The following is a 243059-nucleotide window of genomic DNA, read 5'->3' as shown; positions in this document are numbered from 1 at the left end:
GTTCAGATATAATGAATCACTAGTTAGAAAGAATATGAGGCTAAAATCATCACTCATGAACTAAACAGCTCAAAATTCAGGGAAAGGCAGAGATAAAGAAATGCTTTTAGAGAAGCAGAGAATGCAAAAAATAGAATTCAAATCAAGTTTCTTGATAGAAAAGCAACCAACCACCCATGGAAAAAAAAACACACACACACACACACAAAATTTAGAGCTAACAGGACAACCCTCTTGTCTGCATGTTATATCTCTTCTAAATCCTATCAAAGTTTGTCTATTTACTTTTCCAAGAAAGAAAGTATATACGTATACAATAGTTGAATGAGTAAGCACTGTGGGTTCTGACAGATCTGCTTTCAAATCTTAGCCCTTCTGCTTACCTACTTGTTAACCTTGAAAAAGTTACTCATGTCTTCTCAACCTTCATCTCTTTAATATTAAGATACAAACAATGCCTTCATGGAATAGTTTTGAAGATTCATGAGATTGTGAATGAACAGTGCCAAAGACTGCCTATCACGCATAAGACACCACATATGTAACCATTGTTATTTGAGAAAGCAGTCTAAAGTTGCATTGTTATTCTAATTGTTGTATTTACAGAAAAAAATTGGGTTGAAGCATCTTTTTAAATATAAATTATCATTATAAGATATCTAAATTGCAGAATACGTGCTACCCATAACAAAGTCCTGAAGAGCGTCTATTTGTATGGTAACCAATCCTTTCACCATCAAGATGTCTTTTATAGTACCTTCATGGATGCAAAGAATTGCACCACTTCATTTAAAACAATGCAAAAATATCCTGTTAAATTAACATCATCTAGACAAAAGCAAAGAACCCTAATGGTTTAGTTAGCCTAAGTGGTAGCCTTTCCTTCGGGAAACAAAACATCCATTAGATTTCTTTTCTTTTTTTTTTGAGACAGAATTTCACTCTTGTCACCCAGGCTGGAGTGAAATGGTGCAATCTTGGCTCACTGCAACCTTCACCTCCCAGGTTCAAGCGATCCTCCTGCCTCAGCCTCCCGAGTAGCTGGGATTACAGGCACCTGCCACCACATCCAGCTAATCTTTGGCATTTTTAGTAGAGACCAGGTTCTACTATGTTGGCCAGGCTGGTCTCAAATTCCTGACCTCAGGTGATCCACCCGCCTCGGCCTCCCAAAGTGCTGGGATTACAGGCATGAGCCACCACGCCCGGCCAGACTTCTTTTAAAATACAAATTTTTCTGATAGACCATGAAATGATATTTAAGAAGACTCTAATGCTCCCAGCATCCCTGATCAGGAACCACTATTCTAATATACTCTGAGAAGCATGCCTGGCAAAATCAAATCATTTTAATGCTAACCAAGTGATAAGATAATCCTAGAAAACCAAATTACCTACATCACTTTTTCTTCTCAGATATTACTTTTGAGGTATTCTATTAAAAATCACATGAAAATTCCAAATATAAAAATGCAAGAAAAGTGTAAGAACAACATAAAGCAACATCACCATAAATGACAAATATTTTCTTAGACACATAGGAACTAAAGCGACACTTAGCAGTGGATCCTGGTCAAAGGGCGTCAGTCAGAGATTACTTGAGAGAGGAGGCAATTTTTGAGTTTGTCTCAAAAGGGGGGAAAGAAACATGAGTTGGTCAAAAGATACACGTTTTTTCAGGGAGAACGGCTTTCCAGATAGGACATATTATACTTGAGAGCTAAAAGGCATTATAGGAATGGGAAACAAGATTAGCTTGGAAGAAAAGGAGGACTTATATTTCGGGATAAAGTCAAGTGTTGATGTGACTGGGAAAGGTAATCTGTACTATCTACTGTCTCCAACAAAGTTTATATCTAAATTAGCATGATCTTGTTTTGCTTGTAGTTAATTTGTTTTTAGGATTTCCAAGTCAGAAATTTTACCAAGTTCTGATAGTCTGCTCCAGGGTGCATAAAACAAGGGAGTACAAGTCTATAAGATACAGAGGAATTGCAACTGGCTATTTTCCCCTCCGTATGTAGTTTTGTTCTATTTTGTTTTTGCCAATTACAGATTTCAACATAGAAACAGTCTGCTAAGGAAAATAGCTTCTGGATATATGTTGTTCTTCTGACTGGTTGCTAAGTATTTTCAGTTCTTAATTTGGGGTCAGGTCCTTATTGTAATTATAGATTTCACTTTGAAGCTTCAAAATAAAAGGGTTGCTGTGTGCTCATATATCTGTCCTGCATACATGTTATTTTTTTTGAATATGTTATTTTTAAAGCATTCAAATAGCTTTGAAAACTTATTTGCTAAGTGTCTCTGTTTCAACAGGAAGAGCTCAAATTTTGTCTGAGACATAATAAGACATAATACTAGGAAGTCCAGGAGTCAGTCCATTGAATGACTCAAAGCAAAATGCCCCTCATTCATTCATTCATTCATTAAAGAAATATTTTTTAAACACTGACTTTTATATATATTCCAAACATTTTGCAATAATCAATGACTATTAATATGGTTTGGCTGTGTTCCCACCCAAATGTCATCTTGAATTTCCATATGTTGTGGGAGGGACCCGGTGGGAGGTAATTGAATCATGGGAGCAGGTCTTTCCCATGCTGTTCTCATGGTAGTGAATAAGTCCCATGGGATCTGAAGGTTTTGAAAAGAGAAGTTCCCCTGCACAAGCTCTCTCTCTTTGCCTGCCACCATCTATGTAAGATATGACTTGCTCCTTCTTGCCTTCTGCCATGATTGTGAGGCTTCCCCAGCCATGTGGAACTGTAAGTCCAATTAAACCTCTTTCCTTTCTAAACTGCCCAGTCTTAGGTATGTCTTTATCAGCAGCATGAAAACAGACTAATACAGAAAATTGGTAACAATAGAGTGGGGCATTGCAGAAAACATACCTGAAAATGTGGAAGCGACTTTGGAACTGGATAACAGGCAAAGGTTGGAACAGTTTAGAAGGCTCAGAAGAAGATAGGAAAATGTGGGAAAGTTTGGAACTTCCTAGAGACTTGTTGAATGGCTTTGACAAAAATGCTGATAGTGTTATGAATAATAAGGTTCAGGCTGAGGTGGTCTCAGATGGAGATGAGAAACTTGTTGGGAACCAGAGCAAAAGTGACTCTTGTTATGTTTTAGCAAAGAGACTGGCAGCATTTTGCCCCTGCTCTAGAGATTTGTGGAACTTTGAACTTGAGAGAGATGATTTAGGGTATCTGGTGGAAGAAATCTCTAAGCAGTGAAGCATTCAAGAGGTGACTTGGGTGCTGTTAAAGGCATTCAGTTTTAAAAGGGAAGCAGAGCATAAAAATTTGGAAAATTTGTAGCCTGAAAGTGCAATAGAAAAGAAAATCCCATTTTCTGAGGAGAAATTCAAGCCAGCTGCAGAAATTTGCATAAGTAACAAGGAGCTGAATGTTAATCCCCAAGACTGTGGGGAAAATATCTCCAGGGTATGTCAGAGGTCTTCACAACAGCCCCTCCCATCACAGACCCAAAGGCCTAGGAGGAAAAAATGGTTTCGTGGGCCAGGACCAGGGTTCCTGTGCTGTGTGTCCATTTAAATAATGTGCTGCCCTTTAATATGTTTTCTATTTTAGATATTGAGTTTGTAACTAATAATAAATTAATTCATATGTACCTACAATATATGCTTATATAAAAGCATACACTCCAACACAGATATGACAACCATGTACTTGACATAAAAACAACACAATAAACAGACCTATATGACTGGGTTATTGGAGAATTCATTGAGTTACAAAGATGAAATTTTTTTTAATAAAGCTATACCAAATCTCTTTTGTTGAACTTCCTTTTCCTTCTGAGGGACTAACCTCTCACTATCCTATCTAGATTATATATCTTTTTAGCTGCTTTGAGTTATTAAAACAGTCTGATTTCGATTTTTTAAACTTGGTTGTGTTCATTTTAAAATTTAATTCTGCATTTGATTCAAAGACCTTCTTACAACCTTATCCTAACCCAAGCTAGGGCTGTGGCTCTATTGGCAGAAATATTTATTTTTCACACACATTTTTCTTCTCTTTGCCTCTTCCCTGTGCTGATTCTGTCATTATTGAGCATACCTGAACCATATGAGGAATGGAAGAAAATATAATATGATCACCACTTAGGGCTTGAGTCTAAGTTGCATACCCCAATTCTACTTTACCAAAGGGTTATTGGAAGTATGCACGGTAACTGTTTATGCGGTTCTTGGATCCCCATTCTGCTATTGTTTCTTAAATATGTGATTTGTGTAGAAACCCTTAAGGAGGGGAGAAGGACAGAAGAGATAATCTGGATACTCCTAAGTCCCAATCTGAAACACTTCCAAATAGCACCCAAATGTATCACCATTAACCTCTAACAACTGTGCCCCACAAAACTATTCAGAACTGGTGGGCACACAAGTCAATGAAATAATCCCAAATAATAAGCATATATTCCAAGAGAGAAGAGAAAAATTAGATAATGTGACTAGTAGTTTCTATGAGCTCACTTGATCACTTGTGTCTATGCTACCAAAGGATTCAAGAAATCTAAGAGGTAGATGTGAGTGGATACCATTCAGGAAATGAAATGCCAATCTTCTTCTTGCTGTGGCCTTGAGGAGAGAGAGAGGAGAGAATACACTTTGTTCACAATCACAGCATTTCTCCAAATCCCGCTCCCTCTCCCTTGTAATGACTATGAATGAGTGGGCAGGGGCGTGGTGTCAGAGCCTCATCTTGGAACTGGCACATCTCAGTGAGCCCTAAAGAACGACGGCTGGCCCCAACTGCTGGTGGGTCTTGGAATGTAATAGAAGGAGTACATTTTAGTTTTATTTTAAACTTTTGGTCATAGCCATTAGCTGGGGGCAACAGGGAAGAATGTTACTTTATATCTTGTCAAGTATTAGCTAAAAGAATCTCAGCTGTTTTCAGGTAGCTAAGATTCCTTGATGTGAGGGAAGGTAGAACTTTTTGCTAGCCCTAGAAAATGACCCATGAATAATATAAACCAGTCACAGAAATCCCATGTTCCTATTCTCCTTCATTACAAACTCTCCTTCCCATATTCCTTGGAGCTAGAGATAGCCATGTGACAACAGCTACATTCAATGAGACCTAAAGGAAAGTCTGTTTGGAAACTTTTGGGAAAAATTTTGTTTCAAGATACAAAGATCTTGCAAGAAGAAAGTTTTGTGCCCCTGCCCCTTTCTTTCTACTTGAGATACTAGTGTGTAGTTTTTGCTGCCTAGAGCTGCTGTAGCTGTCCTAAGGCCATGAAGGGAAAGTCAACGAAAATGTGCAGATGCAAACAAAGTGAAATGTACGAACCAGCTGCTACAGCAAACCTGCAGCCACTTTCTTCCAGACTTCTTGCCTTTATTATTTAAGCCAAAATTCATCAGGAATTCTGTTATTTGCATGTAAAATCCTTCCTAACCAAGATAACTCATGCTTTAAAAAATTCAGTTAAATTATTAATAGCCATGCATTTTTTATTTAAAAATTATATTTACCTCTGAATAACTTCCTTCGAGATATCAGGACATGCAAATACACTCTGTCTTGATGAAAATCTCTCTACCATTGTGAGAGGCTAAATATTGTTTTCTGTAATAATTATTGATTGGTCTTATTGTCTTTAATAGTTGTGACTTCAAGGGATTGGGAATAAACAACTTTAAAAAAAAAAACAACTAAACATTTTATTTTCAAGTTATTTAACATTTAGTTCCTAGAGTTGGGAATACAGATTCAATGAAAAAATAAAATAAAGTTCTAAAGGGTGTGTTACAACTGGAAAAGTTAGAGTTAGACTAACCTTTGGAGTTAAGGTTATCATATAAAAAGAATTCAATAATTTGAACGTCTGACTTTTCAGAGGTATAGAGTATTAAACTTGGGAGAAATCACTACATGGTTCTAATTCTTACTTTAAAAAATTTTCTTTGCAGGTAAAGGCAACAAAATATTTTAGAATAACTTACAAGAACAGTTTTATGTCGTGTACATTTTTTCAAGGAAAAGCTTTTTAAAAATTAAATTTAGTCTATCATATATATGAAAAGAACAACGGTTAATTCAATATGTTTATGATATATTTTTAGATGTTACTTTCTATATTCTAACTGAATATCTAAGTTTAAATAATATCTTTCTACAAACTACACACACATTCAGATTTACTTTGGAGAAAAAGTGGCATATAATCATATATTGAATTATCTTTTACTTTTAATTTATTCATAGCACATGTTCTAGTTATAAAATCAGTTTTTTTCACTTTATTAAACTGATTAAGTGTGATAGATAACCACAGGTAGAATTTATAAAATACAGCATTAGGTCTTTCTAACCAAGGGAGCTATCCCAGTTGTCTAGTTGCTTCATAGCCTAGTCTAGTTATTGCAGCTAAAAGTAAATGGTTATTCTCTGGTTGGAGATTTTATCTTTGTAGGCAGAAATAAAATATTTGTTTCTTGAAGGAGGTTGAAGCCATTTTTGTTTCCCACAGGTATATAAGACAGATATTTCCAATGCTGCTATTCTCAAGTTAAATTTGCTAATATTTCAAAAACAAAATTGGTTTGGGATGTTTTTTCTGTTGCCACTAAAGAATCATTAGGCTATATATCAGAAACAAAATGTACTCATTCAAAAAGAAAGGCCCCAGTCTTCCAGTGTATCTATTCCCCTATGTTGTTATTCTCAAATTGCTTACAAAATAGTATTTTCCCTCTTGTATGCTCAATGCATAAGGCATATATAAGAATCTGGGCATGACTTAAAAGTAAACCAATTTTCCTGTTTCTTTAGTGTTGTCTTTACCAATCAACACCAATATTCTCTGATTATAATGTCCAAAAATGGTGCAGATGTAGATGAAATTGTGATTTAGGCAATGGTAATTTTTCATGCCTTCTTAACCTCACCTCTGGAATGATCTTCCTGTTTTCTATAGCCCTAACCAACAAATCATTAATTCAACTGGCTACTTTTCACACAAGCATCTGGGTATATTGGACTTTGCAGGGTCATTGCTTGTCAAATGTATATACCCTTTCTCCCAGTCCCTTGGGGCTCTGCTTTCCCTGGTGAATCTCATTCTACCTGGTTTTATTGGGTTACCCTCTCCCAAGATATTTTTATATTTACTAAAACATTCTAAAAATAAAGTAAATGTGTTTTAAAAACTCTGAATTGTTATGTAAATGTAAGTGACCATTGTTATTTTTATTATTATGAATTTACCAATGATCAATATCTATTGAGTACCTATTATATGCCAGGTATTTTTCTAAGTGATTGGGATACATCAATGAACAAACCACACAAAAACCTCTGACTTCTTTCTACCAAGGAGAAACAGAAGATAAACACTAAACATAATAAATAAATTACATAATATGCTACAAGTACCCTTGAGAAAGTAAGAACTGTAGGTTAGGGAACAGAAATGTAAGGTAGACACCGTAGAGTGGGATGTAACTTTAAAGGGTATTCAGGTTTCATTGAGAGGGTGACATCTGGACAAAGATTTTAAGGGGTTGAGGGAGTTCCCTTGAGAATACTATAGAGTGGGATGTAACTTTAAACGGTATTCAGGTTTCATTGAGAGGGTGACATCTGAACAAAGATTTTAAGGGGTTGAGGGAGTTACCCTTGAGAATACATCGGTGAAAGTATTCCAAGCAGAAGAAACATCCAGTGACAGGCCTTAGGGTTTGAGGGTACCCGATGTGACTGAAGACATGTCAGGAAGTCATTTTGTCTGGAACAGAGAGTGGGGGAAGAGCAGTAGGGAATGAGGTCAGAAAGCAAATGGGAAACCAGTTCACGTAGAGCCTTGTAGGCCATTAGGATTTGTTTGGTTCTTTGGTTGTTTTGTTTTTGTTTTTTTTTTTTCCAAATGGGGAGCCATTGAAAGATTGTGAACAGAGGAAAGATCCGACTTATGATTTAATCAGATAATTCTGGCTGCTTTGATAAGAATACACTTATCAAAAGCATGAGTGGAAGCAGTGAGACTAGTTAGGAGACTACTACAATAATCCAGACAAAAGATAATGGTGCCTTAATTAGACCAGGCTGGTAGCAGTAGAGATAGTGAGAAATGAGCAGTCTCTGGATGTATGTTATGGGTTGAGCCAAAAGCATTTTCTGAACATGGGATGAAATTTAAGAAATTAAGAATCAGGGATGACTCCAACACTTTTGGCTTGACAAGGAATTTTTGGAAAGATGTAGTTATCATTAGCTGTTACTACCAGTAGGCTTGAAAAGTTACCTTATTCCCAAGGTCTGGGACAAACTGTAATGACTGTTCTTTAGCTTGCTTCTCATCTTAAACACAAGCAAGCAGGGCCAATTCTACATACATGAGAAAAAGTGTCTACATGGTATGATTTCCAGGGTACCAGGAAGTTATAATGCCCTCCAAAATCTCCCACTTCTTATGTATCAGGAATCCACATTGTTAGAACTTTTCTGAAAGCTTTTGAATACTATTACAATACAAATGACCCTGAAGACAGATGGCTTTTAAGCTGTTTTCAGTTAACAGATATGTTTACATTTTAGTATGCAAGAACAGTCAAAGAAACAGAAAGAGAGACCTGGAAAAAGCCTACTCAACTGGTACAGTTTCAAAAAATAAGAAACCTGAGAGCCATGGAAGTTAAGTGGCTTACCCAGGATTATAAAACTCACTGGGACAAGATGTGAGACTAGAATCCAGGTCTCCTCATTCCTAGTTCAGTGCTTATTTTAGGTAGATTTGCCTGGGAATGGAATGAATAGCACAGGATGGATCCCTATTTGGGAAGACCGTGGTGCTGAAGGCAGAAATGGACTTCAAACTCCGGCAAGAATAATACAGAAATCCTATTTTAGGCTGTTCCCTTTTGTGCTTTTGCATCGTACCAGCTCTAGGACGTCTCTCTTTATTTTCAAATTTTCTCTTTGATGCATCTTTCCCTTGAGCCTCTTCCTATAATCATTCTCCAGATTCTCCCCAATTAAAACAAACAATTTAAGACATAAACAAAAATTCTTCCATTGATCCTAGATTCTTCTTCATCTCTTGCTGTATCTCTCAAAACCACCTCCAAGAAAGAAGACTCTACACTGGACAACCCCTTGTCTTCACCTCTTATACAATCTTCAGCCCTACTGCAAGCAAGTTCCCCTTTTACCACTACTTAAATTCTCCAAGAAAAAAGTCATCGATGGCTTCCTAAAAGATCCATAGGATCTTTTTAGTTCCTGTATACTTGACCTTTCCCCAGCATTTAACTGCTGACTGTTCCTTCATCATTAAAACTCTCTCCCCACTTGGTTTCTGTGACTTTATGCTTTCTGGGTTTCCCATTCTATCACTCAGCTCATATTTTCTCAATCTCCATTTAAGCTCTTACTCCTATATTTGCTCTTTATTTAGTGGTGTTCCCCAGGGTTCTATTCTTAGTCCTCATCACTTCCTGATTTACAAGTTGTCACTGATTTACTTTGCCTTTCCCTTGACTTCGACTACCAACTATGTGCTCATGACATCTCTATCTCCAGCCCAGGTTTTCTGCTAGCCCCATGCTCATGTAGTCATTCATTTAGTCATTCAACTCATCTAAATCAAGTGCCCCTATGTGAATGCGTGTTCACCAATACCTGAGCCTCAACACAGCCAAAGATGAAATCATCTTTCTCTCCAAATCGGACCTGCTGATGTACTCCTTATTTCTGTGAAAAGCACTGCCCAACTCTCGATAGCTCCTCTCCTCTCCATTGCTGCCTTAGTTCAACTCCTCATACATGAGATCCCCAGCTGCAATGGTGCCCTGAGGGTCTCTCTGTCTCCAGTCTTCCCATCTGTTCCACCTTCCATAACATGACTAGAATTATGTAAGACACAAAACTGATCATATCATTTCCCTGATTAAAATAATTCCATGTCTCCATATGGATAATGGGATAAATTCCAAATGCCTTGTCATGGTATAAAATGTTTCCACACTCAAACACTTAGCTACTCTCCTATCTTACTTCATCTTTTGTCCATGCCTCACCACCTCTTCACTTTCACTCTTCATTCCCCGCGTGTCCAGCAGCTTGCAATCTCTTTAAATAATGCAGTCTGCTTTCCATTTCCAGGCCTTCCAGATTTAAGAGGCTCTTCTTGTCTAGGATACCCTAGATCCCTGTTTACCTGGAACATACCTATTAATCCTTCAACACACAATTATCATTTCCTCTATGAAGGAATTTCTAAACATCCCAACAAATAGAGTTTATCATACCCTCATTTGTGCCCTCTCAATATTCTGCACTTCTATCATATCACATACAAAAGTTCATTACACAGTTTTTAACAGGTTTGCCTTTCCTTACTAGACAGTGAGAACATTGACAAAAATGCTACCTCATTCAACTTTATGTTCCCAAGAATTTGTAGTGTTTGACAGACAATTCTGTAAAACATTTACTGAACAGTATTTATCATGTGTCAAAGATTTCTGCATATATGATATCTTAATTCAAAGAAATAAATATTTGTATACTAATATAGTTTCAAACACCAAGAAGATGGCTAAAAGGGAATAATTTAGAGATAGAGGAAGGGGTGTGGATTTCCTGTATTCTCTAAATTATTCTCATATTGCTGGTATTCTTACAGTGCCTGTTTACGGTGCTTCTGCCAAATAGACTTCATATATTTTCCTTGGCATTGCATTAGCAATAAAGTAGCAGAGAACTCAACTCTGTAGAGAATTTGGCCATGTATATTTTGACTTCTTCTGTGAATTATTTTAAATTAACAAAGCCTCCTATAACTTTCAGGCAGGGTCTCTACCAAGCCACAGCATTTTTCTTCAAAACGTGGATGATCAACACTTTCCTGTGAGACTTGATCCCATAAATGCAAAGCATCCAAATTTCTCAAGAAATTGAGGGATATCAAATTATAAGGACAAGCTCAGACTAAGTTAGGAAACCGGTCTAGATTGGTATTTTGATACTTGCTACAAATGACTTTAATATACCAGGTTACAAAAGAAAACTGAAATAGCAAAATAACTCATAAAATAGAGATAATAGCAATGAAACTTTTTTGTTGATTTTATGTAGTTACACTTATCTCTAATTAGAAAATAAAGCATATGGTTCAAGAACCTAAAAGCAAGGTTTATTTACATCTGCAAATATAGGGTTTTTCCCATTATTCATTTTAATATCTTAAATTTTCTAATAACTTTTTATAGCCAGCAGTCACTTTAGAAATATTCTATTAGATCTCCTTGAAATGTGCACCATCAAAGGGATGAGGATAATGAGAAATTTAATAACTAAAACTGGTCCTTTAGGGTAGAGAAACCTTAATCAATCTGAAATGTTTTATAAATGCATATCTGTATTCAAAATAACTGAAAGCACGCTTTCATAAATATTCTGTCCTACATAACATAATGTTTCATTTGTAATCAGTGTAATAATCACTGATGATTTGGATTTATTTTAAGTAGTTGATTAAATGTTTCATTTCTGCCAACATATCCATTATGAATTATCCCCCTTAATGAGACAAATCTATGCTTTTCAGGTTGATTTTAATACATCACATCCAACTGGAAAGAAATTGAACAAATATTCTGCACAGGAGAAAATAGGCATTAAAGCAACATGAACTTCTTCACTGGTCTCTGGGAAAACATTATCTCCCACACCCTTGTAAATCAAAATTCAAAACCTCTCCGTTCAAAATATTTGGAGCAAGCAAAAAATTCTGGCCATTTTCATATCGTTTGGCTAAAAAGTTTTCCTACATAAATAATTTCTTTTGAAAGGATTGAAATGCAATGAAATACATATCAATTTTATTACAAATGAATCATTTTTTGATGAGGGTCATTCAAACTGTTAAAATTCCTCAATTATTACTTTAAAGTTAAGAACTTCCTGTTTTTTTCTAGCTGTTAGGGACCCAGAGAAATAAGTTTGCTTGAGGTTTGGAAGAGGATAATGTCAAAAATTGGATAATTCTCTGTCCCGGCATCTAAATTCTGAAGGTCCCAGGCCTGATCCCATGTCCTTTTTGTTTCCTTACCCACATTCTCTTTTTAGGTAATCTTATCCACTGTCATATTAATGTAGTGGTTCTCCAATGTGGCTCCAGGACCAGCACCATCAGTATTACCTGGGAACTTATTAGAAAAGCATGTTTTCCAGAGCTCTCATCTCAGAGCTTCTGAACTGGAAACTCTAAGGGTGGCCCCCAGCAACTGATGTTTTAACAAACCCTCCAGGTGATTAGACCCACTGGGATAATGACTCCTTCTACTTATGTACAATTATCTGTTCCCTGAGATACCTTTGTGGATATTTTAACAGTCATTTAACACTTAATATGTCCAACAAGAAGACAAAGCTTCATTTTCCAAATCTTCTCCATTTCAGCAAATGGCACTACCATTGACTCAACTTGCTCAAGTTCAAAACTATGTCATCTTTGACTCCTCCTTTTCTCATTTCCCCCCATCCATTCTATTACAAAATTCTGCCAATTTTGCCTCCCAAATATATTTTAAAGTCACCTACTTCTCTCTACCTGCTCCTTTTACATTTTTCCAATCTGGTTTCTAACTGGTCCCTCTCTTCCCCTTTTATGCCTCTCTGATCCATTATCCATATGACAGTCAAAATGACTTTTAAATTCAAATAGTATCATTTCCCTGCTTAAAAATTGTACCATCTTTAGATTGCCTATAGAATAAAATTCAAATGCCTTACCATGATCTGCAAAGACTCACATGATCTGGCTTCTCCCTACTCATTCCTTATCACATGATACTACCTCAAGTATCTACTGCACAACAAACACATCCTCTCTGTTCTTTGAATATGCCAATAACTTCTTCCACCTGGAACCCTTACTCTTGCAATTCCCTTTGCCTAAAAGTGCCTAGAGTAACTGGCTTATTCTCATTCTTTAGTACTCAGCTAAAATGATAATTCCTCAGAAAAACCTTTTCTAACCATCCTATTTAAAACACAATAAAACCATCCTATTAAAACTTCAGCCTGGGGAGCCAAGATGGCCGAATAGGAACAGCTCCAGTCTACAGCTCCCAGCATGAGCAACGCAGAAGACAGGTGATTTCCACATTTCCAAATGAGGTACTGGGTTCATCTCACTGGGGAGTGTCAGAAAGTGGGTGCAGGACAGTGGGTGCAGTGCACTGAGCATGAGCCGAAGCAGGGCGAGGCATCGCCTCACCCGGGAAGCACAAGGGGCAGGGAATTCCCTTTCCTAGTCAAAGAAAGGGGTGACAGATGGCACTTGGAAAATCGGGTCACTCCCACCCTAATACTGCGCTTTTCCAACGGTCTTAACAAACAGCACACCAGGAGATTATATCCCGCGCATGGCTCAGAGGGTCCTATGCCCATGGAGCCTCACTCATTGCTAGCACAGCAGTCTGAGATCAAACTGCAAGGTGGCAGCGAGGCTGGGGGAGGGGCGCCCGCCATTGCCAAGGCTTGAGTAGGTAAACAAAGCGGCCAGGAAGCTCGAACTGGGTGGAGCCCACCACAGCTCAAGGAGGCCTGCCTGCCTCTGTAGACTCCACCTCTGGGGGCAGGGCATAGCCAAAGAAAAGGCAGCAGAATCCTCTGCAGACTTAAATGTCCCTGTCTGATAGCTTTGAAGAGAGTAGTGGTTCTCCCAGCATGCAGCTGGAGATCTGAGAACAGACAGACTGCCTCCTCAAGTGGGTCACTGACCCCCGAGTAGCCTAACTGGGAGGCACACCTCAGTAAGGGCAGACTGACACCTCACATGGCTGGGTACTCCTCTGAGACAAAACTTCCAGAGGAATGATCAGGCAGCAACATTTGCTGTTCACCAATATCCGCTCTTCTGCAGCCTCTCCTGCTGATACCCAGGCAAACAGGGTCTGGAGTGGACCTCCAGCAAACTCCAACAGACCTGCAGCTAAGGGTCCTGACGGTTAGAAGGAAAACTAATAAACAGAAAGGACATCCACACCAAAACCCCATCCGTACATCATCATCATCAAAGACCAAAGGTAGATAAAAACACAAAGATGGGGAAAAAACAGAGCAGAAAAACTGGAAACTCTAAAAATCAGAGTGCCTCTCTTCCTCCAAAGGAATGCAGCTCCTCACCAGCAGTGGAACAAAGCTGGACAGAGAATGACTTTGATGAGTTGAGAGAAGAAGGCTTCAGATGATCAAATTACTCCGAGCTAAAGAAGGAAGTTCGAACCCATGGCAAAGAAGTTAAAAACCTTGAAAAAAAATTAGATGAATGGCTAACTAGAATAACCAATGCAGAGAAGTCCTTAAAGGACCTGATGGAGCTAAAAACCAAGGCACGAGAACTACGTGACGAATGCACAAGCCTCAGTAGCTGATTCGATCAACTGGAAGAAACAGTATCAGTGATGGAAGATCAAATGAATGAAATGAAGCAAGAAGAGAAGTTTAGAGAAAAAATAACAAAAAGAAATGAACAAAGCCTCCAAGAAATATGGGACTATGTGAAAAGACCAAATCTACGTCTGATTGGTGTTCCTGAAAGTGACAGGGAGATTGGAACCAAGTTGGAAAGCACTCTGTAGGATATTATCCAGGAGAACTTCCCCAATCTAGCAAGGCAGGCCAACATTCAAATTCAGGAAATACAGAGAATGCCACAAAGATACTCCTCGAGAAGAGCAACTCCAAGACACATAATTGTCAGATTCACCAAAGTTGAAATGAAGGAAAAAATGTTAAGGGCAGCCAGAGAGAAAGGTCGGGTTACCCACAAAGGGAAGCTCATCAGACTAACAGCTGATCTCTTGGCAGAAACTCTACAAGCCAGAAGAGAGTGGGGGCCAATATTCAACATTCTTAAAGAAAAGAATTTTCAACCCAGAATTTCATATCCAGCCAAACTAAGCTTCGTAAGTAAAGGAGAAATAAAATACTTTACAGACAAGCAAATGCTGAGAGATTTTGTCACCACCGGGCCTGCCCTAAAAGAGCTCCTGAAGGAAGCACTAAACATGGAAAGGAACAACCAGTACCAGCCACTGCAAAAACATGCCAAATTGTGAAGACCATCAAGGCTAGGAAGAAACTGCATCAACTAACGAAAAAAATAACCAGCTAACATCAAAATGACAGGATCAAATTCACACATAACAATATTCACCTTAAATGTAAATGGGCTAAATGTTCCAATTAAAAGACACAGACTGGCAAATTGGATAGAGTCAAGACCCATCAGTGTGCTATATTCAGGAAACCCATCCCACATGCAGAGACACACATAGGCTCAAAACAAAGGGATGGAGGAAGATCTACCAAGCAAATAAAAAACAAAAAAAAGGCAAGGGTTGCAATCCTAGTCTCTGATAAAACAGACTTTAAACCAACAAAGATCAAAAGAGACAAAGAAGGCCATTACATAATGGTAAAGGGATCAATTCGAAAAGAAGAGCCAACTATCCTAAATACATGTGCACCCAATACAGGAGCACCCAGATTCATAAGGCACGTCCGTAGAGACCTACAAAGAGACTTAGACTCCCACACAATAATAATGGGAGACTTTAACACCCCACTGTCAACATTAGACAGATCAAGGAGACAGAAAGTTAACAAGGATATCCAGGAACTGAACTCAGCTCTGCACCAAGCGGACCTAATAGACATCTACAGAACTCTCCACCCCAAATCAACAGAATATACATTCTTTTCAGCACCACACCACACCACACCTATTCCAAAACTGACCACATAGTTGGAAGTAAAGCATTCCTCAGCAAATGTAAAAGAACACAGATTATAACAAACTGTCTCTCAGACCACAGTGCAATCAAACTAGAACTCAGGATTAAGAAACTCACTCAAAACCGCTCAACTACATGGAAACTGAACAATCTGCTCCTGAATGACTACTGGGCACATAACAAAATGAAGGCAGAAATAAAGATGTTCTTTGAAACCAATGAGAACAAAGACACAACACACCAGAATCTCTGGGACACATTCAAAGCAGTGTGTAGAGGGAAATTTATAGCACTAAATGCCCACAAGAGAAAGCAGGAAAGATATAAAATTGACACCCTAACATCACAATTAAAAGAACTAGAGAAGCAAGAGCAAACACATTCAAAAACTAGCAGAAGGCAAGAAATAACTAAGATCAGAGCAGAACTGAAGGAAATAGAGACACAAAAAACCCTTCAAAAAATCAATGAATCCAGGAGCTGTTTTTTTTTTTTTTTTTTGAGATGGAGTCTGCCTGTGTAGCCCAGGCTGGAGTGCAGTGGCACGATCTCAGCTCACTGCAAGCTCCACCTCCCGGGTTCACACCATTTTCCTGTCTCAACCTCCCCAGTAGATGGGATTACAGGCACCCGCCATCACGTCACCAGGAGCTGGTTTTTTGAAAAGATCAACAAAACTGATAGAACGCTAGCAAGACTAACAAAGAAGAAAAGAGAGAAAAATCAAACAGACACAATAAAGAATGATAAGAGGATATCACCACAGATTCCACAGAAATACAAACTACCATCAGAGAATACTATAAACACCTCTACACAAATAAACTAGAAAATCTAGAAGAAATGGATAAATTCCTCAACGCACACAACCTGCCAAGACTAAACCAGGAAGAAGTTGAATATCTGAATAGACCAATAACAGGCTCTGAAATTGAGGCAACAATTAATAGCTTACCAACCAAAAAAAGTCCAGGACCAGATGGATTCACAGCCGAATTCTACCAGAGGTACAAGGAGGAGCTGGTACCATGCCTTCTGAAACTATTCCAATCAATAGAAAAAGAGGGAATTCTCCCTAACTCATTTTATGAGGCCAGCATCATCCTGATACCAAAGCCTGGCAGAGACACAACAAAAACAGAGAATTTTAGATCAACATCCCTGATGAACATTGATGCAAATATCCTCAATAAAATACTGGCAAACCGAATCCAGCAGCAGCACATCAAAAAGCTTATCCACCATGATCAAGTGGGCTTCATTCCTGGGATGCAAGGCTGGTTCAACATATGCAAATCAATAAACATAATCTAGCATATAAACAGAACCGATGACAAAAACCACATGATTATCTCAATAGATGCAGAAAAGGCCTTTGACAAAATTCAACAACTCTTCATGCTAAAAGCTCAATAAATTAGGTATTGATGGGATGTATCTAAAAATAATAAGAGCTATCTATGACCAGCCCACAGCCAATATCATACTGAATGGGCAAAAACTGGAAGCATTCCCTTTGAAAACTGGCACAAGACAGGGATGCCCTCTCTCACCACTCCTATTCAACATAGTGTTGGAAGTTCTGGCCAGGGCAATCAGGCAGGAGAAGGAAATAAAGGGTATTCAATTAGGAAAAGAGGAAGTCAAATTGTCCCTGTTTGCAGATGACATGACTGTATGTCTAGAAAACCCCATCGTCTCAGTCCAAGATCTCCTTAAGCTGATAGGCAACTTCAGCAAAGTCTCAGGATACAAAATCAATGTGCAAAAATCACAAGCATTCTTATACACCAATAACAGACAAACAGAGAGCCAAATCATGAGTGAACTCCCATTCTCAATTGCTTCAAAGAGAATAAAATACCTAGGAATCCAGCATTCAAGGGATATGAAGAACCTCTTCAAGGAGAACTATAAACCACTGCTCAAAGAAATAAAAGAGGATACAAACAAATGGAAGAACATTCCATGCTCGTGGGTAGGAAGAATCAGTATCGTGAAAATGGCCATACTGCCCAACGTAATTTATAGATTCAATGCCATCCCCATCAAGCTACCACTGACTTTCTTCACAGAATTGGAAAAAACTACTTTAAAGTTCATATGGAACCAAAAAAGAGCCTGCATCACCAGGTCAATCCTAAGCCAAAAGAACAAAGCTGGAGGCATCATGCTACCTGACTTCAAACTACACGACAAGGCTACAGTAAACAAAACAGCATGGTACTGGTACCAAAACAGAGATATAGACCAATGGAACAGAACAGAGGCCTCAGAAATAATGCTGCATATCTATAACCATCTGATCTTTGACAAATCTGACAAAAACAAGCAATGGGGAAAGGATTCCCTATTTAATAAATGGTGCTGGGAAAACTGGCTAGCCATATGTAGAAAGCCGAAACTGGATCCCTTCCTTACACCTTATACAAAAATTAATTCAAGATGGATTAAAGACTTAAATGTTAGACCTAAAATCATAAAAACCCTAGAAGAAAACCTAGGCAATACCATTCAGGACATAGGCATGGGCAAGGACTTCATGTCTAAAACACCAAAAGCCATGGCAACAAAAGCCAAAATTGACAAATGGGATCTAATTAAACTAAAGAGCTTCAGCACAGCAAAAGAAACCACCATCAGAGTGAACAGGCAACCTATAGAATGGGAGAAAATTTTTGCAACCTACTCATCTGACAAAGGGCTAATATCCAGGATCTACAATGAACTCAAACAAATTTACAAGAAAAAAACAAACAACCCCATCAAAAAGTGGGCAAAGGATATGAACAGACACTTCTTGAAAGTAGACATTTATGCAGCCAAAAGACACATGAAAAAATGCTCATCATCACTGGCCATCAGAGAAACGCAAATCAAAACCACAATGAGATACCATCTCTCACCAGTTAGAATGGCGATCATTAAAAAGTCAGGAAACAACAGGTGCTGGAGAGGATGTGGAGAAATAGCAACACTTTTACACTGTTGGTGGGACTGTAAACTAGTTCAACCATTGTGGAAGTCAGTGTGGCGATTCCTCAGGGATCTAGAACTAGAAATACCATTTGACCCAGCCATCCCATTACTGGATATATACCCAAAGGATTATAAATCACGCTGCTATAAAGACACATGCACATGTATGTTTATAGCGGCACTATTCACAATAGCAAAGACTTGGAACCAACCCAAATGTCCAACAATGACAGACTGGATTAAGAAAATGTGGCACATATACGCAATGGAATACTATGCAGCCATAAAAAATGATGAGTTCACGTCCTTTGTAGGGACATGTATGAAGCTGGAAACCATCATTCTCAGCAAACTATCGCAAGGACAAAAAACCAAACACCGCATGTTCTCACTCATAGGTGGGAAGTGAACAATGAGAACACATGGACACAGAAAGGGGAACATCACACACTGGGGCCTGTTGTGGGGTGGGGGGATGGGGGAGGGATAGCATTAGGAGATATACCTAATGTAAATGACGAGTTAATGGGTGCAGGACACCAACATGGCACATGTATACATACGTAACTAACCTGCACGTTGTGCACATGTACCCTAAAACTTCAAGTATAATAATAATTAAAAAAACTTCAGCATGGGTTCTTCATAAAATTCTCCAGAGTAAATATCACTTCCATAATCAACTTCCTTCTGTGTTGATTTGCTTGTTGTTATCTGCCTATACCAATTCAACTCTAAGTTCCTCAAGGAGAAAAATTTTGTCTATTTTGCCATTTTATTCCCAGTTCCTAGCATGGTGACTCACATTCAATATATGCTCAGAAGTAATTTTTTTTTTTCTTTTGAGATGGTGTCTCCCTCTGTCACCTAGGCTGGAGAGCAGTGGTGCGATCTCGGCTCACTGAAACTTCCGCCTCCACTCAGAAGTAATTTTTAAATAAATAAGGCAGTACTGCTTCTAGCTGAGTTCCTCAATGTAGCATAACTAGCAACTTACTTTGAAACTATGATATAAAGAAGGCATATCTTCTTGTTCACAAATTTTGCCCAAAGGCTTCATGTAAAATGGTAATTTTTTTACATGAAGTCTTGGGCAAAATTAAAATATAATTAATATTTGGACAATTAAAATATATTTTATAGTTTAGAAAATAAATTATTGATTTGAACATAATACTTACATGCTTTTCACTTATCTTTTTTTTAATAGAGATGGGGTTTCGCCATGTTGCCAGGCTGGTCTCAAACTGTGGGGATCAAGCAATCTGCCAGCTTTGGCCTCCCAAAGTGCTAGGATTACAGGCATGAGCCACTGTGCCCGGCCTACTTATGTGATTTTTAAAAGATAAAACCCATTTCACAGGTGTGCTAGATGGCTTCAAAGGCCACATCTTGAGGTTCCTATGACATAGCAGACCTTTCTCTGACCACAGGGAAATTTTGTAGAAAAGTTTAAAAATTGAAAAAGAAATTTATCCTTAAAAACCTGGTAAAATACATTCTGTTCCCACAATCCCTATTTTTAGCTACCACTTTCTCTTTCTACTATGGGTCAGATACTGTCCTAAGTACATTTAGTCTTGTCAAGAACCCTGCAAAGTAGATATTATTAATTCCAAGAAACTGAAGTTCAGAGCAGCTAAGGAACTTGACCAAAGTCACATAGCTGTTAAGTGGATGGTTCCAAAGACTATTCTATCTAGTAGATGGATGTTTCCCAATATATATTTTGTCAACAAGATGTTACTAGCATTTTAGGAACAAAAAAAAAGAGTTCCAAGGTCAAATAGCTAAGAAAAGCTCTGGAATCTTTGATCTCAAGTATTCACAGCTCTATGGGGACACAGGTATTCTCACATACTGGTGGCTGGAGAATAATCGGCATAGCAACTTTGAAAGGCAATAATGACAGTTGTCTAGGCTGTGCGCCATGACTCATGCCTGTAATCCCAGAATTTCAGAGGCCGAGGAGGGTGGATCGCTTGAGGTCAGGAGTTCAAGACCAGCCTAGTCAACATGGTGAAACCCCATCTCTACTAAAATACAAAAATTAGCCAGGCATGGTGGCTTGCACCTGTAATCCCAGCTACTCGGGAGGCTGAGGCAGAAGAATCGCTTGAACCCAGGAGGCAGAGGTTGCAGTGAGCAAACATCACACCACTGTACTCCAGCCTTGGTGACAGAACAACACTCCTTCTAAAAAAAAAAAAAAAAAAGGCAATAGTGACAGTTGGTTGGTCTCCGTTTCTTCTCGATCCCAAGAGACATTTTCTGCCTTTCTCTGCTCTAAACTGTTCCCTGAGAGATTGATTTCTATAAACTCATCACCTGAGCTGCATCACAGCTGGCTTTCCATGATATTCAGCCAACAGGAGATACCAGTAGAAGATAGGAAGACAGGTCAGACAATTTCTCACCTGTTCTCTCCCTGCTTGGTACTTCATTTCTGATCACAGCTGCAACGCTCTAAGACTCCAGCTCCCTTTGGACAGCCAGCTCTCTCTGTAAGTAATATTATTTCTTCTTCCCTCTTCAGGTCAGGGCTAATAACTGCTTCCCTTGTTGCTAGTCTCTGGGTGGCACACTCTCTCATGTTAGCTCCCTCGATCCTGCCAATTCTTCTATGGTAGACTCCTCACTAAAGTCTCTTGAACCATTTCAATCGCATTCTATTTTATGCTGAAACCCTGACTTGCTATGTGTGTGTGTGTGTGTGTGTGTGTGTGTGTGTCTAATATGGAAATCCAAGATATATTGTTAAATGAAAAAAATAAAGAGGAGCACTATTATGGTATGATCCAACAAAAAACACTCTAAGTATTTCTAAGTGCATATGTGTGTTCGTAAATATATAGAAAAAGATCTAGAAAGATCTTTTCCAATACAGCAATAAAATTTGGGATGATACACACTTTGGGTAGGAAGTAGGATTAAGCATCTAGGAGGGACTTCATAGTATTTTAAGTGAATACATTCATGGACTACTTGTATAATTTTAACTATACATATATTTTTTAAACTATTGCAAATCATTCAGGGAAAAAACCTGCTACACCTCCACCTACTTAACCTATTATTAGTCAGACACATTTGGCCACTTAACCCTTTTCCCTGGAACCTTTGTTGGCATCTCACACAGTCTAGAAAGTGCTACATCAGGCCATCTGGCCCTTAGTCAAACATGATTAAGAGGACTTTCTCTTAATTGGATTTTGCTTCTTGAGACCTACCAGATCCGTGATGCCATTCATGTATATTTCCTCACTCTTCTTACTATTCAATCCTGTGACCTGTTGTTCTTTAGTTTTCTCCTTCATTAAGGGGCTGACATCTCAGTTCAGCATCAAGGATTCTGAAGGAAAACCCTGGAAATGTTTGCAGTCCTATTCTATGTTAACATGTTCTACTTAAGCTTTTAAAGCTACACTGTCCAATATGGTAGCTACTGGCCATATGTGGCTCTTAAGTGCTTGAAAGTGGCTAGTCTAAACTGAGATGTGCTATAGGAATAAAATAGAAACCATATTACACAGATCAAGTACAAAAACCAAGAATATAAAATATCTCATTAAGAACTTTTATATTGATTATATGTTACAATAAAAAATACAATTATATTATGACAATATTTTGAGTATAACGGGCTAAATAAAATTTCTTAATTAAATTAATTATTAATAAAACTATTTTCACCTATTCCTTTTTACTTTTTAAATCTGGCTACTAGAAAATTTAAAATACATATGTAGCTCACATTATATTTCTATTGGACAGTACTATCTAAGAGATGCCTACTTTTTTCATATTAAGATAAATACTTTTCCACAGGGCAGTCAGCTAGGCTGACAGTATAATTTTGACAGATGCAAACAGGTTAGCCCCTCCAACAAGCAGTTCTCTCACCCTCAGGATAAGGTCACTCAATGCAATCAGAATCATTTTTACCATTCTTCACATCAACCTCCAGAATCCAGAAAATGAAGCTGAACATACCATGTTCAGAATAAATATGTCCTCTGATCCTAACGTGGAACAGAAGGAAGAGAAGAACTTAAATTTATTGACTGAGTTGGCTCCCTGTTAATGAGGATTCAGCGATGAATAGGACATATCCCTTGCCCTCAAGGAGCCTACAGTCTACTAAAAACGAGACGAACAAGTAAATAGCCAATTACAGTACAGTGCCAAAAATGTCATGAGAGGCACCTCCACAATATACTGAGAAAACAAAAAAAGGAGCACAGTAACTCACACTAGGAAAGTCAAGGCAAGGTAGTCTGAAACAAGGCCCAGTGAGTTTGAAAGGAGTGAAAAGTTGTGAGCTGGCCTGAATTGGATGGGATTATTTTATTTTGAGACAGAGTCTCACTCTGTCTCCCAGGCGGGAGTGCAGTGGCATGATCTCCACTCACTACAACCTCCATCTGTCGGGTTCAAGCAATTCTCCTGCCTCAGTCTCCCGAGTAGCTGGGACTACAGGCATGCACCACTACGCCTAGCTAATTTTTTGTATTTTTAGTAGAGACGGGGTTTCACTGTGTTAGCCAGGATGGTCCCCATCTCCTGACCTCATGATCTGTCCACCTCGGCCTCCCAAAGTGCTGACATTACAGGTGTGAGCCACCACACCCAGCCGTGGATGGGATTATTATAGACAGAAGTAGAAGCATGTATACATACCTGGAGAGGAGATAACAGTGCTAGAGGAGCTTCAAGTAACCCAGTATGGTTTCAGTACAGAATTCAAGAACATAATGAAGGATAAAGAAAGGCAGATAGGTAGAAGCCAGGTCAGAAAACTCATTACTGATCAAGTGAATTTAGACTTTATCTTGAAGGAAATGTGGAGTTATTGAATAGTAAGCAGAAGAAATAATTTAATCAGATATGTTTAAAAAAATACTGACATGTGGAAAGGAATTGAGTAGAGGGGCACATGACTTGAGGCAGGGTGACCTTTAATCTGTTGCAGTACTCCAGTGGGAATATGGACTAAGGCAATATGAACTAGGATAATGAAAGTTCATGGTCAGAACTTGGTCATCAAGCAGACATTGGGGCTGAGAAGAGTAAAGAATAGAGAGTAGAACAATGAAATTTACTCCATGCCTCCTATGTGCTAAGAACTCTACTCCTCCCTTAGATAAACCCCCCAAAATAAACTATTAGTAACCTTCCAAGATAGAATCAAGCAAAAATAAAAATCTTAAAAGAGTTACTTCTAAAGAGAATAGCTTTAGGCAGTTTTCCATATTCCACAAAATTTACTGCCACAGAAGAAGTTAGGTTAATATTATCTATTGATAATACTAATTAATGTTAATTATCTATTGTTAATAGATAATATTAATTGTTATCAATATTAAATGTCTATTGACATTTTCACATCCTAGCTTTAGTAATTTAAAACACAATTTTTCAATGTGTCCCTTCAGAATCCAGGATAACACAGTATATTTAAGGTTCCCAATACAGTAAATGCAAATCCTCTATATTGTTCCAAGGATTTTTCAATCCTGAGTAAATCATCATACCTTTTTCTCTGTCCACATGAAGATTCATTTAATCAAAATCACCCATCAATTTAATAATCTAAGATTTTTTTAAAAGATGCCAGCTTTATAAAAACTTTAAATTGATATAATAATTATAGTAATTTATGAAAAGAAAATCTTTAAATGAAGTCATGTCATACATGTGAAATTACATCAAAGTTGGTTGCACTGTATGGATTATTATTGGCATTGGCTGAGGTATAGAAAATAAATCATCACAGTATCTATCATATAACTTAGTGAGTAAATATGAAACATTAAGAAATATACAAGAAAAGCATATGAAAAGAGTAAATGAGCTCATTTTACTTATCAAGATCTGTTTAGAAAAGATAACTATAATTTAGACAAATTTTATTTAAAGAGTGGACATGATGCTAAAGCATCTGAATATTCCATCCAAAGATGAAAGTTTCAAAGTCTATATCAGTGGTATTTACCTATCAATAAAACCCAGTTGTGAACACTTACATTAACACAAACATTTATTAAACACCTACTATCTGCAAGGTAATCTGGTAGGTACTGAGGATTCAAAGATACAAGTATCTAGCTCAGTGATTCTCAACCAGAGGCGATTTTATCCCCCAGAGGATGTTTGGCAGTGTTTGGGGACATTTTTGATGGTCATGACTGTGGTCGGGGGTTGCTACTGGCATTTAGTGGGTGGAGACTAGGGATGATCCTAAACATCCTGCAATGCACAGGGGAGCCCGTCATAACAAATTATCTCATGCGAAATGTCAGTAACACTGAGGTTGAAAAACTCTGACCATGAGATGTTTTCTTTTTTGCTTTCCTGAGCTTCAGCTCTGAAAATTGCAAAAAAATTTCCACCTTGTATATGAGCAAATGTGCATACAGTACACAATAAGCTTAAAGAAGGTGTTTCTATTCCAATTATACTTTTTAAATTGTGACTCAAAAAGAGAAATGAGTTGTCCAAAGACATGCAGCTAGTAAGTGTTGGGTCAAAGATTTTTAACCTGTCTGCAGAGTCTGATTCATTCTACTAGAAATTTGAGAACTATGCCCTTGGCTAGGAAATACTCAATACTCACCCCACGTATTGCAGAATATATAACCACTGTGATAAAATTTATCTTTATGATTTTCCCCATTAAATTTCAGTGTCTTGGACAAGGGTCTGATTCTGTATCCTTTTTCTTTTTCTTTCTTTCTTTCTTTCTTTTTTTTTTTTCTTTTGAGACGGAGTCTCCCTCTATTGCCCAGGCTGGAGTGCAGTGGCCCAATCTCGGCTTACTGCAACCTCCACCTCCTGGGTTCAAGCGATTCTCCTGCCTCAGCCTCCCGAGTAGCTGGGACTACAGGTGCGCACCACCATGCCCAGCTAGGTTTTTTTGTATTTTTAGTAGAGACAGGGTTTCACCATATTGGCTAGGCTGGTCTCAAACTCCTGAGCTCATGATCTGCCTTCCTCAGCCTCCCAAAGTGCTGGGATTACAGGCGTGAGCCACTGCACCCGGCCTCTGTATGCTTTTTCTATTTGTAAGGGAAAAAAAGAGCCCTAAATGATGTGAATCCTAAGGAAACTCCTTTGGTCTTTACTTCTGCAACTCACCTTTACTTAATGAACTCACAACTATTATATTTACAGTACCCCACAGGAAAGGAGGGAAATAATTGAGGCACCCAAATCTCTTTATTATCATTTGGGAAAATTAGAAAGCTTTACGTTGTCTGACCCATCCAGAAAAGTGATTCCCATCAGCACAACACAACTGGTGAATTGTCTTCCTTGTCAATTCATTCTATTTGAACCCATTGGACAATTATGTTTTAATCTGTCTTCTTGGCTACATTCTTCTCCTTCTGGACAAGAGAAATATCATTTCAAAAAATCAGTACTGTCAAAAAATAGAGAACCATGTTATATAGCTAGAGAAGACTTCATTAAAATAACAGTTACTCAAAAGGCTGAGTAATTCAGAGGTCTCCAAATTTTAAGGTAATTCAATAGTATTTGGGAACATGAAGAATGTCTAAAAATACTCATTTCTGAAATATTTATTTTTCAAAAAAGGCATATTCAGTCCCAACTTCTTTGAAATCATGTTTTAAGACACTTCAGGCATTTTAATCAACGCTGAAAATTTTCTCAAAACATTATTTAGGATATATTTTCCAATTAGGAGTTTTGTTTCATGTACTTAAGATACGGTTGTTAACACCTGTATTTGTGGAGGGTTTTTTTCTATTTATTTTCATGACACTTTTGGTATGTTAAGGGTATGAAACAGATTTCCAGGAATGAAGTCCCAGTTTATAACATTGTGGCTACAAGAAATAAGGGTTTGATTTACATAAGCTCGCTTTTTTAGCCAACCAGGAATCAATTAGTTCATAAGCTGGAGATCATCTGCTCAAGTGGTTCCCAAACATCTGTCTCTGTATTGGTTTCACTGGAGTTACCTGAGATGGTTGGATGGTTTGGTTAATTTTTTAAAAATGAACTCCCAGGAGCTCATAGTCAACATGGGGGTGTTATGGCATAAGAACATAATTAGGCCGGTGCAGTGGCTCACGCCTATAATCCCAGCACTTTGGGAGGCCCAGGCAGGCAGATCACTTGAGGTTGGGAGTTCAAGACCAGCCTGGCCAACATAGCAAAACCCTGTCTCTGCTAAAAGATATAAAAATTAGCCAGGTGTGGTGGTGCACACCTGCAAGCCCAGCTATTCAGGAGGCTGAGGCAAGACAATCGCTTGAACCCAGGGGGCAGAGGTTGCTGTGACCTGAGATTGCACCACTGCACTCCAGCCTGGGAGACAGAGTGAGACCCCATCCTAAAAAACAAATGAACAAACAGACAAAAGAACATAATTAGTAATTATATACTATTACTGTGTGGTATTTAAAAATATTTAAGTATTTAAATTTATTTAAAGGCCTAATGAGGAGTTCAGAAATTTAACAGGGCTTAAAGGAAATAGAATTCAGTTCTAATTTTGTCATTGTCCCAAGGTGACCTAAACAACACACAAATGTGGAAGTCAGAGCATGGCGCTGCCCTGCTAGTGAACGGAAGCTTTGGAAAGGTTCTTCATTTCCTGGCAAGCATCATTTTATGTTAAGATTATTATGAGTAAGATTTCTGGCAGAGACACAACAAAAAAAGAGAATTTTAGACCAATATCCCTGTTGAACATCGATGCAAATATCCTTAATAAAATACTGGCAAACTGAATCGGGCAGCACATCAAAAAGCTTATCCACCATGATCACATGGGCTTCATCCCTGGGATGCAAGGCTGGTTCAACATATGCAAATCAATAAATGTAATCGAGCATATAAACAGAACCAATGACAAAAATCACATGATTATCTCAATAGAAGCAGAAAAGGCCTTTAACAAAATTCAACAACTCTTCATGCTAAAAACTCTCAATAAATTAGGTATTGATGGGACATATCTCAAAATAATAAGAGCTATCTATGACCAGCCCACAGCCAGTATCATACTGAATGGGCAAAAACTGGAAGCATTCCCTTTGAAAACTGGCACAAGACAGGGATGCCCTCTCTCACCACTCCTATTCAACATAGAGTTGGAAGTTCTGGCCAGGGCAATCAGGCAGGAGAAGGAAATAAAGGGTATTCAATTAGGAAAAGAGGAAGTCAAATTGTCCCTGTTTGCAGACGACATGATTCTATATGTAGAAAACCCCATCGTCTCAGCCCAAAATCTCCTTAAGCTGATAGGCAACTTCAGCAAAGTCTCAGGATACAAATTCAATGTGCAAAAATCACAAGCATTCTTATACACCAATAACAGACAAACAGAGAGCCAAATCATGAGTGAACTCCAATTCACGATTGCTTCAAAGAGAATAAAATACCTAGGAATCCAACTTACAAGGGACGTGAAGGACCTCTTCAAGGAGAACTACAAACCACTGCTCAGTGAAATAAAAGAGGATACAAACAAATGGAAGAACATTCCATGTTCATAGGTAGGAAGAATCAGTATCGTGAAAATGGCCATACTGCCCAACGTAATTTATAGAATCAATGCCATCCCCATCAAGCTACCAATGACTTTCTTCACAGAATTGGAAAAAACTACTTTAAAGTTCATATGGAACCAAAAAAGAGTCCGCATCGCCAACTCAATCCTAAGCCAAAAGAACAAAGCTGGAGGCATCACGCTACCTGACTTCAAACTACACTACAAGGCTACAGCAACCAAAACAGCATGGTACTGGTACCAAAACAGAGATATAGACCAATGGAACAGAACAGAGGCCTCAGAAATAATGCCGCATATCTATAACTATCTGATCTTTGACAAACCTGACAAAAACAAGCAATGGGGAAAGGATTCCCTATTTAATAAATGGTGCTGGGAAAACTGGCTAGCCATATGTAGAAAGCCGAAACTGGATCCCTTCCTTACACCTTATACAAAAATTAATTCAAGATGGATTAAAGACTTAAATGTTAGACCTAAAACCATAAAAACCCTGGAAGAAAACCTACGCAATACTATTCAGGACATAGGCATGGGCAAGGACTTCATGTCTAAAACACCAAAAGCGACGGCAACAAAAGCCAAAATTGACAAATGGGATCTAATTAAACTAAAGAGCTTCAGCACAGCAAAAGAAACTACCATCAGAGTGAACAGGCAACCTACAAAATGGGAGAAAATTTTTGTAACCTACTCATCTGACAAAGGGCAAATATTCAGAATCTACAATGAACTCAAACAAATTTACAAGAAAAAAACAACCCCATCAAAAAGTGGGCAAAAGATATGAACAGACACTTCTCAAAAGTAGACATTTATGCCGCCAAAAGACACATGGAAAAATGCTCATCATCACTGGCCATCAGAGAAATGCAGATGAAAACCACAATGAGATGCCATCTCACACCAGTTAGAACAGCAATCATTAAAAAGTCAGGAAACAACAGGTGCTGGAGAGCATGTGGAGAAATAGGAACACTTTTACACTGTTGGTGGGACTGTAAACTAGTTCAACCCTTGTGGAAGTCAGTGTGGCAATTCCTCGGGGATCTAGAACTAGAAATACCATTTGACCCAGCCATCCCATTACTGGATATATACCCAAAGGATTATAAAACATGCTGCTATAAAGACACATGCACATGTATGTTTATTGCAGCACTATTCACAATACCAAAGACTTGGACCCAACCTAAATGCCCAACAATGGTAGACTGGATTAAGAAAATGTGGCACATATATACCATGGAATACTATGCAGCCATAAAAAATGATGAGCTCATGTCCTTTGTAGGGACATGGATGAAGCTGGAAACCATCATTCTCAGCAAACTATCGCAAGGATAAAAAACCAAACACTGCATGTTCTCACTCATAGGTGGGAAGTGAACAATGAGAACACATGGACACAGGAAGGGGAACATCACACACTGGGGCCTGTTGTGGGGTGGGGGGATGGGGGAGGGATAGCATTAGGAGATATACCTAATGTTAAATGAAGAGCTAATGGGTGCAGGAGGCCAACATGGCACATGTATACATATGTAACAAACCTGCACGTTGTGCACATGTACCCTAAAACTTAAAGTATAATAAATTTATATATACACATCAAAAAAAAAGATTTCTTGAGGTCTTAGATGCATTCTGAAAGTGCTATCCACTATTTTTGTACCTCAAAATGACACGATTGTGACCCTTGAAATACTCAGAGAATATTTTACTTGTAGATCTCAAAACTGCATAATAAATATTACTCAGAGTCATAAGTATCGACAGAGTCGTCGACAATATTCCTATTCTTTAATGCCTAACACCATACTGACAAGATTAATTGAAAAAATATGCCTTAGGGGAAAAAGTAACAGTTGAGTATGGAGGGTGGGTAGGGTCTGGGATGGCGGGAAGGAGAGCCTATGATACAGATTATACTATCTTCATTGTTAAACACTGAATATAATCTCCTATCTTTCCTTACCAGCAGATTCACCTTCAACCTTCTTGCTTTTACCTAATTTAAATTGTTGCTTTATTCACACCTAAAACAAACACTGTCATAGGTTCATGTCCATTGCAGCATTTTGTGTACAGACTACAAGTTTTGCTTTAGAAGTTATGAGAGGCAGAAGGAACACAGCTTGAGTTTTTAGTTTTCAGGCTGAGCTTGCAGCAGGGGAGACCGAACAAACTTTGGACTTGAAACCAATCCAACTTGTAAATCATCAAGGAAAAATGAAACAAAATTAACAATTAAATCTATCCAGGTCTAGTCTAGGGAAAAGCTGTAAAGTTCTAAAAATGAGGATTTGGGTTCAATTCGCACACCTCCTGTCCCTGATATATCCTGCTCATGCTCCTGCAAAGCATGTCCAACCCTTGGTACCATTTTATGTTTGGTTGATCTGATACCACTCCTTTCAGCATAGCTGATGACCCCTGCTAGCACCAATTTTCCAAGACCATGTTTCTTCTTCCCACTCTTTTTTTGGTACTACATGCATTCTACCAGTGGTTTTGGACATTGTAATTCATTCCAGAATAGCGGAAACTTTGATCCTAATATTTTCAATTTGTCAGAAGGGAAAGCAGTCCCAAGACAGGTTGGTAGTACGAATTGGCAACAAGGAGTCATTTTTGGGAATCCCCAATCATACTGGGTGGGCCACCTACTTTGTTTCCAGAGAGCTGGCAAAGGTAGGTAGAATACAGAATAAACTTCTCTAGTCATTTTGTTAATGATCTATTCAGAACACAGTGTTTGTACTGAATGATCCTTATTGTTGATATACAAGCCCTATGTCATTAAGTAATGACACACCTCTTGCCTTGTTTGCCCATGATTACTTAGTAAGTTTGAGGACTAAGTTGTATATTTTTATTTGATAGACAACATGATTTAGTAATAAGAGACAATAGCCTAGACAGAGGAATAAAGAGTTTTAGGTCCTCTTGTTCTCTTACAGCTAAATTGTGGCAAATTACCAAATTTCTGAGTCTCAGATTGCTCTCCTGTAAAATGGAAATTTTAAAAGCCTATTACTAGTCTAGGAATCAAATAAAAAAATAAACATAAAAGGGCTTTGCAAAATATAAAGTTCTTCACTGATAAATCATCATTTATCTTGTTTCTGTCCCTAAAGGGAGTTAAATTTGCCTTAACTCCTCTATTCCCTCTCAACTAGTCCTCCTCCTTGAGAACAACTTAGAATATTCATTTGTAAAATAGATGCCCCAGTTAGGGGTATGGCTAGAATAAAGCCACTGTCCCTAAAAGAAAATGAACCTACAGCTAAAGCTAGTGAGACCATACAAGGAAGAAAGTGGTCTAACTGATCTCATATTATAGTTTCAAGAAGGAGCAGATGAACTCCGTGAACACTGAGTTATTCACTGTCAAGATGCACGATGTCCAATCAGTTCATTCTGATTTGCGGAATGTCATTAGATCACTAGCATCTAATAGGTGGATGAACTCAGTGTACTCAGGGGTGAACAGGTGTCTCACAGCTGGGAGCTGCCAGAGAGCCAAGGTGCAATCATGAACCATGTTTTCTGAAATTAGCTCTGATGAAAAATATTATTCCAGAGAGAAATTTTTCAAAGAATATGCAGAGCATTTGGTAAATATAGGATTGAACACTGGAAAATTTAAAAGAATTTTGTTTCATTATAATCACTGAACGGTAGTATACAGAATTCCATCTCTACAGTTGAAACTGCATCTCCATACAACAGACAACTGGATCTGAAGTTTAATATCTTGCATGGACATTACCATGATTACATATATAAATTACCCCAATCAAGGTGAACAAAGGTGAAATGATGCTGTGCTTATTTTTAAATATTTCTGCCTAGCACTAGTTGGATAGACTCAGCCAAACTTTGGGCCTAATTATCTGCTCCAATGATGAGAAGTGACATAAAACTATCAAAGACAACCTTACTCAGCACATCATATGTTTAAATAGCAAGTTGCAAATTACACTTCCAGAAGCAAGGTTACATCACCTTGTATTTGATAAAATGATTGGTTTGCCAAGGAAGGAGGATCCTACTTGCCCACTGTTCCAGCATTAGCACTACTTTTTCCAGCTTGCCTCATAAATCCTGGAATAAGGTAACTGATTTCCATCTATAGGCATACCTTGGAGATATCACAAGTTTTGTTCCAGGCTACCACAATAAGGCAAATATTGCAATAAAGTAAGTCACAGGATATTTTTTTTTGTTTCCCAGTGCATATAAAAGTGACACTGACACTACAATGTAGTGTGTTAAGTGTGCAATAGCATTATGTCTAAAAAAAGTATCTAACTTAACTTAAAAAATATTTTATTGCTAAAAAAAACTTGCTTAAAAAATATTGCTTAAAAAAGTTGGCTGCAGCAATTGACTCATTTCACAAAATATTCCTCCATGATATGAACTGCTCTTTGATAGCATTTTACCCACAGTAGAACTTCTTTCAAAACTCAAGTCAATCCCCTCAAACTCTGGACTGCTTTGTCCACTAAATTTATGAAATATTTTAAAAACTTTGCTGTCATTTCAACAACGTTCACAGTATCTTCCCAGGAGTATATTCCATCTCAGGAAACCAGTTTCTTGGCTTATCTATAAGAAGTAACTCTTCATCCATTAAAGTTTTACTATGAGATTGCAGCAGTTCCATCATATCTTCAGACCCCACTTCTAATTCTAGCTCTCTTGCTGTTTCCACCACATCTGCAGTTACTTCCTCCATTGAAGTCTCAATCCCCTCAAAGCTGACACTTTGAGTCTCTGAGAGATGGAATCAACTTCTTCTAAACTACTATTAATGATATTTTGGCCTCTCCCATCAATCTCAAATGTTGTTAATGACATACAGAATGGTGGATGTTTTCCAGAAGTTTTTAATTTACTTTGTCTAGATCCATCAGAGGAATTCCTATCTATGTCATCCATAGCCTTATTACTTCTTAAATAATAAGATGTCAAAGTTAAAATTACTCTTGATCCATGGGCTGTAGAATGGGTTTTGTGTTAACAGGCATGAAAACAACATTAATCTCCTTGTACATCTCCATCAGAGCTCTTGGGTGACCAGGTGCATTATGAATGAGCAGTAATATTCTGAAAGGAATGTTTTTTTTTTTTCTGAGCAGTAGGTCTGAACAGTGGGCTTAAAATATTCTGTACATCTATGCTGTTAAGTAGATGTGCTGTCATCCACACTTCGTTGTTCCATTTATAGAGTACAGACAGAATAGATTTAGCATAACTCTTTAGGGCCCTAGGAGTTTCAGCATGATAAATGAGTATTGGCCTCAAATTCAAGTCATTGGCTGCATTAGCCCCTAACAAGAGAGTCAATCTGTCCTGTGAAGCTTTGAAGCTGTGAAAGTCCTAGATGGCCTTTTCTTTCTATAGAAAGCTGTCTTATCTACATGGAAAATCTGTTGTTTTGTGTGGCCACCTGCTTCAATTATTTTAGCTAGATCTTCTGAAAAACTTGCCACAGCTTCTACATCAGCACTTGCTCCTTCACCTTGTACTTTGATGTTATGGAGATGGCTTCTTTTCTTAAATCTCATGAACCAACCTCTGCTTGCTTCACATTTTTCTGCTACAGCTTCATCACCTCTCTCAGCCTTCACAGAACTGAAAAGAGTTAGGGCCTTGCTCTGGATTAGGCTTTGGCTTAAGGGAATGCTGAGGCTGGTTTTATCTTTTATTCAGGCCACTAAAACTTTTTCCATATCAGCATGAGGCTGTTTCATTTTCTTATCATTCGTGTTTTCATTGGAGTAGCACTTTTAATTCCCTTCTAGAACTTTTCCTTTGCATTCACAACTTTGCTAACTTTGGCACAAGAGGCCTAGCTTTTGGCTTATCTCAGCTTTCGACATGGCTTCCTCACTAAATTCCTTTGGTTTTCGATTTAAAGTGAGAGATGTGCCACCCTTCCTTTTACTTGAACACTTAATAGTCCATTGTAGGGTTATTAATTGGCCTAATTTCAATATTGTTGTGTCTCAAAGAATAGGGAGGCCTGAAGAGAGGAAGAGAGACAGGCGCCAATCGTGAAGCTTTCAGAACACACACAACATTTATTAAGTTTAGCACCTTCTATGAGCAGAGTTTGTAGTGCTCCCAAAAAACTACAATAGTAACATCAAAGATAACTAATCATAGATCACCATAACAGATGAACAGCAAGTGAACACATGCTGCTTGAAAAATGATGCTGACAGACTTGCTTGAGTCAAGGTTGCCAGAAAACTTCAATTTATAGAAAAACATATTATCTGCAAAGTACAATAAAGGGAAGCAAAATAAAAGGAGGCGGGGATTTGCTTATGGAAACAGCTTCGTATCTGTGATAAAGGAATATACTAAGTAAAATATGGACTACCCTGGACTGTCTAACACAATTACAACCGATATTCACTTGGGCAAGAACTTAGTTCAAGTGCTTCTGTGGTCACACAACCCAAAAGGCCTCCACAGCAGAAAAGCTGCTATTAGGTACTCACTAACTAAGTACTGAGTCCCCAGTGTTTCCTGAGGGTTATTTCACAGGCTCCTGACCCTGAAGCCTCTCAGGGTTATTCCAACATTAAGCTCACTTCTGTGAGGAAGAGGTGAGAGGAAAAAAGACCAATAGTGGAAGGCCAGCTTCAGCGCAACACATGTATTTAACAGTTTCTCTCATCTTTGAATATTTATTCACATTTCCCTTTAAAGTCTGTTTTTGAGGGGGGAGAAGCTTTATTCGTACCTACTTAGTGGCTGCTTTATAGCAGTAAAATAGATGCTTTTGCAGAATTATTTTCTGCTTTTCTTTTGTGAGACGGAGTCTCATTCTATCACCCAGTGGGGAGATGTCGGCTTACTCAATCTCTGCCTCGCAGGTTCAAGCATTCTCCTGCTTCAGCCTCCCGAGCAGCTGGGACTACAGGCGGGTACTACAGGCGCGCACCACAACGCCCGGCTAATTTTTGTATTTTTAGTAGAGACGGGGTTTCGCTATCTTGGCCAGGCTGTTCTCCAACTCCTGACCTCAGGAAATCCGCCCGCCTCGGCCTCCCAAAGTGGTGGGATTACAGGCGTGAGCCACCGCTCCTGGCCCCTGCCTTTTTATTAGAGCTACAAATCACACACGCCCTTCGCTTCAAGGGGAGCCCCGCCCCCTACTTCGGGCATTCAGCCATCCTGTGTTCTCTAATGGCGTGGGGCAGAGCTATCGCGAGACTCCACTGTATCCTCAGCAAGTTTTTAACAGTGTGAACTTGCGCAGAAGAGACTCATGAAGCCAGCGCAGGAGAAAGGGGGCGGGGTGCTCTGACGAGCGCGTTCGCCTTGACCCCACGCTACAGCGCGCGCCCGGCAGCTAAGCGCTGTGGTTTCTGGGTCTCCCGGGGAACCCCTACACGTTCCGGCAAAAAGCGCTCGTGCCCACCTCAAGCCCATGTTCGGTGGGTGGCGAATGCGTGCCCGTGATCTGCTGGGTCTGTAGAGGAGCGCAGGCCTGGTGCAAAGAGACTCAAGAGGCTCGGAGAACCAGCTTGGGTAGGCGCTTGGGTGATGGAAGGTCAGGGGTCAGAGGTCGGGAGGGAGGGAGGGAGGTGGTCTTTGGCCTCCGGGACCAGGGAGGGAGGACGCTGGTTGTCCTGGAGCCCGGGAAGCTCAAGGGCTGAGAGGGAGCCGCTGCGCGAGTCTTCCCCACCCCTTCCCGATCGCGGACTAGCGAACCCCGGACCACCACGTCCCTCCGGGGATAGAGTGGGGTCGTGGGAAAGGAGGCTGTGCTTCTCCTCATGCACTGGGGCCTGCGGTGTTTGTCTCGAGCGTCCAACACACTAGGATCCGGGAGTCCGTCGTCACGCTCCTCGGCCTCGCGGTCGCTTGTTTGCTCGGCCTGCTGGGAGCGATCCGGCGCTGACAGCCCCGCTCAGACTCCGGGAGCCGCTTGTGGGTCTTTCGGAAGATAACTGAGTGGGTATCCCCGTGCGCCGCAGATCTACCCCCGGAGGCTGGAACTGGGTCGCCGCCTCCCTTCTTTGTGCGCGGCATTGTGTTAGTAAAAGGGGAGGCAGAGGCTTCTCAGTCCGACTCAAAGTTCTCCGTTACCTTTGGAGGCAGATTAATTACATTCGAATTCAGAACCACTCTTTCACATTGTACAGTTTGACTGGTAGTTGCTATGTTTATGAACGAAGATAGGGGGTTGTTTGATGATTAATGGTCACTGTATAATGATCAGTTAAATAATGACCAGGAAGCTTGTACCCTTTTTCCAAGTAGTTTGACATTAGCACGAGGTAGAAATCCGAGATGTTTGATGCCTTCCAACTTGTACTTAAGGAACTTAAGGAACTTGGGGCTTTTTCTGAACAAAATAAGATAAAGTTATTACTGTTACTTTAAATTATTCCAGTGGGCATTAGTAGGAATGATGAAACTCTTGAATAGAAACGATCCATGATATCTCTACTGTCACAAAAAAAGACTATTTAGTTTATGATTAGTAAACATGCTGGAGACAGAGCAGTCCTGAGCAGTATTGTAATGATTATGTCTGTGCTCGATAACCTGCACTTTCTAGAGCTTTGAAGGACCAGTTAACCAGTAAGCTGGCAATTGAGAATAAAATAGTTTACTTTTGAGAGATGCTCTTGTATATCCTCTTTGTCCACCCGAAAGGAGCTGGACTTACAGAATTATTAAAACAAAGCTTTTATTATTAAGAGTTTAGGCCAGTAAGATTTAGGGGAAACAATTTGCTGGTGAAAAAGCTTCTTATGAGGGCATTTTAAAAGTTTATGTAACTAACATATTTTAGCATTCAGTAGAAGAAAATACTCTCACCTTGCTGGAATTATTTCTACAGAAAAGGAAAATATTATGTTAACTCTGGGTCATTAAGAGCTTCCTAGTACTTAGTAACGAGTGGGCTTCATTTCCATAAGACAACATTTTGGACCGGAATATGGCAAGTATGTAATCCTTTTTGCCCTTAATAGCCTAAACCCAGATCTACCATGGATTTGTTGTAATTCAGGATTTGTGTGTATCTTTTAAAGAGGAAATAATATTTTGGAGGGAAAAAATGTGAATTTAAGTTGTGTTATTCATTTGTTGGATTGTCTTAGTAATGTAACATTTTACGTTTATTTTTCTAGCATTCCATCCTTGTTTTCTGTTAAAGATACAGTTCAGGCAGTTTTCCCTGCCTCGTTCTAGTCATTTTTCTCAGAAATACTAGTTTCATAATACCTATAGTCTTCTAGAATGTGGATAAGAGAGACTTCTTCAAAAAGAAATAAGAGTAAAGTACCATTAGGTCCTCAAAAGGAGGGAATACATCCACGGAATTAGAGATCTTTGTTTCACCCTTTTTGTATGCCTTTACTTCCTAGCACTGACCTGGCATTGGGAGTACAACACTGAATGGGATACTACTCCTGCCCATCTTTCAAAGTGAACACTCTAGCAGTTGGGATCGAGGAGAGAGAGTCCCTTAACTCAGCTTCGCTAGTCATGGAAGCCTTTCCAGGGAAGATTGGGATGGAGACAGGCATAAAAGCAATTCAAGCAAAAGGCTTTTATATTTAAATACAAGACAGTAAAAGTGCGGTCCATATAGAAAACTTCACATAATTACGTTTTACCCAAACACTGCTAATTAAGGAGGAGGAAGAAGTAGTTGTGACTGATAAGGTATGAATAAAACCAGAAGAATATGGGACGTGGTTAGATACAGAATTTCACCAGTACTTGACTTATTAGTTGCCAAATTGCATTTTACTCATAAGTATATTTGACCAAATACTATTTTCTTTGGTTCAAGAAGTTAACCCTGAATAGAGATTTCCTTAAGTAAAGACTCAGTCAAAACCAGGAGCTTTTTGTTTGGTTGGTTGATTTTTGATCATGAATGTTTACTCAGTTAAGAACTGGACAAAGGGAGAGCATTGCTAGAAATTCTGGTGTTGACTTTTCTGCAGTTTATCATTATCACTGACAAGTACCTTGAGGCACTAATATTGGAAGAATCAGGTTGAAAGAATACATCTGAAGGAATGTGCAAATTATAATGGTGTACATGATTTAAAAGATACTGGATAGGTTTTACCAGAGAACAGAATAAATAGTTGAAGTAATGTTTTCTGGTTTAGTAATATATCTGTTAGAAAATTATTGTGGGAAACATGGCACATATTACTTCTCACATTCCATTGGCTAGGACTGGTCACAGGACCAAACCAAGCTGGGCAGTCATTTCTCAACTACTCTATACTTTGAGTGGAAATAAGTGGATTTTAGTTGGCAGCTGGTTATCCATAACAAGGTTTTTTGAACTTGGCTGCACCCTGGAATTTTTTAGGGATTCTAAAAAATAAAGGGAGTAGTGCCTGGGCCCTTCTCCAAGACATTCTGACTTAGTTGGCTAGACATCAGGATTTTTTTAAGTTCCCCTGGTGATTCTAATGTGCAGCCAAGTTTGAGAAGCACTAATCTGTGGTCCCCCATCCTGCGACATTACAGTTTGGTTATTGTGAAATGTAGTTTAGAGCAGGGGTCTCCACCCCTCAGGCCATGGACCGGTGCCAGTCCGTGGCCAGTCCGTGGCCTGTTAGAACCGGGCTGCACTGCAGGAGGTGAGTTGCGGGCAAGCGAGCATTACCACCTGAGCTGTGCCTCCTGTCAGATCAACAGTCAGTAGATTATCATAAGAGCATGAACGCTATCGTGAACTGCATATGCGCAGGATCTAGGTTGTGCACTTCTTATTAAAATCTAATGCCTGATGATCTGAGGTGGAATAGTTTCATCCCTAAACAACCCCCTCTCCACCCCACCCCTCTCCTCTGGTCCATGGAAAACTTGTCTTCCATGAAACCCATTTATGGTACCAAAAAGGTTGGGAACTGCTGGTTTAGAGTGTTCTCAGGATGATGATAAGTAGCAACTACCATTTATGGAATACAGGCCAAATTTCTAGTACTGCTGTTGTACTTAAATTATTTCTAACCACAATCCTGCTATCATCCCCATTTTAGAGATGAGAAAATTGGCACAGAAGACTGGATAACTATTCCAATGCCACACAGTCAGTAAATGCCAAAGCTGGAATTAGAATGAATATCAGACTTCAAAGCATTGCATTCTCACCTTTAAGCCACATCGCTTTGCTAATGTGAGACTCTGCTAGACAGTTGCTTTTTGGGTTTTCAGAGTTAATGATTCCACAATAACCATGTTGTTAATATTATTATGGTTAGTGTGATACATTGTATAACTGGCCCAATTCCCTTCCAACACTCCCTCTACCCTTCCACCCCCCATATCCATGCTCTTTGCCATGTGCAGTTTCACCTAGTAAAGAGGTGTAGTATATTTCTTCACCACTTGACATTGGGTCCATGGATATGTCTTGCTTTGGTCTGTGGCACCTTAGTGGTTTTTAAGCACTTTGAAAACTACTTGTGTGATTGGATTTGCGGTAATACACCTCAACCATTGCCATAAAGAACATTCCTGAGTTACTTTGCTGATCCAAGGAGAGGGGATAGGAACTACATTAAGCAGAGCCAAACTGCTTTTCCAGAAACCTAGCCTAGATTAGCCTCCTTCAGCTAATGTGCAGATCTATGAGAATAAATGATTGCTATATCAAGGTATTGAGCTTTGAGGTAGTGTGTTACACAGCATGTTTGTGGCAGTAGTTAACTGATAAGCTACTATAGCATAACTTTTTAAAGTTCCTGCAGAGTGGCCCACTTTCAGTATTCCAGCTTATGCTTTGAGGAAAACTGGACAAACATAAACACTTAGGAAATTAAGAGCTTTCTATATTATTCCACTAAGATAAGAGAGGATAAGATGCTTTAAAAGTAGTTAACCATAGCCAAGGATTGATTTTAATCCATCACCTGCACATTCATAAGTGAAGCACTGGCTAAGGGAATAGAATTCTCATGATTGACTTAAACAAGCACTGTCTGATACATAGACTTTTTGCAATTATGTGAATGCTCTATATTTGTGCTGTCCAGTACAGTAGCCACTAGTCACATAGGGCTACTGAGCACTTGAAGTGGGGCTAGTGAGACTGAAGAGCTGAGTTTATAACATTTAATTTTATTTATAGTCATGCATCACTTAATGATGGGGCTGTGTTTTGAGGAATGCATCATAGGCAAGTTTGTTGTGTGAACATCTTAGAGTATACTTACACAAACCTAGGTGGTACCGCCAGCCTACTACACACCTAGGCTCTATGGTACAGCCTGCTGCTCCTAGGCTACAAACCTGTACAGTGTATTCGGTACTGGATACTGTAGGCAGTTGTCACACCGTAGTATTTGTATATTTAAACATATTTAAATATAGAAAATGTACAATAAAGATATGGTATAAAAGATAAAAAATAGTACACCTTTGTGGGATACTTAGCATGAATGCAGCTTATAACACTGAAGGTTGCTCTGGGTTAGGGAGTGAATGTGAAGGCCTGGGACATTACTGTACACTTCTGTAGACTTTGTAAACACTGTACACTTATGCTACACAAAGTTTATTAAAAAATAAAGTAATGCGGCTAGGCGCGGTGGCTCATGCCTGTAGTCCCAGCACTTTGGGAGGCTGAGGCGTGCAGATCTTGAGTTCAGGAGTTCAAAACCATCCTGGCTAACACAGTGAAACCCCGTCTCTACTAAAAATACAAAAAAAAAGTTAGCTGGGCATAGTGGCAGGCACCTGTAGTCCCAGCTACTCAGGAGGCTGAGGCAGGAGAATGGCATGAACCCAGGAGGTGGAGCTTGCAGTGAGCAGAGATCACGCCACTGCACTCCAGCTGGGCAACAGAGTGAGTCTCTATCTCAATAAATAAATAAATAAATGCATTATGATGTTACAATGGCTATGATGTCACTAGTCCATAGGAATTTTTCAGCTCCCTTATGGAACCACTGTAATATTTGGTCCCTCATTGACCAAAATGTCATTATACAATGCATAACTGTATTGAAAGTTAAGTAGTCACATGCAGCCAATAACTACCTTATTGGATTTGCTTTGGCCAATAGTAGCTAGAAACTACTTCCTTGGAGGTGCCAAGGAAACCACTTCCTTTGAATCATAGGGCCACCTTATTCCTAAATAAAGGTTCAGTCATCAGGGAAGGAGGATAGACCTTAGGCAGGTAAATAATGTCACTTTAGTTTCTTTTATGGTTATTGGTCTATTCATATTTTCCTTCTTGGGCCAGTTTTGTTCATTTGTATTTTGTTAGCAAAATTTTATCACTTTATAATTTATCATTTTATCTAGATTTTTCAGATTTATTGAATAAAGTTATACTTAATATTAAAATTTCTAAATCTTGTGCATCTTTTTGTTTTTGCTCTTTAAATCAACTTTATGATATAATTTATATATAAGAAAATTCAATTTAAAGTATATAATTTGATGAGTTTTGACAGATGTATACTCTGCAATCATGTGTTGAACATTTATGTCACCCCAAAGCCTGCCTTCCTGCTCCTTTGCTGTCAGTCACCTCTTTATACTTCCTTGTCCCTGGTAACCACTCATCTGCTTTCTGCAATCAGGTTTTTGCCATTTCTAGAATTTCATGTAAATGGAATCATATAGTATATAGTCTTTCACATCTAGCTTTCTTCAGTTTAGCATAATGCTCTAACAGTTCATTCAGGTTATTTTACAGAAGTCTCTTTTTATCACAGAATAGTATTCCATTGTGTGAATATGCCACAATTTGTCCGTTCACCAGTTGATGGACATTTGGGTTTTCTTCCAGTTTGAGGCTTTTAATAGTAAAGCTGTTAACATTCAAGTTTAAATTTTTGTGGATTTATGTTTTGATTTCTCTTGGATAAATACCTAAGAGAGGGATTACTGGGCTGCATAGTAAGTTATATTCAATTTTATTAGAAACTGATACTTTTCCAAAGTGACTGTGCTGTGTTCAAATGTTGGAGAGTTCAGTTCTGTTTGAGCCATACTCTCAGTGTTTTAAATTTTTGACTATTTTAGTATATGAATAGTGGCATCTCATTGTGATTTGTGGGTTGAATTTGTATTGCTTTAATGACTGATGCTGGTGAAAATATTTTCATGTGCTTATTTTACACTTATAGGTCATCTTTGGTGAAATGTCTATTCAAAATTTTTGACTTTTTTAAATGTTTGTCTTACTATTAATTTGTGAGAGTTCTTTATATATTCTGCAAACATATCCTTCATCAGATACTTGATTTGCTAATATTTTCTCCCATCTGTGACTTGCTGTCATATTTTGATGACAGTATCTTTTGAAGAACCAAAATATTTAATTTTGATGAAACTTAGTTTATCATATTCTTACATAGTCTATGGTTTTTGTTTCCTGCTTAAAAATTTTTGTGCCTTTTTTTTTTTTGGGCTAATCCAATGTCATTTAGGTTTTCTCCTCTGTTTTCTTTGAGAAGTTTTAGTTTTAGCTTTTATAGTTTATTATCTATTTTTAGTTAATTCTTACATTTTATGAGGTAAAGCTTCATTTCATTGCATATTGGTATCCATTTACTAAAAGGATACCTTTCCCATTGACTGCCTCTGAACTTCTTTCAAAAATCAATTGACCATCCATGTGTGGGTCCACTACAGGACATTTTATTGTGTTCCCTTGATCTATATGTTGGTCTTTACACCACTACTGCACCATTTTTATTTCTTTTGACATATGTCTTGGAATCAGTGTAAGTCATTCAACTTTATTTTTCTTTTCTAAAATTATATTGACTTTCCTGTACTGTAGGCATTTTAGTATAAATTTTAACATCAGGTTGTCAGTTTCTACAGAACAAACCTGTTGGAATTTTGAACGGGATTGCTTTTCTATAGGTCAGTACTAAGAAATTGACATCTGAACATTTTGAGTCTTCTAGTCCATGAACATAGTACACTGTATAGATCTGTGATTATACTGTTATACTATTTTCTAAATTTTTATGTATGCTTGAAAATTTTCAGAATGAAAGTATAGTAAGTTATCTTTTACAGAAATTTAAAAATCAAGAAAAAAGTTTACTATATTTATACACATATTTTTTGTTTTTGCTTTTTATTTCCTTGTGTGTGGATCCAGATTTCCATCTGATGTCGTATTTCTTCTACCCAAGCGCTTCTTACATTACTTAGATTGTAGGTATACAGGTGATAAGTCCTTTTGGCTTTTGTTGATCTTTTTTTCACCTTCATTTTTGAAAGATATTTTGCTGGGTTTAGAGCTGTGGGGTGGGAGCAGTGTCTAAACCAGAGAAATAGGGCCAATCTGGAGAGAAGTCCTCACTTTTCAGTAATTTAATTATGGCATACCTTATTGTGATTGTTCTTTATGTTTGCCCTGATTGGGTTTCATTGAGCTTCTTGGTTTTCTGAGTTGATGGTTTTTATAGAATTTGGAAAATTTTCATGCATGATTTTTTCAAAAAGTTTTTTGTATCCTTTCCATTCTTTGCTGCTGAGATTCCAGTTTTATGCATGTTTGACTCCTTAACATTGTCCAGTAGGTTTCTGATGTTCTATTTATTGTTTTTTCAGTCTTTGTTTATCTCTACTTCATTTTTGAGTTTCTGTTGTTACTGTTGTTTCCATTGTTTAAGCTTATTCTGCTTCTTTTTTTCTTTGCCATTTCTAATCTGCTGGTAATCTCATACAATGTGTTTTTCGTTTTAGATGTTGCATTTCCATCTGCATAAATTCTATAGGAGTCACTTGTATATCTGTCATTTTTCTTTGTCATATTCATGTTTTCCTCTACCTTTAACATATTGAGAATATTTACAGTAGCTGTTTGAATGTTTGTTTCTGCTAATTATATCATCTGTGTCTTTTCTGGGGCTTTTTGATTTTTTTCTTGTAATGGGTCTTATTTTTCTGTTTTATTTTCATTTTTTTTTTGCATGCCTGATAATTTTAGATTTGATGCCAGACATTTGTGTTAGATTTTGTTCCTCTCTTTTAAGTATTGTTGGGCTTTGTTCTGAGGGGGGCAGTTAAATTACTTGGGATTGAGAGATTTACCTTCCTATTATATTGCTTATTAAATGTATTTCTACAATTTATTTTATTTTATACAACAAATTGCCTTTACTAAATTATCTATTAAAGACTAGCAAAACTATTAGAATTTATTTGATAAATGAGATTATGGTTAATATGTTCATTCCTTAGTCATAATGACCTGGTAAAAAATTACTCATTGCCTTATATCTCACAGAAGATTTCATATTATGTTTATGGGCTATGAATTTATGCTGAATTTCTCATCTGGTTACCCTTAAAGACTAAATCATCTCTTGTCATACCTCCTGTTGTTTCATTTGTCCTCTAGAGTTCACAGTTACCAGCCAAGAAAACTTGAAAATGAGCAGCCGACGGAAACGTGCTCCTCCAGTGAGGGTAGATGAGGAAAAGAGGCAGCAGCTTCATTGGAATATGCATGAGGACAGAAGGAATGAACCTATCATCATAAGTGATGATGACGAGCAGCCCTGCCCAGGTTCAGATACCTCTTCTGCTCATTATATCATTCTAAGTGATAGTCTAAAGGAAGAAGTGGCTCACAGAGATAAGAAGAGGTGTTCAAAAGTGGTGAGCTTCTCAAAACCAATTGAAAAAGAAGAGACTGTTGGTATTTTTTCCCCTTTGTCTGTAAAGTTAAATATTGTGATTTCTCCCTATCATTTTGATAATTCCTGGAAAGCATTTCTAGGAGAATTAACTCTTCAGCTTCTTCCTGCGCAGAGTTTAATTGAAAATTTTTCCGAAAGGAGTATTACATTGATGAGTTCAGAGTCAAGCAATCAGTTCCTGATTTATGTTCATTCAAAAGGTGAAGATGTAGAGAAACAAAAAAAAGAACCAATGAGTATTTGCGACAAGGGTATTCTGGTGGAGTCATCCTTCAGTGGTGAAATGTTAGAAGATTTGGAGTGGCTACAAAAGAAGAGAAGAATAAAACTCTATCAGAAACCAGAAGGAAATCACATTATCAAGGTACTCAGTTTTTTGTGGTGTCTTTTTTGAGGCTCTTCTACATTGGCAGTCCACTTTTAAATTAACTTGTGAGAGAAGTCTGAAAAGCCAGCAATAAGCCTTTCATTGTTAAGTTTCAAAGTACACTTTAAGCTTTTAATAACTATTCAAAGTATGTTACAACTAATCATTTTCAGGCTACACTTTTTCAAGATCTTCCATCTCTACTTTCAGTGACTTGTTTTGGTCCTCATCATCAGTTCCTCTTACTGCAGCAGTCATTTAACCATTTATCTGTTTGCTATTTTGCCTTTTCAAATGCTTCGATTTTGTCTCTGGAATTGTATGATTGAATGCAAATGAAATTCTACCCATTACTGCCTACAGAATTAAGTATAATCTTTCTAATCTGGCACACAAGTTCCTCTCTTGACAAGCCCTTGAGCCTTACCCTTTATTACTCTGCTTTTTATTTTGTCCCAGAAACTCCAAATTGATTTATTTTCTCCATATACCACACTGACTTTCTGCGTCTTTGCTTTTGCTCTTATAGTTAATTCTGCTTGAGTTGTTCCCTTCTCCTTCCCTGGTAATTCCTGGTTATTCTTTAATATTTAGTATAGCATTTAATTCACCTAGGGAGATCGTTTCTTAAATCTGTTGGTAGTATTATGTGCCCTCTCCTCAGAATCTCTGGTAGATTTTTTTTTTTTGGCCTTGGTGGCTTGTCACATACTTAACATTTTAGATCATTCCCCTCTGCTAAACTATGAAGCCTTTCATCTTTACAGCCTAGTAAAGTACCTGGTACCTAAATTTTCAGTAGATGAATGAATAAATTTGTAATTTATTTCAGTCTCTGTCATTCACTGGCCAAATAACTTTATGTGAATAATTTAAATGCTCTAATTTCAGTTTCTTTATGAAATGTAAATAATACCCATTCTTCTTACAGCATAGAATTGTGTTGAAAATCAGGCCAGATAATGTAGGAAAGTATACTTTGTAAACTGTGAAGCAAGTTAATATGCTTTTATGCTAAACCTGAAAATTTAAAACGTTAATTTCATGTTGTTTAACTGAAAACTGTCTCATATATTTCTTGCGTCGATAACCTTATAGTTTTAGAATTGTCAGAAGGAAAGGAGAACATTTAGAATTATTAGATTCCAATTAATTTTTCCCTGTACAGTGAAACTATGTAATCAAACATTCCCTCTCTTTACTGATTTTGCCAAAATTGTGGCTCAGTGATAATAAGTATGTAACAATTTATGACTCACATATCTGTGTTCTATCTACGTTCCCTACAGACCAAGTGTTAATCTATTCTGTTTTTCCTGATCCTGAATTTTACAAATATTTAAACATTTATTGCTGCTGTAGTAAGACATCACCAAGCGAGCCAAGACAGAATACTAGCAGTAATGAAATACACTCTTTGTCATTCATTTCTGTGTAAGGCTGGTGGATTCCTGTTCTGTAGTGAAAGAATATGAGATTCTCAGTGATTAGGGACTCAGGTACAACATAGTCAACATGAAGTAAAGGGAATTAACATTTATCGAGTGTCTACCATTAGAAACTTTTATAGTTATATTATTTAAGATGGACTTCTCTCCATTTTGTAAATGAGAACACTTGGGTCAAAATCAATAGGTTATTTTTCTCAAATTCATTTAGCTTCTAAATATCAGTGCCAGTATTCAAAATCAAGTCTTTCAACTGTAAAACTTCATACCACATTGCTTCACTAGGGTCAAAATATTCACATTAATCAAGGTCTGTTTTTTTACACGTTTTAGTGTTTGATTCAGTAATGAGGATGCCCAAACCTAACTGTGCAGAATATTCCTAACATGTATGTCATAATCTTCTGGGGAAATCGGCATTTTTAACAAACTTGACTGATTAATTCATCAGTTTTGGGAATCATTGCATTGGTAGATAGAACTAGGTGTTCTTATCACATTCTCCCAGGTTCGATTTCAGTTAGGGGAATATTTTTTTCCAGCAACTCGAATTGTACATTGTAGGCACTTACATTTGTAATTTGTTAGTGAAAATGAAACACGTGGGGGAAATTTGGTAGGTATGTATTTATTGTTTGTGTCACACATGCTATGAATACCTTTAAAAGTAGTGATGCTAATTTTTTCTTGCTTATGTCCTCATAAAGAATGGTATATTTCAAATGAAACTACTTTTATTTTGATTAATTATTTGTAGGTTGGAATTTATCTTTTGGAAGCTGGCCTAGCAAAACTAGACTTCTTGAGTGATGCAAATTCAAGAATGAAAAAGTTCAATCAGCTCATGAAGAAAGTAATGGAAAAGTTACACAATTCTATTATTCCAGGTAATATTTACAGTAAACTTAAAAATTGCTATTACTTAGGAGTTGTGAGTTTTTTCCTCTAACCCCTGGACATAACAATCAGAAAAACAGCTAATAAAGCCATAATAAAAATTAAATGATTATATGGCAAATTATACTTATTTGAAATGCACCCACTAATATAATTTGTTTCTTTGGTTAACTCTGTGCTTACCTTATATTAAATATTAAAGAAATATTTGTGAAGTCAATATGCAAGTCAAAAGGCAGAGTCTAAAGGGATCTGAGCTGGTTGGGATTTTTGCATTATTCCTGTGCTTTTATTTTGTCATGGGCCAGAAATTCTTGGCTGGCGTTTATTCCACCTCTCCTTTGCAGTCTGACAAATAATTTCAAAAGCCTGATTCCCATAAAGACCAGATAACTTTGCTCTGTTTCTTGGCAAGACGTTGCATCTTTGGTCAGGACTGCAGATTCAGAATTGTCTGCCATTGGTCACCTTGGGAGAGTGTGGATGGCTTGGTGCAGCTCATCAACACTACTGGAAAAACAGCCCAAATTCTCCAAGTTCTGCTCATGGTGGGTCAGCATTATTTCAGGTGCAAATTATAGAACATTGTCATACTGGAGTATTTGAAAATCAGTTTCTAACTTCGATTGTTATTTCTCTAGTACATTCTTTGCAATGCTTTATAATATCAGTAATAGTAAATCATTTTGCAAGTTAGATACTTTAAATGAGGAAATCTCTGGTTTCGGGATTAGAAGGAATGAATTTAAGTACATCTAGAGTTTTTAAACTTATGGCCTTTTAAAAATATTACAATTTGTTCATTTTAAAGCCTGGTATCTAAGGAAAACTTCAAATTTAGCTATTAATCTTAGATTATATAATTATAGTAAAAGTCTAAAACAACCGAGCATAAAGCTGTACATTAATTGTGAAGTTTTGGAAATTTTACATGGCATATTTATTGGAAAAAAATAAGTTGTGAATTTTTTGGTGTGATCTTTTAGTTTTAGAAGTTATGAGGTATGTCCTATAAAAGTATATAGGCCTCTTTCAAAGCAATTCAGAAATAAATGATATACTTTTTCACCTTCAAAGAATTATGTTTTTAATAAAGAACCGTTAGCTGAAAGGAGTTTGTAAATATGTTCAAGGTTTTTATTACTTTTTTCATGTTATAGTAAGTATAAATCTTCTTCCACAGAACAATTGTGCCCACCAAGTGAACTTAGTGTTTTTACAAATTTGCATTAATAACATAATCACTTGTCTTCCAGTTGGCTGCTACTGCTACCAAATGCCTATCCTTTTCTAGCATAAGAAATAAAATGAGAACCCATTTCTTATTGGGCATAGAACAGTTATGTCTCCATATGGATTTTGTATGTTAAAATTACAAAAGTAAAGTAAGTTGTTCCTATATAAACTTCAAACAGTATTCACATTGAGTTCCTCAAATGTTTATAAAACATCCACAATAGACAATACACGTGTTAGCTACGTGTCAGCTTCTCTGAGGGGCTACAAAAATGAAAAACTTTGCCTTTGTTACCCTGGGGAAAGGACCAATGGACATAAATGATTGCAGTACCAGATAGATTACAATGTAATAATACTGTATCCACAGAGGAGAACATAATTCCAGCCAGGGAAAACAAAAGAAAATGCCATGGAAAAAGTATCAGTTAAACTTTCTTGAAGAATGGATGAGTAGATTTTTGATTAATGAAGAATTAAAGATAGGGCCTTTCAGTGACAAAACACACTGAGCAAGGCCCCAGAGTTGGGCAAGTTCATTGTATGCTCTTAGAATAAGAATTGCTTATAGTTAGAAAAAACCTATCAGTTTTTGAGTACATTTGCTGTGTGATGTACAGATGTGTTGGAAGAGGATGAAGATGATCTGGAGAGTGAGCCAGAGGGACAAGACATTGACGAGCTGTATCACTTTGTGAAACAAACACATCAGCAAGAAACGCGGTCCATCCAAGTGGATGTCCAGCATCCTGCATTGATCCCTGTGTTGAGACCCTACCAAAGAGAGGCTGTCAATTGGATGCTACAACAAGAGTGTTTCAGAAGCAGTCCTGCTACTGGTAAGAATAAGATGTTTAAAGAAAGTCCAATTGATTAGAGAGATTACATCAGAGACAATTAGGGCAGGGTGAAATTGATCATTAAAATAAACATCCTGAAAATATAAGATAGAATGGGTGCCATAAACAAAATTATTTTCTAAGAAATTCTTTAAAATTGAAATCTAGAAAAATGAATTTGTGAGTTTCTTCATTCATAAAAGTTTGTACTGGTTTTTCTTGCCAAAAGGAAATCAATCCTGCCTCAATTGGAATTTTTAAAAACCAAGAAATTTTTTTTACATTCCTTTCAAACAAAGAATTGCTCTTTAGAATCTGGTCCAGTGGGAATCTTACTGACCATCTGCAAGAAACTCACAAGGTAATGGTGAATGTTGGTGACAGAAAGCAAATTTACAAAAGTAGGAGACTTATGTGTGATGAATTTTCCTAGATTTTGCATTTTTTTCTTTACAATAATAAAATGTCATCTGTTGAGTATTTTTATGAAAGTAGTAGTTTTACGGGAGGCATTTATGCCACTTCTTTATTGCTGTCTTTTTTCAATAACTTTGTGGGGGTAAAAGTGGTTTTTGGTTACATGGATGAATTGCATAGTGGTGAAGTCTGGGCTTTTAGTATACCCATCACCTGAATAGTGTATATTGTACCCACTATGTAATTTTTTATCCCTCACTTCCCTTCTGAGTCTCCAGTATCCGTTATACTATTCTGTATGCCCCCATGTACTTATAGCTTAGCTCACACTTGTAAGTAAGAACATGTGGTATTTGTTTTTCTGTTCCAGAGTTACTTCACTTGGGATAATGGCATCCATTTTCATCCAAGTTGCTGCAAAAGACATTATTTCATTCTTTTTTGTGGCTGTATAGTATTCCATGGTTTCCATGGTGTGTATACACACCTGCCCCCCTCCACACACATTTTCTTTATCCACTCATTGGTTGATGGGCACTTAAGTTGATTCCATATCTTTGCAATTGTGAATTTGTACTGCAATAAACATGTAAGCATGGGTGACTTTTTGATATAATGACTTGTTTCACTTTGGGTAGATACCCAGTAGTGTTCTGGAGTGAATGATAGATCTACTTTTAGTTCTTTGAGAAATCTCCATACTGTTTTCCATAGAGATTGTACTAATTTGCATTCCCATCAGCCGTGTAAAAGCATTCCCTTTTTACTGGCTTCGTGCCAACATCTATAGTTTTTTGAATTTTTAATGGCCATTTTATTCTAGAATATAAAAATATAAAATATCTATTAATCTCTAAAAAAGCCAATTAAAAATTACTTGCTGTTTCATTGATGGGTAGAGACATGCTACTTATTTGGCAGTTGGTTTAAATAAGTTAAAATATTAAGGAGAAGGCTAGTGGAAGATTCTGGTAGAAACAAACTCAGCACTTCTGAGTTATGGTTTTAGATATTTTTTTCCCAGTTAAGTAAGCCTTTCTTCCCACTCTCAGACCCGTAGAAGAGGTCAGGTCTGATTCGGGTAAATGTATTTAGCCACCTAGCATATGTCTATTGAGTTATTCAAAGACTTCATATAATTTATTGCAAGATTTATTAAAAATAGACTCATTCATCAGGTAGGAGCTGGTTATATGTATTAGTTTTCCTGTTAATTCTCTGTAATCTGCCACACTTTGCTTATCTGTCCTATTATTTGCTGATGTGGATTTGTGCCCAAAACAAAGGGAGCTAAAGAGTAATATCAGAAGAAAGGAAATAGAGGGACTTTTAGCTTTTTACTCATGTGTTAAGTATGTGGCTTTTCCAGAATGAGATTTCACAAGAATATGGGTATCACTATGCCAGAGTATCCTCACTGTTAACCTATTCTTTTTTTAATGTGATTATCTGACTGAAGGGAAAACAAAAATTTGTTATTATGATTATATTTTTCTTTAGAAAGTGCCCTGCACTTCTTATGGCGAGAGATTGTTACATCTGAGGGTCTGAAACTCTACTATAATCCATATACAGGCTGGTAAGGCAAAATTTTACTTATATCTTGATTTAAAAGATAAATATAATGAAAAACTGTCTGAGATTGTTAGCATATCTGTAACTTTGACTCTACCTCATGAAGGAATCAAAGGTGAAGTCTTATTAGACATATCTATGGATAGGATAGATTTAGAATTAATAGCACTTGTCATTTTTCAGTAAATGAATTTGGAATAATAGACATAAGGTGCTTAGTTATCAAGATTTAAAGAGATTATTATTCAAAGTAAAAATATTATCTTGTTTATTATGGGGCCAGTTTTATTTTTTCTTAGTAATCATTAAACATCATGAATGAATCAGTAGTTATTGCCCTTTGTATTTTTTTTTATTCATAGATTCATAAAGGTCATAGAAAGAAGGCAGACGTGTTCTCTTTTAACTACCACTCATTTCTGCACAGTTACTTGTCAGCTCAGGCAGTTTTTTTGGTTATCACCGTTCTAATGTTTGTAATCTAAGGTTTGAATTGTTTTGCCCTAAAATATAGTTTCAATAAACTTAGAGTTTATGCATTGCTTCCAGTTCTCTTTAGGAAAAGTAATTAGGAACATTGTAATTTGTATTCACATTCCTATGATGTGATTTATCTTGTTTTTTTCCTTAGCATCATTCGTGAGTACCCAAATTCTGGGCCGCAGTTGCTTGGTGGAATTTTAGCAGATGAGATGGGTCTTGGAAAGACAGTGGAGGTTTTGGCTCTGATTCTGACACATACTCGACAAGATGTCAAGCAAGATGCTCTCACTCTTCCCGAGGTAGGAGGGGTATAGTAGGGCTTGCAAAAGCAGGGGACATATGTTCTCGAAAAGCATCGTATGTTGAACATTTGCTTGGCACTTAAGTCAACACTTTCTGTTCACTCTGTGGGTAGTGATTTATATTAGTGGTTAGTTAACTTCAAGTGGGCAGAGAGAATGGGGTGTTTGTGACCCAGAAGGTTTATTTTTTAAGTAATGTTGGCCAACTAGGAAGAGAATTTGTGATCACTTACTGAACTTCCTTCTAGTTGGCAGAGAAACTCCTTTACAAAAGTACTGTTGACTCCTCAAATGTTTTGTCACTAATAAAGTCTCCATATTACTACTAAATATTTTTAAGAGCTATTTTAAAATGTTATACAAATCTCATATATATAAATCTTAGAACCAAATAATTAGAACTTTGTTAAAGAACAAGTAGCTTAGTAAATAGATTGCTAAATGAAACAAACTTCAAGTCCTTGTCCCAAAATACATAATTGTGTTTAAAAATATAAATTTTAGAGTTTACAGAAACAAAGTCCACTAAGGCAAATATAGTATATAGCTCATATTTTCTAGTAATGAAATCTGAAATCAGCCCTTACATTAAATCTTGCTGAAATGAAGTCAGTAGTTAAAGGTATAATTATAATTAATTACCTCTAGGACCCACCAGTCTCACAGCTTTAGCATTATGTTATCTTTCAGTAGGGTCAAGTCTGCAGAATTAGCCTTTCAGATTTGAGTAGAAAATTTAAAAAAAAAATGTTTTCTTCGTAGACAAATGACTTGGAATATATTGACTTAACTATCAGTAACTTCTTTCTGAGATTTCCTACTCATTACTATTTTAATTCCAAGTTATTTTCATATTATTATAAATTCAATGGGTTAATTTTATATTTAAATATACCTTTAAAAGTTAATTTCAGAGGTTCCACACATAACATTTAGGTAATTTAAGATAATATGCACAATTTTTTAAGTGATAGCTAGCTGTAAACTCAGAAATAAAACTGTGTATGTATCTACAGCTATTTGGCCCTTTCTCTTGCAATTTTTTTAGAACTGTTTTGCATTTCCATAAAGAAGGAAAGTTAATTTCAATAAGCAATTCAGAATACTGAAAGCAAAACACTGTGTAACTACTGACTGTTGTTTGTATCAGGGAAAAGTGGTGAATTATTTTATTCCGTCACATTATTTTGGAGGAAAACTGAAAGAGACAGAAATCCAGAATATCGAATTTGAACCAAAAGAAAAAGTTCAATGCCCTCGTAAGTATGACATCTCTTAAAGGAAATACCTTCTTATAGTGATCTTTGCTAGAGTTCTTGCAATCCTTAGAGATATCTTGTAATTGTTATAAATAATTGTTTTTACAGTTATATATGCTTTTCATAAATGAATTCAATTACAAGTCATAATATCTTAACAAAAGTAAAGATGTATTATTTTGTTTGACTTGGCCCAGGTAGTTCTTGCTCAGTCTGTTATATTTAAATCTCTTTAGCTTACAGTTTAAACCAGGCTTTATTTATCTTTTAGGAAATGAATGTTTCGCATACTAATGGTAGCGTATACTTAAATAATTGTGAGAGTTTTCTTTTATAATTTTGAATGATTGTTGTTTTATAGTATTAACAATTCAATATGAGTAATTCTTCCTTCGATTATTTTTGTTACAGTAATTTGTTTCTTAATATGCTGAGATACATTTTTATTACATATTTTTTCAAAATGGCACTCTGCTGTAATAAATCTTTGATTTATTTTTTTCTTAACTCAGTCCTCATGCAGATTAAGATTAACCAAGTTTTACTTTCTTTTCATTTTAATTATTTTGACTGATTTAGCATATCCTTTTACATTTAGCTACACGTGTGATGATACTGACAGCTGTGAAAGAAATGAATGGAAAAAAAGGAGTGTCCATCCTTTCCATCTATAAGTATGTCAGTTCTATATATAGATACGATGTTCAACGGAACAGGAGTCTTTTGAAACGGATGCTGAAATGTTTAATTTTTGAAGGTCTCGTGAAACAGATCAAAGGCCATGGTTTTTCTGGGACTTTTACATTGGGAAAGAATTACAAGGAAGAGGATATATGTGATAAAACAAAAAAGCAGGTAACAGAGCTTAAGTTCAGCTCTATATTAAGTACACGTATGTGATACCTTACTGAGTACATTGACAGATCCCACCTTGAAACTGAAACTCTTACGATCTGAAGATAAAAAAATAGGAAAAGTACTTATATCTGTAACTTCTACTTTCTACTTTGTGGATATAAACTCCATGAGAGTAACTTTACTTTGGCTATCATTAAACCCAGAGAATAATGCTTGGCGCATAACAAATACTCAGATATTTATTGAGTGAATTAAAAAACTAGTTGGCTAAGTGTATTATAGAGTATAAAGCATCTTCTGTATTATTTATTTTTATTATTTTTTTAAGACACAAGGCATCTATTGCCCTGGCTAGAATGCAGTGGTCATAGCTAGCTGCAGCCTTGAACTCCTGTGCCAAGCTGTCATCTTGCCTTAGCTTCCCAAGTAGTTGTGAGTACAGGCTCATGTCACCATGCCTGGTTAATTTTTCTTGTTTTTTTGTAGAGACGGGGTTCTCACTATGTTGCCCAGGCAGGTCTGGAACTTCTAAATTCTCATTTTCTTTATATTATTATCTTATACAATTTCTGCATTTTGTTAGAAAACTGCTTCTGTTGGGCCAGTAATTTCAATTTGCTTTTAGGAAAATAGTTATAATATTTGCAATCATAAATAAAGATTAATGACAACAAGTCAAAATGTGGAGCTACCAGCTTGGCCACCAAGAAAAAGACAAAAAATTTATTTTCTGGAGTAGGGAGTCTATATTATCCTTGGGTAGCACTGAAGACAGCAGTGAACTGTGCTTTTGGTAATCCTGCTACCACAAAAACTAGAAGATTTCCCTCAGTTAATGCCATTGATTACATGTTGTGTCTTAACTCCCCTGTTTGACCTCAGCCCTGATATGCCTTGGAGGAAGCTGTCCCTATTAACTACCTGCCTATCATACTCCCACTATGTTGTACAACCCTCTTAGGTGTTCCCATAGCATCATTTTACTTTTTACTGTTCTCACTTTTCCAGTAGACCCCTTTGAGACCGGGGGCCAAATATTGTTCATATTTGTGTCCCTAGCATCTAACACAACTACTGGCACAGAATTGGCATTTAATAAGTAATTGTAAGAGAGGACATATGTAGAAAAGGGAAGGAAAGAAGGAATCAATTTGCTAATTGCAGTAACCAGTGGATTATCTTTTACTTTCTTTGGATGCTATATTTTAGTACTTGGTGTTTTTGTAGTTGCCCTAATTTGTATATTTATGTACTCGAAAAGTACTAGTCTTGTATTGATTTAGGCAGACTAAATCATAGTAGGTAAATAACAAAATATCAGTAGCTTCCTTTATCTTTCTAATTTTTCATCTCTCCAAATCTGACACTTGTAGAGCCTTCCTTTTGTTTTGAGATAAAGTGAGGGTCCTTACAGAGGGCAGATTGGAAGCCACTTATCAGGAGTGATTCTCCTCAGGGAAAAGGGTAGCAAAGACTGGCTGCTACATAATTATATGAAGTACTTACATAAAGTCAGGAGTTTAATTTCAGAAATGCAACTAGTTGCAATCAATTAATTAAATATTTTTTTCATAGGCAGTAGGGAGTCCAAGGAAAATTCAGAAAGAAACTAGAAAATCAGGGAACAAGGACACAGATTCTGAATACTTGCCATCAAACACCTCGGATGATGATGATGATCCTTACTATTATTATTATAAGTCCAGGAGAAATCGCAGTAAATTGAGGAAAAAGCTTGTTCCATCCACAAAAAAAGGAAAAAGACAACCATTTATCAATCCCGATTCACAAGGTCACTGTCCAGCTACTAGCGACTCTGGAATAACTGATGTTGCTATGTCTAAAAGTACATGTATCTCTGAATTCAACCAAGAACATGAAACAGAGGACTGTGCTGAATCTCTAAATCCTGCTGATAGTGATGTACCACCTTCTAATACCATGAGTCCCTTTAACACCTCTGATTACCGCTTTGAGTGCATATGTGGTGAACTTGATCAGATAGATCGTAAGCCTCGTGTTCAATGCCTGAAGTGTCACCTGTGGCAACATGCAAAGTGTGTGAATTATGATGAGAAAAATCTGAAGATCAAGCCTTTTTACTGCCCCCACTGCCTTGTTGCAATGGAACCAGTGTCAACAAGAGCAACTCTGATCATCTCTCCAAGTTCCATCTGTCACCAGTGGGTGGATGAGATCAACAGGCACGTGAGGTCGTCATCTCTTCGAGTCTTGGTAAGGCCACTTGGACTAAAGAGGGAGAGGAAAATGTAAAGTTTTGCTTCTTCGTGATAGTTTCCTAATCTTTGTTTCTTTGTTGTTTATCCTCAAAAGTAACTGAATGATTTAATAGTAATGTTAAATCAAAGCTTAAAGAAAAAAATTGAGACTAAGAACTAGAACAGTACAATGTTATTCTTTTCTAACATCAGAATTTCACCAGTTAAAGCATTTCGAGTATAAAGATGTGGAAGCTTTTTAAAAATTCTTGAGTATGTAAATGAGAAATTCTTGGTATAAGCATTTATAGTCTTCAGAGAGAAATGCAATCCAAAGGCAGCACTGTGTAATAGGAGCTGCTTATCTGATCTGCCATCTCTTAGCTCCAAAATCATCCTCTAAAGCTTCAGTTACCTCAGCTGTAAAATAAGAATTTACTTATACATACAGCAAATCTTTATTGACCACTTATTATGTGCCAGGAACTGCTGAGTTTTAAAAATAGTATCCAGTCATTTGCGAAGATATGATTTTGTCAAGTACTGGGCACATAGTAATGTTATTGTTTCCTAATATTAATACCCTTCACTAATTTCATTCTTCCTTCTTTCCATGCAAGTGTTACTGAAGGTTTTTGTATTTCATCCACTTTACATAGGCATGGAGAATACTGTAATAAGCAAAACAATTTTTGCTGTTAAGAAGCTCTATTCTGTGTGGGTAGGCAAAGCTTTGAGTCTTAGTTCCATCAGTTTTGAGCAAGTCACTTTATTTTTCTTATGTGTGGGATAGGAATATTAACAACCACCAACAGAATTATTGTTGAAGTTTGGAGATAATGCTTAGCACAGTATCTGAAACATAAAAGGCATTTCATAAATAATAGCTCTTATTGTTCTACTTTTTCATACCATTGTGCTTTCACATATGCTATTGATTCCATCCTCCTACATACATACAGCCCTTTTCTCTTTTTGCCACTTATGAGAACCTTTAAGATATACCTCAGGTTTTAACTCCTCTGTGATTTTACCTTCTCCGCTACAGAATTGGTCTTTCCACTGTGATGCTGTCATGTTCACATTTATTACAGTTTGTTGCACATCAGTTATGTAATTCATCTTCCACACTAAAACATGTCTTTCTCCAAACAGGTATGGGATCTGTCTCATAGCATGAATGCTCCTAAGAAAATAGAGAGGACTTAGTAAGGGTATAAATGAGTGAATATTTCATTGCCTTTAGTGGGCCTTTTTGCAATAACTGCCTGTATTGATTATTTCCTAGGTATATCAAGGAGTGAAGAAAGATGGCTTTTTACAACCTCATTTTTTGGCAGAACAGGATATAGTTATCATTACCTATGATGTACTGCGTTCAGAATTAAATTATGTCGATATCCCACATAGCAATAGTGAGGATGGGCGTCGCCTACGGAACCAGAAGCGCTATATGGCTATCCCGAGCCCCCTGGTAGCTGTGGAGTGGTGGAGGATCTGCCTTGATGAAGCTCAGATGGTTGAGTGTCCCACAGTAAAAGTGAGAGTTTCTGCAAAATCTTTTGAGGGCTGGGGAAGAAGGGGGAAAAGGAATTAGGGGAACTTGAGTAGTTTAATAGTTTAAGCATAGTTAACCTGTAGTACTGATTTTGGTCAAAAGTTTGTTATTAAACACTACTTATGCTTTTCTCTTGTGCTTTGAACTACATAACCCTTTGAAATTAGTTCTGTACTCTGTGACTCATTGCTCTATATGAAATATATATTTTTCAGTAAGATGTCTGTTTATATATGATGCAGATCAAAGTAAACTGTGTTTAGGAACTTCTGTAAGCATTTCTGCTAACTGGGAGCTCATCGTGTAGCCTCTGATAGCTTTGAACCAAAGTTGACTTTGACAGTCTTTTAAATTAGAGGCCAAATGGTAACAGAAAATACTACTTTAGAGGACAGAATTTTGATTCAGCCTTTGAATGTCATATGTCTTTATTCTGTTGTCTTTGGCCAGTCTGTAACCTGAACTGAATGTATGAATCATGTCTGTTAGTATATCTGGAGGATAGAGTGATGCAGGGCATGGATCAGTTATTCAGGGGGCTTTTTCATTTTGTACGTATTTGAACTACCCCTCTGTTTTAGGGGACTGCGTGGCAGCCTCCCACTAATGAGAACCACTGTACTGGAAGATGGTCCATTGAATATGACATTCAACATTGAGTGTGATAACTGTTAAATAAAAGTAGGTACATCTCACCAGAAGTGTAGCTTTTAATGGGCTGTTTTTCATGAGTATGCCTGACTTCTGTGTTCTTTCTGTGGTTTTCTGGATTCCATTTTTATTTCATTTTTCCCTCTCATCAGGCTGCAGAAATGGCCCAGCGTTTGAGTGGGATTAATCGATGGTGTATCAGTGGCACTCCAGTACAGAGAGGATTAGAGGGTAATGTATGGTTTCCTCACGTATTGCATGCATTTGAAAAGCTTCATTTTTTAGAGAGAAAAGTATTGTTATGCTTAACCTTTGCTGCAGTCCTTATTGAAGTGATGATTCATATCTTTATAGTTGACTCCTAATAGTTTCAAGCATTTATCTTTTTAAATGGGACTCAGGTGATTTTTCTGTTTATGTATATGAGGACCGATATGTATTAAGAGGTCTCATTGCCTTAAGTTGAACAATTATTGTACCTGCCTAAACAGCATAGATATAGGTCTGAATTAAAATTAGAGTTCCAAAGTCATAGGTAGAAAACAAAGAATCTAACCCAAAAAGAAACAAAGGGTGGGGGCGGGGGGTGGGGAGTGGCAGAAAAAGAGAGAAAGGGAATTAATTTCAATTAACTGTGTCTGTGAAAATGGAGACTATAATTTTTATTGTGTGAACCCAGGAATACTAGGGCCATAATTTTAGTAATTATGTAAGTTATTAGTAGCCTTATAATGTCACACTATATGTATATACCATTATTGTTTCTACCATTCCTTTACTTGAGCATTTAGATTGTGTCTAGTTTTTTCCTCCTCTCCACACATGTATTGAAATGATCCTTCTACCTTAATCTTATTCAATATCACAGTAGAACGGACACTGCATTTCTAAAACCTTTATTCAAGTTGTGAATATCTAAAATGAAAAGTTTAAATCTTGTTTTATGTATTTCCCTAAAAGTTGTTATTAAAGTGTAGTTAAATTACAAAATTTAAACATACTTGGAGTTCTGTAGTAAATATTCATCTTCAAAACTTATCTTTCTGAAAATCCAAGTTTTCGTATGTTTTCAGCAGCATAACTCACTCTGCTAAAACAAAAATCTCAGTATCCATTACTTTGACCTTTAAAAGCAGTGTTTTCCAATGATTATTTTTAGGAGGAAAAGGTTTTCTAGTAATATTTTCTAGTATATATTTAAATATTTGCATCACTTAAATGTTACATTTAGATACATATTTATAGAATAATATTACGTTCAGTAAAGGACCACATTTAGTGGTCTCCTTTCATGTTTGGAAACTGTCGAAATTGTAAATGTTTAGGCGTTAATAAGGTCTAAGATCTTACCCAGCTCAAAAGTTAGCTGAGAGGGTACAGAAAAGAGTACATGACTATCAGAGTTACTTTTTCTCATTTTAATGTTGAGAGAGTATGAGCAATAATTTCTTAGTTCCTGGGTCAGTTTTTTTGGAGATATAAGATGTTGGCAAGTGTTTTGAGCACCTGTCACCATTCAACAAATTCCTAATTTTTTAAAAACCAACTTTAATGAGCTATTTGGACTTCATTGAGATATAAATGACATATAACTAAATGTTTAAAATACCACATTTGAAAAGTTTTGACATGTATTTGTAGCCATGAATATATTTGCACAATAAGGCAAGTTTCGTCGTGTTCCAAGTCAGCTCCAAAAGAGCTTTTCCAGACTTTCTAGAATTTTGTCTTTCTTCCTCACTTCCATATCTCTCTGGTATCTTTCTGATTCTTGCAATTAAATGGTTTTTTTCTAGTTGTCACACTAGGAATGTTAGCCTGCTCATGACTTACTCTGTTGTATTTGGACATGGAAGTCTCATTTGTTTTCTTTTTGTGCTAAACTAGGGTTTCTCAACATTGGCCATATTGACATTTGGGGCCAGATAATTCTTCTTTGGGAATTGTCCTGTATGTTTTAGGATGTTTAGCTTCTACCCACTAGATGCTGGTAGCACTCCTACAATTCTGACACCCAGAAATGTCTTCAGAAATTGCCAGACTGAAATATGTCATCTACTTGGGATGTCAAATATGGAAGAACGCTTCCTAACTCCTTCCACCCGCCACACCCTGTGTCTACATAATGTATTCATTTGTATAATATAGAAAGCATTGGCTTTGGGGAATATAAGAACTGGGGTTTACATCCGGACTGATTAGTTGTATGTCCATAAACAAATTCCTTAAACATTTAAGTCCTTATTTTTCTTATCTATAAAATAAGGTGTTTTAAAGATGAATTATGATGAAGTATACAAAGGATTTAGCACAGTACCTAACAAATATTAAATATTCAATGAATGATAGCTGCCTCTACTTCTGCTTTTGTTGTTTTTATTTTCCATTTATGTAGTCATTTATTTATTTTAATGTCTTCGAAAGTATTGACTTTAACAAGTACTTTGATGCATTTATTATTTCATTTGTTATTATTTATGTATTTGATTTATTTCTTTGTGAGGTAGGATAGAATCTCAGTCAGATTTTTGCTGTTAGGATACCACAGACTGGATAACTACAAAGAAGGGAAGTCTGTTTAACTCACAGTTCTAGAGGCTGGCACATCTAAGAGCATGACACTGGCAACTGGCAAGGATCATCTCATGGTGGAAGGTGGAAGGGAGTACATGAGATAGAGAGAAGCACCAGGGGCTGGACTCGCTTTGTAACAACCAACCCTTGAGATAACTAACCCGCTCCTGCAATAATGACATTAATCCACTCATGAGGGTTCCACCCTCATGACTGAGTCACATATAATTAGGCCCCACCTCCTAATATTATTCACTGGAGTTTAAGCTTCTAACACATGAACTTTTGGGGGATACATTCAAACCATAGCAGATGATGAGCAAAAGTACATATGATCCCTTATCTATTGAGCTTACAGCTTAGAGGAGAACATATATTTCTTAAAATATTTCTTAAATACTTAGATAAATATTAAATTGCAATTGAGATAACTTTCACAAATGAAAAAAAGGAAAATTCTAACTATAACAGGTTTCATTAAAAAAATAGTTTGTTCTATAACATCATACAATTGGGATGCTGACAACTGAGCTGTGATCTGAAACATTAACATGAGCTAGGTAAAGAGGAAAAGGAAAAATCCTCTATGGTAGAGGAAACAGAAAATATTAATGTAAATAGATCATGTGGCAGAAATAGCGTGGCTAGAATGTAAAGAGCTAGGGAGATGATGGTGGATAGAGAGACTAGGTAGGTAGAGATGGGACCATGGAGGATGTTATTTGCCTTGTTAAAGAATTTTATTTTTTTTCTTAAGAGTAGTAGGAGCTATTGAAACGATTTAAACACAGTGGTTGGGGGTCATTTTGTGGTTAGATTTGTATTTCAAAAGATCACTCTAGTTGCAGTGTGGAGAGTGGCTTAGAAGAGGGTAAGAGTGGATGTTAGGATATTAATTGATTGTCTATAAGAAGTAATCTAGGCAAGTGGTGCTGGCACTTTTGATTTGAACTAGGTTTGTCCTAAAGGTAACAGAAAAAAGTGGATAAGGCAAAATTAACAAGCCTCAGTGACAGATCAGGAGATACCAAGATTTCTGACTTGCATAAATCCATGAATGGTGACTGGTTTCCCCAGTGAATACTACCAGAAAAGAAGCATGGGCCAGTGGCTCACACTTCTGATCCCAGCACTTTGGAAGGCTGAGGCGGGTGGATCATCTGAGGTCAGGAGTTTGAGACCAGCCTGGCCAACATGATGAAGCCTCGTCTCTACTAAAAATACAAAAATTAGCTGGACATGGTGGCAGACGCCTGTAATCCCAGCTAGTCGGGAGGCTGAGGCAGGAGAATCGCTTGAACCTGGGAGGCAGAAGTTGCAGTGAGCTGAGATTGCACCATTGCCCTCCAGCCTGGGCGACAGAGCAAGACTCTGTCTCAAAAAAAAAAAAAAAAAAGAAGATGAAGCGTGTGTGCAAAAAGATTATGAATTTGAGATTTCGGCAAGTTGAGTTTGAGACGGCTTTGGGACCTCAAAAAAGAGGTAACATATAGCAATTGCATTGATTTGAGCTAAAAATATGAATCTGTGGACCTTTGCATAGCAGTGATGCATTGGTTCCTTCAGATGTTGCTAACTCCCAGCAACCATCAAGGTAACTTAATTCAATCTAAATATTTGTTGATCATCTTCAGAATAAGTGTTGTAGGTGTGGGAAGGATATTTTTATTATTATTTTATGGCTTCTGAAGAGAATATATGCCCATTGTGAAAAAATTTGAACTGTACATAAAAGTATAAAGAAAATTACGAGCCGGACATGGTGGCTCACACCTGTAATCCCAGCACTTTGGGAGGCTGAGGTGGGAGGATCACTTGAGCCCAGGAGTTCGAGATCAGCCTGGGCAACATAGGGAAGCCCTGTCTCTACAGAAAATAAAAAAATTAGCCAGGCATGGTGGCACACACCTATGATCTCAGCTACTTGGGAGGCTGAGGTAGGATCACTTGAGCCCAGGAGGTTGAGGCTGCAGTGAGCTAAGATGGTGCCACTGCACTCGAGCCTGGGCAACAGCAAGACCTTGTCTCAAAAAAACAAAAAGAAAATTATAAAATTACACTTATAGTCTTCATTTGAAGATGTTTTCTATATAGATGTTTATATATTTGAGCTTATTCTGCATGCACAATTTTATATTCCTTTTTTTTTTCCACTTCATATCCAAAGCAGTTTTTCATTAAGTCCTCACAAATAAATATATGGAAAACTGTTTAGGGTATGTTAAGTGGGCAGGTGGGGGGGAATAGAATATAAAATTGACTGTGCCCACTAAAGAGATAAACAAGAAGTCCCATGCTCTAAAGCTAACAAATACAAGGCATGCTGAATCAGAAAAGAAAAATAGTTCTATTTTGTGGGATTACCATAATTTATTTATTTGAGTCATTTTTCTACATATTGTTGCTATGAATATCACTGTGTAAGTAAATCTTATCTATATTTTTATTACTCTCTTAGGCTTCTTTTCTAGGAGAATTATTAGATAAAGGGTATGAGAAATATTGCATCAGAGAATATTCTTCATGTCATCTGTGTGATTAGAAATTCTTTTTTCCAATCCAGCAAATCTTGCATCTATTGGTTTCAGAGCATGGTATTTCTTATATATGTCTTACCAAGTACATTCAGTTGAGTGGTTTTTTGGTTTAACTTCTGATAACAATTTCAGATTTTTGAATTAAGTATAAGCTTTACGTAATGAATGGTTGCATAAATCTAACATTATTTTAGCACCTAGCCCAAAACCTAGGGCAGAATAGATGCTCAATAAGTATAAATGGAATTGGAATTGAATTTCAGATTTAAGAGCCTATACAGCCTGTATTTTAATTCATGGAAAGTTCTATGTGCTGTGTAATGTCTGTAGAAAAGCTTCTGCAAACTAGTAATGAAGTAATAGAGTTATCCTCAATGTATTTTATTTTTTCTTTTCAGATCTTTTTGGGTTAGTGGTCTTTCTTGGTATTGAACCTTACTGTGTCAAACACTGGTGGGTTCGACTTCTCTATCGGCCTTACTGCAAGAAGAATCCTCAGCATCTCTACAGCTTTATTGCCAAGATACTGTGGAGGTCTGCAAAGAAAGATGTGATTGACCAAGTCAGTACAATAAGTTTTTATTGATAAAGGTACTATAAGAGAAAAGAAACAATTGGGATGGAAAGTTAAATTTTTAGATGATATCTTTTTTTTTTTTTCCTGCTCCTTTTCACAGATCCAAATACCACCACAAACCGAAGAAATACACTGGCTCCACTTTTCTCCAGTGGAAAGGCATTTCTATCACCGTCAGCATGAGGTGTGCTGCCAGGATGCGGTGGTAAAACTCAGGAAGATTTCTGACTGGGCTCTGAAGCTCAGCAGCCTAGACAGAAGGACTGTCACCTCTATCCTGTATCCATTGCTGAGGCTCAGACAGGCCTGCTGTCACCCACAGGCTGTTCGTGGAGAGTTCTTGCCACTCCAAAAAAGGTTTTATTATCAACTTTTTTTTAATTGCAGTTAGTATATCATAATAGACAATATTTCAGGCCCACAGTTTCATTCAGAGACATGTAACTGAGTTGTCAGTTATCTTTAATGGTGTAGAGGGTTTTCTTTGGTATGGAAGCTCATTTGCAATGGAGAATTACCAGAATTATTTTCATGGTTTTAAGCATTTCCTTTTTGCAGTGGGTTTGGTGTTTTTTTTGTTGTTGTTTGTTTTTTTTTTTTGTTTTGAGACAGGGTCTCTTTCCCAGGCTGGAGTGCAGTGGTGTGATCATAGCTCACAGTGGCAGCCTCAAATTCCTGGGCTCAAGTGATCCTCCTGCCTCAGCCTCTCAAGTAGCTAAGACTACAAGTGCACACTACTACAGCCAGCTGCTTTTTTATTTTATTTTATTTTATTTTATTTTATTTGTTTTTTGAGATGGAGTTTCGCTCTTGTTGCCCAGGCTGGAGTGCAGTGGCACAATCTCAGCTCACTGCAATCTCCGCCTCCTGGGTTCCAGCAATTCTCCTGCCCCACCCCTCCAAGTACCTGGGATTACAGACATGTGCCACCACGCCTGGCTAATTTTGTATTTTTAGTAGAGACGGGGTTTCATCATGTTGGTCAGGCTGGTCTTGAACTCCAGACCTCAGGTAATCCACCCCCCTCAGCCTCGTGCTGGGATTACAGGCGTGAGCCACCACGCCTGGCCTGTTTTATGTTTTTGTAGAGACAGGGCCTCGCTATGTTGCCTGAGCTGATCCTGAACACCTGGCCCCAAGCAGTCCTCCTGTCTCACCCTCTCAAACTGTTGGGATGACAGGCATGAACCACCACACCTGGCCTTGAACACTTCTTTTAAAATTAGGATTATTGTTGAGGTTTTTTTTTAAAATTATTTTGTTATTTAGGGTTTTGGTTGTACTCCAGATATGAAAGGCTTTTGCTCTTACTTTATTTCATAGTTCCCACATCAGGGAGTTAGATTACCGTTAAATATTTTCTATCTCTCTGATTATTCATTCTGAGAACATTAAGAAATTTGTGTTCATAATACTCTATTGTCCCAGAAAGTTTTTGTGAATCAGACTGCAACTCAGAAACTGGCCTTTGGCTATAAGAGATAGAAAGAGGATTCAGTTTTGTCTTTGCTTTTAAGCAGGTTATAGACAAATAAGGGAAATGATGAAAAGTATAGATTTCTAAAATATGAAGTGAACATAGTAAATTTCAAAAGATATATGAACAAATTGCTGTGTACAGTTAGAGTCCGAAAACAATTTATATATGAATGGTTAAGGTTAGACAGCCTTTTGAAGGAATGGCATTTAACCTTAGAGGATCTTCATTTTTTACTGATTAAAAAAATATTCAGGCTCAAAGAGGTTTTCTAATTAAGTTGCAGTGCTGGGATTCAGAGTCAGTCTTACATTTTAATACCTGTAATGTTTCAAATATGTCATGCTGTACTTTGTACTTGAGGAAGATTTTTCTAGTTTCATTCTCCCTTTACTGAAATGGGAAAAACTTAAAGAAAGATGTGATCAAATAAAGGTACTTATGTGGGAAAAAATAATGGTAAAAATTGAGGCGAAAAAAATGCTAGAGATACCACAAAAACTGCGAGTCTCATACACTCTTGATCATGTGAGATATAACACTCCCACTGAAGTAACACTTGGGATTTTCTTTCTAGTTTTGAACAGTCTACCTTTTCTTTTAGCACCATGACAATGGAAGAGCTGCTGACATCTTTGCAGAAGAAATGTGGAACTGAATGTGAAGAAGCACATCGACAGCTAGTTTGTGCTCTCAATGGCTTAGCAGGCATTCATATTATTAAAGGTAGAAGGTGATTGCGTTATCTCTGATTCTTTCAAACACTTCCTGAGGAAGGTTAATTATAGAAAAAATAGATTTTGATTTTGGGGGGGGGGGATTTTTCCCCCAAAAAGATACTCCCACACACTACTGAATATAGTTTAAATAGGTTCAACTTAATAGAGAGCAGTTTCATAGAACGTTTTGAAAACCTTCAAAGTTTACATATGATTTAACCAAACATTTCCATTTTTAGTTCTTTTTTAAGGAAATGAGGATACACAGATTTCTCTTTAAGTTGTTAATCTTAGACTTTAATAGTTTAATAGTAAACAACTGTAAACAGTCAAAATGATTAGAAATAGAAAAATGGTTAAATTTTGACACATTAAAGGAATTATTGTTCATTGGTTTAAAAATAATAGTTTGTGGGATCATTTTTTCAGCAAATATTTGTGTGCCACACCTGATCTAGGTAACGATGATATGGTAAATAAAGTAACTCTCTGATCTTGCAGACCTTAAATTCTTACAGAGGGTGACAAGTACACACACACCCTCCCACACACACACAGAACGTATATGTATAAAGTTATAGTGTTATATATTATGCACAAAATTAAAGCAGGTTAGAAAGAGCATCTTATATTTACATGGAAGAGTATTAGTGGCTTCTCCATCTCTCACGGATCACTTTTTTTGCATTAGGTCTAATATCTTACAAACTGTCATTTTGTATATTTTGCCTGTTATTGTAGTTTTCACAGGGAAGAGTAAATCCATTGTCTGTTACTCTATCTTGGCTGGAAGCAAAGTTATATAACTGGCACTTTTAATAAGCACCATATAGACACACCTTTCCATATAAATATGAGAAACATTAAAACTGTATTCCATAGGTTCAAGAGTGAAGATGAAACATGTTAAGTAGAAACCTTGAAAACATGCAATCAAACTTCTGGAAATCAAAATTACAATGTCTAATATAGAAAATTCACTTAATAAATAGAAGATTAGACACCACCTAAGAAAAAAATCAAGAAAGTCAAAGTATAGAATAGCAATAGAAACTCTCCAACATGAAAAACGAAGAAGACTGAAAATTTTGAGAAGAGCCTCAGTGAGGTTGTGGACAACTTCACATGGCCTAATATAAATGTGTTGGAGTCCCCAAAGGAAAAAAAAAAAAGAAATATATTGTGGGTTTTATATCATGTAAATGTACAATGTGCAAAAGCAATAATACAAAGTCTGTGTGGGGAGACGTGGTTGTATAATATTGTAAGATTATTATCCTGTATATGAAGAGGTATAATATTATATGAAGGTAGACTGTGACAAGGCAAAGAATGTGCACCCTACAGCCACCACTTCAACATACAACAAGGAGTTAGAGGTAATAATCCAAAAGAATAGATAAAAAGAAAAAATAAAAAATCAGGCCAGGCACGGTGGCTTGTGCCTATAATCCCAGTACTTTGGGAAGCTGAGGCAGGCAGATCACAAGGTTAGGAGATGGAGACCATCCTGGCCAACATGGTGAAACCCCGTCTCTACTAAAAGTACAAAAATTAGCTGGGTGTGGTGGCATGCACCTGTAGTCCCAGCTACTTGGGAGGCTGAGACAGGAGAATCACTTGAACCCCGGAGGCGGAGGTTGCAGTGAGCTGAGATTGCACCACTGCACCCCAGCCTGGGCTACAGAGCAGGACTCCATCTCAAAAATAATAATAATAATAAGTAAATAAATAAATAAATTAAAAATCTTCCAAAAAAAAAGGGTGCAAAAAACAAATGAGATGATTAGAAAACAAACAGCAAGATGGTAGATTTAAAAACAAGCTTATCAGTGATCACGTAAACTGTAATGGTCTAAATATCCCAATTAAGAGGCCTGGATTGTCAGACTGGATTAAAAACAAACAATAACCATCAATATGTTCTCTATAAGAAACCTACTTTATATTTAAAGATGCAAATGTAAGAGGATGAAAAAAGATATGTTAACACTAATCAAAAGAACGATAAAGCCACTATATTTCTATCAAGTAAAATAGATTTCTTATTAATACTGCCTGCTAACTGATTGTACCACTGGAACTTCTAAAGTAGATTTCAGAGCAAAGAATATTACCAAGGATAAAGGGTGTTACTTTTATCACTAGAGAAAAAAATTCTAAATATTAATGTACCTAAAACAAGAGTTTCAAAATAAATACTAAAAACTGATAGAATTATAACGAGAAATAAACAAGTGCGTAATTATTGTCAGAGATTTCTACATCCCTCTCTCAGTTATGTATAGAATAAGTAAAAAATAAGTGAGGGCATACATAGTTCAAACACCGCTGTCAACCAATTGACCTAATCAGTGTTTATTGACTACCCAACCAAAGAGGAATATACATTGTTTTCAAGTACACATTAAATGTATATGAAGATAGGGCATATTCTGGGCTGTAAAACAAGGCAGTAAATTTCAAAGGATTCATGCTTACAGAGTGTGTTCTATGCCCACAGTGGTACATACCAATAACAGAAGGAAAACTGGAAAGTCCGCAAATGCTGTGAATTAAATAACACACTTCTAAACCTTTGGGTTAAAAAATAAAAGGGAAAGTAGGAGATACTTTGAAGTGAATAAAAATGAAACATCAAAATTTGTGGGATGCAGCAAATCAGTTATTAAAAAGAAATTCATAGCATTAAACATGTACTAGAAAAGAAAAAAGTTTCATATCGGAGACTTCAGCTGCTACCTTAAGAAATTTAAAAAAAAAGAGCAAATGAAGTACAAAGAAATCAGTTGCCCAAAGAAATGTGTGCTTTTTGTAGTATATAAATCTTCTTACATTAAGCCTCTTTGAGTAGCCCGTCTGTAGTTGTTAGCTCTTTAGCATAATAGAACCAGAAATGGAAAGTGTCTCTTATTGTGCTAGATACTTGGGTAGAGTTATAAGGATTCTCAGAAGCTGAGTAGAAATAGCTCTAGACAAGAACTGAATAGGGTGGGCCTTCTTACATGCTGCAGTTGGAACCCTGTGAAATGGTATATATTGTTCAAGATTTCCGAACTTCAGTGTCTTTGTCAATAAAATACTACAGGTGCTTTACTTACCTCAACTATTGTTCTTAATACAAAATGTAGAAGCACATTGAAAACGTTATAAAAACAGAGATGAAGAATGATGTTATTGGTTATGGTAATATGAAGGTTACCTCAGATTCTTACCACTTTCAACCTGCTCACAATGTAAATTCTGTTATCAATATCTAATAGAAAAGGGCCTATTATTATGTATTCATGTTAAATTGTTCACATATAGTACACGTAACTTTGTGTGCAAATCTTCCCTCTAGGGCATTCCCTAGAAAGTCCTCAATTTAGCTAGCAGTGTATTGTTGATTATTAAGAGAAATCCGCCACCAGAAAGTCCATTAATAGAGGATATGTTCCTTCTGAATTGTAATTTTCAACTTAATTGTAATAGATTTGCTGCTTTTAGTTTTTATTAACTTCATAGTAATGTGTTAAACAATATTCATTTTTTAAAGTAACATTACATATATAACTTAACATAAATTAGATTCTTCTAATGTGAAGATCAGACAGTGAAGGTCTGACTTTTAAAAGAAATCTAAAATTAATTTCAAACTCTAAAAAGATTTGCTTATATTATATGTAAATAAATACGTATGATACATTAATACATATTCTGAGATTCTCCTTGACTGGTATTAAACACATTTTATTATTCCAATTTTGAACATTGTGTTTTCTGCAGATGATTTTTGGAGAAAATTAGCTTGACAATATCAAATCCACCAGTTTTCCTAGAAATGTTAGCGCCATCAAGTGGCTGAGAATGGGTATTTCCAAATTTGACTTAAACCTTTATAACATTGAATATGGGTTTTTTTTTAATCTTCCTCAGAAAGCATGTCTTTTTAAAAGTAAACATGCAAAACCAGGTATTATAACGAATAGATCAAATTCAGCTGCTTTACATTATAGTTTAATCACTATACCTTCTTTAAAAGGTATGGTAATTATGAAGAGAAAATTGTTAAATGAATTATTCTCTACAAATGGTAGTATAAATACTGATAGAATTCATAATGTCCTTTGAAAAGCTTTAATCAAGACTCTTAACTAAAAAAAGAGAACTCACTGTGAAGATAATGAATGTTAATGCCTACGTTATAAAGTAACTTTATTATTGTGAAAATAATCTTCTCCCTTATTTAAAGGGAATAGAAATTGGCTGACTACAGTTCTTTGATAATGTGTGTTTTAGAAAGCTTTGTATTAGCTAACTAATAGAACTAGATATAAAGTAATGGTATAAGAGCTATTGTTCCAAAAATTTATTTTAAATTAGGTGTTTTGCACAACGCTGAATATACATAATGCCACTGAACTACACACTTAAAAAGGGCTGAGATGGTAAATTTTATGTATATTTTACCAAAATTAAGATATGTATGTAAACTTATATATGAGCTAAAAAAAGAGCCAACTTCAAAATTTACAAAGGTTTGCTTATATATATAGCTCATTGTAACTATGAACATGGTCCTAATTACATGATATTCATAAAACCAGCTTGAAGTTTTTTTTTAAAAGAAAGTATGTGTGATACTTAGGAAAAAAACTTTCTCAGCAAATAAAAGCTAGAACATCTTGTACCTTTTTTTGGTATGGATTGCATGGTTTTGCCAGTGTTAGGTTTTTACTTTAATAGTATTTATAATTTACCTGTCTTGAATTTTACAAGCAGCAATTAAGATAGATTCTATTATTCAAGCCATTAAAAATGTTCATCTCTTACTTTATTGAGGTATCATCAAACTTTCTGTGTAAAGAAGCAGATAATACATAGGCATTGCAAGCCATAAGATCTCTGCACAACTATCAGCTTGGCTGTTGTAGTACAACAGCAGCCACAGGCAGTATAAAAACAAATGAGCAGAGCTAGGTTCTAATAAAACTATGGACCCTGAAATTTAATTTTCACATGTCACAAAATATTTTTTTTGAATTTTTTTCAACTATTTAAGAATGTAAAATTCATTCTAAGCTGATGTGCCCAACAGATAGGCAGAGGGTAGAAATGACCCATGGGCCATACTTTGCCAGACTGTGCTTTAATCGATACTTTTTGAATTGCTTTATTTGAATGAGGTGCTAATTATGAACAGTAGAAAACAGCATACATCTCAGACCATGATTTGTGTGACCAGAAGAAGAGGGAGATCCCTGAGTTTCTGACATGAAGTTTTTAATTGCAAATTATTTGGCCTAATACCAAGAACAATAATAGCTACCAAGAATAGTATATTTTTCTGATCGCTATGTGTAGGTTGGTTGGAGTGTCTTAAATTTTTTTTTTAATAAATAATCTATAATTACCTTAAGTTTATCCTTAATTTCAAACATCATAATGACTACTGATTGCCACCTTTTAACTTCAGCAAGAGGAAATTTTTTTGTCTAAATTAAAAGATTATCCAATAGCATAATCTCAAAACATTACAAACAGGTTTGATTATAAACATATTTCAGTATAATTTTAAAATATTATAAATGTAATATAAGAACATTATATTCCATGGAATTAAAGAAGGAACTGTACTCAGCCTTTTTTAAAACTTGGGCAATCATATTAATACCAAGTCAAATTTCTTTACTTAAAAAAAGTTATAATCATTACATTTTATTTTTACAGTATTCTTAAATAATGGACAACTAGATGACATTGGGAGCTAAATATGTGACTCTCGTATGCTTTAAATACATTTTAATTCTTTAGGTGAGTATGCCTTGGCAGCAGAATTGTACAGAGAAGTGTTGCGCTCCTCGGAGGAACACAAAGGAAAACTCAAAACTGATTCACTTCAAGTAAGTAAAGACTAAACAGTTTCATAGGTATTCTGTTTTTTTTTTAACAAAATAATTTTTCTGAATGTTTAAGAGGATAAATGGTAACAAACAGTCATAATAATCACTGGGTGAAACTTGGGATTCAGTCTTCTCAATAAGCATTTTAGGTGATTTGTATGTACACTAACATTTGAGAATCACTACTGTTCCATTCAGGGAAGTTTTGGGCACAAGCCTGACAAGGTAAGTCTATATAAGCTACAGTTAAAAATAGCTCAAAGTACTTGTACTTCCAAGAGTAGGTCAGTTTTATCACTTTGACATATGAATATCAACATATTTATTCACATGGTTTTCATTAAAAAGAAAAGGAACTAAGCAATAAAACCTATCTAATGATAATTTTTAGAGGTCTTTAGGGAGATTTGGATATTTTAATTATAACACTTATTTCTCTTTCCCTTCTTGGATCTGTCATTGACTCATATAGACAAGGCTCTCTAGCTAAATAAGAAGTAGAGATGGGTTTATTAATTTTGGCAAGTTTAGGTTTGAGTCCCAGGTAAGATGTCATTACCATTCAGAATATTGACCTTGGGACTGACTAACATGTTCACAAGTACCAGAGTGGATATTTAGAGGAACATGTGGAAAAGTGGAGGGAGAGGAAAAATTAAATATAAATCTGATATTCTGCATGGATAAGGGTTACAAAAGGCAGGTCCTAGACATTAACACCCTGCCCTTGAGTAAAGAAAACAAAGTGGTAGTACTCAGATTGTTTTATAGGAAAAGTATTTGGTGATATGATCTTAATGTGGTGTTAGTGTTCTGTGTGCCATATTAATATTAGGTTCTCTTCAGAGTCTTCTGCATTGACTGTCATAATTACTGCCTTTGATATGTTTGTAGAGACTTCATGCTACCCATAACTTGATGGAATTGTTGATAGCCAGGCACCCAGGGATACCACCTACCTTGCGTGATGGCCGACTTGAGGAAGAGGTAATTATTTTTTTCATTCTGTCTATAAAAGTATATTTTCTTCAAACTTTATGCTCCATATAGTTGATATATCCTAGGACATACAACATACAAATAAATGTAATCATGTTTTCCTGTTACTTTGATGTTTCAAATTTTGTTGTGATTTTGGGTAGCAGAGAATGGCAGCAGTACGTATTATTTGGCTTCTCTGCTGATCTACCTGCAGTTATGTGATAAATGCTTGTTGTAGATATGGCTGTTGGTAGCCAACAGAATGGGATGTAAATAAATGAGTTTTAAAAAAGAAACTTTGATCTCATGGCAGATCTACAAAAGAGGTAGCTTAGTAAATATACAAACTTTTGCACTTTCTCCACATTTCTGTGTATTTTTAAGGGGGTAAATAAAGTCAAATTTTTGGTGGTAGTTCTCCCAAAGAAGTTTCCTCTACAAAAAGTGTCGCCTCTTTTTGAAAAGAATGACATCGAAAAGAGTGATATTATAAATTATTTTACTATGAATTGTTAATAGCTTATTATGCAGATTCTTCCAGGGATTTTTGCTGTTGTTAAACATTAAAGAGCTAAAATCAAAAGAGTAGGTATGTTTGAAATGTATCGAACCTATAAGTGGAGGCTTTATTTGAGTCAACAGGATAAAAAATGAGATGATATAAATAAGCACAGCCTTTTTGCACTGGTTGTTTTGGGGGCGGAGGTGCCCTGGTAAACTATTTTAATTAACAAAAATTTTATCTATTCATGAGTAGAGACTGATGTTTTGATGTATGTAGACACTAGAATAGCTAAATCAAACTAAATCAATTACCTCTTTATTTTTATTGCATGCGTGTGTGTGTGTGTGTGTGTGTGTGTGTGTAGTGAGAACATTTAAAATCTACTTTCTTAGGGCTTCAGCATATGAATTTTGGGGAAACAAAATTCAGTTCCTAACACCTGTGTTACTGTGTATTCTCAAGGATTATTTTTAAACTGCAGTAACCAAGAAATTTTAATAACTAAATTAGCCAAATTTTAGAAAGGTGTCTTTGCTTTGCCTATCATTTGAAATATTACTGTTCTTTTTTTCCCCTCTTTGCTTATTCTAACTAAAAAAAAAATTTAAATAAAAATTTGGCAAACAAATCTTCGGTGTTTCTTAAATTTTGTTACTTGGACAGGTAAATTTTGTTAACTTCCATATATAAGGAATTTTTAGCGTGAATTTTATGTTCTCTACAGTACACTTGTACTTTTATGTTTAAATGCAGTTAAGTAGCTTTAAATGTATAAAATGACCCATTCTTCTTGAAACATCATACTGAATTATATTCTAGATTGGGAGTGAAAGTTTATATTCTCTGTTTCAACACAGGCCAAACAGCTGCGAGAGCACTATATGAGCAAGTGTAATACAGAAGTTGCTGAAGCCCAGCAAGCTTTATATCCTGTGCAGCAGACCATCCATGAGCTTCAAAGAAAGGTATGCCAAAATGCAGTGTTTCTTACTTGTATTTGCCTCCAGATATCATTTTGAGTTTTGGTTTTTTGGTGGGGAGAAACTTGAATTTCTTATACATTTTGAAATCCTTAGCACCTAGCACATTGTCTGACCCACAATACAAGTTTATTTTACTGTTAGCAATGATTTATTGGTTGAATGAACAGATGCATAAATAAGTCAACTATTTTGAGTTCTCTTTCTTTTGAACTCATGGGTTTTCTCTTACCATGAGTATATAACAGTTGTCTTTTGAAGAAAGTAAAGACTTCTATAACCTCCTTTTTATCTTGTTTCTGAGATGTTTTAAAATGTTAATACATTAGAACCACAGGTATTTTTCCTGCAGAATATATACCACTTGTCATTTCTAAAATTTCAGTTTTATGAAATCAGCAGCAAAATCTAAAGAGGTTACACAAATACACTTTTATTTTCAGTTTTTAAATCAGGTGTTGCAAATTTTTGTCTTTCTAATTCATTCATTATTTAGTATTCTGGGATATAATTTTGTGAGTTATTGTGGATTATTCATTAAGTGGAATCTGGTTCAGTTAAAGATTAGAATGAAGGCTTTCTTTCTTATGCTGATAAAGAGACCTGTGACCTTTTCACATATATAGATTGAGTATTGAATTTTCATTTGGCGTAAACAGTTTTTTTAGTTACAGCTTTGTTATATAAATGCATTCAATAAATTCTCATTTATCCAGAGTAGTTAGGAAATAGGGGTTTCTCTTTAATTATATTTTCAAAAGAGGAAGCGAGCATTGTACATGGAATATGTATACTCGTCTCCCCTCTGTGATAGTCCCTTTGAGAATAGCATTTATTACTTTCTTTGAATTTTGGCATCACCCTGCCCAGTGATGGAAGCTTAGTGAGTACTAAAAAAAAATGTATTAATTGATTAACTGCTACCTTTTTTACAGATTCATTCTAATTCTCCTTGGTGGCTAAATGTGATCCACAGAGCAATAGAATTTACTATTGATGAGGAGCTAGTTCAGCGAGTGCGAAATGAAATAACCAGCAACTACAAGCAACAAACTGGCAAGCTTTCTATGTCAGAGAAGTAAGAAAACAGGAAGAAAAAGTATCTACTCATAACTTTAAAAGCAAAGAAATCCTTGTATTTTCTAGTTTCTAATTTCTCATTATTACCGGCTTTTTTTCTCCATTCATAAACCTATACAGACACATTCATACTTCTTTTTTGCAGCCTTTTTTATTCACAGTTTATCAAAATGGTTATAGGTACTATAATTGGGTTTAACTCCTAACTGCGACATACCTTTGTTACTTTAGTTACTTTAATATTTTACACTTCATAGTGTGAGCACATTAGTAACTATTGAAATTATACAGGAAAAGTGCTTGGCAAAGTGCCTCGTATATAGTGCATAATTACAGATTTAATTAAGTATATATACATATATATATATTCAACCAAGGAATATAACTCTTAGCCATTTTTCTTCTTTCTTCCCAATATTCTGCTTTTATGTTTCATCCTGCAGGCACCTCCTCATATAGAGCAAGGATGTCAGGAAGGCTATCTGTAGTCAGGCTTAAAACGGAAGAATGTGGCAGTCGTACACTTTCAAAGATACCTGAGACAGACATACATTTTTCATGCTCTTTTTCAGTTCCTGAGCACAGGACTATCAAATTTTTTTGGTATCTTTTACAGTAGACAGCCCAATATTATACTTTGAATACACTCTGAAGGAAAACTCACTCAAATGTTGCTGTTAAAAAAAAAAAAAAAAAAAAAAGTTTCTTTAACACTTTGTTTGGCAACCATTTTCTGAATTTGAGGAAATTGACCTATTATTCTTTTCTTTGTATTGTGTGTGGTGCTGGTGTGGGAATCAGGTTCCGTGATTGCAGAGGTCTTCAGTTCTTACTTACAACACAAATGGAAGAGCTAAATAAATGCCAGAAGCTAGTAAGAGAGGCTGTAAAAAACCTGGAGGGACCTCCATCTCGTAACGTTATTGAGTCTGCAACAGTCTGCCACCTCCGACCAGCCAGACTTCCTCTCAACTGGTAGGTAATAGAAGAAATCATACAATGAAATGGTACCATTTCTTTAAGCTAGATTTCTTAGAGAAGAAACAATTGACTCATATAGTAAAGGTTTTTTCATTTTAATTGAGACAGAAGTAGAAAGAGATGTATTAATCTAATTTAAAGAAAAATAAAGTCTCAAGGACAAGGTATGAAAAACCATGTGATTGGTTTTTTCTAAAATGGCATATCTAGTAGAAAGAAAAATGAAGTCAAAATATTAAGTTTCTCCTTAAAATTACCAGATTGCTGGTTATGTTTGTGAATATTTCTGTTAATCTCTTTTTTTCAGCTGTGTCTTTTGTAAAGCTGATGAATTGTTCACAGAGTATGAATCAAAGCTATTTTCCAACACGTAAGTTCTCTATTTGATTATTACCCATCAAGAAAATGAAACATTTTGCAAGACTCAGTTATGTGATATAAGACTATGTTTTCCCCCACAGTAACCTTTATTATATTGTTTCTTTAATTAAATTGATTAGTACACCTTTGGTATTTGATTGTTTAATATGCCCAGTTTTACCTATCCAGAAGTTACCCCCTAAATGTTCATAGTGTAGTAATATATAATTAATTGAGATGCAGTTTTGTGGAGTGGTAAAATCCCAGACTCTAGAGTCCAGTGGATTTGAATTATACAGATTTTGCTAGCATTTTACTGCTATTCAAGGTAGAACTCATAATGTCCGGCATAACTTCTTCAAGAATAAAGAATGACACAATCAAATATGTTATTACTTTAATGAAACCATAAGTAAACATTGTCACAAACACCTGGATTCTCAGAGGGAAGCTTGTTAGAATAATAAATGTGTCCACTTTCATCCAGGTGTATTACTATTCTATTTTAGGTCAAATCTTTTTCTGTTATTACTGAAGTAAATAATACATTTCTTCATGTTTCTATCCAAATTCTGTTTATTCATCTCCAACAGATATAACTTCTCTAAAATAGAAATTTTCCTCACATATTTCCTTGCCAAACGTTCACTTCTGCATGTCAAGGAAGAAAACAAGATTTTTGTGTTGTTATGGCAAATGAATCAGTAGCTTTCTGTTTATTACAGTGGATATAATAGAATTAAAAAAAAAAACTGGCCAAATTTATGATGTTTTCAGCTTTTTCAAGGTTGCTTTGGTTTTTCCAAAGACTTGCAAACATGTTCTTTTAGAACTCACATTGAAGGTTGCTTTTCACTCACTGATACCAGTTACTGTTGTTTTGTTCTGGTATGTTTTCAGAGTCAAAGGCCAGACTGCAATATTTGAGGAGATGATAGAAGATGAAGAAGGACTGGTGGATGATCGAGCACCTACCACCACCCGGGGTCTCTGGGCAATAAGTGAGACAGAGCGATCTATGAAAGCAATACTATCATTTGCAAAATCACATAGGTTTGATGTTGAATTTGTTGATGAAGGAAGCACTTCAATGGATCTCTTTGAAGCATGGAAGAAGGAATATAAGGTATAGTATTTTAAAACTTCCTTCCAAAATTAAAAATTCTTCTTTTTTACATCAATTTTAACTGCTACTTTTTTTCTCTCTCCAGTTTTTTAAAATCTTCTTTTGAGATTGAGGTGGCATAATTTCTCTTTGCCTGAAATGTAACTGTTTTAATAAAAGGATAGCAAATACCATAATACTCAAAGACATTCTATTTATTAAATTACTAAAAGAAAATCATTATTAAACTGGAACTTATATGAAACTTTTTGTTTAGCCGTGAAAGTGTGTTCATTCTATTATTAGCTTGATCTTCCACTGCTATTATATGAAATTAGAGTTTTGTTTTTGTTCTGTGAATAACAAGCAAGCATCAGCTACCTTAAAGATTGGGGAACCTAGTAAATACTTCTTATCCTATAAGTTTGGAAACCATTCCAATGAATAAAGCCCGATATGCCCTTTCATATTTGTACTTTAATGATTCCATCATATTATAACTCTGTACTTGAGATTTCACAATTCATTAATTTTCAATTATTGTTTTATTTGGATTAGTTATCCATTGTACTGCTTTACAGGTGACATAGGTAGAGGAAGGAAAGAAGTGTTTTATTTATAATGACATTTTTATTCAATTTCTTTTTTTAAAAGTCTTGCTTTTTAAAGTAGGATAAAAATTTTTATGCAGAGAGATAGTTATTTGTACTATCAGTTCATATGTCATAAATTGGGGAATACATTTATAACATCAAAATCATGGGTTTATAATAATGTTTTTCTCACACATTACTCATGTGAATACAAAGCACATTAACACAGTTAATTACAGTAAGCCTTGGAAGAAGTGTTATGTATGATGTTCAGTTGCCCCTGTATTCTTCCTTTTGACTCAGTTTGGCCACATACCCTTTGTCCAGAAGAGAGCTTATTGTGCAGTTCTCCCAGGTCTTGGTACATATTTTCTGCATAACTTTGCAGACCTTTTCACAGAAGAGCAATTGAATGAGCTCCTGCTGTACATATCTACCAGATCTACCTCAAAATGTAAAGTCAGTGAAGAGAGCCTGTCAAAAAATGTATACTGATTGATACCATTTCTGTGAATTTCAGAAACATATATAACTGAATTATTAAGAATATGTTTCACATAGTAAAAGTTCAATGAAAAGTGTAGCAGGATAAGTACAATTCAGAATAGTGGTTGCCCCATGGTTGGGTACTGAAGGAGGAATATGTGAGGAAAGAGTGATACAGTTGAGAAAGAACACACAGAGCCTTTCCAAGGAATTCATATTATTCTTTCTTCAATTAGATGATGAGTACTTGATTGTATATTTTAGTATTCTTGTTGCCATTTATACATAGTTGAATATGTGAAATATGTTATAATAAAACTATTTTTAAAAAATAAAACAGAAGAGATTCTGTCAGCCTAAAATTGGACTTTATAAAGATTTTTGGTCTTAGCAAGAAATCTTTATATTCTGTTACTGAGAATCTAAAGAGGCAGTGTCCTATAGAGATTTTTTTCATTCACATTTCATCCTAAAAATGACCCCAGGAACTACTTGTACGTTAGACACATAGCGAAAAAGTGTAAGATCTCATTGAAGACTTTTGCTTAAGGCACATCTTGGTGGTTTTAACCAGTTTTAATTACATGCTTTACCACTGTGTTTGTCTTTTCTGTTCCTTCAGTTGCTTCATGAATATTGGATGGCTCTGAGGAATCGTGTGTCTGCTGTTGATGAACTTGCAATGGCTACAGAACGACTAAGAGTGCGTGATCCTAGGGAGCCAAAGCCTAATCCGCCTGTTCTTCATATCATTGAACCACATGAGGTAATTGGCAAGTAAATCACAGAAAAGGGAACAGCAAGCAGATGTCACAGATATCTAAGACCCATAGAAAAGGCAGAATCAGGGCACTGAGCTCTACTATAAGTGTGTATTTAATCTCCATTTTTAATGTGACCCATAGAAAATTGTCTTTGTAGACCAAAAATGGTCAAAGATGAGCAATTTCATATCTATTACATGCTTAGTGTTCACTATTTTGGGGCATCTTTGGTTGCACATTCATCTGTTTTTGAGTTTAAAACCTTGTATGTGCTTAAGACCAGTAGATATTCTCAGTCACATTTTAGAGATTTTTGTCACCTCAGTTTTATCAGAACTAGAAAAATCTTCCTTAAAAACAACTGAAACCTTTTCTTTTGCAGTGTTTCTTTTGCTAATGATGAACTAATATTAACAGCTTACCGTCTAATAACTTTGTAACTCAGGTTTAAAAACATTACTCCACCAATCTCTTTTATTCTCCATTAAAAGATTATTTCCTTTATAATTCATTTTTATTCCTTATTTGTTTAGTGCCTTAAGTCTGTTTCTGTACAGCTTGGAGACTGTAACTTGGAAAAATTTAGATATATTCATTATATACTATCTCACTTAAATGTGAATTCTGAAGAAGTTTTTCTGAGAAAATAAATTCGTTTTGTTTGAGTGTTCCTTCTCTGTCTGCTGTATTCTACCAGGGGGACAGAGGAAAGAAGGGCAGAGAAATTCTTTCCTGGATTTCATGAAATCACTGAGGCCAGAGCAACAAATCAGTTAACTTTTCTTTATCCCGTGTATGTATTACTGAAAAAAATGGTACATAATAGAATTTGAGTTTATTTTTATCTGACTTCAGGTACATAGGGACACTTCCTATTTAAAAGAACTCTGCGTTGAATTGTGCCTTTCATAAAGCAAAAAAAAAAAAAAAAAAATCATTTGAAATATATTATCTAGTATCCATTTTGAAAACTTGTGTTTTACAATGTAAATAGGTTTTTTTAAAAAACAGAATACATTTGTATTACTGGAGAATTGTCCATATTTAATATAATTTAACTGTCTTTCTGAAAGAATAAAGAAGTTTTTATTTTTATTTTCTTTAGGTAGAACAAAACCGAATAAAACTACTAAATGATAAAGCCGTTGCTACATCACAGCTTCAGAAAAAACTTGGGCAGCTTCTTTACCTAACTAATTTGGAGAAGGTATTGTTTCTAAGACATGCTACTTTTTCCTATGCTGCATTATCATAAACCACTTTAGTGACTCCTTTCATAATTAATGGTGCAAATTGTTGTAATTAGTATTTTGTGTTATATGAGTCAGAACACTACCTATGTCTCTACAATAGCTTCAGAGATCACAAAAGAATATTGTATCTATAGAAATTTATTATGCAGATGATATAGAAGGCATGCACTCGATAGTAGAGAACAATGTAAATGGACTGTAGTTCAAAGCCTTGAACTACAAAAAAAAAGTATTAAAACATATCTCGGTGAAACTGGCATAATGCAATTTATACACATGCATTCATTCATCAGTACAAAAATATGTCGTAATTTGTTATTTGAAACTGAAGTGTGTTTGGAAAGCTACTAAATCAGAGTACATGGTAATAAAGGTAGACTTCAAATATTAAGTAATTCAAAACACATGTTCTGAGTTATGATCTGAGTATTATACTGGACACTGATGAATTGGGTCATTGATTAAATATAATTTCATTTTATTGCAGGAATTCATATTTTGCTAGTTGGCAGAGAACCTTCTAGGGGCAAGATATAGTAGTAAATATTTGGATAGGGCAAGTGAGGACAAGATATAGATTTGAATTCTTCTGGAAACTGGTATAACATATACTTAAGTGAATCAGTAAATCTCAGACAAAACGAAAAGTTAGACATTCATTATAGATATAGCATGGCGACTAAGAAGGTAGACTTTGGAACTGGACAGCCCAATTTTGAATCGTGACTCAACTGTTTTCTAGATATGTGACTTTATTTAAGTTATTCACCTTTCCTCGCATCATCAGTAGAATGAGTATGATGTCAACACTACTTTATAGTATAGGGCTGTCTTGAGGATTGTGTGAATTAATACATGTAAAATGCTAGAGTGGTTTCTGATCTATTAAGCACTTTCTAGGTTTTTGCTGCTATTAATATTATTAAGATCATTATTACTGTTATGATTACCAACACTTATTCTGAAAGATAAAAAGAAGAAAAAAATTAAAAAGTTTCATGCAAATTGCTAACATTAAGAAGATAACACAGGCTGGGCATGGTGGCTCACGCCTGTAATCCCAGCACTTTGAGAGGCCGAGGAGTTTGAGACCAGCCTGGCCAACATGGTGAAACCCCGTCTCTACTAAAGATACAAAAAATTAGCTGGAATGGTAGCACACGCCTGTAATCCAGTTCCCAGGAGGCTGAGGCAAGAGAATCGCTTGAACCTGGGAGACAGAGGTTGCAGTGAGCTGACATTGCGCCATTGCACTCCAGCCTAGGCGACAGAGTGAGATTCCATCTCAAAAAAAAAAGATAACAGGAAAAATGTCTCAACATTCCTGAGCATAAGTTTTTTAAATGTAAGATTTCTATGCTTTAAATATGATAGTCAAAATAAAAAGACAGTTATCTTGTACGTCATTGTTTATATGTTAAAATATTTTTTAAAACCTAAAATTTTAAGGATATAAATATTCTACCTAAGAAAATCCAATTTGGCTATTAATAAAAGAAAAAGCATTTAATCTATAATGATGGAAAATCAAATTACACAGGTGCTATTTTCTGCCAACAGTTAGGCACAGATTTTTTAAATGATTACACACCCCAGTGGTGAAAAAGGGCAGGGAATGGATACATTTTATGCATTACCAATGGAAATATAAATTTATATAAGCTTTTCTTAAAAGCACTTTAACAATATCTGTCAACAATTTTATGTAGGTTGAACATCTCAAATCCAAAACTGGAAATGCTCCAGTGAGCATTTCCTGTGAGCATTGCATCAGCACTCAAAAAGTTTATGATTTTAGAGCGTTTTAGATTACAGATTTTTGGATTTGGAATGCTCAACCTGTATGTGAAAGAAAGGAAAAGGAAAACTGGACAACATAAGATGAACTGGAATCTATACAGTAGGATTAAATGAACATTATAGAACTGCAGAAATACAGTATCTGAAATCAAAAACTCATTGGAGACCAGACACAGAAAAAGATGGGATTCATGAACTCAAGTACAGTACAATAGAAAATACCCAATTTGAAGTGGCATAGATAGAAAAAGAACAAAATAGGGCAAAAGAGATTTGAGACACAGTTGTTTGATCTAGCATACTTGTAATTTCATAGATCTAGCATACTTGTAATTGAAGTTCAAGAAGAAAAGAGAATAGGACAGAAGCTTGAAGAGATAATAGCTGAGAATTTTCTAAAACTGATAAAATTATGACAAATATCTTAAAGATTCAAGAAGTTCAGAAACACTAAGCAGAATAAATAAAGAAAAAAACAAAATACTACCTAGATACATCATAGTCAAACTGCTGGAAACCAAAAATAATGAAAAATAGAAATAAAAAAACAAAATACTACCTAGATACATCATAGTCAAACTGCTGGAAACCAAAAATAATGAAAAATAGAAATAAAAAAAGTTGAGAGATAAAACATTTAATACTTACAAAGGAGCACTAATAAAACTGGTGGCTACATAGAGATGTTTTTCTTTTCACCTTTAAAGATGTTTCGGTATTTTCCATAGTTTCTCTATGTAACCAGTTGACATTGGAACATCTTCAAAATGCTAAAAGAAAAAAACAGCCAACCTAGAGTTCTATACTTAAAGAAAATTTCCTTTTTTTAAAAAAAAGTGAAATAAGGATATTTTCAGACAAACACAAACTGGAAGAATTCATCTCCAGTTAACACACATCACAATAAATATTAAAGGAACTTCTTTGGATGGAAGGAGAATTATTTCAGATTGAAGGATGCAACTACAGTAAGGAATGAAGAGCAAAAGCTTAAATATGTAGATAAATATGCAAGGATATTGACTATTTAAAAGCAACAATGCTGTCTTATGGGTTATACAACTTATATAGAACTAAAATATATGTCAGTAGCACAAAGGAAAGAGGTAAGCAGAGGATTATTTTAAGATTTAATTTAATTTATTTAAATTTATTAAAATTTATTATAATTTTATTATATTTTATTTATATTTATAATTATGTATTTGTAATTCTGCCAAAAATATATTTATAATTATATTTATTATAAATTATAAGTTTATTAAAATTTATAAAATTTATTAAAATAATGTAATTATTTAAGATAATTTAATCTATTTTAAGATTCCTTCAGAGGAATGGACAAGAAAGTCCGTAAGGATATTGAACATTTGAACACTAATGAACAAATATGACCCAACTGACACAGACCATTACACCCAACAGCTTCAGAATACATATTTTTTAGGTGTACGTGGAACATTTATCAAAATAGACCTTATGCTAATTCAAAAAGCAGCTCTTAAAAGTATGTGAGAGTATGTTTTCTGACTGAAGAGAAATTTAAACCAGAAATCAGTAATGGAAAGATAACTGGATAAATCCCTAAAAGTTTAATAGAAATTGACAGGATACTTCTGAATAACCCATGGGTCAAAGAAGAAGTCAAAATGGAAATTAGAAAATACTCTGAACTGAGTGAAAGTAAAAATATGTGACAGTGCTTAGAGAAAAATTTATAACTTCTTTAACTTAAGGATCTGCAAATTACCATGCATGGGAAAAATTCAGCCCACTGCCTTTTTTCGTAAGTAAAGTTTTATTGGAATATGGTCACACTCATTCATTTACGTATTGTCTATGGCTGCATTCATGCCACATTAGCGGAATTGAGTCATTACAACACAGATCATATGGCCCACAAGGCCTAAAATATTTATAATCTCACCATTTATATAAATGTCAACTCTTTATTGACATATTGGAAAAGAAGAGCTGTTGTGAATTATGGTAGATTGTTTACAAAGTGCTACAGCAATGACCCTCCCATTCTTGTTGCTCTTTGGAACTCCATGAGACTATCTCAAAAAGCCTAGTTTACTTTCTTGAGCAGCAGAGCCCTCAGCTCAGCCCAGCCCTCCCTGCAGACCAGATAGCCTACCAACTGCCAAACATGAGCATGAGGCCATCATAGACCATCCAACCCCAGCCAACTCAGCCCATCCCCAAATCACCTGTAGAATCTTGGGAATCATATGTTTGTTTTAAGCCACTAAATTTGTAGGTGATTTATTATATGTAAAAAGGAAGAGTGGACAACATAGTAAAATGAATTGGAATCTATATGGTAAGATCAAATGGACATTATAGAACTGCAAATATATACATACATTATTGATTTACTTATAAAAATCAATAATTAACAGAGGAAAAGAATAATTCATTGGTTCAATTTGTTTAAATGCCTAATCTGAAAATCTGTTACCTGAAATGCTCCAGTGAACATTTACCTTGATTGTCATGTCAGCACTCAAAAAGTTTGGATTTTGGAGCATTTCAGATTTCAGATTTTGGATTAGGGATATTCAACCTGTGTGATTAAAATTGTTTTCATTTTTTTGTTCACTCCTTGAATAAATGATATTTGTAAGGAAGTCTCAGGAATAAGCTTGTTAGGTAATATAGAGATGGATGGGTCATCTAAATTGTTAGATTATGTAAATTGTAATTGCCAGTATTCACTTCCATAAATGAGTTGCAAAACATGTATCAGGTTTTATATGTAAAAACGTAACTAATATATTTTTTAATTCTTTTTTGGATAGTCTCAAGATAAAACATCAGGAGGTGTTAATCCAGAACCTTGTCCAATCTGTGCTCGACAGCTAGGAAAACAGGTAAAATTATGATAAACATCACATGCATTTATAAAATACCTTACAGTTTTCAAAGGTTTCTACATAAAATCTTTCTCTCGTTTTTCTCACCACTAGTTTCTATGAAAGGCAAGTATTACCATTATCTTAAAGATAGCACTAGAGGTTAGGTGACTTGCTTAGGATTAGATGTTTGAGCAATGCTTTTCTTAAATGGGAAGTGAAAAAATATTTCTAGAATGACGCCATCTTTTTCATTAAAGATGCACAGTTTTGAACATTGTTTCCAGTCACAAGGTTGTGTCCAGTAATTTGACTTTGTCAGGTTAACATAGTTATTCAATAATTATACAGAAATGTAATATAACACACATAGATTTACTTAAGGTATTACATTAGTATAGAATCATAGTTCTTACTTGCCAGTATTAATGTCTCATAATACTTGTTCTTCAGAGTACAAATTAATCTCTCCTAGGGAAATTTAGATGTGATTTTGGTAGACCACTATATTAAATATATTCCTTTGTGAATATTAGTATACATAATGTCTATAAACATGGTAGAACCATATTCTCCTCTAGGAGAACTGCAATTTATGAAAATACAAGTTTCTGCTTTCTATGATAAATCTATATATATATATATCAGACTATTCATTGCTCTTGAAAATTTGAAAGATAAGCCTATTACTGTTGAAGAAGTAGAGATAGTCTTGGCTGTTTTTTTCTATGGAACTGAGAGTTGAAAGGTAAATATATGCATTCCATATTCTGACCAGTAATAATCAAGAAGAAAGTACCTTTTGGTTTCCAAGATTGGTGGAGAAGGTGAGATCACAAGAATACTTTATTTGCTAATACATCTTAAAGGGAGAGATACTACATTGGAAACTGAGCAAAATAGTAGTGTACAAATGCTGGTTACTTCTGACAAAAGTCAGTGATGAAACTGATAAAAGTTGTGATAAAAATGGAAGAAATCATGACATAAAGTAGTATTTTTTGCTTTTAGTTTTAATAAGATTTATACAACTGGACTGTCTCAGATATTTCATTTTGTCTTAAACATTTTCAGTTTTTAAAATTCTTTCATATACATTAGTTCATTTAATTCTAGCATAACCTAGGTTTCCTGCACTTGGAAGACCATATTGGATTTCAATAATAGTAATAAAAATACTTTTCAAGCTCTGTTCATACTTACAATATATAGTAGCCGTATTTTTTTTTTCCTTTTTGGATCCCCAGTTCTCCCCCTCTTCTAATTTAGGGCTATTAAATTAGACTATCAGAGATAACCCATATGTACCAGCTGATGCGCCTGGAGGCATTGCCATTTGTCTCTTCTGTTTGGGTCAGTCAGCTTCCTGTCACTCCTAATGCTCAGGTGCCAGGTATCTCGTTGCTTCTTCTCCATTGCACATGTAGGTGGACCTGTCTTGATGTTTAATTGGTCCATTTGAGCTCTAGTGGGTCACAAAACTCCTTTCCAGTAGAGTACCCCAGTGGCACTAGAGGTACATAAAGTACAATATAGTGCTGCTCTGTGTCATACAAAAATGCTAGTAAAACAGCTCTTCAATTTCATTAGTCTCAACTCCTGTGGACTCTGGCAGAGGCGCAGCTAGAGAACAGTAGGAATAGTATTAGCTGATAATAGGCAAAATAGTGGTTTGAAAACCAAGCTTATATACCTCAATTTTCTCTTCTTTCAATGTGAGTTCTTTTCCAAAGAGCATCTTAGATGATCCAGCAAAGAATCTCAAGTGGGCCAGGTACGCACTTTCTTTCCATACATGTCCAAATCTTAAAAAAAACATAGCTTAAGTATTTAGAAGCTTTGTCACTCAAAAGACACTCAGTTTTTCTTATTGTTTTTACCAGATGAAAACGGTTAAATCTACATTTATAAGATGCCATAGCTTTTAGAACTTACACCTAGACTAAATCTATTGCTCTTACGTCTCTCGTTGCCAAAGAGGGCAAAAGTCTCCATGGTATGTTGCAGAGATTCAGAGAGGATTATTTTATTTTTCCCGAATAGGACAAGGGGTTTCTTAAACATTTCTTTTTGGCTGGGCGTGGTGGCTCACACCTGTAATCCCAGGCCGAAGTGGATGGATCATGAGGTCAGGAGTTCGAGACCAGTTTGGTCAATGTGGTGAAACCCCTCTCTACTAAAAATACAAAAATTAGCTGGTCGTGGCAGCAGGTGCTCATAATCCCAGCTACTCAAGAGGCTGAGGCAGGAAAATTGCTTGAATCCTGGAGGTGGAGGTTGCAAGGTTGCAGTGAGCCAAGACCGCATCATTTGCACTCCAGTCTGGGCGACAGAGCAAGAATGTCTACAAAATAATAGTAATAATAATAATTTCTTTTTGTTTGTAATTTTTTAAATAACCAGAACCATTTTCAAAATAAATTTGAGATACTAACTATCCCATATTATTTTCTATATAAGTGCTTTAATGTGTGAAAATATAAATCTGTTTTTTAAATTAAATGGAACATATCGAGTATGATATTATCTCCAAATTAATATTCTGAGTCCCTCTGTTATATCTGTTGTTAGAGTGCTGAAGGACTAATTTACATTCTTCCCAAATACAGAAATGAGAACACCACCTTTCTACAAAGTAGTGGTGACTGACTATCATACTCACTTTTAGGATAAACAGAACTAAAGATTATGAAAACTTACTTTGGAATAAAAAATTAATTTGAAGGCACAACTTGGCTTTATGACAAAGAATATTAATGTCATGAAATCTTTAGGAGGAAAAATTGCGAATCTCTTTTTAATATACTTATAAATTGTAAGGCATCTTTGATAGCACTAAGGCTTGTTCTGTTTTCTTTTTAGTGGGCGGTACTGACCTGTGGTCACTGTTTCTGTAATGAATGCATTTCTATAATTATTGAACAATACAGCGTGGGATCTCACAGAAGCTCCATTAAGTGTGCAATCTGCCGCCAGACCACATCTCACAAAGAAATCTCGTATGTCTTTACCTCAGAGAAAGCAAACCAGGAGGAGGACATCCCTGTGAAGGTAAAGTAGGTCAGGAACACATAGAAGCATAGGTAAGGCAATATAATATAGGAAGCAGTATCGGATTAAGAAAGCATGAACATCAGAACAAGCTTGACAGTGAATAGGTAGACGCCACTGTTGTCTGTAGATACACTGCCTGAAAGCCTCAGCTTAACCATGTAATTTTTAATTGTGGGAGGAACACAGAACACTTATTCAAATATGGTTAGCGATAGTCATGTACACTGTGACTAAAATGTAACATCTTAAAATTACAGTTTCCTATCCTCTATAATATTTCTATCCACCACAAGTAGACAGAGGTCTGGTTACATTAGAGATTTATTTAAAGAAAGAGTTTTCCTCATTCTTTTACACATCCCTGAATGTAAGGAAAAAAGGATGTGTCTAACTAAACAGAAGGATAAAATAAATTGGCTAATGAAGACAGCTACAAGAAAGAGGTAATGTGCTTTTTAAACAGCATAGATTGATATTCCAGGATAAAGCCAAATTTTGGCTTTATTTTCCTAATTTTTTTCCATGCTTCATTCAGAATTTTAAGAAAATTACTATAATGTGATATCCAGACTGGATCTGTAATTGGATTTACTGCTTTTAAGGGGTATTTAATAAAAAGCCAAGATTATTTTGCTCTTTCTTTTCCTTAAATATGCTTTTTTAATATTTTTTTCTAACCAAACTTGAACAAAGGACACATCGGTATCTAAATTTAGTAGCAAATGTGGGCTTTAAGGAATAGAGAATGAGAATTGGAGAATGATGGGGTTGACTCTTAAGCAAGATGAAGTATTCTTTATTAATTCCTTCTGAGTTTTTGATACTCCTCCCTTTTAAGTAATGTGTTTTTTAAGTAGAATCAGCTACAAGTTGAAATTCACTACCAGTAGTTAAGCAGTTATTAGGGTACCCTTCTCCCAAGAAAACTGTAGCTGCATTAAAGAACTTTTAATTGCTCTTTTTTCACTGTTATTTGAGTAAAACCTGAAAATATCAGTTATATTGCTCTTTAGTCTGTTGGGATAAACAGAATTCCACAGTTAGAATAAGCATTCATCCATTCATTCCACACATATATATTGGACACGTACTAGCACACAGGCAGTGTGCTAGGCCTCATAGACGCAGCATACACATAAATAAAACAGATATGGTTACTACTTTTGTGGAGATTGGTGAAGGAGTTTGAGTTGGGGCAGGAAGCACAGATGTTAACAAATAATTAATGTGTTATAATTGTGATAAGCACTACAAAAGAACAAAGCTGGAGGCATCATGCTACCTGATTTCAAACTATACTACAAGGCTACAGTAACCAAAACAGAATGGTACCAAAACAGACATTAGGCCAATGGAGCAGAACAGAGACCTCAGAAATAATACCACACATCTACAGCTGATCTTTGACAGACCCGACAAAAACAAACAATGGGGAAAGGATCCTATTGGGTAAATGGGGCTGGAAAAACTGGCTAGCCATATGCAGAAAACTGAAACCGGACCCCTTCCTTACACCTTACACAAAAATTAACTCAAGATAGATTAAAGACTTAAATGTAAAACCCAAAACCCTAAAAATCCGAGAAGAAAACCTAGGCAGTACCATTCAGGACGTAGGCATGGACAAAGACTTCATGACAAAAATGCTAAAAGCAATTGCAACAAAAGCCAAAATTGACAAAGGGAATCTAATTAAAGAGCTTCTGCAGAGCAAAAGAAATTATCGTCAGTAAACAGGCATCCTACAGAACGGGAGAAAATTTTTGCAATCAACCCATCTGACAGAGGTCTAATATCCAGAATTTACAAGGAATGTGAACATATTTATAAGAAAAAAACAACCCCATCAAAAATTGGGCAAAGGACATGAACAGACACTTCTCAAAAGAAGATATTTACGTGGCCAACAAACATGAAAAAAGTTCATCACTGATCATCGGAGAAATGCAAATCACAACCACAATGATATACCATCTCACACCAGTCAGAATGGCGATTATTAAAAAGTCAACAAACAATGGATGCTGGCAAGGCTGTGAAGAAATAGGAACGTTTTTACACTGTTGGTAGGAATATAAATTAGTTCAACCATTGTGGAAGACAGTATGGCGATTCCTCAAGGATCTAGAAACAGAAATCCCATAGGACCCAGCAATCCCATTACTGCATATATACCCAAAGGAATATAAATCATTCTGCTATAAAGACATATACACACAAATGTTTACTGCAGCACTATTTACAATAACAAATATATGGAACCAATCCAAATGCCCATCAATGATAGACTAGATAAAGAAAATGTAGTACATATGCACCATGTAATACTATGCATCCATAAAAAGGAATGAGATCATGTCCTTTGCAGGGACATGGATGAAGCTGGAAGCCATCATCCTCAGCAAACTAACACAGGAACAAAAAACCAAACACCACATGTTCTCACTCGTAAGTGGGAGTTGAACACTGAGAACACATGGACACAAAGAAGGGAACAACACACACACCAGGGCTTGTTGAGGCAGGGGAGTAAGGAGAGGGAACTAAGAGGGCAGCTAAATAGGTGCAGCAAACTACCATGGCACATGGATACCTGTGTAACAAGCCTGCATATTCTGTACATGTATCCTGTTTTTTTGTTTTGTTTTTTAAGGAGAAAAAGGAAAAACCTGAAGTCTCTGAGGGAACGACAGTTAAGCAGGTATCTAAAGGATGAATGATGAATTAGTCAGCCTGAGGAGAGAATAGGTCGGCTCCCAGACAGAGAAAAAGAAAACCAGAAGAGAGCAGTGCATGGAAAAGCCTAAGACAAGGACTCAAATGGATCTGAGTGGCTGAAGTGTAGAAAGCAAGGAGAATGCAGTTGAATGAGCCTGGAGACCTAACTAGGGGACCAGATGTTGAAGGGCCACCTGAACATTTGAGAATTTTGTTTTTATTTAAGGAGAAAGCCATTAAATATTATAAGCAGGGATGTATCATGATCACATTTGGATTTCAAAAAGATCTCTCTTGTGTGGAAAACAGATGATGAACAGAATAGAGCAGAAGAAATTTGGAGAGAGCAGTTTAGGAGGCTACAGCAGGAGTAATGGCGGCTTTGATTTGGCTGATGGCAGTAGAAATGGAGAGAAGTGGGTATATTCTAGACATATTTAGAATAAAGTTAGAGAATGTTGGCAGCATTAGTGAAGGAAATTTCATAGATCACCCCTGGTTTCTGATGTGAATAAGCAGGTGGGTAATGGTATAGCTAATGATACAAGATATTTGGAAGAGGAATACATTTAGACATATCATATTTAAGGTGCCTAAGACATCCAAGTAGAACTATCCAGAAAAGTGTTGATATGTGGAGCTGGAGATACAAAATTTGGAGTCACTAATAGAAAAGTTTGCTTCAGATTGAGTCCTATGAAGTCCATAACTTTAAAAGATTGAATCAAGTTGGGAGGGCTGGAAAATGAGAAGGAGCAACTAGGGACAGGCAATCCAGGGGGGTACGCTGGCAACAAAGACCACAGGGAAGCTCTGCTTCGGTGAGGAGACAGTAGTGCTGAAGGTGGATCAACTACAATGTGGACTAATTTGTCTAATGAGGTCACTGATGACTTTAGAAGGAGCTCTTTTAATACAAATGTAGAGGCAGAAAGCAGATTGGGAGGGATTGCGGGATGAGCAGGAAGTCAACAAGTAGAAAAAATGCCCAACTGTTTCATAAACTTAACTGTGAGATAGAATCAGAATTGTAACCAGAACATATGAAAGCAGAAAGACATCACTTTTTTGTTGTTGTTCTGTTTAAGAGAAAAGATTCTTGAGCATGTTTAGTCTCCAGTGAAAAAAGGATAGACTGTTAAGATATAGGAGAAAGGATAATTTGTAATACAAGTTTCTTGAAAAGAAGGAGAATGTTGATGTATAGAAAGTAGAGTTTCATTGAAGTCAAATAACAGGTATAAATTGGGCTATTGAGCACAAAAGATATAAGCATAGGTGTTCTTATCTGAGAATGGGAGATCATAGTCATTCCAGAGAGGACAGGTCTGCCAGATGTGACTGTAGAAGTAGGTGACTCAAGTGAGGTGGAGAAGAAAAGATGCTAGAAGATGAAACAGTGAGACCTGAATTTTGGATGAGCTGTCCAAGCAGACAGTATGTAATATCTAGAGTTGAGGTATAGAGTAAATTAGGCACCAAAGTTCTTTAGTGAATTTAGGGTAGGGTTCAATAAATTATAGCAAAGGGTAGAGTTGGGATAACTGGGCTTCAGGGGGCTCAAAAAATGGAAGTTGTTACACAAATGAGAACTAATGCTCTGAAACCTGCATTTGTGGACCAGCACTCAAATGCAACACTCAAAGCCTTCACTCAAAAGGGCTGCTGAGAGATCAGTATGCTTAGAGGATAGCCAGGTTCTAATTAAAGCAGGGAAGTGAAGAGCAGTATTTCTACAAGAGGTAGAAAATATGAAACAATTTGTTTCATAAAATACGGGTTCCAGGGGGCGCCAGTGAAAGGTCCAGGAGTGAAAGGAGAAAAATTAGAGGGTAAACAAGCAGGAAGGAAGTGCAGGACAGTATGGGAATAACAGAACAGGCAAGGATACGTGATGAGAGCATCATGACCTAAGGATCATCTAGTCCTGTTCCCTCTCTGTGAATCCCCTGAATACATTTTACAGTCAGCCCTGTGTATCTGTGGATATAGCCAACCATAGATCAAAAATACTTGGAAAAAGAAAAATTCCATGAAGTTCTAAAGAGCAGAACTTGAATTTGCAGCATGCTGAGTTTACATTGAATCCACGCAAATGAAATGATGTGTAGGGATTATATGAGGTAATCTAGAGATGATTTAAAGTATACAGGAGGATGTGTGTATGTTATATGCAAATATGACATCATTTTATATAAGGGCCTTGAGCATCCTGGGATTTTGGTATCCACAGGGATTTTGGAAGCAGTCAGTCCCTCACAGATACTGAGGGAGGACTGTATTTTTAAAGCAAATACCAAAGAGTTATTGAATGAAGAAGTAGGTGACTTATGGTGCAGCCCTGAGGCATTTGACAGTTATTCTTTATCCTGCCTGCACTTAGGAGCTATGCTGCTTCCCAGTCCTCTCTCCCTTTCTTCCCACCCCTATAGTTTCTCCTTTCCTTTCCATAAAGATAGTCTTTCTTAGCCCTTCCTTTTTTCTCTTCTTTCTCTTCCTCTGGCCACAGCATCTCAAGGGCCACAGATGGCCTTTGTGGCTAAGAAGAGGTGGCTCACCCTTAGGTGACAGCATGCATCACAGTACAAGGAACTGGCATAAGAAAGAACTGCTGTGTCAGGTTTTGCGCAGAGAGGTTAAGGAAGTGATTGCTCTAGCTACCGGTAAACAGCACAGCCTCTACGAAACTGAGTCATTGAGCCCATCAAATCCAAACACCTGTTCATTTTATGGCAGCTTTCCTAGACACCCAGGATAGAGATTGGCACAGTTACATGTGCTGTGCTGTTGGAGCAGGGATATCGGTGTATAAATACTGTTTATTGTGCTCTCACTTCTCGCTGTCTTTCATGAGTATTGATGAACACGTGAATTAACTGAAGCATCTTTTTAAAAAAATTAAGATTATAGAATTTACTAAAGATAATTTCCCTTTTTATCATAGATGCACATGTAATTACATTTCCTTTTCTTAAACATAAGACTATTGTACCATTGTGCGGGCAAATTTTATCCCTCCTCGACGTCGTCACATTGCTTCACGCCATGTTTAGGTTGGCTCTTCACTGCTTTTTCTGTTACCATTTGTGTCTGCCACATTTGCCTTGTGCTTCCTGTCTCTTCTTCTGACTTCTGTCACATTTGTGGCCTGCTGTCTGTCACTTCCTCCTTGAAACATCAGCTTATTGTATTCTGAGACTTCACCCCTCTCTTGTGACTCTCTGAAACTTCCACATAAATGATCATATTGCCTATTTTGGATTAGTATGTAAATAAAGATGGCTTTGTGTAAATAATTAAGGCATTATTTTCAAATTTTAGAAACTACTAGTTCCAATTATTTCTAAACCTAGTTTTTTTCTTTATATTACTGTTGATTATCAAATCGTTGATCTTTAACAAGCAATACTGACAAGTAATTTTTTATTTAATTGAAATGTTTATATTATCTGAAATATAAAATTTATTTCTGAAATGGTTATTTCACTGTATTTATGTCAAGATTCTCAGACATAGCAAACTGTATATCGTACATAATGCTTAATCATATAGCTTTTTTGTGGATAAAAGATATTTGGAAAGCATAAAACTATTATTTATTAGTAGTAGACATTTTTAAGTAGTATTTCTTGGAAATAAGAGATTTTACAATGTAAGGAATGCTGTTGATTGACCATAGATATAAAATGAATACTGGGATCACAAATGTCCTGTTCGGTGGATGCACTTAAGTTGAAGACCATTTCTTCCCTAGCAACAGTGTGATGGTATTCCTAAATGACCTTTGGAACCTACTGAGCATCTCACAAAGTAAACAAAATTCCCCTTGCAAGTTCTGACAACTGCCAGGCATTTTGGATGGTGAAGTAGGCCTCCTGGCAGAACATATGGCCCACATGTCTTGTTCCCTGTGTCTTACATTTGGCTAGGTTTTATACAAAGCGTTTTGCCAGTGGAAACCCTGACCCTATATACTGGTCAAGAGTCTTAGATAATAAGAAATTTCCATCCGGGAGAAAATAGATACAGCCACTACATAGATATAGTGACAGCAATACAGTACCCTTCCCACCCACCACATGCTACACAATTGCTTTTTTTGTCAAACTTTTAAGTATCTGACCATCAACTGGCCTGCTTTTTAAAATAAATATTTTTGTTCAGGCTCTATCTCCATAAACTTTGACTCATTAGACCTGGGATGTGGTCCAGAAATCTGCATTTTTAGCAAGCATATCTCTTGATAATAGAGATATCTTATACAGCCTTTTTGTAGAGAAAAAAACTCTGTATCTCTACATTCCAACTCACAGAGAAGCCTAGCCATACTATGTGTAGAATTCTACATGTGGAATTCTATTCTGTTTTTTTTTATTTGAATTTTTGCTCAATTATAAAGATAATTTGTGACATCTGACTCACACTTTTAAAATATAATTAAAATAAACATCTGAGTGAAAAAAACTGATTATGAAATTCTGAGTTTAAAATAGGAATAAAATAATTTGGTAAATATAATCCAGAAGTGATTATATTTAAATATATTTATCTAAATATTCTTATATACGTTTTATATAACATGAACATTAACTGGTAAATTTGGAATGCAGTTGTATATTTTTTGTTAAAATATGTCATGACTAAATATAATTGCAAAAAAAATACCATTTCTATTTCTGTTCACTGGCCAAGTTAATACTTGTAATTCTGAACTGTTAGCCTCATGTTAAAGTTAGCCATAGCTTGCAATAAATTGAACACACAGTAGAGACTTCTAAGATATAAACTAAAACTTATCTTTATGAAAAAATCATTTGTTGAGTGTAAACTCCATTAAAAGGTAGAGGACTTGTTCATGAGGTAAGGATGTTGTTTTATTCACTATTTTGTATGAGGCATTTGGAACAATACCTGGCATATAATAGGCACTCAGTAAGTATTTGAATGCATGGATGGATAACAATTGAATAGTCTGTGTAAACAATTGAATAGTCTAGAGTAAAGCCAAGCTACAGTGTATCTTTCTACACCAATACTCAGATTTTTACCATTAATATTGTGCCCTCTTTTTTCCCCAATAATAAGTCTTCAGTGCATGAAAAGCACTTCCTTCCTCTGAAATTACATCGGTAAAATAGGTCATCTCATTCTGGAGGGGAGAGGATTAAAATCTAGATCAGATGCTACTTGGTTGGTTTATTAGAAGAATTTTTTTCAGTCTACTGAATTTATGGCAAAGAAACAAAACTGAATTTTCTGTCATTTTAACACATTTAACAACTTGTAATTCAAAGTTTAGGTTCTCCACATTTTACAACAGGAGGCTGCAACTATAGAACACCTTATTCCAATCAGATTTAACTCTGTGATAAAAATAAGTTAGTGGCACCTGTTAGAGCAGATAAGAAGCCACATGACATTTCTGATCTTGAGTTGTGTTACTAAGTGACTTCCAGGCCAAACTTCATTAGAAATATTCTTTATTGGCCTTTGGCGCTAGTGGGTCTCTACTGTTTTTTCAGTGTGTTGACTTCCTGCCCCAAATTCTGGAGCTTTTAACTTTGTACTTTATTTTCCAGAAAGTGAAAGACTTCACTTTACTTCACTTCTTTATTTTTAAATATTTTAATTCTCCTGGCTGCTGACTTGAGCAGAAAACCAGGAGAGATAACAGCCTTGCGCTGACTGGTAACACTTTGTATGTCTCCCATCCGAGTTCTCTAGTTGACCTTAGAGAGAATAAGTGCCTTAGAGAGAAGAACGGCAAAGATACAGTCAGTGAGGGTAAAGGGCAGAAGCTGTGTCGTTATTCCAAAGCTGGACCTTGGTCATTAATGTTTCAGAAACATGAAGGAAAACCAAGCAATAAGCACAAAGTTAGGATTAGGGGGTGTGTGTGTGCTGAAGAGACTAAGGAGAAAGGATGGGAGTAAGGAAAGGGACAGTAATGTCAGAAGAGGACACAGGTGCTTATAGTTAAGTACAACTTTATCAACCTAATATATTAAGAGATTATCTAGCAGTTGTATGGGATTTCTGTTCCCATGTACACTCTTCCCTAATGCATAACATTCCAGCTTAACTTTGCATCTGTTTACTGCTGTAGCTAAATAATGAGTTTGCCAGAGGCTACCAGTTTACCTGTCTTGAGAATGTTCATACTGTGTTAACAGCTTGCACAGGAATAGATTGGTATCCACATTAACTTTTGTTACTTTTTTGCTTTTTTGCAAGCAGCCTTGCCTATATGTAACCCATTCCCTTTTTCCTGTTTTAATCTTATCTTTTTTTAACAATGTGAATATTTGCTTTCTATAGCAGTAACCACATTGAATAGTCTTCTCAGAAGCTGGCAGATTTGAACCCAAGTTTATTTACATATTTAAGATAGAAGAAACATGAAAAAGAGCAGTAGAATGTGTGTAGTGCGCATTAAGGCGGTATAAAACATTCATTTCAATTGCCAAACCAGCAGATAAACCATCCTTTTATGTTTTTCTCCATATTCTGTAACACGCGTTAGAGTGTTATGTATTTGGAGACAAGGGAGTGTATTTTTTCATCTTTGTATATCCAGTTCCTCATATGGTTCTTTGTTAACTGTCAAATGAAATATTGTATATATTTATGGTAGTATACAACATGATGTTTTAATATATGTAGATATTATGGAAGGATTGAATCAAGCTAATTAACATACCCATCACTTCACATACTTAACCAATTTTTGTGATAAGAACATTTAAAATCTGCCTTCTTAGCAGTTTTCAAGTATAGTTGGCCCCCCACATTTGCAGATTCTGCATCAGCGGATTCAGTTAACCACGGATAAAAAATACTCAAGAAAAACCCAGCAACAATAAAAAATCACAATACAGCATATTTAAAAAACACAAATTTTTAAAAGACACTATAATAATTTACGTAAGATTTACATTGTATTCAGTATTGTAAGTAATACAGAGATGATTTTAAAGTATACAGAAGGATGTGTGTAGGCTATATGTAAATACTATCATTTTATGTAAGGCACTTAGCATCTGCAGATCTTGATATCCAATGGGGATCCTAGAACTCCCCATGAATACCAAGGGACAACGGTATACAATACATTATTATGTACTGTAGTCACCATGCTGTATAATAGATCTTTAGATCTGTTCCTTCTGTCTAACTAAAACTTTGCACCATTTAACCCACTCCCTTCCCCCACAAACTCCAGCCTCTGGTAACCACCATTCTGCTCTCTGCTTCTGTGAGTTAAATGTTTTTAGATATCCCATATAAGTGAGATCATGCAGTATCTGTCTTTTCTGTGCCTGGTTTATTTCAGTTAGCATGGTGTCTTTCAGGTACATAGATGTTATCTCACCTGACAGGATCGATTTACTGTCAGGTAAAAACATATTCCATGGTGTATATATAACCTGTTTTAAAATTTATTCATCAGTGGATGGACACTTATATTGATTCCATGTCTTGGCTACCATGAATAATGCTGAAATTAACTTGAGATTGCAGATATCTCTTCCACATGCTGATTTAATTTCCCCTGGATATATACCCAGAAATAGAACTGCTGGATTGTGTGGTAGTTCTATTTTTAATATATTGAGAAACCTCTTTACTATTTTCCAAAATGGCTCTACTAATTTGTATTCCCAATAGTGTACAAGGGTTTCCTTTTTCTCCACCTTCTCACCAATACTTATCTCTTGTCTTTTTTATAATAGTCATTCTAACAGGAATGAGGTGGTGTATCTCAGTGTAGTTTTAATTTGTATTTCCCTGATGATTAGGGTCGTTGAGCACCTTTTCCTAGACCTGTTACCTATTTGTATGTCTTCTTTTGAGTAATATCTTTTCAGGTCCTTTGCCCGTTTTTTACTCAGGTTGTTTTCTTGCTGTTGAGTTGTTTGAGTTTCCGGTATATTTTGGATAATAACTCCTTATCACATGTGTGGTTTGCAGATATTTTCTTCTTTGCTGTAGATTGTCTTTGTTGATTATTTCCTTTGCTGTGCAGAAGCTTGTTAACTTTAATGCGATCCTATTTATCTTTTTGCTTTTCTTGCCTGAGTTTTTTGGGTCATATCCAAAAAGTCTTTACCAAGATCATTGTCAAGTAGTTTGTAGTTTTGGGTCTTATATTTAAGTCTTTAATCCATTTTGAGATGATTTTTGTATATGCGGTGAGATAAGGGTCCAGTTTTATTCTTTTGCATGTGGATAACTAGTTTTTTCAGCACAGTTTATTGAAGAGACTGTTTTTTCCCCATTGTGTGATCTTCTTATCTTTGTTAAAGATTGGTTGACTGTGTAAGTGTGGGTTTATTTCTGGGCTCTCTCCTGTTCCATTGGTCTGTATGTCTGTTTTTATTTCAGTAGCATACTATTTTTATTACTGTAGTTTTAAAATGTGTTTTAGAATCAGGGAGTGTGGTATCTCTAGCTTTTTGCTCAAGATTGCTTTGGTTATCCAGGGTCTTTTGTGGTTCCATATGAGTTTTAGAATTGTTTTTCCTATTTTTCTTTGTCTGTTTTATGTTGCCATAACAGAATATTTGAGACTGGATAATTTAGAAATAAAAGGAGTTATGGCCAGATGCAGTGACTCATGCCTATAATCTCAGTGCCTTGGGAGGCCAAGGCAGGAGGATCACTCGAGGCCAGGAGTTCAAGACCAGCCTGGGCAACATAATAAGACTCTGTCTTTACCAAAAAAAATTTAAAAGTAGCCAGGTGTGGTGGTGCACACCTGTAGTCCCAGCTACTCGGGAGACTGAGGTGGGAGGATCACTTGCGCCCAGGAGTTCAGGGTTGCAGTGAGCTGTAATTACACCACTGCACTCCAACTAGGGTGACAGCACAAGACCCTGTCTCAAAAAGAAAAAAGAGGATTATTTAACTCCTTTTTCTGTAGGCAGGGAAGTTCAAGGAGATGGCCCTTCTGGTGAGGGCTTCCTTGTTGCATGATAACATGGCGGAGGTCATAGGGGTAGCAGACAGGTACAAAGAGAGAGCAACAAAAAGGAGGAAACTTATAACAGCCTGCCCTCATAGGAGCCAATTCGTCTTGCACAAGAGAGAATTTACTCACTACCAAGAGAATGGCACCAAGTCATTCATGAAGGATCCACCCCCATGACTCAGAACACCTGCCACTAGGCCCCACTTCCCAAAACCTCTATGCTGGGTATCAAATTTCAGCATGAGTATTGCTGAGGACAAACTCAAATCATAGCACTATTTCTGTGAAAAATGTCATCAGAATTTTAATAGGGATTGCATTGAGTCTATAGATTGTGTTATTTAATATTTATGTAACAATATTAGTTCAGTTCATGAACATATGTCTTTCCATTTGTGTTCTCTTTAATTTTTTTATTAATGTTTCATAGTTTTCAGTGTACAGGTCTCTCACCTTGATTAAATTTACTCCTAAGCATTTTTTATGACATTATAAAATATTTTTTCTTGATGTCCTTTTTGGATAATTGATTGTTGGGTATAGAAATGCTACTGATTTTTTTGTTTCTATTGTATCCTGAAACTTCACTAAATTCATTTCTTTTAACAGATTTTTGGTGGAATCTTTAGGATTTTGTATATATAAGATCATGTCATCTGCAAACAGTTTAACTTCCTCCTTTGCAGTTTGAATGCCTTTTATTTCTTTTCCTTGCCTAATTGCTCTAGCTAAGACTTCCAATACTATGTTGAATAACAGCGGCAAGAGTGGGCATTTGTGTTTTGCTGATCTTAAAGGAAAAGCTTTCAGCTTTTCACCATTGAGTATGATGCTATCTGGTAGGCTTGTCATTTATGGCCTTTACTGTGTTGAGGTACATTCCTTCTATACCTAAGTTGTTGAGAGTTTATTAAAGTATGTTGAATTTTATCAGATATTTTTTTCTGCATATGTTGAGATGATCATTTTTTTTTCCTTTATTCTGTGGTGTATCACATTTATTGGTTTGCATACGTTAAACCATCCTTGCATGCCAGAGGTAAATCCCTGTTGATCATGGTGAGTGATCCCTTTTAATGTGTTGTGGAATTTGGCTTCCTAGTATTTTGTTGAGGATTTTTGCATGTTTTCATCAGAGACACTGGCCTGTAATTTTGTTTTCTTATAGTGTTCTTGTCTGACTTTGATATCAGAGTACTTCTGGTCTTGTAAAATGAATTAAGAATATTTTCTCTTCAGTTTTTTATAAAAGTTCAAGAAAGATTGGTATTAGTTCTTCTTTAAATGATTGTTTAACTTTACCAGTGAAACCACTAGTTCCTATGCTTTTCTTTGAGGGGAGACTTTTTATTACTGACTCAATCTTGTTACTACATACTGGTCTTTTCAGATTTTCTGTTTCTTTGTGATTCAGTCTTGGTAGATTGTATGTTTCTGGGAATTTATCCATTTCTTCTAGATTTTCTGATTTCTTGGCGTATAGTTGTTCATAAGTCTCATGATTCTCTGTATTTCTGTGGTATCAGTTTTAATGTCTCTTCTTTCATTTATAATTTTTTAAATTTTACTCTTATTTTTTCTTAGTCTACCTAAAGGGTTGTCCATTGTGTTTATGTTTTCAGATAACCAACTAAGAATTTCATTAGTCTTTTCTGTATTTTTTTTTCTGATCTCTATTTCATTTATTTCTGCTCTGATTTTTATTATATCCTTCCTTCTGCTGACTTTCGGCTTACTTTGCTCTTCTTTTTCCAGTTCCTTGTGGTGCAACATTAGTTGTTTATTTAGAACATTTCTTTTTTTTATGTAGTTGTTTATTTATATAAGCTTCATTATTAGAACTGCTTTTGCTGAATTCCCATACCTTTTATTATGTTGTATTTCCATTTTCATTTGTCTCAAGATATTTTTAATTTTTCCTTTTAATTGTTTCATTGACCCAATGAATGTTCAAGAGCATGTTATTTAATTTCTATATTTTTGTTAATTTTCCAAAATTCCTCCTATTATGGGTTTCTAGTTTCATTCCATTGTCAGAGAAGATACTTGATGTAATTTCAGTCTTGATTTTGTTTTCGGACTTGTTTTGTATCCTAACATATTCTGCTAGGAAAGTAGGAAGTAACTAGATTGGGACAAAATGGTTCAGAACTGTAGTGGTTGGAAGGGATCATTGAGCACTACCACTGAACTGGCCAGTCTTTGATAAAAGCAAATGCTCTGTTCTTTTCTTACGTAGAGTTAGCACTACGGTACTAGAAATGTTGATTATAAAAAATTTATTCTACATTTTTTTTGAACTTTTAGTAAGAAACAAATTAATCAGTGGAAGGATTCATAGTTTTCCTGGTATTTCACTTGAAATAGCTTTAAAAGTAAGACCTTGCAAGGAACATGGATGTTTTTGTCTAAATTCTGAAATGATCACCTTTACACTAATTTCCTATTTTCTCTTCGCTCTTGTTTGAGATAATTATTAGACTGAAATAGGTTCTTTGTAGTACATTTCTAATCTTGCAAGTACACTTGAAAGTCTACATACCCAGAGAAAATAAGTGTAGAATCATGATTTTAGCATGAGGATTTTAAAACTTTTTCCATTATTCTATCTTGCTGGCTTAAAATTAGTACAGCTTTCTTTCTTGTTTTGTTTATATTTTTACCTTTGAATGTTTCTTCATGTAAAAGTGTGTTGAGAGGATTGAGGGAGAGGGTTTATGCTGCTGTGGAAATATTTTTCCTTCTTTTTGGTTAAATCTGCTCCCCCTTGTGGTATAATCTAGGTCATTATAGTGCTCATATTTAATATCTCAGAAAGATAATAAGTTCTTGAGTGTTTACTCCTTACCAGATGTTAGGCTAAATGCTTCGTATACATTTTCTCATTCAATCATCACAGCCACCTTTGGAAAGAGATATAATTATCATTCAGCCCTATTTGATAGATGAGGAAACACACAGGATTAGAAACTATAACTAGTGAGTTGCAGAACTATGAGTTGAACTTAAATTTGTCTCATTCAAAATCCCATAACCTTAATTTCTCTGTCATACCATCTCCAAGAGCACTCCAGAAGGAAAACTTTCTCATTGAGGGCTATAGAAATACTTGTACTATTTTCCTCATTTTCTTATTTCTCCATTTTAAAAATCATTTTTTCACTTTCATCCTCATCTGATAGAAATGGTTATGGAAGATGCAAAAAAAAACACACACAGTTTTAAGTGTCTAGCTTTGTATGAATCTGCCTCATTCTAAGTGAGCATCATTTGTACCTCTGTCATTGTTTTTGGTAATACCCTTGCAAGAAAACATTCTCCATTGGTCGGATCCTTCACTGTTTGCTTACATTGGGAGTTTTGATTCATTGTATTCTTAACATTTCTAATGACATAATATCTGAAGAAAGGGAGAATAAATGAAGCGTGTTTTAAAATATCATTTCTGCTAATCTAATGTAACAAAATTTTGTAACTATAAAACCTGACTACTTAACTAAAAGATCTTATGTTCAGGGTCATAGCACTTAATGACTTTCTGGCATGCTTTTACATTCAAATGTCTGGGTGTAAATTTAATGACTTCTACATTTCGAGGCTAAAGAAAATTTCCAGCAAACACAAAATGAAAAAGAGTAAACACATATGCACCTGATAATTTGTTTTGATGCATTTATAGTTTTGATAATAAAAAGTACTTTATATTGCTTTTCTTTTCTGTTCTTAACTAGATTTTTTAGTAGTAATGTGTATTTTTTGTGTGTGTTCAAAGGGCAGCCATTCTACAAAAGTGGAAGCTGTGGTCAGAACTCTGATGAAAATACAGCTTAGAGATCCAGGGGCCAAAGCACTCGTTTTCTCAACGGTATAATCAACATTTTCATCCTCAATATTAATTCGAACTGATTTTCCCTCTCTAATCAGTTTACAGCTGAGAACTAATTTTTGATGTTTACTCTTAGATTTTTTTCCCAAATCCATAAGATAGAATTATTTTTAGAGAAGATAGAATTATTTTTAGAGAAATGTGATGATGCTTCACAAGGCAATTTGTATAGCTATATTTCATGATTTTTTATTAGTTTCATTTAAGGATTTTCTTAGTTTAATGTTTTTAAAATTGGAATTTCTGACTTTGAAAGTCTCATTTCACAAAAATTTGGCTTAAAAAAAGAAAATCTACTGAATAAAATGTTGAGTAAAACCCCTAGTTTTCATTTTCGAAAACTAAGTAACTATATTCCAGTATGCACTCCATTATGTATTTTCTACTGTTTGTTTATCTTAATTACATTTTCAAAACCAGCATTTGATGCAAAAAAAAAAAAAACAAAAAAACAAAATTAGTGTTTCAGATAGAGCTAAATAATATGGATGGTACTACATTTGAGGGTTTTGGTTTTGGTTTTATTTGCTTAACTCCAGTATAAAAGTCATTTTGATTTATTTCCTTTTCAGATACCCTTAGATAAAGGCTACGTGTAAATATTGGTTTTCTTATTGTTTTATGTGTTCTAGTGGCAAGATGTATTAGATATTATTTCAAAAGCTCTTACTGACAACAACATGGAATTTGCACAAATCAGTCGTGTTAAGACATTTCAGGTATGTTAAGATTTTACTCCGGTTTTTGTAGTAGATACAGTTGCAAATTTAAACTGCTGTTAACTAGCTTACTTACATTTATTGTCTCATGCCATATAAGCCACATAAACAGGGTCTGAGTTCTTGATTAATTATAAAGTGAACATTTAAAAGCAGAGACTGCAGGTATTTTCAGCATATAACAAGACCATTGTTTTTTTAAAGATCTCCCAACTTGAGGTTCTTTTTTTTTTTAGTACAGGAAAAGATTGCCTATGATATACCTTTTGAATGGACAGGGGCCTCGCACCCCAAGGATTAGTTTCTAAAGTCACTGTCAGGCAGAACTGCATGTGGTCACAGTTATCCTTACATCATGCTCAGCACAGTGACAGGCGTATGACCTCAGGCACACACAGAGACCAAATGAAAATTTAGCAGATTCATGTCTCTTATCTCACATTCACTCTAGCACATTCTTTCTTTTTCTCTTTTTCCTCTAACCTCATGTAGTTTAATTTGCATGCATTACATGCATCTGTCTTGTGATTCCTCTAGATATTACGAAGAACGAGAGCTTATATGATACTTTTCTTCATAATTAAAATCAAGCGACAAGTTTACATTTTCTAAAGTTGGTAATTTTGCATTTAAGTTTCTTAGCTGTTACCTTTCACAGTAGTAATAGATAGCATTAGACATCTTTAAAGTGAGCTATTACATACTGCTCTTATTTTAACTGATCCAGCTAAAATTAAAATGTACCTTTCTTTTTTAGGAGAACCTTTCAGCATTTAAACGTGATCCCCAAATCAATATTTTGCTGCTGCCCCTGCACACAGGTTCTAATGGATTAACTATCATTGAAGCAACTCATGTTCTCTTGGTGGAGCCCATATTGAACCCTGCCCATGAGCTTCAGGCCATAGGGAGGGTGCACCGAATTGGACAGACAAAGTAAGGACTAAAATTAGAATCAGTCACATTTGCTTCAGTTTTCTGAGAAACCAAATCAGTATTTAAACTCTTCATTTATGTTCATCATAGCCTACTTGTTTTTAATTACTTCCTTAGATACTACATTTTTTAATTATTTATTTTATAACTTATTTATTTATAACTTTTTAATTATTTAATTAAAAGGCATGAGATTTCCAACCCTCCCTTCTCTCCAAGAAGCAAACCCCCAAATTGTCCCAATTTTTTTCTTCCCTCCCACAAAAACCTTATCACTTTATCCAAAAAAAAGCTTGTTAGAAATACTTAAGACAGCTACAAAGTTGAAGGCATCCATCATGCCTTTGAGGAGAATGGAGTTTTGATTGTCTAAAGTAGTCCCGTGTTTAAAAGAAGACATACCTTGTACATGACTGAAAATAAATGGCTCCTTTTAAAATTCTTAACGTTAGGAAAAGACACCCCCTAGGTCAGCTCCAAGAGATCATTAGATTCAGTTTAAGGCCCAAAGCAAACCTAATAATGAATATTATTATATGGCATGTATTACCTTTATTCATATATCAGAATAGACAGTTATCTTTGATAAGGCCTGCTAAATGTATTACCTTCTGGATGTTAGAAGTCTTTGATGTTTAAAAAAGAAAAAAAACACATCCATAATAAGCACTTACTAAATCAGTATTTATTGAGCACCTACTGTATGTCAGGCATTATTCTAAATACTGAAGATTCAAATTGAATGATACATAATTTATTTCCCCAAGGAGGTCACTGTGTAGTACAGGAAGCATGACTTAAAGTGTTGGGGTAGAATGTGCAAAAGTATAATAATAAAAGGACTGTGTTAACAAAAGAAGGTAATGATCACTCGGGCCCTACAGAGTCAGGAAAGACTTTATGGTGTTAAGTCTTGAAGGAATAATTATTTCAAAGTTGGCTGGAAAAGGGTATTCACACAGCCAAAGAGAGTTATATATGCAAAAATACAATGGTGGGAAATGACATGACATTTCTAGGGACTGTAAGGAGTCTGGAATTGTTGCAGTATAAAGTATGAGAAAGAGATCATCGGCAGGAGATGAAGTCTTCTGTGTCATACTCAGAAATGTAGACTGCCCTGTAAGAAGTAGCGGGGAGAGAAAATACAGGGCTTACTTGAAAACAGGAAAGAGACATGTTTATTAAACCTCTTAACAAATAGGGCAAAGTAACTGTAATAAATGTGGGCTTGTTCTAACATACCACCAAGTGGCATTTAAAATGCAGTCATGTCTTACTTGTTTTTTGTTGGTTTTCTTCTGTGTTTTTAAATATTGATTTTTTGTCCTACCAATGTTCTTTTAAAGCATAGGCTGGACTAGTCTCATATTTAAAACCACGAGTCCAAAAGGCCATTCAGCATTACCCAACAATCTTACTATGCCTCCCAAGTCAATATGTTTTTTTCTACTTTCTGAGGAGTCTGTCTTAAGTCTGTCTTCTTCCTCCCCATGGCGATCTTGCCTCATACAGGGGAAACATATACAATCAGATTAGAAGTACCTCATCTTTCCATCATCAACTTGAACAGTCTGCCTGCATCAGTACTCACATACTTTTTGGTAGATCTTTATTGAGTATCTTCTGTGTGCCAGGCACTGTTTTAGGAACATGAGATGTCCTCATGGAGTGCGATTCTAGCTGTAGCGGGGTTGGTAGACAGAAAGGTGGTAAACAATAAACCTAAGTACAATCTGGACTATGTTAGGAGCTGGAAAAGTAGAGCAGGGTGAGGAAGTAAAAGTGCAGTGTTTGGGCAGGAAGGCATGCAAGGCCTTATTGAGAAAGTCTGAGCAAGGACTTGAAAGAAATGGGAAAATGGGAAAGTTAGTCATGCAGCTATCTTGTGAAAGAATGTTCAAGTAAACAGTGCTTTTGGTGCAAAGGCCCTAAATCAGGAGTGTGGTATGTTAGAAGAATAGCAAGGAGCTACAGTTGCTAAAAGGGAGAGAAGCAGGAATTGAAGTGAGTGGGCTCAGTGGGGAGAGGGATTACATTGGGCCCAGGAAGCCACTGTGAGGACGGTGCTTTTGCCCTGTGTGAAATCGGGAGCCATTGGAAGGCTTTGAACAGAGGCTTGGCATATCTCACTTAAGTTTTAAAAGAATCATTCTGAGTGCTGTGATAGGGTGGGAGTGAAGGGGAGCAAGGGAGAGTAGAAGCAGGGAGAGTCTTGGAGGCTATTGCAGTCATCCTGGTGAGAGCTGAAGGTGACCTGACCATGGCAGTAGCAGTGCACATGGTGAGGAGTGGTCAGGTTCTGGATATATTTTGAAGATAGAACTGATAGTACTTTTGGACAGACTAGACATGGGGTGTGAGAGGGTCAAGGATAACACCATGGGTTTTGGCTTGGACAACTAGAAGGAGGAAGTAACCTTCAACTGAGCTGGAGAAGTCTACAGGGTAGAGCAGATTTGGTAAGGGAAGAACAGACATCCAAATGGAGATTTCTATTCTGTAACTAGATGTACAAGTCCATTAAGTCACGAGACTGAATGAGATTACCTAGGGGTGAGTTTAGATAGAGACAGAGTTTAGATAGAGGACCATGGACTAAACTCCAGGGCACCAAAGTTCAACTGTTCTAGGAGAGGAGAAGGAAGCAGCAAAGGTAACAAATAAAGATCAAGCAGTGAGTTAGGAAGAAAACCAGAAGACAGGAGTGTCCTAGGAACCAAGTAAAAAATGTACCTCAAAGAAGAGGTTATGGTCACCTGTTTCAAGTGCTATGAAAAATGTCAAGGAAGATAAGGATTGAGAATTGATCATTAAATTTAGCAACATGGAGATCAAAACCAGGTTAAGTGGTAGAGGTGACAGCCTGACTTTAGTTTTGGAGAAAATGGGATTTTGTGTATTTCTTATTTAACAAATATTTGTATAACAAAGAGAGGTTAGGTAACTTGCCCATGGTCAGGCAACTAGTAGAAGCGGTGGCAGATTTCAGGCACAGCCATTCTGCCTTCACAGTACAAGCTTTAACCACAGTGCACTGCTGCTTCTGTGTGGCTGGTAAGGCTAGTATTTTGAGGAGTTTTGCTGCAGAGAAAAGGAAGAGAATGAGATTGAGAGAGGTTTTTGTTTTCCTTTCAAATGGGAGAATTAGTAAGAGAATGATTCATTAGAGACAACAAAAACTAGTGAGGGAGGAGAACAGGGAGAATGCTTGACAATGTCCTTGAGTAGGCAAGAGGATATGGGATCAAACACTGAAGTGGAGGAAGGGGTTGGTAGTAGGCAGAAGCATGGATATGTCATCCAGTAATAAGCAGGAAAGTACCTCATATGCCTTCCCTTTTATTACAGCAGAAGTGTCCCTTTTCTTTCAAAAGCCATCCATTCATTTGTCCTGGACTCCATTCCTTCTCATTTTTCAAGGACAGGTGTACATTTCCCTTGTACAGGTTGAGCATCCCTTAACTGAAATGCTTCAAGTGTTTTGCCTGTAGGATTTTTTCAGATTTTAGAATATTTGCATATACATAGTGAGATATCTTAGGAATGAAACCCCAGTCTAAACATGAAATTTATTTATGTTTCATATACAAATTCTACTCATAGCCTGAAGGTGATTTTATATAATATTTTAAATAATTTTGTGCACAAAACAACGTTTTTAATGTGTTTTGACTGTGACTCATCACGTGAAGTCAGGTGTTGAATCCTCCACTTGTCACGTTGGCACTCAAAAAGTTTTGGATTTTGGGTTTTTGGTTAGGGATACTCAACCTGTCATATATTACCCCATAAATATGTCTTAATATTATCCATCTTTAGAAAGAAAAAAACACTCTGATACATCCTACCTCCATCTCTACTTTTTTAACTTTTTTATCCCCCATTCTCTGTCAACCTGTCTGGTTGATTTTCTCCCCACCATATCACTGAAGTGAGACTTATAACATTTTTAGTGACCTACTTCTTGCCAGTGGTCTGAGGGTTCTTTGTCTACACCCCTTGGATGAATTTTTCCAGTCTTAGGGCTTTAGGTAGCTTTTACAGGTTGATGACTCTCAGGTGTATATCCCCCAGTCCAGACATGCCCATATAGCTCCTGTCCCAGGTGCATATATCCAGTTCTAGCTCTGCACACATCTCTGGACTCACCTTGGATACCTGTCTAATAGGTATCTGATAGGTTTCACATGGACAAAACAAAACTGTGTTGCTTCTGCACTCTCACTCCCACCCTGAGCTTTCCCCATCTTATAATGTGGCACTGTCATCTGTTCCTGCCCAGATCAGAAATCTCGGACTCTTCTATATTTTTCTTTTCACATCTCACATGCCAGTCATCTTTTAAGTTTTGTCAGCTCTACCTCCAAAAGATATTCCAAATCTACTTGACTGCTATCTCCACTGACACAATCATAGTGCATCCACCCTTACTTACCCAGATGACTACAGGACTTCTTAACTGGCTTCTCTGGTGCTCTTCTTGCTGAGCAAGAAGTACATCCTCCACACGGTTGCCAAAGGGATTTCTAAAGTACAGTCAGGTATACATCAAATCATGCATACAAACCCACCAAGGGCTTCCCATTATAACCACGATAAAATTCAAATGCTTGGTCACATCCTGGAAGGCCCTGTGTGACCTGGCCCCTGCACATCTCTCCACCCTTATTTTCACCTCTCTCCCTCGCTTACAGGATGCTTCTGCCATGCCAGCCTTCTTTTGGCCTCTTGAACATGTTATGCTTGTTCCAGGCATATTCCCTTCCCGGGGACTGTGTATGTATGTGCTGTTTCTTCTGTTTGGATATTCTTCCTACTCCTCCTTTGCCTACTGGCCTCATTCCCATCACTCTTTTTTCAGTTTGCATGTCAGCCTCTTCTCCCGGCATTATATTTACTTGAAACCGTCTTACTCTTTTATGTGTTTATTGTCTGTCTCATTAGAATGTCAGCTCATGGAGATTAAATAGTTCATTTTATTCGCTGCTGAACCCCTCCCAGCACCTGCCACAAGTGGGCACCAACTGACTGATGAATATAGCATATAAAATGTGAAGTCGGTTTGTACTGATTTGTTTTACTATGTTTTTAAGCTTAAAATTCTTCTGTACCTTTTAGACCTACTATTGTACACAGATTCTTAATTAAAGCAACAATAGAAGAAAGAATGCAGGCAATGCTGAAAACTGCTGAGAGGAGGTAGGTAATAATTTACCACAAGTAGAAGGGGGAAGGTTTTCCTGTTAAAAGTTAGTATCTTTAGAACTTCTTCACTTAGATGACAACGAAAAATATAGCACAAATACGTTTTTAAAAGCAAAGTCTGACGTTTTGCCTTTTCACTGTTTCCCAGTCAGTGCTCCAGACTTTGTATATTTGAATTAATTTATTAATTGTAACATGTAAATATAAACTATCCTACATTCCTTTGCCACATTGGATCACTTTCTGAGGCTGGGAGTTCTAAACCAGCCTGGCCAACACGGTGAAACCCCGTCTCTACTAAAAACACAAAAATTAGCCAGGCATGGTGACACGCACCATAGTCTTAGCTAGTCGGGAGGCTGAAGCAGGAGAATCGCTTGAACCCTGGAGGTGGAGGTTGCAGTGAGCCAAGATCGTGCCACTGCACTCCAGCCTGGGCAACAGAACGAGTCTGTGTCTCAAAAAAAAAAAAAAAAAGAAAAAAAAAAAACTTGTTAAGGTTAATTGTGGTGTCAATCCAAAGACAGAACAAAAGCAGAGAGACTAAACCAGTCTTAATTTTAAAAGCTTGACTCTGGAATCATAGAACTTTCTAATATTTATGGTATAATTTATTTAAATCTTTTTGAAAACATAAATCTTTCTACATCTTTAGGAGGTAGGTAGGATTGGATGGTACCCAAGGAAGAGATTATTGCCTTAGAAGGGATTGTCACATAGCAAAGAAGCAATTTGAAACTAGAAATTTTCTTCCATTGATGGTTTCTGGGAAGGAAAGAGGCTTCCACAAGGGCCTTTTTACCTAAAACATGAAGGCTTTTTAAAGTTCTTGTTTTCCTTGTGTATCAGACTTCAGTGATTTTTATTTAGGTTGTTTTAATAAAATAGCAGTTACGAGTTGTTTGAAATTCTCTTGAAACAAATTAACTTCAGGTGGTAAGAAGGTAATTTGTAAGGTGAGAGCCTTAGTAGCAGTAGTCAAGGGTTTTATTCTTTGTTCTATTAATTGCACAGAGAAAAAACACTTTGACAAACCCTAAAAGTAATATATAGAAATCTTCACTTTGACAAGGTATAACAAAGATTTTATCACTTGCTTTCCTCTGGGAGTTTCTTATATCCCAATTACAAAAACTTAAGAAAAAATATGTGTCTAGTTCATATTACTACAAATATAATTGCTGATGGCTTGGGGTTTCTTTCTGACTGTGCTCATTTGGAAAACCTTGCAGTCACACGAACTCATCAGCGAAGCATTCAGAGGCCTCTGTCTTGACTGTGGCTGACCTGGCAGACCTATTTACCAAAGAAACTGAAGAGCTTGAATGAACTACACTTGATTCATTCCATGGACTTTAGTGTATTAATAAACTTTCATAGCTGTAGAGCAAAGTTACAAGTTTTAAAAACCCAGTAGATAACAGTAACACTGTTCCTAGTTGAATGAATTTGTTTATTGTTCTGGTTATACAGTGGCCTAGTACTTATTGAGTCCTTTTCAATATACTGTTTCCAAAAGATCTATAAAGATTCTTAATTTTACACTCCTAATAAAACATTTATTTTTTGTCCCAAATAGTATCTATATCTGACGATGCAAGGGAATTAAGAGAGGTAATGTGTACTTTTCTTATGATAAGATCACTCATAAAAACAGTTGGAATAAGAAAGTAAACTAGTCTAGTTTTATATGACCTGGTATATTCAACAAACATAGATCTCAGTTTTGGAAGGGCCTTCAGTATCTTTAGCACATGATTCACCAATATCTTGTTAGTAATATTTTAAGTAGATGGTGAATTATATTAACCCATTTTTTGAGTAGGCTTATACCATAACTTTACACCTAGTAATTTTGCGGTAATACAACTCCTTACAATAAGTTAATGTTAGACAGTTATTTCTTTCTTCTGCATCTTGCTACTGAAAACAAAAACAATGAAAATATTCATATTTCTATTATGTGTAAAGTGGTGTTAGTGTAAACAGTTAACTCCAAATAGATTTTTTTAATGTATTAATGATTACCTTAAAATTATCTGCTTTCCCTACTCTTAATTTTTCTTATTGTTAAAGTTTTTATATGTTGTAAGATTGATGTATCTGTAAATATTGCAGTTTTTATGATTTTGTTTTATTATAACATGGAAATATGGCAGGGTTTTTTTTTAATCATTATTATACTGATGTCTTGGATTCTTTTTCTTTCCCATGTTCTTGTGTAACTAGACTTTTTAGCCAGTGATATCTGAATTCATGGTAGAGTTGTTATTTCACTCCAGTTGTTCCTCCCTTAAGCACGAGTCTTTGACCTTTTGAACAAGAGAATGCCATGTTCACATAAGCGAATCGTTGCAAGTGATAATAACCAAGTGTTTCTTCTTCTGTGAGGAATTAATGGACTTTGAAATTGCTGAATAAGGAGTAGCTTGTTACATCCTAGCCATTTGATGTAATACAAATGTTCTTATTTGGCTTCCTTTTCTTTGAGCCTTCAGAGTTTTAAAGGACCCTCTTTGACCCTCAGGACTTATTAGCTCCCAGTTAGCTGCCTGGAAAACTCATAGAACCATTCCCTGGATCCCATTTGTCCGAGAGGCTTTGGTGCTCAGTTAAGGTGCATTTTCTTACTCTAGGTTTATAGAGTGATGTAATTCAACTGAAGAAAACACACACATGCTTTTGGTGCTTATTCTTCAGTTAAAAGGAGGTATCCATTGATTCTTTTATATGAAATTAAATCAAACTGTTATTTTTATAGCTCTTCACATATTAAAAAGAGCTTTCCTGTACATTTACGTGTTTAATTTACCCAACAATCTTGTGAAGTTGATATAATTAATGTCTTTCCTGTTTTAAAGGTAGAGAACTGAAGTTCAGATATATTGAAACTTTCTTAGGACATGTAGCAAGTAAACAGTGGAGCCCAGGTCCCCTGACTCCATATCTTACATTCTTTTACTAATAACATGTCATGCTGAGATTCAGAAGGCCCATGCTTATAATTTAAAAATGAGACTATTTCAGTATTTCTTTGTGTTTGTTTTCTACTATTCCTTTCTGAGCTATGTTTTAGAGAAAACAATTTGATATGCTTCAATTTTGTAAAATCAAATTACATATATATAAAAAACCTATCTGTATTAGACAAAAACTGTTTTTATTTATTTCTGTAAGATATCAATTAAATAAATATTTTAGTGGAAATGAAAATTGTGGAATTCTTTGATTTCTGAGCCTTAGAACATATGGGGTTTTTTGGTTTTTTCTTTCAACAAAAGATATCAAAATGGCTAATACTATAGAATCCCATATTTTATATACATTTATTACATCTTAAAAACAATTGTGACAGTTTCCAATTGTTCAAAACAAATACAAATCTGATCCTCCATTTTCTTGGCTGCAAACAAAGGATTTTTTAAGTTTTCTTTCTCTATTATTTTATAGCCTCTGAAATATTACTGTGTTTAGAAGTAGTTGTTCGTAAATGGGTGCTATGCTAATGAACCAATGAGACAAAATGAGATAGCCGCAATTGTTAGAGTAGCCCCAGTCATTAAACTTAAATGTGTTTGGACCTGGAGAATCATTTTCTGTAACATGATTCCAGATGAGTTTACTAGAACTAAAAAGATACATACAATGTAAAGTGCATATACCTAACTTCATAGCTTTTTTGCTTCAAACCCAGATAGCTCTGCTATGTTTATTGCAGCATCACATTTCTGTTTGTATGTGACCTGAGCTGAATAAGCCATGCATGCATTCAGTTTTAGGAATTGTTATCTTTCATATCACATGAACAACAAACTAAAAATCTTAACATGATAATTCAACATGCAACTACTAATACTTTACAAATAATGATCAAACCAACTACTTACCTAAATATTTAGGAACTGAATTTAACAATGCAAGATTAATCACCAACGCAAGCTATCCTGTCAGGTGGATAAAGTAAGAAATCATGTCTTTTTAATCTGCTCTCATTTAATAGCTCTTCCAATGTGCTTAAGTTATTTACGTTTATTAAACGACGAGACAACCTTTCAAAAATGCAGAGATCACCATGCTGAATAACCTCAGGCTTAAGTCGAATAAAAGGTATCTTTCAATTTTTCCAGAATTTAGCTAAACAAAATCCCACAATGTGCCATTTCATAATTTTTAACTGGCATACAAATGCAAAAATGGAATGTAAAAAAAAAATGAGTGTAAACCAATTAAATGAATTAAAAACCAATGCAAAAACAAAAAAATGCATTACAACAGTATAGTACAAGCAATGCATTTTAAGCCTGTCTACTCTGATAAATGACATCTAGTCAGTAAGACTTCTTCAAAGTGAGATCAGTTAACAGTTTTATAAAATTTTCTGTTTACAAGAATCTCTGTGTACCTCTGTTACATTGTGAAGCCCACATGAATGCTTATCACATGGAAGGGTCGAATATGAACCACTTGCAAGCCTTCCCTTAGAGGAAGGCTATGTAAGTAATTGATAACCCCAAAGGGAGTTCAAGCCTTATGCTAGGTATGTGGTGTTGCCTCTGAGTTACAAAACAGATAGTATCACATACAGAAAATAGCACGAGTACTTGGCAGAGGCCAAAGTTGCCATCTCCAGCCTTCCCCTGTCTTCAGACAGCCTTTTCAGGGGAATGTATAGCTCATCTTTGAAGAGTAAAGGTCCCCACACCATCCTTGTATCTTCATCATTTAATGTCAGTGACTCTCAATACTGATTTTTGGGGACTGACTTTGTTATCTTGAAACCAAATTTTTATTGCAGCTTATGCTGCTTTTCCTGCAAAATAGAAATTAAAAAACAGCCTCCATTATCTGTATAATGATCTTTGTATAGGTCACTACTATTACTAAAATCAATAACTTTTTCCCTGCTTATCAAAAAATCAGCCTTTTTAAAATGGTCTACCTTTCCAAACCCTATTGTTACCTTTGTCTCTCCAGTAAACCTGCTCTTAATGCTCCACACCCCCGTAGATAGCCTATTAGAGGAGCCATTTGTCCAAGGACACATTTTCGACCTATGGGATCTTCCCAGACCTGTGATTTGTATATGCACACAGTTCTGATTACTGACCCTTCCAGTGTTCTAATGAGCAAACATTTGTGCTCAAATTTCCTTAGAAATCGTTTCTGCATATTTTATTATTTATTTAGGATATACTTACTGAAATTACCTGTGGTCATTTTCTGCCAAGACTATTTAATTAACATTTACTGCATCATGTCCCTAATTCTTTACCCAGAACCGTAAGGCACCTCATGCCTCTTCTGATCTCTTGGCTTCCCATAATCAAACAACTGCTATCTCCAGTTATTTTTCCAGAGCCTTTGTAAAAATTTCCATTAACTGAGAGCATCATTGCCTGTTGATAATGTTGAGTGTATTTTCCTTTGTCACAGAATTATGTCTTCTTTGGTAAATGCAAATCTGTGTTTTAAACAGGAATGCATTTTAGTTTCTGATCTTTATCAGAATGTTTATAAGTGAATCCGCTATTAAACTGTGAAAGCATCAGTGTGGAATGTTGTATTTACCTAAAACTTCCACAGTGCTTTTCACTTCTCAAGTCCGTAATTATAATCATGTTAATGTTTATATTCTGCAACTGACCATTTTCTACCCTGCACTCAGATTTGCCTTCCCAGGTTTTCTGCCAGCATGATAGGGTGCAAATAAATACTTTACACCTCTGTAAGAGGCACTTCTGTCTTTTTAATAAGTTGTTAATGATGACTCAAGCAGTCATCTCGTTTATGCAGTGATTTATTTTTAAGGGATTACTATTTACGCATGCAGGAGAAGATTTAGCAAGTTTCCTTCTTAAAATGGCTTTTGCCTTTCAAGCAAGATAAAGATCTCTACTGAGTAAACCACCTTTTTTTTTTTTTTTTGAGACACAGTCTCTGTTACCCAGGGTGAAGTGTAGTGGTGCCATGACCGCTCACTGCAGCCTCAACTTCTCAGGCTGAGGTGATCTCCCCACCTCAACCTCCCAGGTAGCTGGTACTACAGACATGCATCACCACACCTGGTTAATTTTTTGTAGAGACAGCATTTCGCTATGTTGCCCAGGCTGGTCTCGAACTCCTGGGTTCAAGCGATCCACCTGCCTCGGCCTCCCAACTCCTGGGTTCAAGCGATCCACCTGCCTCGGCCTCCCAACGTGCTGGGATTACAGTAAACCACCTTTTAATTCTCTCTTTTTTTCCCTTCCTTTCTTCCATTATTCCTTACTTCCTTTTTTTCAATCTTATTTCCTCCTTGGTTTTGAAACTGTATGTGTAGGTATTGGAAAAAGCAGTTTATCCACCATTACATAAAAAGGACGCTTATCAGACCAAGCATTCCTAACCGGAGTCAGTGGACTTACGAAAGGAAAAAAGGTCCACAGGTGAGCTTCAAAGGGCAAACTCCCAAGATGTGTACCTTCCAGCAGCTTCCTAGAGACAGAGTTTCATATTGTCAGATTCTTAAAGGGATTCAAGGCCTAAAAGGACCCATTGCCATAGACCATCAGTTTCCAAGTGTGGTCCTTAGGGATCTCCAAGACCAAGGAGTCTGAAGGGCCCTAGGATTTTCTTCATATGTGTCAACAAAAACAACATGCTCAACACAGTCTCTTGCCTGCCACCATGTAAGACATGCCTTTGCTCCTCCTTCACCTTCAACCCTAATTGTGAGGCCTCCCGAGCCATGTGGAACTGTAAGTTAATTCAACCTCTTTTTCGTTATAAATTACCCAGTCTTGGGGATTTCTTCATAAGAGTATGAAAATGGACTAATACAAACAACAACAAAGAATTTAAATAATGAAATATATTCCATAGCCTGTTTTTATTTAAAAACTAAAAATCTATGTTTTAATAACAGCAAAAAGATTCTGTCCCGTTAATAAGTAAAAACACAATATTTTACATTGTTTTACTCCAACTATAATTTATGCGTGCTTTAAAATAGAAATAGCTAATAACCTATTTACATTTTAAATAAATATGCACTGGATATATAGTTGCACAAACCTTTTACTGGTGAGATATGTAATTAAATAAGTTTGGAGATCACTGGAGGAGAAGTAATTGTTGCTCTTACGAATGTGAGAAGCTTTTATTCTAGTTAAGTTTTTATCACTCAGCACTCTTTTAGGATGCTTGAAATTGCTTTCAAAGCCAGTTAAGAAATTATACAATTTCTTCATAACCTCACATCATTTTGTTTTATTAACCAAAAAAGTGTATTTTCTATTTTATATACATTAACTTATATTTTCTAATGTATATATTTTATGTAGTTTCTAATTTATACTCATTACGTGCCAGGCTTGCTTTGCATGTGTACCCTTCCTGAAAAGTTTTTTTGTTTCCTTTTCAACTTTTTTTTTTTTTCTTTGAGACAAGATCTCACTGTGTTGCCCACGTTGGAGTGCAGTGGCATGATCATGACTCACCGCAGCCTCAACCTCCCAGGGTCTGGTGATCTTCCCACCTCAGTCTCCCAGGTATCTGGAACTGCAGGCACATGCCACCACACTAGGATGATTTTTGTAGTTTTTGTAGAGACAGGGTTTCTCCATGTTGCCCAAGCTGGTCTCAAACTCCTGGGCTCAAGTGATCCTCCTGCATCAGCCTCCCAAAGTGCTAAGATTACAGGCATGAGCCACTGCACTCAGCCTGTATTTTTAATCTTAAAATTGGCAGTTATGGGTCAAGAATTTTGCAGAGGAAATGTAGACCTATGTTAATATTAAATAATGAATTTATTCCATGTTTCAATTTTTTCAGTCAAAAAGTAGATAAAGCACCTAATTTAGGCTTAATAATAATTTATTATCTCATGAAGTTTCTAGAATGTTTGGAGATACACCTGGTAACATGAGGGAAAAAGTCAACAGTAAATGTTCTATTTTCAGAAACGTAAACATTGAGAAAATTAATATTGTCAACAAATGTTAGTACTCAGTCTTGTGTCTTGCAATATTTTCATGTTTGTTTTCTCCCTCATTGGGTAGAGAAGGCGTGAAGAATTTCATCATTATATCAAGATGGTGGGGGGAAGCTAGTCACCATTTCTTTTTTTCTTTTTTCCTTTTTTTTTTTTTTTTTTTTGAGATGGAGTTTCACTCATTACCCAGGCTGGAGTGCAATGGTGCGATCTTGGCTCACCACAACCTCCTACTCCCGGGTTCCAGCAATTCTCCTGCCTCAGCCTCCCGAGTAGCTGGCATTACAGGCACCCACCACCATGCCCAGATAATGTTTGTATTTTTAGTAAACACGGGGTTTCACCATGTTGGCCAGGCTGGTCTCGAACTCCTGACCTCAGGAGATCCACCTGCCTTGGCCTCCCAAAGTGCTGGGATTACAGGCATGAGCCACCGCACCCGGCCACTAGTCACCTTTTCTACTGAATACGGAAGAGGCGCCTATAGGATCGGTTTTGATTATCCATGAGAAAAGAGAGTTTTAGAATGCAGAATAAACTATCAAAGGAGATAGTGAAATCCTTTCTGAAAAATTTTAAGAAAAGGAAAGAATTTTTTTAAGTGCAGATAAACTTCAAGAGTTTAAGTCCTATATTTAAATAACTATGGTATTTTCTGTTTTAGGTTTGTTTTTCTTTCTCCCAAAATATATGGTGTTAAGTTCCAGAATATCTTCAGCCAACTAAGAAATACAAGGAGGGATGGGGGGTGTTATTTTCTTTTTTTTTAAAGTTAGTAAACAGAGAAAAAGCAACTATTTCTTTTTTAAAATGTATCAAAGAATTTAATGACTTCAGTACAAGAGGCAGTGGGTGTTCAGTAAATAGTAATTTAACTGGTTAGAATAAATAAAAATATAACTATGGCTCACAACAGAGCAGAGTCATGTAGTTACTAAAACATTTGCACAAATACTGTCCACCAAAGGGACCCAGCTCATAAGCACTGAGAAATGACTAATATTTCTCATGTAACTGTATTATTCCCATCTGTTTCATATTTAAATTTAGAGGAAGTTTTAATAGTACCAAATTCATATAAATCTTTTGAAGTCCATGAACAGTAAGAAGTGCTATTTGATTCTTATTCCTTGATTTTGATATCAGTAATTGTTATACACACTGATTAGCTTTTATCTCCAAATTTTATTTAATACTGCCTAATGCTGGTTGTTTCTTTTGGAGTCCTATAAATCTGGCTGCCAAGAAAAATGATGGCTCTGCTCCGAAACCACAAAGTGGCTTCATTAACATTTAGTGAATCTCAAGTAGAAAGGAACAGTGAATTTCCTGAGGAAGCCATTCTCCAGAATAATAAAGTATTAGCGTTTTTCTCATAGTAGACAAAAGTCATGGGTTTTCCTCCTTGGCAGGGAGCAAACTCAACCTTAAAAAGCAGTGATATTCAACAACAGAAAGACAAATAACCCAATTTAAAACTGGGCAAAGGATTTGAATAGACATTTCTCCAAAGAAGATAATATGTAAGTGACCAATAAGCACATGAAAAGATGATCAACAGCTTTAGCAGCTGGTAAAGTAGATATCAAAACCGAAATATGAAGGTTTGGAGAGGAGGAAGGAATGAATAAACAAAACGGGATTTTTAGGACAGTGAGCCTTCTGTATGCTACTACACGGGTGGATATATGTCATTACACATTTGCTGGACCCATAGAATGTACAACACCAAAAATGGACCCTAATATAAACTATGGACTTTGGATAATGATGTGTCATAATTTGAAACAAATGTACAACTGTGATGTGGGATATTGATAGTAGGAAAGGTTGTGCATGGGGTGCATGGGGTTGGGGGGAGGCAGGGGTATATGAGAACTCTGTGTACTTTCTGCTCAATTTTGCTGTGAACCTAAAACTGCTCTAGAAAATAGTCTATTAGAAAACGATGAGCTATCACTTTACACCACATGACTTGTAGATGAAAAGAGTCAAACTCTGTAAAATATTTGAAGAGATTTATTCTGAGTCAAATATGAACAACCATGGCCCGTGACACAGCCCTCAGGTGGTCCTGAGAACATGTGCCCAAGGTGGTCGGGGTGCAGCTTGGTTTTATATATTTTAGAGAGGCATAAAACATCAATCAAATACATTTAAGAAATACATTGGTTTGGTTCAGAAAGGTGAGACAACTCAAAGTGGGGCCTTCCAGGCTATAGGTAAATTTAAACATTTTCGGGTGGACAATTGGTTGAATTTGTCTAAAGACTTGGGATCAATAGAAAGGAATGTTCAGGTTAAGATAAAGGATTGTGGAGAACCAGTTTTATTGTTCAGAAGAATCTCTCAGATGGCAGACTTCAGAGAGAGGGTAGGTTGTAAAATGTTTCTTATCAAATCTAAAAGGATGCCTAGCTCTTAGTTGATTATCCACTGGATCTGCAAAGAAAGGAAGGAAAATAAAAGGGGAAGGAGATTTTCTATGGAATGTGGATTTTTCCCACAAGAGACTTTGCAGGGCAATTTCGAGGCATGGCAAGGAAATATATTATGGGGCTAAATATTATTTCCTTGTCTCATAATGTCACGCCAGAGTCAGATTGAAAAGCAAGTCACAATATACATGGTCAAATAAAAGCCATCTGATGAGGATCCATGGTTTGTAGGACATGACTCCCCAGACCTCTTAGGTAGGAATTTGGGCAAGATAAAAATCAGAGCTTAGTCCTCGAACTATAGTCAAAAGATAGACAACAACAAGTTTTGTTAAGGATACGGAAACTTGGAACCCTCAAACATTGCTGGTAGGAATGTAAAATGGTACAGCTGCTTTGGAAAACCATTTATCCGTGTCTTAAATAGTTAAATATACACCTAGCAGCTATGCCACTCCTATGTACTTAAGAGAAAATAAAACATATATTCATACAAAAACTCATATGAACAGTCTGGCAGGTACCTGGAGTGTTAAATGGAGTTACCACATGACCCAACATTTCTACTCCTAGGTATTTACCTGTAATAGTCTGCTAGAGCTGCCATAACAAAATACCACAGACTGAGTAAATTAAACAACAGAAATTTATTTATTACAGTTTTGGAGGCTGGCAGTTGAAGATTACAGTGCTGGCAGGTCTGTTTTCTTCTAAGATCTCTCTCCTTTCTTGCAGATGGCTGTTTTCTGTATCCTCACATGGTCTTTCCCTGTGCAGACAGGCCCCTGATGGCTTTTTATAAGGACACTATTCATACGGGATTAGAGCCCCCATCCTAGCAGCTTTACTTTAGCATAACCACCTCTGTACACACCTTATCTTTAAATACAGTTACATCCTGAGATACTAGGGGTTGGGACTTCAAATTATGAATTTGGTGGAGCCACAGTTCAGCCTATAATAATAATGGAGATAAATGAAAACGTGTTCACAGAAAAACTTGTATGTGAATATTTATAGCAGCATTATTTATAGTAGGCAAATGTGGAAACAACCCAAATGCCTATCAAATGATAAATGGATAAATCAAATATGGTTATACTTCTAATGGAATATGATTTGGACAAAAAAGAAATGAAATACTTATACATGCTACAACATGGATGAACCTTAAAAACTTATGCTAAGTGAAAAAAAGGCAGTCCCAAAATGCTGTATATTTCTGTTTATAAGAAATGTCTAGAATAGGGAAATCTTTATTTTTTTTAGAGGATGGGTTCTCACTCTGTCACCCAGATGGGAGTGCAGTAGCCGTATCATAATTCACTGCAGCCTGAAACTCCTGGGCTTAAATGATCCTCCTGCCTTGGCCTCCTCAAGTAGCTGGGACTAGAGGTGTACACCGCCACTCCTCATAAGAACAGGCAAATCTTTAGAGACAGAAATTACATTAGTGGTTGCCCAGGACTAGGAGAGGAACTGGAGTGACTGCTAATGGGCATGGGGTTTCTTTATGGAGTAATGAAAGTGTTCTAAATTTAGACTGTAGTGATAGTTGCACAACTTTGTGAATCTACTAAAAACCACTGACTTGTACACTTTAAATGGCTGAATTTCAGGGTGTGTGAATTGTATCTCGAAGATATTTTTGAAACATTTTTAAAGTAGCACAAAAGCTTATTTTAAAAAATATGATTTGGCATGCAAAACTTCGGCAGAGCCAATTGTAGATGAAAATGAGACAGATGGCCTTCAAAATATGAAGCACACATTGTAAAGAATGTTGTACTCCAGGCCTGTGAATCTCACTGATATCTGGCAGCCACAGTTAAAATGTTGTAGCATCTGGAATTGCGGGCTGTAATTGAAACTCAACTGAAGAGCTTTCTGTGGAGCTGGAATGACCAGCCAATGCATAAAGTTGTTAAACATGAAACAAAGATAACTATTATCTTTTAAAAACCTCTCATTAACCCTCATGACGTTCTTGGGTGAAGGTCTAATCTGGCACACTTGCTAACTTCTAATAAAGAATCAAATGGTCTTCCAACTCACATAATGACTAATTCTAAAGCATGCAACCTCAAAGTACTACATTCTCCCTGTTCTAGAAATACAACCCTAGAGGGCCAGTCTTCCTTCAGCGTTCAAATATTGAGTAGAACAACTGAACTGTAAGGTTCAGCTAAAGGAATGCAACTGTGACTTGAGCTGTGGAATGGCTATGGCCTAAGTCAAGAATTCTCAACCTCAGCACTACTGATTGACATTTTGGGCCAGGCCAATTCTTTCTTCTGGGCCCTGTCCTATGCATTATAAGATTGAGCAGCATCCCTGGCCTCTACCCATTAGATGCCAGAAACATACTCCACCCCCAAGCTTTGACAACCAAAAATGTTTCCAGAAATTTCCAATATCTCCTGGGGCTTAAATCAAGAACCACTGGCATAAGCCAAGGAAGAACTAACCATTTACCATGGTACAGGATGAGTATCCCATATCTTGGGACCAGAAGTGTTTTGGATTTCAGATTTTTTAATATTTGCATTATGTGCTTACTGGTTGAGCATCTGAAATCCAAAATGCATTTCCCTTGAGCCTTATATCAGTGCTCAAAAGGTTTCAGTTTTGAAGCATTTCAAATTTGGGATTTTGGGATTTGGGATGCTAATCTGCAATAACATAGACCTTGTACCAAAAGAAAAAAATCGATATGTTTAATTTGTACTTCATTTATTCAAGCTCTGTGGAGTTTAAATATTCAGAATATTATGCAAAAACCAGTTTCCTTGATCATACTAAGTTTTGATGACCATAATCATTGACAAGTTTATTCAGGAGATTTTCATATGTTGCTCTAAAGTTTAAACCCAATGCTGAAATGCCAGCTTGGAGCCACATAAGGAATGAGCTGTTTGTATTCTATTAAAAGACTGCCCTTGAAAATTTACAGATGAAAAAATTTCAAGGGGATAAAAATGTGATTTTAAAATCAATTTTGCCACCTAGTAAAGGATTTGCTAAATGGATAACTATGAGGTGATGGATGTGTTAATTATCTTGATTTTGGTAATCATTTCAGAATGTATATGTATATCAAAACATTACATTATACACCTTAAATATGTACAATTTTTGTATGTCAATTATACCTTAATAAAGTTTAGAATAAAAAAAAAATGCTGTCATTAACAGAGAGTTTGCAAATACACTCAAAGTCTTTATCATTAAGGACACAGACACCAGGCAGCATGATGGAACTCACTTTCATTGTTCTTCCAGCCTATCAACTGAATCACATAAGAATGAAAGATGAAGTAAAGTTTTGATACGGTGTACTTCAAGGTTTTTAAATGTGAATTTATTGCATTCTGAAACTATGGTGTAGATGACATCTGCCCACTTATTATTATTATTATTATTATTATTATTATTATTATTATTTTATTATTTTTGAGATGGAGTTTCACTCTTGTTGCCCAGACTGGAGTGCAATGGCACAATCTCGGCTCACTGCAACCTCCTCCTCCTGGATTCAAATGATTCTCCTGCCTCAGCCTCCCAAGTAGCTGGGATTACAGGCTTGCTCCACCATGCGCTGCTAATTTTGTATTTTTAGTAGAGACGGGGTTTCCCCATGTTGGCCAGGCTGGTCTTGAACTCCTGACCTCAGGTGATCCACCTGCCTCAGACTCCCCAAAGTGCTGGGATTACAGGCGTGAGCCACTGTGCCCAGCCTGCCCACGCATTTTGATGTCATAATACTAACATAATATCACTTTGTGGTATTAATTTTGTGACACTGAAAAGTCTTCACCTGTCTCAAGAGGACCCTAAGTAGACCTCATGCCTCTGGCTTCTAGAGGCTGGGACTACATAGTTTCTAACTTTTCATTTTTTTTTTTCATCCTCTCCCTTCCTCCCTCCCTTCCTTCCTTCCTTCCTTCCTTCCTTCCTTCCTTCCTTCCTCTAACAACTGTTACTGAGACACTAAAACTGACATCATCATTGACACTTAGCAATTACAGTATGCTGCTGGGAAGCATGGGCATGCTGGTTTCTTCTCATAGCAGGAATGGGAGGCTTACCAGGAACCCTCGTCAGAATTTATGTCCATGATTTTGGCTACAGATGACCATTAAAGCAATATAAGGTCATAACCAGTAAAGTCTTCTCCTGTAACTTTCAGAAAATAAAATGAACTTATTAACTGGAAGTTGTGTCAATTGATAGTATAAGAATAAACAGACTGGCTATTTTCTATAATCTTGGTAAATGGCATTCATCCTTTTTTCTTGTTCAAGGCAAAAACTCTAGAGTCATCCTAGTACCTTTTTCTTCTCTCATCCTTCACATCTAATCCACCAGCCAATCAAGCCCACCCTCAAAATGCATCTAGACTCTGACCACTTTTCATAATCTCCACAGCTACCACCTAGTCCCTGACATAATCACTCTTTTTTTTTTTATTTCCAACTTTTATTTTAAGTTCAAGGATACATGTGCAGGATATGCAGGTTTGTTACATAGGTAAATGTGTGCCATGGTGGTTTGCTACACAGATCATCCTATCACCCAGGTATTAAGCCCATTATCCAATAGTTATTCTCCCTGATCCTCTCCCTACTCTCCAACACGCCCCAGTGTGTGTTGTTCCCCGCCATGTGTCCATGTATTCTCATCATTTTGTTCCCTCCCACTTGTAAGTGAGAACATGCAGTATTTGGTTTTCTGTTCCTGTGTAAGTTTGCTAAGGATGATGGCCTCCAGCTCCATCCATGTCCCTGCGAAGCACGTGACCTGATTCCTTTTTATGCCTGCATAGTATTCCATGTTGTATATGTACATTTTCTTTATCCAATCTATCACTGATAGGCATTTAGGTTGATTCTATGTCTGCTATTGTGAATAGTGCTGCAATAAACATATATGTGCATGTGTCTTTATAAGAAAATGATTTATATTCCTTTGAGTATATAACCAGTAATGAGATTGCTGGGTAGAATGGTATTTCTGCCTCTTTGTCTTTGAGGAATCACCAGACTGTTTTCCACAATGGTTGAACTAATTTACACTCCCACCAACAGTATTAAAGTGTTCCTTTTTCTTCACATCCTCATCAGCATCTGTCATTTTTTGACTTTTTAATAATCACCATCCTGAATGATGTAAGATGGTATCTCATTTGGTTTTGATTTGCATTTATCTAATAATTAGTGACGTGAAGGCTTTTTTCATGTTTGTTAGCCACATGTATGTCTTCTTTTGAGAAGTGTCTGTTCATGTCCTTTGCCCACTTTTTAATGGGGTTGCTTTTTTTTGTAAATTTGTTTAAGTTCCTTATAGATTCTGGGTATTAGGCCTTTGTCAGATACATAGATTGCAACAATTTTCGCCCATTCTGTAGGTTGTCTGTTTACTCTGTTAATAGTTCCTTTTGCTGTGCAGAAGCTCTTTAGTTTAATTAGACCCATTTGCTAATTTTTGCTTTTGTTGCAATTGCTTTTAGTGTTTTCATCATGAAATCTTTGCCAATGCCTATATCCTAAATGGTATTGCCCAGGTTTTCTTCTAGTGTTTTTATAGTTTGGGGTTTTACATTTAAGTCTTTAATCCATCTTGAGTTGATTTTTGTGTAAGGCGTAAGGAAGGTTCCAGTTTCAATATCCTGCATATGGCTAGCTAGTTCTCCCAGCACCATTTATTAAATAGGGAATCCTTTCCTCATTGCTTGTTTTTGTCAGGTTTGTCAAAGATGAGACAGTTGTAGGTGTGCAGTCTTATTTCTGGATTCTCTATTCTTTTCCATTGGTCTATGTGTCTGTTTTTGTACCAGTACCATGCTATTTTGGTTACTGTAGCCCTGTCGTATAGTTTGAAGTCAGCTAGCCTGATGCCTCCACCTTTGTTCTTTTTGCTAAGGATTGCTTTCAGTATTCAGGCTCTTTTTTGGTTCCATATAAATTTCAAAATAGTTTTTTCTAATTATGTGAAGAATGTCAGTGGTAATTTAATGAGAATAACATTGAAGTTATAAGTTGCTTTGGGCAGTGTGACCATTTACATAATATTGATTCTTCCTATCCATGAGCATGGAATGTTTTTCCATTTGTTTGCATCATCTCTGATTTCTTTGAGCAGTGCTTTGTGGTTCTCCTTGAAGAGGTCCTTCACTTCCCTTGTTAGCTGTATTCCTAGGTATTTTGTTCTTTTTGTAGCGATTGTGAATCAAAGCTCATTCATGATTTGGCTCTTGGCTTGCCTGTTGTTGGTGTATAGCAATTTTTGCACTTTGATTTTTTATCCTGAGACTTTGCTGAAGTTGCTTATCAGCTTAAGAAGCTTTTGGGTTGAGACAATGGGTTTTCTAAATATAGGATTATGTCTTCTGCAAAAAAAGATAGTTTGACTTCCTCTTTTCCCATTTAAATACTCTTCATTTTTTTCTCTTGCCCGATTGCCGTGGCCATAACTTCCAATACTATATTGAATAGGGGTTGGGATAGAGGGCAAACTTGTCTTGTGCTGGTTTTCAAGGGGAATGCTTTCAGCTTTTGCCCATTCAGTAAGGACACTGGCTGTGAGTTTGTCATAAATGGCTCTTATTATTTTGAGGTATGTTCCTTCAATACCTAGTTTATTGAGAGTTTTTAACATGAAGGAATGAGGATTTTTATCGAAGGCCTTTTCTGCATCTGTTTAGATAATCTTGTGGTTTTTGTCCATCGAATGAAGAGCCTAAGAAGAAAAATCACATGAACATATCAGTAGGTGCAAAAAGAAAGCATTTTACAAAATCCAACACCCATTCTTCATAAACACTCTTAGTAAATTACAAATAAAGAGGAACTTCCTCAACCTGATAAAGGATATCTACAAAAACCCTACAGCTAACATCATATTTAATGGTGAGAAACTTGAAAGTTTCCCTCTCAGATCAGGAACAAAGCAAGGATACTCCCTCTTACCAGTCCTTTTCAACATTGTTCTTGAAGTCCTAGCTAATGCTACACAACAAAAGGAAATAAAAGGTATACAGACTGGGAAAAAAGAAATGAAACTGTCTTTGTTCACAGATGACATGATCATGTATGTAGAAAATCTGAGGCCGGGCGCAGTGGCTCAAGCTTGTAATCCCAGCACTTTGGGAGGCTGAGGCGGGCGGATCACAAGGTCAGGAGATCAAGACTATCCTGGCTAACATGGTGAAACCTCGTCTCTACTAAAAATACAAAAAAATTAGCTGGGTGTGGTGGTGGGTGCCTGTAGTCCCAGCTACTCAGGAGGCTGAGGCAGGAGAATGGTGTGAACCCAGGAGGCAGAGCTTGCAGTGAGCCAAGATTGCACCACTGCACTCCAGCCTGGGCGACAGAGTGAGACTCCATCTCAAAAAAAAAAAAAAAAAATCTGAAACGATTGACAAAAAAACCCTTCTGGAACTAATAAGAGATTATAGAAAGGTTGTAAGAGAAGACTAATATATAAAATTCTATTGCTTTTCTATATACCAGCAATGAACAAGTAGAATTTAAAATTAAAAATGTAATACCATTTACCTTAGCACCCCCCAAAAATGAAATACTTAGGTATAAATCTAGCAAAATATGTACAATATCTACATGAGAAAAACTACAAAACACTGAAGAAAAAAATCAAAGAATAACTAAATAAATGGAGAGATAGTCCATGTTTGTGGATAGCAAGGCTCAATATTCTCAAGACCTTAGTTCTTCCCAAACTGATCTATAGGCTCAGCGTAATCCCTTGTAAAATCCCAACACATTATTTTGTGACTATGAACAAACTAATTTTAAAGTTTATATGGAGAGGCAAAAAAAAAAAAAAGAAAAGAAAAACCAAGGTAGCCAAAACAATATTGAAGGAGAAGAACAAAGTCAGAAGACTGATAGTATCTAACTTCAAGACTTACTATAAAGCTATAGTAATCAAGACAGTGTGGTATTTGTAAAGGAAAGGACAACTAGATCAATGGAAGGAATAGAAAACCCATAAATAGACCCACATAAATATAGCCAAATAATCTTTGATAAAAGAGCAAAGGCAATAAAATGAAGCAAAGATTGTCTTCTCAAAGAATGGTTCTGGAACAACTGGACATCCACACACAAATCACTGGATCTATACCCTTCACAAAAATTAACTTAAAATGAATCATAGGCTTAAATTTAAAATGCAGAATTATAACACTCCTTGAAAATAACATAGAAGAACATCTAGATCGCCTTGGGTTTGGCAATGACTTTTTGACTACACTACCCGAGGCACAATCCAAAACAGAATTGATAAGCTATACTTCATTCAAACTAATTTCTGCTCTGCAAATGCCACTGTCAAGTGAATGAAAAGACAAGCTACAGAATGGGAGAAAATATTTTCAAAACGCATATCTGATAAGGAACTGTTATCCAAATACATAAAAATACTTAAAGCTCAACAATAAGAAAATAAACAACTTGATTTAAAATGAGCCAAAGACCTTAACGGGTATCTCAAAAAAGGAAATAGATGGTGAATGCATCAGGGAAATGCAAATTGAAACAAGATATTGATACACACCTGCTGGAATGGCCAAAATCTAAAACACTGACAACAATAAACGCTGGTGAGGATGTAAAGCATTCATTGTTAGTGGGAATGCAAAATGGTACAGCCACTTTGGAAGACAGTCTAGCAGTTTCTTATGAAACTAAACATACTCATATCTCATGAAATAAATATGAGAGGCATTATTATTTAAGAATAATAAAGCAAACAATTATAATTCAATATTTTTAACTTTTTCCTAAAAATAACAAATAGGTCATTGTAGATGTTTACATTTGTCCCAAAAATGACATTTCAAGAAATCAGCTATCAGAATGATTGTTTCACAGTAGACTTCTTTGTTATATTGCAACAATTGACGGCTGAGGCTGTACATCCTTCTTCAGCTTCAGATTGAATATACTAAGCAAAAGACTAGAGGGATGAAGTATAAAAAACAGTACTCTTCTAAGAAAGCTAGATTATCTTCTCTTGATTCTTTAATTTTCATTGACTGTCTTCCTGTGTCCTACCTTAACACTGATAACCTCATCTTAGCCGGACTGAAAACAAGTGACCTATTAAAACTTCCTAATAAAAAATAACATTGAACAAAGTTAATTCTACCCCCAAATACATTTTTTTTAGAACTCAGGTATGAAGTCAGAGCAACTTGGGTTTAAATCCAAGCTTCATAACTTATCAGCTGTGTGATATTAAGCAGAGTTGTGGGCTTTGGTCATTCCTCATGTGTAGAAACAGAGATGATGTTACTTGGCATTATGGGATGAATTGTATCTCCACTTCAAAAAATTTGTATGTTGAGGTCCTAACCCCCAGGGCCTTAGAATATGACTGTGTTTTGAGACAATGCCTTTAAAGAGGTAATTTAGGTATAATGAGGTCATATTGGTGGACCCTAATCCAATTGGACTGCCACTCTTACAAGAAGAGGAGCTTTGGACACAGACAGGTACAGAGGGAAAACTATGTCAGAACACAGGAAGGAGGCACCATCTATAAGCTAAGGAAAGAGGCCTCAGAAGAAATCAACCCAAAATAAATCAACTTGACCTCAAACTTCTAGCCTCTAGAATTGTGAGAAAAACAATTTCTGTTGTTTAAGCCACCCAGTTTGTGGTACTTTGTTATGGCAGCCCTAGCAAACTAATGCACTTGGCAAAGTTGTTTTGTTTTGTTTTTAGTCTAGAAGAGAGTTTTTGTGGAGGTATCTGTATTTAATTCCTGTGAGTGTTGTAACAAATTTCCATGAACTGAGTGGCTTAGAACCGCAGGAATTAATTCTCTCAGTTCTGGAGAGCAGAAACTGAAATCAGTTTTTCTGGGATAAAATCAAAGTGTTGCCAGGGCAGCTTCTGGTGCTAATGGTGACATACTCCAAACTACCTCTGTGGTTATAGTGCCTTTTCTCTTCTGTCTGTGTCAAATCTTCCTTCACCTCTCTCTCTCTCTCTCTCTTTCTCTCTCTCTCTCTCTCTCTATATATATATATATTCTTTTTCGAAGACAGCGTGTGACTCTGTTGCCCAGGTTCGCGTTCAGCAGTGCAATCACAGCCCACTGCAGCTTCAGCCTCCCGGACTCAAGTGATCCTCCTGTTTCATTTTGCCTCTCTCTTAAAGTGACACCTGTGACTGCATGGAGGGTCCACCAGGTTAATCCAGGATAATCTCCCCCATCTCAAATTCTTTGCTTAATTCCTTTTATACGAGTCATTTTTCCATATAAGATAACATGTACAGGGAGGGATTAAGACCTGATATTTTGGGGGTCATTAATCAGTCTACTACGGTGTGATAGAGGGATGAATTGGGATACTCATCTAATGAATGCAAGTTGCCTTCCTGTGAACCTTGAGTTGGTAATGTTCATGAACAAGATGTTTAGTGCACCTGTTCTTTCTGAGATCAGAGAGTGACGAACAGTAGAAAAGTGAAACTAAAAATACTGAAACAGTTAAAAAATAGCAGAGAATATTTCCCCTATAGTGACCTCAAATTTGAGCTTTAACTTCCCATTTAAAAGTTTTAGATTTTATATGCTGGAACTGAAGTGTTTTGAATATAGATAATAGAATACAGATCTGGCCAATCTGTTGGCAACCTTGAAGTGTGTTGACAAATCTTTATATTCACTGTAAGATTTTTGCATACCAGAAATGTTGCCCCTGTCCCCTCTCTGTCTACCTTCCCCCATCAATCAGCACAGGCAAAGGCCAGAAGTGACAAGTGATTGTGTACCCCATCAATCAGCACAGGCAAAGGCCAGAAGTGACAAGTGATTGTGTACTAGACAAGCTAATGTTTGTGTGGAGAAAACACTTTTGTTCCCTGAATCTCTGGTGGCAAAGGACCCAGAACTCAAGAAGCAAATCTTCTAGTCTCCTTTAAGCCTTCTCTTCCATAAGTGGCCTCCTCCCTGGAATTGGAAACCACTGTCGAGTATCTACGTCCCTGTTGGCCCAGCGTGAGACTTCTACACCTTTGGCTCTTTGAATGCTACCTGACATGAACCCTCTGGCCACTTCCAAAAGGAGGTCAGAGGTTGCTGCCACTCATGCTGCTAATAATGTCTGATAATGATAAAACCACGTCCTATTTGTCTAGTATTTTATCATAAAGAGCACTTTGATTTGCAGATTCTCTTTCCAAGGTGTTAGGAAAACAAAAGTAGATAAGACACATTTTCAACCCTTAATGATCATTTCAATCCAGTTAATTATAACTTGTTTAATCCCAGAAATGTAGAAAGGAGGATAAGAGAGTTATTATTATCCCCATTTTCCAAATGAGGAAGCTGGGTGTTAAAAAATAATTTTCAGAAAAAGGTTAAAGTGTGACTTTCATACAGATATAAAAATGAATAGACATTAAAGATTTTGTTTAACACATTCAATGAGGGAAGCAGACAGATGTTACAACCATTTCAAAAAAGAAGTCAAGAAGCACAAATTTATATGGCATAAAAGAATGTTGAAATTAATGGCAAATGAAAGCAACTGTTTTTCCCCCTTGGGGATAAAGGTGAGGAAGAGGGAAGTCAATAGAGCTTGTGGTGCACAGGACAGAATTTGTGTGACTACCAGGTAAGTTCAACAAAGAGTTGTAAAATAGCTCCATGGAATCAGATCACCAGAGGAAGGATGCATAAATGCATAGATGTCCAAATAGGGCCTGGATGTGAATCTCAGACTTTCTGACACCAAATTCAGGTTTGTTTCACTCTACCACATTGTCCTAGCTTCTGCAAAAGGTGCTCTTTTGTCACCTTAAGTCAAAGAAAGTTACCAAAAAGAAAAAAAATAGGAAATGAAAGCATAAAAGGTAAACTGGTCAGAGGTTTCCTGCTATTCTGCTTTGTTTAGAAATTCTCACTGAGGCAGCCAGTAAGCCAAGATGCAGCTGAACCCAACTCTTGGAGAGATTGCCCGGGCCTCTGCCCATACTGAGGCACAGCTCCTGAAATGAAGCCCGCTTCAGAACTTACTCAAATGCATGTTGCTTCTTATTGCAGCTGGACTAGTAGCTTGAACTGTGATGGAAATTAAACGTCTGCTTCTAAATCCTGACAGGAATCTCCTAAACAGGGTCTTAGTCAGCTCAGGCTGCCATAACAAAATACCATAGACTCAGTGGAAACAATAGATTTTATTCGTTCATTCATTTATTCATCCATTTTCACACAGTTCTGGAGGCTGGCAGTCCAAGATCAGGATGTCACATGGTTGGGTTCTGGTGAGAACTCTTTTTAGCAACCATCTTTTCATCTACTTCTATGTCCTCACATGGGAAAGAGAAAGTGAAAGCTCTCTGGTATCTCTTTTTATAATGGCACTAATCTCACCATGAGGGCCCCACCTTCATAATCTCATCTAAATCTAATATCTCCCAAAGGCCCCATCTCTAAACGTCATAACATTAGGGGTTAGGACTTCAATAGTTGAATTTGCATGGGGAAATAATTCCATCTATAGCAATGCTAATATGTGAACTAACAGGCTTAAGCCAGGTACCTGAGATGGTCACAATTATGGGCAAGAAGATGTTCAATCCAAATAATGAAATTATAGCAGTTTACAAAAATGTGACAATTTATGTTTCTGAATGTTCCATACTAGAAATAAATAGAAAGGCACCATGATCTCAAAGTGTGTGTGTGTGTGTGTGTGAGTGTGTGTGTTTATAAATTTTATTTGATAATTTCAAATTACTAGGCTGAAGAAAGAAGAACATTAGCAAAAAATGATAGTGGCATTAATACATTTGCTCACTACTAATGACCTAAAACGTGGCAATTCAAAAGGAACAAATAATTATTTCAGTGTAGACTGTCACAGAATCTAGGGCATCATCAAACTTTGGTCCCTTTGGGCTTTTTACTTGGAAAGAATGCAGTCTCTCTCTCTTTTTAACCTTAGCTTTATTCTCCAAACATTTTAAAATTTAATTCATGGGCTATTATTTTGTTCATAAGCTAAGTGGCTTACCCCCCAAAAAAAAAAAACAACATTTCTTTCTTTGTACCAGATTGCTAAATACAGCCTCTTTCCAAGAGGCTTTATTGTTTTGTTGTTGCTGTTTTTATTTTTTATTTTTTAATTTTTAATTTTTTATTTCCACAGGTTTTTTGAGGAACAGGCGTTATTTTGTTTTCATGACATCACCCCATTCTCCCACCCCTGGTCCCTGACAACTGCCATTCTACAGTTGAGAGATTTGGTGATTTGTGAATTGTTTTTTATTTACTTTAAAAATTTTTTGATTTGTTTTTTATCATCTTTTTCAATTTAGAGATTTGAATTGCACAAGTAAAAATTATGGGGCTTATTCAATAATAAATGTCTCTAAGGAATAAACATTAAGAAACCCAAATTAGGGTCTAAATTAAGGAATTGTGAAACATGAAGAATAAAGAAATGACAAAGTGAGAATATAGATGATAGACCTAAGAGATTTGTCTTAAGTTATGGTCATACGACAAGGAGAGGGGAAGTGATCTAATCTGTCAACAAGATGAAATAATAAAGCACTCACATAAAGAAATGTAAGTTTATATATGATGGTTTGCTTTGCAGGTTTCCTGGGACCACAGCACAAGCCAGACACTCACATGATGCAAATTACTTATGTGGATAAATAACAGATATGCACATATCACAAGATATTTTAACCAAATCTATTTAGCAACAATTTGCTAGTAATACACTATGAATAATCATAATTCTTCATTGACTTATATCCTACCGAGTCTCAGTCCTGCTTTCTGACAGCCAGCTCCTTAATGAATTACTAAGGACAGTAGGAAGAAGCCGCCAGAAGATGCTGCTTGTGAAATTTACCCTCTCGAAAACACTTTGATCATGTCTCTTCCCTAATTACAAACATTTACTGGCCCCTCTTTGACATTGACCATGTCCTGAACTCCTAAAGAGGGAAAAATTTGTCCTTTATTAACTAGCCCAGTCCATCTCAGACACTCTCCCCTAAGAACTCTGGTCACATTAAGCTCACTGTCCTCTCAACTTCTGTGCACCTTTGCATAAGCTGTTCTTTTTACTCAGAATGCTCTCCTTCCTCTTTGTCTTCTTAATAACATGGGCTATTGCAAAATGACAAATTACCACTGTCAATCTTATCCAGATCACTCAAAATAGTTGTTTGTTGAAGGAGCTATGCAACTTAAACTCAGGAAATACATTGCAATATATCTGCATTTATCCATCCATTCCTTTGGAAACCTGATCTTATTTATGTCTACCCTTTTGCAAGCAGGCTTGGTTAAGTTCAACATGTTATTCTAAAGATTTTTTGTCCTTGATTAGCGTAAATCAAATCATTGGCAATCAAGTCTCTCATTTTCAAGTCTCACCACAAGTATCATCTAGTCTCCTTTACTAGTAATTCCATAGATCTTCATTCATACTTGGGGTACAGCACTTCCAATGAGATATATAATTGATCTGTTTGCATATCTGCCTCTTTCAGGCTGGATAGATTCCTGTATTCGCCTTTGTATCCTCAGCTCTAGCACGGGGTCTCATACATAATTGTTCAATACATGATATCCTTAGATTCAAACTCCTGTCCAGTGACATTGGACACTACACAATTTGCTCTTAATCATTCATTTAATCTTTCAACTAAAATAAACTGAGCATATACTATGTGTCAGACATTGGGAATACAAAGACTAATAATACATCATGCCTACCTAGTTCTAAAATCCAGAAAAAAGAAGCAATCTTATACCTTGCATGTGAGAGGGTTTTCTAAGACACTCATGAGAATTTGATTTAAAAAATAGGAAAATAAGGATTATACCCCTTTATTAGTATTACACAGGAAACTGCACTTCACAGAAATGAAAATACTGTTTCAAAGATAAATACAGTACCTCACACATTCAGAACAGAGTTTGACAGCTGAAACACAGAAGAAATTGTTCAACATCTACTATGTAACTGCCAAGCTCTGTGCAAAATGCTGTGAACATAAAAACAAGACACAATATTTGCTATTATGTAAACTTGCTATGTTTGGGGAAAAGTATACTCCCATGAAACTGTTACCACAATCAATGCTATAAACTTAACCAACACCTCCAAAAGTTTCTTCCTCCTCCATTTTTGTTGTTTTGTTTTTTCTTTTTGTTTTTTGTTGTTGTTTTTGTTTTTTTGTTTTGTTTTGTTTTGTTTTTTTGAGACAGAGTCTCGGCTCACTGCAAGCTCCGCCTCCCGGGTTCACGCCATTCTCCTGCCCCAGCCTCCCGAGTAGCTGGGACTACAGGCACCCGCCACCGCACCCGGCTAATTTTTTTTTGTATTTTTAGTAGAAACGGGGTTTCACCGTGGTCTCCATCTCCTGACCTCGTGATCCGCCTGCCTCGGCCTCCCAAAGTGCTGAGATTACAGGCGTGAGCCACCACGCCCGGCCTTCTTTTTGGTAACAGCATTTAACACAAGCTCTGCCATCTTAGCAAATTTTAAAATATACAATACAGTATTGTTATTCATAGGCCCCATTTTTGTACAGTAGCTCTCCAAAATCTACTCATCCTACATAAATGAAACTTTGCAACCTTTGACCAACATCACCCCATTCTCCCACCCCTGGTCCCTGACAACTGCCATTCTACTCTCTGCTGCTATTAGTATGACTATTTTAGATTTTACATATCAGTGAGACCATGCTGTGTTTGTCTTTCTGCGTCTGGCTTATTTCACTTAATATACTGTCTTCCAGGTTCATCCATATTATCACAGATAGGAGAATTTCCTCCTTTTTATGGGCTGAATAATATCCCACTGTGTGTATGTGTGTGTGTCTACATTTACATCTATATCCATGTATGTGTGTGTATATGTATACATACATGTATATAATGTTTTCTTTGTCGATTCATTTGTCAATGAACACAGGTTGTTTCCATATCTTGGCTACTGTGAATAATGCTGCAACGAATATGGAAGGATGGATATCTCTTCAAGATACTGATTTAATTTACTTTGGATATATACCAAGAAGTGGGATTGCTGGATCAAATGGCAATTCTATTTTTAATTTTTTGATAAATCTCCATATTGTTTTCCATAGTGGCTGTACCAATTTACATTCCCACCAACAGTGTACAGAATTCCTTTTCTCTACATTCTCACCAACACTTGTTCTCCTTTTTTTTTGATAATAGCCAGTCTAGCGTGTATGAGGTAATATCTCACTGTAGTTTTCATTTACATTTCACTAATGACTAGTAATGTTGTACACATTTTCATATACCTATTGGTCATTTTGTATGTCTTCTTTAGATAAATGTTGGTTCAGGTCCTTTGCCCATTTTTAAATCAAGTTATTTGTTGTTGTTTTCTATTGAGTTGTAGGTATTAAAGTCTACAAACATTTTCCCCCATTCCCTAGGTTGCCTTTTCATTTTGTTAATTGTTTTCCTTACTATGCAAAGGCTTTACATTTTATGTAATCCTACTTGTTTATTTTTTGTTTTTTGCCTGTGTTTTTGGTGTGATATCCCAGAAATCATTGCCCAGTCCAATGTCTGCAAACTTTTTCCTCTATTTAAAGACTTTTATTGTTTCCAGTTCTCCATGTAAGTATTTAATCCATTTCGAGTTAATTTTCGTATATGGGGCCCACTTTCATGCTTTACATGTGGATATTCAATTTTCCCGACACCATTTACTGAATAGATTATCTTTTCCTCATTGTATATTCTTGGCATCCTTGTCAAAGATCAGTTGGCAATATATGTGTGGGTTTATTTCTGGGCTCTCTATTCTGTTTCATTGTCCCATATATCTGTTTTTATTCCAGTACCATACTGTTTCGATTACTGTAGCTTTATAATATGTTTTGATGTAATAGAATGTGATACCTCTGGTTTTGTTCTTAGTGCTCAAAATTTCTTTGGCTATTTGGAGTCTTTTGTAGTTTCAAGTAAATTTTAGGATTCTTTTTTCTATTTCTGGAAAATTGCCAGTGGGATTTTGATAAAGATTGCACTGAATCTGTAGATTGTTTGGGGAAGTATGGACATTTTAACAATATCAGTTCTTCAAATCCATGAACACAGAATGTCCTTCTATTTATTTGTATCTTTTAAATTTTATTTCATCAATGTTTTGTAGTTTTCAATGTACAAGTCTTTCACTTACTTGGTTGAGTTTATTTCTAAGTACTTTATTCTTTTAGATGCTATTATAAATATTTTTTAAATTTTCTTTATGGATAGGTTGTTTAGTGTGTAGAAACACAACAAATTTTTGCATATTAATTCTGTGTACTGTAATGTAACTTTACTGAGTTCACTTATTAGTTCTAACAGTTTTTTTGTGGCACCTTTAGGATTTTCTACATGTAAGGTCATGTTATGTGCATGATATAAGATAGTTTTACTTTTCCTTTCTGGATTGCTTTTGCTAGGACTTTCAATACTATATTGAATAGATGTGGTGAGAGTGGACATCCTTGCCTTTTTCCAGGTCTTAGAGAAAAAACTTTCAGGTTTTCACCATTGAGTATGATAGTTGTAAGAAATACACTTTTAATTCATTAACTATAAATGCCTGTTTCAAAATGATGTTAGCAGTATAGGCAATTATATTCATATAAAATTCAAATTTAGATTATAAAAAGCTAATTGTTGTCTAGAGACTAATATAGGTTAAACAAAAACCCACCTTAGACACCATTAATGTATCTGTAAAACATACTCACATTTGCCACTCAGAAAGAACATAGAGAGAATTCAATTTAAGACCCAAAGCACTTTCTCCTCTTCTTGCCATTCCAACACATTCTGCTACTCTTTTTCATTATGGTATCTACAGCCCACAAAGCTGCTTGGGTATTGTTACAACAGCTTCACAACTTTTTACATTGGTTTGGAATCAGAAACAACATAATTTAGAAGCAAATTCAGTAAATTTTCACTATCATTTACTCATTCTAACTGAAGTCTTGCTGCTGTTTGATCTGTGACTTTTACAATGGTTGCCGTTTTATTTCTTTGTTTTGGCATTACAAATTTATTTCATTATTTGAAATTGATACATTCTAACATTACCTTTTGTAAAGCAGACAATTTTATTTCTGATTTGCTGTCAATATCTCCACTCATCGATTTGTCTACATGGATAAGTTATTCTGAACATAATAATGATGTATAGTTCAATGTGCAATTGAACTATAAAATCTTTAATTGATGTCTAGTGCCATACTAAATAAAAATCAATGATTTATCAATCATTTGAACATTTGAACAGTTTAACACTTTCTAAAATAAATACAGATCAATTAGAGACATGTAACAACTAAACTTCCAGAGAAAATTACAATTAATATCACAGGTTAATTGGGTGAGATTGAGTTGTTAGCATTCTACTCAATTTAAAATTGGGATTCATTTCTTCAAAATTGGTTAGACATACATTTTGTTTTTATCTGATCATCTATAAGTACATGTACATACAAAGATCTCCCAAGGAAAAGTTTTGGGTTGTTTTGCATGCATTGTATTTTTTATACTATCCAGAATACTTAGTCCATAATAATTAAAAGCATATTTGTTAATATCAAACTATCATTTTAATATGGTATGAATTACATAAAAATACAGACTAATGAGAAAAGCAAAGTCAAGATCAACCACAAGTAAGTCCATTTCTATCCGCGCAGTCATGAAGAGCCGTGAAATCTAAAGTACCATATCACTCCAGTTCTCTATGCCTGTTGAAAGTATGCCAGATTATTCTTTCATCCGGCATTAGCATTTTGAACCTTTAAGGTTTCTGTAGTTCTGTGACACATTTATTGAATATTGAAGAGGAAGAAAGGCTCAGCAGAAAACCATTGTTGTTTTAAGTTTTACTGAGGTATGATTCACATTTCATCAACAGCACATATTTAAAATGTTAAATTTGATAAGTTTTGACATCCATGAAACCATCACCACAGTCAAGATAGTGAACATATTCATTACCCCAAAAAGTTTCCTCATGCTTCTTTGTAATCCCTCTCTCCCTTGTTTTCCTCTACTCATTCCCCTCTTCCCAACCAGATCTGCTTTTTATCACTGGAGATTATTTTACATTTTCTAGAAGTCTATATAAATGGAATCAAACAACATGCACTTTTTTTGGTATGGCTTTTTTCAGTAAGTATATTTATTTTAAGATTCATCCAAATTGTTTCATATATAAACCTTTTTTTAAAATTATATTGCTAAGTAACTTTCCATTTATGGCCACACCACAATATATTTATTCATTCATCTGTTGATGTTTATGTTCTTTTCAGTTTCTGACTATTACAAATAAAATGGCTATGAGCATACATGAATAAGTCTTTGTGTAAACATAAGCTTTTTCCCCCTTAGGTAAATTCATAGGAGTAGAATGACTGGATTATATGGTAGGTGTGGTGACCTTTTTAAGAAATTGCTAAACTGTTTTCCAAACTCTATACCATTTTAAATTTCCACACACAAAAAAGTATGAATGTTCCCGTTTCTTCACATCCTCACCAACTCTTAGTATAGTCATTCCTTAATTTTAGACATTCTACTAGGGCTATAGTGGTATCACATTGTGGTTTTGATTTGCATTTCCCTATAACTAATGATATTGTATGTCATATCATATGCTTCTTTGCCATCCATGTATCTTTGGTGGAAGGTCTGTGCAAATATTGTACACGTTTTAATTGTGTTGATTGATTTCTTATGGTTGAGTAAAAGTGCACTTCCTGCAAGCAAAATATAGTCTTATTTTTTTATTTCTACTCTGATAATCTCTGCCTTTTATTTGGGGCAGTTACAATATTTACATTTAATGTGATAGTTGATATTGTAAGGCCTAGGTCTATCACCTTGCTGTTTGTTTTTGCTCTGTCCCATGTGTCGTTTGTTCCCCCTTTTCTCTTTTCCAGTCTTCTTTTGTATTAATTATATTTTTAAAATTCTTTGTTTATTAGATGTAGTTATTTTGATGTGGTTTGTGTCATTGTTATTATTGCTCCTGTTTTAGTGGTTGTTTACAGCATATTACTAGCTTACCATTGTCTATCTTCAAGCAATATTATACCACTTCATGTACAGTACAAGAGACTTACACTAGTACATTTCATTTTTCTCCTCCTAGTCTTCATGTTATTGTTGATATACATTTTATTTACTTTTTATAAATTTCAGAATGCATTGTAATTTGTTTTAATAGTCAGTTATCTTTTTAGAAGATATAACTATAAAGGAAAAAATGTTAGGTATTTACTCTTAGGGTTATCGTTTGTGGTGCTTACCATTCCTTTGTGTAGATCCATAATACCATGTGATACCATTTGTCTGACTGAAGGACATATTTTAACATTTCTTGTAGTGATGATCTGCTAGCTCTAAGTTCTTCCAATTTCACTTTTAAAAAAATGAGCTATTTTACTAGGTCTAGCAGTTTAAAGGTGTTTTTCCTTTCAGCACTTTAAGGATGTTTCTCTCTTGTCTGCTCACTTACATTATTCCTGTTGAGAAATCTGTTATAGATATCTTTATTCCTGTATGGATAGTGTTTCTTTTTCCTTGAGCTGCTCTTAAGATTTTCTCTTTATCACCGGTCTTGAACAAATTGTTTATTGTGTCTTGGTGTTGTTTCTTCATTTTTTTGTATTTATAGATTTTAGTTGTCTCAAATTTGGAAATATTTTGGCCATTATTTTTCTATCCATTCCCCCTATCACTTGGCACTCAGGGACTCCAACTACAGATGTACTGGGCCACTTGAAGTTCTTTCACAGCTCTCAGATGCTCTGTTAAGATTTTTAAAATTTGTTTTAGTCTCTATGATTCATTTCTGATAGTTTCTATTGCTGTGTCTTTAAATTCACTAATCTATGGCTGGGCGCGGTGGCTCATGCCTGTAATCCGAGCACTTTGGGAGGCCGAGGCGGGTGGATCACGAGGTCAGGAGATCGAGACCATCCTGGCTAACACGGTGAAACCCCATCTCTACTAAAAATACAAAAAAAAAAAAAGTTAGCTGGGCGTGGTGGCGTGCGCCTGTAGTCCCAGCTACTCCAGAGGCTGAGGCAGGAGAATGGCGTGAACCCGGGAGGCAGAGCTTGCAGTGAGCCGAGATCACACCACTGCACTCCAGCCTGGGTGACAGAGCAAGACTCCGTCTCAAAATAAATAAATAAACTCACTAATCTTTTCTTCTACAATGTCTAACATATCATTAATCCTATCTAGTGTGTTTTTTAATTTCACTAATTGTAGTTTTTATTCCTAAAATTTTAATTTGAATATTTTGATAAGTACTATGTCTCTACTTAATTTTGAAGGACATGGAGTATAACACCTTTTAAATATCTTTGTCTGTTATTTCTAACGTGTGAGTTCTGTGTCAGTTTTAATTGATTGATTATTCTACTTATTAAGGGTCATGTTTTCTTGCTTCTTTGCATGCCGGAATATCTTTTTTTTTTTATTATACTTTAAGTTTTAGGGTACATGTGCACATTGTGCAGGTTAGTTACATATGTATACATGTGCCATGCTGGTGCACTGCACCCACTAACTCGTCATCTAGCATTAGGTATATCTCCCAATGCTATCCCTCCCCCCTCCCCCTACCCCACAACAGTCCCCAGAGTGTGATATTCCTCTTCCTGTGTCCATGTGATCTCATTGTTCAGTTCCCACCTATGAGTGAGAATATGCGGTGTTTGGTTTTTTGTTCTTGCGATAGTTTACTGAGAATGATGTTTTCCAATTTCATCCATGTCCCTACAAAGGACATGAACTCATCATTTTCTATGGCTGCATAGTATTCCATGGTGTATATGTGCCACATTTTCTTCATCCAGTCTATCATTGTTGGACATTTGGGTTGGTTCCAAGTCTTTGCTATTGTGAATAATGCCGCTATAAACATACGTGTGCATGTGTCTTTATAGCAGCATGATTTATAGTCCTTTGGGTATATACCCAGTAATGGAATGGCTGGGTCAAATGGTATTTCCAGTTCTAGATCCCTGAGGAATCGCCACACTGACTTCCACAATGGTTGAACTAGTTTACAGTCCCACCAACAGTGTAAAAGTGTTCCTATTTCTCCACATCCTCTCCAGCACCTGTTGTTTCCCAACTTTTTAATGATTGCCATTCTAACTGGTGTGAGATGGTATCTCATTGTGGTTTTGATTGGCATTTCTCTGATGGCCAGTGATGATGAGCATTTTTTCATGTGTTTTTTGGCTGCATAAATGTCTTCTTTTGAGAAGTGTCTGTTCATGTCCTTCACCCACTTTTTGATGGGGTTGTTTGTTTTTTTCTTGTAAATTTGTTTGAGTTCATTGTAGATTCTGGATATTAGCCCTTTGTCAGATGAGTAGGTTGCGAAAATTTTCTCCCATTTTGTAGGTTGCCTGTTCACTCTGATGGTAGTTTCTTTTGCTGTGCAGAAGCTCTTTAGTTTAATTAGATCCCATTTGTCAATTTTGGCTTTTGTTGCCATTGCTTTTGGTGTTTCAGACATGAAGTCCTTGCCCATGCCTATGTCCTGAATGGTAATGCCTAGGTTTTCTTCTAGGGTTTTTATGGTTTTAGGTCTAATGTTTAAGTCTTTAATCCATCTTGAATTGATTTTTGTTTAAGGTGTAAGAAAGGGATCCAGTTTCAGCTTTCTACATATGGCTAGCCAGTTTTCCCAGCACCATTTATTAAATAGGGAATCCTTTCCCCATTGCTTGTTTTTCTCAGGTTTGTCAAAGATCAGATAGTTGTAGATATGCGGCATTATTTCTGAGGGCTCTGTTCTGTTCCACTGATCTATATCTCTGTTTTGGTACCAGTACCATGCTGTTTTGGTTACTGTAGCCTTGTAGTATAGTTTGAAGTCATGTAGTGTGATGCCTCCAGCTTTGTTCCTTTGGCTTAGGATTGACTTGGCGATGCGGGCTCTTTTTTGGTTCCATATGAACTTTAAAGTAGTTTTTTCCAATTCTGTGAAGAAAGGCATTGGTAGCTTGATGGGGATGGCATTGAATCTGTAAATTACCTTGGGCAGTATGGCCATTTTCACGATATTGATTCTTCCTACCCATGAGCATGGAATGTTCTTCCATTTGTTTGTATCCTCTTTTATTTCCTTGAGCAGTGGTTTGTAGTTCTCCTTGAAGAGGTCCTTCACATCCCTTGTAAGTTGGATTCCTAGGTATTTTATTGTCTTTGAAGCCAAGATTCATAAAGCAAGTCCTGAGTGACCTACAAAGAGACTTAGACTCCCACACATTAATAATGGGAGAATTTAACACCCCACTGTCAACATTAGACAGATCAACGAGACAGAAAGTCAACAAGGATACCCAGGAATTGAACTCAGCTCTGCACCAAGCGGACCTAATAGACATCTACAGAACTCTCCACCCCAAATCAACAGAGTATACATTTTTTTCAGCACCACACCACACCTATTCCAAAATTGACCACATACTTGGAAGTAAAGCTCTCCTCAGCAAATGTAAAAGAACAGAAATTATAACAAACTGTCTCTCAGACCACAGTGCAATCAAACTAGAAATCAGGATTAAGAATCTCACTCAAAACCTCTCAACTACATGGAAACTGAACAACCTGTTCCTGAATGACTACTGGGTACATAACGAAATGAAGGCAGAAATAAAGATGTTCTTTGAAACCAACGAGAACAAAGACACAACATACCAGAATCTCTGGGGCACATTCAAAGCAGTGTGTAGAGGGAAATTTATAGCACTAAATGCCCACAAGAGAAAGCAGGAAAGATCCAAAATTGACACCCTAACATCACAATTAAAAGAACTAGAAAAGCAAGAGCAAACACATTCAAAAGCTAACAGAAGGCAAGAAATAACTAAAATCAGAGCAGAACTGAAGGAAATGGAGACACAAAAAACCCTTCAAAAAATTAATGAATCCAGGAGCTGGTTTTTTGAAAGGATCAACAAAATTGATAGACTGCTAGCAAGACTAATAAAGAAAAAAAGAGAGAAGAATCTAATAGATGCAATAAAAAATGATAAAGGGGATATCACCACCGATCCCACAGAAATACAAACTACCATCAGAGAATACTACAAACACCTCTACACAAATAAACTAGAAAATCTAGAAGAAATGGATAAATTCCTCGACACATACACTCTCCCAAGACTAAACCAGGAAGAATCTCTGAATAGACCAATAACAGGATCTGAAATTGTGGCAATAATCAATAGCTTACCGACCAAAAAGAGTCCAGGACCAGATGGATTCACAGCTGAATTCTACCAGAGGTACAAGGAGGAACTGGTACCATTCCTTCTGAAACTATTCCAATCAATAGAAAAAGAGGAAATCCTCCCTAACTCATTTTATGAGGCCAGCATCATTCTGATACCAAAGCCAGGCAGAGACACAACAAAAAAAGATAATTTTAGACCAATATCCTTGATGAACATTGATGCAAAAATCCTCAATAAAATACTGGCAAAAGGAATCCAGCAGCACATCAAAAAGCTTATCCACCATGATCAAGTGGGCTTCATCCCTGGGATGCAAGGCTGGTTCAATATACGCAAATCAATAAATGTAATCCAGCATATAAACAGAGCCAAAGACAAAAACCACATGATTATCTCAATAGATGCAGAAAAAGCCTTTGACAAAATTCAACAACCCTTCATGCTAAAAACTCTCAATAAATTAGGTATTGATGGGACGTATTTCAAAATAATAAGAGCTATCTATGACAAACCCACAACCAATATCATACTGAATGGGCAAAAACTGGAAGCATTCCCTTTGAAAACTGGCACAACACAGGGATGCCCTCTCTCACCACTCCTATTCAACATAGTGTTGCAAGTTCTGGCCAGGGCAATTAGGCAGGAGAAGGAAATAAAGGGTATTCAATTAGGAAAAGAGGAAGTCAAATTGTCCCTGTTTGCAGACGACATGATTGTATATCTAGAAAACCCCATTGTCTCAGCCCAAAATCTCCTTAAGCTGATAAGCAACTTCAGCAAAGTCTCAGGATACAAAATCAATGTACAAAAATCACAAGCATTCTTCTACACCAGCAACAGACAAACAGAGAGCCAAATCATGAGTGCATGCCGGAATATCTTTCGCTGGAGGAAGACATTGTGAGTTTTACCTTTATGGGTGCTGGGCATTCTAATATTCCTATAAATACAATTGAGCATTGTTCTGAGATGCAGTTAAATTATGTGAAAACAGTTTGATTTTGGGGAATCTTACTTTTATGATTTGATAGACATGTCAGAAGCAGTGCTAGGTAAAGGTCTAATTATTTCCCACTTACTGAGGCAAGACCTTCTTGAGTACTCTACACAGTGCCCCATGAATTATGAAAATTTCCACTTTGGCTGGTGAAAAAAAGAACAATTCTCAGCCGTTGTGAATGTCAGGCACTGTTCTTTCTGATTCGTTCAGGTAATGTTTTTCCTGGCCTCAGGTAGTTTTCTCACATGTGAGCACTGACTGGTACTCAGCTATAAGTCAGGGTTTGTTCGTTGCCTATTTCCTGGATTCCTTTTTGGTGCAACTCTCTTTTTGTAAACGCTCTGTCTTCTGAACTCCAGCTACTTGGGCATCCTTGGACCCTTAGTTCCCTGTTCTCAACCTAGGGAATCTGCTGGAATCTACCAGTGATCCCCACCCCTGTGTCATGACCTGAAAATGCTCTTAAGGAAGTAATCTGGGGCAAACATGATGTTCATCTTGTTTGTTTTCTCTCTCTGTGGTATCACTCTCCTGCATTGCCTGATAGCCACTGTCCAGAAAACCATTGTTTCATATATTTTGCTGGATTTTTAAATTTGTTTCAAACAGCATGATAAATCCATTCTTGTTTTTCCACTTTTGCCAGAAAGCAGAAGTCACTGTCACAAAATTTTGCAGCCAAAAAAACAAAACAAAACAAAACCTTGTTTGTAGAAATCTTATTTATCCCTTTCTAGATTTTTAGAAATATTTTCTATTCAACATATTGCTTCAGTGTAAATGTTTGTACACTCCTCAAATCTATATGTTAGAATCCTCTTTCTCACAGTGATGGTATCAGGACAAGGGCCTTGTGAGAATACTACTAATTGCCTTCTGGCAACACTGCCATTTGAAAGATAATAATAACAACAACAATAATAAATGGATATTGAATGCTTGCCATAATGAGATATAATCAGACTCATAAATCCAGCTCAGAGACTAGGCTATTTAGTGCCTACTTGACAAAAAGGGCTGATTAGTAATAATATTAGTTAATGCTAAAAACATATATTATCCACCAGACATTATTGTAATTCTTGACATATATTTACTAATATGATCTCTATAATTACTCTATGGGAATGTTGTGTTTCTATATTCATTTTATAGGTGGGGTAACCAAGGCATCAAGAAGTTAAGTTATTTCTCCAAGGTCTCTCACCTAGTAAATGACAGAACCAAATATGAGCCCAGCAGTATTATTCCAGAGTCCTCCTCTTATAATAATCTCTCTCAATTAGCCTTTAAATTTGTTTAAAAATGAAAATCAGCAATTATCACAGCTCTGTGCATGTAGGAATTCAATTTTTCTCAGAAGATGCAAAGAAAATCTCTGAACTATTTTTGCAGCAGTACTCATATATGCGTGCAGGGAGAATATTGGGTATAGCCCAATATTCTGTCATTAAGTTCTCTTGCCAAAGTTCTTTAGTCTGTTTTAGGACAGAAGTGATTGCAAAATGCTGAGTTGTGGATTGTCCATCTAGTGCTGTCTGATAAAATGTTCTGTGATGATCTAAATGTTTCTGTCTGTAGCATCCAATAGCCAGTAGACATTCATGGGCATTGAACCCTTGAAATGTGAATAGTGTAACTGAGAAATGAAATTTTTAATTTAGTTTAGTTAAATTTAAATAAAACAGTCACAGGTGGCTAAAAGTTACTGTATTGAGCAGAGTAGATCTGTGATGGAGAAGTTTCCACTTGTCATCACAAAGGACAGCACAAAAAAGCTTTTGTAAGATACTAATTAAAACCTATGAGAACCAAAATAAAGCTCTTCTAGCCACTCTCTATGATTTCATTCCACCCACTCTTCCTCTTCCCTCTTCCCTGCCAGACAAAACACACACAACATAAACACACGCATAACACACAGACACAGACTGTCTGTCTGTCTCTCTCTCTCTCTGTGTCTCTCTCTCTGTCTCTCTCTCTCTCTCTCTCTCTCTCTCTCTGTTTGTCTGTCTCTCTATCACATCAGAAAAATAGTTATTTCCTGAGTAGTATGTCCTGGACTTCCGTGTTGACCAGGACTTGCTACTGTTGTTTTCTCTGCCTGAAATGCCCCTCCCCACTAGCCTTGCAAATGTCTCCTTCCTTCTCAAAATCTCATATTTCCTTTCTTGGTCCCCTGAGTCCCCTTAACAGAATTGATTGTTCCTGTGTTCCTAGGTGTGATGGTTAATTGTATGCGTCAACTCGCCTGTGCCATGGTGTGCTCAGAGTAAACATTATTTCTGGCTGTGTCCATTGGGGTATTTCCACATGAGATTAGCATTTCAATCAGTGGACTCAATAAATAAAGTAGATGGTTGTCACAGGTATAGGTTGGCACCATCCAACCTGTTGAAGGCCCAAATAGAACAATAACAACAACAAAAAAAAAATGGAGGAAGGAGGAATTTTTCCCCTTTGCTTCCTGCCTGATTGCCTGAGCTGAGATATCAGTCTTCTCCTGCACTTGAACTGAAATTTACACCTTCCGCTCCCCTGGTTCTCAGGCCTTCAGAATTGGACTGGAATTATACCACTGGCTTTACTGGGTCTCCAGCTTGCAGATTATGAGACTTTTCAGCCTCCATAATTGTGGGATCCAATTCCTCATAATTTCTCTCTCTCTCTCTGGAGAACTCTGACTAATACACTAGCTATAAATGACCTCTGTGATTTAAAATTAATTTTTTATCAACTGAGGATGGATTGCTGGATTAGTAAAAAAAAAAAAAAAAAAAAAAGAGAATGGGGACTAGAAGACCACAATCCAAACTGATTTCACAGAACTGCACAGGGCATGAAATGTCCCTGGTAGCACGTCAACCAATCATGTTTTGTAACAATCTCAGCTTTGCTCCAATTATTCAAAAGATGATTAGTACATATTACTTTTGACAGTTTTGCTATATTTCCTTCAGTTTAGCAATGAGAATTTGTGTTACAAATGCACCTCATTATCTTGTGTAAAACATAGAACTTCCAGTTTGGGGCTTTTTAGTAGAAAACAATGGCATGCAGGATACTGATATGACTCCTGTGAATGAGTTGACTTCAGGAGCCCAACTTTACTCTGATGCTATTTAATATGCCCAAGGTATCCCCATAGTTTGCAAGGATAAGGCAGACTACAAAAGAAATCTTTAAAGGTGCCTTCCAAGAAAAGTGTACATATTAAATTTGAATATCTCTCACTACTAATGGGAAGTCAAGATGCACCCCTCAGATAAAAAGAACTTGCTATTCACCTGGAGTAGTGCAGTCAGTTGAGAGCCTCCAGCTCTAATGCCCTCAGAAGGCTGGATAGCTCCCAGCCAATGCCTGCCTATGATGTACCAGGGCCTAGCCATCTGCCCCTTATGCAGAGCTCCTCCTCTGTCAATGTTTGCACCAGAGCTCTCTTTTGCTTGGCCGAGGTTTTGTCAGTACTATACTTATTGCCCTTTAAGGCTAGTCATATCCAATCCTCCTTCCTTCCTATTCTCCTTTCCACAGCGGTCAGACTTACATCACAGTCTGAGTCTTTCCCTGTCTATTCCTACTCCCTTTTCCCCTTTATCTTTCACTGGAATTACTCTTGATTAATTTCTTGCTCTTGTAATTACATTTTGGTGTCTGTTTCCCAGGAGACATAAACTGATAGAATTAGATCCAATTTTAGAAACAGGAATCAGGCCTATAGAAGCACAGGACTTGCCTCCATGGCCTCTCCATCTGCTTCTAGGTTGAATCAGGAAGAGGAACATATATTGTTTATTAGTTTTTATTCATTTTTTCTTTAAAAGTTGGTCTTTTGTGGAACTGTGTTCCAGAAACAGAAATAGGTTCAGCTACTGCCAAGAACTTTTTCCCCTATTTGATCCATAAAGTAAAAGAAGGTCACTGTAACTGGCAAAGTGGGATTATCTAGTTTTGCTATGCCAGTAAGAACAAATTAAGACAATTTTTTTCCAATAGGAACATACATCAATATAAACCCATATAAATGTGTATAATTTTTCTATTGCCTAGAAAAGATCTATAATTCTGTTTCTTAGCATATATGCTTCCCACTAGACCAAACACAAATTTGAAAAGAAAAAATATTCTGGAATTGTCTCTTTTTTGAAAAACATATGAAATATTTATGCTTAGGCCAATCATAAGAAAAACCCTAAATTCAAATGCAGAATTCTCTAAATTCTTTGGCTTATTGTAGACACAACTAGAACATCCTGATATTCAGAAGTTTGGCTTTGTAGAATGATGATACCTCAATTAAATCTAACCATCCTGTGGAAATTTAGATTATACTTGGTAGTAAATCATAATTCTGTGAAGACATTACAAAGCTTATAAAACTATACGATTTTTTTCACATATTAAAATAAGTAAGAAATCAATTTAAACTTATTTGAACTCCTTTTCTGAAAGGACCTTTAGAGGTTGTTTTTAAGCCACCACCAACACTGGCTTTATTGTTTTAAAGCTATTTATCAGCATTTAATGGAAAAAATGGAAAACAGAGTTACCTATATTGCTTACAAATTACCTCTAAATTATTTAGTTTATTTTTAAAGGTAAAATCCCTCCTCAAATAACAAATATCCATCATATATGTCTTTATCACCCCTGAGAGGCTGTAAATAAATACTGGCAGATTATAAAGACTTGTTAATGAGGAATTACACACCAGTAACTCCAAGACAGACCTGGAGGACATAAAGTTCCTCAACATGACCAGATCAAGTGGTGAAAGATCAGAAGCCAAAGTGAGGGGCTCGGGAGAGATCCCAGGACATCTGGGTGCTAAACCTGTCTCTGCCATCTTGGAGAAGTTCTTGAACTTTCTGGGCCATTTTCTCACTCAGACTGTGAGAGGACAGGTTTTGAGGATGTCTAAAGTTCATTCCTGAGTTAGCAAGGCTACTTCCCTTAGATAAGAAGAGCCAGGGGTGAACCATAAATATTTCTCCAAGGTGTACAGTTGGAGCATAAAGAAAAACCTAAGCAGTCTTTCCCTCCATCTTCTCACAGAAGATTGATTTAGAAAAAATTAATCTTCAAGTACAAATGAAAAGATGTTTAACTAGTCATAAAACCTGCAAGTGTGATTAAATGGAAGCAAGCAGTTGAACACAAATTGGGATGCTTTGCACCCTTCTCAATCTTTAATCTGCCCTTTACACACCAGATTCAGGGCTTCCACCAGAGGGGTCATTAAAGACCTAGGGATTACAACAGAAGGTTTTTAGTAAGAAGGCTCTTAGTTTTTCCCTACAATATGCTTGCTGCACATGCTGGTCAAATAAATTCAGCCCATTTGACTAAACAGAATATTTCTCGTACCTTTTTTTTTTTTTTTTTTTTTTTTTGAGACAGAGTCTTGCTCTGTCGCCCAGGCTGGGATGCAGTGGCATGATCTCAGCTCACTGCAACCTCTACCTTCCAGGTTCAAGTGATTCTTTTGTGTCAGCCTCCCAAGCAGCGGGGACTACAGGTGCATGACATCACGCCCAGCTAATTTTTGTATTTTTAGTAGAGACGGGGTTTCACCATATTGGTCAGGCTGGTCTCGAACTCCTGACCTCAGGCGATCCACCCACCTCGGCCTCCCAAAGTGATGGGATCATAGACATGAGCCACTGGGCCTGGCCTAGAATGTTTATCTTCTGAGCTACTATTTTAAACACATAGAATAGAACTTTTGCATTTCTAAGACCACATAAAATAGTGTTCTCTTTTAATCTGGAAGACCTATCACTATCATCATTGATACAACATCACTCAGTTACACGCCTGATTTTCAAAAGTCAAACCCATGTTGCGATCATTACACAAGAAAGGAATTGAAGATAGGGAATACTGAAGATGTGGAATATTATCTCTGAAGAAACCTAGATTAAACTTTGTATGTCATATTCATTTTAGTCAAATTATAGGCCTTTAATAATCCAACTTGAACACAGCTGGGAGTGTCCTTCTCATTAATCTAGGTCTGATGATATGTGCAAAGCCATACTATTGAAGGGAAGAAATAAGAAGACTGGCAATCGAAACATAATAAACGAAGTGCCATAAGAAGAAATACCTAAAATCCAGTTTGAGGAGATGAAGAAAGCAAGATAGGAATGGGAACCTGAACAATGAGAGTAGCAGCTAGATTTTGGCGGGGTTTGGGGGAAAGGGGAGAACACTGGGTCAGAACAGTATTTGTAAAGGTTCCCGAAGCACAAGAGATCAGAAAGTATTTAGGACTAAGTATAGAGTTTGGGAGAATGGGAGCAGATAATGATGAATAGAAAGATTGGAGAGGCAAGTGGGACCAGATCATGATGGAAGGACATGTTCCTTGAAACTCCATTTCCAAACACTTTTCACCTATATTCTGAATCTTCATTTTATCTCCACAACAAACATGCTTAGGAAGCATACTGTCATTTTCTTTTTCTTTTTTTTTTTTTTTTAAGACAGGGCCTCATTCTGTCACCCATGCTGGAGTGCAGTGACATGATCGTAGCTCACTGTAATTTCACACCTCTTGGCTCAAGTGATAGATCCTCTCACTTCAGCCTCCCAAGTAGCTAGGACTACTGGCGTGAGTCATCACACCCAGCTATTTTTATTTATTTATTTATTTTTTTTGTAGAGACAGGGTCTTGCTATGTTGACCAGGTTATACTGACATTTTTATAAAAGTAAAATGTAAAAGTAATTTTTAATAAAAGTAAAAAGTGAAAGTAAAGTGATTTGCTAACATTTCTTTAACAAATGTGCTCTATATTCTATTCATAATACTGTCTCCTGTATATTAAAATGTTAAAAGGTGGCTGGGAGGAATGTTGATAGCAAGTGTTCTCTTGCCATTCATTCTGCATCTCACAAGTTCCTCCTAAGCCACACACTTCCACACCCATCTGCATCACCCATTAGAAAATTCATCCATGGCTTTTATAGGATTTAAGCCTTAGACTGATTCCCTAGGGGGTCGTTGGCAGAAATAAAAAGTGACTCATTGGACAGAATTAGCATCCTGGGATTCTTGCTTCTATTTTTAATGGTATTAGATCCAGAGAATTCAAGTTATTAATGACAAACTTCATGGGCAAGTTAACCAAGTAAGAATGACAAACGAAATTTTCTCTGGAGTATAAATTGCACAGTCACCAACAACTTGGCAAGGTGTTAGGAGCAAAATTTGTACAACAGTTGAGTAGCGTGGTGACTTGGCAGTCCTCTCCATATGAGTGACTTGTCACTGGCTGTGACATATACTAAGCTAAATCTAGACAGAAGAGGCTTTTAAGTAATATAAAATTGATAGTTGAACTCTGACTGGGTCTTAGCATTTATTTTTCATTTGTCCAAAATTCATTTTTTCAGTCAGATGAAACAATGCCCAAGACATTGAAAGTCAGTATGTGTTGAAAACAGGATTATTAATTTTTGATCAAGTAAAATCCATGTTTTCATGTCTTCTCAATTCTTCCTAGGCACTCTTGAGTTGGGAAGCATAAACAGTATTGAAAATAATGAGTTAAAAAAAAATCTAGGACACAAATACAGATATTCAGTTTTGTTGAGATTTCTTACAGTGATCTGTACTCCACGGCATAGTTTAAATATATCACAGTTTTGCTATTGGAAGTCTGGTAAGCTTCCCATCTAGACAAAGTTTTGGAAATCATATTATGTATTAGGCAAAATATGACTATATGATACTACATTTTAATTAAAGATTAATGGGCATATTAGAAGTTTCTCAAAGTTAGGCTAGAAATATATCTCAAATTACCCTAAGGAAACAGACAGAAAGGAGGAAATTTATCTTAAGTAAGTGGGCAGTCTGTCATGGGTCAGGTACAAATAGATTGAGGAGACCATGCAATGTCATCAGGCTCTCTTCTTCACCTCTGGATCTGCTTGCCTTGATGTGCTCTTCATTCCATAAGTTGATATTGTTAGGTTTTGCGTCCCCATCCAAATCTCATCTTGAATTTTAATCCCCATAATCCCCATAATCCCCATGTGTCAAGAGAGAGACCAGGTGGAGGTAGTTGAACCACTGGTGTAGGTTCCCCCATGCTGTTCTTGTAATAGTGAGTTCTCATGAGATCTGATGGTTTTATAAGGTGCTCGTCCCCCTTCGCTCAGCACTTCTCCTTCCTGCTGCCTTGTGAAGAAGGTGCCTTGCTTCCCCTTTGACTTCCACCATTATTGTAAGTTTCCTGAGGCCTCCCAAGCCATGCTGAACTGGAGTCAGTTAAACCTCTTTCCTTTATAAATTACCCAGTCTCGGGCAGTTTGCTATGGCAGTGTGAAAACGGACTAATATATAGATTTTCCAAGTCTTGGCAAAACAGTGCCTCTGAGCTCCATTATTCTTACAGCTGCAGATTACAGTGAAAGCAAACACCGCTCATCCTGGCAATTAGAATTACAACCTGATTTGAGCTACCTGCCCATCCTTGATCACAGTTTGGAGATGAATAATGAGCACTTGACTGACCTTGTTGATTGACCCTGAATTTAGTTGACCTTGAAGTAGGAAATGGGTTGCTTCTCCAGAAGAAAAAAGTGCAGAGCAAGTAAAAATAAATAAATAAATATCTTGCAGATGTCTTCTACACAGGCAAATCAAATACAGAAAACATTTCTCTTTTGGTAGCCAAAATATCTTGCAGATGTCATCTACACAGGCAAATCAAATACAGAAAACATTTCTCTTTTGGTAGCCAAAATAGATAAGCATCTTTAGAAAACACTTTTTCACAATATTTTCTACGTATTTGAAGAATATGTTATTATGCTATTAGAAGGGAAAAGATCATCTTGCCCTTCTACCAACACAAATTGCTTAAAATCACAAAATGTTTTCCCAGTAACCAAACTATTAAAATACATCTTAATGGACTTAGTTACTTTAAATTCAAGTAACTGTGAGTTAACATATTCTCTGTAGTGAAAACAAAAACAAAACTTTGCTCATAATATATCTTAATGGAAGTTAATTAGCTGACACAGCTGGCAAAGAAAACAAATTAAGAAACAATGATATTTAGGCAGCTAACTAAATTAAAAAGCAGGTCTCTGTTTCTGGAACCTGTCATTGTGCTATATGACCCCAAGCTCTCAAGCTTATTGCTAAAAATCCCTAGTATCGTTCGAAACTTTCTTTCCCTCAGATACTTTTAATAAAATGTTGACAAATTCATCTCTGTACACAACTTAGAAAAAAAACCCTTTATTCCATGAGTGCTCAATAAATAGATGTTTACTTGTAATCTGTTGTTCTGATAGCTGACTATGGGATTGGAGGCAGGGAAAAAGCAGGCAGGGGCAGCGGGAGGAGGGAGAACAGGCGGTGAAGACAGGGAACATTCAGTGTTTCATGTTAGACCTTAAAAACAAAAGAAAGGAATTCTGAAAGCTGGCACAGTTATCACATTATAAACAAAATGCCTTCCCAAGCAGATTGTATAAAAGGCATTTCACAAGTTAAACAATTCCCCTACTGCCACGGTTGTGAAAGAGCAAAGACTAAAAAAGGAAACAGTCTACCTTCTTTCTCAACTGGTTAAGGCAGATATTCTCAGAATCTTTGAGGCTGAATCTTTCTCATATGAGTTGATTCCATAACATTCCCTCTAATTCTTATTCATTCTAGAAGTGTGATTTGGAATCTCTTCCTTATGAAATTAAAAGGAGTTTTATTTTTTAACACAATTTGATACCATCTTTTGACTTAATTGGGCCATACTATGGGCTTTTCCCATTCAAAAAGTGAGGTCCGTAGAGCTAGAGGTTGGAGAGCTGCCCAGAGAGAGGATTTGATTCCTTCAGGGTGGGCTTTCTCACCCACTCCTTCTTCACTGGATAGACCTGATCATATTGAAGTGTTATTTCCCTCTACCTGAGCTTCTCTAATTAAAGACTGGTTTCTGGATCAAAAATATGATCAGTGCACACCACTGCTTCCTATGGAGGGTGTTTGGCATATATGGGTTTTGATAATTACATTTATCTTTGATTCTGACAACAGGCAGTCAGCTGCTTAGATATAAAAAGAACCCATAATAACCTATTCACAGAGCTGCAAACGCACAGAGCTGCAATGCAGCTCCATTGGTTTGTTCCATTGTCTAGACCTTCCACTTACCCTGCCTGTCCATTCCCCTAGACCCACTTCAGTGGACAATGGGCACATGGTGCATGAAGAAGAAACACCTGGCTGAGACCCATGGGAAAGGCCTGCACTGACCAGAGGAACTGAGAGACTATCAGCCTCTGGGAAGGAGCTCATGTGCTTTGGAACAGAGAATTCATTTAAAACATGATGGGGACGGGTAAGAAAGAAAGAGGGGAGAAAAAATAAAAAGTTATCTTTGCCTGGCTCTGCTTCTGCTGATTTTGCTATATCCTGCAGCGAGGGGTGGGGAAGTTAAAAGCACCTGTGTTGTCTCGGTCGAGCCTAGAACTGAAGCTACCTGACATCAAACCAATTGTCCAGGACCAGCATTTCCAGCACTTCCAGTTGTCCATATCTGCACTTCCAGGAGTAAACAGGCAACTGAAATGCAAGTTTGTCAGCAAAAATCCTGGGAAACAAGTTCCTGGTAGAACAATGGCTAAATCAGGGGATCACTTCTGTGTCTGTATTACAGTGAGGTGCTAATAGTCACAACCCAAACCACGAGAGCTTTTCAACCCAAAATCATAGCTTGAATTGCAGTGCGCAGAAAAGCATGCAGTTAATACACACTTGTTAAACTAAAAAAAAAGTATATTGGCCAGTATACAGGCAATTGCCTGCTCCATAACAAAGATGCCAAATTTTTGAAATATATAAATTAAAAATTATTCCTAGCTGTTGTGGTTCAAACGTAGGTGTCCCTCCAAAATTCTTATGTTGGAACTTAAAGCCCAAAGTGATTAAGAAAAGGGGAATTTGGGTGTTGATTAGGCCACGAGGGCTCTATCCTCTTGCACGAATTAATGCTCTTATAAAAGAAGTTGGGAGTGCTCTAGCACCTTTTTGCCTTTCCCTCTCTTCTGTCATGTGAAGACAGCATTCTCTGTTCCCTTTTCACTCCTTCCTCCGTGTGAGGATTTAGCAAGTAGTGCCTACTTAAAGCAGGGAGCAGCTATCACTAGGCACCAAATGTGTCAGCACCTTGATCTTGGACTTCTCAGCCTCCAGACTGTGAGAAATAAATGTCTGTTGTTTATAAATTTCCCAGCCTGTGGTATTTTGTTTTAGCAACAAACCAACACTAGCTTTAACAAGCTTCTTCTCTTAATGTTTAATATATGTAGTTACATAATATAATTATAATTGGAAGATTGTAATATATTGTAACAGATTACTAAAGCAGACTAATAAAATGAAGAGTCTACCTGACATCACTTTTTGAGGCCATTCAGATTCCACTGACCAAATAGGATAAAAGGTCACTGTATTAGTCAAGTTTCTCCAAATAAACAGAATCAATAGAATATATACATATGTGTGTGTAAGTGTGTGTACATGTATATTACATATTTATATATAGTATATGTATGTGTGTATGTACATTACATATTTTTATATTATATATTTATATGATACATGTCATATATAAAAATATAACATATGAACATAATATGTCTCATATATAAAATATATAATATATGATATATATTTTAAAATACATATAAATAAATATATGGAAGGTTTACATATTATATTTACAAAATATATATTTTAATATATAAATAAATAATAAATTAACATTACAATAAATCTGTCTTTCTCTCATTTTATACACACTATATCATATAATTTTGTATATAATTAATATATAAAATTATATATTTATATACTTATATATTTGTCTAATTATTATATTTTAAATAATTATAACAATATTGTTATATTTAATATACTATCCATAGATATTTATATTTATATAAACATATAAATTAATATTTATATATAAATTAAATATTAATTTATATATGTAAATTAAATATTAATTTATGTATGTGATTTAGATGTAATTAATGTATACAATTAATATATAATTTATATAAATATATGTAATATAATTATATAATTAATGTATATATTATGTATATAATGAAAAAGATTTGGTGTAATATTTATTTATATTTTAAAATATATATAATTCTTTTTATATAATTATTTACATATACAATGTATAAATGTATAAATTATATATAATTAATTTTATATATTAATTATATATTAATTCTATTATATATACTATATAACATTGTATATTATATAAATTATATATAATATATAAGAAATGAGAGAGATACAGAGAGACAGAGAGAGATTTATTGTAATAAATTGGCTTACATGATTGTGGAGTCTTGACAAGTTCAAAATCTGCAGGGTGGGCTGGTGGGCTGAAGAGCCAATGAAGAGCCGGTATTGCAGTTCAAGTCTGAAGACAGTCTGCTGGCAGAAATCCCTCTTCCACAAGTTCATCTTTTTCTCTTAAGGCCTTCAACTGATTGGATGAGGCCCACCCACATTATGGAGAGTAATCTGCTTTACTCAAAATCTGCTGATTTAAGTGTTGATCTCATCTAAAAAAAACCTTCACAGAAACATCTAAAATAATGTTTGACTAAATATCTAGGTGGTGTGGCCTAGCTAAGCTGACACATAAAATTAACTGTGATAGTCACTTTCTCCAGTGTAAGCTATTCTGATCTTGTTTGAACCTTCAAACCCCAATTATCAATAGTCACAGGACAGGAAGTATTTGGAGCTGAGAGAATGTATTTTATAATTTAAAAAAATGAAACAGCTATGGAGAGTTATTTGAAATTACTAACATGTTAAGAACCTTTCCTAAAACAGGAAAACACCAATAAAGAAATTAATTCCATTGAGCTTTCACTCAGGTTTCCTCATCAGTTTTGGAAGATACCACTTTTCTAGTAAAATAGTCATACCAATTCCTTCCTTTAACTGACATATATAATGATAAGATATAGATAAATAATGTAGGTGAAGATTCCATTGACGAATTCAAACTTGCTGCTTCTGACTTAAAAGAATGTGTGGTTTATTTATCTCAGAAATTGTCAAGAAACAGCCTCTGGAATTTGGAAATATAAGATAGTTTTCTTAAACATTACTTTAAAAAGATATGTATATATGTTTCACCTCTAGAATGTACTTTCTATTTTTATATAAGGATAGTTCATCAGTGCTTGGTAGCATCAGTGTATGTAACCCGAAGGGCAGTCTTAGAATGGGATGGTGACCAGACAGCAACTGACCCAAGTGGTTCTCTAGGGGCCAAATATTTAAAACTCAAAGATTGCTGGGATGGCATATAGTTGAACAATGGCACAGAATATTTTAAGTAGCAACATAAAACCTACTGTTCCAGAAAAGCTTCCTGGCTTTCATTTTCCTATTAGAGATATTTCCAGATATATCAAAACATCTGCAAAGATAACTTGATTCTTCTAGGCATTATCTCCCTTTAAGTGCAGGACTCTATTATCCTGAGACTACACATTCTTTACAAAAGGCATGAATCTGATTTCTGGAAATGAGAACAAAATACCATTGTAATGAATAATTTCTATTTACACTTTATTATTGGTGGCAAATGATTAAGCATTTCAACTTGCTATGCTGAGGATATGTTTATTCCTTCAACATACTGTGTAAACCATGTACTAGGTTTGTAGGGTACGCTGAAGATTCTGAGAAGAGTAAGACACAGCTTCTAACCTTAAGCAGGTCTTGTTCTAGTTGGAGATGCAGGTGGTGTTGTGGGTTAAGTGTTTTTCCCCATCCAAAATTCATGTTGTAACTTGATCTTCAATGCAACAGTATTAAGAGTTGAGACCTTTAGGAGGTCCCTGAGTCATGAGGGCTCTGCCCTCCTTCATGGAATTTGGTTCTCTTTTAAAAGGGCTTGACAGAGGAAATTTGCCCTTTTGCCTCCTTTAGTCCCTTCCCTGATATGAGAACACAGCACTCCTCCCCTTTGGAGTACATGACAGTGAGGTGCCATCTTGGAGGCAAACAGCAGCCCTCACTAGACAGCAATCCTGCCAGAGCCATGATCTTGGACTTCTTAGCCTCCATAACTAATTTTTTTAAAAAGTATCTGTTCTTTCCAATTACCCAGTCTGTGGTATTTTGCTACAAGAATGCAAATGGACAAAGATGGTGGGTAAACAAGTGTAGGTGTCATAAAAACCAAGACACAAAGGGGGGTCAAGTCTTCTTCAGAGAGTAGGTTAATGACAGTCCAAATCATTTAGAAAGATATAAATTCTCCCAGTGTCTACTGCATGTCCAGCAGTAGATATAGCCTTCCCTGAGTCTGATGTTGCCCTTAGCTGTGAACACTTTGACTCAAGTTGAAGAAGTTTTTACCTTGTGGTTTTCCTTCATAGCTGGCAGGCAATGGGCTACATGGACTGTGGAGTCTGAAAGACAGGGTGCCTCTCACAAAGCCTGACCAGAAGGGAGAATAGGAGGCAGCCAATGTAGAACTGGTGCCTGAAGGGTGATCTGTAGGGAGCCGGAGCACTTTGTCCAACAGCTATCAAACACAAGGGCTACCACCCTCACACTCTTGGCTCAGTCATTCTTCATCTGAGGGTTGCTAAAATAGTGTAGGCCTTTATTGCATTTATTATTTATACACTGATGCCTACTCCCAAGAATAATGTAAGCTTACTTGAAGTCACACATACAACATAACCAATGAAAGAATACAATAATGTTTTTAAATAATTAAGGAGGTAATAAGTAGGTAGTTTAATCTAGTTTTATGCAATTGAGCATTAAATTTAGCTCTATTTTTACTGATAGTCAAAGAAAGAAAAAAGAAAGAAGATAAGGAGGGAGAACAGGATGAGTTCACATGCTTTTATCAACATAAAAAGAAAATGAGCAATTTAGATATGTCTTTATTCTTCTAGGACAAAATTCTAAGAGGGAGTATACTGTAAGGATATTTCTATAAAGAGGATTAGGTAATTAATAATAGTACAAAGGATGAAGATACATAAATACAGCTTGTGGGTGTTGGGGAGGGTATGAATTCTGAATAAAAGCTGAAGGCAAATTGTTAAAGTTTTTGAAAGGTCTTTCTATAGTGAGCCAATAAAGTGACAATAACTCCCACTATTATATGTTGACGCTGTATTAGGGCTTTACATATTTTTTCCCTAACAATGTTGGGAGGTACATATTACTGTTCTTCTAGAAGTTTCCTAGGGGAACTGTGAGAGATTGAGGATCTTGGTCATGTAAAGCTAAGACATGAATCTGGGTCTTCATGGTCTAAAGTCACATTCTTTCCATTCTATTCATCCAGGCATGTAGATTTCTATTGATTTGGTATGGAGATAGAGTAAAACAATGTGGAAAATGCTAGTTATCATGTTCCCGTATCTCCAGAAACCACTGTCCAAGTCCAACTTTTGACACAATCAAGAGAGCAAAAAACTTGAGTTTGAGTTAACTGAAAAATGCTTGCAATATTAGTATTTTCCAAAACAAACTTCAGATGTTTTATATACCATATCATTAAGAGGAAAAACTGGTTTTCTTTCAAATGAAAATTAGAGCCAGATACAGACTTTTCAAGTTGACGAGTAAATTATATCCTTGCACAAAAGTAGACTGGGGCTGATGAGGATTAGGGCCAAAATTTTTCACAATAAAGCTTGAAAGCAGCATCTATCATTAAGGACTCCTGCTTGAAAGTGATAGAAACCCAATTTGAACCCATATTGAGAAAGAGGAATTTGTTATCTCCCAAAATCTAAAGAAGCAGTGAATATCCAAACCATGTGAAAGAAAGCACTGAGTTGGGTCTCAGGAACTGAATGTGTGAGGAACTTGAATGATGCCAGGTTTCTCTTTCATTTACTTTCTCTCTCTCACTTACATTCTTTCTCTCTCTCTTCCCCGCCTCCCCTCTGAGCCAACTTTGTCTCACACTGAGTCAGTCTTTCTCTTCGTGGCAGGAAATATGATCACTGACAGTTCCTAAGTTTTACATCTCAATTCCATCACAGGACAAGATTGCCTAACACACATCACACCAACTCCCCAACAAACAACGAAAACAACCCAAGGAATGCCCGTGATTTGAATGGCTTCGTTTGATTACCCATCCTTAGAGTCCTCAACATTTCTAGGAGGCAGAGTTGCAGTGGAAGGAGGAGTAGTTTCCAGAAGAATGAGTTGCTTTTTTTTCAGAAGGAGGCAGGGGTGGTTAGTAGACAAATAATAAATATTCTTCCCAAGATTGTCTTGTCTCAGTGGCTTTTAAAAGTGCAGACTAACAACTGTCAGATTCTTCTATACAATAGAATATGTTTTGTTTAATTGATGGATTAAACTTTATTTATCAATACTTTATCTTATTTCAAAAGAGATTTAAGATTTTTAAAGGGCAACATAAAATATAGCAATAAGCTACAAATAAAATATGCCAATAAATCATAAACTACAAATTCTATGAGAATAAATAAGGAAAAACAAACATGGGGGCAAAAACTAGAAGTGGAAATGAGTTAAATGAAAGATGCAATCATACTGTCATTTTGAGCTATAAATTTTGCTCTATGACAGTGAATCGGAAAAGGGAAATCTGATTGGTGACCCAATTCATAATATCCGTAAAATAAAAGCAAATCCATTTCTCAAGATAAGCCTGCCTTATCTTCCTCACATTAGCACCAGAAAAGAAATGTTGAGGTAGTTTATAGAGAGTGAGATATGTAATAACATGAGTTCCATAGGAGGCTGCAAAGAGAAATTATCAGTGCAAGTCCAGAGCATCACACCAAATAGAATTCAGGAACAACAATTCACTAGGGGGCCAAAAAATATATTCTGGAGTTACATGTTTCAGCTTTTAAGAGATTTAATTCAATGAAAGACTTTATTCATGTATTCAATCAACAATTTTTGTGGGGTACCTACTACTTGACAAAGTGAGAAAAAAGATGAAATAATAGGTAATGTGTATTTTCCCAAAGGCATCCATGGACATTGTTTCCCATGGTTGAGTTTTTAACAGATACTTGAGTGACAAGGAATTCAAGAGTATATTCTCTAGGAAGTAGCTAGGAATTCTTCTATGTTACCAATTAAGCACACAATTATATAGCTTCCTGCAGGGAAGAGCTAGTGTTGCAATAAATAACTTGTGAAAAATAAAAACACTTAAAGACATTTTCTGAAGCCATCCCCCTTCCTCTTGGAGGTGAGTGAGGAAATTTCAATAGGCAGAACCAAGATCATCCTTAGAAAAATAAATTGTCATAATGTCCCAGATTTCATTTGGGGAGAGACAAGAAATAATGTAACCAATTTTCTGTTAAACGTCCTACACTGTGATTGTATCATGCATGCATATAAAAGTACTTATGAGAAATGTATGGTGCCTGTAGAATAGTTCTTTTTTGAGCAGCCTGTATCTGGATGGGCCTGCCTGGATAAGGTAGCCATGAAAGAATTATCCCAGAGAACTTACCACGTTGCTAATGTTAAATAATTTATTCATCACAGTGGGGTTATAAAGCATCAACTGGACACCAAATGACAGTTTGGGTTGGGGTATCATTGGTAATCATCAGGGAATATTATTATACATTATATTTCATTATATAATATTAATAATTATAATTACTATTAAATAGTACTATATATTATTATTTTACTGTCACTAGTTAGTAGATTAAGCTATTAGCCACCTGTCATTCCCATAAGAATGTGTCCTTTACTGTTTGCTATGGCAAGAAAACATGCATTTTATCAATACAATCATTGTGACAATTTACTAATTGCAATTAGGAGTGGAAATTAATCTATCAGCTCCTACCCACTCTATGTTTGCAAGTAGCTTTGTGATAAAGTCTCTGAATCCACATTGAAAGCCTGCTATTTATATTGAAATCATAAACTTGGCCCATGCATCCTTAATAAATCAATAGATTACAATAGATCAGAAATGATGCAAAAATTCAGAACTTGTTTCTAACATCTTTTTTTGTCATTTATGTGAAAGAGAATATAGCAGTGAAACAGTAAACCAGTTTTACCTCGTACTTTCTTATTCCTCATAAAGGAATAGTCATAGCCTGGCAAATAGTAATCACTCAGTAAATGTGTGTTGAATGAACTACACTGAGCAGATCACTCTTAAATAGGAAGTCAAAGGATTTTAGTCTTGTAAATGGATAAACTCCATTTTGAGCCAATGCTGAAGAAATAGAGGTGAGTTAATAAAGATGATTTTGGCCAGGTGCGGTGACTCACACCTGTAATCCCAGCACTTTGGGAGGCCAAGGTGGGGAGATCACTTGAGGCCAGGAGTTCGAGACCAGACTGGCCAACATGGAGAAACCCGTCTCTGCTGAAAAATACAAAAATTAGCCAGGTATGGTGGCACACGCCTGTAGTCCCAGCTACTCCAGAGGCTGAGGCAGGAGAATCACTTGAAGCCAGGCAGTGAAGGTTGCAGTGAGCTGAGGTCATGCCACTGCACTCCAGCCTGGGCTACAGCATGAGACTCCATCTCAAAAGAAACAAAACAAAACAAAACAAAAACAAAAAACGTGATTTTTGACTTTGAATTGAGAGTGTCCTCGAGGATCTGTGTCAGTACAAGTTGATTAACCAGAGTGCTAAGAATTATTGGTTTCATTTAGAAATGATTCTAAGTTTCCAATGAAAACCTGACTATTCACAAACCTCTGAAAATTAAATCTAAAAAGCCACATAATGTAGGTAACTAAGGGTTACTCTTTTAGCTTTAAAATGGTTTGGCTGTGTTTTCTGTTTTAACCATTTTAAATAGTAATTTTAATAAATACACATGCTTCTATCTTTTTAAACAGAATTCATTGGACATGTCAACTTTTTCTGATGTGCTACAGAATGTTATTATAAACATCAGTTACAGCACTGCCCTCAGGACTGATAGAAATGTGTAGTCACAAGACAGGTGTGTGGCTTTTTTAGAAGATTTTCTGTTTAAATTTTCCTACCTTCTCCTCTTCCCCCAGACTCTCAGGCAATTCTTTCTTCTTGCTTTTAGTATATGTGCTTATTTCAATCCTATTATCACATTTCAATTTGTGGCCTCTACTCTGTGGTAGGTTAAGATATTAAAAAGCCACACTCAAAACTACTGTGTGCAAAAAATTCTCATATTTTTAAGAGAATTTAGGTTTTAAATGGTTAAATGGAATCCCTCTATGAAAAAAAGTATGCATTTTGTTTCAGAGTATTTTTATATATTTTGATTGTTCTTTGTGTATCTATTTTAGTCCTTTTTGGCTTCTGGGGTATTGGCTGCTTTCCTGATTAGGCAAATTTTAAAGACAATTAAGTTCTGTAGAAATGAAGTACTAACATATATATAAGACTAGTTAAATAACTGGTTAACCAATAAATATATACTTCATGAGATTCTACTACTTTCTCAGTGTTGAATAGAGGTCATATGTGTGTTGGGGAAGGTATTTTCCTTCCATTTCAAAGGGCAGGAAAACATTTATTTCAGTAATAGTGTAAGCCTTCTGAAATGGTGATAGGGAGATGAAGAATCAGGCTAAATAACAATTTAAAAATATCTCATAAAATAGCTGTTCTAAAATATCTTTAAAACAAACATATGAGAGCATTTATCACAGGAGGTGATAATTGGGTATTTATGTATGTCATTATTTATTTAATGCCTATCTCTCCAACTACACTGTAAACACTATGCAGGTAGGGACAATGTCAGTTTTACTAACCACTTTGACTTTTAGTGTTTTAATAGATAACAGGTGCTCAATGAAAATTTTCAAATGATTCAATGACATATAATTGATAAGGAGATAATATTTTCTGATGTAAAGAACATGGGATCTAGGTTCATAAAATTCCCTTTCTTCTGGCTGCATGTGATTTCAGAAAAGTTATTTATTGTCTCAGAACTGCAGTAACTTCATGGGAAAAACTGAGATAAGAGTAAAGTCTATTAAATAAGTTGTTGGTAGGGCCAATCAAAATACTATATGAAGAGTATTTCTTACACTATAAGATGTTATAGCACTTTTTTGTCAAATTATAGTAAGAGATGAATAAAATTCTCAAGAAGAAACAGAATTTGATTACAGCTGTTGTTGCTTGACAAAAATATATAAATAGCCATAATCTTTAATGGCTGCTAATGTTCCCAAAAGTCATCAGACATATGCGCTTCCTGGCTGAAGTATACCTATGCAGTATTCTTACTACAAAATTGAACTTCATTCTCATCAAGCCTCTGGATCTAACTATCAGTTTGCAGGAAATACGGGAGTGGTGGGAATCAGTAAACTTCAGAGTAAGAGAAATTCTATTAGACAAATGACCTGGTTTCTTTAATGAATAAATTTCAAGGGATTAAAAAAGAGAGAGAGTGAGAAAGATGGAAGAAGAAGGGTTAAGGAGACTTAAGAGATACATCAACTAATTGCAGTGTGTGGCCCATGGCTTGGTTGCGTCAAAAAATACATTTTTAGGAATTATAAAAGAGAAAGGGAGAATCTAGAGATTAACATGGATTTCATCGAAATGAAAACGTTTACTCTTAAAAGACATTGTTAAGGGAATGAAAATACAAGCCACAGACAAAGTATTTATAAAACACACCTACTAGTGTGCTTTTATCTAGGCTATATGAAGAATTTTCAAAAGAATATTAAGAAAAACTGCTCCATTTAAAAAATGAGCAATAAGCTAGGCATAGTGGATCATGCCTGTAATTCCAGCACTTTGAAAAGCCAAAGCAGGAAAATTCTTTGAGGCCAGGAGTTTGAGACCAGCCTGGGCAACATAGTGAGATCCCATCTCTACATAAACTAAAAGTATTAGCTAAGAGTGGTGGAGCACATCTAGCTACTCAGGGGGTTGAGGTTGGAAAATCACTTGAGCTCAGGAGTTCAAGTTTGCAGTGAGCTATGATCATGCCACTGCACTCCAGGCTGGGCAACAGGGCAGGACCCCATCTCTTTACAAAGAAAGCAGGAGAGGGGCAAGTAAACCAAACAGACACTTGACCAAAGTGCAGATATAAATGGCAAATAAGCACATAAAAAGATGCTCAACATCATCACTTATTAGAAAAATGTGAGTTACAACCACAACAGGTTTCTACTTTATATCTGTTACAATGGTTAGAGTTTAATAATACCGGTGAGGATGCAGAGCAAATGGAACTCTCACACTGCTGGTGAGAATGAAGATGGAACATTAGTGGTTTCCTATAAAGCTAAAAATGTACTTACCATGGGACCCAGCAATCATATTCTTAGATATTTCCCTAAATGAATTAAAAATTATATTCATACAAAAGCCTATACATTAATGTTTAGAGAGCTTTTAGTCATAATTGCAAAAAACTAAAAACTACCCAAAAGTCTTTCAACAGGTAGATGATGAGGCAAATTGTGTTATATCCACATAACAGAATACTGCTCAGCAATAAAAAGGGAGAAATTATTAATACATACAGTGACATAGGTTAATCATTAACACAATATACTAAGTGAAAGAAGCCAGACTCAAAAGGCTATATGGTGTGATTCCATTTGTATGACATTTGGGAAAAGGCAAACCTATAGAGACAGAAAAAAAAAAAAAAAGCTTAGTCCCTGCCAGGGCCTGAGGGTAGGGAGAACTGACAACTAAGGGACACAAGAAAAGTTTTGGGAGTGATAGAAATATTGTATATCTTGGCTGAGATGGTGATTACAAGACTATGTTTGTCGACACTTATAAAATCGTATACTTAAAAGGGTGAATAGTGCCATATATAAATAATAGCTCCATTTCAAAAAAAATTTTAGAAGACAAATCAACCAATTACAATTGGTTGTACATTGATTTAATTTTGTTTCTGATTTTAAAATGTTAAAAAATTTTTACAAGACAATTGGAAGTTTTTGAACACTGACCTGTTTTATAATAATGAATTATTATTGTCAAGGTGTTGTGATAGTATTACTGGTATATTTACATAAATAGTTTATACCTCCTAGAGATACATAAGGAAATGATATGATGCCTGGAATTGGCTTCTATGTAATCTAGATGGGCAGAGCAAGGAGTGCTGATGAAGCAAGATTATCCACGAGGTTATAATTATTGAAGCTGGGTAATGGTACAGGAGTGCTTAGCATGCTACTCTCTCTACTTTTAAATGTGTTTGAAATTTTACCTAATGAAACATTTTCTAATGTGCAATGATTTTGTAAAAACAGAACTCGATTCTATAAAAAAAATACAGAAAGAAAGAATTTATGTTAGAGGAGCCAAGGCAAATATGGAAACTCACAGCATAAAAGTTGCTTTTTCACTTCCCAGGAGGGTTTGAGCATAACTGCTGATATCTTAATTGAAAATTCATCATGTCTGGCATCAGTTCATACTTCCAGACACTTGCTCTACCACTAAGCTACTTCTACCTTGATAATTAAGGTATGAAGTCCTTATTTCCTGAGCCATTATTAACACATATTGGTCACAAAATGTTAAACTAACCTTAAATATTTAAGTTTGGTACAAACTTTGGTACAAACAGTAGACCTCTGTAAGTTTCTGTCATTTGTTGCTGCCTATTATTAAAAATGTTTATTGCCTTTTGGTTTCAGATTTTACTCTTCTATTTAGTATCACTATTGCATGAATTTTATTTCATGTAATCTTGCTTCAAACTCTTGAAAATATAAATGTATTCAGAGGGGAAGATAGTAGACACATATGTAAGATCTTATTACAGAGTATTTAATAATTATATGCTGCATGGTGCTACTGCAATGGTAACTTTCATTAATTAAAAAAAATCCTCCAAATGTATCTTGTCCTCAGTATTTTAGCATTCCTCTGTTCTTATTCCCAAGAGAGTCCAGGAGGATAAGAGGCTGAGCAAGTGAGCCAGGGCCATGAGGCACAGGGTCACAACTAAACCAGTGGACCAAGGCCAGCATGGCTCGGGCCACAGCAGGAGGCAGCCAACAGTGGCAATGCCAGAGAGAGCTGGGAAGAGAGCGCAGTGGTGCAGCCAGAGGCAAACAGATTGGGAGAGGTCAAAGCAGAGCATGGCCTCTCGAGTTCACAGGACACAAGTATTGGCCCGGCTGTCCCCTGTGACAGTGCATTCTTCAAGTGGTTGTATTTCAGGGACTGACTCCAATTGCATTGCTTTTTTTCTCCCCCAGTGCACCTCAATGACAAGAACTAAATTCCTTAGTTCTTGGCTCGTTAGCAGCCCATTCTGAGTCTAATGTTGATATTAATATCAATCAAGTGTTTAATGCATCTGGACAAATTCAGAACCAGTATCAGTAAACAACTTGGACTTCCGTGAGAGATATCGATTTTTTAAATATTTTAATTGACAGGTTGTAATTGTACATATGTATGGATGCAATTTCATGTTTTGATACATATCTATGCTGTTTAATAATCAAATCAGGATAGTTAGTATATCCATCACCTCATGTATTTATCATTTCCTTGAGGTGAGAACATTCAAAGTCCTCTCTTCTAGCAATTTTGTGATTATATAATATCTTATTGTTAACCATAGTCATCTTACTATGCAAGAGAACACCAGAACGTATTCCTCCTATCTAATTGCAACTTTGAGTCCTTGACTAAGCTCTCTCCATCTTCCTCATCCCCTCTTCCTTCCCCGTTCTCTGGTAAACACTGTTCTACTCTCTACTTTTATGATACTGACTTTTAAAAAAATTCCACATATGAGTAAGATCATATGTGTATTAGTCCATTCTCATGCTCCTAATAAAGGCATACCTGAGATTGGGTAATATAAAGGAAAGAGGTTTAATTAACTCACAGTTTGGCATGGCTGGAGAGGCTTCAGGAAACTTACAATCATGGCAGAAGGAGAAGCAAACACATCCTTCTTCACATGGCGACAGCAAGGAAAAGGCTGAGCAAAAGAGGGAAAAGCCTCTTATAAAATCATCAAATCTCGTGAGAACTCACTCACTGTCATGAGAACAGCAGCATGGGGGTAACCACCCCTATGATTCAATTACCTCTCACCAGGTCCCTCCCATGACACCTGGGGATTATGGGAATTACAATTCAAGATGAGATTTGGGTGGGGGCACAGCCAAATCATGTCAATGTGGTATTTGTCTTTCTGTGTCGGGATTATGGGAATTACAATTCAAGATGAGATTTGGGTGGGGGCACAGCCAAATCATGTCAATGTGGTATTTGTCTTTCTGTGTCTGGCTTATTTAACTTAACATAATGTCCTCCAGGTTCATCCATATGGTCACAAATGACAAGATTTCTTTTTTTTTAATCATAGAATGGTATCCCCATTTTCCTTTTCTTTTTCTTTCTTTCTTTTTCTTTTTTTTTGAGATGGAGTTTCACTTCTGTTGCCCAGGCTAGAGTGCAATAGCGCAATCTCGGCTAACCACAACCTCCGCCTCCCGGGTTCAAGCAATTCTCCTGCCTCAGCCTCCTGAGTAGCCAGGATTACAGGCATGAGCCACCATGCCCAGCTAATATTGTATTCTTAGTAGAGATGGGGTTTCTTCATGTTGGTCAGGTTGGTCTCCAACTCCCGACCTCAGGTGATCCACCTGCCTCGGCCTCGTAAAGTGCTGGGATTACAGGCATGAGCCACCATGCCTGGCCCACATTTTCTTTATCTATTCATTCATTGTTTAACACTTAGATTGATTCCATATCTTGGCTATTGTAAAAAGTGCTGCAATAAACATGAGAGTGGAGACATCTCTTTGACACACTGATTTAATTTCCTATGGATATATACCTAGTAGTGGGATTGTTGGACCATATGGTAATTCTATTTTTAATTATTTGAGGAATCTTCATACTGTCCTTTCTCCAATGTATACTCTTGGCACCTTTGTTTTCCATAATGGCTGTACTAATTTACAATCTCACTAACAGTGTGTAAATGTCTCTTTTTCTCCACATACCTGCCTACACTTGTTTCCTTTCATCTTTTTGATAATAGCTATTCTAACTGCAGTGAGGTGGTATCTCACTGTGGTTTTCGTTTGCATTTCTCTGATGATTAGGGTATCTTTTCATATATCTGTTGGGAATTTCTGTGTCTTTTTTCGAGAAATGTCTGCGCAGGTGTTTTTCTCATTTTTAAGTTAGGTTATTTGTTTCTTTGCTGTTGAGTTTTTCAAGCTCCTTATATATTCTGAATATTAACCCTTGCCAGATGGATAGTTTGCAGATATTTTCTCCCATCATGTAGGCTGTCCCTTCACTCTGCTTATAGATCCCTTTGCTGTACAAAAGCTTTTTAGTTTTACATAATCTCATTTTTTTGTCACTTGTGCTTTTGAAGTTTTATTTCAAAAATCCTTGCCCAACCCCACATCATGAAATGTTTCCCCTGTGTTTTCTTCTAGTAGTTTCATAGTTTCAAGCCTTTAATTTAAGTCTTTAATCCATTTTAACTGAGTTTTGTATACGGTGAGAGGTAGGGATTTAGTCTCATTTTTCTGCATGCGGGAGATGTGACTTTTTAATTTTTTTTAACTTTTCTTTTTCTCAATTTTCCTCCACACCATTTATTGAAGAGATTGTCCTTTCTCCAGTGTGGATTCTTGGCACCTTTGTTGAAAATCAATTGGCTGTTGGCTGTAGGTTTGTTAATTTATTTCTGAGCTTTCTATTCTGTTCCATTGGTCAATGTTTCTGTTTTTATGCTGTTTTGGTTACATTAGCTTTGTAGCATATTTTGAAGTCACATAATGTGATGTCTAAGCCTTCCTTCTTTTTTATCAGAATTGCTTTAGCTATTTAGGGTCTTTGTGGTTCATATAAATTTCAGGATTGTTTTTCTAACTCTGTAAAAAATATCATTGATATTTAACAGGCATTGCCTTAAACCTGTAGATCACTTTGGGTTTTATGGCCATTTTCAGAATATTAATTCTTCCAATCCACAAACATAGGTTATCTTCCCATTTATTTGTGTCCTTCTCAATTTCTTTCATCAATGTTTTGTAGTTTTTCAGGGTAGAGATCTTTCACTTTCTTAGTTAAGTTTATTCCTAAGTGTATTAGTCTGTTCTTGCATTGCTATAAAGAAATACCTGAGACTGGGTAATTTATAAAGAAAAGAAGATTCATTGTCTCATGGCTCTGCAGACTGTACGGGAAGCATAGTGGCTTCTGCTTCTGTGGAGGCCTCAGAGAGTTTCCAAGAATGGTGGAAGACAAAGAGGGAGCAGGGCTCTTACACAGCAGGAGCAGGGCTCTTACACAGCAGGAGCAAGACTGAGAGAGAGGGAGGAGGTGCTACACATTTTTAAACAACCAAATCTCTTGAGCACGCACTCACTATTGTAACACAGTACCCAGGGGAACATCCAGGCCCCATATCCAACATTGGGGATTACAACTGAACATGAGATTTGGGTGGGGACACAGATCCAAACCATGTCACTAAGTATCTTACTTTTCTTGCAGCTCTTGTAAATGGAATATTTTTCTTGGAATTTTTATAAAATTTTTTTAAAACCTTAAATGTCATATTTCCAAACATGATCTTAAAAGACTTTTTTCCTGTGTTAAAAAATAGTAAGTAATGTTTGTTTCTCATATGATTTATAGTAGAACCCTATTATAGCGTGGTTGATTACTTAAATGGATTTATGTATAAAATGAGACAAAGCCATTGTTCCCTAAATTAAAAATACATTAAAAAACCAGAACAGAGATGGCTTCTTGAGGTGCCTTTCAATCTAAGATTAGAAACTATCTTTCTAATCCACCTCAATCTGAACACCACTGTAAACATGTGAAGAAAGTATTTTGCTTTGTTTCCCCTTCTAGGCTCTACTTGTCCCCATAGTTACCATAGATGTCTCTCCCATTTCACTAAACTCTTGTCCTTGGCTCACAAACCCCAGATGTCTGTAGGGTAAGTTCAGGACCTAGTTCCTAATCTCGTCACCACCAAAGTTTCCTTTAATTATCTATCCCCGTTCTTCTTCTCTTCAGGCACGCACAGTCTCATTAGTTTAAACAATTTTTTTCCACCTTGAGATGCCATAATTTTACTTACAAGCAAGGAAATTTGATCTTTAATCAGCCTATATGTGATGTGTAGCAACAATATAGACATAAGCCATACATGGCCACTTTATTTGGATTTGCAAGTTGTGGACTGCACAACTCCAGAAGGATAGCCATCTAAATGTTCTGAAAATGGAAGCATCGGGACTGTAGGGCATTTTGCTGTTTTTAATGCAAGGTGCTACATCACAGTGGTATGGTTGCCAAACAGTAAGTCTGCTAAGTCCCAGCTATTCTGACACTGCCAATGAATAACACCCTGGCTTCAGACAGGCATTTGCTGTCTGCATTTATCAAATAAAATCAAAGAATTAATAATCTGTAAGATCTAACTTATTTGCTAGTTTTTTGTTGTTGTTGTTGTTGTTGTTGTTGTTGTTGTGAATTCAGATGTTCCTGAAAGAGGGCAAATATGCAATCAGGAGACCACACACAGCTGTACATCCAATTCTATGTTGTGACACTTTGGGTATCTTGCTTAAATGCTCGTCCCTATTTCTCGAGATAACTTGAGTAATTCACAAGATTGATAGTGAACTTACAACAAGTGGTTATAAAAAATGGTTTGAAATCATTTTAAATGCATTATACAAATATGGGGGGGGGGCACTTCACCTAAAATTAGCTTAGTTCAGTTTTACTTATCAAAATGGACTCACAACTTTTTGGGGGAAGAACTTGCCTCTGCTAGTGAAAATAGCAAAGCAAAAGAATTGTATCGAAGCCAGGACTTCAAGGCCTAAGGCAAGAGCAGAAGGTAGAAAGTAGAAATATTTTTCCCAACCTGTTGTGTGATCACCTGTTGCGTGATCTAGTTTCAGCCCTTCTGTTTCCAGGCACCTGCTCTTACTGAAAAAAAATCTGGCTGAGGCTGGAAGTTATTGTGGATATTCACAGCTTTCCTTATGCCATAGGACCCTATAAGCAATAAAAAGGACTTTCTTGGCTGGGCGCAGTGGCTCATGCCTGTAACCTAGCACTTCGGGAGGCCTAGGCGGGCAGATCACTTGAGGTCAGGAGTTTGAGACCAGCCTGCCCAACATGGCGAAATCCGTCTTTATTAAAAATACAAAAATTAGCCAGGTATGGTGGCGCACACCTGTAATCTCAGCTATTAAGAAGGCTGAGATAAGATAATTGCTTGAACCTGAAAGGCAGAGGACGTTGCAGAGAGCCGAGATCATGCCACTGCACTCCAGCCTGGGTGACAGATCCCTCTTCTCAGTAGATTATTTATCATCCACTTCCCTGCTGTCCCCACTCTGTCCCAGATCTGAAGATCCATATATTTTCAGACTTCTTAGGTAAACTCAAGGAAGCTTTCATGTTGCTGTTATTATGCCAAGTCAGAGTCTTCTAAACCATGAACTTTGACAACACAATTAGATCATGTGCATTTACTCTGATGTACTTTGCATCATCTAGCTCTGTAAAGTATAATTTGCCTTCTGTTTCCTTCTGAAGTCTTTTCCCCCCTACTTCACAAAGGTTTATGTTCTTTTACAAACATTAAGAGCATTTAACCAAATGTGGGAAGCAACTGAAGTTATCTTAGTACTGAGGCATTAGATTGTTCTATTTCTCTGAAGAATGTTATTGTGTGACCTAAGGAGGGAAATAAATAGAAGCATATGTTGTTTATAATATTTCTCTGCATAAGATAAACTGAGAAGTGGGTGAGCAGAATCAGGGTGTGGCAAGCTAATTCAGCTCTGGAGTGTCTGAGAGAGACTTGGGGACAAATTAAACACCCAGAGAAGATGACAAGCCATTTGGGTTGTGGTGACATAGGCTTTAATGTATGACTCATGTGGGCTTGCTTTAGATCTTTCCATTTCAGGTTGGAAATGAAACTAAGAATCTTATAAGTGAAATGCAAGTCAATGTAGAGTTAATCTAGTTTTTGTTTGAGTGTGTTTGTTCTCAATATCTTGTTAATTAAATCACATTATGTGGGAGTCAGTGGTCCTAGACTCTGGTTCTGGCTCAGAAATTGATTTTATTGCCCTTTCTATTTATGAAATATGAGTGATATGAAAAGTCATAATGCCTAAGGGGCATTAAATGCCAATTAAGCTGGCTCCAGGATATCTATAAAAAGGATATTAAGGGTAAATACTTTGGTTCTTCCTTTGCATCCAGAAACCCAATGAAACTTCTACATGGATAAAAATTTGCTCCAGGGTGTCAAGGCAAATTGAGGATGATGTCAGAGTTGCAACCTGTGTAGTTTTGATATGTCACATATTACTATGTAATTCATATTTAAAAAAAGAACCAGAGACACAGATACAGAAGCAGAGAAAAAAGAAACAGAGAAACAGACAGGGCTATTGAGTGGAAGACGTTGCTTCTCAAGACTTTGCAATAAATAGGAAGTACACATACAGGGCTAGACTTTGGAGGCCTCCACCTTCCCTTTTAATTCTTTCACCATCTTGAGGCCCTTGAAATCTCCTATTCCCATGCCTCAGATCCTCTTCTGCTACCAATTGTCCATTATTCTAAATGAAATACTGCTTATTCCAGGGTTGCTTTTAATAGGTGATTCCACAAGACCTCATAAATTACCAAAGGAACAAATTGATAACATTGTGCTCCACCCAGATGACTTGTCTTTCAATACCCACCACTGGAGAGACCTCAGATTTCCCAACTTTGAGGAAGAGGAAAAGAAAACATACCTTTCCTAGAGTTTTGTTTTCCCTCAAAAGAAGTCAGTCTAGAGATGAATCAGGGGGCCATTTGCCAGGTACTAGCTTCAGCTTTGTAAGCTGATATGAATGGAGAGCACGCTTTTTAACCCTTTGCATATTGGAAAAGCAAATTAGAAAGTGAGTTTCCTTTTAGGTCTTACCATTCCTTCATCGATGCTCTGGAAGACATCCAATTCTTCTTTTGGTGGAAAAACTCCCCCAAATCTACATTTTTTATTTTCAAGGTTTATGCGATATAGTCTTTCTTACTGCAACAACTTGATCTACATTGAGTGATATTAATATAAACCCCTAATTATTGATTTGCATATACACATTTCTTTCTCTTGTCCCAGTCCCATCTTTAATACTCTAAATACATCCTGAACCACTTTGTATAACTAAGGATAAATAAAAGTAATGCTAGTTACTTTATTTATTCAGGAAATATTGTGTCTTAGAAAGACAAATTAGTTTAGCTTGCTTGTCACCTTAGATATTTCAGTGGAGTGGAAAATAATCCATTGACCTTGAAGACCACGTTGCTTCTGTACCCTGAAATGTCCCAAAGTAGCTGTGTGCAGGTAAGTTTCTATCCCAATGTAATAATACATTTTCTTTCCTTTATTGTCAAAATGTAAGGTCAGAGAAAGGTCTATGAAAAGTGTGCTGCCATCCCAAAATATGAAGCAACAATTTACAATTATTTGTGTGTAACACAAATGTCATTTAACCAACATTTATTTGAGTATATCATATCCCCTAGGCTCTGAGAATACAGGAATAAACTAGATAGACAACAGACCCTGTCCCTTTGCCTGCTGGGATTATCAGCCTTGCTTAACTACAAGGCTTAACAGAGGTTTCAGCTGCAATTTTTTTTTTTTTTTTTTGAGATGGAGTCCTGCTTTGTCACCCAGGCTGGAGTGCAGCGGCACAATCTCGGCTCACTGAAACCTCTGTCTCCTGGGTTCAAGCGATTCTCCTGCCTTAGCCTTCTGTGTAGCTGGGATTACAGGTGTGTGCCCCTTACCCCGGCTAATTTTGTATTTTTAGTAGAGATGGGTTTTCACCATGTTGGACAGGCTGGTCTTGAACTCCTAACCTCAAGTAGTCCACCCACCTCGGCGTCCCAAAGTGCTGGATTCAGGTGTGAGCCGCCGCACCTGGCTTCGGCTACAAATCTTAGTGAGTAGACTCAATCTCTCTCAGAAGTCCATTGCACAGGATGACTCAGTTGTTTCTGAGTTTTCCCAGAGATTTTGTTAGAAGTGCTCAAGATTAAATCCACTTATGATCTTGTGCTTGGGTCTCCTTTTCACTGCCCAGTCCATCGAGGGCAAGGCCAACCAGCTACCCTGATAAGGGCACAGCTCCCCTGGCTTCTGTAGCGCCCCTACAGCTCTACCAGTCTCTGCAGCAAAGTTGCCCCATGGTGGAACACAAGTGGGAAAGAACTTTCCTCTGCCTAAAATAATGTCACAATTCGTCACTTGAGCTTGAAGCTGCACAAAGACAGCCCCTTTTGCTTCTGCCTACTACCCTTTTTTGCTAAGATACTTGACTACCTCTAGGATCTGGCTGAGGAAAAGACACCTAACATTATTGAGTGCCCACATGTGCCAGGCACTGTTCTAAGTACTTTAAAGATATTAATTCATTCAACTCTCAAAACAGCACATGCTGGGGCAGGGGAGAACACTATTCTTTCCTGTTTTAGAGATGAGAAAAGTAGGATCTGATGTACTAGTTATCTATCACCATACAACAAATGATCAAACACTTAATGGCTTAAACAACTTCACATTTTCTGTGAATCAGGGCATGGCTTAGTGGGGGCCTCTGTTTTAAGGTTTCTCACAAAGCTGCAATTCAAAGTGTTGGCCAGGGCGACGGTCTCATTTGAAGGCTTGATAGAGAAAGGATCTGCTTCCATATTCACGTAGGTGGTTGTTGGCAGGATTCAGTTCCTTTGGGATATTGAATTGATGGCCTGGATTCCTAACTGATGGTTGACAGTGAATATCCTCAGTTCCATGCCATGTGGGCCTCCCCAACATGACAACTTGTTTCATAAAAGCCAGCAAGAGGGAGAGTCTGCTAGCATGACAAAAGTCAGAATCTTTCGTAGACATGAAAGTGATATCCTAACACCTTTGACATATTTAATTGGTTAAAAAGCAAGTTATAGCTCTTATCCTCATTCAAGAGATTATGTGTGAACATAGGAGACATGGATCTTTGGGGGCCATCTGAGAGTCTTTCTCCCAGACAGAAAGGTTAAATAATTTACCAAGAATTAGGAGTCAGCATTTAAGCATAGGAAATCTACCTCCAGAGGAAAATGAGACTCAAATGGTTCGGAAACCAGGCTAGGCACAGAAATAAATACAAATTTCTGTTTTATCACCTTTTGGATGAGTCACTAAAACAAGGGTGATAAAGCTGTAGGCTTTTTTGTGGTAGATTTTTTTCCCCATGCAGGGTTTTTAAAAAATTTGAAAACCGCATTATGTGGTTTCACATAGTTATATGAATTTCCAGGAGCTTTAAAAATGATCAGAAAATATGTTGCCACCATTTCTTCCATTCACATGTGGCACCAGCTATTAGACTAGAGCTAAGTAACAACTCAGTAACAATGTACTTGTCTGATCCCAACAACCTCTTTTGAGCCCTCTTCTTGTTACCAGCATGGCATTTATATGAAGGCATTTGACTTTGCTACAAATTCAATTGAATAGAGAATATAGTAGAACTGAGAACTAAATAGTGAGGCCATTTATGGGGTAAATTAGAAGTGGTTTCTCCCAGATATTTAATCTATACCAAATTTCTTCGAATAATGAGAAATGTATACATAGATATTAAACATTATCTAAAAATGTACTATCAGAAAGTGCTGTTTGCTTAGCAAAGTCACATATGTATTTGTAGACAACTGATCTGAAAGGACATCTAAGAGATGTCCTCTCTTAGATGTCCTCTCATCTAAGAGATGAGAGAAGGCTACCTAAACATCTGCTTAAGCACAGACTAGTACCCATAAGTGCTAGCTTCCCGAAATGCAGATACCACACCTTTGAGGTACAACCTTTCAGGGAATGGGATTTTTCATTTGTTTCTTTATTTGTTTAATGAGCATATATTCTGTATGCTAGACACTATATTAAGAAATCTAATTGTAATAACTCAAACTGTGAAACACTGAAATGCACATGATAATTTCAACAATGTCTTATAGCAAGTCTGTGGTGTACAGGAACAAAACCTTGGTCTTTTGCTTTTCTAATATTCCAGGCTGCCTTGGTTCAAATTCTCTTGATAATTTATATAAAATTGCAAGGTTGACTTTGGGTTATGAATATTAGCCTTGGCAGGCTGCTTCCAAATTATCATATAATTGTATGTTAATTATCATATTTCTCATACTTCAAATGAACTTATATAGGAAATATAATTATAGCTACTAGATTCTAGACTCTGGGAATTAGGTGATTCAAACCGGCTCTTTCTCTCTTGCAATCCCGTAGGAGCATATCATAAAAGAGGAATGGTATTTCCCACCACAGTCCCAGCTGGTAATTCTGATTGTCCCATGATTTCACAGCTGCAAATCAGCCCCCACCCAATCACACTTGTCTCTGGCAATGATCCTTTCCTTAATTAGAACATGACTTAGACTTTAGTCCTAACTTATCTGTTGCCTTGGCCCTGGGCTACCTGAGTACAGGCTGGTTTAGTTGGAAAAGAAAACCTACTTGAACATAGGTCTGTTTGACCTAATATTGAACAAAGGGAAGAGCCATTTGTCTGGTTGCTGAATTTATTTAGCAACTGAATTTATTTTCTTTGACAACTTCTCTCTCTTACAGTCTAGTCTTGTGTCTAGGCTTTGTATTTGTGGTGTCATTTTTGTAGTTCTTATTCCTTCCTCAACTTGGGTATAGCCTCTAGAAAGAGCCACTAGGTCTTGTCCAAGCCTGTATGTGACAGCATGTGGGGTGTTATGTGAGGAACAAGCAAGGCTTTCCTCTAAGGTAGCAGGTAGGTCAAACCTAATATTGCCCTTTCCTCCTTTTTTTAAAAAACCTTAGATTTCCAGGGTCCCCATCACTTCTCTTGAGTGGCTAAGTCACACAGATGAGAGCTTTCCTCTAAAAGTCTATGTCAAAATACATGTATATTAGAGAGGAGGGCATATTTAAAGAAACTTGTGATTTCTGGCATTCTTTCTGCTCACCTTACACTTTGATACATTCTCTTGGAAAGGCACCAATAGAAGGTAAATAGAAGATACACAGAAAATGAGGATGGGGTGAAATGACAGGAAAAGTAAACGTTTTATTTTTCAAATGACAAATATTCATTAAGCATCTACAATGTACATGGTAGTATACTAGATAGTTGGGGAACATATTAAAGTGATGCAAAATCTGCTCCCATGAATTTGGGAGATAATCTGTGAGCCAATATCTACATGTGAATCTATATGTTTCACATATAGATTTGTGAAAAAGGTAACAGTGCCATTTGGTACATATAAAAGTGCTCAAAACAGATAGTATTTGCTAGAGTCCTCTCACAGAGGACATGGTATTAGAGATGTATAGTTAAGAAGGAGGAATCTCAGATTTATTATTATACTGTATAATCACAGGTGGCTTGGAATTGGACTGTGCATAGTGTTTGGTAGAGAAAAGAAGGAAACAAATCAGGCTACAATGAAAGATTTACTTTGAGCAACTGCAGACAGGAGTTGAGACTGTATCTCATGGGCTCTAGATAGCCATCTGCTATGGTCTGAATGGTTTTGTCCCCTTCTCAAAAATTCATGTTGAAACTTAACCCCAATGCAACAGTGTTGGAAAGTATGGCCTTTGGGAGGTGACTGAGTTTTAAGAGCTCTGCCCTAATGAATGGGATTAGATGCCCTTATAAGGGGGCTGGGCAAAGGGAATTTGACTTTTGTCCCTTCAACTTCTGCTATGAGGACAGAGCTTTCCTCCTCTCCAGAGGAAGAGGTGTTCAAGGTGCTATCTTAGAAGCACAGATGGGACGTTTACCAGACAACCAAATCTGCCCATGCCTTGATCTTGAACTTCCCAGCCTCCAGAATTGTGAGAAAATAAATTTTTCTTCTTTATAATTATAGTTTCTTGTAATTTATAATTACCCAGTCTGTAATATTTTGTTATAGCAGCATAAACAGACTGTGACAGTTAATACTGAGTGTCAACTTGATTGGCTTGAAGGATGTAAAGTATTGATCATAGGTGTGTCTGTGAGGGTGTTGCCAAAGGAGATTAACATTTGAGTCAGTGGGCTGGGAAAGGCAGACCCACCCTTAATCTAGGTGGGCACCATCTAATCAGCTGCCAGTACAGTTAGGATATAAAGCAGGCAGAAAAACATGAAAAGGCTAGACTGGCCTAGCCTCCCAGCCTACATCTTTCTCCTATGCTGGATGCTTTCTGCCCTTGAACATCAGACTCCAAGTTCTTCAGTTTTGGAACTCAAACTGGCTCTCCTTGTTCCTCAGCTTGCAGATGGCCTATTGTGGGACCTTGTGATCGTGTGAGTTAATACTTGATAAACTCCCTTTTATGTGTATCTATCCTATTAGTTCTGTCCCTCTAGAGAACCCTAATACACATACTAAAACATCATCCCAGCTAGGTGAATATAAAAATAACAAGATAAAATGGGTGTCTTAGGAAGAATTGTGTTGACAGGGGATTTGAGATAGGAGATACTGCAGGAGAAAGGACTGGTTAGGCAACAGCAGACATCCAAATTTGTTTAAGACAGTAATGTTAAAAAAAAAAAAAATTCAGCCAAATTAAATTTAAAGGAATTTGAGCAACGAACAATTCACGCATCAGGCAGCCTCCTGAGCCAGAGTAGGCTTTGAGACTCCAGCGCAGCCACATGGTGGAAGATGATTTAGGACAGAAGAAGGAAAGTGACATACAGAAAACGGAACTGAGGTACAGAAACAGCTGGATTGGTTACAGGTTGGGGTTTGCCTTATTTGAACAAGGTTCGAAGAACTGGCTACATTTGATTGGCCAAACTCAATGACTGACAGAAGTGTGGGCTATGGTCTGTTTACTCCTCCACTTATTATAGTTCACGGTGTACACAGAAACCTTTAGGCTGAACGTAAAATATGTCAGGAGGCTGCTTTAGGCTAAACTTGATTTAACAGTAACTAGGGATGAAGGTGAAAGAAAAAAAGGATTTTAAATAATTGTCTGGACATGGAAAATTATTGAGATGAAGGGACAAAGAAGACAATGAGGTTTCCAACCTGAATGACTCAACTTTAGGCGGGTGAGGGTGACCTAGTGTCAGCTAGGTGACTTAGTAAAAGGTAAAGCCCCAGATCTCAATAGTATAATTAGAGATTCACAGAATTTTAAAGCTGGAAAGGGCTCTAGAGATAATCTATTTTAGATCCTTTATAAGAGGACAACTAAAGCAAAAGAAAGGTCTGTGACTCAATCCAGGACAGTGAGCATTGAGCGGGGCTATAGTGTAGCAGCACCTACATCCTCTCCCACTGGGCCATCCTGCCTGTTTCCCCATCCTGACCATGTAGCTCTCTGGACAGTGGCTCTCAAGGTCTGAACCGAGGACCAGAGCCTGTCTACAGCCAAATCAGGCAAAATAAGGGGAACAGATAATTTTTCAAAAAGTTAATCATTTAAGGAATCAACCTTTACTCTGTAATCTAAGTTCCTAACTCAGTTTTTGTTTTGTTTTGTTTAATTTACGGATCTGAAAAACCCACAGGTCTGAGAGTCATTTCTCTGTAGGATAGCAAGTTATGTGTGCGCTCTCTTTCCCAAAGCACAACAGCAAGGGGTAAAGATGCAGCCACAAAAAGGATGACAACAGTGTTTTCCTGGCTCTGCCCCCATCCCCACTGCCAGGATTACAACCATCTTCCCTTTGTTGTAATTCTCTTGCGACAGGGGTGGGCAGGAGTCCCCGACAGAGGGGTGGGGGCGGGTGAGCGCCTCCCACCACCCAGAGCTCGGAATCACTGTCCCTCGGCCGTAGACCAAGGCTTGGTGGTGGTAGCGGAGGCGTGGACATCCATCCATTCTTTGATACAGCCCTGTGGGATTTCTTTACTCCCCAGTAAGGTACACTGCAAAAGCGGCTTCAAGTCCCCTCCCCAGCTAATTACCTTCGCGGAATGACGCCTCGGCCCCTCACAGAAGCAGACCCTGGTGGGCTGTCCCGTCCGGGCTCCAGAGAGGCTCCGCCGCACGCCGGGATCCAGGGCTGAGCTCTCCCAGGGGGAGGTAAAACCCGACAGGGGATAACGGGTCACAGCACCGTCCTGGCACTAAGTCACGGGACTTGGGCACGCTGAGTTAGCCGGCGGGAAGTCCTGTGGCGGCAATCACCAAAGGGCGAGCAAGGGCTGACCCATTTCCTCCAAAAATGAGCTAAAGGGAAAGCAGTGCCCCAGAGTCAAGGGATCGGGGCTGCTGCTCCTTCGACTAGCGGCGCGAACAAGTCATGCTACTTGGGCCTGTTTCCTCAACTGTAAAATGAGGGGTCTAGGATTCCCTCTGGGAATGTACGATTCTAAAATCGAACAGGGTTTGGTAGCACCGTCGGGGCGGAGCCCACGGGGCGCCGCGGGAATCCAACGACAGGACTCGCCACAGTGGGAGCTCTCTCCAGACCCTACTCTAGCCACGTCGCTGCGGGGTCAGAGGGCGGCGTGCGCGTCCCCGCCGGGCCTGCGTGCGCGTCCCCGCCCAGCTGTCGGCCGAAGCCGGGCCGGGTGGGCGGGGCGCAGCGGGGCGGGGCGCGCGAGGAGGGTGGCTGCCTCTGGAGCAGGCCGGGAGAAGAGAAAAGGCGGCGGCCCGGCTGGGGAAGAGGGGCGGAGGCGGCGGTTCGGACGGCTGTTTGGGGCACGGAGCGTCGCCTGGACAGAGCGGAGCAGCTGGGCACGGCGTCCAGGGCAGCTAGGGCCTGGGCCGCGGTTCGGCCGCGCCGGCCGGTGAGTGTCGGGAGGCCCGCAGGGGAGGCCGGCGCCGTCCGCGCTGCGGCGGGGACGAAGGCGGCGGCCGGGCAGTTTGAGGCCGCGGCCGGGCAGTTTGAGGCCGCGGCCGGGACCGAGGCGCTGGCGCTGGCGGCCGTGGGGTTGACGGGCCCGCCCTGGAGCAGAGGAAAGGCGGCTGACCCCGGTCCATGCGCGTCCCGGGTCGGCCGTCCGGGCGCCCTGAGAGGGCGTCCGCGGCGCTCGTGTCCGCGCCGGGCCGCATGCCGGGCCAGCCGTTGAGGTCAGCAAATGGCGACTTAAGCCTCGAGGGCACCGACCTCCGTGCCCCCCCCAGTTTGTGTGTCTTTGTATTGGGAAGGGACGAAGGAGGAGTTAAACTTAGGGAACCCTAAGCTTCTCGTTCCGTCTGGTTTTTAGAAACTTGGGTTATTTGGGGACAAATGGGTTAAAGTAAGACTGGGGAGGCATCATCCACTGTCTGCACGGGATGAGCAAAGTTGGTAACTTTGCCATTCATGGAAGTGAGAGGATCTTAGCCTTAGCCTCGGTCCTTATTAAAGGGGAACTTCCTTATTTTGCAGACCTGAGGTTATTTGTGTTGTTCCAAGACCTGCGCCTTGGAACTCCTTTGCTTGGAAGGGGTTTATAGAGCGCGTGCTGAATTCAAAGTAATCTGCCAGTATGTTTTTAACGGGTATATTTGGGAGTATAGAGGCAAAGAGGCAAAACAGTATGTGTTTGCCAATGTCCTAGTACTCCATTTCCCTCTCCCTTTCTCTTGTTTTTCTTTTTGAGCCCTGTCGTAAGTCCCAGATAAAAGATGCTTGGGAACGAATTGACCTTTTATTCCATGATTACTTCGTTGACTCTGATCCAAGATGAAGTTATTTATGGGCATTCTGATATCGGTGTAGATTAATTTAAAACTCTTTTAATACAAAATCCCAAACTTTTTAAATTTTAATTTCCATTTGCTAAATTTCAATACTGTTTGTTCTTTAGAGACCTATGGAAATTATATTAACAGGTTTTGCATTTGCTCCTACTAAGGTTTTCCAAAGCAGTCCAATTGTTGACATGGCAAAAGGAAAAGAGTAGCATAAAATAAACCTTTAGGATTTTTCAGAGGGTTAGATTTCAATATGCGGTTTCCGCTGAATCACTCTTCTTCATGCTTAGTCACTGTTTCTCATCACAAAAGTTTAATTGGGGATAACATGGTGTTTTGCTAACTTTTTAAATTGCCAATTTGTTTTTACCTAGCACTTTAATGCCGTGACGTAACTTTTTTTTTTTTTTTAATTCTGGAAATGGTGGAGTTTCGTGAATGCTGTAAGAGAACTGAAGTTTCAAATATAGGCAAACTTTAATGTATACCAAGTGTACTAGGTATTTAATTTCAATCCAGTATTTCTCCCGGTCTAGCATTGGGAGACTTCTTCTAAAAAGTGTCCTAATATATCATTAAAAAGCAATATTATATAAGTAATGCTAACGTGTATAGAGAGGTACTTTAAGGTCACCAAAATAGGCATTGGTTAATGCTTACTGTTTGATATAACATGTTTCTAAGATGTGAATATTTTAATGGATAAGCGCTATGCTATTCTGTATGATTTTGGATAAATATTTTAATTCAGTTCCTAAGACTGCTTATTTGATAAAAGGAGTTAGTACATATTATGGAATGTCATTGTATTTGTAGAATTTTTTGACATAAAACAATTGAGTCAAAGGCTGTATAAAATATAAATTAAATTCAAATTCAGTGTGATGAAATAGAGGAGATTGGCCTTAGACAAGTTGCTTCTATATTTTAGGTAGCTAGATGTTAGATACAGACAAGCGGATCAGTTAAAACCCAGTCTGTGAAAATCTTTTTTTTAAAGAATGGGTAATGTTATTACTAGGTAGTTCCCCATATGATTGCATTTAATTAATGATCTCATAAAAATAATTACACGTAAAATTTTTGTGTATATAAGTGTGGCTGTTGTGCAAATCGAAGTACATCTGGTTTCTGAGAACTACATGTTTATATCCTATTGGACACACACATAATTGTAAACAATCTTTGTAAAGTTCTAGATTGTTTCCAGAGTAAAGTAATTGCCTCAAGGTCACTAAGCTGAGACTCTTTGGAAGCCCATTCCCTCATGTCATGTTACCTGTTTTAATATACTGAGTTCTACCGTTTGGGTGGATTATTTTTATCTGAGTATCAACTCAAATAGGTTCTAGTCCGAGTATTAAATATTTATTAATACTATTTCAATTTCTCATGTAAGTCTGTGATTTCATTTACTTATTTAGTGGAGAACGTTGCAAGTAGTTAGATTTCGCTTTGGAATAAGGTACTCATGACCATGACTCTATTTAGAAATGAAAGATATATATTTTGATATATTTTATCTGGAACAATAAAACATGAAAAAGGTCCATATAATTAGGTCATCCATTTTATAAATAAAAAGAACGAAAGTTTAATAAAAGAATGTACACATTGTAATCCATTTAGCCATTTGGGACTGGAAGCTAGTGCTTTGAGTTGGGAATTTAAGGATAATGCCTTTTTGATTTTGTCTAACCACCGCCCCCCAACCCCACCTCTTTTTAAACAGTAAGATAAGATGCCTAACTAGGGTATAGATTTATTATGATTTTTAAAGCTGAGTGCACCTGATAAACAGATCAGTCAGCAGAGGTACTATGCACTAATATCTCTGGACTTTACAAGGGATGAGATGTGCACTGGAAGAGCTTATAACTGATTGCCAAATTTGAAATTTCATTTGTGGACTTAACTTGTAGAAATGGTTAATTAATTGAACAAATCTGTCTATAGTTTTATATCAGCCTTACATTGGAACAGCATATTACTGTTTTAAGTATATTTTATCTAATACCATGTTAATTGTAATACTAAGCTGTAGGCTGATAGCACTTCCTATTTTAAACTTATTTTTCTCACTCTCTACCCTATTCGGGCACCTTTGCATGTGCAGACCTTAATCCCTTCCTTTCTTTTTGAACCCAGTGCTTCTATATTCATTATTTTTTCCAGTAATTGATCTGCAGGGTTGATGAGGGAATTAAAATAGTGGAAAAATATAAGGTAAATGCTTCCTCCTGTGTTTCTCTTATAATTATTTAAAATTTTAAAACAGTGGAGGGTTGAAACTGACTTTCTTTGATTTGCTTTTTTTGATAGATGATTTGTCCTACTCCATATATAATGCCTGGAACATATTACTTATGTGCTCAACATGTGTTTGAGCACCATTGACTTTTTATGGCCAGTACAATGAAGTAATTTTGATTCAGTTTGATTGATGCCAGATCTGTAAGGTATTTTTATGTGGAATATGTAGTTTTCTGTGAAATGAAGAATCTCATTTGTCCATTTCATTATTTTCTTATATTATAATTCTTCGTGTATTTAACACAAATGAGTCTCTAATTGAGGCAGAATTTTGAATGTAGGGAACATAAGAATGAATGAGACAGAGATGATTCTGACTTTCATGGAGCTTATAGCTTTCCTGTGGAAATAGATATTATACAGAATGATGACTTACTTAGAGTTGTCACTAGTATTACCAAGGAAAAAGACAGTGTGTAATGAGTACACACAATATGGGATCCATTACCTTGTCTTTGGAGTATGTGGAAAAGTAACAGGTAAGCCAAGACTTAGGGTTGAGGCAGCAGGGGCGTGTGGGGAGGTAAAGGGATGTGTGTCTGTGTCTGTGTGTTAGAGGTAGAGGCAGACATTAGGAACAGCCTGGAGGCAGCAGGTTATTTTGAATACATTAGATGACTCTCATATTTTAAAATCATGCTAATTTGCACTTCTTTATATTTACTTACCTCCTTATGTATTTTAATGAATTTTTTAAAAATGCTTTTTTGAGGGCAATATATTTATGCCTTTAATGACAAGATCTCATTTCATTATATGGGAAAATGCCATGTCTTAGAACTATTTTAATGAATTGCTTGTCAGCCACAGAGTATGAGTTGGCAAATAACTTCTCTTAGAGAAAATTGAAAGAATTGAAAACATTTGATGATTTACTAATATTTTCTGATCCAGCGAAACTTTTCCAACAATTCAAATATAAATTATTAGAGATGTTAGTTGTTTTCTACTGTGCCTACTGTGTCACTGTTAACTGATAAATAAGAGATTGATGTTTTTAAACCTGTTTTACAGGATTTACAAGCAATTGCAAAATACTTTATAAAGGCATGTTTAATTTGATAGTAGTGGTCTTGATTAGGAAGAGGATGAATCTAGGAGAGTTTTAAATTCTGAAGCTGAGGATTCTATTCCCAGAATACTCTGAGTATTGACTACTGTATTTTCTTAACTTTTTTCTTAATATAGTTAATAGGAAAATGGAATTGAAATTCACTCCTCATTTGTATGGCTATTTTAATAATTGTTAAATTTAGTAATATAATGTTGTTCCATACACTTATACTGAGCATTATCTATGTAAATTATTCTTCAAATAATTTAAAACATATATATTCAAAGCAGAGTAAAATGCTATTATAATTGGAAGGGACCAAAAGACTTTCTTGACCACAGGAGTGATTAAGTGTTGGGATAAACTACGAGCAAAGTTGTGTAATCTCCATTCTTCACATAACATCTTAACATTGGATCACCAGTTACAGAAGTGCTGCCTTATTTTTTTAAACTTTTATAAGTAAACATACCTGTTATTGTCCATGGATGTTGATCAGACGTGGAGCTAGAACATACAGTCCTAGCTCTGCCACTTACTAGGTAGATGACCTTGGGCAGATCACTTGCTCTTTCTGAACCTCAGTTTCCTCCAGGTTGTTATAAAGATGTGTAAAGAAGGATAAAATAGGTACATAATTACTGTTCTCTCTTCCTTCTAAGTCTACTTCAGAAAATAATAAATGTTATGAACTTGTTGCTATGGATGCTTTTTTTAAACCTTATTCAAAGGGGGATGGGTAGTGTAAAAGAGACTATTTGTTTGAAGCTTGACTACTTTCCTTCTACCTTTGAAAATTATTGCTGTTTTTGCTTTTAACTCAGACCCTGTTGCAAGCAGTTGCTATTTTAAGCACTTTTGAATTAAGTGATGTTTTTAAGATGTGTTTTGCCTGGTGATGTCATGTGATGGTGTGTACAGTAACATAAGGTGTCCCTAAAAGTTCTGAGAGCACTGGTTACTTCTGGTGAAACTGCTTGTATTTTTAGGTTTCTCCCTTAGTAACAGTCAAGCTTGTAACCTTCAGCATGTGAGATCAACTCAGTCTAGTTCCTGCAAAATAAGAAAGCTACAGCTGTTTTCACAATCTAATCACTCAGTAAGATTTGTCGTAATTCTTAATAAAGTTTTTCTTTAAATGTCTGGTTAATTTACAAATGTTTGTCATTAGTCTTTTATTTCTATATGACTATTTTAGTATGTCTATTTATATATTTCTATACTTATGTCTAAAATTCATGAAGATAAACATTTAAAAGTATTCAACTCATAATTTGTAGTTTTTAACACAATTAAAAAATATAGGTTTGGCATTGAATATGTACCTTGTCTTTTCTTTGACATCATTGAACACCATAATATCAACTCGGAACTTTTCTACTGAGTCAAGAAAAGCTCTGTTGATGATGATTCAGGTACACTTTTGTTATTTTGGTTTGAGAAAACTCATACCTCAACTGGAGAAAAAGATAATAGCAATTAAGGAGTGATTAATTAGTTACCTGGAGCCAAGATAGATTTTATGGAAAAATACGTCAGAGAGTTAACAATCTCTTACGCACTGAGGTGAAGGAAACAGGATAAGAATCACCTTCCTATCCAGAAAATTCTTGTCTACTACAATGTAATTTAATTTTGGAAATGTTGAACTGAGTTGCCTGTGCCATATACAAGTAGAAATATATCATAAGTAATCCATTGTAGAGAGTGAAGAGGAGTTTGAAAGAGGAATCTGGGCAGGATGTATAGACGGATTTTCAGCTTATGTATGGTAATTGAAACTTTTGGAGAAAATGAGAGCACCCAGGGAGAATGTACAGAATAAGCAAAAAATGACACAAGCCCTGAAGAAATGCAATATTTAAGTAATTATTATTGAGTAATAGTTAAGAAGACTAAGGGTAGGAGAAAGACTGGAGTGACATCATGAAAAGTAAGAGGATGTAATAGTCCTAAAATAAGGGATTAGTCATCATCACGATACCATGGCCAAGGAAGATGGGGTCTGGAAAAATATGCTCTCCAGATTTAGTATTGAGGTTCTCAGCAGAGCAGTTTTAATAGGGGTAGTAAAAATAGGGCCAGAATAGAGAGTTAAAGAATATATAGGAAATTAGAAGTTTTTTGGTTTTCAGTTTTTCTTTTGAAAGCTTGACCGGATAAGAAAAAAAAATGGTGGTAAAGGGGGGATATTATGTTATTATTTCAATTATTATTATTATTTTTTGAGACAGAGTCTCACTCTGTCACCCAGGCTGGAATACAGGGGTGCGCAGTCATGGCTTACTGCAGCCTCAATCTCCTGGGCTCATTTGAGCCTCCTGCCTTGGCCTCCCAAGTAGTTGGGACTACAGGTGCATGTCACTATGCCTGGCTAATTTTTTTGTTTTTGTTTTGTAGAGACAGGGTCTTGCTATGTTGTCCAGGCTGGTCTTGAACTCCAGGCCTCAAATGACCCTCCTATCTTGGCCTCCCAAAGTGCTGGGATTACAGGTTTGAGCCACCGTGACTATTATTTTAGTTTTTAAAGGTTAAATAATCTTTTAAAGTTTTTATTGCTAATAGGAAACACACCAGTAAAGAAGTTGATTATACTAAAAATACATTGAATAGGCTCAATAATTATAATTATGTCAATATATTATGGTTAGACTTTTATTTTTCATATAAAACTTTTCTTTATAAAAGTTATGATGGAAATTTTAAAGCAGGGAAGACCATTAGACATCTATAATCCATTCATGTTATTTTATAGAACTATTTCTCTGCTTAAAATTCTCAGTGACTTCCAGTTGTAAAAGTGTGAACTCTTTGGAGCAGCATAAAGCACTCATCATGATTTGCCTTATTCCTTTCTGGCCTCATCTCTTACAGATACCTGGCATTTTCCCCTGTGATCTAGCAATACTAGGGAACTTGAGGTTTTGCTAATTCATGCTTTTCTGTATTTGCATATGCTATTACTTCTGCATTGAATGCCTCTCTTTCTTACCAGTTTACCGTCCCATACTTAAGACTTCTCTTTCAAGACTACTGTGATTTATTCTCTAATCCCTACTCATATTGATTATTATCTTCTCTATTGGTACCGTTTTACTTCTGTCAAATTGACCACATAAAAACGAGATACACTTTTTACTGTCTTTGACATCCTGCTGTAGCTTTTTGAGAGGAGGCACTGTGACTTGCTAATCTTTATATTGCCACACCAAACACAGTGCATGGTCCATGATAGTTAAACAATAAATAGGCATTTAATGAATGAATGTGGCCCTCAAAAGTAAGTGATTTGCCCACAGCCACAGAGCTTGAGCTTGAACTTTTATTTTCTGGATAAATTCCTTGTATGTTCTAATTAAGACTTACTTAATTTGTTGCAGAATTTATTAAGGCATATATAGAAGGAGAGATCAATAGATGAAATCTTAAATGAATTCATTTAGAAGGAATAAAAAAAGACTTCTAAGAAAGTTTTAAATATATTCATGAAATTCATATTGTTCTTTTAGTAATACAAGATCTCTGAAATGTGGGGTACAATCAAAATCAGTTTAGTTGAAATTAGAAAGGTAAAAGTGAAAAACACTCTGAAATCTAAAATACACATTAACTTGTTTTTAACATTATATAATACACAGTATTAGAATTTAAATAGTATATTTTGAAACTTTTGCCCTTTTAGGCATATTGTTATATAGTATATAAAAATGAGCCCTTATGACATTCCACAGTATTGAATTGTTACTAGAATGTAAGTGCTTACATCCTTTCAAGACATTGATTATATGTAAAATTAACTGGTTAAGTATGTTTATTTTATATATGTCATCCTAAAATAAACCAAGATATTAGATACATTAGTGATTTAATTATTAAACAATTTTGAAAAATCAACCATTTTTTGGCTAATTTCTTATCTTTTTCCATTTCATCAACCAGAGCTGGACTGGCCATTATGGAGGAGGAGCTGCAGCATTCCCATTGTGTGAATTGTGTCAGTAGACGGTGCATGACCAGGCCAGAGCCAGGGATTTCCTGTGATTTGATTGGTTGTCCATTGGTTTGTGGTGCAGTTTTCCATTCTTGTAAAGCTGATGAACATCGACTTTTATGTCCATTTGAACGAGTGCCTTGCTTAAATAGTGACTTTGGATGTCCATTTACCATGGCCCGAAATAAAGTTGCTGAACATCTAGAAATGTGTCCTGCAAGTGTGGTGTGCTGTACTATGGAATGGAATCGATGGCCAGTTAGTTATGCAGACCGGAAATCATATGAAAATCTAAGCAGAGATGTCGATGAAGTGGCACAATTGGATATGGCCTTGGCTCTTCAAGACCAAAGGATGCTCTTAGAATCCCTCAAAGTAGCCACCATGATGTCAAAAGCAACTGATAAAGTATCCAAACCTAGAGAACAAATCTCAGTTAAATCAAGTGTCCCAGAAATACCACATGCTAATGGTTTGGTGTCTGTTGATGAAGAATCTTATGGTGCACTTTATCAAGCTACTGTAGAAACAACCAGAAGTTTGGCTGCTGCTTTGGATATCCTGAATACTGCTACAAGAGACATTGGCATGTTAAATACAAGTGTCCCAAATGACATGGATGAACAGCAAAATGCGAGAGAAAGCTTAGAGGATCAAAACTTGAAAGACCAAGATCATCTTTATGAGGAGGAAATAGGAGCAGTAGGTGGAATTGACTACAATGACACAAATCAGAATGCCCAGTCTGAACAAAATGGTTCAAGTGATTTATTATGTGACTTGAATACAAGTTCTTATGACACTTCTGCTCTTTGTAATGGCTTTCCTTTGGAAAATATATATACCCAGGTCATAGACCAGAATCAGAATTTACATGGTGATTCAAAACAAAGTAACTTAACAAATGGAGACTGTGTGGCATCATCAGATGGCACTTCAAAACCTTCCAGCTCACTTGCGGTGGCAGCACAACTTAGGGAAATAATACCATCCAGTGCTTTGCCTAATGGCACAGTTCAGCATATCCTCATGCCAGATGATGAGGGTGAAGGTGAATTGTGTTGGAAAAAAGTAGACTTAGGGGACGTGAAGAATGTGGATGTCTTATCTTTCAGTCATGCTCCTTCATTCAATTTTCTTTCTAATTCATGTTGGTCTAAACCAAAGGAAGATAAAGCAGTAGATACATCAGATTTGGAAGTTGCAGAAGATCCTATGGGCCTCCAAGGAATAGATCTGATCACAGCAGCATTGCTTTTTTGTCTAGGAGATTCTCCAGGAGGGAGGGGTATATCTGATAGCCGCATGGCTGATATTTATCACATTGACGTTGGGACTCAGACTTTTTCACTTCCATCTGCAATATTAGCTACAAGTACAATGGTTGGGGAGATAGCTTCAGCTTCAGCTTGTGATCATGCCAACCCACAGCTTTCAAATCCAAGTCCGTTTCAGACACTTGGGCTGGATTTAGTATTGGAATGTGTCGCTAGGTACCAACCCAAGCAGCGTTCAATGTTTACCTTTGTGTGTGGACAGTTATTTAGAAGGAAAGAATTTTCTTCCCACTTTAAGAATGTGCATGGTGACATTCATGCTGGACTCAATGGCTGGATGGAACAGAGGTGCCCTTTAGCTTACTATGGTTGTACCTATTCTCAGCGTAGATTTTGTCCATCAATACAAGGAGCAAAGATTATACATGACCGCCATTTGAGGTCATTTGGAGTTCAGCCATGTGTATCTACAGTATTAGTGGAGCCTGCTAGAAACTGTGTGTTGGGATTACATAATGACCATCTAAGTAGTCTTCCTTTTGAGGTCCTGCAGCATATTGCAGGCTTTCTCGATGGCTTCAGCTTATGCCAGCTCTCATGTGTATCCAAGTTAATGAGGGATGTGTGTGGCAGCCTGCTTCAGTCTCGTGGCATGGTCATACTGCAGTGGGGGAAAAGGAAGTATCCAGAAGGAAATTCATCATGGCAGATAAAAGAAAAGGTTAGTGTAATCTTTACAACCTCTTATTTGACATAAAGAGGACTTTAATAATACTGCTGAATTAATACAATTAATATCTTGTTGAGAAATTGACCATTCCCTAAAACTTACTAAATCAGTGTGATGACAGACTTTTTCTTAATGGTAATTAATAATGAACTAGGATAGTTAGAATTGTTTGCCATAATTATAGGTTTACTACTGATTTCCTAGAACTAGATTATAATCTAATATGGCAGAGACCACTTATGTTTCTCAATTTTTCTATAACAACTCTCTTTGTTTGGGTCCATGTTACCATCTTCTAATTTGGACTCCATCTGAAAAATGTGCACCATAAGATAATGGAGGAAGCAAGAAGAGGGTTTTTTTCCTGCTTGTAATTGTCTCTCCATTTTATGGCAATTTTGTTCCTATGATTTGGTTGTTTCAGGTATAACCTAAATAGCAAGAGATGAGAATAAGTTACAACTACTACTGTGGTCATATATTAAAGTGACCAGAGGAGTATATGATATGGGGAATAAGGAACATAAATGGATGAATGAGGAGATGCTTTAGGCCTCTGTGAGAACAGAGTAGGGCAGTAGGATTTGATATTTTGGGTGGGGACTCTGGGTTTAGTAGAGTCCAAAGGAGTGATGCATATTGTGTTGGAAACTTGAGCTGGAGATATAGGCAGACCTAAGCAAATCCAAGCTACACCATTTTCCTTCTGTGATACCCTACTTTTGCTCAGCTTCTATTTGGCACTACTCAGTAGGAACTGGAAGGCATTACAGATATCTTTGATTGAAGGTTTTTTTTTATTTTTGAACACTTATAATATGAAACTTTTACATTTTCTAAAGTGGAAACAATTGTGATAAACTTTACATTTAGTTGCACAGCATTCAAACTCTGGTTACTTTATTCGTAGCACCTTTAGGTTTTCTTTCATTCATTGCACTGATTTTTCAGAATACTACATCCACTTGGTTTCCCTGAGGCCTTGACCAATAAATGATCACACAAATTGTTTCATGATTTTTTTTTCCAAAAGGGAATTTCTGATGGCAGAAAGTTTCTACTGCTTGTGTTTGTGTGTATTTTTGTTTTCCATATGATTTTGTATCTTTTCGTCCCTTTGGGATGGGACAGTCTTAGTATGGCCTCTTTTTATCTTTGCCTACTAGTATTGACATATGGAGTGAAATTTTTGGGGGGATTCTATAATCATTCCTGCAGAAAATCTCACCTACTCTTCAAATTTAACTCACCATCATTTATATAGATTACTCACACATCTGTATCCTAGCCATTTGCTCCACTGAACTCCCAACCACTATATACAAGCATCTACTGGACATTTCCACTTGATTACCCTATAGCTTTCTCAAACTCAACATATCCAACCTACTCCAGTCCTCCCCCTCTTAGTCTGAGAAAGTGGCACCATCATCACCAAGTTTCCTAAACCAGGAATTTAGCAGTTATGTTGGCTGCTTTTTCTCCCCCCTTTATTTTTATTCAGATAATCATGAAGTCCTGAAACCTCTCAGGTTTGCTTTTCTGTTTCCACTGCCATTTCCCAAGTTCAGTCCCAACTGTAGTTGTCTCCTGGACTACAACAACAGCTTCCTTCTAACTGGGTTCCTACTTCCATTTGGGCCCTTCTCCAATATGTTCTCTACACAAGAGCTAATGTGATATATATTTTCTTAAATACAATTCTTACACTGTCACCACAGTGCTTAAAAACTTCCTTAATATTTGTTCATCACCCCTGGATAGAGCCCAGCTCCTTAATAAAACATTTGAGACTTTTCATAATCTCATCTTTATCTTTTCACTTTCCTCCTATCATTTTATACTGTACCCGCATTGATTTACTTACAGTTCCCTGATGTTTTTTCTTGCGTTAAGTCTTTAAAATATGCCATCCCTAATTCTCACACTTGAGCACCTGCAATATGCTACTCAGTGTGCATTAGTACTTTGCTTGTATTAACTTACATAATCCACTGTACCCATTTTACAGACAAAGAAACAGAGGTTAAGTAAGCTGGCCAACTAATTGACTTAGGAAGCCGGTTTCTCGATCTTGTGATCTTCATCTTTCTTGCTATGTCCCGCTTACTCTTCAGGTTTTACGTCTTGAAGATAGCTTCTTGGGACCCATAACCTGACAAGTTGTTGCACTGCTTTGTGTTCCTGTGGTGATAAACCTCTACTAAAGCACTCACTGAACTCTTTTGAAATTGATTGATGAATTGTCAGTTTCAGTCACTAGACTGTAAATTCCTTGAGAAGTGGGACTCTCAGGGAACCAAAATACTGCCTTGCATAGTACCTACTATGTAGTAGGCACTGAGTAAATACTTGATGCATACTTGAATGAAAGATGGATCCATTACTAAGAAACCTTGTCATCAGCAGGTGGGAGTCATACATTGCTTTTCCTGAGTTTGTTTCACCAGACTCTCAGTTGTATGGAAGTAGAGAGACTGCCTGTCTCCATTGAATCTTTCAGCTAATTCACCTGCCCAAGCTTAAAGAAAACTCCTAATTCCTTTTGTAGCTTTGTGAGCATGGGGAATGGTAAGGGAGGCTAGTGACATCTATACTATCACTAGGCCTTCACTGACTCCTGGGAAATCACTCCATAAAGGGTAATTGATCATAATCCTAAGGAGTACAGGGGGTACCGTTGTGCTGAACAATGGGGACTTTCTATTGCTAGTTGACAAATAATTGTTTTCCCACATCTAGCCACCCTGAGAAGACATTACCATGCTTTCCTGAGAAGCAATAAATGCTGAGGGTTTTTCTTAAATCTGCCACTTTCTAAAGCAGGGGTGTCCAATCTCTTGGCTTCCCTGGGCCACATTGGTAGAAAAAGAATTGTCTTGGGCCACACATAAAATACACTAACGATAACTGATGAGCTAAAAAAAAAACACATACACACACACACACACAAAATCTCATAACGTTTTAAGAAAGTTGACGAATTTGTGTTGGACTGCATTCAAAGCCGTCCTGGGCCACATGCTGCCTACAGGCCCCAGGTTAGACAAGCTTGTTCTAAAGCATCTGCAGTTCAACGTGTGTAAATTGTTCCCTAATTAGACATTTGCCTGTTGATAAACTTAGCAGGCATGGCTAGGCCTGTCCTACCCCATTCATGCTTGTTATCTAGGTCTGTCCTGCTCTGCATTCATGCTTGTTACTTATGTTCAGGTAGCTTTATGTTTCATTTGTAAAGATGAGGGGCTTGGGGCACAGTCTTTTGCTGGACTAATAATTTGACAGTGCTTCAGGGCCTAGAGCAGTTGGGTGGACAAAAGGGGAAGTAGCTAATATTTTTACCTACAGACATGAATAGGGATGGCAGGTGAGTATTTTGCCTAGAAACATGTTTTACAATGATATGGACTAAAATAGGATCCACTTTACAAATATTTTTTTATATAAAATTTCAGAGCCATTTTGAACAAATTGAAGTACTTGAATATCACTAAGTACCTTTAGTACTTGTGAACAGCAGAAAAATAAGCTTACCTTGGCACACAATATTCTAGGGTATTTTTTAGTACTGATATTATAAATAGGAATGGGAGAGAAAAACTTGGAGAAAAAAAATAACACTTGCATTGTCAGTATCTCCAGAGTGTGATTAGTTCTAGACAGCCGATCGGAGAGTATGAAAGAATAGTGTGTAGTATATAATATTTTAGGAAATGGCTCTGAATTTGTGCAGTTTTGAGTTTTTAAAAATCATTTAGTAAGCCAGATTGGGTGTGATTTTTAATACTGAGTTTTGTCTTTTATTGTTTTTAGGTTTATTGAAGTCATAATGTCATAGAAGTGATTTACCTTGTAAATATTTGACAGATATATTTGTGTCGAAAAGGATTTACCAATTTTTAATTTTATAGCTATTTGAAACTTTATATTGGATGCTTCTATAATAGCAGAAATGTATGCAGTAGGAGCAAAAAGTGTGTTTTGATTCTCTACAAATTGACTTGTTTAAATCTAAAGTAGAATTTTCTTGTAGGTATGGCGATTTAGTACTGCATTTTGTTCTGTTAATGAATGGAAATTTGCTGACATCCTAAGCATGGCAGACCACTTGAAGAAATGCAGTTACAATGTTGTCGAGAAACGAGAGGAAGCAATCCCTTTGCCATGTATGTGTGTGACACGAGAACTCACTAAAGAAGGACGTTCACTACGCTCAGTTTTAAAACCTGTACTTTAAAAGTTGTAATATTACTTGCACATATATGCAAGCACCTAGTATAATTTCTTTGTAATATGTGAAACTTTATTAATGTATTAAATATTACAACTAGCTAAATTTATTGTCACTGTGTATATAATGTTTTGAAGTGACATCTATTTTTATAACGTACTGTTTAGTTGGAAAAAGTTGCCTTAATGTTTGAAATGTGTGAAATTTTTGGAACTTGCTGGACAGGGTGATTTAATTTTTAGCTACATAATTTTAAGAATTAGTATTTTCAGTGGTGTGCATATTTTGGTTCTTAAATTTTTGCTTCTTAAACTAAAAAAATCCTGACCAATTTATTTGTTGTTTTCTGTGGGTTGCAACCCATGCAATCAAAAAGCAAAATTTTGATTCAGATTTTTTACAGCATAGGTTTTTCATATAAAAATATTCTGAATTTGTTAAGCACTGCCATAATATCATTATAATGTTTTTGTCTTTTAGTGCTTCCCTATACAATTGTTAATGCACAAATGATCTCTAATATATACTTACATACGTAAAATCATAAAGTTTGGTAATGCAGTTTATCATGTTTTAAAAATAATCCACAAAGATGTTTTTATCTCATATACTTACAACTCAACACACAGAGTGACTATGTGCAGCTTTCTTTTTTGTTAGATGCCACATCCGAAGACTCATCGCAATGTGTTATATGACAGGACAAAGCAAAAACAAACAAAAAGCAAGCCTGTGAATATAATTTAATTTGAAACTGCTCCTGGTATTATATATTTGCTAGTTATCTAATGTTTTAAAAGAAAATATACCTCATTTTAAGTTTGAATTGGGCGTATTGTGTAAATTTCAAATATTCAGAATGCAAAGGGCTTGACTATTAAATGTTTGCCTTTTGATGTTTATAAACATTACAACTATGTTGTTTTAAGACATTTAAAAACGTGAAATTTGTTATCTTTGTAAAATGACAATCATGTAGAAACCTGTCTTGGTTGACAATCTCTTTGAAACATTTCCAAGTTAATTTCCCATAGGCTTCACCACCAAGAAAGTAAGAATTGCATCTTTGCATAATGATCAAGGTATAATGAAAAAAATACCTATTCTTGAAGTAGTTTATTATAGTTTTCAAATTGATTTATACCATTATTAACCTGATGTGGTCTGCTTAAAAAATGAATATATCAGTATTTAGAAATAAATTGCAAAGGTGGGGATATATACTTAAATAATTTGTCTTAAGTAAATTAGCATTTGGTAGTCTGAAATGGTGACAGATTACTTGTTAAAATTGTGAAAACTCTGTTGTGTCCTCTCTTCCTACATTTGTCCCTGAGAGTACTCCACGATTACTAGGTTCTTGATTCCCTTATATGGCAATCAGGCAGAGGCGTTCCTTGGGCATTAGAGAGTTCTGAAGCTTAAGATTTGTTTTGGTTGGATCAAGTCCTTAGTACAGTTGAAAAACAGAGCATTAAAGACTAATCAATTGTTTTGCCTCACCAGTCATTTAAAATAGTAGAATACTTATTTCTCAGTGCTTAAAATTCCTTTTTCAACTGTGAGATTGAATAAACAGTCTCTATTTCTGTGGAAAAAACAGAAAAAAGATATTAGATACCATAAAATGTAACTCTGCCTTTTAAAGTTTTGCTGAAGAATGTGTCTGTGGTTAGGATAGCACAAGCATTAACTTTTGTTTTATAGTTATACTTTTTAAAATTCATTGTTTTTAAATTTAGACTTCTTATTTCCACACTGGATTATGAGATACTTAACAATTTTTCCACCTTATATTTCTTTTACACATTTTGCTGTTCTCTTTTTTGTTATTGTTATGCCACCATACCATTTTGTTAAAATGTTTTCTTTGTGAAACATTTGTTCAAGTTCTAATAAAATTAATGTTTTCCCTTAACATGGCTCAATAACTTAAAAACGTTCATTTAAATAAAATTTTAATACTTGTTTGACAAATTCCAACACAATCATATTGTTTCTGTAATGTGGATTTTCTGCATGTTATGATAGTTGTTGATTATCATCATTACTCACCCATGTTTTACTAGTGAACCTTAATTTTTTTAAAATTTGAGACACGCATTAGTTAGCTTTCTCTGATCCTTCAGTGTCTCGAAAGTAATACCACCTAGGTGCACTGAAAGGCGGAAGAGTTTCTAGCATGGTTATAGCTCTAAAAGTTGTCATGGAAACCATCTGTCTCTCCTCTTAAGTATGAAAAGGTTTTTATGTTGGCCTAATAGATTGTACTTTGAGAAGTCATCATTGATTCCTTAGTCTTTGCTAAATAGCAAGGTAAAAGGCAAGCATCGGGATGGAGGGAAGTATTTGAATTCACTTTTGTCCTCTGCCTCCTTCCTCAATACTGCCTGTTAGCTTAATCTTTCTCCCTCTCCCTTTCCCTTCTCCCTCTCTCACTCTTTCTTCTAGATTTTGAGACTCACAGATCTTAACAGCAGTGGTTCCTAAAGTGTGGTCCTTGGACCAGCAGGAACATCAACACCTAGGAATTTGTTAGAAATGCAGATTATTAGGCTTCTCTCCAGACTTAGTGAATCAGGAACTCTGGAGTGGGACCCAACAATCTGTTTTAACAAGATCTCCAGGTGATTCTAATGCACAGTAAAGTATTAGAACTTAGAGGGAAGCCTGGGTCATGCCAGCTACCCTCTGGTGCATTACTGGAGTGGATATATGTGTGTACCTGTGTGTGTTTGTATAAATATATGTGTAATCCAAAAGTCAGAGTAATGGTAATTTATTAATGGTTAAACTATATATGTTGTCTCAGTTTTACAGCCATATGACAAAATACACTGGGTACTGTAGTTGTTGGACTTGTATTCTTTAAATTAGTATTTACTAGTATTTAAAATTTTACTAAAATTTTACTAGTGTTTCTTCTGTTCAAGGTAAATTGCAGTGCAAATTTTAGTTCATTAGCAGTAACATTTAGCCTAGTCATCTCATTCTCTTGTTTAGTGGTTGTAGAGTCGTGAACATATTCAAATTGTAGGGTAATCGAAGAGTAGAAGTAGACAAATATTGGATTAAATCCTACAAAAAATATTTTTAGGGATCGTTTCAACCCTATCAATAAGATGTTATGAAAGATTGGATCTCTTGTTTACAAGTAGTATAGAATCTTTTTTGATCTTTGACTCTGTGCTGCCTATCTCATCAATGTTGTTGCTATTAATATCTGTCCTTTAACACTGGATGTTGGGATCTTAGTAATGTTGCTGATAATAGGATTTTCAGCAAAACTTCCATATCCCTTGAAGATATGGTAGTTTATATTAGTATATTGATAACAGTTTTACCTGTGGAGATTTGACTAGTTTTAGGTGTTTGGAAGCAAAACAGATTTCTTCATGTTTTGCATCCCAACCTGAAAAGACATGGGGTTTATTAATTTTAAAATTTCCTAAGGAAAAGTTATTCAAATATTTTAAAATGTGTTTGTTTCATGCATGACATGCCACATTGGTGATGTGATTGGAGCTTGCAGAGTTGGTTGTTTAGAAGTGCAGTAGAGAGAAAGCAATTGGCCCTCATTCTCTGGACAGACTTTTGATGGAAAGAATTTCTTTGATAGGTGTTTGACTGGTTATCTAAACGTTGCTGTTAAGTAGTCTTACTTAAGATGCTTATAAGGTCTAGGAAGCAGAGAATATTAGTTATACCTTTATCAACTCATCAGTGACTTGTTTGATGGTGTTTAAGATAATTTAATAATGGGGTTTGACAGGATTTATCTGATTTCCAAAAAAGCAAAGTTCGAATTCAGAAAAGATCAACTCTAATGAAGTCCTTTCTAAATAAGGGAAAAGGAAAGATGGCTTGCTTTTGAAGTCATCTTTTACATAATTATTTCCCTTTATTTAAAAGATTAAAGTGAGATCAAGAGATAAAACCTTTCAAATTTGAATTTTATGGATGAGAAAATAGGTACTCAAAATTTAGGCAGTGATTAGTGTACTGGGATATTTGAGAGAGAATTATGTCTTTACATAGATCACTTTTTCACTTTACGAATGCAGGAAGAAAAGAGATGTTTAGATGTAAGGAAATTTGGAAAATGTTGCCTAGGATATTTGATTCCTACTGCTTTGGAAAGCATTTTGGAGCAATACCAAAAGGAAACTAACTAACCAAGTGTGGTATGTTGCTCTGAAAATCTTTGCGAAATGAGGGCCTCTTGCTGAATTTTACAAGTAGGTTATTGCATCTATGATTAAACTTTTTTAAATAAATTGCTTATACATGTTTATTTGACATATATAATCTTCATAATTGGCCAGTACACCTTGAGATGTATTAATGGCGATACATCTTGAGGTGCTTTGTTACCTTAGCACATTTCAAAACTGGCATTTTGTATTCAGATTGTTTTATATTTCAATGTATTATGTGGAGAGTGACTTTTCATTAATAAACTACAAAGAAACGGGTTATAAGGAATATTCATGAACATGCTCTATAAAATATAATAAAAATGCATTGATGCAAAGTCCTTTTTTAAAAATAATTTTCAATCTTTTTGATAAGCTGGACGGAAGTGTCTGTCTTTTACTATGAAGAAGACATTTTTGAAGTGAACTGACAACATAAGGCAAATACTGGGTAAAAATTTAAGCATCTCCAAAATCATTTTATTAACCCATTTGCATGCAAATACTAGGGAATGGTTCTTCAATATGTAGCTAGTTCTTGTGGTGGTTAATAGTTCTTCGTGTATTTGAAAGTAACAAAACTGCATTTGTGTTGAACTCTTAAGACCAATTAATCAGGTCAAATTGCTCTTAAGACCAATAAATTAGGTCAATTGCTCCTAACAAAGGCAAATTCATCAGATTTAATTTCTGCCCTTTTCTAATATAAATTTTTAGAAATTTTCTCAGATGTGAGGCAAATAGGTTGATATATTTGTTTATTCTTTGACAGAGAAACTGACTAGAGTTAGACAGCTTTTTAATACCCCTTCCAGTCAAAAAGTAACATTGTTATATTAGTATTTAGTAGTTTTAAAGTCTGATGACATAAGAACAGTAACAATTTGTTAATATTCAAAAGATTGAAATTGAAAAAAAGGGGTCCTGCACTCTGCTGTCCTAGGATATTTTTTTCTGTTGAAATCTTCTTTTCCATATTGTCATTATTGCTTCTTTATCCCATGACATTAGTTTTCTGGTGAGGTGACCCTGAATTTAGTCATTTTCGTCAGTAGTTTTAGATTTAAGTAACTTATCATGCTTGTTTTAAAGTCTCTCTCAGCTCACCCATGAAGAAACAAATTTTTTTCATTTTTTTCTTCAAAAATCAGCAAGTATTGCTGAATCTAACAAGTATCAACATTCAGGTTTAACCGTGTTATTTGATTGAAAGAAATCAAACCATGGAAATAATGGGCACTGTATCTGCTCAAGAGTAAAATTACCCAATGAATGATTATGTCAACTGGATGTCTTTTATATCAATTGATGACTTTTTGAAAAATCTGTATTTTAAATAAAATATGGAGAGAACAGTATTGGTCCCTACAACATTCCAATAGCTTTGTCATGACAGCCATGACATATGAAATAACTTATTCTGAATGGCTAATAGTTCAGTGGAGATGAATTCTAAAGATTTTTATTTGCACTTAAAATGTTAAAGTAGTATTGTTCATTTGATCAATGTTTGAATACTACTCAGTATTGAAAACTTTAACTGCATTCTGAAAGGTCATTGCACCGATTGACTTACCTAAGATGTCATTTAGCTTCCTTTTCTCATGATTTACATAAATGTTGTTACCTTAAATGCAGAAAGATGTGATATTCTTTGGAGGATAAAAAACCTACGTGAATGAAGCTAGACACAAAAGGCTACATATTATATGATTTCATTTATATGAAATATTCAGAATAGGTAAATTCATAGAGATAAATCAGATTCATGGTTGCTGGGGGAATGGGAGTGACTGCTTCATGGGTATGGGGTTTTCTTTTGGATTGATGAAAATATTGTAGAACAAGATAGTGGGGATAGTTGCACAATATTGTGAATGTGCCAAAATGCCAGTGAATTGTATACTTTAAAATGGTGTATTTGATGTGTATTTTATTACAATTAAAAAGAAAAGAATTTGATATTTGCAATCATTACCAAAGCCAAAAACTAGTGTTCTCAACGTTTGTGAAATGCCCAAACCGTGGTTTAGAATTAATTTATAGCATTAGTAACATGACAAATCTATGCAGCTTAAAGTTCTAGTAAAATTTGTGAATCCCATCGTAGAAGTACTCCTGACAGCAGCAGAAATAAAGCTGTAATTCATCAAAATTTCCTTATATTTAAAACTTCTGTGACTGAGTGATTGACTTCTGTGTCAATGTTTATTTTTTATCTTTTGAAATTTATTATGATTCCTTGTGGCACATCCCAATCACGCTTTTTAAAGATGTGTTTTTAAAATCATGCTTTGAAAAAAATTTGTATAATTTTCAAGGTGATTTTTTTTATAGTTTTATACTTTGTTTCTTTTAAAGAACAAATGCAACTTGTATTAGAGTAAGACTAAATAAATTGTACTGATGTGTACATTTTTATGCTTTTGTATTGTCTTGTGGGGAAAAAACTATTTGAATCTTAAGATTGGTAGGAACTCTAATGATCATTTAGCTTCTCATTTTATATTTGGAGAAATGGAAGCTGACGTTATCAGTGTGTCATTCATTCAACAAGCATTTACTGAATACTCATGCCAGGTAATGTGTAGGCTTGATTCTGGAAGGTTATTTCATGCTTGAAAGTTTCACAGGTAATTTCTTTTTTTTCTTTTTTCTTTCATCATCTAGTAACTATGCCAGACACATGGACAAACGGATAAGTTTCAGAGGAGGGGGACCCTTTAGGCATAGAATCACTTTAAGTGGTTCTTCTCATAATTCTTCTCCAAACATCTTAAAGAGATGTTCTTCAGCACAGTAAAGCACACATGATCATAAGTAGTCTGCTACTCAAGGAATGTGTCACTACTTCCATGACTTTGGGAAGGGAGTATTTTTGAATCACCTTAAACCAATTATTTTCCATTGTTCTAAGGAGCCAGCTTCATACCGTTGGTTCAAATCAATCTTTTAAAAAAAGTTAAATTGCTTTGCAGATAACAGTGCCTCTCATATAGTTGGGGGTATATATGTGAATTAAAGGGTTTGTATGCTTCAAGTTGAACAACAATAAGTATAATTAAATGAACTTAACAGAATGAGGTTGATAAGGTAATAAACATAGACAAGTAGCAGTACAGTAGCTTTACTGACACATTGCAAGAGTCCAAAATCAAAGAAAATGAGAAGGTAATAGTTGTGATAATTCATACACTAACACATTTGTTATGATTTTTTACCGTATTCATTTCTTCTTAATATTTTGATACTTCTACAACAGTTAGGACTTCTCACCAAATAGGTTATTTGACCTGAATTTCCTTAATCATCCACCTTCTCTTATTCCATCACTTTGCACTCTACATTTCTGCTGCATTGTATTACTCACTATTTCCCAAACACTTCATATCCTTCAATGTCTGTGAGCCTTTACATATGCTATTTCTTTTGCCTAGAATGTTCTCCCCTAACTTCCTTGTTCATTGGTGAAGATCCAATTCTGATCTCATCTGCTTTTTACCTAGACCATCTCCAACAGATAATCATCTTTTATCTATGTTTCCAGTTTGGATTTCATTTGTTTTAAAGTCATATCATTTTACAGTATAATCACACTGCACTGCCATTATCTATTTGCTGGTATCTATATACTATAATTATGGAGTCATCTAGGTAGAAACCATATCTTATGTGGCTTTGCATCTCTATTCCTAGCTGAGGGCCTTACAAACAGAAGGTGATATGGTTTGGCTGTGTTCCCACCAAATCTCGTCTTGAATTTTAATTCTACTGTTCCTACGTGTGAGACGGACCTGCTGGGAGGTAATTGAATCATGGGGGCAGGTCTTTCCCATGCTATTCTCATGATAGTGAATAAGTCTCATGAGATCTGATGGTTTTAAAAACGGGTTTCCCAGCATGGGCTCCTCTCTTTGCCTGCTGCCATCCATGTGAGATGTGACTCGCTTCTCCTTGCTTTCCACCATGATTGTGAGGCTTCCCCAGCAACATGGAACTGTAACTCCATCAAACCTATTTTTCTTCCCAGTCTCAGATATATCTTTATCAGTAGCAAGAAAATGGACTAATACAGTAAATTGGTACCAGTAGAGTGAGATGCTGCTGAAAAGATACCCAAAAATGTGTAAGCAACTTTGGAACTGGGTAGCAGGCAGAAGTTGGAAAAGTTTGGAGGGCTCAGAAAAAGACAGGAAAATGTGGGAAAGTTTGGAACTTCCTAGAAACTTGAAGAATGGCTTTGACCAAAATGCTGATAATGATATGGACAATGAAATCCAGGCTGAGGTGGTCTCAGATGGAGATGAGGAACTTGTTGGGAATTGGAGCTAAAGTGACTCTTGTTATGTTTTAGCAAAAAGACTGGCGGCATTTTGCCCCTGCCCTAAAGATCTGTGGAACTTTGAACTTGAGAGAGATGATTTAGGGTATCTGGTGGAAGAAGTTTCTAAGCAGCAAAGCATTCAAGAGGTGACTTGGGTGCTGTTAAAGGCATTCAGTTTTATAAGGGAAGCAGAGCATAAAAGTTTGGAAAATTTGCAACCTGATAATGTGACAGAAAAGAAAATCCTATTTTCTGAGGAGAAATTTAAGCTGGCTGCAAAAATTTGGATAAGTAATGAGGAGCTGAATATTAATCCCCAAGACAATGGGGAAAATGTCTGCAGGGCATGTCAGAGGTCTTCACAGCAGCTCCTCCCATCACAGGCCTGGAGGCCTAGAAGGAAAAAATGGTTTCATGGTCTGGGCCCAAGGCCCCCTTGCTCTGTGCAGCCTAAGGACTTGGTGCCTTGCGTCCCAGCCACTCCAGCCATGGCTAAAAGGGGCCAGGGTACAGTTTGAGCCATTGCTTCAGAGAGTGCAAGCCCCAAAGCTTGGCAGCTTCCATGTGGTGCTGAGCCTGCAGGTGCACAGAAGTCGAGAATTGAGGTTTGGAACCTCTGCCTAGATTTCAGAGGATGTACGGAAATGCCTGGATATGCCCAGGCAGAAGAAGTTTGCTGCAGGGCCAGAGGCCTCATGGAGAACCTCTGCCAGGGCAGTGCAGAAGGGAAATGTGGGGTCAGAGCCCCCACACAGAGTCCCTACCGAAGCACTGCCTAGTGGAGCTGTGAGAAGAGGGTCACCGTCCTCCAGACCCCAGAATGGTGGATCCACTGACAGCTTGCACTGTGCACCTGGAAAAGCCGTAGACAATGCCAGCCCATGAAAGCAGCCAGGAGAGGGGCTATTCCCTGCAAAGCCACATGGGTGGAGCTGCCCAAGACCATGGGAACCCACTTGCATTGGCATGACCTGGATGTGAGACATGGAGTCAAAGGAGATCATTTTGGAACTTTAAGACTTGACTGCCCCAGTGATTTTGGACTTGCATGGGCCTTTAGCCTTTTGTTTTGGTCAGTTTCTCCCATTTGCAATGAGTGTATTTATCCAATGTCTGTGCCCCCATTTCATCTAGAAAGTAATTAACTTGCTTTTGATTTTACTGGTTCATAGGTGGAAGGGACTTGCCTTATCTCAGATGAGGCTTTGGACTTTGGCCTTTTGAGTTAATGCTGAAATGAGCTAAGACTTTGTGGGATGGTTGGGAAGGCATGATTGGTTTTGAAATATGAGGACATGAGATTTGGGAGGGACCAGGAGTGGAATGATATGGATTGGCTGTGTCCTCACTCAAATCTCATCTTTAATTGTAACTCCCACAATTCCCACATGTTGTGGGAGGGACCCAGTGGGAGGTAAATGAATCATGAGGGTGGGTCTTTCCCATGCTATTCTCATGATAGTGAATATGTCTCATGAGATCTGGTGCTTTTAAAAATGGGAGTTTCCCCTCACAAGTTCTCTCTCTTTTCCTGTTGCCATCCATGTAAGATATGACTTGTCCTCCTTGCCTTCTGTCATGATTGTGAGGTTTCCCCAGCCACGTGGAACTGTAAGTCCATTAAACCTATTTTTCTTCCCAGTCTCGGGTATGTCTTTATTGGCAGCATGAAAACACACTAATACAGAAGGCATTCAGTAGAGGTTTGTTAATCTAATAATGAAAAATGATTGAATAGTGTCGTGTCAGTTAGCTTTTGCTGCATAACATGAAATCCTAAAAGTTTGTTGTTTAAGCAACAATATAATTAGCTCATGATTGGTTGGCTCAGCATTTCTGGTTGGCCTGACTTGGCTGTTGTCTTCCTAATTGGCTCACGTCCATGGTCAGCTGATGGGTCGGCTGGAGGTTAGATGATCTAAGATCACCTTACACATCTGGCAGTTGGCAGGCTGTTGGCCAGGGTTATGGGGATGATTACACCATGTGTCTCTCATCATCCATCAGGCTAGCCCAGGCTTATTTACAGGGCAGTAACAAGAATAGCAGGAGTGTAAGCCCCTACGTTCAACCCCTTTCCAAGCCACTGCTCATCACATTTATTAATGTCCCATTTTCCAAAGCAGTCACATGGCCAAACCCAGATTCATGGGGTGGAGAAATAGGCTCTATACCCTTTGATGGAAGGAGCAGCAAAGTCACAGTGCAAATGAGTATGTGTATAGGAATAAGAAGAATCACACCTATTTAAGTGTACCATAAACGTTGAGGAAATTTTCACTTAATCTACCTGAATATTAAAAACTGGAGCCAATTCAAAATCAGAACTATCTTTTGCCTCTTTTTTTCAAACTGTAAAGCTACTGTTTTAGTCAGGGTTATCCAGAACGACAGAACTGATAGGAGATATCTATCTATCTATCTATCTATCTATCTAACTAGAGAAATTGACTCACTCAATTGTGGAAGTTGAGAAGTCCCATGATGGGCCATCTGCAAGCTGGAGAGCCAGGAGATCCAGCAGCCTGGAGGACCAGGATATCCAGTAGCCTGGACCATATTTGAAGACTTCACAACCAAAGAATGGAAGATGATGGTGTAACTCTTAGTATGAGGTCTAAGGCCTGAGAGCCTAGGGGGCTGCCAGTGTGAGTGCAGGAGTCCCAAAGCCAGAGAACCTGGAGATCTGATATCCAAGGGAAGAAGATAAAGGGTGCCCAAGCACCAGAAGACAGACAGCAAGAATTCACCCTTCCTCCATGTTTTTGTTTTATCCAAGACCCCAGCTGATCAGATGGTGCGTACCCACATTGATGGCAGATCATCCCCACTCAGTTCAATGACTAAAATGCCTATCTCCACTGGAAACACCCTCATGGACATACGTAGGGCAGTCCAGTCATTCTAATTGAATGCTAAAACACCTGGGTTTGTTTTCCTTTCAGCAGAAGGGGGATGGGCTTAGTGCCTACTGAAGCACTGAAGATATGTAATGCTATACCACCTATCTGGATATCTCTTAATCCAGTCAAGTTGACACCCAAAATCAACCATCACAAGTTCATCCCTTTTCAACTTAGCACCCATACACATCTCTTTATCATACTTAATCTCTGAATAACAATACAGCTATCTTGTGCAAAATCAAAAACTCACGAATCCTTTCCCCAGAAGAGGAGGTAAAGTTCTTGAATGATGTTTACTCCTTTTCTAATATCCCATAACTAAAATTCTGTGATGTAAAATTAACAGTACTTATACAAGCTCAATACATATTATGTTACATGACAAAGGATAAGAAAGCAATGAAAACAAAGATATTTGCTTCATATATGTGTATATATACAAAAACCTATTCTTAACAAAATAGAGATTGTACAGCCCTTGTTTCTGTAACCGGCCACATGGTTGTAGCTGGTATTTATAACTACCTTGTTCTATTACCCGTTGTGTATTCCCTTTGCCTGCAGTAAGCACCTTAGCTGGTTATTGTTCTTTGCCTGATGGAGTAACCCAAACGTCTATTCCTGTAGGATCTCAGCAATTTGCAGCCCTGCCTGGATTGGGTAATTATAAATTCCCACTGACCTTAATCACAGGGTATGGTAGTAATAAGAGCCCCCCTAGGGATATCTTGTATTCCAGACATACTCTTCCTTACCTCCATTGTAGAATAGCAGTCCAATTTCTCCTTGATAGTCCATATCAGTCACCCCAGCCAACACTGTTACTCCTCTCTTAGCCTGCTGACTCAGAGGCATGAAGAGCCCACAGTGGCCAGATAGCAGTCAACTTCTAGCTCAATGGAATTGTTATGTCTCCTGGTAGAAACATTTATCCCTCTGGAACTAAAACACCCATGCCAGTGGAGCATAAAGTTGTGGGAATAAGAAGCAAAAATTTTGCTAGTGTGTAACTAGGGGTAATGGTGGGTAGTGCCACACCCATTTGCACCCCTTGATTCCTGGATCCATGAATCCTGGCTATGGAAGAAAGAGTACCATATTCTGGGTGTTGATTTGGAGCAATTGTGGTCTGCTGGAGAACATTGCTCCAGTCTTGCAAAGTGTTATCATCTAGCTGGCACTGTAAAAGGCCATTTCACCATTTTATCAAGACAGTTGCTTCAAGATGATGGAGAACACGATAAGCTGAGTTAATTCAATGAGCATGAGCCCATTGCTGCACTTCTTTCACTATGACATGAGTTTCTTGGTCAGAAGCAATGCTGTATGAGATACTATGACCATGGATAAGAGTGGAAGTGGCACCACTCACCATCACCCTTAGTGATCCACTAGCAAAATTTTTGCTTCCTGTTCCTGTGACATTACATTCTGCTGGCCTAGAGATCTTAGTTTCAAAGGGGAGACGCTGCCACCAGGAGACACAACAATTATTCCATTAAACTGGAAATTAAGATTGCCACCTGGACACTTTGGGTTCCTCCTACCTTTAAGTCAACAGGCTAAGAAGGGAGTTACAGTGTTGGCTGGGGTGATTGGCCCAGACTATCAAGATAAAATCAGTCTACTACTCCACAACAGAGGTAAGGAAGAGTATGCATGGAATACAGGAGATCCATTAGGGCGTCTCTTAGTATTACCATGCCCTGTGATTAAGGTCAATGGGAAACTCAGTAGCCCAATTAAGGCAGGACTACAAGTGGCCCAGAACCCTCAGGAATGAAGGTTTGGGTCACCCCACCAGGAAAAAAAACCATGATCTGCTGAGGTGCTTACTGAAGGCAAAGGGAATACAGAATGGGTAGTAGAGAAAGGTAGTCATCAGTACCAGCTATGACCACATGACCAACTGCAGAAACGAGGACTGTAACTACCATGAGGATTTCCTCCCTTCTTTTGTTAAAAACGTATTTGTGCCTGTATTTACTTGTACTAAGAAAATATCTTGTTTTATTTCCTTTTCCTTTATCATATGACATAAGATTTATTGATTTCATATCAGCATTTAAGTACTGTTAACTTTATGTAATAGTATTTGGGTTGGGGATTGGTACATTTCCGGTTGTACAAAGGATAGTTGTATTATGTTAGGTGTAATTATGACCTTATTATTGTCTTTATTTGAAAATTATGTATGATCTCAGGAGATGTGTATGGGTTCAAGTTGACAAGGGGTGGACTTGTGATGGTTAATACTAAGTGTCAACTTGATTGCATTGAAGGATTCAAAGTATTAATCCTGGGTGTGTCTGTGAGGGTGTTGCCAAAAGAGATTTGAGTCAGTGGGCTGGGGAAGGCAAATCTACTCTTAATCTAGTGGGCACAATCTAATCAGCTGCCAGCAAATATAAAGCAGGCAGAATAACATGAAAAGAGTGAGACTGGCCTAGCCTCCCAGCCTATATCTTTCTCCCATACTGGATGCTTCCTGCCCTCAAACATTGGACTCCAAGTTCTTCAGTTGTGAGACTCAGACTGGCTCTCCTTGCTTCTCAAGCTTGCAGACAGCCTATTGTGGGATATTGTGATCGTGTAAGTTAATAATAAACTCCTCTTAGTGTGTGTGTGTGTGTGTGTGTGTGTGTGTACATACATATGTAAAGTAATACAAATAAATATAATAGGATATATATATATATATAAGCATTCTGTAAGTCCACAGATGATACTTTTAACAGAATATTGCATGAAGAGAAGACAAATACATACCTTGAGTAAGTGTCTATTAGGTCTAATGTAATCAACCTGCCATGCCACCATATGCTTGGCTAATCATATCAGTGGCTTAGTGTTGGCCTCTGGGGCTGGCAGATTGGGCACCAGCAGTAGCCATGGCCAGGTTGGCCTTTGTGAGTGGAAGTCTGTGTTGCTGATCCTACGCTAACTTCCATTCCTGCCACCATGACCACTTTGTTCATGAATCTGTTGCACAATTACAGGAATGGCTGGGGAAAGAGACTTACTGTATCTACAGACTGGGTCATCCTACCTACTTGTTTTTTACAATTCTCCTCTACTGAGGCCATCCTTTGGTGAGTATTCACATGGAACACAAATGTCTTTATGTCCTTTGCCCATTTAAAAAGGTGTATCCACATACCTCTTCATCATATTTCTTTTGTCACCAGTTTTTCACCATGTTTCTTCCAAGCCCTTGACCATCCAGCCAAGCTATTGACTACAGCCCATGAATTGGTATATAATCACACATCTGGCCCTTTCTCCTTCCACACAAAGCACACGACCAGGGGCACTGCCCAAAGTTTACCCCACTAAAAAGATATTCCTTCACCTTTGGACTTTCAGAGATGTCTTAGAAAGGGGCTGTAGAGCTGCAGCTAGCTGTCTACTGTCAGTAGTACCCACATATTGTTCAGAACTATCTATTAACCAGGCCTGAGTCTTCTCTTCCCATCAGTTGATCATAGCGAACTTCCCATGAGGTTACAGCTACAGGCTGAGAAGAGGAGCCATTGTAGCAACAGCAGAAACCATGGACATTTGTGCCACTTCTTCATGGACCTTACTTGTGCCTTCAGGACCTGCCTGGGTTTGATCATGTATATACCACTTACATTGATGATGAAGTGCTGCTGTGCATGCCTAACTTTATGGCTTGGTGGATCAGAGAATATCCAGTTCATAATAGGGATCTTGGGTCACATGGTAACTTGGTGGCCTGTGGTCAAGCTTTCAGTTTCTACTAAGGCTCAGTAGCAGGCCAAGAGCTGTCTCTCAAAAAGAGAGTAGTTATTTGTGGATGACAGCAGGGCAGTGCTCCAAAATCCTAAAGGCCTTTGTTGCAATTCACCTATGGAGGCCTGCCAAAGGCTGCAAACATTATCCCTATCTGCCACTGACACCTCAAGTACGCTTGGAGCTGCTAGGTCATATGGCCCAAGTGGCAGAGCAGCTTGCACAGCAGCCTAGACGTGTTGCGGAGCCTTCTCCTGCTTTAGACCCTACTCAAAACTAGCAGTTTTTGAGTTTTTTGGTAAATGAGCTAGAATTTACCAAATGGAATTTCACCCCTGTGGTTTGAATGTCTCCCCTCTAAAATTCAGGTCTTGCCAATTAGATAGTATTAACCCTTTTCCTGTTTAGAATTTTTAAAATGCAGCTCATGGCCAGCACTCATTTAATTTTACTTAAACATGCTCTTTGAGGCTGCAGCAAATCGGACTTGATTTTCCAATGTGAAAATAAAATATAAAAACTGTTCTTGGCTGGCATTATTTCTAAACAGAACTAATATCAGAATTGATTAGATCATCAGAATCGTCTATTTCAGAAAAATCAGATTCATCAAATGAATCCTTGGCCAACAACTGTTCAGAATGATGTTAACATCACATGTAGAAATGCTACATTTTCTAGGATTTGACATTTTCAGTGAATGCAAATAACTGTATTTTGTAAATGAAAATACCACTACTAAATGTAGAATGCTATAAATAGAATGATGTCTTTTGTTTCCAAAGTCGATATGCTAGAGCAATGCGAAAATAATAATAAGAGTGAGATATTTCATAGCAAAGTTATCTCAGGGTAATTGCTACAGCTGCAAGCACCACTGGTGAGTATTCTCAGCAAACAGGAAAAGGGTTAAGAGGCAGGGCCTTTAAGAGGTGATTTAAGCCATGAGGGCTGCTTCCTCATAAATGGGATTAAGACCTTTTTTAAAAAAAAAAAAAAGCTTTGTCTAGCATTTGACTCACTTAACTCCATCATGTAAAGACACAGCATATCTCCTTTCTGAAGGATACACCCCTCACCAGACAACCAAATCTGCCTATTTAACCTTGATCTTGGACTTCCTAGCCTCCAGCACTGTGAGAAAATAAATTTATTTTTTGTAAAAATTACCTAGTCTGTGGTATTTTGTTTTAGCAGCACAAAATGGGCTAAGACAGAAATCGGTACTGATAAATGGGGGTGTTCCTATAACAAATACCTGAAAATGTAGAAGTGACTTTGAAATTAGGTAATAGGCAGAGGCTGATACAGTTGGTAGGGGCAGGCTAGAAAAAGCCTATATTGCCATGAGTGGGGCGAAAGGGTGATTCTGGTAAAGGGTTAAAAGAAAAGGAGAGCTGCAGAGAGGACCTTATACTTCTTATAGATTACTTAAGTGGCTGTGAACAGAATGTTGGTAGAAATACAGTGAAGACTACTCTGCCATTTCAGATGCAGATGAAGAACAAGGTATTGGAAACAGGAGGAAAGGCCATCCTTGTAACAAAGTGGCAGAGAACTTGGCTGAGTTGTGTCTGTATCTTACGATTCTGTGGAAGTTAGAACTTAAGAGTGATAAACTAGAATATTTGATGGAAAAAATTGCTAAGCAGAAAAGTGTTCAGGGTACTGCATGGCTTCTCTTAACTGCTTTAGTAAAGTGCAAGGAGACAGAAACAATTTGAAGATGGAAATATATAAATATAATCCAAAAACAAAACAAAATGTAAAGATTTAGAAACTTTTAGGCTGCCCATGCAAAGAATACAAAAATCAAGTTTAGGAGAGAAAACAATGGGTGTGTCCAAGAAACCATTGGTAAGATTCGTGTGGATAGAGGGAAGCCAGGAGGTATTCATCAAAACAACGGTAGAATGACTCTGAAGCCATTTCAGAGATCTAGGCTGCCACATCCATTATAGGTCCAGAGCACCAAAGTCTTGAGGTCATAATGGTTTTGAAAGAGAGGCCCAGGGCTCTTGTGGGATGTTGGGGAAAAGTCTTCATCTCTCCTTCATGTTTGAAGTTTGGCTTTGCTAAGTACAGTATTCTTGGCTGAGAGATTTTTTTTTTTTTTTAATATGTCAATTTTACTCTCTCCTGGCCTTCAGGGTTTCTGCTGAGAAATCCACTGAAAGCTGCACTAGGGCTCCATTGAATGTGATTTTTTGTTTTCCTTTTGCTGCTTTGAGTATCCTTTCTTGGTCTTTGATTTTTGATAATTTGATTATGATGTACTTTGGGAAATATCTCTTTGGGTTAAATTTTATTGGTGATCTCTGAGTTTCCTGTACCTGGATGCTACCATCTTTTTTCAGATTTGGGAAGTTCTTAGCCATTGTTTCCTTAAGTATACTTTCTAGGCCTTTTTCTCTCTCGTCCCTTTTAGGAACTCACAGTATGCAGAGTTCCTAAAATTCACTTGACATTGTCCCATAATTCTCATAGGCCTCCTTCACTCTTTTAAAATTACTTTTACTTTTTTCTCATCTGATTGGGTAATTTCATATGTTATGTCTTTGAACTCACTGAATTCTTCCTGTTTTATCAACTCTGCAGCTGAAACTTTCCAATGAGTTTTTAAAATTTCAGTTATTGTATTATTTATTTCTACTTGGTTTTCAAAAATTGTTTCTATTTCTTTATCAAATTTCTAATTTTGTCTCTGGATTGTTTTCCAAATTCCATTCAGTTTCTATCTGTATCTTTTTGTGATTCCCTGAACATTTAAAAGATTATTCTGAATTTTTTATCAGACATCTTCTAGATATTTTGTTTTTGGGAGTTCATTACTGGTACATTGCTGGTTTCTTTTGGTGGTTTCAGATTTCCATGAGTTTTTACAATCCTTGTTTCTTTATGTTGATGCTTGCACATTTGATGGGGTAGCCAACTCTTCCACTTTTTGTAGGTGTTCTTTGGTGGTATTATACATTTGCTACTTAATATTAGAATGTAATCACTGGCCTACTATTGCTTTCTGACCTGGAGAAGACATATAGTGAGCACTGCAACTTAAACTCTGCACTGAAATTTAAGCACTGCCCTACCATTGTTTCCCAGTTTGGGGAAGACTTAAGGAAGCATTAGACCTATTCACTGACCTTTTAGTTGTTTTAGCTCATCAGAAGGTTTCATGCAAACACCTGGACATTGTGGGAAATCCAGCCAGGGATTTGGGCCTTGTTGAGGATTGCACCCCCGCCACACTATGGTGCCAATCAGTCTCCTCAGTGTGGCATCGCCACTGACCAGAGCACATAGCAGCCACCAAGATCCACACACTAGTTGCTGTAATCAGTACCCTTGCTTTTTGTCCTCAATCCACTCCAGATGGTTCAGCCCAATTGGCACTACCAGTGGTTCCCATGGGACAGGATCAGAGTGGGCTTCCCATGGAGATTCTCAGACTCATGGGGAAATCAAATGCCAACCTCCAGTTCTCTCCTCCAACTTCCAGTAAAATGGATCTGTAAAAATTCTCTGTGAGTGGCATTATGGCAGCTTAAAAGGAGATGGCGGAGCAGTCTGAAATAATTGTTCCTCTTACTGGTTTGTTTTTTCTTGATTCTGTGGGCCCAGGGAGTTTCTCTATTTCTCTCCTAAGTTCTGCAAATTCAGGGTGGTATTCTGGTGTTTGAATAATTTCTAATTGTATTTGTGTGTGTTGGGGTGGGGGAAGTGATGCTGGGGGATCTTCTATTTTGCCCTCCTGCTGACATAACTCCCCTATAATCTAGGTAATTATTTTGAAACCTTAATAGCCATCTGTTACTTAGATGTTTAAATATTCAATTACTAGGGCAATGGCTGAGTAGCTTTGTGGGACCAACTGTCTGACAGATAGCAACTATAAAATTAGTGCCAAACATTTAAAGAAAACTGTTTGAAGATACTACAGAGGGTCTTAAACCAGCCATCAAGTGGAGAGAGGTCTACCCTTTAAAAATGTACTGCAAGTGAAATTTGCATGAATCACAGAAAGCCATAGCCTTACTGGCTTAAGTTGTAAAAAGATAGAGTCGAGTCTAGAAGGGGCCAGAAAGTTAAGGAGGAAATCTTGTAAGAGAAGGGACTAGGAAGAATGTAAGCATCAAAATCTATGTATAAAATTTGCCTAAATATTTGACTACCAAACTATGCATGTGCAGGTGACAGCCCATTGAGCCAAGCAAAAACAAACAGCAGCTAGAAGCAGAAAAAAATGAGTAGAGATTTTAGCTACATTCCACAGAAGAAAAAATGGACATTGGAGTTTGATTCAGTGAAGTAAATTGCCCACTAGAACAAAACTCACTTTTCAAAGAAACAAAATGGAATCCAGAGTCATCTTTACAGTTCATAATTCATAATATCTAGTATCCTATAAAATCCACCAGATTTGTGAATAAACAGGAAAAAGTGACCCATGCTCATGAATAAGAGTAGTTAATAGGTATAACCCCAAGGTAATTCAGATGTTATAAATAGCAGACAAGGACTTTGCAACAGCTTAACATAAACATATATTCACATAGATTTTCCATTTGTATGTATCTGTATGTGAGTATATGAAATTACCATAACTACAATGAAAAATCACTGAATAGTATTAATATTATGGTATGATGTTGTATGAATGCTCTTGAGATGATCTCCAATGATTCCTTTTTCGTAGTATTCATGCTTTTATGTAATCCCCTTCCCTTGAGTGTAGACTGGATCAAGTGACTTGCTTCTCACCAATGGAAGATGACTAGTGATTGTATGTCATTTGATGATTGGGTTCCAAAACATCGTGGCTTCCATCTTGCTATTAGAATCTCTTTCTTGCTTGCCAGTGAGGAACTGGATCTTGCCAAAAACTGTGAAGTGAGCTTAGAAGTCAATGCTTTCCCAGCTGAGTCTTCAGTTGAGATCATAGACTTTGGGTTGACTTCTTGATTTCAGCCGTGTGAGAGAACATCAAGCAGAGGACCCAGATAAACTCTGTCTGAATTCATGACCCACAGAAACTGTGAGATAATAAATGTACATTGCTTTAAGCTGCAAATTTTTAGGGTAATTTGTTTCACAATAATAAATACTAGTGGGAATAATAACCAACTAAAGATGGTAGAAGAAGAAGTCAATAAACTTTAAGAAAGATTATTTATATTATCCCTGTATGAAGAACAGAGAGAAAAAAAGATTGAAGAAAATTAAACAGAGCTTCAGAGATATGTGGAATAATATCAAGGAGTCTTATATACATACAATGTTAATTCCAAAAGGGGAAGAGTGAGAGAATGGAGCAGAAAAAAGGATATGGAAAACTAGGACCTGAGAACTTCCCTCTGAATTTTAAAGACATCAGTTTTAACATTCAAGGGGTTCAAATGAGTCCCAAGCAGGATCAATTTAATAAAAATTGAAACTAAGCACTTCATAGTTAAACTGCTCAATCTAAAGATAAGACAAAATTTTGAAAGCATCTGAAACAACATATTATATACATAAGCAAAAAGATGTTAATGATGGGTTATTTTTCCTGAGAAAATTTAAATAAAAATAAATCATTTGATAGGACACTAAAATGTTATTTTTAAAGATTTGAACAAAAACTATTGTTAATCTATAATTGTGCCTAGCAAACTATTCTTCAAAATGAAGGTAAAATAAAGACATGGAGAAATCACTGACTAAAATTATTGTTAATATACATATACAATAAGAAATGCTGAAGTTAGTTCCTCAGAATGAAAATTAATGATGCAAAATGTTAATTTAGAACTATAGAAATGAATGAAGATCACCTAAAATGATAAGTATGTTGGCAAATGTGACGATATATTCTTCTCTTAATTACTTTAATGACATAATATATAAAGCAAACCTTTTATGCAGTACCATAGGGTTTATAATGTATTTAAATGTAATATTTATGACAACAATTAAACAAATAATAGGGGTAAGTTGATAACTGGAGCAGTGATGTTCCAATGCTGTCAAATAGAACAATAAAAGATTGTGATAGGCCAGGCATGGTAACTCACGACTGTAATCCCAACACTTTGGGAGGCTGAGGTGGGTGGTTAACCTGAGGTCAGGAGTTCGAGTCCAGCCTTGCCAACATGGTGAAACCCCATCTCTACTAAAAATACAAAAATTAGCTGGGCATGGTAGTGGGCACCTGTAATCCCAGCTACTCAGGAGTCTGAGGCAGGAGAATGACTTGCACCCAGGAGGCGGAGGTTGCAGTAAGTCGAAATCATACCATTGCACTTGAGCCTGGGTGACAAGAGCAAGACTCCATTTAAAAAAAAAAAAAAAGATTGTGATAAGTTGAAAATGCGACCATTTAAAAAATGCAACACAGATATATAATTACCTTCACTTGCAGATATAATTATTTACATTGAAAATTCTAAGGGATCCTCAAAACAACTAGGAAAAAGAAGTGAATATAGAACAAATTTGTAGAGACCTACAAAGAGACTTAGACTCCTACACGATAATACAGGAGGCTTTAACACCCCACTGTCAATATTAGATCAACGAGACAGAATATTAACAAGGATATTCAGGACTTGAACTTAGCCCTGGATCAAGTGGACCTAATAGACATCTACGGAACTCTCTACCCCAAATAAATAGAATATACATTCTTCTCAGTGCCACATGGCACTTATTCTAAAATCGACCACATGATTGGAAGTAAACACTCCTCAGGAAATGCAAAAGAACTGAAATCATTACAAACGGTCTCTCAATCCACCGTGCAATCAAATTAGAACTCAGGATTAAGAAACTTACTTAAAATCACACAAGTACATGAAAACTGAACAACCTACTCCTGAATGACTCGTGGGTAAGTAATAAAATTAAGGCAGAAATCAAGAAGTTCTTTGAAACCAATGAGAACAAAGAGACAACATACCAGAATCTCTGGGATGCAGCTAAAGGAGTGTTAAGAGGGAAATTTATATCACTAAATGCCCACATCGGAAAGCTAGAAAGATCTCAAATCAACACCTTAACATCACAATTAAAACAGCTAGAGAAGCAAGAGCAAACAAATCCAAAAGCTAGCAGAAGAAAAGAAATAACTAAGATCAGAGCAGAACAGAAGGAAATAGAGACCGAAAATCCCTTTAAAAAAACAATTAATCCAGGAGCTGGTTTTTTGAAAAAATTAACAAAATAGATACACCACTAGCTAGACTAATAAAGAAGAAAAGACAGAATAATCAAATAGACACAATAAAAAAGATAAAGGGGATGTCACCACTGACCCCTCAGAAATACAAACTACGATCAGAGAATACTATAAACACCTTAATGCAAATAAACTAGAAAACCTAGAAGAAATGGATAAATTCCTGGACATATACACCCTCCCAAGACTAAACCAGGAACAAGTCAAATCCCTGAATAGATCAATAACAAATTCTGAAATTAAGGCAGTAATTAATAGCCTACCAACTATGAAAAACCCAGGACCAGACAGATTCACAGCCAAATTCTACTAGAGGTACAAAGAAGAGCTGGTACCATCCCTTCTGAAACTATTCCAAACAGTTGAAAAGGAGGGACTCCACCCTAACTCAGTTTATGAGGCCAGCATCATCATATACCAAAACCTGGCAGATACACACACAAAAAAGACAACTTCAGGGCAATATCTCTAATGGACATCAATGTGAAAATCCTCAATAAAATACCGGCAAACTGAATCAGGCAGCACACCAAAAAGCTTATCCACCACGATCAAGTCAGCTTCATCCCTGGGATGCAGGCGGTTCAACATATGCAAATTAATTAAATGTAATCCATCACAAGTACAGAACCAATGACAAAAACCACGATTATCCCAATAGATTCAGGAAAGGCCTTTGATAAATCCAACATCCCTTCATGTTAAAAACTCTCAGTAAGCTAGGTATTCATAGAACATGTCTCAAAATAGTAAGACCTATTTATGACAAACCCGCAGCCAGTATCAGATGGAATGGGCAAAAGCTGGAAGCATTCCCTTTGAACACTGGTACAAGACAAGGATGCCCTGTCTCACCACTCCTATTCAACATAGTATCGGAGGTACTGGCCAGGGCAATCGCAATAGAAAGAAATAAAGCATTTTCAAATAGGAAGAGAGAAAGTCAAATTGCCTCTGTTTGCAGATGACATGATGATATATTTAGAAAACCCTAGCATCTCTCCAAAACTCCTTAAGCTGATAAGCAACTACAGCAGTGTCAGGATACAAAATCAAGGTGCAAAAATCACAAGCATTCCTATACACCAACAATACACAAGCAGAGAGCCAAATCACGAATGAATTCCCATTCATAATTTCTACAAAGAGAATAAAATAGCTAGGAATACAGTTAACATGGGATGTGAAGGACCTCTTCAAGGAGAACTACAAACCACTGCTCAAGAAAATAAGAGAGGACACAAACAAATGGGAAAACATTCCAGCCTCATGAATAGCAAGAATCAGTATCATGAAAATGGACATACTGCCCAAAGTAATTTATAGATTCAATGCTATTCCCATCAAACTAACATTGACATTCTTCACAGAATTAGAAAAAGCTACTTTAAATTTCATGTGGAACCAAAAAAGAGCCCATATAGCCAAGACAATCCTAAACAAAAATAACAAAGCTGGAGGCATCACGCTACTGGACTTCAAACTATACTACAAGGCTATAGTAACAAAAGCAACATGGTACTGGTACCAAAACAGACATACAGACCAATGGAACAGAATAGACACCTCAGAAATAACACCATACCACACATGTACAACCATCTAATCCTCAACAAATCTGACAAAAACAAGCAATGGAGAAAGGCTCCCCTATTTAATAAAGGGTGCTGGGAAAACTGGCTAGCCATATGCAGAAAACTGAAACTGGACCCCTTCCTTATACCTTATACAAAAATTAACCCAAGATGAATTAAATAATTAAATGTAAAACCCCAAACCATAAAAACCCTAGGAGAAAACCTAGGCAATACCATTCAGGACATAGGCATGGGCAAAGACTTCATGATGAAAACACCAAAAGAAATTGCAACAAAAGCCAAAATTGACAAATTGGATCTAATTAAACTAAAGAGCTTCTGCACAGCAAAAGAAACAACATCAGAGTGAACAGGCAACCCACAGAATGGGAGGAAATTTTTGCAATCTACCCATCTGACTAAGGTCTAATATCCAGAATCTACGAGGAACTTAAACAAATTTACAAGAAAAAAATGAACAACCCCATCAAAAAGTGGGCAAAGGATATCAACAGATATGTCTCAAAAATAAAAACATTTATGAGGCCAACAATCATATGAAAAAAAAAGCTCATCACAGATCATTACAGCAATGGCAATCGAAGCCACAATAAGATACCATCTCACACCAGTCAGAATGGCAATTATTAAAAAGTCAAGAAACAATAGATGCTGGTGAGGCTGTGGAGAGATAGGAATGCTTTTACACTGTTGGTGGGAATGTAAACTAGTTCAACCATTGTGGAAGACAATGTGGTGATTCCTCAAGATCTAGAACCAGAAATACCATTTGACCCAGCAATCCCATTACTGGGTATATACCCAAAGGAATATAAATCATTCTACTATAAAGACACAGGCACACGTATGTTTATTGCAGCACTATTTACAATAGCAAAGACATGGAATCAATCCAAATCCCCATCAATGATAGACTGGATAAAGAAAATGTAGTACATATACACCATGGAACACTATGCAGTCATAAAAAGGAATGAGATCATGTCCTTTGCAGGGACATGAATGAAGCTGGATGCCATCATCCTCAGCAAACTAACAGAGGAATAGAAAACCAGACATTGCATGTTCCCACTCATAAGTGGGAGTTGAACAATGAGAACACATGGACACAGGGAGGGGAACAACACACTGGGGCCGGTTGGGGGATAGGGAGCAAGGGGAGGGAGAGCATTAGGACAAACAGCTAATGGATGCGGTGCTTAAAACCTAGATGGAGGGTTGATAGCTGCAGCAAACCACCATGACACATGTATACCTAGGCAACAAACCTACAAGTTCTGCACTTGTATCCTAGAACTTAAAGTAAAATTTAAAAAATTTTTAAAAAGAAAGGTACAGAACTCCAGATTAATATACAACAGTCAATTGTATTTTTATATATAAAAATTGGGAAGTTAAGATTCCATTTACAATAGCACAAATAAAAAATGTGAAGGAATACATTTAATGAAAGATGAGTAAGTCTTCCAAGTTGAAAACTATATAACATAGCAGAAAAATTAAAGAAAACCTAAATAACTTATCACTAATGTAATTTATCACTACATTTTGAAAATGATAAAGAAAATACTTGAAGCAGAAGGAAAATAATATAAAATGAAAATTTGGACCTGCACTAAAGAATGAAGAGCAGCAGAAATGGTAAATGTGTGAGTAAATATTAATTTTTTTTATTTTAAAAAGGTATTTAAAGATAACACGCTGCTTAAAATAAAATAATGTCTTGTAAGGTATGTATACAAAGAAATTTATATATGTAAAAGTAAAATGTATGACAAAAACACAAAGCTTGTATAGAGAATCTAAGCATACTTTTTATAAGATTCTTACAGTATTGTTAGTGATATAATATTACTTGAATGTAGATTGTGTTAAATTCAATGCCAGACAGAATTCTAAGGTGGCCTTGGTAAAATTCTTGGCCTGGGGAATACACAAACCTTTTGTCAGTTACTCAGATAAACACTGATCTAGATACTCTTGTGAAGTATAAATGTAATTAGGATCCCAAACCAAAATCAACTGACCTTAAGATAGGGTGATTATCCAGGTGCACCTGAACTAACCACACAAGACTTTTAAATGCACAGATTTCTCTGGCTGGTTACCAAAGAGGAAATTATGGAGACGTATTCTGGTAGGCCAGAAAGAAAGCAAACATCCATGTTATGAACTGACGGCCTCCAAATGTTGAGAGAGGTCCCTGGCTGACAGCTAACAGGAGAACTGGGACCTCCACCCTACGATAAGAAAGTGAATCCTGCCAGTGACCTTAGAAGAGGGCCCACAGCTCTAGATTAGTACTAGAGCCCCGACTGACATCTTCATTTCAGCCTGGTGAAATCCTGGGCCAAGAATTCAGCCACATTATGCCTGGACTTTTATATTCCTGAAAATATGAGATAATAGACTTGATTGTTCTAAGTCACCAAGGTTGTGGTCATTTGTTATGCAATAATAGAAAACGAATGCAATTTTAAAACTTTAGCAACCCCCTCACCCCACAAAATAGAAAAGAAAAAATAGGTATAGCCAACAACATATAAAATGGAATCATAAATTATACCAAATTCAAAAGGAGGCATAAACATAAGAAAGAATAGATAGGGAAATAATAAATAGCATGATGGTAGATTTGGATATAAGTTCAACCATTCTAATAATTACAGTAAAATTCAGTGGCCAAAACATCCCAGTAAAAAAGCAAGGTATTCAGATTAGATAAAAAAGCAAAAACAAACTACATACTGCCTGAAAGAAGCCCACTTTAAATATGAAGATATAAGTTGGTCAAAAGTAAAAGTGTGTAAAACATATATTATGTTACAACTAATAAAAACAAAGCTGAAGTAGTTATATAAATATAAAATAGATTTCAAAGCAAAAAATATTACCAGTGATAATGAGTGATAACAGGGTCAAGTCACCAAAATTTGTGAAGCTAATGACAGTTTCAAAACACATGAAGCAAAACAGAATTTGAAAGAGAAATGCAAAAATCTGGAATTACAGTAAGAGATTTCAACACCACTCAATAATTGACAGGACAATGAGACAGAAAATCAATAAGTGTGTAGAAGACTTGAGCAACACCATCAACCAACTTGACCCAAATGTCACTTATACACAACAACAGAAGAATAGGCATTTTTTTTACATACACACAGAACATTGACCAAAACAGACACTATTCTGTGCCTTAAAAACAAGTCTTAATGAGCTTAAAAGTATTCAAATCAGAGTATGTTTTCTGGCCAGAATTAGGAATCAATAACAGAAAGAAGTCTGGAAAATACAAAAAATATGGTAAGCTAAATATCATACTTATACATAACCTGTTGTCAAAGAAGAAATCAAAATAAAAATCAGAAAGTATATTAAGGTCAGGCGCGGTGGCTCACACCTGTAATCCCAGCACTTTGGGAGGCCAAGGCTGGCGGATCACGAGGTCAGGAGATCGAGAGCATCCTGGCTAACACGGTGAAACCCCATCTCTACTAAAATACAAAAAATTAGCCGGGCGTGGTGGCGGGTGCTGGTAGTCCCAGCTACTTGGGAGGCTGAGGCAGGAGAATGGCGTGATCCTGGGAGGCAGAGCTTGCAGTGAGCCGAGTTCGCACCACTGCACTCCAGCCTGGGCAACAGAACGAGAATCCGTCTCAAAAAAAAAAAAAAAAAAAAAAAAAGAGAATACATTAAAATCAACAAAATTGAAAACACAACATGTGAAAATGTAAAGATAAGGCTGTGCTTTAAAAAATTATAGCACTAAATTCCTATATGAGAAAATAAAAGAAATGTCGGAAATTAATGACCTAAGTGTTTGTCGTTTTATTTTTTTAGAGACATGGTCTTGCTGTGTTGCCCAGGCTGGTCTCAAACTCCTAGGCTCAAGTGATCTGCCTGCCTCGACCTCCCAAAATGCTGGGATTATTGGCATGAGCCACTGCACCTGGCCATAAATACCTCAGCTTTGAATTTCAGAAATGTGTGAAAGAAAAAATAAATACAAAGTAAGCAGAAGAATGGAATGATAATGATAAGATTAGAAAACAATAAAATAAAAAAAATAGTGAAAATTAATGAAATTAAAAGCTGACTCTTCGGAAAAAAAATAAATAAAATGGACAAACCTCTAGCCAGACTGATCTGGAAAAAAGAGATAACACAAATTACCAATATCAAGAATGAGAGAAGGGAATCTCCCAGCAGATGCTAAACATTAAAGGGAAAATTAGGGGATGATATGAACAACTTCATGCCAACAAAATTGACAATTTAGATAAAATGGAAAAAGTATTTGAAACATAAACTACCAAAGCTTACTTAGAAGAAATAGCTATCCTGAATAGCCCTATGTATTTTACAGAAATTAAATTTATAGTTAACAAACAAACAAACAAGAAAAGCAATTCCCCACATAGAAAATTTCAGGCCCAGGTGGCTTCATTGGGGAATTCTACCAAACCTTTAAGGAAGAGATGATGCCAGTTCTGTCCAAACTCTTCCAGAAAAATGGAAAAGTAGAAAACAATTCCCAATTCATTTTATGAAGCAACATTAAAATCAAGAAAGAGCACCACAAGAACAGAAAACTACAGATCGGTACCCTTCATGAATACAGATGCAAAAATTCTCAGCAAAATTTTGGCAAATCAAATCTAACAATATATTAAAAGTAGATTACACTATGGCTCTGGGGGCTTTATCCCAGGAATGCAAGCTTAGTTTAATTTTTGAAAATCAATACATGTAATTCACCATATTAACAGGCAAAAGAGGAAAACCATATGACAATTTCATCAGGATGAGAGAAAATAATTTATAAGAATGGTGAAAATATAAATATTAGTACCAATGAAGTGCAATTTTCCTTGTCCTCTAGAAATTTTTTATTGTCGTTTTTGTTTTTGAGACAAAGTCTCACTCTGTCACCCAGGCTGGAGTGCAGTGGTGCAATTTCAGCTCACCACAATCTCTGCCTTCTGGGTTCAAGTGATTCCCTTGCCTCGGCCTCCTGAATAGCTGGGACTACAGGTGCATGCCACCATGCCCAGCTAATTTTTATATTTTTAGTAGAGACGGGGTTTTTCCACGTTGGCCAGGCTGATCCTGAACTCCTGACTTCAAGTGATCCGCCTGCCTTGATCCCCCAAAGTGCTGGGATTAGCAGGCGTGAGCCACTGCGCCCAGCCACCTCTAGAAATTTTGGTCCTATTTATGCTCCTGTCTTAACTTTCTTGACTTCATGACTTCATATTTTTCTAATTTTCCTATTTTAATTTCTGGTTATTTTGCTGATTTCCTTTTCCTGACCCTTCTTTTCCCACTTATGGCTATCCATGTCTAAACTTATTATTTTGTACTCTTTTCCAGTATTGATGCTGTTTAATAGGAATACATCTCAATCTATAGTTCTATGTGTATATATATATCAAAATACCTATTGGATATTTACACATAAATGTTATTATTTCAGACTGCAATGAATAGCCAACATCTTAATAATCTTTTCCTTAAAAGTAACTGTATACTTACTACATAACCCAACAACTCTTCTCCTTGGTATTTCCTCAACAGAAATAAAAATGTGTCCACAGCAAGACTATACAAATGTATAGCAGCTTTGTTCTTGATAGCTCCAAACCAAAAACAACTCAAATGTATACCAGTAAGTAAATGAATAAACAAATTATGCTATAACCATACAATAAAATACTACTCAGCAATACAATATAATGGACTACTATACACAAACAATATCTCCGAATATTAAGCTGAGAAAAAGAATCCAGATGGAAAGAGTACACACTCCTTATTTCATTTATATGAAACTCTAGAACAAGAAGAAACTTGTGGTGATAGAAGATCACTATTTTTTTCTGGGGCCAGGAGTGAGTAGATGTGGGATGACTATGAAGCCTCTCTCTCAGCTTCTGGTGATTTTCTGCCAGTCTTTGGTTTTCCTTGGCTGTGGCTGTATCATCCTTATCTTTGCTTTCATATTCACATGGTATTCTTCCTATGTGCATCTCTGTGTCCAAATTTCCAAAATTTCCCTTTTTATGGGGATACCAGTTATATTGGATTAGGAGTCCACCTACTCCAGCATGACTTGATCTTAAAATTAGATCTCTTTCCAAATAAGGTCACATTCTGGTACTGGGGGTTAGAACTTCAATATTTGACTTCTTGGGGGACACACATTAACCCATAATATGTAATTGGAACTCGTGACCAAGAATTAGCAACTAATCTAGACACATTAGTAAGACACTTGCTTGTACATGAGTAAGAAATAAAAGTCCACAAAAATTAGCAGTTATCCTAGTGAAAATTCTAGGAATCCAGTTGTCTGGGACATGTCAAGATACCCCATTCAAGGCAAAGAAGTTGCTATATCTACCCTCTCTTAATGCTAAGGAAAATTCACAACACCGAACAGGCCTCTTTGGATTTTGGAGGCAATATATATCTCTTTTGAGTATGTTATTCCAACCCAGTTACTGTAAGATCTCAAAAACTATCAATTTTGATTGGAGCCCAGAACAAGAGAAGGCTCTGCAGCAGTACAGGCTGCTGTACAAGCTACTGTGCCAGTTGGGCCATATGATCCAGCAGATCTGAAGTTGCTTAAAGTGTTAGTAGTAGATAGGGATACTATATGGAGACTTTGGCAGAGGGTAAACACAGTGCTCAGCTTCACAGTTCATCTCCTTCTTTCCAATCCTTATCTCTGTCTTTTTCTTGCCTTTATCTATTTAATAAGTCCTCCAGTTCAATATGGAATAAAAATGGCAAGACAAACATCCTTACCTTTCTCCTCATCTTAAAGTAAAAGTCTTTATCACTTAATCATCAAATTTGATGTTAGCAGTAGGTTTTACACACTCCCTGTATAGCAAATTGAGGAATTTAACTTCTATTCCTAATTGCTGAGAGATTTTGTTTTTATCACAAACGGATGCTAAATCTTATCAAATGACTTTTCTGCAATCAAAAAATATTATGATTACATAATATTTCTACTTTTCTTTTGTTGCAGTGAATTACATTGATTGATCTCCAAATGTAACCCTGAATTTCTGAGATAAAGTCCACCTCATTATTTTGTATTGCCATTGTTATGTACTGCATGATTTGATTTGCTAATAATTTATGAAGGACTTTTTCAAAGTTTATGAAATATATTGGTCCATAATTTTCTTATTCAATTTTTTTCAGGTTTTAGTACTGAGATTATGCTGCCCTCATAAAAAGAATTGAAAAGCAGTGTTTCTTCCTTCTATATTTTCAAAAAGAGTTTTTGTAGGTTGGTATTATTTATTTCTAATCTGTTTGATAGAATTTACCAGAGAGACTAATTGGGCTTAGAGTTTTATGTGAAGGGTTTGTAAAATTGGGAATCAATTTATTTTGTAGATATAAAAAGATGTTTAGAATTCTACGTTTTGAATCAGGTCCAGTATTTCATGTATTTCAATAAATCCATCAATTTTATCAAAGATGTTAACTTTATTAAATTTATATTTGTGCTGGGATAGCTGGCTACCCTTATGCAGAAGAATGAAACTGGGCCCCTACCTTTCACAGTATAAAAAAATTAACTTGAGGTGGCTGGCAAGATGGCCAAATAGGAACAGCTCCAGTCTGCAGCTCCCAGTGAGATCAATGCAGACGGTGGGTGATTTCTGCATTTCCAACTGAGGTACACAGCTCATTTCATTGGGACTGGTTAAATAGTGGGTGTAGCCCATAGAGGGCAGGCCGAAGCAGGGTGGGGTGTCTCCTCACCCAGGAATCACAAGGGGTTGGGGAACTCCCTCCCCTAGCCCTAGACTCACAATCATGTGGAAGGCAAAGGAGGAGAAAGTCACGTCTTATGTGGCAGTAGGCAAGAGAGCATGTGCAGGGAAACTACCCTTTATAAAACCATTAGATCTTGTGAGACATATTCACTATACTGAGAACAGCATGGGAAAGACCCACCCCCATGATTCAATTACCTCCCACTGGGTCCCTCCCACAACATGTGGGAATTATGGGAGGTACAATTCAAGATGAGATTTGGGTGGGGACACAGCAAACCATGTCATTCAGCCCCAGCCCCTCTCATATCTCATGTCCTCACATTTCAAAACCAATCATGCCTTCCCAACAGTCCCCCAAAGTCTTAACTCATTTCAGCATGAAGTCAAAAGTCCACAGTCCAAAGTCTCATCTGAGAAAAGGCAAGTCCCTTCCCCCTATGAGCCTGTAAAATCACAAGCAAGTTAGTTACTTCCCAAAAACAATGGGGGTACAGGCATTGGGTAAATACACCCATTACAAATGAGAGAAACTGGCCAAAATGAAGGGCTATAGGCCCCATACAAGCCCACAATCAAATAGGGCAGTCATTAAACATTAAAGTTCCAAAATGATCTCCTTTGACTCCATGTCTCATATCTAGGTCATGCTGATGCAAGAGGTGGGCTCCCACAGCCTTGGGCAGCTCTGCCCCTGTGGCCTTGCAGGGTACAGCCCTTCTCTTGGTTGCTTTCATGGGCTGGCATTGAGTGTGTGCAGCTTTTCCAGGTGCATGGTGCAAGTTATCAGTGGATCTACCATTCTGGGGTCTGGAGGATGGTGGCCTTCTTCTCACAGCTCCATTAGGTGGTGCCCCAGTGAGCACTCTGTTGGGAATCTGACCCCACATTTCTCTTTTACGCTGCCCTAGCAGAGGTTCTCCATGAGAGACCTGCTCCTGCAGCAAACTCCTGCCTGGGCATCCAGGTGTTTCCATATATCCTCTGAAATCTAGGCGGAGGTTCTCCAACCTCAATTCCTGATTTTGTACACCTGCAGGCCCAACACCACATGTAAGCTGCGAATGCTTGGGGCTTGCACCCTCTGAAGCAATGGCCTGAGTTGTACATTGGCCTCTTTTAATCCCAGTGGGAGCTGAGGCAGCTGGGACACAGGGCACCATGTTCCAAGGCTTCATAGAGTACTGGGGCCTTGGGCCAGGCCCATGAAACCAATTTTTCCTCCTAAGTCTCCAGGCCTGTTATGGGAGGGGCTGCCATGAAAGTCTCTGACATGGCCTGGAGACATTTTTTCCCATTGTCTTGGTGATTTACATTTGACTCCTTGTTACTTATGCAAACTTCAGCAGACTTAAATTTCTCCCCAGGAAATGTTTGTTTCTTTTTTACTGCATCACCAGGCTGCACATTTTTCAAACTTTTCTGCTCTGCTTTCTCTTGATGGCTTTGGTGCTTAGAAATTTCTTCTGCCAGATACCCTAAATAATCTCTCTCAAGTTCAAAGTTCCACAGATCTCTAGGGCATGGGCAAGATGCTGCCAGTCTCTTTGCACAGCAAGAGTGACCTTTGTTCCAGTTACCAAGAAGTTCCTCATCTCCATCTGAGACCACCTGAGCCTGGATTTCATTTTTCATATCCCTATCAGAATTTTGGTCAAATCCATTCAACAAATCTCTAGGAAGTTCCAAACTTTCCCACATCTTCCTGTCTTCTGAACCCTCCAAGTCTCTAGGAAGTTGCAAACTTTCCCACATTTCCTATCTTCTTCTGAGCCCTCCAAACTGTTCCAACCTCGCCTGTTACCCAGTTCCAAAGTCACTTCCACATTTTTAAGTATCTTTACAGCAGCACCCCACTCTACCAGTACCAATTTACTGTATTAGTTCTCATGCTGTTAATAAAGACATATCTGAGACTGGGTAATTTATAAAGAAAAAGAGGTTTAATGGAATCACTGTTCCACATGGCTGGGAAGGCCTCACAATAATGGGGGAAGGCAAAGGAGGAGAAAGGCACACCTTACATGGTGGCAGGCAAGACAGCATATGTGGGGGAACTACCCTTTATAAAACCATCAGATCTTGTGAGACTTATTCACTATCAAGAGAGCAGCACAGGAAAGTTCTGCCCCTGTGATTCAATTACCTCCCACTGGGTCCCTCCCACAATATGTGGGAATTATAGGAGCTACAGTTCAAGATGAGATTTTGGTGGGGACACAGCCAAACTATATCAATTCATATATGAAATGCTACTTGACAATAAAAAATGAATGAAGTACTGATACATGCCTCAACTTGGATAAACCTTAAAAACATCGGGCTATGTGAAAGAAGCCAGACACAAAAAAGGCCATATATTGTGTTATTCCACTTATGTAAAATGTCCAGAATAGGCAAATCTGTAGAGAAAATTGATTAGTAATTGATAAGGGCTGAAGTATAAGAGTATGTGGAGTGATTGCTTATGGGTATGGGGTTTCTTCTTGGGGTGGTAAAATACTGTGTGAGTGTATAAAAACTGGTGAATTGTATACGTTTTAAAAGATGAATGTTATAGTATAACTTATATCTCAATTTAAAATATCCAGTATGTAAAGTTTACAGATTTTAATGTCATTAACCTAAACAGGGTTTTGGAATTTTCACCTGTGCTTTGTTTTGCCTGCTCTTAATTTGATCAATACTGTGTGTTATGAACAGAAGTGCTTAGAGCATTAATCTCATTTGTGTACTTCAAAGAAGATCCACCACTGATAATTTATTCATTTATATTTGCTTTCTTCTGAATTAAACATTTATTCATCTTTAAAATTTAAAAATGAAACAAAATTGATTACAACATTACAACTCATAAGCACTCTCAGTCATTCACAATCCTGCAACAGTAAAAGGAGCAGCAGTGATAGTCCACCATTAATGAGTGTGGCACAGAAAATAGACTTCTGGTTATTTATTAATCTATTCTTGTTGACTTTAACATCCATTCCTTTATCTCCCACTCCACTAAACATTTCTGGAAAGCCAAATGAGTGGAAATGATGTTTGTAAAGGGATGAACTTGAAATAGTGGATTGATGTCAAACTTTGAATCTTTGACACTATTAGCAAATTAATTATAAGAAACACTGGAGCTGAGATCTTGAAGACAGTGCAGCCTCAGGTTACTGAAATATTTACTTCCTAAAATATCCTCCTAAAAATAGTGTTTCATATTGCATTATTGTATTGACATCATCACTCTCTACCATTATGCAGCTCTGCTACTTTTTAAATTTGCGTTTCCTTGGAGTTACAGACACCACTTTTGGGAAGTATACTGTGTGCTGTAGGTACTCTGGGGATTAAAGAGTATGCAGAAACTTTTAGCTCATTGTTTCCACTGAGTACTGTCAAAGTGCTGATAACACAGGCTGCCAAAAGAGTATTTTCTAGACAAAACAGTAAAGGGGATGCAGAGCTACTGAGCCACTCTCTATTCCCTGCCTGAAGCATCTCCACCCTTTCATTCTAAGCAGGTACCCTTGCTTCTAATATCACAAAAAGCAGGATATAGATGAATTGTTACCGCCTAGATGCTGAGACCAGACTACCTCCATTGTTGCAACATGAAGTGATTGCACTATAAGGTAAGCAATGCAAGTACTGTGTTAACTGTCATTATTTGTCTTTTAAAGATGATACAACTAAGTTAGCACCGCAGAAGGATGCGACCCTTTCAGTGGAGGCTTCACCCTTCAGTGGAGCCTTCAAGAGTAGGCAGCACCCTTTCCTTGCCCAGGCACTGCCAAGATATTATTCAGCTTTCCTCTGGCTTTCACTGTTGCTATAAGAAATCAATAGTTTCCTTTGTAGGTTAACTGCTTTTTTTTTCCCCCTCTGACTGCTTTTAGGTTAACCTTTTTGTCACTGGTGCTCTTCATTTTCTTTTCTTTTCTTTTTTTTTTGAGACAGAGTCTCATTCTGTCACCCAGACTGGAATGCAATGGCATGATCTCGGCTCACTGCAACCTTCGCCTCTTGGGTTCAAGTGATTCTCCTATCTCAGCCTCCCAAGTAGCTGGGCTTACAGGTGCTCACCACCACGCCTGGCTAATTTTTGTGTTTTTAGTAGAGACTGGGTTTCACCATTGTGGCCAGGCTCGTCTCGAACTCCTAACCTCAAGTGATCTGCCCACCTTGGCCTCCCAAAGTGCCAGGATTACAGGCCTGTACCATAGCATCCGGCCTTCAGTTTCATTAGATAGATCTTGGTATCGATTTCTTATGCACTGCATTTGAATTCATCATAATTCTAGAATCTGAAGGGTTATATCTCTCAGCAAGATTTTCTCATTTAAAAAAACTTTATTTTATTTTAAGTTCTCAGATACATGCGCAGGATGTGCTGGTCTGTTATACAGGCAAATGCATGCCATGGTGGTTTACTGCAACTATCAACCCATCACCTAGGTATTAAGCCCCGCATGCATTAGCTATTTATCCTGATGCTCTCCCTCCGCCTTCGCCCGTGACAGGTCCTGGTGTGTGTTGTTCCTCTCCCTGTGTCCATGTGTTCTCATTGCTCTCAACGAGGTTTTCTATAAATGGTATCCAAGAAATGTGAACAGTAACTAGAAGGGGATGTGAGGAAGAGGAAGGTTTATTTTGTTTAAGATTTGAGAAATAATAGCTACATGTTATTAATGGATCTGATCTAGTAAAGAAAAATTGGTGATGCAGTGGGGAAAGAGTTACTGTAGTGAAGTCCTTGATTAGCTAAGAGAGAATGAGATTGTGTTGGGATGGAGGAATTAGCCTTAGAAAGGAGGACCAACAGTTACTGTAAGAGAGAGAAGACAGGGTGTATGAGTACAAGTATGTTTTGTTGGGCAGACTGGGTGGAGGTGAGAGTTTGTAGATTGTTTGTTTTTAAATTATTTCTGTGTTTTCAATAAAGATTTTGTCAAGTTGGCTCCTTCATATGTTTCTATGCAGATTGATATGGAAGATCAATTTGTGTCAGAAATTTGCAGTAAGCTTGGAAAAAAAATGCTGCTTATCTAGAGCAGTGATTCTCAATAGGGGTGACATTATCCCCAGGGGACATCTAATATGTCTGGAGATATTTTGGTTGGCCCACCTGCTGGAGGACTACTGGCATCTAGTGGGCAGAGGCCACAAATGCTGCCAAGCACCTGCACAGGCAAGCCCCACAAAACAGAAAACTGTGTGGCCCAAAATGTCAGTTGTGTTGAGGTTGAGAAACTCTGATCTAGAGCAGTGGTGGGCAAACATTTTTTTAGAAAGGAAGGTAGAAAACACTTTAGGATTGGAAGCCATTTGGTTTCTATTGTATCTACTTAACCCTGCCATTGCAGTGTGAAAACTGCCATAGACAAAATACTAGTGGTCCTGGCTGTATCCCAATAAGCTTTATTTATAAAAACAGGCCGGTGGCCCATGGGCAGAGTTTGATAACCTCTGATCTAGAGGACTCTTTTGCTTTTTCTGCAACCATCTAAGAAATAGAGGCAGAATTTGGACTAATCATAGATGGTAGCCATCATTAAAACTTCTTCATTCTTGGTGAATATCAATGCTTTGATATGTTGGCTGCGCCCCATTCGGTGCTTAGTGAATACTTTAAAATCTAGACTTAAATAAGTCAGTAAGTCACTAGTTTTTAATTTCAAAATTAAATTTTCTTCTCTCATTTCCCTGCCCCGCCACCCCCTGAGAGGGTCTAATAGCCACTCTTCTTAGTCATATGCTTAGGACTGCTATTATCCAAAAGATGATAAGCATTGGCAAGGGTGTGGAGAAAAGGGAACTCTAGTACTCAGTTGGTGGGGATGCAGATTGGTATAGCCATTATGGAAAAGAGTATGGAGATTCCTAAAGAAATGAAAAATGGGACTCCCATACAATCCAGCAATCCCTCTTCTAGGTATATATCCAAAGGAGCTGAAATTAGCACTTCATAAAGATAACTGCACTCCCAAGTTCAGTGCAGCATTATTCCCAATGCCAAGATATGGAAACAACCTAGTATCCATCAACAGGCAACTGTATAAAGAAAATGTGATACATATGCTGTTAAATATTATTCAGCCTTAAAAATTTGCCATTTGCTACAATGTGGATGGACCTTGCGGACATTATGCTAAGTAAGCCAGATACAGAAAGAAAATAGTGCATGATCTCACTTATAGTGGAATCCAAAATAAAACAGTCAAATACAGCCATGCATCACTTAACAATGGGGATATATTCTAAGAAATGCATTGTTAGGTGATTTCATTGTTGTGTGAACAGCATAGAATATACCTACATAAACCGAGATGGTAAAGCCTACTACAGACTACACACCTACACGGCACAACCTATTGCTCCTAGGCTACCAACCTGTACAGCATGCTACTGTACTAATAATGTAGGCAATTGTAATATAATGATAAGTATTTGTGTATCTAAACATAGAAAAGGTACAGTAAAAATATGGCATAATAGGTTTTTTAAAATGGCATACCTCTATAGGGCACTTCCCATGAATGGGGCTTGCAGGACTCGGGGTTGCTCTGGGTGAGTCTGTGAGTGAGTGGTGAGTGAATGTGAAAGTCTAACACATTATTGTACACTATTGTAGACTTTATAAAACTGTACACCTAGGCTACACCAAATTTATTAATTTTTCTTTCTAAAATAATAAGCTAAATTTACGGTATCTTGTTAACTATATACATTTTTAATTAAAAACTTTTTGACTCTTTTGTAATAACATCTTAAAACACAAACACATTATGCAGCTCCACAAACAAATTTTTCCTTGTATTCTTACTCTGTAAGCTTTTCTATTTTTTAAATGTTGCTTTTTTTTCTATTTAAACTTTTTTGTTAAAAATGAAGACACAGACCCACCCATTAGCCTAGGCCTACACAGGGTCAGGATCATGAATATCACGGTCTTCCACCTCCACATCTTGTCCCACTGGAAGGCCTTTAGGGACAATAATACTTGTGGAGCCGTCGTCTCCTGTGATGCCAATGTCTTCTTCTGGAACACCTCCTGAAAGACCTGGCTGAGGCTGTTTTACAGTTAACTTTTTTTGAATACATAGGAGTACATTTTAAACTAGCAATCAAAATATATAATGCAGTAAACACATAACCAGTAACACTCATTTGTTATCATTATTAAGTATTATGTGTGGTACATCATTGAATGTACTATGCTTTCACATGACTGGCAGCACAGTAAGTTTGTTTACACCAGCATCACCACAAACACTTAAGTAATGTATTGTGACTGCTACAACATCACTAGACTATGGAAATTTTCCAGCTCCATTATTATCTTATGGGACCACTGTTGTATAAGCAGTCCATTGTCGACTAAAACATCATTATTGATGCTCGACTGTAAACAGAGATAGAGAACAGTGGGGTGCGGGAGAAGGAAGAAATAGGGAGAAATAGGTCAAAGGATACAAAGTAGCAGATATGTAGAGTGAGCACGTCTAGACATCTAGAGACGCGCAACATGAGAATTATAGCTAATAAAATTGTATTACATTAGAGATTTTGTTAAATAAGTAAATTTAACAAAAAAGGATATAAAAATAACTACATGAGGTGATCGATATGTTAATCTACTTCACTATAGTAACTATTTTATTATTCCTTTAGTTCCCATAACATAATGTTGTAAACCTCAAATATACAAAATAAAATTTATTTGTTAAAAAGCTGGCCCCCACATCTCTATTGACATCATTTTGAATTGTTGTTTTGGTAACCTAGTATCCTCCAGACTTGGCAGTATATTTTCTATATAGATTAATTTAATGTTATTTGAACTGTAGCATCTTTTATGATGCAGCAAACAAAATTGGAGCCTCAGAATATTTTATAAAAAAAAGAAGACCTTTGTAGTTAAATGATCTTGAGTTCCAGTATCAGCTCAGCCATTTATTAACTTGGAACTGAGAAGTAATTTATTTAACCATTCGAGCTTCATTATCTTAAATAGCAAATTTCTAATTTACAAAATTGTTAAGGGGATTTTATTAGATAATGTAACCAAAGTTTGAAACTCAGTGACAACCACAAGGTAGCTTTTCAGTAATTAGTGGCTTTTAGCAATAGTATTATTATTAACAAACTACTTGAGAAAATCCAAATATTTCTGAGGCAATTAGACTTTTCCCCAAACATTTTGCATTTTAATCCAGACATTTCAGTTTTTTAAACAGTGAGATGCCTGATAGACTGTTCTGTAAAAACAAATACTAATCCTGTGGTATTTCTTTGTGCCTAAAATAGTTTTTGCATATTTCTGCTTGTAGAAATGTCACACTTTCAATTTTCCAAGTACAAATTGTCAGACAAGTCCTATGTAAAAGAGAACTGTTTTCTGAATCAGTAAATACAAGAGAAGCTGGGAAAATCTTCCCTATTTCACTTTCTTTCTCATAGTTACTTAGCAACCAGCTAGTACCTTTGAAAAATCTCCTTTGAATACTAAATACTATTGAGATTTGTGTTTATTACTAAGTTGAGGATTAAATACGCAGTCACCATTTCCCTAAAGGACACAATTGAAACCTAGGTAAAATTACCTCATTGCCACGAAGAGACCAATATTTGGCCCTTCCTGTTTATGTGCTGTTACTTACGCATAATATAGTCATAAGAAAGTCCCTGAGACTGGGATTACAAATAGGAGTGTGTAATGCAGCCAACCACTCTTCTTTAATATTTAATATAAGTCAGTCCTCCATAGGCATTCCTTACTTGATTTGAGAACACACACAGTTAGTGTTATATGAATAAGGAGACAGTGCATTTTGGTTTGCCTGGGATGATCTAGTTTACCTCTGTGGTAAATCAGTTAAAACTGTTCATTATTTTAGCACTTCTTTCTATTCCCCAAACTGACCTGTTGTGGATAACAAATTGCATGGTGACCCTAGATTTGAAAATTTGGAGGCACTCTGAAAGAAAGCAATTGAAATATGGTTAGAGGCATTGGGAATAGCCCCTATGAAGAAATGACAAAAGGAGTTGGCTTTATTTGTTTAAAAAAAGAGAAAACTTAGGGAGATTATGCTCTTCAAGAAGCAAATATGGAAAGGTATGCTCTAAGAAGAATCAAAAGCTTCTGCCTCTTTCCTTCCCAGGGCTGAACAGCATTACAATTCACACACTGGAGGTATGCTGTGTAGAAATTAGAGGTTAGGAAGCCACTGTACACACTAAATTGCACTCCCAGTAAAGGTTATTTTTTCCTGTTTTGAATATTCTTTAAGAAACAGATAGTATATGGACATACTCTATGGCTTACCAATTTTACTCCTAGGTATAAACCCTAGAGAAACTTGTGCAAATATACATAAGGATGTACCAACCAGGATTTTATTAGCTTCACTGTTTGTAATAATCCCATACTGAAAATAACTCATCTATCCGCTAACAATAAAATTTAAAAAGTATGAGGTCTTCAGATAGTGGAATATGCTATACATAAGCAAAAATAATTGAAACATAGCTACATGCTACAATATGTAGATATTTGAAAAACATCATATTGAGCAAAAGACATAAGTTACAAAAGAATACATGAAGTATGATTTCCATTTATACAAAACTCAAAAAATAGGCGAAACTAATTATTTAGCGTTGGTAGCTCCAGACAAAACCATAAATAAAGGATTCAAGTTCAAGCATTAAGTTGAAACATATGAAACTTCAGATCTTCAACCATTTTTAACTTACAAAAATGGGCAAATTTGGTCTAATTAAGTAGCTTATTTGGGAGGGACAAAACATAGCTTAAGAGTGGCCAGGCACGGTGGCTCACGCCTGTAATCCCAGCACTTTGGGAGGCTGAGGCGGGCAGATCATGAGGTCAAGAGATTGAGACCATCCTGGCCAACATGGTGAAACCCCATCTCTACTAAAAATGCAAAAATTAGCTGGGCTTGGTGGCGCATGCCAGTAGTCCCAGTTACTCGGGAGACTGAGGCAGGAGAATCGCTTGAACCTGGGAGGTGGAGGTTGCAGTGAGCCGAGATCACACCACTGTATTCCAGCCTGGTGACAGAGCAAGACTCTGTCTTTTTTTTAAAAAAAAAAAAAAAAGAAAAAAAAAAGCTTAAGGGTGAGGAAATAGACAAGGAAGGGAAGCAGTGCATTTTCAAACCACTTAACCACTATGAATGTCTGCAACTTAATCCCATTATGGTAACACTAGAGAGCCAGTGAAAAACATGCACCAGGATTAACTTATTTTAGGGGTAATGAAGTTGAGATATTTATACACTATTTCTTGTCAATTTTCGTTAGAGCCCTGCTTCAGGGTTTTCAGACTCTGCACAGCATCCCTGTCTATCTTGAACATCTCTAGTGTAATAGGATTGGCTGGAGTGTATGTTCCCAAAGGCATTGTTATTTATACCACAGACTGAAACTGCTATGGAGCCTTTCTTGTTCTGGGCCCAACCCCAAGTGGCAATCTGCCAAATGATGCAATAAATGCCTGAGGTAATATTCTCAAATGTGGTATATGTTCTCCACAACCCAAAGAGATCTACTAAATAACTATGAAATTCCTCTTTCTTAATTGTAAGAATTGCAACATGCAGTAACTTGTCCTTTACTTCCTTTACTGCATTCCACAGACCACTAAATCTCTGAATCCTCCATTAGTGTTGCAGGCCCTTGAATCTTTGAAGGGATTATATCCAGTCCTCTGAGGTGCATTTGCCTTACAAGGGCATTTGGAGTATTGCAACTTCATGATCCTCAGTTCCAATGATTGCATCAAATACTGTGACTGGAGGCGATGTTCTGAGAAATGTCTAGAGGATTGAGGTTCCTTTGGACTATATTGTGCTTGAGATCAGGAGAGCTACCAGAGTCCCAGAAAGACTGTGATGTAGTCTACTCTCATCCATCATGATCCATATGGTTTTCGCAAGCGCCAGATTGGTGAATTAGAGGGAGATATGATGTTCCTGTATCCTTTACACTTTTG

General features: G+C 36.7%; 2 protein-coding genes and 1 long non-coding RNA gene across 11 annotated transcripts; 2 read left to right on the top strand and 1 right to left on the bottom strand.

Annotated features, from left to right (window-relative positions):
• The first annotated feature begins 33154 nt into the window (after positions 1 to 33154).
• Positions 33155 to 159188, top strand: SHPRH (SNF2 histone linker PHD RING helicase). Of its 9 annotated transcripts, none has more exons than XM_034963037.3 (31): positions 33160 to 35870; positions 44704 to 44871; positions 45205 to 45368; positions 47577 to 47706; positions 49573 to 49791; positions 51709 to 51787; positions 52415 to 52565; positions 53719 to 53827; positions 54426 to 54682; positions 56261 to 56920; positions 58193 to 58444; positions 59266 to 59344; positions 64623 to 64786; positions 64902 to 65158; positions 66883 to 67004; positions 72794 to 72882; positions 73777 to 73869; positions 75226 to 75333; positions 76284 to 76426; positions 77230 to 77403; positions 77717 to 77779; positions 78670 to 78895; positions 80576 to 80719; positions 81823 to 81924; positions 86575 to 86646; positions 89491 to 89679; positions 105144 to 105236; positions 105890 to 105976; positions 106734 to 106912; positions 112034 to 112114; positions 113353 to 116342. In XM_034963037.3, the coding sequence occupies exons 2-31, from the start codon at positions 44736 to 44738 to the stop codon at positions 113447 to 113449; spliced, it is 4719 nt and encodes a 1572-aa protein (XP_034818928.3). In that variant the 5' UTR covers positions 33160 to 35870; positions 44704 to 44735; the 3' UTR covers positions 113450 to 116342. The 9 variants fall into 9 exon arrangements, 6 of the variants coding, with proteins under 6 accessions (XP_063461589.1, XP_014200981.4, XP_034818927.3 ...); XM_063605518.1 differs by lacking the exon at positions 33160 to 35870 and adding an exon at positions 35897 to 36296; XM_014345495.4 differs by having other exon boundaries at positions 33159 to 35870; positions 44704 to 45368.
• LOC103784957 (uncharacterized) lies at positions 122094 to 185495 on the bottom strand. The gene is made up of 3 exons (XR_004672209.4): positions 184923 to 185495; positions 171778 to 171873; positions 122094 to 129268 (listed from the first exon to the last, which is right to left on the bottom strand). It is a non-coding gene; the product is annotated as an uncharacterized LOC103784957 (long non-coding RNA).
• Positions 185496 to 185543: 48 nt separating this feature from the next.
• On the top strand, positions 185544 to 202215 carry FBXO30 (F-box protein 30). The gene is made up of 3 exons (XM_034963033.3): positions 185544 to 185750; positions 193949 to 195998; positions 200041 to 202215. Exons 2-3 carry the CDS (start codon positions 193965 to 193967, stop codon positions 200242 to 200244), a joined length of 2238 nt encoding a protein of 745 aa, XP_034818924.1. The 5' UTR covers positions 185544 to 185750; positions 193949 to 193964; the 3' UTR covers positions 200245 to 202215.
• Positions 202216 to 243059: the final 40844 nt, after the last annotated feature.

Source organism: Pan paniscus, chromosome 5 (genome assembly GCF_029289425.2).
Source record: "Pan paniscus chromosome 5, NHGRI_mPanPan1-v2.0_pri, whole genome shotgun sequence".
NCBI classification, from domain to species: Eukaryota; Metazoa; Chordata; class Mammalia; order Primates; family Hominidae; genus Pan; species Pan paniscus.
The sequence above is the reverse complement of the archived record's forward strand: the minus strand, read 5'-3'. Positions and strand labels throughout refer to the sequence as shown.

What these genes read in the sequence shown, in the direction of transcription:
- SHPRH (XM_014345495.4), top strand. Translation starts at nt 44,736, where the DNA reads ATGAGCAGCCGACGGAAACGTGCTCCTCCAGTGAGGGTAGATGAGGAA. An exon ending in TTGAGTGTCCCACAGTAAAA is followed by an intron (nt 58,445 to 59,265) that starts GTGAGAGTTTCT and finishes CCCTCTCATCAG; the next exon opens with GCTGCAGAAATGGCCCAGCG. An exon ending in CATGGAAGAAGGAATATAAG is followed by an intron (nt 78,896 to 80,575) that starts GTATAGTATTTT and finishes CTGTTCCTTCAG; the next exon opens with TTGCTTCATGAATATTGGAT.
- FBXO30 (XM_034963033.3), top strand. Translation starts at nt 193,965, where the DNA reads ATGGAGGAGGAGCTGCAGCATTCCCATTGTGTGAATTGTGTCAGTAGA. An exon ending in CATGGCAGATAAAAGAAAAG is followed by an intron (nt 195,999 to 200,040) that starts GTTAGTGTAATC and finishes ATTTTCTTGTAG; the next exon opens with GTATGGCGATTTAGTACTGC.